The 231,586-nt window shown below is 39.8% G+C and overlaps 4 protein-coding genes and 1 long non-coding RNA gene across 23 annotated transcripts; 3 read left to right on the forward strand and 2 right to left on the reverse strand.

Moving 5' to 3' along the window:
* Positions 1-3,633: 3,633 nt before the first annotated feature.
* Positions 3,634-46,265, forward strand: CUNH4orf19 (chromosome unknown C4orf19 homolog). 5 transcript variants are annotated; one of them, XM_052682358.1, is made up of 7 exons: positions 3,634-3,738; positions 3,915-3,985; positions 13,140-13,225; positions 23,044-23,134; positions 25,875-25,929; positions 43,242-43,289; positions 44,117-46,265. In XM_052682358.1, exons 4-7 carry the CDS (start codon positions 23,098-23,100, stop codon positions 45,072-45,074), a joined length of 1,098 nt encoding a protein of 365 aa, XP_052538318.1. In that variant the 5' UTR covers positions 3,634-3,738; positions 3,915-3,985; positions 13,140-13,225; positions 23,044-23,097; the 3' UTR covers positions 45,075-46,265. The 5 variants fall into 5 exon arrangements, with proteins under 5 accessions (XP_052538318.1, XP_052538317.1, XP_052538320.1 ...); XM_052682357.1 differs by lacking the exon at positions 13,140-13,225; XM_052682359.1 differs by lacking the exon at positions 3,634-3,738 and having other exon boundaries at positions 3,889-3,985.
* Positions 46,266-57,295: 11,030 nt separating this feature from the next.
* On the reverse strand, positions 57,296-76,382 carry RELL1 (RELT like 1). Of its 2 annotated transcripts, XM_052682315.1 has the most exons (8): positions 76,233-76,337; positions 68,030-68,156; positions 67,230-67,457; positions 65,381-65,452; positions 64,105-64,162; positions 61,387-61,626; positions 60,531-60,718; positions 57,296-58,256 (listed from the first exon to the last, which is right to left on the reverse strand). In XM_052682315.1, exons 2-7 carry the CDS (start codon positions 68,055-68,057, stop codon positions 60,538-60,540), a joined length of 807 nt encoding a protein of 268 aa, XP_052538275.1. In that variant the 5' UTR covers positions 68,058-68,156; positions 76,233-76,337; the 3' UTR covers positions 57,296-58,256; positions 60,531-60,537. The 2 variants fall into 2 exon arrangements, with proteins under 2 accessions (XP_052538275.1, XP_052538274.1); XM_052682314.1 differs by lacking the exon at positions 68,030-68,156 and having other exon boundaries at positions 76,233-76,382.
* Positions 76,383-95,524: 19,142 nt separating this feature from the next.
* Positions 95,525-112,902, forward strand: PGM2 (phosphoglucomutase 2). Its single transcript, XM_052683340.1, has 14 exons — positions 95,525-95,660; positions 98,584-98,751; positions 99,505-99,611; positions 99,920-100,004; positions 101,675-101,758; positions 103,115-103,308; positions 104,490-104,679; positions 105,339-105,436; positions 106,975-107,155; positions 107,254-107,347; positions 108,198-108,327; positions 110,781-110,970; positions 111,601-111,734; positions 112,508-112,902. The coding sequence occupies exons 1-14, from the start codon at positions 95,589-95,591 to the stop codon at positions 112,608-112,610; spliced, it is 1,830 nt and encodes a 609-aa protein (XP_052539300.1). The 5' UTR covers positions 95,525-95,588; the 3' UTR covers positions 112,611-112,902.
* On the reverse strand, positions 103,242-118,625 carry LOC128080756 (uncharacterized). Its single transcript, XR_008206876.1, has 3 exons — positions 118,421-118,625; positions 104,295-104,656; positions 103,242-103,968 (listed from the first exon to the last, which is right to left on the reverse strand). It is a non-coding gene; the product is annotated as an uncharacterized LOC128080756 (long non-coding RNA).
* Positions 118,626-118,638: 13 nt separating this feature from the next.
* TBC1D1 (TBC1 domain family member 1) lies at positions 118,639-213,083 on the forward strand. Of its 14 annotated transcripts, none has more exons than XM_052683328.1 (22): positions 118,639-118,657; positions 125,801-126,319; positions 162,930-163,463; positions 165,474-165,563; positions 168,351-168,455; positions 168,868-169,000; positions 170,381-170,472; positions 171,962-172,072; positions 175,066-175,194; positions 176,833-176,922; positions 178,566-178,855; positions 180,365-180,493; positions 182,664-182,783; positions 183,918-184,057; positions 193,045-193,230; positions 195,172-195,333; positions 196,714-196,872; positions 201,110-201,354; positions 201,789-201,948; positions 206,290-206,459; positions 208,760-208,930; positions 211,044-213,083. In XM_052683328.1, exons 2-22 carry the CDS (start codon positions 125,900-125,902, stop codon positions 211,242-211,244), a joined length of 3,837 nt encoding a protein of 1,278 aa, XP_052539288.1. In that variant the 5' UTR covers positions 118,639-118,657; positions 125,801-125,899; the 3' UTR covers positions 211,245-213,083. The 14 variants fall into 14 exon arrangements, with proteins under 14 accessions (XP_052539288.1, XP_052539285.1, XP_052539290.1 ...); XM_052683325.1 differs by lacking the exon at positions 118,639-118,657 and adding an exon at positions 118,987-119,182; XM_052683329.1 differs by lacking the exon at positions 118,639-118,657 and adding an exon at positions 118,988-119,182 and having other exon boundaries at positions 178,566-178,816.
* Positions 213,084-231,586: the final 18,503 nt, after the last annotated feature.

The raw sequence follows: 231,586 nt of genomic DNA on the forward strand, positions 1-231,586 counted from the left end.
CTGATGTCTTTTTGCTGCAAATGCAAGTGCTACTCAGAAACCTGTAGCAACAGAAATTTTGTCACGCGGCAAAGGGAGTTTGAAACAAATATCTACCACTAAAATAATGGTCATTTAAGGGAAGAGGGGGAGGACTATTTCAGCCCCAGATCAGCTTAGAGTCCTGAGAGCTCACTGTCAACAATTACACAAAGTTTTTCAGGGCAGGTTGATTGATGTGATGCTTATGTATCCTTGTGACACATCATAAAATGAGTCCTGTAGATCATTATCAGTAGGATAGGAGCAACAATCTGCACTGTTTTATTTTTTTCATTAGGGATTAAAAGATATAACATATCCACTCTGGATGGATTTGGCTCTTAGGTAACATGGGTCAGCTTCTGGGCTCTTCTTACAGACGCCACACCGCAGCCCTCCCTGCTACCAAAGCCTTGCCACGTAAACCTAATCAACATTTTACAATAAGCATTAAGAGTGCAAAATGACAGAATTTTGTTATGTATTTCTATTTCTTCAATTATAAAATCAAGGGCATCTTATTGTTCCACACATTTTTAATGTATCCACAAATTCGATCTGTAAATGTCAAAATGTGAAGTAGGACCTCTTGGATAGCTGTCAGGGACTTGTTATTAAAAGTAATTTTACACATTTATGTTACAAATATGCCCTACTTTAAAATTGTTACACTCTGTTAAAGACATGACTTAACATTTCTTTTTGGATCTCCACCTGGATGCAGGAAGAGCTATGGAATGCATTACTTCCCCTGCTTTGCCTTTCCAGCCTGGTCACTGAACACCATTCCTTGCATTTTGGAGGTAGTCCGGAGACTTCGACAAAGCCACTGATGATCATCACAGTGTGGGCCTAAATCACAATGTCAAGAAGAAGTTAACAAAGATGGTGAAAGGTCTGGAAGGCAAGGTATATGAGAGGTAGCTGAGGTCTCTTGGTTTGTTCAGCCCAGAGAAGAGGAGGCTGAGGGCAGACCTTATGGTGGCCTTCCAGGGGGAGTGTAGGGGCAGTACTGAGCTCTACTTTCTGGTGACAGTGGAAGACCCAAGGGAATGAATGGAACTGTATCAGGGGAGAGTCAGATTGGGGATTAGGAAAAGATTCTTCACTAGAGGGGGGACAGCATGGAACAGGCTCCCCAGGGCACTGCTCATGGCCTCAAGCTGCTGGAGTTCACAAAGTGTTTGGACAGCACTCTCAGACATGGAATTTGAATTTTTGGGTGTTCTGTGTGGAGCCAGGAGTAGATAATATTTGTGGGTTCATTTCAAATCAGAATATTCGATGATCCTTCTAAGGATAGAATGAGGCACTTTGCCAAGTGCTTCTCCAGGAGGAGCAGTTCACACAACCATCCTTCTCCTTTGAAAAAGAGACTTTCAGTATGGAGGACCATCTGCACAATACTGAATTTACTTGAAAACGTAGCATAATAATCTATTATGCTCTAATAATCTGTTCTCCAGCAGAACGTTCCTTAAAACTGCAAATGGTTCCCAAAGCAACTGCTACAACCAGCCCCTAGCAAGCTCTTCTTCCTGCCTCTGCAGCCCTGTTGTCCCAGACCAATGTCCTGCTTGCCTGGGTGGGGGATGCTCCCATCCCACCCAGCAAAGCCTCCAAATGACTGCAGCCTCCACCTCCATCACCTGACCTGCTGCAGCTCGGGGATTCCATCTCTAACCTCAGCAGGGAATACATGAAGGCAAATTTAAGGCACATCCACATGTTCCTGTTGGCATGGCTTCCACTACACAACACTGCTGCACCAGCACATCTCTGACATTTACCGCAGCTTACAACAGGGATAAACAATGTCATCTCCTGATTTTCTTGCTACAGCTCTGATTCCATGTGAATTTTGTGGTGTTTATTTGTATGTGGGAAAGCTTCAGGACTAAAAGAAATCCAGTCAACAGACTTGAAGTGAAATACATAACATTTGCAAGGCAAGGGATGAAGCAAAAAACCAGACACATCAAAGCACAGATGAAACCAGAACATCCTGATAGCAATAGGACAGCCTATTGTCATTTGTCTCCATTATTGAATTGCCTCTTAAGTGCCCAGCATTTCCCACTGTGAGACCACATTGCTGATGGTATCTAACATATGATTTTAACCTCTTGGGCTGTAATTTTTCAAGACAGACTGCTATCTCAACAGAAGTATCCTCTAAAATGACAAAGAAAGAAAAAATAGAAAGAAAAAAAGAAGGAAAAAAAAAAAAAAAAAAACACTACCAAAAAAATCTACAATGAGATTAGAGGAAAAAGAGGGTTTCTGCTGTCTGAATATCTCAACTACTTTTCCTTTGAAAAAATATTTTCCTACTTGTGGTTTTGATACTCCATCCAGGACACATCTGTAAAAACCTGAGCAAATTATCAGCTTAAATAGATTCTAACAGTTTGCATATGTCCATAGGAAAAGTCAGATTTCAGGAAAGGGAACAGGAGATTATTTTCAGCCAGTGCTAAAAGCATGTAAGCAAAAATAAATAAGTAGAATATTATTTAGACAAATTAAAAAAAAAAAATCAAAAAAGTCTGCCACAGAGCTTTGCAGAGCTTTGCTGAAGCCCGCAGACTGTGGATAATGTTTGCCTTTACATTACAGCACAGCTCTCTGCTTAAAATAAGCAGATTCAAAGAAGCTTTTATGGCTTTGTTGCTGGGCAGTGGTGTTGCAGCCATCTTGATTGCTCTGCATGGGGCCAGGTGGCACAGCCCATGCTCCTGCTGCCCCAGTACCTACACTGCAGCCCCAGCCCACCCCTGACATGAATCTGGCAGAGCCACACTGACCTCACTGTAGTCTCTAGGAGAGGAAATACAAGGCAAACCCTGCTCATTGATGAAGTGGGATTTTAAGAGGATACTTTGCATGAGTAAGGCAGGCAGTACTCCAGCATGTCTATTCCACTGGGAAGACAGGACTGCAAGCTGCGACCAGTCATAGTTCACCCTAAGTGAACAGTTACTGGGAGTGAGAACGATACATCTACCAGTACAGCAGCCAGGCTTCATATAACCATAAACAAGCAGAGGATTTAGCAAAACATTTCCAAAGTGTTCTCAAGTGAGCTACCTCTGCTTGCACTGCTTTGGACCCCCATCCTCATGTAATGTCAGTGCCAGTTCTTTCCAGGACTTTTTTTTTTTTCTGTTTCCACTTACACATCTACACACGTTAAAGATTACAGCTGGAAACACCTGACGCAGCTGACTGCAGATATTGCTTAAGCCAATTCTCTCCTCCTGCACAGGGAACACTCTCATAACTGGGTTGCAGCAGCAGAACATCTTTCATAGCACATTGGGGAACACCACGCCCAAAGGAAAGTGATTTCAGGGAAGTCAGCAACTTTCATCAGTAAATATTAGGGGGTGCCTGCAAACACCTACCTTAAAGCAGAGCTCCTCTACAGAGCATCACTCGGAACTGTGGGGACTCAAATTCTGTGCTAGGTAATACTCTGATGCAACAGAGGAAATTTTTACCAGAGCTCTTCAGCACCGCTTGTGGCACGAGAAGATTTAATTTGAAGAATATGCAAATGACAGTGTTAATACACTGACAGACTTGGACTTTGTTGTGGTTGTGGTGAGCGGGTGTCCCAGCGGAGAACTATTCAGCACGTGTTCTCCCTCCCATTCTTTTTCTAACCCTGGCTAGAAAGCAGTGAGGTCTGTCCTGTTTTTATCCAGCTTGCAGGTAAAGGGTTACAGATTCTAGGAAGTATTAAATGCAAACTTTAAAGGATTTTATTTTCATTGGCAGTCACATGACAACTTAATACCCAATGACACTAACTACAGTGTCTCATTAAGAGGTCATGCAAACTCCCAAGCTAAACAAGGCATTCTTACATATTTAACATTCAAATGCAGGAGCCGAGCTAAGCCATGGAAGATTGTAATCAGAAAAAAGCAACACTTCCTGATCAGGACAAAAGCTACAGGTAGGAGAAGTTCTTGTTCCTTTAACTTTCAACACTGCTTTTAAGAGAAACTCTTTATAGAGCATGTTGTGCACTCTATTTCCCTTTTTTAGCTCTCAAAATAATCTAACACCTTTATCTGGAAAATATCAGATCTCACTTGTTTCACCTTTTGTAAAATCAGTTTTGTTTATATGCTCGGTTGGCTCAGCAGAAACCCAAACGAAACAATGCTCTTAAATGAAATGTAACTATAGAAAAACTAATATTTTTAAAGATTTCTTAGCTACTGAAACTGTTGTGTTCAAGTATGTAAGGTAAAAGGGGAGTTAATGCGCCTGATGTCTGACTTAGAACTCTTCTGACTTTACTTATACCATGAATTGCACACTGTTTCACTCTGATCAAAGCATATTTTAATGGATGTGGCTTTCTCGCTGAACTTTCCTGATTTCTGATTTCCCTTCCTGCAATTTGGTGCATTTAGGAGGAAAAAAAATCTTACAAAAGCAAATGAAAGGCAGATGGGGAGAGTATTTCAGTGTTCAATAAAAGGTGAAAAAAATAAAAAAAACTGAAAAAATGGGGAGTAGAAGGACAGGCAGTCAGTTAATTGAGAATTTAAATTGTATGAAAGCATATCCATTAAGTGATAAAGTTTCATTGACAATTGCTGGCAATACTGCAGTTCATTTTTTTTGTTTTTGCTGAAGGATTTGTCCAGGATACAGCATTAGCACTCCATTCACAAAGATCTTCCTCTCATCTCAATTTTTCTCTAACCTTCACATGGGGCCATACATACTCATCATTTTTATCCCTTTATAAGAATTTAGTTATAGACTACAAAACCTGCCATTTACCTACAGTTGCAGAGCCTATATTTACTCCTTTAGATATCACCTCCTAGGGATTCTCACTGCATAAAAGGGGTAAGTGGTGTTTATAGTTTTACTCCTATGATAGCAGGGTGGGAATTGCAAGCAATGTAAGTTTTCTTCATTTTATTCTAGAAAACCTCTCTCTTTTTCCTCTTCCCACATAATGCTAGTGCATACCAAAAAGAAGTGAAGAATAGCAATACCTACACCATCTTGCTACAGATAGATAAGCTCTCAACTTTCTTTGCTTTATTATTACCAGCACTTAAAATAAATCCAAGGGAGTTGGAGCTCCAACAGGTTTATCACTAGTTCTTAAAAAGTAGTCGCTCAGTTCCAGGGTGGCCATCTAAACCTGTCCAGCCTCAGACACCAACAAGTCTTTTACCAGCTATGGATACTTCTCTCCTTCTAGCAGAGAAGCTCACTGTGCAGGTGGGGACGTAGAAAGAAATGACCATGCTTTAAAACAACTGTTCTAAATTTACTATAACTGACTTCTTCATTTAAATTATTTACATATGTATATATATATATTTATTCAGTAACTCTTGTAGATAAGGGGCTTATTTGGTAAGCAAAATTTGAACATAAGGTAAACACACCAGATCCCAAATACAAAGCCATTATGTTATACAAGCTTTCTCCTAAGGTGAATGTTGTACCCACCTGACATGCGGGAAGCAGCCTGCCAAGGCCAGACTCTTTTAGCAAATGTTTGTACACATTGGGTGGGTCATGAAAGCCAGCACTTAGGAGCTACACAAGCAAATCTGTTGAACATCGATTACACAAAATGCCTTTGTGGGGTGGAAGACACAAGAAACACTAAAGTCATTCTGAGCAAACAGATATTGAATGAGGGTGGGAAACAGCTCACTTCCAAAGAGAGGCATATAGAAGAGTTTACTCCAAGCACACTAGCAGTTCAGATGTCCATTATACCAAAAATTTGCAATCATTACAATAATTTACACTGTTTTGATTATTACCTTTATTTTCTGATGATATAACCCAACCTATTAGCTTGCTCTATCACTTCAACATAGAATCAAATGTAGTTTCATTCACAGGAAGGACACAAAATAAAGGCTTCCTTCTTGTAGGAAAGAGATCCTTAGAAACCAAGATCCATGCAAATCCAAGAGAGAATTTTTCTATCTTTGGGAAAAACCAAGGAAACATAAAAATCAAAATGCTTCCATGAGTTTGGAATTGTTTTCTTTTAGCCCCAAACCAGAGCTAAGCAAAATATTGATCAAAAGTTAACCCAGCTCTTCCAAAATGCTTGTAAATCTCTGGAAACCTGTATCAGATTTAAGGCTTATACTGAAAATCATCAATCTGATGATCTTATTGCAGCTCTAGGCAGGTGGGAAGACAGAGCAAAAGCTGAAAGAGAATGCAGCTGTGGCTTCCCTGAAAAGCCGGGTAGAAAGTGATCACCACGCGAAGGAAACATAAACATTTTTGAGTGCTAAGGCTCTTCATTAACCACATGGTTGCTTTTATCACATCTCTAGGACACACAAGCAAGTATTTGCTTTAAACCAAGGTGCTTGATATAGGCAAGAGTGTATCCTTGCCTTCCCATTGAGCAGAAAACAAAGTACAGGATCTGAGGCACGTAAAATACCACAGTGAAGGAGACCTGGCAAGCAATAAAGAAGGTCTGTATGGTCTCTGTGTGGTGGCCTCGTGCAGAACAAGAAAGATGGGCAGGAGAGGGGAAGTGGCTGGGCATGGGACAGGGTGTCTGGTGCCCCAACCAGCAGGACAGCTCAGGGCAAGCAGGACCTGCACAGGAAACGAGGGTCTGCTTTGGCTCCACGCTGTTCTACCACCTCAGGAAAGCCTTCATTCACATTTTGCAGGAAGGGGAGACCTTTTTGTGTATTTGCACAGTATCTAGTTAAACATAATCTCGGCCTTCTCAACATCTCACACAAACATCATTTCACAAGTGACTTGGTGGGGACAAGACTTGACACACACAACCCACTGAAAGGTGATGAGATGTCATCAGATAATAAATATTTGCTTGGAACTTAAAATTCCTCTTCCAAAACCTGTTCATCTGTCACCTGACAACAGAGTGTGCCTGATTCTTCCACCAAAAAAGCATAAGCAATGATGCATGGACACGGTTGGGTTTTGCAAAGCTACAGAGCACAGATTCCAGCAAACTGGATATATTGCTATGGAAAATGGGTACAAAAAGTGATGTAGATTTTCTTACTGAAAGTTTGATATCAAATGGACAAAATAACTTTTGGAAGAGAGGTCAAAAGGTATTACTGGAAAGGGGGGAAAAAACAGCAATTTTTCCTTGACCTTCCCTCTACGTCACTTTCACTTGGACATATGGAGGAACATTAAAATCTTATTAAGAGCTGAGTACATAGTTTGGAAACTAAACATTTAATCAGTTACAGCAGGAAGCAGGAAAAAAAAGACCTAAGATTTCTTTTTTGTGTGACGTTTTTGTCTGCAGTTTCTACAAAAGTTTATTTAACTTCCAATTCTTCACTTTAACCACAGATGTTGGCGGCAAAGCCACAGATGCTTTCTGGTTAGAAAAATATTTGTGGTCAAATAGTCTATTATTAATTCACATAAGTTATTTTTCCATTTGGGAAAGCAAGGAACAAGCCATCTCCTTGGGGCTTACTTTTTTTTGACATTACCAAATGGGCCTGGCTCCATTTTAAGTCATTCCCCAGCTATGAAAGAAAGCTGGGCATTGTTATTAAAAAGCAGTTAATTTTTGGATTTTACATGAACAAGGCAAATGCCTTGTTATAGCAGACAGTCTGCCTTTGTGCAAGAGATGAGGAGCAAAGAGGAAAGTATCCCATGTGAGAGAGGAAACATACTCCAAGTGACTGAAAAATCTTTCAACCTGGAGCCCCCTCTGGGACCCTTTGCATGCTTACAGCAGTGGGAATAGTACCAAATCCTCATACACAGGCCAGGAGCAGAATACATGGCCTGGTGTAGGCTGTGCTGGTGCTGCCACAAATGTCTACTCTGATTTGAAGTCTCTGAGGGCTGCTTTAAGGCAGGAGCAGAGTGTCCCAAATGAGCTATATGGAACCATGTTCCCACAGGTTCAGGGATTTGCCAGGCAGTATGTTCCTTCATTCTCTGAAAATCTATCCTCCCCCAGGATTTATTGTAATGGTTAAATTTATTGCAGTGGTTGTATTTACGGCTCTCACTTCCCCGTTCATCCCACAACTACTTGCAACACTTTTATTAGATTTGGGAGTGCCCAGCATTATCAACCTTACTCAGCACTTGAACCTTGTGCAACAGCGCAGGACACAGAAGAAGGGGCCCATGCACTGACACAGCAGCCTAACACTTTCCTCCCCTCGTCCTCCTGCAGCTTTCAGGTCTAGGCTGCAGCCACCCCAGGGCCAACCAGCAAATCTGTACTGCTCTATAGGACCCACCGTCTTTTCTCCCCTAAAAAAAGTGTTAACCAGCTCTTACATTTCTTAAAGCATTCAAGCCTGACAGTGATCTTGTCGAGGTGATTTTAAAACTGTTTTTTTTTCTGAGGAGCTACTCTTCTGATCTGCTCACAGTAAAGGTATTCTTCTGATCTACCTGCAGTAAAACAAGCATAAGGCTTTGGCAGTGTCAGATTTTTGAAGCAAGCTAGCAGCCCTGTTCACTTAGAGAACAGTGGAAAAAAACTTTCCGCTTTCAGAAACCTGAATAAAGCTTTGTTAAGGGCCTTTCAGTCTCTATTTTTGGCTTGGGTGTGGCATGGAAAAAACAATATTTACCATCTCAGTAGCTGTGTCCTTTGTGTATTTGTTTTCATATTCCCTTTCCCCATGTGAATTCAACAGATGTTGCAGGGCTTGATATCAGCCCTGTACCTCTGTTATCTAAATGCGTGCACGTCTCCACTGAACGGCCCACATCTGTGCAGCAAAGATACAGATTCAACTGCCAGACAACATAATGAAGAAAAATATCGTAAGATTTCATTTGCAATGTAAATGAAACAGAAGCAACAGTGATCAGCCCTAAACTGAAGGCCTCCGGGGGCCTGAGAAGTTACAACCATGTACAACGTCCCATTTCTGTCCTAAACATCCCTTTCTAAATTAAAATCACTTGCGAAAGTATTCCATTGCATTGGATGAATATGCTCAGATTGCTAAAGGCTACTCCATATTTACAGATATACATTAAAAACTAATGCTTAGTGCAATTATCCAATTCATTACCTGCCATAAAAACATTTCCATCCACTCACATATAAACAAACAGATTTGCTGATGCACAGATGATCAAAAAGCTCAAACACCACTTAAGAAAACAGCAGACAAAGAGTGTGAGCTAGGGAAAGGAAAACTGGCTGCTTTCATGCCAATACCATCACCAATATTAATCAACCTGAACAGTTAGTTCTTTTTCACTTCTCTGCCATCCTTCCACAATAAAGCTTTACTGGAGAGCAACTGAGCCTTTTTAGCTCAGTACACATGCTGATATCCACATCTTGCTAGTGACAAAGACCAGGCTTGGGAAGCAAGGAGGTAAATCAGCCCTACGCTCTGGACAAGAAGCAGAATTTGAAATCAAGTCTCCTGAATTCTCTGAGAGCCAAATCTGTCTCCAGAGACTAACACTTTAAATCGTAGCACACTGACAATAAATCTCCTATCATGAGGAAGTATGTCAAATCGGCTGGTAAATAAGTTATTACATACAGGCAGAAGACATTTGCTTTATGACAGAGCTACCTGAGACACACTGTACCCAGCCTCAGACAAACTCTCTGGAATAAGGAGTCTTGCTGAAAATGCAGTGTGCTGTTAGCTTTAAGTATTCAGCTGCAAGCACAGTCCAACAAGTCAGTCTTAACTACGCAATCTACACTGATAATGTTGGTGAATTCAACCCATTCTTTTGCCTAGAATTATACAAAAAAGGAAGAAAGAAATTAAAAATGGAAGAATTACTTTACTGACCCAATTCCAGAAAATACAAAGTCTGTCAGTGGAATTAATACTTTTCTATAGCTTTCAAGTATTGTTCAACTTGAGACTGAAACAGGTAGTGAATGCAATCAGGATAATCCATTTAATAATACTGCAGAAATTCATCTGTATTTCATTCACTTTTTTTTTTTTTTTATCTTTGTCTCATTAGTGCCTCTTTAATACAATGGTCAACACTTTGGACCTGCCTTGTGCTGAGAAATATTTACTGTAATTACAACATAAAACTCTTATTCACAATCAATCTGATCATTCCCTTAGCCACGCATCATCACTCAATGCCTGCTAAGGAAATTGGTTGAAAATAACTAAATGGAAAAATTATTTAAAAGAAAAGTAAAAAGCCTTTGAGTGAAAAAGAATTCAAGTAAGAGAAAAAAGATGCATTCCATGAAAGGGTTCTTGAAAGTTATTGTATCAGAGACTTTTCCTGAAGATTACCAGGTGCGACTTCAGCAGTTGTAGCGTTTTCTGTATCTTTCTATTTTAAAAGTTTTGTTATCCATTTTCACAGTGATTTGTAACTATAGCCTAAACAATCCTCTGCTCTTCTGCTCTCTGCTGGTTGTTCTTTATGTGAAGTGAAATGCTGAGGAGCAATAAGGTGAAAAAATTCACCCTTATATGTAGGAGTAGTTCCATGTAGGGTGAGCAGACCAAGGAAAGAAACTGGGAAAAAACAAACAAACAAACAAAAAAGGAAAAGATATACATCAGATACATGAATATCTTTGAGCCCATGGCTGATATAAATGTATCCTGATGGGGAAAAAAAAAAAAAAAAAAAAAAAATTATTTCTATGGTTTACATTCTTTCAGAATAATTCCTATTTTCCATCTATGTATTTGATACCTCTTAAACATTCCCATATCTGAATGGGTCTAAGCAGTTTCACTTACAAGCTGCAAAATAACCTCACAGCCCTACCATTCACTAAAATACCACGTTCTAAACATCTAAACATCTGGTACTCCTACATTCTAGTACTGGCAGTCATCTGAATGGTGGACTGCCAGTATTTAACACAATCCTTCTGCTCACTGAACAAGCCAACTCTGCAATTACAGCACACTAAATTCATGGAGGAAAGGATCTTCTTCAGTCCTTATTATTTAGCTGGACTTCATCTTTTGATCCAACTAAACACCAGAAAGGATAATAAATCACAATTAAAATGATTCATTTTACCACTATTTTCATACAGAATATTTGCATAAGGAGAGTTTGAGTTCTTTTTTGTTTGTTTGTTTTTGTTGTTAAGAGGAGCAAATAATTTTTGCCACTTTCTTGTTTGCATAAGGCATTCTCCAGGCTTTAAATTCTTCCACTCCATTCTTCCGCATATGCCTTATTCTAGTGTCCTATCCAAAGTCTTCCAATTCTCAGACCTACTAGCTTGCCTTTCCTTTAGTTGTTCACTCATGGTCCTTTCTTTCAAACTTGACAATTAAAAATACATTTTGGATGAGCAATAAAATTATAGCACATGATTTGAGGGTCAAACCTACTCCTCTGTGTAGGATTCACTTTAGGATAGCTGTAACAAACCAAGGTTGTAACTCTAGCAAGCTCCAGCTATTTTTAAACAGGTTTCAGTGTCTTCTCTTTCTGTTTACATTCCAGTCTGAAGATACTGTTGTGAGATTTTCCCAAAAGATTTTCCAGTCTGCCAGCCACACAAAATGGCACGTTTTTCTGTATCTAAGTTAATTTCCTTTCAAACAATGAAACCAACAAAAATGCTTTTACCTATAGCTTTTAAGGAGCTACAGTTCCATATCTTCCCCAAAAACTGTCAAACTGCCTTGGTCTGTTAAGCTGCCAAACCTGTTAAATTGCCTTTGTCTCACAATTCTGAGTCTGTAAATCATTGTTTCTCCTAATCTTATGAAATTATTCTCCATTTTCTGTATCATTTCAGCTTAATGCAAAAAGGCAAATCTTCAAAAAATTATTTCATAAGGCCAGTATCTGGGATGAGCCCCAGAAGCACGGCTCGTTGCCAATCCGCAGTTTGCATTGCTGTAACAGCTGCCTTAAATGAGCATTTGTTTAGCACAAAGTAAACCTGACGGGAACTTCTGTAAAGTCCGTTTAGTGCAGATAATCCAGTAGTGGTATGCTCCCCTGCTACAGGGCATGCATTGTTCATTATCATGCCGTGAATGAGCCTAGATTTGTATGTTGTACTCTTGACATGAAACTACATTAATCGTAGACTGAGATTTCTTTGTTTAGTAAAACAGACCGTTTGTGACCTGTTACTGTATCTCACATTCCTATAGCCCACAATAGACTTCTGTCCACAGGGCTCACTGCACAGTGCAGTGTTAATGCAGTCCAATAGCTCACCTAAAAACCCACACAAAATTCCAAACTCAACAACTGAGTCCATAAAGAGCCACCTGTTTTCTAGGTTTGGCCTTCTGCTTCACAGTTTGTGCAAGACTCTATTATTAACATGCAGGATTTGTTCTTTATTTTGGTTGCTTTGGCTTTCTTCATCTCCATGGTATCCCTGGTAAGAAGCATAATATCTGAAGATATCATAAGAAAGCCCTTTGTGCTCCAAAAGATATACAGAGTTTCTGGAATAAGGCTGCTGGAAACTTTGCAATAGAAACTGGTGGGTAAATATACTACCTCTCAGAGAAAGCTGGGTTGCCTTTCCCTGACAAATGGGAAGATTAACTCCATCAAGTCCAGCACGTTCAAGAGTCCGCCATCCTCAAAACTTCCTCATCACGTATCTCTTGCACTCCATTTGACAGAAGGAAAATTAAGCTTAAATTGTTGAAGACCTCATTCATTTATGCCAAGAAAATCCCACACAGTTTGAAATTAATTGATAACACAGAAATCCCCTCCCACCTGCCACATGGAGCCCAGTCTCCAAAAATCTGCAATATCTCTCTAGAGCGGTATGTGAAACAAACCTGTTTGCAGAACTACCTTCACCCTCCTCCCATGCCATCTTCCCACACAGAGAAACATTTCACTACTTTTCTCTCATGTGGAAAATAACACGCTCACATTAAAAACAAAGGCAAGATCATCATAACTCCTGGAAAAGCCTGATTTGAAAAAATAATTTCTTCTCTTAGTCAATACATTTTCCTCCAAGTAAAAAAAAAAACAGTGTTTTTACTCCAACAAAAAGCAACACAAACAAGAGGCAGCACTTGAGTCAATGAACCCTTATGAAAGGCCTGCTAACAAAGGTATGCTTTAGCTTTCTTCTTTCTCTGGACATTTCTTTTGCTTTCTAGGAGGCCTGAAGATCTCTTTGCAGAAGTACAGATTGCAATTGATTGCCACAAAACTTTCCATGTATGGCCTTCTCTAAAGCAGTCAGGTGAGCTGCCCAAAGGCCAGTCTCTGAGGAGTCATTCATGGGGCACAATCACCCAACTCCTACTGCACCTAGGGCTAGGGCCTCTCCCCACCCACAGTGTTCAAGGAAGCAGGTTGCACCATTGCCATACAGGGTTTCCCCTTATAAAGAGGCTATAGGTACTTTGCAGATCACCTCATCAACAAGAGAGATGCCTACATGTTTTGGTTGTTTTTTTTTTTACACTATTTCCTTGTCTGTGTTACAGCAGCATCTGCAGGCACCGTAAGTGATAAGGCCACCTTACTTCAGCTGTCACCTATAGGATATGTTCTTACTAAATATTTACAGGTTAAAGAAAAAGGTCTAGAGGCCAGACTTGACCCAGATTTGATACCAGAGCACTGGCCTGTTTTAGGGGCAGTACAGAAAAACACCCAGCCCAAGCTTCTCTAATAGTATGGATTATGTCACTCTGAAAAGTTAAAGCTCTGATCTTTAATCTCTTTGGATTTAGGAGGCTCTTAACCATGAGTACTTGAAATCCCAAGCTACAGGTAACTTCAGGAGGTTACCGTATAAGGTGCACCCATGTATCTGAGGTGCCTAACCAGCACAGCAAGGTCATTGCAAATTGTTTGGCTGCACAGCAGATCTCCCTCTGGGAGAACCAAACATTGCAGCAGGGGCAACAGGGAGTCCAAAGCAGGACCTCATGTAGGCTGCCAGATATTAGTCAGACCTCTTAATCACAAAGGCATTCTCACTGAGTGTTGCTCCACCCAATATATAACAGCTAATTACCCCAGTATTAATACTTGCCACCTGTTTCCTTCTCTTTAGAGAAGGAAAGTTTCCTTAGGCTTTGCCCAGGGAAGCACATTTTCCCTAAGCCTGAGTCCCCCAATTTCCACATTTCTTTCATGTCAGTATAACTTTCTAGTACCAAAAAAAAACAGTCAACAAAAATATAAATATATTATCAGGGATCTTTCAAAGTAGTTTGAGTAACCAAGCTTTGTTTCTTTTGTAAAACACTACCTGCAACCTGCTCTTTCCCAGAGGCAATCATAATGATGGGTTTCCACTCCCTTTCTTCTCTGGTTTTAAGACAATGTCAAAACAGTGCCTGTGTTACAAATTAAACAGCAGATTGTTTTGCAAACTCCCTTGCTGTTTTCTCACTATCAATTTCCACCTGAATAAGGAGAGTTCTTTGAGGAAGAAAGAGAGAAAGTAGTGAAGTGCTGCCTCTACATCCTCTCACCTCTCATGGAAAAACCTTCTGCAGCTGCTGGTGGCCATCAGGGATTGTACCCAGGGGAGATCACTCAGGCACCCTTATGCCAGCTTCTTACCATGGTGCAATGGTTTCAGCACGCGTGGAGGCTTCTACTTCACAGATCTTTCTCATCTCATGACTTCAGAGAAAGCTACAGAAAAGTGTTGTCTTATTTTTTTTCTGATTTTTTTCCCCCACCAGTGGGTACTTTTATTCATTGCATTTTACTTTCACTTATTTTCCTTTTTCACACATACAGCAGAGCTGACAGAAATTTGTGAGGGCTGTCTCATGGCAGCAATTCAGCACTGCAGAAATTTAGCTGAGACAGGAAGCTACACTGCAAGTCTTCACATGTCACTTTTGGTGTAGAAAGCTTTGTCACATAGAAAATTTAAAAAATATAGACCGACACATTTAAAGAATTTCAAAAGATAAGAACTCAGCATAGTGTGAAAAAACTCTTATTTTTCTAATAGACAAAAATATCATATTTCTTTAGACTCTTTTTTCACCTCTTCACAATGAGCTGTGTAGACTGACACTTCATCAGACAGCAGGAGGGTTAGGAAAGAACTTTGCTACATTTTTATGCAGACTTTCCATTCCATCTTAGCAGAAACTAATTCTGGTGTTATTCTGACATGAACTTCACCATCTCTTCTTACCAGCACCTTCTCCAAGCCAGCACAGAAATTCATGTTTGAAAATCAGGCAGTCTGACAAGGAGCACAAAAATTAAGGGACCAGACAGTCTTCCAACTTGCTTCAGCAAACCCATTGCTAAGAGCAGCTCATGGCAAGAGTGATGAAGGCATACCACACAGCTCTAACCAAAACATGATGATATGTTGGCAGAGTTCAGCTGAAGAAATTTTCTACATAAGAATGATGTGCTGATTTAAATTGGTTTATGCTGATTAATTTACTCTTGCTTCACAACGGTGCCACTTCTGTGGGCAAACAAAGCTTCAGTCTTAAATAGATGCTTGAAGTGTCGTTCTCATAGGATTCATTTAAATTAAGGGATAGGTTGCAAGAACAGATAATTTTGTGATTCAAAAAGCATTATATGTTTCACAGACTTGGAACCCTGAACCTTTATTCCATGATCTTATCCAAATGTTGATGTCGTCAATGAATTTTAAAGCAGCTTCTAATTAAGATAAATAAGGAAAACAGATGCTGCTGAAGAAATGCCCAGTAAGGATTTCTATTTCAAGACAGAACTCCTTTAAACACATAAGCAATTCTGCAAACTGTGGGATGTGATACACACAACTAAGTGATAGGCATTTAGTGAGACTTTGTGCCATTTTATAAGTCACTGAGCACTCAGCACAAAGGTGATGATATAAAATAGAGAAGAATGGGCCCGTAGCCTCCACTTCTTCTAATTAAAAATAGACATAAATTTCATAAATCATAGCCAGCAGCATTTTCTCTCCAGGCTACAACAGCATTTGTTTTCCTTTAAAGAGTTTCATCTGCCCAAACCAAAAAAAAAAAAGAAGGAAAAAAAAACCCAACCATATTTAGTTTTCTTCACTCAGAGGAAAATACACACAAGATACCCATTCAACCAGTTTCTGTATTTAAGCTACAGTCAATGGTGCTGTAATACAAGTCTCAACAGGGCCACAATGTGACCTTAAGAAAGTTAAATGGTATCACTGTGGAATTCTGTAGCAGAGTAGAAGTAAAATTAGGTCAGCCTAATTGAATTGCAGTAGTTTGAAAAACACCTTTGCTACCCACTTTGAAAGGGAGACCACACCAGGGAAATGTTTTAGAATCTTCATCCTTCTTATTTCCAGCTTTGCTTGGAGAATTCACTGCTGGTGGACCCTCCCGGGCTTTTATTTGGCTGGAGGATGAAAATATTGCTATAATTAATGATAACATTTGCAAATGGACCTGAAGTTACCTTCAACAGCATTTTATCTGCCTTTTAAGCTGTTATGTGCACATTAGGTTTTATCAAGACCACCTAGATTTCTCACCCAGGAGAACAACTTTCCTGCAGGCTTGTCCTGGTCTGTTTTATGCAGCATTCTGACTACACAGAAAGCAGAAGAAGAGGGCAGAGCTGTCAACTGCTTTGGCAATGGCCTTTTCTGGCCTTTGGGGACAGCTTGTCTTTCTATCTGGAGGAGTGTGTGCTTAAAAAAATTGAGAAAAACTAACTTTGGTCATGTAGGGCTTTCCACACAATCACCACAGGAATAAGGAATATAAATAAACACATAACAAAAGTGATCAGAGAAGTTTCCACTCAAGCCTGTGCTTAATAACAATGAATATTTAAAATGTCAGCTGAAGAGCCTCTACTGCGCATCGAGTCATCCCTCAGCTACGTGTGTGATACTGATACAACTGGGAGCTGCAGCAAACAAGTCACACACTGAAGTTTGGGCCTTACAGGCTGCATGTTACCCAAATGTATGAATGATTGCTGAGCACATAGGGTTGCTTTCAACCACAAATTTACACAGTAACAGTTATCTCAAATACTGCTCCAGAAGAGTCGCGTGTAGCTCAGAATATTTTGCTATGACAGCTGCTTATACAGGAAATACCATTCCTCAAGGTTTCCCAATTTTCTTAGCCTTCAGCACAGTATGTTCCTTACCTCTATTAGTACAATCTTTATTACTAAGCCATTTATATAAGTTAGTTTCTGACTGAATCTCTAATCTTCTAACTGACAGGATTATAGATATCATGTTATAAGATATTACTTAGGGGATTTTTCTACTTATAGAGTCAGTTTGCAATCTTCTCTCTGTCTAAATTATAGCCCAGGATTTAATGTCATCCATTTCTACGTCCTGAAAAATGTGAATAGAGGGAAATTCCATTTCTACGAGGTGTTCCCCATTGCTCTTTGCAGAGCCTATGACAGTACATTGCCATTTCAGAAACCTTTGTAATTTCTGTAGCTAAATTAGATGCTGCTTCATCATCACTGCCTGAAAATAGGCTGGGAGATGACCGGGTGTCTGGGAATGCTGCTTACAAAAAGCCAGGTTCTAAGAGAGATAGCTGCAACCCAGATAAAAGCTGCTGAGACTAGCTGATCACATGGGCATATTTGCATCCAACAGAGCATGCTACATCAGTGGCACTGGACAATGATAATGAAGAAGCAGTGAGAGAAGCAAAACGCTCACAGTGTACCTACCTACCCTTCTTGCCCACCAGTAAAATCCACAGATTGTTGTAATAACACTGTGAACAGAAGTAAAAGCCAGAAAAAGATCCATAGCAAATCTGCAGAGAGGAGCTGAAGATCCACAGCAGAACATGCGGCTTGTTAAGCTGCCATAAGTTTCAGTTCAATTCATACCTGCTGTGAACTCCATTAAAAAGAAATACAAGAAACACATCAACTTCCACCTTTCCCTACTCTGAAAACAGCCTTATCCAATAACGAGATGAGGCCAACAGCAGAGAAGATGATTTACTTTATCAGTCATCCCTGTGTAATATCTCAGAGCATGCAACACGGCCTTTACAAACAGTTGTGCTGACGATTTTACACAATAGTTGTGCTGCTGCCAGGTATAGCATTAACATTAACTTAAGAAATAGCTCATGTCTTTTGGTTAGAGATGTTATATATAGATGAGAAAGATAAAATATTTATTCTACAGTTAGATGAAAAAATGCACTTTTATAACAAAGTCATAGCATCCAAGTCGCCTGGTGTTCGACATTCTTTGTGAACTTTCCCCAGAATTACTTGGGAAAGCAATTACTTGGTGTCTGCCCAGTACAGTAGAGTGTTTGAATGGAGCAGTGAAGTTGCATTTTTTGACTGGAACTTGTTATGAATGTTCTTGTTTTGACAAGAGTGTTTAAAAGCCAAGGACTGTGGATCTTTTCAAAGTATGAGAATGTCAGAGAAAGGAAGAGAGGTTGAGGATTTGCCTCATTATGTTGTGCAGCAGATTGCACTCAACACTCACTCTGAATCCTAAGTTCCATATAAATATTCATAAATGCATTCATCACAGGTCTAGTAACATTATTCTGAAACTTAGAGACCCAATTCTTGAATCCCAGACAGGCCTTGTCAATTTAACCAAGAAAGAAAAAGAAAAAACAACTTGAACTGATGGTGCTAAGACAACCATACAGGGTTTGGGTAATCACAGCAGAGTGCATGGCATTCTGCTCCTGTGGCTTACAGGCACTCTCACACCTGTAGTCAACACAGGGAAAAAAGGGCAACATTCAACCATTTTTCACTCTTTTGGGGTTTATTGTTCAGTATTTGAATAAAGCACCATTGTTTTCCAAATGTATTTGCCAGGAGATTAACTCAGCCCCTCAGAAACTTCTACACTAACCAAAATACCAATCCATACATAAGTTCAAATAATGCTCTGAATAACTATTTCTTCTTAAAAAAATAAAATTAAATTATAAGCTGTATACACTGTCCAAAATTCTCTCTGTGCCTAGACAGAGGCAATGAAAGCATACACTTCACTGTAGACTAAAGGGATAATACATAATCCCTTTATATAATTTAGAGTTATATAATACAAATACCAGGGAACATTTGATCAGATCAAAAAGGGGACTAATTCAAAATAGAGCAAATAAAATTATTCTTCTGGCATAACTAGACCAGGCAATTTATTGCTGAGAGAAAGAATACAGTAAGGTTTCCATGAAAAACAATGCTTTGTAATGTTACAACTGTGAATAATATGAAACCAGACATAAGTTTTAAGAAGTGAAAAGTTATAGAAGACTCTAATTTTTCTAAGTCAAGAGACAAAAGCCATGTTGGATGGATGTAAATGTTGTACAATAGCAGTTCCCTGACAGGCACTTTCAGTACTTCTAAGAGATCTGATGCTCAGTACAGGTCTGAGCCTGAGTCTGATCAAGCTTGACAATTTCTGTGTCTCTTCATACACAATAAAAGAAAAAAAAAAATGAACAAGACAGTCAGATATTCCTGATGATCCATTGCAAGGACGAGTAAAGCTTTTCTGTTTGTTTAGCAAAGTGGCAGGATACATCTATTTCATTGCCTTTAATATTATATTTAAATTTCCACTCTCTGTGCATTCCCCTAGAGTACTTTGTAGCAGTTGTTGCTTTTGTTGAGCAGAACTCAGGTGGAACTAAGATGGAGACCCTTCCAACCTGCTGCTCCTTTGCAGCTCTGAGCCAGGTGTCCAAAGAACAAGGATTTGCTGCAGTCACTGACTTGCCACCTGCCTGAGGCATTCGACTGTATCTAGAACAATGATGCTGGAAAGTACTCATGAGTAAATACCCAATAACATTTCTGTGTTTATAGCATCTGTGAAAGGTGTGGAGAAGGCTATTCCTCTACTGCTTGTTTCCAGAGCAAGTCAAACCCATTAATTAAATTTATGCTCTTGTCCTGTTTCAAAAGGAAAAACGGAGCTGATTTATGGGCACTGACAGCTGCAGGAACCAGGAGCTTGTTTAGCTCTCACCACCCCTAATTAATTTTTAAGCATCTGGGCAAGTTGGTTTCTGATCAAATGAGAAGTTGAATGTCCTCAACTTCTACAAAGAAAGACAAAGGAAGATGCTCCATCCAGTGCATTGTCTGTCAGGTTGTCATGGTTTCTCAGTGCTGGCTGAATACTGTCTGCAGGAATTGGGTACCTGAACATCTCTGTTCCCAAGCAACTTGTAGGATGAAGCTCTGAAAGGTCTCACTCATGTAGCTTTGCTTGCCTATTCATTACGTTTCTCCTCTCGAGAGTAAAAACTTTAATGAGAAAAAACACAGTATCTGAGAAACAGTGTAATCTATTGCAACAATAGGAAAAAAAATCTTGTTAACAACAGACCCTAACCCTAGGTTAGAAGAATATTGCCACAGCATGTACAATACATACAAATACCAATATCCAACAAGACATTGGTATGTTCATTTTTTCTTCCAGGTTCTTTAAACAAGATGCAGATTGCTAACATTATGGGTTGAAATCTGGAGGCAGACAATCAAAACACATTTGATACCCATTCTAAGAATAGAAAATTGTTACAGAATTAGAAATCTTTGGATGCTGAACTTTCACCCTAGACATCTGTGACATTTTTGCTAATAAAGAACTACAATAAACATAGGAAGAGTGTATAGACTCTATCACCTGCCCAGCAAATGTTGCTGTTGCAGACGCTGCCAATAAAGATCAAAGCTTTCCCGGCATTAATGAGCTCAAACTAAGCACTGCACAATCTTGCAGCAAGCTCTAGACCTCTACTGACTTCTACTGAGTAGAAGGTTGGGCCAGATGAACTCTGGACCCCTTTCCAACCAAGTATTTTATGAGCCTGTACAACATTTCATAAAACAAATTCAATTTATTTTGTTGCAATTCAGGATTTGGGTAGCAGAAAGCCTGGTAAAAACAGCTCATAATCATTACTTGCCCAGAAGAAATTGACAGTAGCTGGCATGAACTTCAAAATTAGTGGAACAAATAAAACATAAAAATCCCTTTTTTCACCAATGATCTAAATGTCTTCACTAAAAGATAGCTATGGCTAAGAACTTGTATCCAGACACCAGTGGGCATGTGATAACAGACTACAAGGTCAATTAAACAGACAGCAACATCCTAAGTCGTCTCAGCTAATAAACAGATGATAATCCTCCAGAAATCTCCATGCAGGTTTGAATATATTGCTGTTCACAATTCAAAAAAAAAAAAAAAAAAAAAAAAACAAAAAACAGCATTTTATGACCTCTTCAATTTATGACTCATTATGAAAAATGAGCAAAATTCAATTCATACAGCTGGCAAGTGGAAGTTCAGCCCATGCACCCAGGAAATGGTGACATCGCAGCACTCCTGTGGATGACTACAGCATGTTTTCAGCTATGGATCAAGGCATAACTTTTCCATTACTTCTCAGGCTCCCCACAAATCAAGGAGCACCATTAGATCTCAAGGAATTATTAAACAGTGTTTATTTAGATGCTACTGACGCATGATGTCTTGCTTGTTTACACACTTCATGTTTTCAGTAACGCTGTATTTACAAGAAGCATAATGAAAGAATTCAAGAAACAGTGTTTGCACAATTACATAAAAAGCCTTGAAGATCTCTTTGAATTCAAAAAAGATTGGAAGAATAACTAACTTCAATCTGATTTTACTTTTTAAGTGCTTTTCATAAAGAAAACTGACTATTCATTTCTCTCCCTCCCCAATTCCCCCAGTAAGCCAAGAACTACTGTTTTACTTTTCTTCATCCATATAGAGCCTAGGAGAAAAGCGTACACAGCGTTTCACAGTTGTTTCACAGTTGATAGATTATTTCTGATTTCTGTGAATGCTCAGAGTCAAATCAGGATTTTCAAATTCACCTTTGATTTCACAAAATTTCTCCCCTTCATTACCTTGCAATGGACTCTTAAAGGTTTTGATTACATGCGCTGCAAGATCAGCCATTTAATCATCAACAAAATGTGGGCCTAGATTTTATACAGTCTGTGATACAAAATCCATTTCAGCTTTCCTTAGGAAAAAAAAAAACCACCACATTAATACAACTGTATGTAAATAATTATAGCGGAACACATGGGCAGAAACAAAAAGAAAGCATGTAAATCAGAGGTTTGCTTTACTAAATTTGAATTGAGATGAAGAGTAGAACTGATTAAAAAGATCCCAAAAATGCTATTGTACTACACAGTTTGCAGCAGAGAAAGTATTTGAACAGGACTACAAAAGCATGCGTTGGGCAGGACCTAAGTTATTAGAGTATAAGAGGAAAATGTGAGGGGAATACAAATCTTAGGACATACACTAAAACCACTGTAGACAGCTGATGATTTTTTTCCTGAAACTGCTGAGGACAGCACTGAGTTCTAATAGTTCCAACCCACAAAGGAAAGAAGAGAAATCTATAATCAGTTGATCAGCTTGGAAGACTAAGTTAAGGCTTCTGGGATGGAAGAGTTAAATCCCATACACTTTTTTGAGCAAAAATATACATTAGTCTTCTTTGATCTATTGTGCAAGGGATGCTCTTTCAAAAGTACTGGCCAGCTTCATATATTACATAGCAAAGGAGCTGTGCCCTTGCTTGAAAACCTCAAGCTGGGAGCTGCTAATGGAGTGGGAAAGTAGGCAGATCTCAGAAGCAGCCATCCACAATTTACTTTATGCAACTTTATGCAACTTTTAAAAAAAAGGAAGAAAAATAAAAACCACAAACAAAAATCCAAACAAGAAAAAAACGGGGGGGAGGGGGAGAGGGAAGAAAGAGAAAAGAAAAAAAAAAAACAACCAAGAAGGATTCAACAACTGGACTGGAAGGTAAATCTGGAAATATCTGCTCACGGTGCCTAAAAGTTTGCATTCAGCAATGAGATTACACTCAAGGGCACTCAGGGGCCATGCCAAAATAAGCACAGGGTATTGCACTTAGATTTTGACATCATGGCTTCCAGACAAGATATCTGGAAGTAAATGAAATTGAAAATGCAAATAGAAGCATCTACAATGCAAGTACCCAAATCTTAATGATTTTGTTTAAATTCCAGGTTATTCTGGAATGTGAAAACTCCTTGCTGCTTGGATCCATGACAACTACATAGATGCTATTCATTTATTTGAACAATCTGCACCAATATGGTAAGCCATGTTCCAGAGTCATGGGCCACTTATGTCCTACAATGCATTGGTGGGAAGGGACATGGAACACTTTGTGCTTCCTTCTGTCTCAAGAACAGCAACATGAAAAGTATTAAACAACATAAAAAAGCAGGATGTAGTGACAATCCTTGATTTATAAACACTGTTTACACACTAGACAAGTTTCCAAGAATATACCAAAAAGGATGTCGCTAAGCAAAAGTGATGGTAAAAGGAGTATTTAGTTAATATGCCTGAGTATAATTTGCAGGAATAAGAACAGCTTTCCAAGCTACCACCAAGTAAAAGAGAAGAAAGCACCAAGTACAACAAAAAGAAAATACTTTTAAGTATAAACATAAATTGGTTTATGTCTGAGCCTGTCTGACACAGAGAAAATGAGCTACTAATTCAATTGAAATCCAGCTTCTGCACATATTACTGTTAAACATCCAGCATTTGATGCTGAGATTTCAGCACTTATTTTAATATTATAGGCAAACAGTTTCAGCAATTCATTGGTTTTCCTTAAAACAAACAAACAGAAACTCTTACCTTTGGATCAAAATCCAGTGACATACATCACACCACAATGAAATCAATCATCATTTGAGATGATGAAATGGGTAAGCTTACAACTTACCAACAGCTATGACTTGTATCAGCTCTCCTTTTTAGCATTTTCCTTTTTACTTCCAGAGAATTTTAGAAACATGTTTCCTAATAGCCTTAAACACAGAAAATCCAATTACAAAGTAATGAAAAACCTATAATTAACCTACTATTTTTGAATCTGTTCAACAGACAGAAGCAATTCAGAATTGACAAGAATGCATTGTACAGGATGCATTTTTTGCATTTTTTAACAGCCTTTCAGCATATGGCAAGATTCATTTTAATTTCATTCAGGACATGGCATACACAAAGCAAATAAGGACATCTAGTCAAAATCATGATGTAAGAAAAATTAGAGATCGAAACAAAAATTAAATGAAAAAACCTTTTTTGTAATAAATAATGGCAGTTGTATCAAATAAGAATATAATTAAGTTAAAAAGAGACACAAGAAGAACCCCCAATAAAAAGTTGCTTAAAGACAGGAACGCACAATGATTCATTCTTGTTCAGCTTTATTCTTACTCTACTCAAAGTATCAACAGCACCATTAACAGATGCACAGAAACACTCTCAACCCTTTGCAACACTATAATTAGATTGAATAGGGCTATAAATCTCCAAAGTGCTGCACAAACATTAAGCTCTGAAAAGGATGTGGAATGGTAGCATACAAGACAAGTGAAGTGACTTGCTGTAGGGCAACACAGAAGGGCAATGAATCAAAGGATCCAGGCTCTCCTTAGCAATGACTCACACCTGATCTCAGGGCCACCTCATTTTGGTCCTAAATCACAAGCTGCTGAATTCAGCAGAATGCATTTTGTTTTCAGTCATATGTCAGGCTTTAAAAAAATAAAGAAATAAATCAGAAATTAGAAAAAAACATTCTAAGTATCACCTGTGGGTCAAACGCTATGCATTGTTGTCTTCTTGTCTTTGTATTCTAACAGGGACTGTTTAAGTACCAGTACAGCTGAGGGTACTCTAAAAATTGAAAGGCTAGCAGTGAAATTTTATGAGAGCTTGTCAGAGTTCAACCACAAAACTGATCTGTATAATCGTAAGGAATGCGTACACAAAATATACAGCAATGGCCATCAAGTTGCCTTGACAATCCCCTCCAGCCCCATTACCTGTCGATGCTGAATTCAAGATTCAACTAGATGCTTAGATGCTGGGAGAGTTCTGCTGAAAGGGATCTCAAGGCCTTTAAAGAATTTGCTTTTGCAAGACAAGCCTTGCAAGGCTATTCTTGGTAGCGCAAAACCATCTTTGGAATCAAAGCTTGCAGTATAATCTGCTACCCAAAGTTATAGTTACCCAAGCAGACAGATGCTAAGAAAGAAAGAAAGAAAGAAGGCATGAGGCACAAGTTCTGGAATCAACGGCAAAATGCATTGACCATTTCACAGGTGTGAGCTGGACGTGATGGTTAATGTTTGTTAGAGGTTTGTGTGTGTGAAGATCCATATGGCCACACCCCCTCCCTCCCTACAAGAAATGCAGAAAATATTTTTTATTTTTAAGGAGAAAAAGCATCTACAATGTTTCAGTTTTAACTATATCATTATCTCAAGAATTTATCTCTAAGTTCTTAATAGAAAGCATTTCACTGAATTTTCCATTTTGCCTGAAGCACACACATCTGCAAGAACAGTAGCTTCACCAGGTACCTTGAATGCGAGGTGCAACACCAGAGGCATTTCTTACATTTCAACGTTCATAAAAATCCAGAGGAGAAAGTTCTGACAAGCATTTGTTAATGTTTTGACACATGCTATAAATATCCTGGCTGCCAGCAAAGGAAAAAGTAATCCCATAATATTTGAAGAATTTCTGGTTTTATTGTTTAAAGTGTAAACATTTCACATGAACCCTAATCCACTGTAGCCAGCAAGCTCATTCTCACGTTAAGCAGGTTAGCATTCCAGACCAGCTCAAGGGGATGAGTGTGTTGCTCAGGTGATTTGTTTGAACATTGCCTAAACTAAGAAATTACTACAGAATGAAGAGGAGGATGCTATATTTCCACACTGTTTGCAATAGACCACTTGTACTTCAGATTAACCTACCTGTGTGGACATGAAGAAATCACTCACAAAGCATTGCTTTACTATTGCAGGATCAAGACATTTAAACCAAATCTTTCAAGCAGTCGATGGAGTACAATCTGAAAGGTAAAACTTTTTTTGTTCTCCTAGTGTAGGTTTAAGACTAACTGGCCATTCACTATCACAGCCTCAGTATTCCACAGCAGGCAATACCATTGGATTCATTTTCACTATGCAGTACCTTATATTCCAGCAGTGCTTTGTGGCTACGAGCACTAGTGACAGAACAGGTTCTGAACTGTGTTTCTTTCCAATGCCTAACATTTCAGTTGTAACAAATAAAAGCTTACCCATTTCCACTTTCAATTTTAGAAGAAGTTGAATACTGTAAAAAGGAAATACAGGAACATGGAGTTGTCTCATTTTAAATTAGTTAACAAAGGTGAAAAAATAGGAGAAAATGTGAAAAGGAAGGCAAAAGGTGATGGAAAGAACAAACAAGTACAAAATGGGGGGAAAAAAAAAAGAAGTACTTGGAGAAAGAGAACAAACTGGAAAACAAGAGAATTTATTTGGCTTAAGAGGGAAAGGAAAGCACGCTGACATCTAACTGCTTGTCCTATCTAAGAGCTGTAGGTTATTTCATTAACAGATCAAACCTAATATCCTGACAATTTTAAGCACGCTCCATCATCCATTTGTTGTTTTTCTGTGTTGTTTCTTTTTGCTGTTTTTTTTTTGTTGTTGTTTCCTTTTTCTTTTGTTTTACTAGATTAGAATTACTGAGTCATGCTAACTGCTTAGGGCTTTATCCAATTTTCTTGGTATTAAGAGAGGGTGATACACTGAGCAAGTACACAACTGCTGCAGTGCCTGCCACTAGCAATATTTGGGATGATGTAAACAAACCAAAAGTATTTGAAATATTCAGGACAAAATGATTTTGAGGACATAAAGCTAGAATTGAATACCACAGCTGAGATCACATATCCTACCTGGCCTTAATCCTGCCTAAAGGCATAAATGCAATATCTATTTGAAGCAATCTCCATAGACATCTGAGCCTACTTCCAGAATATTGCTCCCTTAGCTAAAAAACTATTACATACTTAAAGGATAAGGGCCTGCTAAATTCCAGCAGTGTCTCTTTATCTCCACTGCCAGAAACTCAATGGGAAAAAAGAAATAAATAATAATAAAAAAAAGCTGTTTGTCTATCCCCAAAGTTGCTTCACAAACAAACAAAAAAAAAGCTTTCAATAAGCCAGCATGCCAATTCTATTGGTACAAATTAACTCATATGTAAGTGCACTTACATTTAATCCTTACTTTCATAAGCTTTACTATTTTCTTTCTAAAAGAAAAAAAAAAAAAAAACATGCAATTCAAAACATGAGGTCTGTACTATCTCTTTCTCTTCCTCTGTGAATAGAATGTGAATAGATCACCTAAATGTTCAGAGCCTTACAACAACATTTGTTAAAGGTTCTGCTATTGATAGCCCCCAGGTTGTTGTTGAAGACCAGTATGCTGTTCCCTGGTTTTTGCATAGAACTTACAGGCAGATAGAGGCAACAGCCTCCAGCAGACAAAGGATGAAACCTAAGATCCAAGAGCTTGATTAATCTTGGTGTAAATGTGCTGCTATGCTGCAAGCTAGTGGCAGCTACATGACAGCATCTGTGGTGTAACTACATAATAAAGCTAGATACTGGCCAGGTTTGCCTAGTTTTTCCCCCAGACTTCATCCTGTGGCAGTAGGCTGTAGCCTTGACATTCACTGCCCAATATTTTTCATTCTTCACAGCAGAATTTCTCATTGATCCTGTATACCTGTAACTGACATGATAAAAATGAAATTACTCCAGAAGGTTCAAAAGAGAGAAAGAAAATATTTATTAAGAATCAATCCACATCCAGGAAATACTCCTGTATTTAAACAAGCTCCAAGCCTTCAGCTGAGTCTGCAAATGAAAGACTAAGGAAAGTGATTGTTGAGTCAGAAGAGAGAAAATAACAGCTCCACAGCCAGATGTGCTGACATTAAATTCAAGTGAAAGGATTTGTTTGCTCTCCTGTCAGTGCCACAAAGAAAATTGACATGTGCAATTTCTGGTTCCTTCAGACCCAGAAGAAATAAATATTCTGAAAGGCAGATTCTGTCCTTATTTGCATTCTCCATGTCCCCTCTGGTGAGAGTAGAGAAAACTAAGGTCACATCACAGTTATATAACAGCCAGGAGAGAATCTGTTTTGTATTCACACTGCCACACAGATCCTGAACCGTTAAGGATCTAAGGGACTGCTGGCAAAAAATGTATAGCTAATGATGATGACTATGTTGAAAAATAGTGTATTGTAGCTGAGAATTTGCCCCATCAAATAGTGTTACTGTACTCTTTGTGTCTACTGTTATTTCCATGGAAGTAAATAGGAGGCATTACTTTCAGAGCTGTGTAAATCTGTCAGGAGCTGGATAGAAGCTCAGACCCTGACGTACTGTTGTTTTCCTTAAAAGTACCTTTCTAATCTCAGCACCTGTCTTTTCTAATTTCAGCTAAATCTTAGCTTTCACCACCTGTGCCTTTTAACTATTGCTACCTTTAACATCTCATAGCAACTGTGAAATTTTCCCAGTGCTCATACAAAACACCACAGCTTCTAATGTATTGAAACAGGCAACATGCTCCTATACTGTCTACTCTTTGCGACCTAAATGTATCAAGTCTGTAACATTTTTAAGCCTTTCTTCTTCATTTCATCTTCAATCCAAAGGTCAATAACTTCTGCAGCTATATATGCAGCACTAGAAGCATCTGTAAGAAAGCTATCACAAGAGACCTTTAATTTAGGTCATTTCCTTCATATTTATAAAATAGGTCTGATGGACCTACTGGGAAAAAAAATCACCAAATTTTGAACAGTGTGCAGCTTCTATGCCAGGAGATACGGTACATACATCAGCTGTAAAAACAAGACTAAAGAGCAAGGACATGCATAAAAAACTCCAGAGTTTCCCATGGAAATGATAACTAGTTTTAAACTATTAAATTGAGGGACTCATCAAAACTTCTTTTAGTACTAGAAGGTCTCCACTGCTTTCAGCACATGATCACAGGACATGGATGCAGTGTAACAGATTCATGGTCTGCAGGACTTTTAGGATAGGGAAGAAGTTACAAAGTTACAGAATACCGCAAATCTGGATAGAGCAGCTCAAATTTCAGGTGCTTGATCCTCAGATGATACAATTGGGAGAACACGTACTGCAGTGCATCAAGGACGTCATTAGGTAACATCTTGAACTGAAGATATTTCTCACAAGAACTATGAATAAGCCTTCTGGGAGGATATAGAATAGAAACTGTTCAAGAAGACAGGGAACAGAGAAGTATTTTGGGATATATTCAAATTGTTCCAAAATGTTTAGGAGCAAAAAACCAGTTTTTAACAGATACACTAGGATGATGTGAACACAGAACAAAGTTTCTGAATTATAATATTTTATTTTTACTGCAACATTTTTATAAGCTCCCTTGTTTCCTAAAATAAACTTCAAAAAATGGAACTGGGACATTGATGGCATACATCAATTGCTATGCACTTTTCTTCCTTCATCTACCCAAATTCTCTGCACAATGGTTTCCTGCTGGTCCTTAGAGTAGTCCCGAAGGCAGAAGAGAAACAACCATTTGATTTCATAACCAGAACTTCAGTAGCTCTGTTTCCAGACATAGGAAGAAATAAGACAATTTTACCAGTAAGAAAATTGGTTTCACAGGTATAGAACACAAAAATTTAGACTACTATGGGTGTGTTTGCTGTTTAAGACCTGCTTATTTATCTATACACATACCTCTCTTTACAATCTAAGCACCTGCCGTGTAATTTCATGTAAGGATTAGGGGCATGACAGTGACAATCTGCTTGCTCTAACTGAATTTGAGCTGGTTTGTAAGAATGAGTAAATGAGAAAAATGAGTCATGTTTTTCTCTTGAAAATGATTCGCTTCATCAAATCTATGAAGCCTATGAAGTATTTGCTCTCTTCAAGAAGGAAAGCCACAGAACAACTGCCCATACAGTTTCTACTCATAACACTGCTACTCTAGGAGGCCTAGATTCTCTAGCTAACATAAAAAACAACCTATCCTCAGAGCTCACACAGACCCCCATTTCACTGAGCTGTATACTGCATACCACACAAGCCAAAAGCCTTTTAAGTAGTGCCATGGTAATGGTATGTTCTAAGAGATTTAGTATTTCAACTCTGTGACTAGTTGGACTCATTTTAGCACCTCAGCGGCACTTTGGTGAACTATAAATACCCAAACCCAAAGCTGAAATCCACAATCCCTTCTGGATGTCCACAGGTGTCTTTCTAACTAACTAAGGATGTTTTGATGGCTGTAGGCAGAGCTCATATCATCTCAACAGGTGTCAGAAAATATCTCCTGCTGAGCTCATCTAGGAACCATAAAATAAGCAGACTATCAGTATCAGGCATGAGGAAAGGCTGTTCAGCCAAATACATGATAGAACAGGGAGTCCAAGAGGAAAAAGGTTTTAATCAAGTGTCTATATGCATGCAAGCCTGCAGTAACAGGGCCCCAGCTGGATTCCCACCAGCTGAGAGCTTGTGAACCCTTTATTGTAGGATGCAACTCCACCAAATTTCCTGTGAACTGAAACATTATGGGGCTGCTGAGGCTACAAACCCTGGCAGGAGTATGAAGGCCACATCTCACATAGACTCAGAGCATAATGTTCAACCTAAAACACAGCAGTCACAACAACCTCCAGTCAAAACCACCAGGGAGACAGAGCTTACTTTTACATAGTATCCAAAGGGTTAGCAAACTGCTTCATAAATTAATAAATTAGCAGCCCTGGTCCCAGTTAACGCTCAGCCTCAAAGCCATGTCTCACAGCTATCAAAGCCACAGCCCGGACAGCATGCTGCACAGAACGCTCAGGACTTATTCCTAGGGCTATTTCTATTTTCAATGATTTAAAAAGACATTTAGGTACAACTGAGATTTTCAGACCAAGGGATGAAATCCATGAATTCATTCTCCAAAGTACGAAGTTGCAAAGAGACACTTTAGTGAGACTGTTAGTTACATAAAATTGTCTACAGCTATTTTGAGACTCCAGCTGTGTCCCCCAAACACAGATTTCCATGCCGCCAAGCCTAACACAATTACTGAATCAAATATAGTGTCTCTGCTGATTGCTTCTTTCACACGTACATGACCATCTGCTTACACACCCCTTTTTTGTTTTAATTATTTATATTTCTTTTTTACCTTGACGCATATTTAGACCGTACACTCCTTGAAAAACAATGCATTTCTATGTTTGCGCCTACGCAATATGGCCCTAAATACAATTTGGGGTTTTAGGCATCTCAACAGAACAAATTATTAGGATACATAGGATTAACAGCTTTAAAGGACTGGAAATATAAATGTCAGTAGCTTAAACAACAGAGTGATGTAAACTTGGGAAAAACACACGTAGGGAATAAGCTCGGCTGAGGAGGAAATGAGTGTTTGTATGCTGCAAGCTATATTTGTTTTTCCTTTGTGCAAACTGGCTAATGGTTGTGAGAGTTTTGCCCTTTACTCAACTCTTTTTTTAATCATCAAAAATAAAACAAACATTTTGTATGGTAAATCATGGCTGGGGAAATGCTCTGTGGCTGAATGGTGCGAGTGATGAGGAACTAGTAAGAGAGCACACATTTCCCTTAAAGCCTTATGAATATTTAAAATCAATTGAAAAGGTGTAACAGGAAAAAAAAACCCACAGAGATCACCTCTAAGTCACACCCCATAATCAGTATGGGCTCCATACCACAGGGCTCTAGACCACAGGGGCCTCACAGAGAGCTCCACCCTCTCAGAGATGTTTAAAGAAAAAGCCACAGAGATTACTCAGTGAGCAAATAGAAAAAGAATGGCTTTAAAGTAAGAAACGTCAGCAGGGTGGAAAAAAGAATGATCCAACCACATGTTAAAAGCTTCCCGTGCCACTCAAAGGACAGCAGCAGCAGGGCAGGGACTGTGCAGGCCCACTGCTCCTGGACGAGTGGGATGCCAAAGGGTGCATCCCAGGGCCAAGCACTGCTGCTGCCTGCCTTTATTGAACATGCACCAGGATCACATGCTGGAAAGTGAGCAAGCGTTAAGATAAGCTTGGAGCTGAGTGCTCAGCACCATCAGGTGAGCAGAATGGTTTCACCTGCCAAGTTGGGTGCATCTCTTCTGTAAGTGTGTGGGAGAGCACGGAAAGTTGTCACTATGAAGCATAAGGGCAACATCTGTGAAGCAAATAAAACAAGGGACATGACACACTGACCAGCAGCATCAGAAAGCCACTACAAGAGGCAAAAGACCTGTCTGACCTTGCTGATTTGGGAACAAGGACATTCTGGGGAGGAGGTAGCAGGACCTAACATAGTTATGCATAATATCACACTTTGTGGAAGATCTGCTTAGGCAATAGCCAACAGTTACAACTCAAAACAAAACACCTTTGTAAAACTGATAGCATGTACTTTTCAGTACTTTCCCCTTTGGTCAGAACACCTGCAAACAAGTGCAGGTGTGCTCACGCTGGGCTGGCAGCACTCACGCTTCCCTACCTTGAGGTCTGCCTGCCACTACATCTCAGTTTGATGCAAAACAGCTGCCTGAACAAAACAAAAACATGAAGGGGTAAGGTGTAGGTAAAAATATCATCAGGACCTGACGAAAACACAGCAGGAAGATGGAAGGCATAGGTAGTGAGTGGCAGTAAAGAAAAAAATAAGTGGATGTTGCATTTATACCAAATCAGACTCTCCCCATTCCAGCTAAGGTATTTACTGTATGGTAAGGTATTTTACTGGCATGGAACAACTGGCACGTGTTGCCATTGTCAACCATACCAGTAAAATTTGCTGGTATTAAGACCACATACACAGAGATAACCAGTAGGTATGTTTTCTGATTTCAGCAGCAGCATCAGGTTAAGTCTGACCTTCTGTATGCTCTTTGAGTAGAACTAGGAATGTATGCAGGTATTTTCACTGCTCTGAGCATCCTGCCCACCAGTTTTGTTTTTCATCAGACTGTAGCTGGACATCATGTTGGCAAGATGGTTTTCCTCAGCACTTGGAAACAATTACAAGACATAATTACTCCCACACAGTGGATGCACCTCTCAGCTAGAAGATTGGACTCTCCCTTGGATGCTGTTATTAATAGTCCAAGCATATAATAGGCAGTTTGCACTATTTTGCATACATAGTAATGCTAATGTGATCTCAGAATGAGGACAGTAAGTGCAACTTTTTGTCAATTATTATTGCAAACTTCCTGGATAAGCACTTAAAACGTACATATATTGCCATCCTGCAGATAGATGTTAAAGTCATGATAACATTATACCCGCTGGTTACATGGTGAGTTGGCCACAGCCTGGTGATCAGCTGCTGCTGTGGTCAATATTCATCAGACAAGTGCTTATTACTCCAGTGTTTCTGAATACTAAGTTGCATTGCTCTAATTTCTTGGAAAGTGTAGGGCTGAGCTAATCAGAAACCTCATGTGTGACTTGGTTTTCACCCTTGCTATCGCTGCTTCTACAGCACTGTCCTTTAAGGATCCCATTATCTTCTCATGGATGCTGAAAAACAACATTCTGTGCCATCAGATCTTCTCAGCAGAAGACTTAAATCTACGTCAAGTTACAAAGTATTGATATTTCAGGTGTATAAATTCCCAGATAACAAACAACACAAAGTCACTTTTCTCCCATGAAAAAAGAAAACCTACAAGTTTAAACCACTTTCATGACTCCATTGGGAATAAGAATATATAGTAATGTTAAGTTCCTACATACAAACAGAAACAACCCTAAACCTCATGCCCTAGAGAGCATAATGAGTACAAGTTCTCCCATTACGGAAGCAAACAGTTGTTGGCTGTGTGCAGTATTAGCATGTAACATCTCCAAAGGTTTGCCACTTCAGCCACAGAAACAAAAAGAATCAGGCCACTGCACTGAACAGCAGAAAACAATTGAGTTCAACTTAATTTGGCCAGAGAAAAGAAAGAGAAGAGTCGGGGAAAAAAGCATGATCGAATTGTGGAGGTTAGATAGGATTCATGTAAATGTATGGAAATGTAGGAGGTTTGAGACAAGTAAAAGAGTGATAGTGCGAATAAATCTGAATGAATCAATGGGGGATCTGTCAGAGAGATGTTTGAAAAGGTCCACTAAGCACAGATACAAGAAAAAAGTTTGGCTGGCAACAAGTGACAGATACAGCAGGTATACGCCATGTCCATTAATGGGACTGAGATTATAATAGTTCTGAATTGTTGGCTTTTTAAATTATTACTATTGAAGAAATACAATTGAATAATCCTGACATTTCCTTGCCAAAAGCTGGGGTTTGACAAAAATAAGCCATAGAGTGTTTTCTACTTTTATATTATATGAAAAAAATGAAGAAGTATTAACAAAACTGTGAAAACTTCCATGGGGAAAAAAAAAAAAAAAGTATTTTTGGTGATATTTCTAAAAATTCCTTTCAAAACAAAAACACACACTCACATGTGTTGCACAATTCCTTCCCTTTCAATTCTAACAGAATAATCTTTGTAAAATATGTAAATATTCTTCTCAAGAGCTACAGATAAGATAGGAAAGATAATTTGCATTCAAGAAATGATGACATTTACTGATGAAAAACAAGGAATTGGTTTGAAAGGTGCAAGCAGAATGCCAATAGACATACATAACTAAGGCTGACTGCCCTAAATTACTACTGTAGCTAAAGAAATTTTACGAGTCTTCAGTGGGTCCCTTCTGACAAGTTATCATCAGTTAGCTGGACTAGAGATGCACATAAACAGTTCAGTGGGTAAATGAGGCCTCATAAGAGGACAAAAGGATCTGGTAGACCTGAGCAGCTCCACAGATTTGTTTGTCAAGTAATGAAAAGAGCACATTTGAGAGGGAGGAGTAACATAGGCCAGGCAGATATAACCTTGGCAATAATGTTGTGCTGGCAGAGGGATAGTACAAGGCTCTTTCTGGCAGACATTGACATTCCTTGCCCTGAAACTCAGTGTCTGCCACTCTCAAAACAGGAGGATAAAACAAGCTGCACCCACAGAAGCACTTGCAACTTTCCCTTGCTTGCAGAGCAGTGCAGACAGTAGGAACTGTGTGACTGGGATGGAACAGATACGCATTCCCACTGGGGCTGGACTGCAGGCTGGTCTGAGTGTGAAAGTGACACGTCTGTGTTACAGCTAAGGAAAGCGAACGAGAAGCCTGAAATCAATTCAGATACAGAAAAGTTAACAGGCAAATCCAGCTCATGAGGTGGGACCATTTTCTGTAATGAAGCACATTATGATGCCTCCCCAGGTTGGTTCATTTATTTGAGATGCTGTGGAACAGCTGATTTGCTCCCTGAAGAACTTTGAATACAAATCATCAGACTAAGAATCAGTCAGAGGAAAGGAAAGTAGAGATTTCAGTTCAGCTATTGGTGTTACTGCAGAGACCTCACTGCAGATAACATATTGTTGCCTCCATAATAACTACACTAAGACAAGAGATGCCAATGAATCCAGATGCTCACTGAAAGACATTAGACATGCTACATGGTCTTACTTTTCACAATTTTTTTTGTTGTCACCTGTATACTGATGGGTCAGTTCTAACTAACTTAGACTATAACTTTCAGGTACAGGTGCAGAAATGATCTGGAGAACCCCTAGGACAAGGGGATTCTGGGCCCAGAACAATTCTTTCTCTCTTTGGAAACAGTCTGCCCTCAGAATAGAGAGTTAGGTCAGGATAAAAACAGATTTGAAGAGTCCTCTGTACTTTATGGAAAGTAAAACACTTTCCCCAGATGCTATTAACCCGCACACAGATTTGCTAAAGTAGCTATGTCCCTACTCTTTCTTCCTTAATAACCTTCTTCTGTTATCTTTCTCTTCCTCTATGACAGGAGGGTGTTTTTTCTAGAGTATGTTTACTAGTTCCCTAAATTTCTAATTATAGTTCTCTGCTCTACCATCTGTGCCACAATCTCTCCATGCTTTTTTTTAATGTTATCAGTTACCAATTGTTCTGCTGCCTCCTCCCCTCAGTAACAAATTGCACTTCCCTCCTCCACACCTGATCCTTTTTCAGCCTTTGGCACACACTGAGGACAGCCTCTGAAATCTGCTGAGATGAGAATGCCTCCTCAGCACAGAAGGCAAAACACACCACTCAAATTGGGAGAAGCTTGTCAAATGCCACAGATGTCTGAGGTTATTCTCATCCTATCCCAGCAGGGTCTAGTCTGAAAACCACCTCTACCTGGAAAGGAGAGCAGAAAGAGGCATCCTAGGCCACTGGGGGATGCAAAATTCAGTTTCAATAGCCAAGATAACACATCCAAGTGAAAGCACATCACTTAGTAATTTAGAGTGGGAAAGGATAGAGGAAAGTGAGAAGTTGAAGAAACAGCAAAAGCTTATAAAAAAAATCAGAATGCAAGGAAGAAAAAATAAACAATCAAAAAATTGACTTAAGAAGAATGACTCAGATCAAAAGTCACCGAGTCACGATATTTGTGACTTACTAGAAAAGTAAAATAATACAGTGCTTGCTCTCCTCATCTTTCTGCCTGAAGAGATTATACGTGTGTGTATATATATATATATTTATAAAGACAGAATCAAAATATAACATCCCATAAACAGAAGTTGAGATTGGCCTTTTTTCTGTTTCCATGTAAACTTCTAGGAATATCAAGACAGGTTGTCAAACAATTTTTATCTCTCTGAAATGCTTGCCCTTCCCTTTTTATGATATTATCATTTGCCTGTTTCTTTTTCATAGCACAGGTACAGTTTAAATAGGCAGTAGAAGCTGTGTTACTACATAATTTAAAATCAGATATGCTGTGTTTCTCAAATATGATAAAGCAAAGCATACTTCTCTTAAAGCATACTGCAGCTTGTAATGCAAGCTTACATTTGTGGAGTCAGACATCATACATCCTTGTCATCCACAGCAAGGTCTCACACAAAGAAAAGCCCCTTTCCACCCTCAGAGGGGGTGCCACCAGCAAAACATTTAACATCCTTCCATTTTTCAGCAAGTATCTGTCTGACACAACTGGCATTCTGCTCTCCCCTAATTAAACTCAGTTACAGCATCCTTAATAGACAGAGCAGCACTTTTCCCAACTGGTTTAGAACTGTTGTATTCCTATATCACTGTATTTCAAAGCAAGAAAGTCACTCTCTTAACATCAAGTCTTCCTGGTCTCTGTGAACATTGATTTAAGGTGTTGCCAAGAAAATACAACCAGAGTATCTTTTGTATGGTCAGTTCAAGGTCAGCAGGAGTGGCTAGTGAACAATGTGAGCCTCTTTCATTGAAGAAAAAGGGGAAAAAAATATTTTTACATTAACAGAAGCAAGTACTGGCACTAAATATGCAAACCATGAGGCAACAGCACTCTTCCACACTACGAGAATCTGAACAACTTCAACAACATAAAAGAACATAATGACTTACTCTAGACGTCTTTCTAAACTTGATCAGAGATAACATAATTATCCATTGCTTGAGCTCTCTAACCCTTTTTGGTTGTTGTTGCCAATCTGCATATCATGTGCTTGATTTAAACTGCTCAAGACAGGAGCCTCTTCATATTATTATTTGTTAGTGGAGCTATGAATACAGTATGGAAGTCTTTAGAACAAGCTACATAAAACAAAATAAGTAGGATTAAAGCATGTCTTTTCATGGTATGAAACCAATTTGTTCCTCAGAATCCTTTCCCAAGTTTGGCTTTAAATACTATTATAATATACATGGTCTGTTCTGAAAACAATGCCTCCTATTTCATAATGCTGTCCCATGACATAAGAAGCAGATGGTGTTGGTATGGCAGAAAAGGCTGAACCTTCCTGCCAATATTCCATTACATTTTGTTTCTGTGTGGCAGCAGAGGAGCAAACTGGTGTCTGACACGGAAGTGCATATGACACAAAGGTGTGTCATTGAATTCTTCCATGTGGAAATAATTTCACTCACTGACATTCATCAGTGCTTGCTGAACATTCATGGAGACCAAACAGTGGATGGAAACACAGTGAGGCAGTGGGTGGTGCATTTCAACAATAGTGACAGCGATATGAAAGACAAGTCATGTTCCAGGCAGCCACGCAGCTGTCACACCACAAAATGAAGAACATCTCAGATCAGGCACATGAATTGTTGGATTACAACCAGGGAACTGTGTACAGAGATCAATATCAGCTTCAGTGTGTTGGAAACAACAGTGGCAACACTGAAATATCGCGAAGTTTGTGTCACATAGGTCCAATGAATGCTCACACAGGAACATAAAGAACATTGTATGCAAGTTTTACCTGACCTATTGAACCAATACAAGGCTGAAGATGACATTTTCCTGGATCACATCATCACCAGTGATGAGATGCGGTGTCACTGCTATAAGCATGAAAAGTCAACTCTGACTGTGACACTGCAACACTGACTAAGCCAAAGGCTTGAACTTACAGAGTAAGGCCAGAGAAGATGACATCCTTTCTCTTTCAATTCAGTAACACCAGGCCCCGTATCAGTTTGAAGACTATGGAGCACATTGTCAGTCTCGGCTGGACTGTCCTACCACACCATTCAGATTTGGCATTTTCTGAATTCCATCCCTTCAGGCTGATAAAAGAAGGTTTGTGGCAACATATTCTTGGCAACAGCGCCTACACAGCAGCTATGAAACAGTGGGTCACCTCCACTAGTGCAGATTTTTACAAGTGCAGCATGCAGGCTGCTGTTCACCATTAATGAAAATGTATAGCTAATGGTGATGATTGTGTTCATAGTATGGTTTGAGTTGGAATGGAACTCAAGGATCATCAGGGCTCCAATCCCCCTAGCCCTAACAGCTTCCCAGGAGATCTCATCCAACAGTGCCTTAAACAGCCTGAAGTTCAGGGTCCTGACTTCACACTTTGCCAGGCCTACGTCACTCAAGATCACAAACTCAACCAGAGCATGGTCGCTGCAGCCCACGCTGCCTCTGATCTTAATGTCTTTAATTATCTCCTCCACACTAGCGAGTGCCAGGTCCAGCAATGCTTCCCCTCTGGTCAGTCTGTCAGATACCTGAACCTGAAAGCAATCATCAGTGAATAATCCTGGATTATTTGCAGCTCGCAGAAATATTAAAAATTGTGTTTTATAACTCAGAATTTGCTCTATCAAAGTGTTATTGTGCTCTTTGCATCTTCTAGCTTCTGTGGAGAAAAATAATAAGCTATTACTTTCAGAGCAAGCTATGTATATATGGAAGAAGAGGACGAGAAGGAAAAAAGACCAACATTGCTCAGACAGTAACACTGTAAAAAATATATTCCTACTTCAGGGATGTCAACTAATTTTTAAGATAATACTGCATAAAATATTTCCACGCATTATATCTCCTTCATGCCAGTGAACAAATCTACTTGTAACTAATCAGCTGAAAAGCATAAGTGCAGTAGCTGCGGAGATCATTCGAACAGTTGTAATTAAAAGTTACAAACAGTAAAGTGCTTTTTATAAAAGTAACAATGGTATTTCCATTTATAATTGCTTTCTGTGAAGATAACAAACGTCTTCATAACAGAATGAAGGACATCAATTGGCACTTCCCAATAGTCAAAACCTATACAAGCAAATTCCTTTTAAAAATCACAGCGTTATAAATATAGGCACTCAGTAGGAAACTTGTCAGAACAGATTAAGCAGAAGCAGCCTGATGTGCAGTGCGCCCCCCCCCCAGCTCTAAGCAGGATCTGCCCTCGGAACCTGACTATGGGCAGACTTGGACTGATTTCACCAAACCCAGCCACTTTAAAGCCAGGCACCCAGGCCTGCACAGGCGCTTCAGTGGATTCACCTGCCAACTGACAGCAATTGAAGTCATCACGATTTACCAGAGCTGAAATAATATTTGCATACTCATAGCCTGTGGTAAGCATGAAGGATAGCAGCAGCTTAACCTCTATAGAAAGAGTCTTAACATAAGTTGTCTTTCCCATGGACAAATCACACAGTCACTGTGACTTACCTAATGCACGGCACCCATTGAGACTTGAAGGCCAAGATTCACAAGGGTTGGTCAGTTTTAAGCAGTTTTTGCTCTTTTGTTTTAGAAGCAAGTTTGAGCTAAAACTAAATATGTGATTCCAACCAAAACAAGTGTCAACATACAGCTTAGCTCAATTGAATTAACTTCAAATCACTCCTAATCTAAAGGAGAGATAACTCGTGGGTATCCAACATTTTGGCTTGCCTGGGCTGCACTGAGTAAAGAGGAATTGTCTTGGAGCACATATGTAGATCATTCCAGAAGTAATGCCTCCTGTTTATTTCCATGGAAACTACAACACATACTGTGAGCAAAGGAACACTGCTTGATAGAGCAAATCCTCAGCTACAGAACACCATTTTTCAACACAGCCACCACCCCTAGCTATACATTCTCATCAGTGAGGAACAAGAGCCTGCATGCCACACTTGTGAAAACGTGCACCAGTGGAGGTGACACACTGCTGTTATCACCACTCCTGAAACGCACCACCCACCATCTTACTGCACTCACATGCATTGTTTGGTTTCCATCAACCTTCAGTATGTATCAATGAATGAGTGCCATTTATTCCTCATAGAGGAACTCAGCGACACACCTTTGCACCATGCACGCTTCCATGTCAGAGGCCGTTCTATCAGAGTGCCCCTCTGCTGCCATCACACGGCCACAGCATGTAATGGAATGTTGGTGGGAAGGTTCAGCCTCTACTGCCCTACCACCAACATCCACCTGTATTCCTCAGAGATTTGTAATGAAAATTTTCCAGTGCTTCGTTCTTGAAAAAATTGGTCACAAATGTGACCAATAAGCCAAAAAGCTATGACATGAATAAAGCATCATGTGAAGCAAGGGGTATTTCTCTCTGCCAAAACAGGGTTTATGACAGTCCAACAAAGAGACGTGATCAGATTTTTGAATGTCTAATTCCAACTCTACACATTACTTTCGAAAATCTGCAGGTCACGTATTTATGCTGGCTGAAAACTGAGTCACAAATAATAAAAAAGATAATTTCTTGACAATCTTGAAATCTGTTCTTGAATTCAGTCATCAAAACAGAACGCAAGGCTGCATGTTTTTCACTGTTCGCAGGACTGCATTCAGCCACTGCATCACAGTTCGTGAACTTACTTGCCATTACTTGAGCTGGCACCACACTGCACTCTGTGCCCAGACTTAGCTCACATGGGGTTCATAGCACACCACTGCTTGCTATAGCACACACACTGGTTGCTGCTGAGTTGCAGTTCCAAAGCTGCTTCCATGATGACACGGTACTGGGCAAGCCAGACATGCCTGAGCTAATTCATCTTTCAGAAGCATCCAAGCAAACAAAGAGTTATTTATCTATTAGCCAGAAGAGGCTACACGAGCTGGCTCAAACAAGCCCTCAAACAAGCCTCATACCACATCAAACTTGCCCAAATCCCTTCATATTGCAGAAGAGCTGCACACAGGGAGGGTCAGTATTCATGGCCACATCAGCCAGTTCTTGCAGGATCCTTGGCGAAAAACACTGCATCAGGATTCCTGCTGTGACATTATTGTGGAGGACAATGGCACACAGCAAGAAATCAGCAGAGGTGTAAGAAGGGAGAATGCATTTAAGAAAGAGGGAGAAGCACCATCAGATAGAGGCAGCGGAGCAGCTCAGCGCAGGCTGCCCTGACAGGCACTGAGCTGCAGCAATCTGCCTAACCCTTACAGCAACTTCTGCTCTAAGACAGATGAGGCACAAAGAGTAAAGGCACAGGCAGGAGCAGGTAAGAGCCAGCTGCTGAATGACAGGCTCTAAGAGGCTCCAGAAACATGGTACTGGATGTGAGGCACTGTGCACAGTGCTTGCAGCAAAGGAAGTCAGATTTAGAGGGGAAAAAAAGGAGAATAAAAAGCTAACAACATGGAGCGCATTATAATTTCTGCCAGCACGATCACTGGTGGGAAGTACAGGCCATGCCTGGTACAGACAAATCAATAATATTTTCCTTTGCTGAATATTTCCTTTGCTGTAGAAAATATCCTGACCTTGTGTCATCAGTCCATCTTATGGGAAGCAAGCTGCTGTCCGTAGGCAATGGCAAAAGCATGCAAAATCGTAGGTCATGAAGAGATAGAGTTTGAATTACAACAATAATTAACAAGCTGTCCTGACTTGATTAACTAGAATTAAGGTAGCCCAAACATGTAAAATCAAGAATAACTTCTTCCCCCAGGATTTGGGGTTGTTCATATTTGTGCCTTCATTTAGGTTTAGAACATAAAAGTTCTCGAGTGTCCAAATTAACAAGATGTTTCTTCCCATAGTAAAAGAGTGACATACGACCACATAGCTGGTGGCTCTCAGCATCTCATCAGATCAGGCAATAACACACATCCACAGAAAGCTTGCATTATACTGAGATGTAGCAAGATTCTCGCAGTTTGGTAGCTCTAGTCAAACCCTGAGGAATTACCCCTGTAGTAAAATACAGGCACACAACAGTGCACATAACTAAACGCCAAGCCCAGCAACATCTCTCTCTGTATATAACCAGGAGATGAATAGAATCGCAGTGCTCAGTAGCTCTCACCACATCGTGAGAACTTGGCACTGTGGTTCCCACCTTTCATTCATGAAGGATATCAAAATGCAAATCTCCAGAGAACAATGACAAGGACGACCTGGGGCAGGAAGCAGTGTCAGTACGCACCACATTTCAACACATGAAGATTCTTCAGAGTATGGGACCCAAAGGTGGCAGTGAAGGACTTGTACTACCTGCACTGCAGCCACACCTGCAATGCTCCTGTCTGCTCCAGCGCACAGACCAGAGGGCACTGAGCTCTGCTAGTAAGAGACAGGACTGAGTGACACAAAAGCAGGAGATCCATCACACAGGCAAGGCTAAGCTGTGGAGCTGCTCACTAAAGAATGCTGTAGATGCCAACTGCCAATAGAAAAACATCACTAGTTTATCTTAAGAGTCTCCAAATCATAAAACTGCTGCAGACTGGAAAAACATTCTGAAAGAACAGCATTATCTGCTTAAGAGTTCTTTAATTCTTCCCCGGATCATTCTCCAACTACTGGCAACTATCAATGCAAGATAGAAAACTACAAGGAGCTTGAACTGCACTGCATCCATTTTCGCATAGGCGTGTTTCTATTTAACTAATAAGACCGTTCTAAACACGAGCATAATTTTCAATACAATTACCCATGCATTAATGTCATAACACTTCACTCATTTTCCTTCTCCCTTGCCTTCCTTTTCTCTCTTTTCAGATTAAAGAAAATCCAGATGGGGTGCAGGTGCTGCAAAATGATAAAAAGGTACAATAAAAGACATTTAAACTGGATAAAAGAAAAGCATTAAAACATGTCTGTGCTCCTCCACATCTACTGCTAAAATCAGTTGGAGATTGGAGCTTTCCCAGATTTTGGGTATCTTTAATGTCACACCAGAGCATGCCTTCTCTCAAATGCCCTTTTGATTCAATGTAATCAAATTTCTATATTTCTATAATTTTCTATAATTCATTTCTATAATTCATGAGCCACAGAAGTATTGTGTGGGACAGAAATCTCACCTTAACCAAAAAGATTTTCCTTACATAGGTAGCATAAGCTACCCTCAATTCAGCAGAATGAAGAGCACAGACTTTGTCAGAACCTCCCTCTCCCCTAAAAAATGAAAATCAGCTACAGATCCTTGCTTTCGTCACAGTTCCTTATTTATTTTTAATTAAATTAGCTGCAAGAACAATTTCTATGTTAAAAGTCATCCTGAAGAAGGACACTTTTTTTTTAGAAAGACAACACTTCAGTCCCACTTAATGGCTACTCTTTTCCCTGGCCACATCTCCAGAACAGGTGAGGAAGTGGGAAAAAGCACTGGTCCTACAAGAGAAAGAGGGGAGGTTCTCTGATATCTTCCTGGGCTTCTGGTGAACCTCACTACAGGGGTCAGTTCTGTGCTACTCCCAGGAGACCGCAGCATAATTCAACATTTACATTCAGTTTAGGTCATTCTCAGGTCCTCAGGTAAACCTCAGTTACACCAGTTCCTTAAGAATTCAAGCTTAAAAATGAAGCGTAATCATTTTTAAGTACTACTGTTAGTAGCCTAACATTTCTTCTACAAACTTTTCTTATTCCAGCTACATTTTTGATCCAGAAGAATTACAATCATCTGAATGCACTCATGAAGGAAACAGCTACAAACAAGATGAGCAAAGAAGCAATAAATTCAAATTCAAACACAATCGTGAAATTAAAGAACAGAAAAAAGAACTCCAGAAGGATGAGCTAAATAGAACAGGAATTAAAAATCAGGTAAACAGCACAGGGGAGACCCTCTGGAACCACAGAGGCGATGCTTTTCAAGATGACAGCCTTGCAAAGTGTGTTGCAAAGCTTGATGTTGCAGTCAATGGCAGCAACTCCCATTCTGGTGTGCACCCCATTCTCAGCCCCAGCACAAACTCAGTGAAGAAAGCCAGTGAACAGGGCACCTCCAGCCAGCCAGCAGAGCCTTCTTCAGTCAACACTGGAGACTTCCACTCCAAATTGAATGAGTGTGGCCAAGAGCTTGACCTAGGAGCAGGCAGACACAGGAAGGCAGACTGCAGTCAGACAAACAGTGTTCGAGGTGTGAAGCCCCAGTCTACAGAAGATAGCAAATTTCTCAGAGGAAGTGCAGTACTGGAGATCCAAAATGATGATGCCATAAGACTGCCAGATATAGATTATTGCCAAAATGGCAATCAAATCAGGAACTATGTTGAAAAAGATAGCATTTCAGTTAACTATGCACACCCAGACCAAATGAGTAAGCATTCAGCAACGCATGGCCAAGACCTTCACGTAGCCTCACCTTTGCATACGAAGAAAAGCAGTATCAAGCCTTTTAACAGTGACTCTGCAGGCTTGAGTGAGGACATTCCCAATGGCGTTGTTGCCACAGCTGTGCCCACAGCAGCACAGGCACCCACACACCACAGCCACAAAGACACCAATGGACAAATGGAGGAGGAAGACGCAGAAGTAGCAGCAGCTCTGGCTGCACTGGAAGCTGCAACTGCAGGTGAAGACCTCGAAGAGGATGATGAATACTAGATGAAGATCTCTTTCTGATACACTGGGTGAGATCCAGATTTTTTTTTTCCTGGATTTACATGAATGCATGTGCTGTTCATGGGGACAGCTGTTACAAAACATGTATATGAAAAGAGTTGGGACTAAATCTGTATGCCTTCAAATGTTTTATACAGCCTTCTAACTTTACTGCCTGAGGCACACACACTCTTCTGTACAGGACAAACCAGGAGGGCAAAGCATCATTCCTTACACACAGAATATTCTGCTGTATATCCACCTCATCTGGTCTCACACAATCATTTCCCTCTGTTTTGACTCTCAGGAGGATCTGTACACACTGCATTTTCCAGGTTCAGAAAAAATCCATTATTTAAAACTGAACTACAGAAGACATGGAGTTAGAAATCACAGATTTTCATGTTAGCACAAACAATTAAAACTGACACAAAGCTCTATAATGCAGAGTGAAAGGAAGAAGGCAGCTAGCTCACACTTCAGTTCAGGCACAGGTGGATTTAGGATGATAACTCCACTTTTTCTGACACACCTTGGCTAGTTTTGATCTGATACCCCAGTGACTCGCTTTCATAGAATCATAACATTGCTCAGGTTGGAAAAGACCTTCAAGATCATCAGGTCACAACCACAACCTAACCACAGTACCTTAACTCTAACAACTCACCGCTAAATCACATCCCTGAGCACCACATCCAAACAGCTTTTAAACACACCCGGGGATGGTGGTTCAACCACCTCCCTGGGGAGCCTATTCCAGTGCTTAACAACCCTTTCTGTAAAGTTTTTCCTGATATCCAAACTAATTTGAGGCCATTTCCCCTCATCCTGCCACCCATCACCAGAGAGAAGAGACCAACCTCACTCTCATTGTAGGCACCTTTCAGATATCAGAAGAGAGCAATAACATCTCCCCTCAGCCTCCTCTTCCCCAGACTAAATAGCTCCATTTCCTTCAGCAGCTCCTCATATGGCACATTCTCCAAGTCCTTCACAAGCCTTTTTGCTCTTCTTTGGACCTGCTCCAGCACCTCAGTGTCCTTTCTGTATTGAGGTGCCCAAAACTGAACACAGTACTCAAGGTGGGGCCTCACTAGTGCCAAGTACAGGAGCTCACCACAACATTTCTGATGCAAGCCAGGATGCCATTGGCCTTGGCCATCTGGGCACACTGCTGGCTCATATTCAGCTGTCCATCAGTACACCAAGCTCCTTTCCATCAGACAGCTTTCTAGTCACTCCTCCCCAAGCCTGCAGGGTTACCTGAAGTTGTTGTGACAAAAATGCAGAACCCAACACTTGGCCCCATTGAAACTCATACAGTTAACATGGGCCTATTGATCCAGTCTATCCAGGACCCTCTGTAGTAACTTTCTACCCTCTGGCAGATTAACACTCCCTCCCAGCTTGGTGTCATCTGCAAACTCACTGAGGGTGCATTCAATCCCCTCATCAAGATCATCAATGAAGATGTCAAATAGGAGTGGCTCCAATACTGAGCCCTGGGGGACACCACTGATGACTGGCTGCCAACTAGAGCTAACTCCATTGCCACAACTCTGGGCTCGGCCATCCAGCCAGTGTTTCACCCAGCAGACAGTACGCCCATCCAAACCATGGGCACCCAGCTTCTCAATGAGGATGCTGTGGGGGACAGTGTCAAAGGCTTTACTGAAGCCCAGGCAGACCACATGTACAGCTTTACCTTCATCCATTACATGGGTCACCTTGTCTTAGAACAAAGTCAGGTTTGTCAAACAGGATCTACCAAAAAACCCATGCTGACTGGGCCTGATCCCCTGGTCGACCTTTAATTGGTCCATGATGGCTCCTGAGATTATCCATTCTATAACCTTTCCTGGCACTGAGGTGAGACTGATAGGTCTAATTGGTCGATTTAGATTATTAAAACAGCAGAAGCCAAGCCAAAGTCAAGAGTGAGAAAGTCAGGTGGTTTAATGAGCATGAGAACCATGCACACAGTAACAGAAGTGCTGAAGAGGGATCAAAATTAATTCCTTCTAGATAGATTAAAACCACCTTGAAACCACAGCCTGAGATCTCTGAACTCTGATAAATTTTCCAAGCCTACATCATTTGCTTTAACAAGACAGCTTGCAAAGAGGTTGGGTCTTCCAGCTCCCCAGCAAGATGCATTGTTTATACATAACCACTAAGAGCCAGTAAGGTCACATCTCTGACTTGACTGTAGTCCCTAATCTTACAGGAGGAAAAATTAAGCTTACAAGCTGAATTAAAGCCTCAGAATATCAGACCTGCATTCCTGGTATGCTTACTATTCCTCTGATCTTCAGAGTACTGAGTTACTTTTGTTGGATTCCTTGTGGAAAGCTAAGGAGTTAGAGACCAACTCGGTGCTGTTGTTTCATCAAAAGGTGGATATTAACAGTTGTCATAGGAAACACTTGAAATTTTGTATTGACGTTGTGATTTCTGAGCCTGTTAAGCACCCAATAAATTTTTTAAACTTATGAAAAATTATCTGGTGGTTTTTGTAAATAAAAGGTAAATCCTTCATTAGATACACAATAAACATCAACTGTGTATTTGCCAACAGTATATGCTGAATGCTAAAACCGTTAATGCACATGTGAGGATCAGAATAAGAGGTGAGTCTTAAGCAATGTATAAATACATAAAGAATTTGTTTAAATGCAGATTCCCTCCTTTTATCCAAACACTGCAAGATAAAAACAAGTTTTCCATTTCTCTAAGCTTGGGACTTCCAACACAAACCGAAGTCAATTCTTACCTTTCTCCCAGAGAAGTAAAACAAAGCACATTACTCACAAAGGACTTTCAAACCAAAGCAGATCCCAAACATGCTGAATCAGGTATCTCTGCTGAGGCAATGCTTTTGACCACTGGCACTAGGCTTGCAATTTCTGCAAGGACCAGATGGGCCATGCATGTTTGTTCTGGGTCACATTCCCATTGCCTTAAAGCAGACAATGCATTGCAAAACAATTACATTCACTGCAGGGAAAACACCTGGTCAGTGCCCCTCAACTGAAAAAGTAAGTCAGATACCTGCATACCTCAAATTTGCAGGGTGCAAAAACTTTTCTGAAACAAGTATGAGGCATCATCACCATCCAGATTTCCCTTACCTCCTATCTAAAACCATGAAGGCTGGATAGGGTTTTGGGCAGCCTGATCGAGTGAGTCAGTTGAAAGTGGGTGGTCTTCAAAGTCCCTCCCAACCCACACCATTCTATGATTCTACACATGTATGCATGCTGAGCATCAGTCACATCATATATGGGTGTAATCTCAGACATACACCATGTCCAAACCAACGTTTTGTACGTTCGTTTATAAAGTAGAACCTAAGTGTTTCTGTTTTCTCTTGAAGCAAAAAGAATGAGAGCTAGTTGGCCAACACTCATTAATGTTTCTATATCTGATTAATTTCTACACACGTAAGTGTAAAGACATTTGTGTAGAAATGAAAAACAAACGATATGGAAAATTATTACAAAAGCTGGAAATTATATGAAAAAATTCATCTCAGAAGCTCATATTTTACTGGATTCTTTACAAGGAGAGTAGTTAGGCCCTGGAACGGGCTGCCCAGGGAGGTTGTGGATGCCCCGTCCTTGGACGTGTTCAAGGCCAGGTTGGACGGGGTCCTGGGCAACCTGATCTGAATGTGTACGTTTGGTGGCCCTGCTAGGCAGGGGGGTTGGAACTACATGATCCTTGAGGTCCCTTCCAACCTGGGTGATTCTGTGGATATTCTCTAATGATAGGCAGACAGCTTAAAGGGAAAATGTAGTTTTTCTGTGTGTAAGCAAAGAGATGCTGAATATGAGTAAGCTTAGAATGTTCTTTTAGCAGTGGGTCAGCACTGGGTAACTACAAACAAAAATTCAGATCATGGCATAGATCCCAAATATGGACAACAGGGAAGGAAGATGTCCCAGTCCGCCCAACTCAAGGAAATTAATTGATTTTATCCTTAAGTATTACAGGGCACATTTATTTACAAAGCAACAACAAAAACCGAGATACGACAATGCAGAGTTCTTCAGGTCAGCAAACAAAATCATAACAAGAAAGTAGGAACCTGGAAATAGATAAATTCCACACTTCTTTTTTTAATTTTAAAGAACAAAGGCAATTGACTGGGCAAGCGTTGCTATGGAGACTCTCCATTAAAAATTAAAATCCAGAAATAGAAAGTCATTATTTGCTAAAAGATGCTTTAAAGTAATCTAAAAATGCAATTTTTATCATGTAAATTCATGAAACAAGAAACACTAACTAAAAAGATAAAAATTAATATTTCCCTCATGTTGCATCTGCAGTTTTAATTTTCTAAATGTGATTTAATTTTCCATAAGATTAATTCTAGCCAATATATCACATTTGGCTAAACAAGAATAGAATATATGAACATTTATAACAGCCTATTTATACAGTATTTCATACATTTATTCAAATGCTTAAACTGAACATTTTAATTAGATTGAAATGATTTCACTCAATGGATTATTTATCTTGAACTGTGACGTCCCTCCAAAATTAAATGCAGTAGAACTTAGCATGCTAAGAACACAAGAAAGTAAGTTTATCAAAGTCAGTCTACATAAGAACTAATTTATTTTTAAAGAAAGAATTATCAACAGAGTTGCTTCAGACAGTGTTCCAGGTTTCTGTACATCTGTATCGCACACAGTGCTTAAGACTGTTGGACACATATAAAGAATTCTCATTGGCCTTTCCAACAAGAACTGCCCTTGGAAAATAATTTTATTATATTTCTTCCTTCCTTGCCATCATGAAAACAAAGTAGAAAGTTCCCAGCTCCTCCCCTGAGCAGGCCTTCCAAATTTCTCACAGACACACACACTCAAAGACAGGCAGCTCAGCCTCCTCCTCCACTAAGGATTTCACTTGTGATCTCAGGGAAACTTATTTTAAAATCTTCATTCATTCTGAACCTTCACAGTAACTTTCTAAACTTCAGAAGAGAACTGGAATTGAACCAGTAAGATAAACAGAAATATTCACCCTGAACCTATAGATAATGCTACCTGTGCCAGCTGCTACTGACCGAGCAGTGTTCCAGCTGCTTTGGGAATTTTTCTCAGCATAAGCAGTCACATCTGTACTAAAGATTTTGTTTGTCTGTTAGAATGGTTTATTACAGCTTCAGAGCAGATCATTATTCAGTAGCCTGCATATCACTTCTCTTGGTCAGTGACCAACTCACTGTCTGAGCCCCTTTCCCCACTCCCTCATCCTTCCATCTTTCAGTCAGAGATGAGCAGTATCTCCTTGGACGACTTTACACAGCCAACAACATTCTTTCAGTGAACTGGGACAAAGACTATCCTGATTTTGTTTCTAACCCAATTGCTGAAGTTCATAAGCAGTCACAACCATCCTCACAAACAAAACCGTGTGGAAGCTGAACAGATCCCGGCCCTGAATCTCAACTGAAATGACTGCAGATCAAACAACATACCAGCTTTTTTCTATACTTCACAATTCAGCTCTGTATGTTACCAACGGGGGGGAACACAAAAAAACAAGTCTTTCAGGAAATACAGCATCCTGTTACTGTGTCAGGTGGCAGATAACTATAAAAAAAAAAAAAGCACTGAACCAGCCCCACAATGAAACCAGGTCACAAGAAGGCTGTGGTTTAATTTGTTTGCTCTTTGTGCTCGCTGTTATTTACTCCGAGCCAGGGATCAGTTTCACCTCATGAGGGTGCAGAAGCACAAGCAAGGCAACGCCCTCAGCCTCTCAACCTCAAGATTGGTCAAATTTTCAATGACCTGTGATCACATACACTGTGCCCTGCTCTTAACAATCCAAGCTGCACCATGAGGTAGCCAGTAGGTTAAGAAGACTTATTCTTACAGGAGAGGAATGTACACAACAGACACAATATGACTACGAGCAATAGGACAAAGATGAATATATCAATGAGATGAAAATAGCATGTAAGCATTTGATGACAAACTGCAGAGATCAAGCCAATAATCTCCTGGAATTAATGCTATAGGTTGTAACCATCTCTTGTCCAGTGGTTGATATCTAAATAAAGCTTTACTTTCCTGCAGTTCTCATTTGAGAATCAATTCCAGCAACAAAGTTAAAAAAAAAAGAAGAAGAAGAAGAAGAAGAAGAGGATAAAAACCTTCAGCAAAATCTTTAGAGATCTATGCAAATTTTGGCATTTCCAATTCAAGGTCTGCTGCTGTATTAAAAGCCTTCGCTGTGGCCAAAACCAGTGCAGGTTTCTCCATCTTTCCTCCCAGTATCCACCTCCAGAACAAAGGAAACATTATAGGCTGTTAACCCAATGAATTACAGTTTGGTAGATACAAGTGACACAAAGGTTAATGTATGAAGCATTCGGTGCATTTTCCCAGAACAATGACGCCGTCTCATTTCGGTTATTGTTAATTTCTAGTGATTAATCTCCTGTTTATTGAAGCTTGCGTATGAAACTCAGCTAGTAAAAGCAGCTTCAAAAAAGAAAAAACCCAACGTTAATCAAAATAAAAATAAATACACATATTCCACCCTAATTGCGAATTGCTTTTCCAGAGTCACGCATTTGTGTTAATTAGCAGCTGATGCGCACAGCTATTGTTTTGACGTGAGCCACACATGTCCTGTTCTCTCTCATTGCTTTGATTAAAAATTTGGCTTGAGGAGAGGTTTGCGTTGTTCCTCTCAGTAATTGCAGCAGCCACTTCCCGGCTCCGGGAAGGGCACAGCGGTGGGGCTCGGCTCGGCTCTGCCCCCCGGGGACGGGATGGGGACAGGGCAGGAACGGGGCAGCCCCCGCCCCAGCACTGCGCCCTGCTGGCGGGGCCCCCGCTGCCCAGCCCCAAAGCAGCGAAATGCAATTACTAAGCAGCAGGTGAGGTACCTCTGATTGAACTGGGGCTTCTCGTTGCTTTTAAAACATTTCGGATCGCGCTCTAAGCTTTCTTGAATAATCCATAAAAGCGTCAATAGCTCCCTCTGCTGCCACAAACACGTTCCAGCTGCTCTACGCCAAACACAGGGGACACAAACCATCGCGCTCCTGCACGTGTCCCCCTGCACACCTACACACGTAGTAAAAGTAGAAACTGTGATATGGGATGGATATTTAAACATCCTCCTAAAGCTGCTGCTTTTCAGGGATCATTGTTACGACTGTAAGTCAGGATACTAAAAGGCCAGTAGTTAAACATCTACTATGCTTTTAAGACAATTTCAAAATATTATCTTATTCCATGCAAACATCATACCACCTTACCTGGGCACCTCACTGGGCATACAGCGATGTATCCACACCGAGTAGAGGGATGAAAGCAGGAACCAAAAGTAGTGCATATTTAAAGCAACAAAGAAGTGATCACGGAATGACCGATCACACGTGGACTGCTTATACCAGAGGTTCCCAATTCACTTTTTGTCAGCCAGAAGCCCTGAAGGCGTCTGAAACTCCTATAAGTATTTAGATGGCTACATTTACTTATTTCTTTTAGGACAACAAGATAAGCTTCTCTCAAACTTGGGATTCTGCCCTTTCCTGTTCTCAGGCAAGGAAAAGACAGGTAGTAATGGAAACAGGAAAAAAAATCAGAGGGCTTGAGTGTGTGAAGTGAGCAGCTACACTGATAGAAAAATCCACTTGCCAATACAGCTCTAGGGTACAGGATGGCATAGTAGCAAACCTTCACGCCATTGCAAGTCTGTCACAAGGAGTTGCAGAGGTATAATTTTAAAAGAGCTATTTCTGTTAAGATACAACAGTCCCACACTGCAGATGCCAGAGACCAAGGCAAAGCAGGCCCGACTGGCAGCCCAACACTTCCCACAAACAAGCTCCTGTCAGCCCTGGACTAAGGCCCATCCCCAGCACAAATAACTTGATGCTTCAAACCCAAATTCACAGCAAAACAAGGCAGCCCATGCTCTGAGCTCCAGAACAGCCCAGAAGTTGCTCACTGTGCAGTTCTCACACACCTTACCATTACGTCTCCTCACATGCTCCTGCCATCTTCTAGCGCTGCAGGCCTGCGCTCTCTGTCCTCTTTCTCTCTCTGAGCCAGGACAAAGGGCTCCTCCCATCCCACATCACTGAGTTTTCCCTCCTTGCTCCAGCCTGACACATTCTTTAATTAATTTTCTCCACCAGATGACCAAACACAGTCCTTAGTCTATCTGGGAGCCTTGTAGCTCTGTAAGAATGGTAGTTACAAAATCAAGCATGCTGTGTCACAGGTGGCGCCCGTGGGCAGCAGGGCAGCTTGTCTAGAGCAAGAGGTGACGTCAGACTGCAGTAGGAAACAGAGCAGTGGTACCTTATCATATGTGCCCCACAAGTAGAGGGAGGAAAAAAAACAAAACAACAATCAAAACAAAAACCATAAAGAAACAGATGGAAAGTATATCCAGCATCTGTAACAGACAGACAGTACTTTGGGCCTAACTCAAAGCTGTCCTCAAGAGTCCTAGTCAAACACAAGGCTTCACAGAACAGTACAAAAATCAAAGCTCACTTTTACCTAGTCAAGCTACATGCTTTGTTCATCAAATAAACAAACAAGAAAGCATAAACGCAGTCTTTGGCTATTAGCAGTAGTATTACATACCTAGCAAGAAGGATCAAACTGCTCCAAATTGCTCAGTAACAGTGGTTTAGATGGGTACAAGGTGATTAGCACTGTGAGCCACCTGCAGGGCACAGGTGGGAGCATTCAACATCCATTAAACACTCAGGAAATGTAACTCCTTAGAAGAAGCACACGCCCACATTCCATCCTGGGAGGCATCAGCAGTACCATGCTAGAATAAACTGTTTCCCACATCATTTTCTATCAGTACGCAGTAAGCACAAGCTCAGTTTATTGGGGCAGAGGGGAGAACACTACTTTCTGACACTTTTCCTGTCACACAGCACGGCCCCCACCTCCCCCTCCTGTCTGCCAGCATGATGGCTGCAGGCCTAGGGGAGCCCACACATTCACCAGCGCAACGGGAACAGCCTGGGTTAACTTCTACAGAAAGTGCACAGATGCAACAGCTACCCTCACACTCGAAACAAGAAGGAAGGCACATTGGTACTATTTTTTGTTTTTACAATCTTAAAGTCTGCATGAAGCATCTTTCCACCTATGACACAAACACTTGTCAGCAGAAGAATCATGAAGTTTCAGTTTTGTCAGGATTTCTGTACTTTTGAGTAACAGAAAGAATTCAGAAAGAAAAGAGTGAAGAGCCACCAGGTACATTACAGCATGCTTTTAAACTAAGTGTTGGTCACAAAATCAGAAATGAGAAAAACTCTTTCATGTCTACCATGTTTCAAGGATGCATTGGACACGTACTTTTCACCAATAAAATCAGGTATTAGTAAACAGAAGTAGTTCCCTTATCTGTTTTGCTACAGCAACATGAGGTAGACTAAGGAGTTTTGGCATAACGCCTCACGTAATAAAATAAAGCAGCGTGTTGGGGGGAAATAACAATTTCCTTCTGGTAAAAAAAAAAGTCACATTTCTTTTGAGGACTGATTCATGCCAGTTCAATTACAACATGTCTCAAACTTCAAAACAGAAATTGTTATTTATTCAATGTACAGCTAATAAAAGTATATGTATTACAGAATTGTTATAATTATCTTTTCAAAGCTTGATGACGGTCAAATTTGTACTTAGTTTTCAATTAAATATAACCTGAAATTGTTACTGCAAGCAGTAGAAATGTCAAGGAGCTGAGTGTAGAAAACACACAAAAGGAAAAAACAAAACACACAGAATATCACACTATGGTTTTTTTGTTATGTAGATGAAAAGGAAAAGAATGTATCTGGAAATGAGAATCTAAATGTGTTCTCAAATTCCATTAATTTTCTAGTAGCACTGTCACAATTCTCTGAGAAAACAGAGGCCTGGAAGAATGTTTTTCTTTCTTTTTATTTTTCCTAGTTCTGATTGCAAACCACTGCTGCATATAAACTTTTAAAACTCAACGAGCCCAGATCTCAAAACAGACCTTGTGCAATGCAGCTAGGAAACACTGAAATAATGAACAGAAGAATTGCAAACAGGATGGTACACTGATAATTACATTCAGCTAGCCACAACATCTTGCTTTGAGCTTCCTTCACCTATTCATACAGCAAAATTCATTGTAATGCCATTTGCAGACTGCAGTCATCTGTGAGAACATAATGTAACAAATTAAGCATTGTAATATCACTGAGAGACACAGAGGAAGCAACTGCAAAGAGCTTCCTGTCATTTGTATTTTTTTCTTTCCATACCTTACAAAAAACAATTGAGAATAATGAGAATGTTGCGTATTTTCTAAAAGCTCAACATCACATACAATAAAAAGTTAAAAGCTCTGATATTAAGGGCAATTAAAGGCAAAAGGTCTTCAGTCAGATACCAGTTCAGAGTAAAGCTTATATTTTCTTCTTTCCAAGATAAATACAGAGCAAGTAGATTATATGCCAAGAAAATAGTAAGGAAGAACATCACACAACAGCCTAACCTCCACAAACAAAAACTCATAGGGCTAAGAGCTTAACATTACACGTTAGAAGCTCAGAATGTGTCATGGTCAAGATCTACACAACGAGGCAGGTTTGAAGAAATCACAAGCGAGTTTAAGAATCAATCTTTTATTATCTGCTTGGTAGTACAAAAGTTGTATATAAACTACTTTGTTAAAAATACATCCGATATGCAAATTTAAGAAAGGCTGACTAATGTGGCAATGTCCATATCACTACAAAACTGCAAAGTGTAGTGTTAAAGGCAGTAAAAACAGGCACCACTTCTAGATCTTCTTATTGAAGAAGCAATGTACAAATTCAGTTCTTGCACATACCAGGTCTTAAAATACCTTATGTAAGTAAGTTATACAGGCAAACAATGTTTTACATATCCAACACATTTTGATTTTATCTACATAATTCAAATGGAATCAAAATAGGAAGTACTTTTAAATTAAGTAAAAAAATAGGACATTTTTGTTCAAGCTTCTTTTGAATTATTTCAGTATGTTACCTTGCAATACTAGCTTACTATGTATTAAAACACAATACCATCAAATTAAAAACTTTTTTTTTTTTTTAAAGCTTTTTGAGACAGTCTGTAACTGTACATCTTCTTTCTGAAAACTGTTTAAAACTGCTCGGCTTTGCCCAATACTCCCTTTTTCCAATAACATTTTATACTCATAGCTCTCAATCTACTGGAAATTGAAAGCTAACTACTATAACCAACACTAATTAAACTCTTCTACAATAAATAGCTTTTTATTGAATTCAAGTGAAGTTTGAAGAAGGAAAAAAAATATATAAAATCAAGAATCTATCAAATGTATGCCTATAAGGCGAGCTTCGTAGTTTGTTAAATATCAAAGAGATTTTATAAACCAGACTTAAATTAATGACAGCAAGGATGCTAAACACTCAAGTACCAGTCCTGGTCAGAGTTATTTAAGGTACTCAAGAATGAGCAGTTCTCTCTAAAAACATCAATTCTAAAAGGCACAATAAACCATCATTTCTTTTCAGGATCTTTGTTGGGGTTTGGTTGTTGTTGTTGTTGTTGTTTTTGTTTGTTTGTTCCTCCCCCCAACCAAATATGGTGTCTCTGAGAAGCGTTCAGACCTAGCAAGCAGTAAACCTGCCCAGGGCAGGAGATGCAGAACTAGATGATCTTTAAGACCCCTTCCACCCCAAGCTGTTCTATAATTGGATCTATCAATATCTAATTGATACAAGGAAGGCAATCACAGCACATACTTCCCAGCAACCATCAAACAAAGTTCTCTGACAAGATGCGGGAGTACCTAATATGGTTAAAAAAAAATGAATATGAATATGAATTTAATACTTGTACACATTGTTAACATTACATAAGCTGATGAAGATTCTCAGATCTGAAAGAAAAACACAGTTCAGAACATTTGGACAAAAAGGATCGAAAGCAATGTAAAACAAATCAATTTCAAAAGAAGCACTGATCTTTATAGAGTTCATAGGTTAGATTAAATTAATGTATTGTTCTCAGAAAATAGCATAATCTCTACTACGTTGTATTACCCTACAGCTTATATTCTTAGGCACTTGGAGAATATGTTATTTTTCAGTTTCTTTCACATAGCAAAATTTGCTGAAGTATTGCAAATGTCCCCTCCCCCTGCCTTACCAAAATAAAGCAATAAGCAGTAGATCACACTCAAAATATTAAGGCAGTGAAACAATGGCTTAAGATTTCGGTGCCAGTGAGAACTGCTACCCTCTGAAGCCACTCTGAAGTACTTCAGTACATACTCCATAAATTTTTAATGACAAATATTCCATATCCTTATCTAGTGGTTCAAATATGTTGCCTTAGCTTAATAAGGAACCTGCGGGTAAAAAACAAAAGAGAAAGGCAAAGCCATTAGGCAATACGACTGCAAATATGACTAAGGAGTTACAAGAAAATTGGAGAACAAATGGTCTTCATGAAAGTGACCTTTCCAAAAGCTCAACCAAGAGCATAGAAGAAGACACTTTTTAGCCTAATATTAAATAGTTATTAAGGTAATGGGAATAAGGACAACAGTATCATTTAACACTTGCGTATAGCTAAGCCATTCTGTGCTGTGAGTTACCTGTCACAGAGTCAGAAAGGCTTACATACTTCTGCATGTCTGCACACATGCAGATTTGACTGAAAACGTTTATTTTCTTGTGTGGTTTGCTTGGCTACTAAAATTTAGATTAATAGAGTATTTTTCATCTTCCGTAGTCTGACTTTCATCTTCAGTGAGTATTTGTGAGCTCTGGAAGGGAAGAACAGAGTTAAAAAATCCAGATGGACTAGAGGGGTAAAGTATGAAGAAAAAAATTATCTGGAATTTTTACCTTCCCTGTCCAAAAAAATGTCTGTATTTTTGATTTTGAAGATGAAGCTCAACTTTTGGTATGAGGTCCACACTGCCCAACAGTGTGTATGTGTAAATCTTAATTTTTTTTCACCAATAAAAATCAGTAAGTATTTAACCTTGCATGGATACCATCACAAAGTTTGTAAAATGCTACAGTGCCATAAACACACTTCCTTAAATAAGAACGCATTTCTTGGGAGTCCTCTGTTTTCTCCAAAGTGCTAGTTGACTAACTTCTTCTAGAAGGTCCACCTGCAAAACAAGAAAGTAATTTTACAGATAGGTCCAGGAGAAAATTAGTTACAGTATAAACATGTCAATTAAATACAGATGTTCTGAAATAGAAAAAAAAATGCATGAATTACTTAATGTGGTGGTTATGCATTACAAGCCTTAGAATAAGAAATGAAAAAAGTTAAAACTTCAGTTGGTAATTATGAAAAGGATGGACAAAACCACCAGCAGACCAATAAATCACATCAGTGTAAAGCACACACAACTTAGAAAGGGACACCAGAAATGGCAAACATCACAAAGCTGCAGCACAGCAGTAACTTAAGTTTTTGTTTTCTCAGTAGCTTGCCAAGGAACTCCAAGAGCTTAACTCAAATACTTGACTTTAAGTATCTGTTCCATATTTACTTCTTTTTCATGTGCCACTAAAAATATTTCAAGTAAACTGAAATGATGAAATGGAATCCGCTCAAGATCATGAACCTCGGAGATAGACAGAAGACATGCTAAGTATAAAAGATGCAGGCAGCAAGATGGAAGGATAAGCTGAAACACTGCAGAGCTCATTTCAAGAAAATACTAAGAATATGTCAGTTTAGGGGAAGCGAAACTGAACTCAAGAGTAGCCATGAACACAAGCAACCAGCAGCATGAAAATACTGCTCAACTCAAGAGATTTCATCTCACACAGATCTCAGTTACGGCCGTTTAATGCACAAGGACCAATCTAGTGCCTCCAAAAAGCTGGAACAAACCTTTTTCTGGCAGCACTTACATGCACATTTGTGCCTCCCTTCTTCCTCTACGCTGGAAGATCTGAGCCATGTTCTCCAAAACAACGTGCTTTTTAATCATACATTTATGAGCTACAGGCACAGAAGTCTTAAACATTGTTTATCCACCCAATGTCAGTAAATTAAGCTATAATACGTTATTGTAAGTCTGAAACAAGTAATTGAAACGGAAGTCTAACTTAGTATCTGCTTACTTATGAACAGCTTTTCACAGCGGCAGAGAAATACTCATGTAGAAACACACTAGAGAACAGAATGTTAAGTGCTCAGGCAAAAGCTGAGTTTTTTTGGTTGTGGGTTTTTTATTTTTATTTTTTTTTTCCCCTCATAGTGCAGAGCAAACAGACCTGGCTAGTTTCCCAAGTTTAGAAAATAGTTTTGCTGGACTGGAGATACCATTACAAGTGATTCCCCAGAGTCATTTCTCTGCTATTACAATATTTGTTTTCAAAAAGAGCAGTATCTCAAATCCTAAGGGAGGTTCTACAGTAAAAAACCAAAGATAGACACTTTTTTTTTTTTTTTTTTTTTTTTTTTAATAATAACAATACTATTCTCTCTCTAAAGAGCAGCTTATTTTTAGATTGAAGCAGTAATAGTTCAAACTTAAAGAACAATGTTTAGGTACTTAAAAGGAACAGCTTTCATTGATTTGAGAAAGGACAAATTATAAAACAGATATAAAGCATTTCCAGGTGATTGGAAAAGTTTGTTTTCATCATAAGTGCACTGGAACAAGCTATTTTCATATATATGCCCTTTTCTTGCTATTTTTCATGTTAGAAGACAAATTATCTTCTCATAAGTCAAAGAATGAATTTCTAAGTCTGATCTCCCATTCGAAATATTGGAAAAAAAGACCACAGACCTTCATGCCCAATCCAGCTGCACATGAACATACAGATGCAGCTAGTGAGGGAAGAGGTTATTTCCTATTTCATTCAGATAAAGAAAAAAATACTTGTGAGACAGCATCCAGATAAATACGTTCTTCTTAGTTTAACACTCTTTTATCTCCCTGATCTATCAGAGAAGTATCCAATAAGCAGCCAGCTGATATGCAGTATCAGTGAGAACAACAAAGAAGCATTGCAGTTATTCCAGTGAATAAGCAGTCAGCAGTACTTGTTTCTTTTGGGAATCCAGCACATTGCCACTAAGAACTCAACTGTCCATTTACTGTGGAAAAATTATATGCATATCTTGGATGATGATGCTACCTTAATGAAGTAGCTTTTATTTCTACATCTGCTGAAATTTTAAGGTCTAAATAAAAAATTAGATTAAAAAAAAAAATCGGAGTATATTTTAGGCTTTTCCAATTTAATCATTAACTGAAAGATCAAATATGATTTCTGCAGACTTTTATAGAAACTTTCAAAATTGCCTGATGAGTTTTCACACAGAATAGATACATTCACAGCGTTTTTTCTCCTTACTGGTTGCCTCAGTCTATTTCCCAGCTTTCACTTTCACTGGTTCCTTCCCAGTGCCATACCTGCAGTTCACTCTGAGCTTCTCCTCTCTTGCGTCCCCTCTTTCACAGGTGTGGCAGGTGCTTCTTTTGCTTCCTGTTTCACAGGTGTGGCAGGAATGTCACCATTGAGGCCCTCCACCCCAGTAACAGACATCAAGCTTTTCCGTTCTTTGGAATTAGATTTGTGCTCCACTTTCGTGACTCTAAACCTGAGGTGACCAAAAGTGAGATTCAGTTGCATGTCCCCAGATATTACCAAGATCATTCTGTATAGCCAGGATATGGATATGTGTGCATTTAAAAACAGGAGAATCCCAAGACCATGAAGTTAGAGCACACACCCACACAGACCCACGTTCACTTCAGAGCAATCTTCCTTTTTATTACCCATGAAGGCCTTAAACATTCCTTGCTGCTGAATCACACTTTCTCAGGGACTTGGTCCCTGACTGTCCACAGATTCCATGCTACTAGACAAGTAATTTTTCTAAGACAACTACTGTGTAAGAAGGGAATTAAAAACAACTGAAAGCATAATGAAGTTATTTCTATACCTCACACTTAATCCAGAAATAACAAATTAAAAAAAAAAAGGAATTTATTCACGTGCAATTTTTATTACATTTAGACTGTGTCATCAGAACTACAGCTTTGGATTTGCAGCCACAGCGGATGCCTACTCATTCACAGGGTTCTAGAACAGTCTTGTTCACTTCCTCTAGAAATAAATTTAGTTTACTAGTAATGGGATTTAAAAAAAAAAAATAATCACTAGTTCTAGAAATGAGTAAAGTTAATGGGTAGCTGATCCCATTAACTGATCGGCCACTATAGTGTCTCTAAGAAAAGGATACAATGAAGTGGCATTAGACCTTACCTTCCCACAGAAAGTACTGTAACTTCTCCAAGGCGACTTCTTCTGTGCTCTTTGGATTTGTGAGCTGGTTTTATATGATGCCATCGTTTGTGGCTACAGCGAGAACAAACATCTTTCTCTATTACTCCTCCAACAGTATGTAAGTGATGGCCTTTGCAGCTGTGTTTAAGTGGAGCAGCACCAGGTGACAAAGGAGACCCTGGACTTGTTGGACTCCCAGGAGTGTTAGGAGACACGGGGCTAGAGGAAGTATAAAGGAAATGAACAGAGTACTATTAAATCTTGTTTCTTAGAAGGAAAATAAAGAGTAAAGTAAAGCCTTCTGTTGCGTCTAGTGAAAAACTACTTTTCTGAAGGATAGTTTATTCGTGGGGATACAGGAATTAATGTTCCCTCTAATACCATGTTTCCACAGTTCAAAAATCACTTCATGAATGAATCGATCTGCACTCACGTAGTTAACGTAACTGACAGAAAGTACAAGGAAATGAAAAAAAAATCAGGTTAAAATTCAGAAAAATAGTTTAGATGGACTTGTTCCATTATTTTTAAGAACTCACAGAAAGACACAGTCACAACATTGTGTTGATGCAAAACTAAATGTCTGTCATGAAACGGGATTAACATACCATCCAGCCAAAGCTTCAGAAAGCTGCTTTCTAAAGGACCCATGAAAAAATAAAAAGCATTACAATGAACAAAATACACCTATTGAGAGCAACCCACAAAATTAATCTTAATTTCTTCTAAAACAGAAAAACAGGCAGGACAGACAAAAAGCAAAGACTTTTTTGGATTTCAGCATTACTCCACAGTCAGGCAACATATTCTCATAAAGCAAGACAAAGTTCAGTGCGTTACGGGTAAAATGACGACAACTTAAGACAGAGCATTCCTGAAAAAGGGCATACCAGAAAGTTGTTTATCAGATGTAAAACTGAAAGGGCATTTTCAATGCAGTCATTCTGGTCCAGATCATATTCCATTTTAAATAGTTCTTTAAATAATGGAAGAGAAAAACATCTAAACTATTTGTGAATTTTGGGGTTACCTACACTATCTGTAGAGTACAAGCAAAGAAATGAGGATGACAGGAAGAAAGTGTGTGTGTGAGAAAGACACACACTGAGAAATCTTATGAAGAATACTGGATGTATCACAGTAGGGACAGCACAGATTTCAGTGCTTTAGCAGAAATAAACATTAAAAAGACAGAAGCAGTTAGCCAGATACTCACTCCTCAGAAAAAGAAGGTAGAAAAACACAAGCTGAACATGAATTAGAATTAGGATGTAAGTGCGTTAAAGTAAGAATTTTTTCTCACCATGGAAATAACAACCTAATAAAGTCACATTATTAAGCTTTAATCATGCCTTAGCTGGAATGTTTCATCCAGTTTTAGGAATGCTATTTCTAGAAAAATTCTAACAAACCAGAGAAACTCCAAAGGAGAACAAAGAAATAAAGTTTGCCAATGAAAGACTGGAGCTATTTAGATGTTTATTTTCAGAACAAATACATTGTCAGGAGGCATTTAGTGGACTTCAAACAAATTAAAGAAACTTAAAAAGGAAATAAAATCCATTTAACATGTTTGAAGTGAAGACAAGAAGAAATGACTTTAAATAGCAGAAGTTCAGATTTCACTGTGTTTATTTCTATCACTAGGAAGTGTTTCACAGTGGACTGAACACGGAAATAAGTGCAAGGGATTTGCACTCAAGCTACTAAAGCTTCAGGACCATTTGTCAGAAGTAATACAAGAAAAAAAATCATCACATCTTTTGGTAGTCTCATAAGACCACAGTCCCCTCCCATTTTTCTATTTTAATTCACTGAAACAGTGGTCAAACTCTCAAAGTACACATACCTACACAAGATGTTTGAGTTAAAATCCTACCAAATATTTGTGACGCACCAGGAAAAAATAGCTCCAAAATCATCTTTATGTTCAAGAGTTCATTTTGTTAGATTTGAAATGAGTTTCTTCAATAACCAAGCCTCGCATCATTAAAATAGTTTCCTATGGTTGCACATTATTTGTTTTGCTAAAACTATACACTCCTACTTCATTACTTCAATATCCATTTTCTCTGCCTTGAATAGGAATATAGGATTACATAAGAAGAATGCAGTAATATAAATACAGTTTAAAGGTACTTAGATACAGACATAAACATGTTTAATTAAATAGTATTTTGCCATTTAAGGGGCAGACTACTTTCCCTATGTGAAGTTTCAAATAGGTGTGCAGTGGAAAGAAGCCTAAGAGGTAGGCCAGCCAATGTACGTTACCAAATTTATAATGCAAAAAGAGTAAAACATTGAAAGAGACACTATTCAAAGTTAGCAACCATATAAATGAAACAAGCACTGCCTTTGCTCTTTCAAATCACCAAGTTTTGATTAAACCAACTTGGAAGTAATTGCATCCTAAGTAAACAAATATTTGCAGCCTCTGTAAATCTTTAGCTCGAGAAAGCAATAAATCATTTTGACAGGCCTAGAACATATAACCAGAAGAGCAAGATATTATCATGGGGCTTACGCTAAAATGTAGTGAACTAAAAGACACAACAAGGAAATCAAGCTATAATCCTCTTGGCTGACAACTCAAGGAAGTGATGTAGTCTTCAAAGTGCACAGGAAATAAAACCCTTTGAAAGGGTACATTTTTAGTTGCCTCAGGAAACACACATTAAAAAGTTGAGCAATTACCTTTCGGGTTCAAAGACACTGCTATCTGCTACCATGGCCTTTAACACATCAGCATTTGCTGTAATGAGAATAAATAGAATTCTTCAAAAATGCACAGCTCTAACTTTAGAAAAACAAACAACAAAACTGAAGGTGCTAAAAGAACTTCCATCTAGAAGAAAGATAGCTGCATTATCTGTATCACCAAAAGGCATGAGAGAGACTACTGCAAAAATGTTTACATAACTCTATGGGATTTTCTTAACATAAGCTATTAAAATTATTGTTCATGTTGCAAACGAAGCTTCACCCCACTGCAAGCTACATAGCAGCCATCTGCACAGCACTCCTACACAGGATCACTGAAAATTTTAAAAACATTCATTTGATCACACAACTATCATCACCTCATACTTATAGAGCAATTTAAGAGAAAAGGCACCAAAAAACAAAACCCAACCGTGATGAAAAACACACTAGCACTAAGCACTAGCAGTCATTAAGGGAAAAGAAGAAACCAGCAACAAAAAGAAACCTCTCCTGAGATGTCGGCTTCTTTCAGAAGTAACTCAAGGCAAACTCAATGCTTAGGAGAACTTGAATTTATACAAATGTAAAATTAACAGGCTGGAGTTTCTTATACTATAAAAACATGCAGTCTCCTCCTTCCTCCAAAGGTTGCTTTGACTGGTAAAAATCTTCTGACCTAACCAAGCGCTTTTCAGGTCACTTATGCATAGTTTTACATTTTTTCTAAAAGTATCCATTTTACCATTTACTTTGTGCAGACAGCGCAGAAAGATATCATGTCTGAATTCCCAAGTCAGAGCTAGTCTACTCTGTTCTCTCAGTTGTGCTCAAATCTTTCATCTGACAACAGCCATGGGAATTATTACAAGACAAAATGTTCAATATGGTCAAAACATGAGAATTCACATGCTTTAAATGTTGCCATTAAGAAAACAAGCTTAAGCTTTTCTTTGAAAAACAAGCAAAAATATTTTAAAAGAGAAAAAAAAAAAAAAAATCAAATGCCCCAACAGTTAACAGAAGATCAAGAAATGCATGAATCAAGCTTACAATACAGAATTATTTTCAGATAATCAAAAAAATATCTCCACTTTGCTTAGGATTAATGCCTCCTGCAGGCAATCTCAAAGAATACACATACAAAACAGCTATTAAATGTAAACATACGAACATGCCATACTTCTGAATATTTACAAATACACACACACACATATATATATCAGACACCACCACAAAGGCTCATAACTTCAATTTCACCATACTGTACCTTCATTTTTCATAATGTAGTTAATAATTTGTCCTACAGTGTCACTATTCTCATGCGCAGTTTCATTCATTTCTGTGCAACGAAATAAATATTTTGTCAATATTTTGGCCTTTCAAAAGAACAAAAAAAAAAGAAGATACTTCAAAAAATAATCTACACTAAACCACCCACCTCCAAAAAAAAGTAAGAATGAAAGAAAAAAAAAACACTTGAAGACGTACCAGAAGGAAAATGGCAAGATTTACTGTCACTTTGGAGAGAAAACAGATGAGAGTTTTTGGTCTTTATTCAAGAAAGCCCAGAAAAGTAAGTTTATAGAATCTACACATCAGCTCTAACATTCTTTAAGGCTTGAAGAAGTTCAATATTTTCATGAACATGCATCAGAATTCTATTTATAGCTAGTTAGAAAAGGAGATACAAAAGAAAGCAGTATTTCTAATCCTAAACGTAAAGAGGAAAACAACAAATGGAGCCACCTCAAGCTAATATTTTAAAATAGGGATTATCAGCTTCTAGAATAAAAAGGATTCAGTTTAATCTTACAACTGCAAGGTGTGTGTTTTTGTGTTTTGTTTTGTTTTTTAATTTTATACATTTAGTATTCTTAAATTCCTCGCTCCTCTGGTCATATATACAACTGAGAACCTTGGTACTTCGGTAGCTGACTTCACTCGTTGCCAGTGCTGGAAGTTTCCCCAGAATAATCTCAAAACACAAAGACTGGGGGGCAAAATAAATAAATAAATAAAAAGCACAGCTTCCTTAAAAGACATTAGGGCTATCTTTAAAATGAAAAATAAGTAATCAGAAGATGGAGGCAAGTTTGATAGGTTAGGCCTTAAATTTTCCCCCAAGTAGTAAATTTGGGGCTTCCTTCTTTCTTCACCCCACCTTTCATCTTCTTCACCCCAATGCCTACAACTTTGCAAAGCAGCTTACACACCTGTTTCCTCAGAAGACCTGGAAGCTGCCCCCTCTCACTGCCACTCACCTTGCTGTTACTCCTCCCTCGAACCAGCAGATTAAACAGACACACAGCTTGAGTACATGCCATGGGCAGTGATTGCTTAAGAACACAATGACAGATCATTACTGCAGCACATGACTCTACTGTTACCACAGAGGCACTGTAATTTGCACTTATTATGAACCTGTGAAGATGCTATCAATCTTTTTGGAGAAAGGAAGAGGCCTGAAGCATTTACAAGTGACTTGACTTTTCTATTTGCCAAGCCAAATGCCGCATATAGCATTCTTCTCTGGGGTGAAAAAGAGAGCAGGGGAAAACAGGAATAAGGAATCACAAAACAAGAGTACAAACAGAAAAACAGAAGTATCTTTAAGAAAAAAATATATATAAGCAGCATGCATTACATAGACGAGAATATCCACCCAAAGGCTCAGTTTTATATTGAGAAGGGAGATGAGAAAGACAACACAATACAAATAAAACTTGAGTTGCTAAACATAAATCTTAAGGCCTTAAGTCTAAACAGCAGCTTTTCACCACTCCCTGATGTCCAATACTTTCTCTCAGCAGCAGATGGAATGCACAAAGGAGATCTGGTGACTTCAGTACACAGTCAGAAATATCCTGGATACGTTGATCCCTCCATAAACTCTTAATCTGTTCTAAAGGACTCGTGGGAAGTTGGAAGACTGGCAAAGCTTTCACTAGCAAAGACCAAAAACCAACAGACATAACGGTAATGAAAAATACTTCTCTTAATATTGTATGATAACTTATCTAGACAGAAGAATGATAGAAGTCTCACAAAAAGTTAACTCCATATTGGCTGCAATTTTTATAAATAAGTAGAAATATTTTTTTAGACGCTTTGATTACCTATTTTTTCATCAGGCTTCTCCTCTTCCTCTACTTCTTCAGCCTCTGTTGTACAACGATACCCTTTTTTCTTAAGGACGTGACAGATGAGGATCCCCAAGAGACCCATGATGAAGAAAACAGGCACCAATACAAAGGCAACATACTCCAGGTGCTCAGGCTTGTTATTATTGCCAGTCGTCACGGTAGTTGTCGGTAAATCATGGCTTGCCAAGGCCTGTACATCACCTACATAATGGAATAAACAGAGTTTATGCCTCTAACAGTCAGCATCTTCTCTGCATGAAACAATTACAAATATTCAACCATGTGCAAAGAACACCTATATGATGTTTCTTCATTGTGATGGGGCAGAACAAATGGTATTCTAGCCAATCTCAGCATGAGGGCCAGCGTCACAGAAAGCAAAACAACACAAGTGCTCCTTCTCACCAGTGAGGGGAACTCCATACTATCCCTGAAGTCCTAACTTCATGCAAAATAGATAAAAAGCACAGGATTTAACATTGACAAAAGGATCAGACTTAAATATCCTTGACTTTTCTTGGCAACAGGATTAGAAGAATACAACAGATTCCAACCATGTCCAACTGTTCAGCTAAATCCAAATACATGTTCGCGTACTCAGAATTTGTTTGAAGTCTCTAAAGTTTATGTATACACACTATACATCATAAAGATTTACATAATAACCTCCAAGCATACAAAAATATTCTACTCTCTTTTTTTAGAGTAGGAAAGAATGGCAACAAAATGAGGTGAGTAAAATTCTAACATATTTTACCATATTTTCTACCTACTTGTACTAAAACAGACATGGTAATTCATAATGTTGCTACTAAATGGGTTGAAAAGTCATCAGAAAACCAATTACGTGATACTGAAGCTTTCACAACAAAAATTCCCAAAGCCATCTAACTCCTCCCTCTGAAAAAAAAAACAAAACAAAACACTTAAGAGTCTCCAGAAATTTGCAGAAAGACCATTACTTCAAAATTACCTCTACTGTGCCAGCTGTATAAATAAAAATTTAAAAACCATTAAGTATTCATCTGAATCAATATGCAACACAACAGTGGGAATGCAGAAAACTAAAGGAAATGCAGACAAACATCTGAATAGTTCTGGAGGCTGAATGAACTCCAATGTTGAAATTAAACCTCAGGATGTTTGCTTGGGACAGAGCCAGATGGCCTTGCTTGCATACAAACCCAAAAAAGAAAGCTATTCATTTTTTCAAAAAAGGCCAGCAGTGCTGCAGATGACTGTATTAGAACTTACTAGGTATGTAATCTAAAGTAGCTTTAACTTGTACCTGGGCAGGACAACTGAGCAACACAAGAACTGAACAAGATAACACTTTAAAAATGCAATTGTTTTACATGACAGAGAAGTGAAAGACAAGAAAGGATAAACAGAATCATATAACTGAAAAAGTTGCTCACAGTTTGTTTGGCAAGAATTTTCAATTCACATTTTAATAAATTGAAATGAAATAGGTTTGGTCTTGTCAGCTTCCAACATATCCCAAGTTCCCCACTTCATCAGGCAATTTACTTCAGGAAGGAAACAAGCCATTACAACAAATACTGTTTTGATGGCTGTGTTGTTTCAGAATCTAAGAAATCCAACTGAAATAGCATACATCACAACCTCAGAGAGGTGTTAACAGGTCTTAACAGATCAGAACGTGAAGAGTGCTAATGTAAGGAAAATCAGCAGGTGCTCTGAATTTTGATGCACGCTGTCCATTTTAAGAATGAACCACAGCACACTACTGCAAAGACATCAACAGCAACTTAACACTCAAGATAACTAAGAGGTAGGAGGACAGATTAGGAGGGCCACCAGATGAATCTCACTCTTTACATTTTCTATCTCTTTGTGAGAAAAGCAGCATTACCCTAAGAAATCTCCTCCTGACTTTCCTTCATGACCATGGCAGGTAACTCCTACTTCAAACCTAGAGAGCGAGTGCTTCCAGGCCTCCAAGCTGTGGTTGCTCACAGCTTCTCCAGACACAAAGCCACTTCACCAGGTCCCTCCTCTCCCCCCTCAGTTCTCTGCTACCCCACTGACTTTGCACACGACAGGCCAAAACCCTGGAAAGAGTTTTAAACTGGATCAGTGACTGAGATTGTTGAAGAAAAACCTGCCCTAGAAAGCCTTTACTTTTTAAAGCAGCCGCTTCAGTGAAGCAGCACTAGCTGTGGTTTGCAGACTGCTCTGTCAAGGCAATCAAGTAACTCATCTCAATGAGTTTCCTCTTCTCTCATGTCAGTAGTGCTTGGGTACAGTTCTGAAATAAATTTAATTTTTGGAAGGAACCACTTGCCTGGTTTCTTTTTATTTTTTTATTTTTTTTATTTTTTTATTTTTTAAACCTACAAACTGTTCTTTGATTTCATCGAGCATTTCTGCTCACAGGCTGCCACCTGACATACCAACCAGAAAACCCTTCAGCTGCAGTCTGCCATCAAGGATTATGACAGCTCAGAAAAATTCTTACAAGATAAATGTAGCCAATAAAAAAAATTAAAAACACTTTAAAAATGCCACAGATGAGCCAATACTGAAACCTTTTTTCCTGACTGAAGGGTTCTGAATAAACTCGTGATGTACCAACTCAATGCTCAGCAATACAGATTAGCCTACTAATTAGATTGAAATTTTAAAAGCTTTAGAATTAGGCAGGAGACAAAATTTTAAATGGAAAAAATATTTTACGTATTAACAGCGACTCCAACAAACTGGCCCACTGAAATGAGCCACTCAAGTTTTATTCAGTTGTCTTTAGATGTCTGAAAATCTATTTTTTCCATTAAAATTCAACAAGGTATGAGCACATTTTAAAAGTATCTTCCTTAACAGTAAAAAAAGCAATATTTTTTTAAAATGTAAACAGGTAATCTACACAGAACAAAAATTGTTCTTGATGACATCATTAAATGATCAGAGATGTAAAAATTCACTAGAAGCAAAACAGAAAATATTCTAGAAAAAAATGATTGCCTGGATCAAATACTTGCTGCTGTGTTCAACCTTATAAGCAGAGCAAAGCACTCTGCACTCATTACCTAACACCACCCATGTGTCAAGAAGTCTGCTCCCAGAAACTTCAGCATTTAGGATGTAAAACATGACGACGACCTGCCTGGGTACAAGCAATACATTTCATGTATTAGTCAGAGCTGCATCACTCATTTTATGATCCCTATTCTTCCTTTGAGGCATGTTACTGTTATTAACAGAATGGTGACAGTTACCCCATTCTCACAATGTACCATGTTGCCTCACAAAGATTTTCACTGAAAATTCAGGACTTCCTTGATTCATGCCAATACTTATTGAAATCAGTTTGCTGTGGACTTTTTCCTGTCCTGATGTTTTCATACACCTGTGCAGACTATCAGTCTACATATCAAAATTACCTGAAGATGCACTTCAAATACAAACATTTGGGAGCAATACTTGGCACATTTTAAATGCTGCTTAAACTACAAATCACAGACTATATTCATGATACTAATTCAGATCCCATGTAGTCTTTTTGGCTTAAGAATAAGTACATTTCAGTCATTGATCTCAAGTATTCTCCACCCTTAACTAAGCCTTAACTAAGAAGTAAAATATAAAGTCAGTCTGCCTTGGTCAAGAACTTTTCTTTCATACTGGTTCTAATCACCACTACTCACAGTGTTCTTCTATCTTTCCATCCCAACAATGGCTCAAGAATATATTACAAAACCTTTAAGAAATAGGATACATGAGGAAAAAAAGTTGGGTGACTGAGGCAAAAAGAATTTGTTCTTTTTTTAATTACAGCTTTTATATGGCTGAGCTTGATCTATCAGTATTCGACTCAGTCTTCTCTCCATGTTAGCAAGGTAATGTTTATTCAAAAAAATATTTAAAAAAAATCAAAGACCATGGTATCTTGAAGGCTATAGCACTAACAAGGCTGGAGTGGACCACATACACAAAGATATTGCTCTGTAGCAAACCTTCTTCCCCCTTAGTTTCACAGAAAACAGAGACTGGAGCACGTCAGCAAGGCCATCCCACTTCATTCTGCTGTCCTAGAGCAGAATTAGCTGTTCCTACACAACTATTTGCCACACAGAGCTAAAGATCCTGCAAAGGCAACAGCACACACCATTTTCTTCCTTTGCAGATGGAGGATCAGAACAATTATTTCATTTATATCTATTAGCCACATGAATAGACTCAGCTCATACCAAGCTTCAGAATTACTTTCTCCTTGGTTTTAGCAGCATGAAAAGATTTCATTTAGTGTGATCATTATGACATCCCTGATGAAGCTCCAGTCAGCTCAAATCTTTGCCTTTAGCAATGATCTAAATAGGCAATTCTCAAATGTTTCAGAGAGCAGAGCAAAATCCCCTGAAAGATTTAATACTGCATGATGAACAACTCAGAGGGTTGAAAAGAAAATTTTTCTGTGATAAATTTTGTATCTGTTTAGTTGTTATATAAGCAATGTAAAAGTCATCCTTAAAAGAATGCACTATTTTTCTAAATCTCCCATAGTAAACTTAAGTATAATACACATCTAATAGATTGTTTTAAACACATTCCAGTTATTGTATTGTTTAATCTACAGCAAGAAGCCCATAAACAATGATGTAATCTCTCTGCCCTGCTGATAAAGAATCGTATTTTGTTACGCCAGATTTTGCCTATTAAGCCCACGTCATTTATTTCTCATGGCTTGCCTTTTAAAGAGCTCTGTTTATATTTCGTGAATTTGATTGTTCTAGCAATCAGTCTACTCTAAATAACTACATACACATTTACTGTCTTACCCTTGTAGTTCAAAAAGTTGCATGATTATATTTCCTGCTTCCAGGCATGAAGATGAAATATAGCCTTCTATCTAAATATGCAGAAACAAACTATTGTTGGCCTTGATGTTAACTGAATTGTTAGGGAAATCAAGTACGATCACTGCACATATTTAACTGCAGTATAAGACAAATGAAGCATTCAGGTAAGATACAGGATCTGCTCAGGCACCCCAGCTAAGCACAGCTGTAAAGGTCTCAGCAGCAGCCTTATCTTCAGCAGTTCTCTCCCTGATCATTTATGAGCTAGTTCACTCATCCACTGTAAAGAAGGAATTACTCAAGTTTCAGAATAACTTTTAAAAAGTGACTTGTTTGGGTGTTTTCTGCTAGTTTTTATTTCTTTAATGCCTGGACCACGTTCTCATTCAGTTCACTGTGTGGCCACAGAAATGATTTACAGGTGTTATGAAAGGCCGACATAAGCTGGCAATGCCACAAAGAGAAATGAGCGGCCAATTCCCACTTCAGCTCACCTTTCATGGGAACAGCAGCTGCCACCATAGCCAGTGTTTCATCTTCTCCTGACTCTGACAGAAATATACTCACACTGCATCAAACTGTGACACTTCCTACCTCCAGGAGAAGCCCAAAATACGTGTCTCTGTGTTTCAGCCTGCATCACGGTTACAACAAGAGCTTTAAATCACAGTTTATATCCCTGTCTTACTACTAAGGTGGTAGCTATAGGGGAGACCAGAGGAAACCATAGAAAAGGTGACAAGGAACAGGTTAAACAGGGTGTTTTCCAGAGGAAGAGCAAGTGAACACAACCTGTTGCTTAACATCTGTTTCACCTATTGTTAAAGGGAATGGTACTTTGGGGAATATCCATGAACTGAGTAATGGGAAAAAAAAGCTATCATTTAAGAGGAACATTCAACATGTTCAATTCTGCTTCACTTCTAGCTATCCTGTAGTAAACGGAACCTACAAACAGAAGTGAAATAAGCAGGAAGTCTGATGAGATAGAGGAAGCCACACGATAAAAGAAGATGATAATTAGTAACAGCACTGCTAATTGCCCTAGAGCTTGTTTAAGGTCTGCTGCTAGGAACAAACTTCAAAACTTTCATTAGGTTTGTCAACAGCAGTATCTCAACCAAGCACACAGAAAAATCAGCTACATGGCTCACAGAAGCTCAGCATGGCTGAGGCTGGCAGAGACCTCCAGGTCCCTCTAGCTCAGCCTCAGCTCCAGGAGGGACACCAAAGCAGGTACCCAGGCCCATGGGCAGGCTGCTTCTGAAGATCTCCAAGGAGGAGAGCCCACAGCCCCTGGGTAGCCTGTGCCAGTGCTGTCACCCAGCACTAGCTCTAAATACTTTTAACTAGCTTTACTTCCTTGTCACTACCAGCAAGATGTATGTAGCCAGTCCCAAGGATAACCTATCTTAAAACATCTAGCTGCATCCTTTCTACCAAGCATCACATTCAAACCCATAAACCTGAAAGTCTTTCATAGCATTTCAAACTGGAGCCTGCTAGAATTCTCATATTAGAAACTGAGGCTTTTGCTTACTGAAGTTATCACAAAACTTACGATGATATCAAGGGTACATTCTGCAGAAGCTCTGCAAAGCGAGCGTTCTCCGCCGAACTTCAAGAGTCAGGTCACTGCCACGACAGGTTCCCTCCCAATCACGTGATACATCAACAGTTCAACAAGCTGCCCACAAAAAATGGTCGTGCAGAGGCTTCCCTGAGAGCTGGCAAGGAGGGCTCAGGGAGGAGATACCTCCTAAGCATGAACAGGTCCTATTAACAACAATAGCTAAAAGCAGTCGCGTATAATGCATGTAACCCTCAGCAATACAAAATCATTGTGTTTTATGCAATCCCAGATGAATCTTGTCAATTCCCTTGTCTGTCTGGGCAATCACATCAAGAAGGCACTAGCATTATGAAGACTTCAAAAACAAAGACAAAAATATTAACAGCAGCTCGGCCCTGACAAAAAGAAAGAATAAATTGCTCTACGTACAGCAATAAGAGAGACTTGATCCATCCAGAAGATGCAGCTGACAAGACGGAGAAAACAGATCAGAATCTCATGCTTTGCTGCTAATCAGCATTACAATGCTTTGCATTTCTGTTGGAGCACCTATCATCAAATTTCAGCTTTCAAACAAAGTGTGTATTCCGTGCAATTAATGAAGTGCACTTAACCCATTTGGCTGTCTAAGAAAAATAAAGGATCCCTGTAGGATCAGATGTTTAAGACTATTCCATATCATTAGGAAATCTGCAATCACCAGCAGCATTAAAGCAATGCTACCAACAAACACATAAAATCAATGGTTCTGTGGAAACATTCACACTTGTTGAAAAAAGATTTTTAACTAAAACCAGCATATCCTCCGTGTGACAATACAGCAGAAAGCATTTGGCAAATCTCAGGAGGAAGGGGAAAGAAATACTGTTTGTTTTTTGGTTTTTTTTTGTTTGTTTGTTTGTTTTTGTACCTTTTGCATTTTCTGTTACACTTTGCAACAGTGTAAAAGTGCACCTGATGCACATTATGAAATCACAGGTATTGTTAGTAAGTCCCACTGATGCACATGGCCTTAAAACTCCCTTGGAAAAGTGCTCAGTGATAGAAACCTGGGTATAAACATTTCAAGAGTACCTACAAGCCTATGCACACCCATCCTGCAGCTAACAAGAACACCTTCAGGCATTCTCTTCAAGATGCCAGTAGAAAACTGCTTGGCCATCCCAACAGATTGAGAAGCGTGCAACAATATGCCAAAGCAGCAACAACAGAAGAGCAATCTAATTTATATATGTATGTATATACACACACACTCTAATCTTTCAAGAATTCTTATTCACAAAAGAGGAGGAAAATGTGGTCAAACTTAACAAGAGAAGGAATATCTGCAATCTCCCTCCTCTCTTACACCTGCCATAGAAGATCTGAAAAAAGTGTTCAGGCCTTGCAAAGCCAATTAATGGTCAACACAGATCTGAACTCCAGGCTGGCTGTTCTTTCACTGAAACTCTTCGAAGTTGGGAAGAAGAAGTCTGACAATGCCGACATATTTAGCACTGTTCTACAGGTCTCAGCCATGTCTACTGGTACTTACTTCTTTCTGCTCTCCTGAAGGAATGAACTAGATGACAAGGCTTCCACACCTCTTATTTTCAGAGCAAAACAGCAGGTGGTGGACACCTCAAACCCTTTTGGACCAAGCTGACATGTGCTAAGCATTAATTACAGATTGACAAAGGGCGTATACGAAGATTCAAAGCATTTCATGCCTAATTTCATTCCAGTAATCATGGCCATACTAACTGCTGCCTCTGCCTGCTCTCACATGAGCCATACGCCCTCAGCCATGCTCTGCCACATAGTAACGTACTGCCGGTGCGAGGCACCCACAGACACAGCCAGCAGCCAAGGAATGTCTTCCAGTGAGTTTACATTTAACAGTTCGCACTTCAGACAACACAGGCAGCAGGAGACACTCAGCTTTGAGATTACCAGTATCGCAACGTCTGGGGTTAGGCATAAACACAGAAACTGTCATTGAGGAGCAACTTCCTCCGTATGTGAGCAGCATTCAGAGCACTAAAGGGTTACAGCAAATCGAGTTTCTAAAACCTAAACACAAAGGCAAGTTCAACCTCACGCTGGACAGCCAAGCAGAAGCAGTTCCTCGAATCGTTTATACTTTGTTAGTCACTCGCCCACTCCGGCTCAAAATAAAGGTGACTACAGAACGGTTACGAGAACTTGTACTGCATACCGTATAGCTTTCCATTAACCCAATCCGCGGCCAAGCCAGACCGAACGCCACACGGCAGCAAGAGCTCCGCGCTCCGGCACAGCGGGCAGCACCGCGCCGTGCGCCGCCCCGCGGGGCCGCGAGCTCCGAACCGGGGACAGGCGGAGCCCCCGTTGCCTCCCGCCCGCTCGGCCCGGGCAGCGCAGGAGTCGAGCGGGGGCACAGCGAGGAGGGGGCCGCCCCTCTGCCCGCGCCGCTGCAGCCCTCCGCAGTCCCGGCCCGACCCCGAACGGACCCCGCCCCACCGGCTCCCGTCGCGGAGAGCGGACCGACCCCCGGGGAGAGGCGGCAGGGTCGGTGAAAGCGCCCGGGAAAGCAGAAGGGTCCCGGCTGGACGTTTCACCCACCGAGATCGGAGCGGTTCCCCAGCCAGACGGCCGTCGGGCCCAGCGAGGGAGCAACCGGCGGGATCCCGCTCGTCGCCGGCGGAGCCATACCCCGCACCTCCTCCGCGCTGGCAGTCCCGCTGCCGCCCGGCACGGCCCAGCCTACCGGCGGCGGGACGCGCCCTGCCCGCACGGCGACTGCGCGAAGGCGGCCCGGGGCGGTGCTGGGTGAGACGGCGCGCAGCACGGCTGGGCGCCCTCGGTTTGGTGTTGGAGAATGGAGGAGGCGTTTCTTGTGTGCTCCTGCGGCAAATTTGTGAAGTTAGTCAGCATCAGCATCGAGTGCAGAAGCATTAGTGCGGCGATGGGGCACTGGCACAGTGTGCCGAGAGGCTGTGGAATCTCCCCCTTGGACATGCACTCTGGTGCCCTGGCTGGAGCCGGGTTGGACCAGAGGGAGCTGGAGGTCCCTTCCAACCTCAGCCGTGCTCTAATGATGTTGCAAGCTATAAAAGGATGGTTTTGTAAGCCCAGCTGACAACTGTAGTGCTCCCCAGTGCATTACCCTTGGAAGCCCACTGCCAAGACCCAGTGGGAGGCAAGATGGAGACAGGGATGATTTTGAGCACAGCACTGGGCTTAGCAGCCCCTGAGGCTGGTGGACTGCCTTCATCCAACTTGCTTCACATGAGGTGGGCACTGCAGGGGCTCCCAAATACCAGGTGCTGCACTGTGCTGCTGGGGCTGCCCAGAGCTTCTCACAAGGGCTGGTTGAAGTGCATCTCTGGTGGACCTTCACTGCCAGAGCACAGCACAAAGGCCAAGGAGATCTGTGGGGACAGCTATTCTGCACAAGAGGCTACCCACACCAGAGGAGCAGCATTTGTTGGCAGAGCTGGGTTGAAGCTGCACAGTGTAACAGTGGGGCAGGATGCAACACATGGTGCCACGTGGCCCTACGGAAGCTGCCACTATAGCATTCGTGCAGGCTCTTACAAATGTTCACAGCCTTCATGTGCCTTCATTAATTAGCACTGAGCTCACAGGGACACCACTCTTACACTCACCCTTTTACCTCTTCCCTCCACAAAGCCTCAAAGTTGTGCTCGCATTCCTTTATTCTACACATCTCAACTCCAGGTTGAGTTTACATCTTGGTAAGCCAGCTCAGGTATTCAGACCATGGCATCTGTAAGTGGACTTTTCCGCTGCCATGGCAGCATAAGTAGAATTATAGAATCATAAATTGCATTCTTATATCAAGGCAGGGGCAATTACATCTTCCCATTAGTTCCAGTTACATTACTCTAAATTATTCTGATCTAAATTATTTATTTACTTGCTCTTACTCATTTTAAAGAGACAACAATTATAAAGCCATACACATTCTTGAATGATTTGTTCATCTGGTACCAGCAATTTTTTCAGAAATATCATCATTAGCCACTGGCTACAGCTGTTGTGAGCTAGACTCAGCACACCAGTTTGCCACCTCCTTGTTTAGGACCCCATCAGCTCCCCCTTCCCCCATCTTCTTTTATGGTAAAGAAAATGCACAGAAAAATATGTCCTTAAAAACAGTAGACTGGTTCCATTTGCATACTTGACAGAGTGCACTGGAAGTTGCAACTCTGGAAATAACCAGTTTTAAATTTTTTGCTGTGTGCTTGATGGTCAGCTCTATTCATGGCACAAATTGTAGCCACTGTTTGCATCTTTGTCCTTTTCAGACCTAGGAAAAGATCAGGATGATTTAACACCTGAGATATACATGTTGACAAGCAAAAATAAAAATAGCTCTTTTCCTTCTTTGTAACAAGGGAAAGGCACCTTTCCAGAGATAAGCACTTTCTGAGTCTATTGACAGAGCACTATCGATCATTTGGATACTTGTTTAGATACACAATTTTAGTGTCTATTCAAGTGATTTTACAATTCCTTCCACAATTCAAGGTTGAATGCTATATTTGCTTCTAACTGCAGCTGAATTTTATTGCTGTTTGTTCATCATCAGCATTAGGAAAGCAGCCCTGAGAACAGACTCAGCAGAGACAGTTATGACATCAGTAATAAAATATTAAAGCTTAATTAAATAAAAAAAAAAGTAATTAAAAGAAAACCCTACAACTGTAGAACACAGTACCTAAGCAGCATAAGCAGACATTGCTGATTTTTATTTTTTATTTTTTGCCAAGTTTGATTTTGTCCCAAATCAAAAGTTCAGCCTGAAGAAGTTCAGGAATTCAATGGCATGGTGTTTGTAATTGGAAATAGCTTTTCTGAGTCAAGCAGATAACCAACACTGTGAAATCTTAGATTTCTTAAATATACTACAAGTTGCTCAAATATTTGTTAACAAAGAAAACTATCAAGAAACGACAAGTGTCCATTTCAACAGAAGGGGAAATAAATATAGAAAAACATGTCTTTAATCCTCCAAGGTTTCCTACAGATAGTATGGCTATTCACCTGAGCAGCTTCTTCTCTGTCTCTTAATTGTGATATTCTATTTTTTGAGGTGTAGTTCTCTGTCATATGCACTTCCCAAGGGAGACAGAGCTGGGATGTTTCCCAATACACAGGTAATGTCCAAATCCAGCAGGATTTCTGAACCACATCTGCCCCTATGACACAAGCAATCTAAAGAAAAGCGTTCTTTCAGGTTCTCCCTCTCTCCCCCACTTTGGAATCATTGGTGAATTTTTTATTATTATTACTATTTTAACTTACAGAAATAATCTTGATTTACTACACAGCCCACAAACAGTGAATTGGCATAATTTCCAAGGCAGCAACTTCCTATCCTTCTTCACCCACTGGAACAAATGCCTGTGGACATAGGAGAACTCGTACTTTGGCACTACAAGGTCTGGAAAACCATCTTCATCGTCTTAGAGAAAATAGTTGTTCTCACTGAAAACACTATAAACCACAAAGTTTCCTGAACAGATTCAAAACTAAGTTGCAATAAGCTTTAATTAACCCAATTAACATCAGCTGTTTCCTCAAGCTTTTTCAAACAAAACTACAGCTTGTTCCTATGACTAGATAAAACACTGATTTGGGTAACACATAACTAATTTTTCTAATGCCAAGCAGTCAAGGAATCTTCTCAAAATAGCCTTTAACTTTTCCTACTACCAATTGCTGATACCACATAGAAGACATTTAATAATCTTAGTTTGTATTTTCTGCATGCAGTTAGAAGAGTTCAAGTTTTGCCAGTACGTTATTACTTGTCCCTGGATTTCCAGTAGAAGCCCTCAATATTGTTGCTAAAATATCTAAATATATCTGAAAAATATATGACTCTCCCTGACCATTATAACTAAGTGGGAAGTCAATTTTACTTGATGTTTCTCCCATAGTTTTTATTTCAGTCACACAATAAAGAAAACATTATTAAGAATTTGACCTGTTTTTGTTTTTTGTTCCATTACTGTTTCATTGTTGACTTTTTTTTTTTTTTCTTTTCTTTTTTGGAGGGGAGGATTTTTTCTGAATTTCATGTATCAAAGCAAGACAAACACCTTGCCAGCTCTCAACTGCAGGTTACAGACAGAAAAGACATTAACAGCAGTATGTTGGAGATAGAGCAACTCTAACTTCCACATCTTAAGCAACATAAGCTTAAGCTTCCAAGCAAGGGAGGTATATTTTTCTGACATTGGAAATGTCACACAATCAGGCCCTTTCACAAGACTTTTGTTTTTTACTTAACTTGAAAATCATAAAACAGAGTGCTAACCCCACAACTATATGATCCTACAATATCTATTTTAAAAAATTACATATACACAAATATTTCAGCATAAAACTTAACACTGCTAGCATGAGTAAGGCTTGATCACATGAAATACCCTTTGAAATGTAAATGATGTGTATTACCACATTAATTGCTCCCTTTTCTTTATTACAAGAATCACAATTCAAACACAAGCTTGTTTGCATCAGCTTTCTAAGAATTCTCCCTATATCTACCAAGAAAAGAGTTCCTTATATATACCAGCTACACACGCAAGGGAAGATTACTTCTAAAACTTTTTCAGAGCTGCATCTAAATGCTGGCAGTATTTAAAACAGCCACATACATCAGCATAGCAGAAATGCTAAATCATGGCTTGAAGCAGTAACTGAGCACCTGGTGGGAAGGCAGGGCCAACCCAGGAGAGCTCAGGTGCATGCAGTGCATCTGTGTGACCAGAAAGGGTGGAGCCAGGAGCCACTCCTTCCAGACCTCATTTAAGGGCAGGCAGTGAAGGCAATCCTGCTTTGTTGGAGCTCCCTGTGTGCCTGAGGCCTTCCAAAGGTAAGTAGGTTTGTTGCTTTGCTTCTGTGTCTGTAGCTGCTATATTTTAGCATGCTTTTTCTTGCTGTAGCCCAGGACTTTGCTACTATGTTCTTATTGCTGCCCTTTCTATTGTGTTACACTGTCGCAATCAGAAAGGTATCTTTTGATAGCACTAACTCAACTGATGGTGTTCTGCTTTGTAGGCCACTGTGAGTAAAGCATCGATGTAGAACAGTAGGAGAAATATGAAGATTAGCAATGATAGGGAGAAGTAACTTCATGAGCCAGGTTGTAAGCACTCGTGAAATTCAAGTTTAAGTATTGGTTTTCTGATGGACCTTCTATATGTCCAGAGGCTCAATTCCTCATTCACATCACAGCAGTTAAAAGTTTTTATAGGGCTCAGACTGCTTCTTAACATGCATAACAAAATATGAGGACAAGAAAGTCTTAAGTATTTGTTTATGAGAAATTACAAAACTAACAAACAAAAAGCCAAACAGCACTTAACCTGAAACAAAATGCCTGAGCTCAGGCAGTACAACTTATCTTGGAAACAACGCTTAAGACTCAAAGCAGTTCATTAAATCATTAGACAGGAAGTAGTTGTGACCAGCAAGCTAGTTGAAACTATCTCCTAGTTGCATATTGCTTTGTACTTTGCCCTGCGTGCTACTGTGTTTGCTGGTGAAAGTAAATTTATTTCTGAAGGCTGCTGCCTCACATGGAAAAAGAAGCTTCTCATCTCTACAGAACTGTGAAGATACTGTAGTTCTACTCTTGAGTTCGAAACTGTATAGCAAATAATTTGTCAATTTCCCTGAGTTTTAATTCTATCAGGTTGAGAATATATGAGTAAGCAGGATACTCAGGTAGTGTTTCTTTAGATGTGGCCTCCCTTTCTCTCTGTTTCTATCCCTTTCATGGTCTGTTCCCCTAATACAATTAGATTGCATTAGACTGTGGTTTTTGCCATTTGAAAAAGTGATTTAACCTCTAGATTTTTGACTTAGAACTGTTTCTCCTTTGTTTATTCTGGGTCTCCCTAATTAGAATAAAATTTGTTTTGTTGGACCAGAGAGAATTGAAAAAGACTTGGTTCTGGAGCCAAGTAATTAAGCTACTTAATTAGGCTGCTTAAGCTTGAAAAAAAGACAGCTAAACTGCAGACATTGTCCCAAGGATTGAGCCAATACTTTATAATCCTCTCTGTGTGGATTAAAAGAAACTACTGAGAACAAGAACTGGAACCTAGCACATCCCTCCAGGCTGCCAACCCTTAACATCAGAGTGATTATGGTGGGGAACAAAGAGAGTGGTGGTACAATTAGTTTTAATTCTTTGAACTGCTGTGGTTGTCATTGTTTCCAGAGATACCAGATCCTGTTGGTACTTAGTAGGTGTTCCCAGGCAGGTCCTGATAGTTAAAGCTCTCTTCATGGGACTGCAGATAAGAATGTTGATGTTCCTGATTCTGATCAGGTTTGGGCATGACTTGATATCAGCTAGTCCTAAGCATCAAAACAGATGTGCTTTTTTCAAATACTTGGAAATTTAAAGTCTGCTGTGGATCTTAGGATACTCAGGGGCGTCCTGATCTTCAGACATTGGTGGAATATAAGGGTTTCTATGTTATTAAACCAGTTTCCTAGAACACAGGTTTTAAAAAAAGGAACTTGGGGAAGTACCACAGCAAGATCTGAGTTTGAAAGAAAGGCAATGAGAACAGCTTAGTCCATCCTGAACTGAAAGAATTTGTGTAAGAAGTCTGTTGGTTTTGAATGCTGTGGAGAACCACATTATTATTGAGTATACAAGGTAGTGTGGCTTTCTTGGTGTGTGTGTGGTAGAAGCAGAAATGGAAGTAGCACAGAGTAGACCAAATCCCCACAGAGGACAGCTTTTACCTTGGTTTTACACTGGCACGGTGGTTAAGGAATTTTTTACACAATAGCTAGTAAGTAAATTAATTTTATAAATGCTATATTAAGGTTTTGTGTTGTAATGCTTAACTTAAGCAAATGAAACCTGAAACAAAGGCCTATAATAATGAAACCAAAATGCACTGGTTCATATTCCATGCCATTAAATTATTATGAATTAATCTTAATTTGTCACAGATGAACAATATCATTGTGGAATTTAATGGTGAGTGGAAAACCAAGAAAACCTGGTAGCCTTACCTGAAGTCACTAGGCATGAAGGAGTTGGCTTTGTCCATGACCTTATCAGAAATGACACATCCACACATCTACATGCATGAAGCAATACATATCTAAATTTCCCTTCACTTATATATATATATATATGCATATTCTATTAATAGGATTATATTAATCTTTTCTAAATTTGAAGTTGCCTTAGCTTCAGAGGCTTGATTGTCAATAACCTTCTGAAGAGTATGTAAGTGACAAAATCCAGACTATGAACATACTTAAGGTCAGTGAACAAGTACAGAGGCACAGCATAGATATATCTGTTTAGCTCTGACACATCAAGAGTTATGATTCTGGCCTGTAACAGTGTTTAAGCTTCACTATATACCAGTAGCTACTCTTGAAGATTACTAAATCTTCAAACTGGAAACTGCTTTTTCAGTAATTGGTCACTTGGAAGTAACATTTCTCAGGAAATCTAAGAATTCCATTCCAGGACTTACAAACTGCGTTTCCTGGAAAAAGACAGAATGTGGCCCTCCAAGAGAGAGGTCTTACAAAGGAATTTAAGTGCTTCAATTGTTAGCTGAGAGGTTCACTTCCTTATAAAAAGTCCTACTTTAATTTGAGCACTCTGGCTGTACAGTTGGTGTAATACATTCCTTCAGAATAATACTGAGGCTGTAACTACTAAAGAGAAATGTCATGCTAGAGTGGTAATGATTTCTCAGAAATTATCATGGCATGAAAATCTGGAAGGTAATCTGTTGGCTTGATACGATCAGACTTCTCATTTTAGTTGTCTACCAGCTCCATATTTAATGTCTTTAAGCATGCTTAGATAACAAATTCCACAGACAAGTAAACAATCTAAACAAACTAAATTACATTGTCTTAGTATGCTGTGGATAAGCTTTATTTCTTCCAACAATCAGAACTACGCTTTGCTTTATGCAAATAGGCTTCACCAAGTCTGCACGCGAGGAGTTCTCTTGGAAACTAGTTCAAGCATAGATCTGCTGAGATAAGCTTCAAATCTTGCTGGACCTGTTTATTTCAACTGCTTTTTATGTAAGGTGAGAAGCCACATGCAAATCAAAAACTGTATGGGAAGGGAGTAGATTTGATCTGAATACCAGCATTCAGTACGTTTTCAACAACTGTTCTATTTATATGTATAATCCCTGGTAGGTCATCTATCCTTTACAGCCTGGAAATACACAAAATTAGAAACATAAAAGCTGGAATGCAGTAAGATATATGAGCCATAGTTGTATGGATACTTGTTAAATGAAATATGATAGGTATTATTTTTGGTTCTTTTCTGTTAGGAAGTGTTATGAATACTGAGAATTTCCATAGTTCCTTATCTTGCCTCCAAGCTGTGCAGTAACTTTCAGAGCAGAGCAGCATCTTGCAGTAACTCTTATGCTGCTCTTCTGATATTTTATTGGGGATGTCAAAAGCAAGATCAGGTCTTTAACTGAGTAATTGAGTAGCTGGTGATTGGAGCTGAAAGGGGAAGTCTCAGAGAAATAAATGGGGAAGGAAGGTACAGTAATGTAATAAAAAACATAGTTCTGTTTAACAAGCTGTGTGAGCAGTGCTCAGCCTGTTCCACTAAATCACAGAAAGTCTTGTTTGGAAGGGATACCTGGAGACCATGTAGGCTGGCCTTCTGTTGACTGGGGCCTGAAATTACAATTGCCAGGGCCTTGGCTCAGCTGCTTCCAGTGAATATGATTCCATCCATTCTGGTTTGCATGTTTTTTAGGATGGAGAATCTTTTCCTTGTATCCAGATAGATCTCTTCCCGCATTAACTTGTGCCTGTTGCCTCCTATTACACCGTCATGCATCCTTGTAAAGAAAGTACCTTCAACTCCTCTATAGCTACATTTTTAGACATCGGAAAGCTGTGATCTTTCTAACCTGTCAAGCTGAACAAAACCAGTTCCCTCAATCTCTCTGAACATGTCAAGTTCAAGCTGTTAGGTTACTCCATGATGACTGCACAAATTATGCAGGTGAAAGAAGCAGAAGAGTTACTGTCAAGGGCTGTTATGAAAACAGACAGTGGAATCCTATCTGGTTTCTGGTGTGAATTTACAACTGCATTGAGAAGACCTTCTTGGATCAGCTACCTGGGAATCTGGATCAGAAGAGAGGTTGATTCAGGAGTCAATTCAGTTTTGAATATTCTGAGGGAAGAGAGGGATGGATGGTGGTTGTAGGAGCAAGTGGTTCATAGTCTAGTGAAAATTTCTACATGGAAAAAATGGCATCCCAAAGCTGGTCAGCAAGTTTTCCCTGACTGAGAGGACTGTCAAGTTTTTCACAGCTTTTTCATATAGGATAAATCTGAGGCATGAGTAAAAATATTTTTTGTTGAACAGCTCATGAAAAGTTAGTGTTTCATAAAACTTAAATCTAAAATCTGTAATTCTGGAAGTCCGCTCTTTTTCCATAATGTTTTAATTGTAGACAATCTTCCAGTCATTTTGCTTTAGATAAATGAGAATTTTCACTTGGAACAGAAATATGTAATCAGAAGACAAGTAGTGACAAAGGCCAGCAGGAGTGCTGACAGTAACTCTGGAGCAAAGAAGGATCAGCAAGTAAAATGGACTGTAGTGCTGTGGTGTTTGCAAGATGTTGTTTTGATGATAAGGATGATCCTGGTGCCTTAGATCAAAAGTCATCTTCTTGAGCTTTCCCTGGTTAAATTAGGATCATTGCAGAGTTCATCTGTCCTTGGTGCCATGCTTTAAAAAAAAAATTTATAGTGGCGAACTCCAAAAATTCTGCTTACACACTCTTTGCTAGTGTAAGTGTGCGTGGAAAGGAAACCAATGGGATGTGTTATCAAACGAGCAGATAAAGGAGCTGTTCATGTTCTGTATCTTGTGCAGAGCACACGCTCTTATTTGCTGTCTTGGTTACTCTGCCCTATCACTAATTCTTAACGCGCGATTTAAGCTTACTGTCCTTCACAGGTTTTTAAAAGATGTATGATAAGTTATTATGAAAGTGTCTCGGAGTTGAATTTGGTCACAGCATGCTCCATACATACAGCATGTTTACTGTCATTAATACAGGAACAATATTTAACCTATCCTTCCTCAGGAAAGTCATTGACTAGAACTCCATTAGTGCCTAAATTGATGTAATGTATTATAATACATAATATGATGCAATATATATGTAACACGTATTTTAATGTTTAATCTTATATCATGTACTATGATTTATATTTTACATAATGTATTATATATTATCATATGAAATATGTTAGGTAAAAGTCACACATTCATGTACTTCTCTTCAGGGAACATATCAGTAGAAAATGGTACGATACATTTTCTTTCCTAAGGATTCCTTTGACCTTTATTTAAGCCTCTTGAGGTAAACATTTAACTTGTTCCTGAGCACCTCTCAAGAGCATTAAGTAAACAAAAGACTTTGTATCTCTAAATATTTGCTCCTGGTGATAGCACATGACAAATAGAAGCCATCTTCAGGATTCCCACCTGATATTTATAAAACGTCATCTTGTCTGAGCTGCTGAGGTCCTTTGATTAAAAGCAAGAAGATCCTGTTGAGTTTTTCTGCGAAACTTCAAAATATTTTGACTGGGAAAGAAAAGCAAAGGCTTTTTTCCTAGTGACGTTTGTCCATATGCAACACTAACAACAGAGTGCAAACCAAACCAAAATAGTATTGCTGCAAAAGGTCACAGCCTTTGCTTGATTCTTCCATGTAAGGAATTCTGATGTTCTGCCTTTTAAAATGAAGTATTCTTTTTTTGAAATAAAAGTAAAAGCTGGTAAGCTCTGTTGAGAGCAGATAATATTTGAAGGGTAACAGCATGCAAACCCAGCATTGATTCTTCAGGCTTTATCCCTCTCAGCTCATCCTCCTACCTTCTGCCAAGAGGCTGTTGAATGGAGTGGGAGGGCCTGGAAGCAGGAGGGAGACACAAAACTGGAGTACCAGTGAAGGTCTGAGAGCTACTCCTGAAGTCTGCATTGCTGCAAGCTCTGATTTGTCTTCAAAATAAGCACAGAGCTCCTTACTCTGTCTTTCATATTAGTTATAGTTTAAAAGCACCTGACATCTAGCACATGAGTAACAGCAATTTGATGGATTTTTCTATTAGAAGACTACTGATAAATGTGGTGATTTGTGGGGGGCTGTTACAGTATTAGCTGATGATCAGAGTAACTGTGATCAGAGTGAGCTGTGATCGGAGTAACAGGAAGGGCGGCAAAAGCTGATTAATTGGCATGTCAGTAGTTGTCACCCCAGCTCATATGGAAACACATAGCAGTCACAGCATTATAGTGCTTCAGGAACCCAGGGGAGTGAGTGGGAGCTAAAAGTGGTTAAATGAAAAACCAGGAGTTTTCTGAAGCAGGTTACATTGCTTCAGGAGAAATGCTGGGTGCATGTTTGTCTCTCCAAAGAAAAAAACAATAGCAATCAGTTCAGGTTGTGACTTCAGAAAGAGCCTGGAAAGCTCTGGCTTTTACAGAAGAGATTTAGCTTTGTGACTCAAAGTCCATGACTTCCTAAGGTAGGCAGTATGTTGCTAAGGCTGGGCATCAAGATTAGTTCAGCTGAGCATTGCAGAGGAAGGAACTCTACATCTTAAAATAGGAACATGGGTTTATTTTAGCAACTGAAAGGTTAGAGCTCCAATATAGTTGTGCAAAGGGCTTGTGGTCTAATCAGCTGAGGAAATATTGAAATATAATCCTTGCTTGTCAAACTAAGAACTGCTTATGGTCTTTTTGAGCAAAAAGACAAACAACAAAACAGATTTCAGAAGCGTGATGGCTGTCAGTTAATACAAGATTGATTTTTGTCTGCAGTGGGAAAAAGTGAGGCAGGGAGAATTGGGTTTTTTAATGAAATAATTTTGGAAATAGTGATGAGTAACAATTCTAGTAATTACAATATGCCCTGGCTGGAGCTTTTTCATAACTTTTTTCAAACTTTTTGTCAGCTTTTGGATTTCAGAGCTCTCATGACAGATTTCTTAGTCTTTTCCTCTAATAAGAGTCCATACTACTTCTCTTCAAAGCCACTGTTTTTCCTGTAAATATGTATGGTTTCATGAGATGATTTTAAATATTGCAATCTCTGAATGCAGTGTCAATGTTAAAATATACTTCTAGGATTCCTCTATTCTGTAGTCTAAAATAGATGAAATGAAAAACTAAAATGAAGTAACGCTTTGCTCAGATCTGAAACTGAGCCCAGTTCTAGTCTTGTATGCATTTTGGCTTTTAGATATTTTGCTTGATTTTCTTCTTGGTTTACCCCAAACTTTTATACTGTGTCTAAACTTAAAGCATGCTAAAACTGTGCCTTAAGGAGTGCAGAGTGAAAATGTACACATTTCACTGAGCAGAACAGAAATTCCTCAGTGAGAAGCATCCTGAGATATAATCTGCAGAAATATGCATATCAGACCTGCTAGTACTTAGACTCCTGGATGAAAATGAGCGATTTAAGGGGAAGATTTGCTTTGGAATCAGAATCTGTGGAAGTATTGCTTTGTGCAGTAACAGTTTTTAAACATATTGACCTTAAGAGTATCAGCAGACTAAGTTAGGAGAAGAATAACCCTAAGGAAGACGTTGTTGATGAGAGACAGGGTTTAAGTTTCTTTGCTATAGTTAGAACTGCCCCTGCTGTGGCTATGCAACTGTGCTTATTTGAAAGGATTTTTTTCTTCCACAAAAACAAAATAAGCATACACATTTTTAGCTGAAGCACTGCCATGCTCTCCCCAAAAGTATGAGGGGTGCAGAGGGCTGACAAATGGTGAGAGACTCCCAAGCACAGTCCTGGTTAACTTGGTAACAGCCAGCAAGCCCTGACTTTCACCCTCTGTAAGGCTTGTCCTTGTTCTTGTCAGCCTGCTGGCACAGATTTGTGACCCAGCAACAGTTTTCCCTAAAATAACAGCACTATCCTTTCTTTAGAACACCATGTATTTCCTCCCAAGTACTGTGGCTGCCTGGCCTGTGACCCCTCAGCCATTCCCACTGTGCTGGCTGATCTACAGGGTGCCATCACAGCTGCAACCAACTGGCTCCTGTTCTTCATGCATAGCCTCAGGGGTCATCCAACAAAATGCCTGTGCTGGCCACCTATCCTCAGGAATCTCCATGCTTCCTCCTGAATGCAGGAGCTGGGCCTCCTAGGTGCCCCAGCTTGCCCAGGCCGTGCCCTCACCCTGCTTGGAGATACTTCTGCATTTCCCATTGACGTGCTGGTGATGTCATCTCCGAGTAGCACAAGCTGGACCATGCAGCATTTTGTCACTAAGATCCCTCAGCAATTCTCACCAAAACCACACCTTGTCCCCACCTTCATTTGATCCATCACTTCCTACTGACACCCCTAAGGCACCTTGCTGCTTCCTGCCCAAATCCCTCTGCAGGCACTCCTTCGTTGCTTCAGCTCCTGCTGTCCCCACCCAGCTTTTGTCCCTTCAGAGGGCACCTTGGTGTATCCTGGTAAATCTAGCCCCCCTCATAAATCCCATCAGTTTCCTAAACACTCCCCTGCTAACCCTTCTGATGTATCTGTCTTTTCCCTGTCTCTTTCAGCAGGGAAGTGATCATTCCTCTGTACTCAGCACTGGTGGGGCCCACACCTCGAGTACTGTGTTCAGTTTTGAGCCCCTCACTATGAGGAAGATATCGATGCCCTGGAGTGTGCCCAGAGAAGGGCAATGAAGCTGGGGAGGGGGCTGGAGCACAGGCCTTATGAGGAGCAACTGAGGGAGCTGGCATTATTCAGTCTGGAGGGAGAGGAGGCTCAGGGGAGACCTTATTGGTCTCTACAACTGACTGAAGGGAGGTGGTGGCAAGGAAGGATAAGCCCCTTCTCCTGCATAGCTAGCAATAGGACTAGAGGGAATGGCTTCAAGTTGCTCCAGTGGAGATTCAGTTTGGATCTTAGGAAAAATTTCTTCTCTGAAAGGGTGGCTGCATGCTGGAACAGACTGCACAGGAGGTGGCTGAGTCACTGTCCCTGGAGGTGTACAAGGAAATTGTAAATGTTGTACTAAGGGACATGGCTTTGTGGGGAAATACTGGTGATAGGTGGATGGTTTGACCATCAATTGGACTGGGTGATCTTGGAGGTCTTTTCCAACCTTGATGATTCTATGATTTCCCCACACAAATCTCCCTATAGTTCTTCAGATACCTCTGTTGCCCACCAGAGCTCTGCTTCGTCTTTGATGCATCTCTCCACCCAGTCTACTCCAGTGAAAATAATTGGAAGTAAGGAAGCAAACAACTGTATCAATATTTTTTAAATGATCAGTTATTCATACTGAGTGTAGTAGAAGTTGCTCACACACTATGGGGGGAAGAAAACAAGAGGATACATGTTTAAAAAGAAAACTCAAAATGTATGTGCCTCACACTTTGAGACGCACTCAGAACTGCAGATACTTTGTAACTCAAAGTGTAGCATGGGGGACTGAGCTACGTGTCTGCGCGTGTATTTGCCTGCTCTGCTTTTAAAGCATGAGCTGAACACCACATTTAAGCATTTCAGCTAAGAATTTAGAACAGCGTACTCAGCAATCTTCTTGCTGACAGTTTGTTGGCCAAGCTTACATGCTGCTGCTCCAGGAACAGAAAGATAGAAATGATTGTGCCTTCACTATATGCTTGCCAGCAGCAATGATGTGAGTAGGTACATATTTGCAATAGATGAGATTTAGTTTACTTTAGAGTTATTAAGCATAATCTCTATGAAAAATGATCACTTTTAAGCAAGTCTTTAGGTGGAGGAATGTTATGTCATCTTTAAAGGAAGTCTTTAAATAGAAAGGCATAATCTAATTTATTGATGCTGAATTGTTTGAGAATCCTTTAATGGTGGTTTTGATAGGAAGATCTTGTTCCAGTAAATACTCATGTCTATAAAGGAAATTGTACAGTTTCCTGTATAATAACACTGTGCTACGATGCAACAGCAGTATGTTACTGTACAATAATGTGTCTGTACAAGGCAGAAATGTCTCTTACTCATACAATAGTGCTGGAGGGGGCAAATATTATGAATCAGAGCATATTTTCAAATAATTAATCTTTTATTATTTTTATGAAGCTGTTCTCATTGTTTAAGAAAGATGTGTTCAAGCCTTTTCGCTCATTCCCATTCCACAACATGGGGTAGAAATCCAAGATGCTGCAATACTTTAATTTCAGCTTTTTATCATGTACCTTTGCAATCTCTATAGGCAAAAAATAAAAATAAAAATTAAAAAAAAAAGCAGTCTGTGGCTAGCCAATCACCTACAAAATACTGGCAGCCAGGAAGTAGTAGCTTTGATTCTATTTGGCAAGCAAAATAAATAAAGAGCATAATTATGCTAATCAGAAAGCCAGACTCTAGACAACTTGTAAAGCTGTGAGGGTATTGAGCCAAATACCCAGAGAGATACCTGCATTACTGAGCTAGCACATGGCACCTGGAAAATCTGTTATTACAGGAATGGTTATGGAGTCGTTTTCAGAAGTGGTGACATTAATTCCTTTCAACAGTTTGACAAGGCAGGGTAGAAAAGAAAACATAAGCCCAAGACCCACAGCAAAGTTTAGGTCTTTACTAAAGTGTGTTGTTATAAGTTACTGACATTTTCTTTATGCTAACAGTAGGAGTTCAGAAAGTAAAATTTACGTGAATACAACTTTAATTCAAGGCTGTGCACAAAAGAAGGTGATTTCCCAAATTCATGGAGATGCCATGAGGCTCTGAGTATTTATTTTCATTTGTTGATAATGTAACATCATGGAAACAGGAACGCTGTCAGAGGATGAGGAGCCGTGCTGCTACTTTTTGTTCACTGACTTTTGTTCTCTATTGCCCAACTCTAGAGATGGAAGCAAATCCTGCCCTCGAATCATAGGAAGAGGAGCACCTCATTACCAGGCAGGACACTCCGCACGTTGTTCTGTCACAGGCATTATTTCTGTGATTTCCCGCTATGACCAGAAGAGGGCGTTCTTTCCCTTTGGAACCCAGACACGAAAAATGAAATAAAAGCTTTTGAAAAACCTAAGTAATTTTTGCAACTATTCTTACGCATTTTCACTAAAACTTTTTGAAGTTTAAAGATTGAACTATTTAAAAAGATGGCATTTCACTCTTGCAGTTTTTTAAGTCAGTTTAAGGCTTGCTACACAAATTTTCTTAGTATTTTTATGGATTCTGTAAGATGTGCCTTATTTCCTCCACCAAGAGTAAATAATTTGCACTAATGAGAGTCTGCCTCTTTTGAATTCCCTTTACTGTAGATGTATTTATTTAAGAAAGGTATTTAGCAATGCCTTCCCCTTAGGGCAGATTTCTATAACAAATGTGAAAATACCAGCTTAGCATGTTTTAGATATTATTTCCTCAGTCAGTGAGACATCAGATAAATTCTTTGCATGTGAGCTCAGTTCTTCTGGCTGTAAAACAATTATTTCAACTCTAGCAGCATAGACTGAAGCGTAGCTGAGTATTATGAAAGCAACCTGCTCCAATTATTAAGTGACAGCCTTTCCCTTTTGATACTGCTGTTGTGCCTCTCAGTCATGTATTTACAGGCCTGAACATTCAATTGGAATGGCTGCAGCCTCAGCAGTTTTGAGAAACAACTTATTTGGAAGTCAGATTTAGAAGCTTGACATTTTGGGAATCTTATCCATAATCCTTACAACGTAGGCTGACATAGCAGATACTTTCACAGTGTATTTGGGTTGCAATTACTTCAGATCTTTTTCTCCTGATTTGGAGAACTAAGGCTGGCAAAGGGAATATTGCCTTAACTTCGGGCAACAAAACAGTCGATCGCTCTCGCTCCATCTCTACAACTGTTTTATAAGTTATAGGCCTAGTAAGTGTGCTTAAGTGTCAAGAGGGCTTCCCAGTGAGGGAAGCCATGTCAGATCTGAAGAATATACTTGAAAGTATTGTTCTCCATTCAATTCTTAAAGTTGTCGGTCCAAAGTAATCTGTGCACATTTCTCTTTAAATCTGATACGAAAGTATCAAATATCTCAATTTTGTCAGAACTTAAGTTGAATAATAAAGGATGAGTTCAAGTTCATGTCTTTTATTGCTTAACTGACAAGAGAACTTGCATATGGAGGCTCTAAAAGTGGAGCAACACATAAGAAAAGGGTAGCGACCCAAAATACACTGGCAAAGAACTGGCACCACTCTAGCTGTCCTGTCTGTTGGACTAATGTTATTGAGTCTGTCTTTCTATGTGAAAACTGAGTGCTGTCCAAAACAAGAAAGAAAAAACCCATTTTGGTCCTTCAGCTGACATGGGAACCAAGAACACTTGCCTGCCAGGAGTTATGCAAACTGTGGAAGTTAGAAAATATCTGCTATTCATGAACAAGTGGCTTGAAGTTAACAATAGAGAAAAAAATTCCAAGTGGAAACATAAAAGAAATGGCTACATCCTGTGTTAGCTGGTAAATCACAGAAATGAAGAACAAATACAAAAATTCAAACCAAGAATGCAATTTCCACAATATCCTTCCTTCTCTTCCCTTACTTACCCCTCCCCTCTCACTGGGTCATGAGAATGTTTCTTTATTTGAGACAACACCCTACTGTGAGGGCTATATGTGTTTTTCTAATTGTGCTGTGTCTGCCAGTCAATCTGTACTACAGAAACAAAATGTCCCACTCTTCCATCTCTCACTGGTATTCCAAGATGCTGTATGAAGTGAAAACTAATAAAATAGCTTGGCATCTTTAGACTGCATGAAGTAGGAAAAGTTTTATATCCTTTAAGAAGCTACAGCTAAGGTGAACTTGTTCACAGCCATGTTATACAACAAACAACAGCTCACATATCACCAGAAGCACAGCTGTGGTTAGCAGGGACCTCTGGGTCCTTCTAGTCCAGCCAGAGCTCCAGCAGAGACACCAGGGCAGGTGCCCATGGCCAGGTGCCTTCTGAAGATCTCCAAGGAGGAGAGCCCACAACCTCTGGGCAGCCTGGGCCAGTGCTGTCACCCACACTGTAAAGCAGTAAAGTCCCTCACTGGAATTCTACTATTCATTTGAATTATTTAGAAGTCCTCACAGAGAAGATGCAAGAAGGATTAATTACAGTGTCTGAAGTTCCCAGAAAGTGTATAGTCAGTAAAATGACTCATTTTATCTGTTGATTTTTTTTTCCTTCTAAATTTGACTGGTTGGGGTAACAGCTGAGGGGGGTGGGGGGGGAGGGAAAGAAAATGGCACCACCCTTTATGACTTGATTTTATCTGTTTTTCAGTCTGTGGTCAAGCACTTACAACCTTTGTCTGATAATTCAACACCCCAGTGCTCTCATGAGATAACACTGGCTTTCGAAATCTTTCTTGGAGTTTACTTCCTGGGAAAAGTGATGAAGAAGGATCTAATTGTGAGATTATCTGGTATTTTGAAAGGACTTGGACTTTATCAACTGCATGAAAATGATGATAATCACAAGTGAAAGCACTTGTACAAAGCAGTTGGCTGATCTTCCTTTATTCCATGTCTTTTAATCCCTTTGGATGATGAAGTTTCTGAAGTGTGGCACTCTGCGAGTAGAGTGTTTCTGACCATGGAGCAGCCCCAGAAGGTACTGGACAGGGACTTTAACATGGATTTTCAGTAAGTTGTGCTATGTGATGAATCCTTGTGGCCCTTTTCCTCTGTTGTCTTAAAGAAAATGTGTTTGAGGCACTCCAGAGAAAAAGGAGACTCTGAGGATCTGCTGATCTGTTTCCAGTCCTTTTGCTTGTAGGACTGCTGGAGTGCTTTATGAAGTTAAGGACTCAGTGACTGTATCAATCTTCACTTACAAAAAGAGCATTTTATCTGTTATTTGTTCTGATAAATGATGAGGAAGGATATCCATTAACACCTTTGTACACAATGTGTGGGACTACTCCTGTCCACGTGCACTCAGTGGAACAATTCTGGACAGTGACAGGTTTCCAAACATCTCTCCATCTTGTTACTTCTGTGAAGATTTATGTAAAAATCACAGAATGGCCCAGGTTGGAAGGAACCTAAAGAATCATGAATCTCCAACTCCCCTGCCACATGCAGGGCCACCAACCTCCGCATTTAATACCAGACCAGGCTACCCAGGGCCCATCCAACTTGGCCTTGAACACCTCCAGGGATGGGTGTCCACAACCTCTCTGGGCAGCCTGTTCCAGCACCTTATCACTCTTTTGGTAAACAACTTCCCCCTGACATCCAACCTAAATCTTCTCTCTTTCCCCTTGTCCTGCTGTTATCTTCTCTTTCAAAGAGTTGACTTCCCTCCTGATTATAGGCTACCTGTAGGTACTGAAAGGCTGCAATGAGGTCACCCTGCAGGTGTGCAAGGGGAGCTAATTATTCTAATTGCTTGTACCTGCCATTAATATGTGATTCATAGTCCACATGATAACAGAAATAGTGTCACTTGGTAGTAGCAAGCAACTCAGGCCAGATGGGATGTAATTAGCAGCGAACTGTGTTGAAATAAAATTACTCTTTAATGTGAACGTTTGCAATACCGAAGAAGCTCTTTGCACGAAGCGGGTTCTCAGCCCCGCTCAGTGGGAACAGAGCTGCCACCGTCTGACAGCACTGCCCAAGAGGGCGTCTTGCAGGGAAAGCGGTGCACCCGGCGGGTGCCGCTCCAAGTCCCGAGCGCTGCGGGTACTCGGGTCGGGCCCGGCCACGGGAGGGCAGCAGCCGCCACCCCCGGACCCGCCCGCCGGGGTTGGGAAAGAGCTGCGGCCCGGCCCTGAACTCGGCCGGCAGCGGGCGGGGCTGAGGCGGGGCGGCCCGGTCCCGGAGGCGCCGCGGAAGAGGGAAGCGGCGGGGCGGCGATTGCGGCTGAAGCGGCGGCTGGGACAGCGGCATGGCGGTGCAGGGCTCGGCGGGGGACGCGGCGCTGAGGCGCGAGGCCGAGCGGTGGCTGCAGTGGGACAAGGTGAGGCTGCGGGCGCCCTGCCGGGTTTCGCTCTTGTTCCTGACCGCTCCTGTTGCAGAGCGAGCTGCCGGACGCGCAGCGCTCAGGGTGGGAGCGCGCTGCTGTGCCGTGCCTCGGAGCCCCTCCGAGCTCCCGGGTCCTCCGTGTTTTGTTTGCTGAAGCGCCGTTTCCAGCCATCCGCGTGGGCCTGCCTCAGTGCCGGGAGTCCCGCTACCCGTCCGGCCATCTCGCTGGCGTGCGGGCTGCTGGGCGTCTCTGGGGTCTTTTTCTGCCTTTCCCTGCTGTTGCTGTAGTGTGCGTCTTGTCTGTTCCTGCGGAGATGTTCGGACACCTGAAGACGTCTCTTTGCTTCCGTCTGCTTTGACCCTGACCGTGCTGCATGTAGACGGAAAAGCATCTCTTTATTTCCATATTCCACATGTCTAAACAGACTTCCTGCGTGGCTGTGCTCTGGGAATGCTGACGGAGCTGCCCGTCGCTGCATTTCCTGCGCAGATCGGGCCTGGCTGTGCTATGGGTGGTTGGCGCTTGGTGTCCCTACACATGGCAGTCGTTCACTTGGAGCACGCTGTCCCCGCGGTGCTGTCAGTGGCTGCCCTTTGCCCATTGCCGCGCAGTTCGTAGGTAGCGGTGGTACATGCTGCTTTGGTCCATTAAACTGCTTACTTCAAGGCTATTCTCAAAAGCACAGAACATATACATATATATATATATATATGCGAGGTTATCTTCTCAAATTTCAATAAGCTTTTGTGTAAGTTTTTCTCAGTTTAATGGATTTTTGAGAGAACAGTCTGGTTTCAAGGGTGCCTGATATTAATAAGATAACTTCTCCAACTAATGTTAATTATTTTCCAGTCTTCTGTCTAATCATTTTTATTGGTGATTCCAATTATCTCATGAATTCCTACTGAAGTCTAATTTGACATCCCCTGAAGTATCTGTACCTTTTTGGAAGGTGTGCTCTTGGTTAGTAGTAGCATCTTTGACTGCAGTACTACTTGACCAGTATAGAAAGCCTCATTGCTGATTGCTCAAAAACAGTAAGGCGTCATTGCTGTGCTTCTGTCATTTCACTTGCCAGGGAGAAATTCCTACAGTGTTTGCACTGAGCAATACCTTTAATCCAATATAACCCTTGTCCATTTACACTATTTTTTTTTTAAGAGACCCCTTCATGGCAAGGATAGCTTTTTAATTTGAAGGGAGAAGTTAATATTTAATGATGATAAGCTGCATGTTTCTTGCAAAATAGTAGTTTGCAAGAGCAAACCCTTGCGTATGGAAATGGCCCTGCTGACTTTGCTGAAAGGTTTTACCTAGGTAACAATTACTGTGTATATTACAGGCTATTTCATCACCATATGTGTTACGGAAGTATCATATTTTTCTTATTATCATGCATAAAATCATGGATAGAAGTTGGCTTCTGTTTTTATTAAAAATAAAACTTGTTTACTCAGTACCCATCCTGATACTTCAAAAACACTGGAAGAACTTTTGCAGTGACGGAACATCTCTGGGGCCTTCAGTTCACGTGGGTTCAGCTAAATAACTTTTTGAGTGAGGAGGTAACATTTGGGCAAGTTGCACTGATAGTTTGTCCTTGTATCATAACACCTGCTGCTGTAATCAGAGGGATCAATATTCTCATACTCTTGTCCTGTTCCTGCAAGGAAGATTAAGTTGCCAGCATTCCTGGACTGGTAAATTACTAATTCTTAAACTGGAAGTCAATAATTCAGGGGTACTTAATTGCTCAGTGGAAAAAACAATTCTTTTTTCTTCAGTGGTATTCTGCAGTATATAGTTTGCTGATTATCAGCGAAGGCTCACTAGCTTTTATTTAGACTGTCATGCCTGCCCTTCAGCAGGTGCATAGATCAGTAATTAGGGCAGGCTGTGCCCACAAATGATGAACGTATTGTAATGTTTAAGAAAAACACAGTTGGATTGCTTGGGAATCCAAACTGGTATCAGTTTGCACAGAGTCCTTACATCTTTATATAAAAAGTTCACTCCCATGACTGCTTTATGCATGTTCTTCAGCTGCAGAAAAAAAAATACAGAGAGAGATTTATTTTTTTGCCCAAGATGATCTGCTAGGCCTTCCTTTGATCTCAGCATATCTAAGTTATCCAAGAAACAATCAAGTCCCTGACCTTCTCGAGGTCAGTTGGTTGACCAGGAATCAAAGCTTATGTTCATTTGGAAATAATAATCTTTGTACTCCAGCATGAAGAGCATGTAATGGTGCTGTGAGTAACCCGAGGAGCACGCTGCTGCTTTGCATAACACTGTTGCTTGGTGGCTGGAGAGTGCCATCTGTCCTCCTGGCTCATCAGCATTCAGGGAATTGAACTGATTTTAAGCCTGACAAATCCCACGTTATTGAGATGTTGGGGCATACAAGGCTTCACTAATTCCAAAAATGAAGAGCTGGTAGGAGTTGTATCATGCAAGCAATACACCAACAAAAGGAGGAAGACAGAAAAGAAACTTTTCATCATTCATAACAGGTAGGATGGGACCTTTCTCTTGCTGCTCTGCACAGTGTGAGATTTGCTTGTAATAGTTTGGCTGTAATCATGAGTGTGGCACTTCATGGATTTGCACAAGCACTACTCACAAATATATTTCATGCCAATTATTTATCTCCTGACCAGTCTGTTTTTTTACTGTCCGTCTTGTACTGACTTTAAATTCAGGAAATGTAGCAAAAGTTCTGGGGTTCCCAAAGCAGTGCACTATGTTGTAATACCAAAATAAGCCAGCAGAGATCGTGGGGAAGGATGTCAGTTCTATTAAGAAGCCTAAATGTGTTTAAAAAAAAAACAACAAACAAAACAACACCAAACAAACAACAACAAAACACACACGTGCAAAAAAACACTTTTAGAATATCTGAATTTTATATCTACAGAATCCCAAAACTTCTGCAATAGTGAAGGAACTAGTTGCTGAAGGAAATGTGGGAGAACTACAGAAATACTTTGGCTCACGAATGGAATTTGGCACAGCTGGGCTGAGAGCTGCCATGGGAGCAGGAATTTCTCACATGAATGACTTGACTATTATCCAGACAACTCAGGTATTGTATTCATCGTATTATTTCATTCAACTGGTTGGATCCAGGAATGGAAGGGCCTCACTTATGACAAGCAAATGGACATTCTAGGGAAGTACGTGGTTTTTACTAATAAAAAAGAAAAAGGAGGAAAACAGAGCTAACCAGCATTTGGCTGAACTTACATACATATATAGGTGCTGTATCTTGGACTGCTGGTGTATCATTGTATCATGACCTAAACAAGCATCCTTTCATTACTAAGGGTGAGATTCAATTCTGTCTTAGTGCCAACTGGGATGCATTTTTTTTCAGTGTCTGGTATGATGCCATGTTGTGGCTCTTGGAGAAGAATGATGTTGATAACATACCGATATTTATAGTTCCTGTTAAGCAGTTGTAGAGTGAATGACTGTGTGGTGCTGAGCCACCCACAGGGTTAAACCACAACTGAAATGTTGGCCAGTTGTTCACTTCCTTATCTGATATCTTAAAGAATTAATAATTTCTGTATCTGCAGATGAGACTAACCATGTTACCTGGTTCTTTCTGGAGCTGGTTCTGATTTTTGGAAAAGTGCTTAAATGCTGTCAAATTTTATTATTTTGATTTGAAGGTTTTTGTCATTTCATGATGTTTATTGATCCTGAACTGAATCCCAATCCAGTTCAATGAGATGTGTGCAGTGAGATGTCAACATCTTAGCAGTCATCTTAATCCAATGAGAAATGAAATGCTGAGATCATATTAATGAAGTGAATTTGTTATTGCCTTCAGGGATTTTGCAGATACCTTGAGAAGAATTTCAGTGACCTAAAAAAGAGAGGAGTTGTGATTGGATTTGATGCTCGTGCCCACCTTTCAAGTGGAGGTAGTAGCAAAAGGTACTTTTCAGGTAGTATTTTATAGATGTCTTACATGATTCTTCATGGTCTTATAATTGCTTCAACAGCATTTTCTCTTTCTCTGGAAGGAATTTGAAGGATTTATAGTATTTTTATTTTCTTAATACCAAGGCAGTTTTTATCGTTGTGTTTTGTCTTTAAGGAATGGGGAAGGAACACATTTAAGTTGTGTATAATGATTTCCTTTATTTTATTAATTGGAGTGAGGGGAGGAAAAACTGAAATTCTAGGGAACAAATGGATGAGAGAATGAATATATTTCCAAGGCTTCTTTTCTTATTGTTTAGGTTTGCAAGACTCGCTGCTAATACATTCATCAGTCAGGGAGTTCCAGTTTATCTCTTCTCTGACGTAACACCAACACCTTTTGTGGTATGTTTCTCTATTAATCTTTCTATATGCATACAAATTCTGTGAGATATCAAAAATTAATACTTATATTAAGGAAAAGTAGACAAAACATCTTGAACTTTTTAAGTTCTAACTGCTTAGACTGCTTGCTTTATGTTTACTTAGCTACGTTTGATTTCCAACATCCATAGCAGTAAAAGAAAGAAGCTGAGTAGAATATCTGTGACTGTGGGTGCCCAGTGACAGTATTTGTGCCCATTCATGCTTTTGGGCACATTTCTTGAAGAAGTCATTTCACAGTCACTAGCTTAACAGTGATAGAATATCCTGAGCTGAAAGGGACCCATGGTGATCTTAGAATATCTGAGTTGGAAGGATAAGGATATGGAGGGATGGAGACTTAGTATGTAAATGCTTGTATTGATACAAAGTTTGGTAGATTTAAGGCTGCATTCTTCACAAGACAAGTTAAAGCAGCGTTGCATGAGATGCAGCTGATTGTATTTGCTGTTAAACAGCCAGAATTGAACTTGAACTGGACCTCTAGTCATGAATAAGGCTTTATTTTCAATTGACTCTATCTGCTTGGACTAGTTTATAATAGCTCTCTCCAATCATAGAATCACTATAATCACAGAATCACCAAGGTTGGAAAAGACCTACAAGATCATCCAGTCCAACCATCCACCTATCAGCAATATTTCTCACTAAACCATGTCCCTCAACACAATGTCTAAACGTTCCTTGAACACTTTCATGGTTGGTGACTTCACCACCTCCCAGGGCAGCCCATTCTAGCACCTGACCACCATATTTCCTAATGTCCAGCCTCAGTCTCCCCTGGTGCAACTTGAGGCAATTCCTTCTAGTGCTATCATTGGTTACAGAAGAGTCCGACTCCCATTATAGACAGCAATAATGTCACCCTGAGTCTCCTCTTCTCCAGACTATATAATTGCAGCTCCCTCAGTAGCTCTTCCTAAGGCCTGCGCTCCAGAGCTCTCACCAGCTTAGTTGCCCTTCTCTGGACACACTCCAGGGCCTCAATGTCTTTCTCATAGTGAGGGGCCCAAAATTGAACACATACTCGAGGTGTGGCCTCACCAGTGCTGAATACAAAGGTTCAGTTACTTCCCTGCTCCTGGTAGCAGTACTATTTCAGGTACAAGACAGGATGCTGTTGGCCTTCTTGGCCACCCGGGCACCCTGCTGCATCATGTTCAGCTGAGCATTGACCAGGACCCCCAGGTTCATTTCCTGTTTCAAGAACTGCTCTCACAAGATGATATGGATGAGAATGCTGCAGTTTTAGTTCTGGTTGCCCTCCGCAGACTTCTGTCGTTACCCCAACACTTTAACTCTTAAAGATCTGAAGTGTTTCATGTCATTCTGAAGCACACAACAGATGCATTCAGCTTCCTTCTGTAAAAATGTTACTCCAGTAAGCCTATCTGAAACAGCACTAAATACACTTGGTATGTTTATGGTAAATGTCAAGTAATGGCAAGAGCTAAGGCTGTATCACATGGATCCTGGTGGAGCAAGTGTAGCTGTTCCTTTAGGGATTCAGTCTGCAGGAATCATATCCTGACCTTTTTATTTGGCAGTATGGAAGCATTCTCATTTACATACCATAAAATCTCCTGTAATGTTTTTCATATTCCAGTTCAGTTAATCTTTTCTCTTTACAGCCGTATACGGTAACTCATCTGAAGCTTTGCGCTGGAATTATGGTTACAGCTTCCCATAATCCAAAGCAAGATAATGGTTACAAGGTATTCCTAAATGACCTATTTTTTTCATTTTTGTTATTTTTTAATCATTTTTTCCATGTAGAGATATTAATACCATTGTATGCAGTTCCTACTGTGTTATTGACGAAATGAACAGGTAATAGGATTCTTGAGATCTAGATCTAAACAGTGACGTGTTACAGTAATAACATAATTAATATCTTTGCTCTATAAAGCAGAAAGATAAGTATAGTTCTGGAACTTTTGGAATGCTTTAAAATATTTAATAAGCTTAATGAGTTGCTTGTAAAAAATACTTGGATTGAATTCCATTAATTTCACATAGCATATTTTTTTCTTTTGCTAAATGATACAATTATCAGTGTGCTTTTTTTGTGTGTGTGTTTCAAGAAACAAATGACAGGTGGCTGAGTGGCCTGTCTGCCAATCTCATACCTGGACTAGTCATATACAGACTGTTCCAGAATACAAAAACAGAAGTTAGGAAGTCTTTCTTTGTCTTTTACAATAGAAAAGCGAGGTATCAGACAAGATGGTTTCTCCCTGTCTGTTCCTTCAGAACTTCTGTTTGAACTGTCCTTTTTTCTGTTTAATGTATTAATCTTGGCAGCTTTTTCACATCCGTTTGGATGTTTCATCAATTACTTTGTTAATCAACTTAATTTTTGCTGGTGTTTTTGTTATTTGATGTACATGTATACATGACCCAGGTGCTGTTAGGTGTATTTCCTTAAAGATGTAGCTTGCAAAACATCAGTAGGAGGAAGTGTGCAAACAACTGTCTAAATTAAAACACAGTTCTGTTTATAGATAAGCATAAAACCTGCTCTTGGATGTATAAGCAATTTTTTAAAAATAAAGGACTGCAGGTAAGGAACATCTTGAAGCTCACATGAATTTGTGCTTGCTGTTATGGCAACACTGCTGCTGTAGACAGCTGCAAGGTTCTTGTGCCTTCTTTCTTAGTTCTTTTTCGTAGAAAAGTGTTTCATTTTTATTTTGACACTTTTTTCCTCTAAAGTATTGTTTTATATTTCATGATTATCTAAAAATTGAGAGGAAATATCTTGGGGAATTTATCAATTCCAAAGCTAGCAGACAGGTTGATATTTGAATCTTCTCAGTAAGTGAGCTGAGCCTTGTTTTGTGTTTCATTACGAATTTCAGCATGCTCTGATAAAGCTTAATAGCTTTTTTGTAGAACAAAAATAGGACTTCAGGGGAAACATTGAGAATAAGAACAGAGAATTACTCTGGTTATTCTTCAGTGGAATTGACTGTAATACTCTATCAAATACATCTTAGCCAACAAAAAATGGCAAAACTATTCTACCGTATTAATGACAAAAATGAGCTCTTACCCTTGTTATCATTCAGGTTTACTGGGAAAATGGTGCTCAGATAATTTCCCCTCATGACAAAGGAATTTCTCAGGCCATTGAGGAGAATAAGGAGCCGTGGCCTCAGGCTTGGGACGATAAACAAATTGACAGCAGTGCGCTACTCCATGACCCGTATGCCACTATCAATAAGGAATATTTCAAAGACATACAGAAACAATGCTTTCACAGGTAAGTAGTGTTAACTCTGTTAAGAATACGGGATTTTTCATGGCAGTTAAAGGCAGCTGTGATTCTGCTGTATTTTCCCTCCCTGTATTTGCATTCTTGTGATCTTTTGTGGTAATACTGGCAGCTGTGTCATTACATAGTAAGTCAGTTCATAAACTTAGTCTGGCAAGAATCTGAACCAGTAAGGTGGGTGATTCCTTTCTGATTGGATTATCTTCCTGTGATAATATGACTGTGCATCAGCCAAATGGGGCTACTGTGTGCAGCTAGGGGAAAGCTAAGGGTTGATGCTGACTATGAAATTTAATGTTCTGGGGTTACAGCTTTAAAGTGGGCCAGACTGGTCTGACAGAAGGAGGTCATACTCTGTCATTCTTGCATATGTTTCTGGTGACTTTGAGAGCCTTGCACATATGTATTGATGTCACTTGCTTGATATAAACTTTACTCAAGAAAATTAAGTGGATGTTTCTTTTTGTAAATTAAATGAGCAGCAACCTGTTAATCACAATCTTAACTATCCGTGATCAGATGGCTTACATTCCAGAGCTGGGGATGAGGAATCAGTCAATTGTATTTATTTTCCACTCACCTCCTTTGGTGTGTATAGAGTGTATTACTGTCTTTCCAGTAATTTGCATGTACCAGAACAATGGATACCTACAGTGTATGGGAACTGCTGAGTCATGGCCTGAACCTCTGATCACCTGAGGTGAGCCATGAGTCAGCCAGAGGAGCACAGGTGAAGGCAATTCACCTGTGCTGCTGGAAGGGGTGGAGCCAGGCTCCATCCCTCCTAGACCTATTTAAGAGCTGGCTACCAGAGGGGAAGGATCTCTTCTGGAGATCACCTCTCTTGGTGTTTTGTGGTGAGCTCAGCTGAAGGGTAAGCTCTTCTACTTATTCTCTTTTGTTATCGTTGTCTACTTTGCTTAACTCTCTTGATTATATTGTGATTATAACATCTTGATATCTATTGATTATACATACAGTAACTCGCAGATCTGAAAAATGAGGTTAAATCAATCTAGAAGTCGTTGCCTTTAAAAAATGGCCTCTTTAGTTTATCATGTTAACAGTACCATAGAATACTGAGTCACATAGGTTTCTGAACATAGTGAATTTTCATGCTGAATGTTCTGTCATACTCAAGTTTTTATTATTAATCTCTTTTATTTCAGGAAAATAAACAAGGAAACAAACCTGAAATTTGTTCATACTTCTGTGCATGGTGTAGGTCATAAATTTGTGCAGCTGGCCTTCAAGGCATTTGATCTTAGACCTCCTTTTGCTGTTCCAGAGCAGAAGGATCCTGATCCAGAATTTCCCACAGTGAAGTATCCAAATCCTGAAGAAGGCAAAGGTGTTCTGGTAAATACATATCATTAATATTTCTTAATATTCTAAATACAGTGCATATGTGTATTTCTGAGAAGCTGCAATGTCTCACTGTTTATTTCTGGTTATTTTTACATTTATCAAAGAATTTCCTGGTATAATTTCATTAAAATTCGTAACTCTCTATGAGGCAGTCAGGTAATAATTATCCATAACTTTAAACTGTACTTTGTTCTGCTAACAGAATGTGCAGCATCTGCACCTAGAGCAAAGTGATAGAATTCCTATTTAAAAGAATGAATAAAAAGTAGAGATCTTCATAGTCAATTTTTAAAAGTTTTTACAGCTCACATCTGAAATACCAAGGCTGAAATTGTTCTCAAACTACGATTGGATCGGGGCAATCCTGACAATAAGGAGACTAGATTTTCTGATATGGGTATGATCATTTTTTTAGTGAAGATCCTACTGGCTGTAACAACAGAAGTGGAATGGTGTAGGTGAAGTTAAATATCCTGCCTGTGCTCTGCTCTTGCCAGGCTTCTATCTGTGAATTGGTTACATGTTGTTTGAGACTCATCATGCAGTTGAGTGAAATTAAATAAACTGGGAAAGTTATTTGAAGTCTGTAAGGGATGTGAAAATATTTGGGAGTATTAACACTTTCCTGATGTTGCTTACCACTTTTTCAGACCTTATCTTTTGCTCTGGCTGAAAGAGATGGGGCAAAAATCATTTTAGCAAATGATCCAGATGCTGATCGACTTGCAGTGGCAGAGAAACAAGAAAGGTATGGCAACAAATAAATACAACTATTTTGTGTTGCAGAGGAAGGCAGAATAGTTACATTTGTCCTTTTTAGACTAAAACCATATAGAAATATGAGGGGGCTGTATGCAGAAAATCACAGTGGTAACTTAAATAATGATTAAAATTAGACTCCACAAGAAAGCCTGAATACTTATTTGACATTTGCACTTGAGGTATGCACGGAGATATGTGAGCTGTTATGAATGCTCTTCTTCTTTAAAGCTAGGTTTTCAGATAGAAATGTTTCAGAAGACTGATGAGCATACTTCCATATTGTGTTTACTGAGAAATAACTTGAATGTTCTGCATAACTTCTGTAGTTACCAGATAATCTCAGGAATAAAGAATAATTGGTTTGTTTGTTGGTCTTGGCTTTCCTGTTTGTTGGGCTTAGGTTTTGGTTTTTTACCCTTTCCTTTCATAGCATGATCTAAGGAGGCTTCTCTGCCTAAGTAGGATGAGCTAACTGGCACTCTCCACTGTATCTCCTGTCTCAGCCTTAGCTGGGAACTGAGCAGTGAGGAAAATCCATTAAAAGCTTTAATTTGTGCTAGTTATAATGGGTTAAAGCAAGAACACAAAATCACCCATGCTTTTTGTCTTAAAACTTATGGCTATGGGATACTTAGAAGGGGTGTTAGTTTATTGTATGCACCACTACTGAGAGCGTAGTGCTCTCATTCTCCTGCTGCTTTGCTAATTGTTTAGCCAGTCTTAATAATTATCTAACTTTTGATCCTGCATTATGTCTAAATTCCACTGAAGCTTTTCATACACTAATCAAATACTAACACAGGCTTCTATGGTATCTGTACTTCTTTGACAGAAACCTCTGCTAGGACACATTCTTATGCTAAATTGTTGCTGTGCATTGCTTAATGCCTGCTGGCATCAGTAAGTGCAGGAGGTGCATCTGCTTTGCTTTCACAACAGGTATTTTTACTGTAGGTCTCGATTTTTGTCAGTCTGACAATGTCTGTCTTCCCTTTCATGACTGGGATTTTCTGGGTAATTTTGACATCTGCTTTTTCTTTTTACATTCAATTTTTCCTGTTCGAACCATGGATATGTATGGGTGTTTTTTTCAGTGACAGATTGAAGTATTTGTCATTAAAAGAAATATTTGTCACCAAGTCGACCAAAAATACTGATCACATGAGAACTGTACTTTCATGTCTGTGCATGTCTGTAATCATTGGTTTTTTAAATTTGTATCTGGGTTGGTTTTTTTGTGTGTTTTTTTTTTTTTTTTTAAATTTAAAATATGCCAGAAATATCACTTTTTTTGTATTTTCATAAACTCATTAGCTGGTGCATATGATAGAGGAGGACAATAAGCATTCCAGGATTCTTTGGGGAATATATATATTTTTTTCTTAATGAACATGAGGTATCTTGTTACTGTTACTTGGAATTCAGATGTAGTTTTATTTGCCATTTTTCATAAATGTAAGAACCGGTAAAAGTTTTTCCAGTACTGTCCTTTAAATTCTTAATTTTTTTTTTCTCTCTCTCCAGTGGTGAATGGAAGGTATTTTCTGGAAATGAGCTGGGAGCTCTGTTAGGTTGGTGGATCTTCACTTGCTGGAAAAATCAAAATAGGGATGCTTGTGCCATTAAAGATGTCTACATGTTATCAAGCACAGTTTCTTCCAAAATCCTGAGAGCAATTGCACTAAAGGAAGGTTTTCACTTTGAGGTAGGTTGTTAGAAGATCACTGGATGTACTTTGATTTGCTTTCCTACTAATTGCTTTTATTTTTAAAGTCTGTGGGGTTTTTGTCATCACGTTTGTAGGAGACGCTGACAGGTTTTAAGTGGATGGGGAACCGTGCCAAGCAGCTCATGGATCAAGGGAAGGCTGTTCTTTTTGCATTTGAAGAGGCGATAGGTAAGAAAGTATGCTATGTTCTGGTAGCCTTTAAAATAGTGAGAGTGTTCTACTCTCAAAAAATGGCAATGCTGACCTTAATGGGAGTTATTGATATCATCCACTTGGGTGGCTGGTATTACTAGTATGCAATCCTAATCTCTATGTAGCACCAACTATGGTGATGTGAACTCGGTGTCTATAAGTCTTTAGCCAGTACCATTCTCTACAAGTTTTTGAAAAAAGGCGCATTTTTTAGGCTTCAAATGGGGTATTTGTAGCTGACATCTTTAAGCTAAGTTTAACCATGAGCAAAATAAAGTAAAACATCCCTCAAATAATATTAGTAAGATGCAAAGATGTGTGTAAGCTGAAAGTACATGAGACAAAAATTTTAAAGCTGTCATGCAATTTCTTGAGTATCTCAGTATCTGCAAACAGTGAAAATGTGAGTATATAATGGATAATTCTCAGTGTTACCATATACTGCTGTGGAGGGGTAATCGCACTTCAGAGTCTTGCACTTGCACTGTTCTAGTAGTGTGGCATTTCTTTTTTTATAACAGTTCCAAAGATATTCAGGAGCACATGGCACTAATATAAAACAAATCTGTGCTGAAAACTCATTAAATGCTTTACTTATTGAAATTAATTTTGATTACAAGAGAAACAATTTTTCAAATCTTCGTCTATGCTGAATAAACAGCATAGAATTAAACCAAAAATAAATACTATGGCAGTATTCAGTTCTCCTTTAAACAACAGCCTGTCTTACACTCCACTCCTATTGCTATCCCCCCAGTACTATCTATTATTCTAACTTTAAAAAAAAAATCCATCAAATCTGTAAATAATATTTTTCTTCATTTAGGGTATATGTGCTGCCCTGCGGTTCTGGACAAAGATGGTGTCAGTGCTGCCGTTATAACTGCAGAGATGGCTAGCTTTTTGGCAACCAGGAATTTGTCTTTGTCTCAGCAGCTGAAGGCTGTCTATGATGAGTGAGTTTGATTATAATTGTCTAATATCAGATTTTCTCCATTCCACGTAAGTTGCTTAATAGCAATTTATGGTATACAAAGAAACAAAGACACAGGTGTGGTAACAGTGATCTGGTGAGCTCTCCTATGTCAGGAGTTACATACATGACTTGGTTTTGTGTAGTTTTAAAGTATTGATTACCTTCCTAGCTCTTACTCTGTTAAAGAGATGTTTGTAACATTTTCTAGTTTTTCTGATTGATTTCTCCCATTTGAAAAGTTTGGCTCTTGAGCACTGCTCTTTCTTGTACAAAAGATTGGACTTTGTTTTGTTTTGTTTCCCCAGCAGTATTGGTGCACTGTGGAGCTCATAGTGCTTAAACACACCAGATGCACAAAAATATTAATGGCAGAATGTGTCTAAATAACTCTGGCATATTTATGCTGTCTACCTTATTTCTGTCCTGTTTGCACTTGTGATTAAATTAATTCTAGTTGGCACTTAGTTAGAATTTTTATTATTATTATTCTGTCTTTCATTTTTTGATCGACAGTGTATTTTCTTTCTGCTCTTGAATAACCAGATTTAAGCTGATTCAGCTCATGTGCTATGACTGGCTCTGCTTGCTATATCCAACTGGGTATTCTCCTGAAAGCTTTGAATATGAGGCACTCCTTTTTCTTTTTCCTTTAACGCGTTCCAAGACCCGCAGAAATCAATAGCTGAAATGGCTGTTGGATTCCGTGGGGCAGGGTGGTGCATTCCTTACGTGGTTTCTAGGTTGGCTGTTAAAAAGGAGAGAGCAGCACAGGCTGGTGGATACTGTCCACCCCTTCATTTCCAGTGGTGTCCCTAAGAAAGCTGTGGTGGATCTTGCAGAAAGACTCTTGGAAAACTCTAGTCTTTGTGCTTCTTGTTTCACCAGTCCTCAGAGCACCAAACATACTTGTTTCATCAAAAAATTAACAAGAAATCAGGAGCCAAAAACATCGGAAAAAACATGGAACTCATCAGCTCTTGTATATAGCAGAAGTCCGAAAACAGTACAAAACAGTAAAACAAGCAGAGAAAATCATGTCTAGAACTGCAAATATGGTATCTGACTTGGAAATTCTTCTTGCTGCTTGTAGTTGGAAGTGTACATTCAGACAGCTGGCCTTCTCTGGTATGTGCTCGCTTAAGTACTTATTCAGTAAACACCTGATTCAGGTTGCCTTCAGAATCAGGGTGTTTAACAAAGTGGAACGTAGCCATGCCACTTGTCTACTGTGTAAACAGCTGCTAAGAAGGTCGGACTTATTTAGCATGAAAGCATCCTGTAGATGCACCTCAGAGGAAGACTGTTCATGTTTCTTGCATGTGGTCACATGTGGAAAACCTGCAAATGTACGGGGAAGAAAACAACTCTGTCTTATTAACAGATGCTTGATAACTGGAAGGCAGGGCTTTTCCTGGTTTGTGTTGGAGTTATTGATGTTTGTTTATTGTTTGTGGCCAGTGTAGTGTTCCATTCTTCTGCTCCTTTCCATTCTAGTCGGGGTTATCTTGTGAACTGCTTGTAGAGCAGAAGAAACTCTGCTTAGTATTTTGGAGGTGTAGTACGCAGGGTCTGTTATCATTACTACCCCGTCTCAAAGCTGAAGTAGATAAGGAAAAGGACATAGTCCTAGCGGGTTCATCACTTGTTTCAAATATAAGGTAGGCTTTTTAAATTTCCTTGCTGGATTCTCAAGATTGATTTAACAATTACTAACCTTCAAGATGTTCACTTAAGTATAAATACGTTGCTGTTTCAGAAGCCTTCCAGATATCTAGCATAATAGTGCTAGTGAAAGCTTCTGTCCTTCAGATTTCTCCAGGCACCAAAGATTCTCATCAGCTGTTTATCTTTAGAAAGAGTCACTGAAAGAACCAGCCTAGGTTTGTATGCTTTCTAACAACATGCTGTTCTGAAAATTCAGTGCTAGCAGGCAAGTTGTTTTTGATGCAGATTCGGCATCATGCTATTTGGCAGCAAATAGATAATGTAAAGAGATGATAATGTAAAGAGATTATAGACAGAACAGTGTAGTTCAACAGAAACACTTCAACGGGAAAGCAGTTTCTGAAATATGTCTGGAAATTCTGTTGTTAGAAGAGGTCAGCTAGTGTCCACTCAAGGTTACATATTTAGACATATTTTGTTCTCTTCCTGTGTGTTTAGATCTCCTCGTGGCATCATTTTTTCTTCTGGTTTAGAAGCAAAGTTTCTCACTTTCAGTTGTTAAGGAAATTTGTATCCGGAGACCCTTCCCTCTTCAAGTATATGTAAAATGGAGCAATTGAACTGTCAAGGCATTTAAAAAATTGTAACAGGGTGAACTGATGCTACTGTTACCCACAGATTCTTGCTTTATAGAATGTTGTATTATGTGTGTGGTGTATAACTAATAAGACTGTTGTTTCTTCAGTTGATTGGTACATGTCTTCCCAGATATGGCTTCCATATCACCAAAGCTTCATATTTCATCTGCCATGATCCTGAAGTGATTCAGCAGCTTTTTGACAACCTTAGGAATTACGATGGAAAAGACACGTATCCGAAATCGTGTGGTAGATTTAAAGTTTCTGGAATAAGGGATCTAACTACTGGGTATGACAGCAGCCAGCCAGATCAGAAAGCAGTAAGTGTACTTTTAGCATACAGAATCATGTGTAAATATGTACATATACGAATATTCTACAGAGGGATACCCTATAAAACATATGTTCAAACCTGACTGTAAGTTGAATTTGATTTGTAGTGCTTGTTTTGTTTTGATGGGGAATAAATCGAGGTTAATTTTTTTTCCTTTTCTTCTGTCTCTTTTCCCATCTCCCTCTCTCTCTCTTTCCCCTCCTCCCCTCTCACCCCCAAGGTGACAGTCTGTACAGGGAGGTAGAAGGATCTTGCTGTAGTGCTGCAGCAATCCTGCATTAACTTGTTGTAAGTGTAAGCTAAGTGGTCCATGTTTATTTTTGTCCTGGGGGAAGCTTGTCACAGAACAATCTGTTTACAGTCAAAATGTTGACTAGATTTGAAATGAGCTATCTAATTGTACTGTTTAACAGCAGTTTTACTACCAGGTTGAGGGTCAGGTTGTGATTTGCCTGCTGTAGTTACAAGACTACACAGTTGATAAAGAAAACAGAACACAGCTTGCTTTTATCTGATGCATTAGTTACATTATATGAATCACACCATGCGTTTTGTCTTGAATTGATTATAGTCCCTTTGTAAATGTTAAATATATATATATTCCTACTATTTTCAGATACTTCCTACTAGTAAAAGTAGCCAAATGATTACATTCACTTTTGCTAATGGAGGAGTGGCCACAATGCGAACCAGTGGAACAGAACCAAAAATCAAATACTATTCGGAACTCTGTGCACCTCCTGGAAACAGGTATGGTCACCTACAGGGGTAAATGCTGTGTGATAGGGGCTGATCAGCTTCTCTGTATTGTTTTGGTGGGGAAAAGGCTGTTCATGATTGAATAATATTACCACAGTCACTTTTATTATTCTGTAAATATATATGCATAAAGCTTCAATCCTGAACAATGTGTTGAATAATTCTTTTGCACTGAAATTTCTTTAAACTTGGTTTCACATTCAGTAAAAACAAGATCGAGAAGAGCATTCTGTTTAAATGAAAGTGATATACTCTTTTTCTTTTTTTTAACATATATTTTGTTGCTTGTACTGCTACACTTTATCTATAGTTGCATACTTTAAACCAGTTTATTTGGTAATTATATCCTTGACTAGTAGCTTGGGAAGTCACACAGACTGAAAGATGAGCAACTGCTACTCTAATGATAATAGTGCTTTCTTACTGATGAAAATTCACCTGAAAATACTGTTAAGTGCACGAGTTTGAGTTACTGAATGTATATGATTTGTAATGCAGTAGGAGATGCTCTCAACTCAAATTGATTGTTGGTCTATTTTACATTATATTATAGATTTATGTTTGTTCATAGTCTTAAGTGCCTTTCATACATCAACTGGAAATGAAAATCAATGCTTATTATAGAAGGCTCTAAGAACTCATGTATATATACTTCTATCATTGATAGAAAATGTTTGTCTAAAACAATATCTCAGACTGAAAATGTGTATTTTAGCTACTCCACTGTGACGTGTTTTCTCTTCTGTGTGGATTTTGTTTCATAGTGACATTGAGCAGCTGAAGAAAGAACTGGATGAATTGGTCAGTGCTCTTGAAAAGCACTTCTTTCAACCAGAGAAAAACAATCTTCAACGAAAGACTGAGTAAAATAGAACAATTACTACCTTCATTGTTTTTGATGTTTTGGCAGCATTAAAAATGCATTATTTAACACGTAAGGATTTTTAGGACCAAACATCTGAGAACTCAGACTAAAAAAGACTTGTGCTTTTATTAAGATTCATTCTATATACTGTTGAATTTAGTATCTTGTTTTGAAAGGAAAGCATGCCTACCCTTGAAGGACCAAAAAAAGCCAGTGACCTTACAATCTGAAAGTTGCCTGCTAATGTACTTCAATCAAAACTTGTTTAATTAAATATTCCAAGTAATATCCTGACTTCTGAAAGGCAGCCTGTTTGGGGGAAAACTTTCTTTTGTTTGTGGATAATCTGATAACAATATGAAACTCTATCTAGGTTTAGATTTGCAAGTGCTGCTGTTAATAAGAACTGAAAGCCTGTGGTGAAACTTAGGTGAACTTAGGGCAAGTGTTTTAGAAATAGTGGTCTTTTGGTGGGGTCTTCAGCCCAAATAAACAAGGAAGCTACAGTACATTTTCTGGAGAGTGTCTGTTTGCTATGGGATTGGACTACATAGCAAACTCCATTAGAGATGCTCAGCATGCCAAACTCTTATTCCTTACAAGTGTGAAACATGCCTTTCAGTACTGTGAACATGTTGGGACAGAGTGCATCTACGTACACGTTTGTGCCACCTGACTGACCTGAGCATGATTAGGTCAGTGCATCCCCCAGTGCTGGATCCTGTCATGCTGTATGCTACAAGATTTTGCTGCATAACTCTGCGTGTTGAATTTAGAGCAGAAATTTCAATTTCATTTTGTGCTGTCATCTGTACTTACAGAGCCTGAGAGGGTTAGATAGTGGTTACCAATTGGCTTTGCTATACTTTTTTTTCCTTCTGCACTGGATATCAGTATGTAGCTCCAACAGCACAGGTACATCTTGGGAAAAGAAACCTCCTCACCGTAACTGCTTCTGGTATACCATGACAGTGCTTAGTTGCTAGGTCAAGCATAGATTAAATTTAGCAAATTATTCATCAGGATTCTAGCAAATACTGGGTTACCTTGTTGGCTAAGATGGTAAGGAAAGAATATTTGATGCCTGCTTTTGCCTTACAATCTTTAGAGCTATAATTGGAGGATAAAAGGAAAGGAGTAAGCCCTGCATTCTTTGGCTGATGCTTCAGTTTTTCTTGTCTGAAGAGTCAAAGCCAGCATCTGCACCATTCATGCTGGGGTCCATCTGTGTGGTACAGAAAACTAACTTTAAACAAGAGCGATAAGAAGATTACTAAGGAAAGGGCTTGTATTTTGAAACCCAGTGCTAGGGAAGTGGAAGGACAAACGTTGGGATGACACTTGAATTTTGCTCTCAGTAGGATTTAACATGTGGCACGTGACTTAACCACAGGCTGCCTTGCAAAATACAGTTTCTTGCATGGTACTTCATCCTGGGCTTCACTGAAAACAAATGGCTGTGCACAAGCTCCTACTTTAAACTGCCCACTGCCTGGTTAGGTGATGTTGGTCAATGCCTCTAAGAGCGACTTGGCTGAGGAACCCAGACACAGCATGATGGCTGTGAACTGAGGCTGAGGGATGCTATGGAAATCCAGCTGTGTTGATCAGCTTCCTGTGACATTCTGGGCTTCTCCTGTTACTTGTGGGTGATCTATGTGGCCAGATTCTAGCTGCAGGCATTAATTACTTCTGTCCTGCTGGGAATCTGTACATCAGAGAACATCAGAGCAGAGACACTGATGTTTTATCCAGAAATGGCAATTGCCAGGACAAGAATAAATAAAACTTGGAGCCTGGACTGAACCCAAGTGGCAGGGAATTCCTGGCTACTTCCAGAGAGATGCATCCCTAATTTACAGAAAATATGCAGAATGACTGTGATCTTTATAACAAGCTAACACTTGTAATTCCAACAAAAGTCAACAGCAGTTGTAAACATTTGATCCAGGAGGAAATTGTGCTTGTGAGGCTGGGAAGGAAATGCCTTGAAACTAAGGAGTACAATACTTACAAACTCTGCCATAAGAGTAAAAGCATAACAATGCTGTTGGACTGATGAATTTCATCTTAAAGTTATTAGTTTGTTTAGTAGTCACAACTTAACACTATCCTTGAATTTATTTTTATTTCAGTAAACAGTTTGGCCAGCAGGAAATATATTGATTTCATCTTCCTTACAGTCTGTGAACTTACTCCATGGCATATTGTAAAGCATGCAAGTATTGTACTTGAATTGCAGAAGAATTTATTTGAGACTTCTGCTCAAATTCTCTATTAAAATATTTAACATATAAGCAATTTTTTCATATTATACTCGTATGTTTAAATCTGTAACTAATTCACTTAGAGAATTTCTACAAATGAAGCTTCCTGCTTGCAATTGCTTTTCAAAGTTGTAATGGCTGTGGTTTTTCTTTTGACATACCGACAATAAGCAAACCTTATGTCCTAACGGAGCAGTCATTGTGAGCAGAGACAAGAGATGGGCAGCACCGTTCGTTCCTAAGATGCATACGTTAAGTTTTTACAAGATTGGTGACTTTCAAGATCTCATGGCTGAAGGCACCTGGATGCCAAATTTGGGTAAAATATAAAAATAATAAGTAATAAACACCAACAACACTTTGCCCACAGGTACAATAGTAATCAAAGGTAATCTTCGTTAAACTAAGTAGAGTCATTTTCTTTCCTACTGTTTCTTTGTACAATGTAAGCACACAAATTCACTGGGGGTAGTATTTCTGTTCAATTTCCAAGCAGCAGCCAACATTTCTGTTTTATACAGTGATTGGTGGGTGACTGAAATCAGGTCATGCACCATCAGAACACTGTGCATAATGGGATGAGCCTATTAAAATATCCAGTCCTGACCTAACTCTCACCTAAATAAAATGTAACTTAAAGACGGCATAGCAACAGCAGCTTCTGCACAAAAGGAGAAGCTTCAAATACTCTCACAACCCCTGGTAAGTCATTTTCAGGTGTATTTTTGGGAAAGAAGGGGGGGGGGGGGGGGAGGGAGAGGGTAATCATGAAATACAAAAGCATGAAAATACAGAGGCAGCAGGCAGGGTCTGTAACAGGAGCTCAACTCTTTCAGACTTTTTACTCATGATTACTGATAACTGAAAGTCTCTTGTCTTTGAAGATCACCAACTACTTGCTGTCATACCTTCTTACAGAGTAGGAAACAGGCAAACAGCTATTATAACAGTATCACTCAAATTTAATTTGTGGAACTTCTGGGACCATGTATGAATACCATCTGCAGATACAGTGTCACTGGATAAGAATGTGGTACTTACCCAGAGCTCATTTAAGTCAGAGGACTACAGAACATTCAGTATCTTGCCCTTAATGAGGTACTAAACAGATTTGCAGTACCCAAACACAAATAAAGACTTAGACTGCTTTGTAGAACAGCACTAGAAATTAATTCTTGTGACTACCAAGGGAGAAAAACAGAGATGCTGCTTCTAATGCAATTTAAGCACAGTATGGGTACCCACATTTCAAATGATGATTTTTACTTCTCAGCTGTTGCCCAGCTATGGAGGAAGTTCAGCTCTGAAAGTATCTGGGTGGAACTTTACAACTTCCTGTTTGCATACAGCTGTGCTTCAAAGGGAGCAGCCACAGCAGCCCCAAGTTCAGCTCCTGTCTGTGGCCAATGAGTTCAGCCTAAATTTCACTGTCTTCGTCCTGGTCTACAGTCCTACCTCAACTCAGGTCAACTGACTTGCTCATCCCTTGAGTAGACCACAAGGAACACTTTGCTGTCTCACAGCCTGCCTTGTACAGGCCTCATGCTGGGTTTTGTTGTCTGCTCAGGTTGCTATTATGTGAAGGGCAGCTGCGCAAAGAGATAATGGTGAAAATGGTATTCCATAGATCATGTTTGCAGTAGGTGGGAAGCCCTGGTTAATTTTTCTTGCCGGTCTGAAGAAGCATATGATGGTGGTATGTTTTAATAACTAGGCTACTGTAAAGAAAAGGATGCAGGATAAAGACTGAGAGATGTACTCTTTCAAAGAACTGAACAGAATTAGGAAGGCTGGTGTTCAGGGCTCTCACCTGAATGCAAACATTCTGCTTCTGTACATTATGTGTGTTCCTGCACATTACATGTTTACTTCTTATGAACTAGAACACATAACTCCCTCTTTGTTTTTGTCTTGTTTTCACAAACAAAATTTCTTTCCTGTATAAGTAGCCATTTCAACAGGAAATGGAGAGAAGGAATGCTGTCCAGCATATCCTTGATGCTCATTATTAGGAAAGTATCATGGGAGGTAGGTCAAACACTCTCATGGCAAGCAGAAAACCAAGAGATCTTCCTGCACCTTGGATAAATGTGGCACAGGTGTGTAAGACAGTTATCTGTTTGTTCTTCCTCAAGCATAGCATGTAAATACTTCAGGAAAGTGTGGCTGTTGGATCATGGCTTCTGTGAGGTGGGCCCTACAGCCTGAGACAGTCGACTTTATGCAGAACTTTATTTACTACTTTTCTGTATCATTTTAGGCAGCTTGTGGGGTTTTTACTACCCATGGGCTTTTTTCATACCCTGAATTTGCTTTTTCTTAGACCTCAGACTGTATTTTTTATTTTTACTACACCTTAGCAACAAGCATTATAGCAGATTGGCTTGGAGTAAAATGGGTCACTGTTCCTGAATTTGTCAAATGTAAACACTTCGAGTGCGTTTTGTCTATTTACTATAACAGTGATTTTTTAGGTCAACTTGAATGAGAAAGAGGATGTTTTCCAAAAGTGGAGCACATGGAACTATTTAACCAAGGTAAGTGTAGTTCTTATCTGAGGCATTTTACTTTGCCTATAAAACAGTGTATGACAATCTGACAAAAACTCTGCAAAGCAAAGAATCAAAATATGTGAGCTGGAGAGAATAGGAAAAATAAAAGAGGAACCTATGGTCCTATTTCAATCTCAGTCTAATTTCTTCCCTGCTATCAAGGAAGAAGAGAGGATTTGTATTTGTGGTGTTCTTGCTAGCAAGAAGCAAGAACAAGCAGCAGGAGGAACCTTGTAGGATCTGTATCTCTTTCACTGTCTGTTTCTGAAAGGCGAAAGCTTTTAAAAAAGTCTTCCTAAAATCACTGATAATTCAGAATGGATGAGCCTTGGCCAAAGTGCTGGAGCTGTGAGATTGAGGATGGCAGTTTGCAGCCTTCCATAACTGAAAGCAAAGATCCTCAGGCTGTCAACTTAAAAAAAAAGTATGAGGACAGACTTGTTTCAGACCTGAGGTTGGCAGCTGGTAGCTGGAGTGAGAGCACTTTCCTTAGCTGTGACGGTTTAAAGGGAACCTGTTATAGCAGGGAATGGGACGTGACCCCCCTGCGGTCCCTTCCAGCCCCTATCATTCAGTGATTCTCTTAAATATATGTAAGATGGCCAAGTTTTGCGGAGACGGCTTTCCTTTCCCCAAGTGGCGCCGAGGGTGCCACTGCAAACATAAGGCCTGTCCTCGTTTCTGCAGAAGCAGTAAGCTATGAACCAAGGGCAGACTGGAAACAGCACTCAGAGCACACTGCTGCTTTCATACTTCCACTCACAGGTCATCAATGCTATAAAAGTACACAGAGCTAACACAAGTCGTGTAGATGCAACCACCATGCGCCCTGCAAGTACAGGATGTGCTACACGTACCAAACCACCACTTGTTTTCCACAATCTGGGAAAACACCGTGCTTCACTTTGACAGCACACTTAATTATTTTCCTCACAGAGCACCACGCGTCCAGCAGCTCAGCAAATTTACTTGAGAACGTTTGATTCTACTTACTTAGATGTAAGTAATCAGTAGTCTCGCTGCCAAGAAGCCTTGAAATTAATTGAGCGCAAGAGCGGTTTGCGGGACTGGAGGGGAGGCCCCGACCATCTGGAAGAGCGCCGTCATCAAGTCTCCGGCTCCACTCGCTGCTGAGCCGCTGCGGGCGGCAGGAGGGGCAGCGGCCGGTGCCGGCCTCCCCAAAGGTGCGACGGGCCGGCCTCGCGGCGGGGCACTGCGGGAACGGACGAGGTGAGGCGGCGGAGGCTGCCCAGGCCCGCCGAGCTGTGGGCGCGGGGCCGGGCTCGGCTTGCTGAGGAAATATTCTTTAAAAATAACTCCGGAGTTAACTTCTGTGAGCTCCGCACCCACCCGCGCTTGTCACGGCGCCGCGACGGATTCGCGTTTTCTCCGCTGTGGCACGCGGGCGGAGAAGCGCCACAGAAGCAACGCTCCCGCGGAGCTGCCCGCTGTGGCGCCGCGGGTGCCCTCCTGTCACGGCGGGGGCCGGGCCGCGCTCCCGTCGCTCTCCGCCCTCGCCGCCTGTTGCTATTTTTACCGCCGATCCCACTGCGGAAGGAGGCGGCGAGCGGCAGCCGCGGGGCGCGAGGCACGGCCTGGCCCGCCGCAGGTACGGGCGGACGCTCTGCCCGCCGCCCCGAGCCCGTTAGCGGCTCCCGACCCTTCGCCTCCTCTCTCTCTTTCTCTCTCCCCCTTCGGCGGGAGCGGGCGGGCCGAGCTGCTCGGCGGGGACTTCTCGCAGCGAGCGCGGCGCCGGTAAGGGCGGCGAGGGGCGGCGAGGGGCGGCGGGGCCCGCTGCGGGACTGGACGGGACGCGGGGCGGTGGATGAGCGGCGTTGGGCTGAGCCGGGCCGCTGCTAGCGAGGGCGGGAGGAGGAAGAGCGGCTCTCAGCTCTGAGGAAGTGGAGGAGCTGAGGCGGCCGTGCATCCCGCCCGGGGAGCGTGCCGCGCTGCGGGCTGAATCGCGTTGCCGTCCCGCGCCGCACAGCTAGACTTTCCCTCCGCAAGAGAACGGGAGTTTCGCTTCTACAACCCCCCCACATCCCCACGCTGCTTCTCCGGCCCTTTAAATTCGCGTTTTACATTAACGAGGGAACGAGCTCATGAAAAGCGTGCTCAGGAGGGAACTGAGAAGCGGTTATTTATAGCGCGGAGTGAGGAGAACGCGTGTGCTGCGCTGCGCTGCGCGGGGTCGGCGGCACTGCGGGGCCGGGCGGGGCTGAGCCCGAGGTCAGCGCTTAGGCGTGCACCTTTCAGCCGCTCGACGGGTCGGGCCTTCACCTTCCTGAAAGTCAGAGGTAACACGTGAAAATAGAGATGTTTGCAGGTGAGAAAAGTGCCGGGTTGGAAGGAATGCGGGACAGAAAGAATGAGACGAGTTGGCACTTTTCTCACTTTGCACTTTGGTTAGCTGACAAGTTGGATGCGGGTGTTTTTGGCGTGGGTGTGCAATCGGACAAAGTGGAATGGCACTGAGGATGTGTGGGAGCTAGCAAGCTCCGTTAACAGGTTCCTTCGTTGCACTGTAAGGGTAGGAGCACCTGGTGCCTCATTTGGGTCAGTGCAAGGCTGGCTCAGGAGTATCCCAGTTCTGATCTCAGTCATCAGAATGCTATTTCTATGTGTTGTTATTAGCAATACATGTGAAGGGAAGGAACAGAAAACTCATGTCTGCGTTTGATACTTAATTACAAGCTTGTATGCTTATTATCAGGAGTATTTTTTATTTTGCTTGCCTCTTTCTTTATTATTTATCTACTTAGATATATATAACCCATTTGGGAAGTAAAATAACTGCTGGCTGTATAGGCAGGTATCTCGGATGCAATGTTTACCACAAAGCCAATTGATTTTTTCAGTATATATGGTAAAACGTTACTTATGGCCTTAACCAAATATGCTAAAGGAGTTGAAAGGACTTGTAAAGAAGTCAGAACTTAATGCATGTTTATGTGAAAAAAGAATGGAAATTGCCAGTAACTTCTGAGGCAGATTGACTTCTGGGTTTGTACTTGTTGCCCACTGCACGTAATTCCAGAAGGAAGCAGCAGAAAGGAAGGGGCTATCAGGTAAAATAACCGTGTGAAAGAAGAGTATTTTATGATTCCAAGTGCCAGTGTGGTTTAAATGAGAGCTGTTTGAAAATGGGGAGCAACTTGTGGTATGCTATCTGGCCTGTTTCTTCCAGTGAAGTAAGGCTGCTCAGGAGAATTGTCTGGAGCTGGAAGATGATGAGGCCTGCAGCTAGCTGCCCCACCATGCAATTTAAGGGATGCTGCACTGTGACACTGGAGAACAGTTTCTTTTTGTGCACGTTGATGAAACCAGAGAAGGATCTCTTCTTAGCAGTGACCGTATCAAGATGTACCAGCATATATTTTCATTTGTATTTTCCTGCCTTTCCTGCTAGGAGGATAGGGAAATCTGTCAGTGTGAGGGAAGCCAATGTAAATCTCGGTCAGGGATCAGACGGAGGGAGAAGAGTGGTATTTTGCTCTGGCTTGCTTTCCAGTGTTCTGGCTGCAGGCCAGGGCTCCTCATAATCCCCAACTAGGATGATATTTCTGCTAAAATAATCAGTGGTGAAGTGCAGGCAGTACCAGTGCCTTTGGCTCCATTTATCGGTCATGTTCAGTTCTAATGCTGTGCAGGGAAGAGCTGAACTAATCCATGTTCTTTCAGATCAGCTGTTCTTCACAAGACCTTGCTCTGTAGTTGGAAGTGCTTCTTAGCTTCTTCAAGGGGAAAAAGGAAATAGACTCATGGAAAGAAGCAATGCTGTCAGCAACTTGGTGTGTAGTAACTGCACTATTGTCTCTTGGATGAACCCTGAAGTTGGGGAAGCTGGGTCTTGCAGCTCAGCAGCTCACAGACCACACTCCTCATTTAATCACTGGTGTGCAGATGTACTGCCTGCTGCCTTGCCTAACGTGCCTTGTGACTCATTGGTGCTGCTGTGGGTCCTGGTACTCCAGATGCCCCTAGGGGGGAGAGAGAGGAAGGTGGTGGAAAGCAAAGGATGGCTTTGATCAGCAGTTATGTGTGCGCTGAGAGTCTAAAACTTCTGGCTGTGTCATTGTATTGAATTTATTCTAGTCCAGAAGAAACAAGGGATGAAGGATAACTCCTCACCACTGTAGCAGTTACTGCTTTTCTTGATTTGTGTGTGTCTTCTTGGTTTAGGACTGTCTCTGTGCCCTTTTTGCCTTGTTTTCTGTAGTAGCCTGACTACGTCTCAAAGCTGCTCAAACACATATATTGTGTTGTGTTTTGTTTTTTTTTAAGCACTGTGTCAGGTTTTCTAGTACAGGCCTATCAGCACTGTGTCACATGCTGTCTGAGCCTGCTTCTTGCTTGTGAGAAGCAGTTGGGTTGATAGCATCAAGGGAAAAGCTGAGGACACAGAGCGCATCTATGTCCCCATGTGTATCTTTTCTGTTAGTGGATAAGTCTAGTGGCTTCTAGTTTGTGTGGTGTGGTTTGATTCACTAGCACGGCTTTGCAGGGTTTGTTAGAGAAGAATTCAGTGATACCTGACTTGTGACAGTCTAAAATTACTGCTGAGGCAGGCAATTCTAGATCATAAAATCAGAATCACAAGGTTGGAAAGATCATCTGGTCCAACCATCCTCCCATTACCATTGCTACCACAAGCTACCAGGTCCAACATGCAATATCTAAAATGTTTCATTATTTTACTGCTTTTGTTTCTATTAATGTACTGCAATGTCAATGTCTCTTGTTCAGAGATATTACAATTAAAGGGTCTGGATGATAAACACTTCCAACAAATGTGGAGGCCATCCAGTACTCACTATTTTGTGCTACACTTTGCCTGATCGGATTTCATGCTGATGGAGCACCTACAGCTGTACCAAAGCAGGTTCAGTACTGACAACGTTAAAGTACAGTTTGGAAACTATTAAGACTTCTGAGAGTTGGCTGGGAAATACGAATCAAGCTGATGCCATGTGCTTCTCAGCAATAAGTGCAAGGGGCAGAAGAGGTGCTGAGCTTCAAGAGATGGTGATAGAGAGAAGCAAGAGGAACCATTCCAGCAAGCACTGGGAGGAGAGCTGCAGGGATGCAGAGCCTTGCAGAGCTCTTCCAGCTGCAGGAAAGTGGGTGGTGAAATAAGCCTTGAAGAAGCTGTTTGTGAGTTAATCACTCAAATGCTGGAGAGGAAAATGTGATCTATGTGAGTCGTCTTTACTGGTACAGGTAGTGAAGGCACCTGCAGAGCCAAGTTTTGGAAGGGATGAGCTGGGTGATAGCAGCCAGAGGAGGATGAAATTGCTGCAGTGATAAGTAGCAGAGCCAAGGGCAGAGACTGGCCCAATGCACTCTTCGCTCATGATGTGTGCTTTGTTTTTTGGCTAGCAATAGGCCTGCTAAGGTGAACAAAACTGTAGGTCTAAGTTAAGAATGTACACAAATACTCGAGTTACTACCTAGTCCTTGCTGTAAATTGAAAGGATGGTACAGAAGCTAATGTGCAATTGGTATGATTTTCTTGGTGGGACTGGCATGTAAGTTAAGATCTAGATGTGAGTAGGAGGAAATGACTGGGAAAAGCAGGTGGCATATGCAGAAAATTAACATATAGAAGGCTTTGGGTTAGGTGTAGAGAACTCTTGATCCTGAATTTGACCTCTGAGAAGCTGCACTTCTAGCTTCTCAGTGTTAGAAAATACAGCCTTCTAACATCCAGCTAATTGTTTTGATTTTAGTATGAATTATTTTTCTTTAAAAATAACAAATGCAAAGGATGAAGTATTTATGTTGTCAACTTTGCAAGATGTTTATTTTCTTTAAGAAGAGATGAATACTGGGAAGCTTTGCATTTATCTTAAATACTTTCCAACAATACAGTGTTTACTTAAGTATGACAGAATATTGACTTTTTTAAAAAGAAAAAGAAAACATGTTCAGTCCTTATGGTTGGCACTCAAAATGATGTATTATGTTGTGATCTTTACTCCTATTTGAAGCTGCAGTGCCTCATAAGTCTGGATAAAAAAGCATGGTAGTACTCCAAAGAAATTATTCTTCCTTGAAAAGTTGACTCAAATTAAGTTGACTACAAATGACTTTGTATTTTTAAGTGCATAGCTTTTTTTTTTTTTTTTTTTTTTTGCAATTAATTGCATTGAGAAATGTAGTTACAAGTAGGATGTGGTTGATGGGTCATCATTTGTTCAGCAGTTTGCTGCTCCTGTTTTCAAGTGAGAATGGAGCATACTTTGGCTTTGCTAACCTCAGATTATTATGTATGTCACTAAATAATGAGAATGCTAAAAATCTGTCAACTCAATTTTCATGTGTTCTGGATTACACATGCTTATAGTCATGAACGAAGCCAGTCTTCCTTGCAAGCTGCTGAACTGTATTTCCTTGTTACAGTTAAGGAGAATGCATTTGTAATAGAGTGTCAAAGAGGAAGTGAAGTTTCTTTGATTCTTGGCATGCAAAACTATAGCAATAACTGTATTTAGTTATTACACAGATAAGGTGTAAAAATGATTATTGAAGCAGCTGTCCTGTGCAATGCATTTATAGTCATCTTATGGAAGATGGTTGTTTGCTCGCTTGTCAAACAATAACCACACATGCACCCACCCTCCCCGAGGCTTTTAAGAAACCTTTCTTTAAAGAACTAGTCAACGTGTTTAGAATGCTACTAATGATGTTTGCTACAAACACTGTCTTTAAGTACTGGCACAGTTGGGTCTTCCTGCTGAATTTGGCATCCTTGTGACTGCTGGTGCTGTCACACAGTTCATCTGACAGAAGATGCAAAAGTTCCGAAGAAGTAAAACTACCCAAACATGTGGGGCTTTGCTGCAGGTCTCTTGGTTTTACAGTTTGCCAGTTACTGCAGAACCATTTTATCACATTTGGATATTTGCAAGCTAGTTACATTATAAAGTATACACTTAGTTGAAAATGAATTCTTATCTTGAAATTATCTTCAATTTATTTATTTTTAAATCCTAAAACTTGTTTTGTTTTCAAACTGAGTTTTTGTGAGTGTTTCACACTGTTGAAAATAAAACATTTTTGCAAGGACAAATAAAGAGCCAAGTTGAATGAAAACTAATGAGAAAAATGTTGCTATTTTTGATTATCTTTGTAGATGAATGGAGACCGAAAATATTGCCACAGTAAACAGATGCCATTTATTAATACTTGTTCAAATATAATGATGAGGTATTTTGTCAGGAGTTCATGGAACTGCTTGTGTTGTTTTTAATAGGTCTTTCTTGGGCTGAGGGTAAGCTCGTGTCATGGTATTTAGATGTAGGCAATTATAGGCCTGTCGGCTTCTCATCAGTCTCACACAGAATAACACAACAGCTGAAACCATATTCAATTAATGAAGAGTTAAAACACTGTGATACAACAGATGCCAAGCAGTGTGTTTTCATGGACTGTATTTTGTAGAACTGCATTGGTAGATAAATGCTATCACTGAATTTTGCTGCTGAAATGATCAGTGTGTAATATTCATACTTGCTGAGTGTAACTGGGTTATAACAGGGTTATGTGTAACTTGCTTCTGCTTGATATTTTAAGAAACGAAAATGATACAAAAGCAATGTGGCAGACATTAAGTATTTCTGGCCAGCCAACAAGCCCTTAAAATGCAGTCATGAATTGTGAATCTTCTTCTGGTTGTGTGGTGTGTTTGTTTTTTGTTGTTGTTGTTTCAGTGGGATCTCGTAAGGATTGTTGCTTGTCCGTGCTGGGTTTATCTGTAATGGGTCAGTTGAGTGCTGTTAGGCTTTTCAGATGATTTTTGTGGTGTTAATTAAAGAAAAAGGTCTGTTTTGTCCCAGTTCATGACCACTTGGCAAACTGTACTCAAGTGAACAACTCCATGTAAGGAGTCAAATTCAAACTCATACACCTGTGAACAAGAAAAATAACCTTTTATTTTAATACTTTTGAATGTGAAAGTGTCTCAGCAAACATTGACTTCAAATGCTGTGAAGGTTATAATGTAATCTGAGTTCTTTCTGTGATAATAGGATTGAAATAGGCTGATGTGATCCATGTCAGCCTGCCCATGAAGCAGAAACAGGCTAGAGAGAAGGTGCATTCTTGAGTTTAGTTACTTGTTAGATAATTTAGCAGGAGTTACAAGAACAACTTTTAAATCAGGACTGATGTTTTTCCAAGCAATATATTGAGTACTATTGTGTTTGTTAGACCTGAAACTGTAAAGTCCAGGGTACGGAAAGTGTGCCGTGTAGGTCATGGTGAATGATTGGTGTGTCTCTTCTGGTGTTAATCTATTAAATATTTCTGTTACTAATGGTTTAGTTTTTAATAGGGTTGCAGCACCAACATAACTTTCTCTTTTCCTTTCAGATTTCTGCTGCTCCTAACTTAAAGGAACCATCCAAATATTGCCATTCCGTGGAACCGACATCCTGGTGAATTAATCGTGGTTACCTAAAGGATTGTAAAATGGAGCCAATAACATTCAAAGCTAAGAAATATCAAGCTCCTAACGATTTCTCAGCAAGCTTCACCCTTCAGCTTGTCGGTTCCCTGCCTGTGCATTCCCTAACCACTACGTCCATGCTGCCTTGGATTGTGGCAGAGATCCGGGCTCTCAGTAGTACGAAGTCTTCCAAAGAAGAACTTGGCATCAGCCAAATCCGGCTTTATGTTTCACCATCGAGTTTGCGATGTGAACCAGACACGGGGAAAATCCAGCAGTGGGATCCTTTGATTTGTTCTGATCTGTTTGAATACAAGCCACAGCATGTCCACAAACTGATTCACAACAGCCATGATCCAAGCTACATTGCTTGCCTGATAAAAGATGGAGCAGAAAATCAGCAAAGTATCTGCTATGTATTCAAAGCTGATGATCAAACAAAAGTAAGTAAAAAAAGAAAAAAAAAAAAACAAAACAACAACACCAAACATGCCAAATCAAGTTACATTCAGAATCACATTTAAGAATTGGTTCTTGTTGTATTATCAAGGGCTTTATAGAAAAAATGTAGATGTGGAAGAGGAGTTGACACTACTTGTAGAATAGATTTGCTTTTGTACTGTTTGAAACTTCCCATCATACTGTAAGACCTTTAGGTTGTGTTTATAATTAAAGACTTTATCTCTCTAAAACTCACAGATATACTTCACTTTATTTGATGTTAATGGTTCTGCTGAATTAGAACTGCTTCGTATGTGAAGTGAAAGGTGTGTAAATTTACAGGATAAGAACCTGAATTTTGTTGGCTTAGAAGACACTCTACCTTGGGATATGTGCTGAAATCTTGGCCTCTGTGTCAGTGAGACTTTTTCTGCTGATGTCATTGAGGCTAGAGTTTCACCCTTCAGCCATTGTGAACTTTATCTCATCTTATGGTCAGACCTCTCAAGTTTCTCTTTTCATAAAATGAGACCTATGTGGCTAGGAAAGAGGCATTTCCTTTCCTGAAGATGTAAGGAATGGGCCACAGCCCAATGCATAGCATACCTTAAACTGCAGGACATTGTAGAAGCCTCTTCCCCAGCTCTATCATCCATGTTGTGTCATAAAACAGTAGAGAGGTCACTGCACAGTGCTGCAGGTCTGAAACATGGGCTTGCTGCTGCACTCTGCATGGTGGGAGTTGTGTGTGAGTCTCATGCTGTGGGTGAAACTTGCCTCAGTCTGCATGCAAGTTGATCGATTCCTTGCTGAATAGGTTGCAGCGTTAAAAACAGATGATTGCTGCTGTTGCTGTTTGAGAGTAATGTGAGATAGTAACTCTCTGAATTAATAACACAAGGCTATTGTGATAGGTTGATCTACTGCATGCAAATTAGTGACATGTCCTTTACCTCTTAAGGATAAACCAGTGCTTATGTTGAAAAACAGCATCCTGCTACATGCTTGCATCAGAGGTGTCCTGCTGACAAACCTCGGAGGAGTTATGTGAACTATACTGCATGTAGTGCCAACCTGTCAAAGAGCAAAACGTTGCACAGTTCCAAGTACATGTCTCAAGCTTAGAGGTCAAAACATATGGAAAGAGCTTTAGTTAAATCCCTCTAGAAAAAAACAAACAGTTCCAGTGAATTAGAAGGAAAGTATGTCATAAATCATAATCATTCAACTGAGAAGCCATGTCAAGTTAGAATGTAGAATACCAAATATATGTGTGTGTGTGTATATTGATGTTTATGCATTTATGAAGAGGTGTGAGCTGATGTTAGCTGTTTAGCAGGTAACCAGCTTGAAAGAGCAATAGTGTACTGTATGCATGTGCTGCAAATTGAGGGAACTGTTAAATGTGAGTTGAGGACTTTAGCACTATGTTGCTGAGCTCATGTTTTGTTTCAGAAGAAAGAAATTTTAGAAACTGGACCTTTGCAGCCTGTGTGACTCAGCAGACTCCTATGCTGGCAGCCTTGCTCCTGAGCTCTCTTAACATTCCCTCTGAAGACTAAAAACAATCTTACAGACTTAGTCAGCATTGTCACGGTCATATTCTTCTTGGAGTCCAGGGTGAATAAAAATGTTGAATATATATACTTTCTTCTACAGAGCTAAAGCAGTAGGCCAAATAAGTTTGGTCACAGAATTTGTGTGCTGATAATAATTTCTTATCCAGTGATACTGAACATCTGAACTTTTCTGATAATCACACTCCATCTGTTTCTACAAATGAACAGGATACTCCTTATAAAACTGTGAACTACAAAAACTACAGCTCTTTGTAGTAGGGCTACATTGTATGTGCAGACTGGATTTGAAGTAGGTATGCCTTGCAAATAAGTTCTGAGTATATCCACACATCAGGCTAAGTTGAATATAAGAGAGCAGAAGGATGTATATAGGAGAAGTGGACTAGGAAGATGAAAATGAACACAGTTGAGTAAAAGATTAAGCAGTGAAGGTCTTTGAAGAGGAGGACTAGAAACTTGAACTTTATTCAAACAGAGAAATTCCTCTGAAGGTGATATTATGTGCAGAAAACTAGGAATGGTTGCCCGTTCAGCATGGGCATTGCAGATGGCCTGTAGTTGTGTTATTTTGTATGTGCATATTGAGGTGGAATACATACTTAATTAGTGAGAGATTATCTTACTATATAATAGGAAAACATTTTGTTAGTGGGAGATTATTTTTTGCTGAGTAATATATTTCTAGAATCCAGAATTGCTGGAGCTGTGGGACCATATGTAATGATTTTCCTGGATATGAATGCAGTGCTGTCAGAGTCATTGCTCCACTACCTACATGCCATTCTCTTTAGAAAAGACATTGGTAGGCAGGTAATTAGTGCTTAAAGTCAGGGTTCCTTGCTAGAAATTCTTCGTGCTATTTCTCTTGAGAAGTGAGAGAGTAGGCAGTGCCCTATTGGATAATTTGTCTTCACTATAGGATTCTTTATAATTGTTTCCATTTCATCATCATGGCATTATACAGCTCACTTTCTGGGCAGATACAGCAGTGAAAAGGGAAGACTTGTTCCCAACAAACTGTTTCTTGGCACTTTGCTTATGCACAAGCATATGCATATAGGGATCATTCCACACAGTACTAAAAGGAAGGGTTTTACTGCCTCCAGAGAGCTGCTTTTATGAATTAGAGTTCCCCTTTCTAAGCTGATCTATGTTTATGGGATCTGGACTCTTCCTTGTATAGTTTCAGAAAGCGTTTCTTTGTGTGGGTTGGTTTTGTGCTTGTTTGTTTTTTGTTTTTTGGGGAGTTTTTTTTTTTGGGGGGGGAGGGGGGTTGTTGTTTCTTTGCTTTTTTTTTTTTTTTAACATTTTTACCCTCATCTTGTGAAGATTCGGTGGGGCTTCATGATTAAGTAATTTCTGCCTGATGATAGGGCTAAAGTGTTAATGCATATGCTTTGCAGGTGCTCAGGAATAGAGCTGGAATCAATTGTATTGCCTATGGGGAACTTGTGAAGGCTATGAATAGGTCATAGGTGGGGATTATGCATGCTGTGTTGAATAATGGTGATAGAAGCTGAAGAAAAACTACTTCTCCAGCAAATACATGCTTGTAGAATAGTACCTTAATCATAAGAATGCATTGTTGTTGAACACAACAACACCCACAACCTCCTTGGGCAACCTGTTTCAGTGTGTCACCACCCTCTGAGTGAAAAACTTTCTCCTGATATTTAACCCAAATCTCTCCTGTCTCAGTTAAAACCATTCCCCCTTGTGCTATCAATATCCACCCTCATAAACAACCATTCTCCCTCCTGTTTATATGCTCCCTTCAAGTACTGGCAGGCTGCAGTGAGGTCTCTCCCAACACATTCTTTTCCAAGCTTAACAAGCCCAATTCTCTCAACCTTTCCTCCCTCATAGGAGAGGTGCTCCAGCCCTCTGATCATCACAGTGGCCCTCCTCTGGACCTGCTCCAAGAACTCCATGTCCTTGTTTCTCTCTGCATTATGAACTAGAGGCTTAGAGGGAAAGTCTAGAAACTTCAGCCTCATGTCTTGTAAAGAGGAGCATTTCTGTAAGATATCAATGATTGATAACTAGAGAACGAAGATATGTAAAACATCTGTTTCAGATTTTTGAAAAGGTTAAGCTCCATTCTCCCTCGCTCTTTCTACAGTCAGCATGCAAGTTGCCATAACAGCCTGTAATATATTCTTGTGTTTACCAGAACTGTTAATGCTATAGTTGGAGAGCACTGGGTAAAACTATTCCATCATATAGAGAAATTCTGCTTGTGACTTAAGATCACGGATGCGTAAGATATGTGTGTCTGCTTGCTTCTTCTAAATCTTCATTTTGCAGTGTCATAAAACAAAGGAGAACTTTTGGCTCAGGATCAGCTTCTGTCATCTGCAGGAGTGCTGCCATGAGGGTGACGGTGCCTGAGTGGGTGCAGCAGATGAGGGATCCCACTAGAGCCCAAAGCCTGCTCTAAAATTTGCTGGCACCATTTGTGTGGATTTTTCTTGTACCACATCTATCCTGTTGCAGAGATGAGCTCCGTCTCCTTATACCACTGTGCTTGTTAAAATGCAACCCTTGTCCTGCTTTTGAGCTACTTGGTTGCAACAGTAATCTCCACTTTTGTCAGAGATTCTTTTTGTGTTTGTGTGTATGTACCAATTGCTTTAATAGCTACTACTTCTTAAACAACCTTCACCTACTTCTGTGAGTTACAGTAGCTTATGTGCTTAAGTAGATTAGGTTGTATTACCTGGAATGCAGTGTGCTTTGTTACATGTTGTTTGTGAGCTGATTATGTTCTGGAGAAGCTGGTTTTGGATAATCAAGACTTAGCTTTCTGTGAGGCTGCATGGAGCTGAAGTTGTGAGTGAACTTCACATTATTCATCTATAAAAGGAATTGCAAAGGCTCTGTGAACTCCAAACCAGTTGTTGTGAGGCTTAGCTTAGGATTCTTATGCAACTTGTTTTTGCATTAGTCTCAAAGATAGGACCTCACTAAGTATCTCATTTTTAATAGGACCATTTCCCTTTCTTAAATTAATTTAGGCAAGATAACTGTAAGGGAGGAGGTATTTTATTTATTACTGTTTAATGAATCTACAGAGATTAAAATTAGGTTCTTTTCTTGCAAAAAAGCATTAAGAGCCACTGAAATAAAACCGAGTAACTAGCCTTACTTCAGGGCAGCTCAGAGCTTCATGTCTGTTTTCACCCTCTTATTTACAGGTACTTCTCTTTATCCTTTTTATCCTTTATTTCTTTTTCTTTTTTGTTTTCTGATGTAACCTTCATAATTGCAAAATGCTAAGGAAGTCTCCCTCCATCTCTGCATTTGATAACTGGAGAAATGCATGTGGAAAGGGGGAAAAAACAGCAGAACAAATGAAGAATGAAATACATACCTGTGCACGTATATAGGCTGGTATATAAAGTGGGTCAAAGTTTAGCTCTGTAAATCTTAATAGAGTATCATATGTAATGCAGCAGCCAGCTATGCTCTGGCTGCTCTCACAAAGCAAGCAGGCTTTACACTTAACCTGAGCCAAGAGCGTAACTGTGACCGGGGCCAAAAAAGCCAACTCAGTGCCTGGGGTCTGTTCGGAGGATTTGTCTGTAAACACTCTGCTTTCAGGGTCTTTGACAGCGAGTGACCCTGTCCCAGACAGCAATATCCCAAACCTTTATGATGCCTCAGCAGAATCTGGAGAGACTTAGGAGAGTTCAGCTGAGCTACAAATGTCACTACCTTCACCAGTGTTTTCTACAAAACAGAATCACAGAATGGCTTGGGATGGAAGAGTCCTTAAAGATCACCTACTTCTAACTCCCATACTGTATGATTTCCCTCAGTCTCCTCTTCTGATTGCCATGTGGAACAAGTCATTTGTGTAATACTGTTGCCATTTCCTGACTTAAAGTCAGAGTTAATGTCCCAGCAAGAAAGATGAAATTAATCAAACGGTTTGCTCTATTTACTGCAAATTCCTCAATCTGCTAAATCATGCAAAAGTTTCTGCTACAGAATTACTTCTAAAAACTCTTCATGTAATTTAGGCAATGTATAATTCTGTATCAGATCACGTTCTCAAATGTGTTGGAAGTATGTTTGTCACTTGTTCTGTCTTCTGCTCTCTTTTAGCTGAAATTATTTACTGTTCCATCATTTTTTCTGTTGGAAATTATAGCAGATATGGAACAGTGGAACCAAAGCTAAGTAAATAAGTAACAGACTTGTGATGGCTTCTCACTACTCACCATTCCTCCTGTTACGAGTCATAATATCCAAATGTCCTTGAGGTTTGCAGTGGAGTTTTCTTCAGAAACTTCCAAGTAACTTGAAGGAGAACTGTTGTCTCTGTTTTACACAATGACAAATGGGATACAGAGAAACTGGGGCTACAGAAGTGCGGTATTTGTAACCCATGTATGAGCTTTCATTTACACTTAAGTTTATCATCAGTGCGAGTTCCTGGTTATTCTGTTAGTGGGAATTCCTAGAACAAATTCTGACTTGGAAAGACTGTGGTTCAGCACTAGCTGTATGTCTGCTTGGCAGGCTCCTACGTCTCTCGTGACCGACATGAGGACACTGAGCACAAAGCAGCCACGTAACCAGTGATTAGAGCATTTGTGCAGGAAGAAGGAGACTGAGCTTGTTCACTCCTGGGCACTGAGGCCCTGGTTTCTTCTGCTTGAGGTTGGGCAGAAGGCTATTCTCTGTCTTTCTTGTTAATGGGCCAGATCCACAGTGCCAGTAAGTGGAAGACATGTAACTAGGATTAACAGAAATTGCGATAGCATTTAGAATTTGAAGTCAGTCTTCTAATTTGTAGGCCAAGTCCTACATACCCTATTTATTTCAATTTGTAGGACAGTATTGAGCTAGTGCAACACCACGTCTCTCTCTGCTCCAAACCAGCCCACTGTACCTTGTTAGATCACCTTACATATTTTATTAAGTTTCAAGTTGATATGAATTTAGAAACTAAAGTGAGAACATAAAGTGATCTGGGGTATTTTTTTCCTGGTACTTTCCCTAGGAGGTGGTGGAAATTCAGTGCAGCATCAAAAAGTACTCTGAAGGATTGAGTTCTGCAGCCCAAAGCAATGTTGTTACTTTCTATTGCGATCTCAAAGAGGGATGAGGAGGGTGGAGGTGCACAGGAAGGCTTGCAGCCTTATCTAGCCTCTGTACAGGTAATAGAGAGGTCCTTGGCTCTCAAAGAATAAAAGCTCTTGACATTTGGTTTGTTCTGCTGGCACTGAGTGGGAGGAAGTCACTGTGCATCAGCCCAGTGAGCCTAGAGTTGGAGTAGCCTTGCTCTGGAAGGATACAGCCCACACTCCAGAGCATGGGTACAATCTGCATGCTGGTAACAAAAACGTAATGTGGTGGGTGAGCAGTTGGCTGACAGGTTGAGCAAAAATGTTTATAGTAAATGGATTTGCATTAGGCTTGTGGCTGGTCACTAATGGGGTTCTGCAGGGTTCTATTCTAAGGCCAGTTCTCTTTCAAGTGGTCATCAATGACTCACATACAGAACTTGAAGGTATACTAAGTTTGTGGATGACACTAAACTGGGAGGAGATATTGACTCCCTCAGGGGTAGAGGAGCCTTGCAGAGGGATCACCCACTGCATGAAACTTAACAAGGGTACGTGCTAGACTCTGCACCTGAAGCAACCCTGGCTATATGTACAGCCTGGAGGATGAGAGGCTGGAAAGCAGCACTCTGGAATGGGATTGGAGGTTCTGGTTGATGGTAAGATGAACGTGAGTCAGCAGTGTGCCTTAGCAGCCAAAAGGGTTTCAACAGTACTTTGAGGTGTTTGTGATAACTTCATCAATTTTGTCACTTCATTCTAGGACAAGCTTTGTGGTATTTCTCCTGTATTTGATTTATTATATTTTTGTCAGCTGGAATATATTTTTACTACTTTGCTTGAGAAATACCGTTACCAAGAAATTAGTTAACTTTCTGTGACCAACTTCCAAAACTTTGTAAGAGTCACGGTGATGCTGCAGTATTCAAATTTGCTTGAAAACCTTGAAGTAAACTTACTGTAAAAGATGATTTGAAAATTTGATGTTTTTAAAATTCATACAGTTGTCAAAGAACCATATAAGACTTCAAGCTGTGAGTATCTATGCATTACTCCAGCACTTAGTGTTAGATTCTCCAGCTTCACAAGTGCTAACGATAACAAAATAGTAACAGTGAAATATACAGCTCTCCTTGCTGTCCTGTACAAAGTCTGCCTTCCATGAAGGTGTTGGATGCAACACGCACCAAGTAAGCAAGTAGTGCAAACCTACAGCTTAAAGCTAGGTGGCAGCCAGCAAAAAGCTCTGGGTAAATACTTGTAGTACAAGCTGTGCCTGAAACAAAGTAAGGATGAATCTTGAAACCTGGGTTGCATGTACGGAATTAAGAGTTCAGGAAATACTATTTGATTCACGTCAGTAACTCCATTGTATTGCCTGTAGTTACCTGTTGCAGTGGCTTATTAAAATTATTTCAAGAATAGAGGATATTGGTAAGAATGCTGCCTTACTGATTGCCAAATGCAAGTCAGAAAGTCTGTAATCAAAATACAGTTTTTAATTTTTCATCTAATTAGTTAATGATCATGAGGAGCTTCACATACAGTTGTAGTGTTTAGAAATTAATTTTGTGGTACATTGTGCAGTGATTGTGCAGTCTAAAGGCAGAAAGTATGTTTTAGAGGGGAAACCAGAACTGCTTTGGCAAAGAACGTTTTGCATAAAGAGTCAGTCTTGTTTAATTCCTTGTTAATTTTCATGGCATGTAGTACAGTAACACATGGAGGACAATGTAATTTCACTCCATATTGAAAGGTAAGATCTTTAAACATGTAGGGAAGTGCTTTTTTACATATATGAGAAAACAAAGGCAATATCTGTCATGTAGGTCAGTGAGATCTATCTAGATGGACTCAAGATCTTCTGCATGAATTAGGTTGTGGAACAGGGTTCTGTGTCAGAGATTACTAGAAATGAAAACTTTTTTCAAAAAAAAAATAGGGTTTTAGTTTACTGATACATATTTCAACATGCTCAGTTTTTTTTTTTCAGATTCTGTAATGGCCTTAATGGGCAAATTAAAACACATGTATTAAAATACAAAGATGTCAATTAATAAATAATAATACTAAGCAAATCACCTCTTTAAAGTAGCTGCTTATTTTTGCATGCAATCAGATTTTCAATTTAGAGTTTTGTCTGCATGAAGCTGACATTTATTATGCTGTGCCCTCGGGGTCATCAGATGAGGGCTCTGACTGTAGTGGAGCAGAAAACAACGCAGAGGAGACATATATAACTGCTGTATTTATTTTAGCAGCAGAGTCTCCCATCCCATTATATGTCAAAGTGAATAACAGTAACAAATTGCTATCTTAAAATCAGTGTTTTCCCTTGCCTGGTATAGACACAGTTGTTCTATATTTCTGTTATTTTACCCTCTCTACAGACGTCAAGTTATGGGAAGGGCTGTGGGAAATATTTTCCTAAAGAATGATTTGTGTGGCTGGACAAATACAGGCTTAAATGGATATGTGTGTCTGCCCCAAAGGTTGAGTGCTGACGATCTGATACAAGGATTGAGTGGATAATGCCAGTTTATACTTGGTTTGTGTTTTGTATGAAACTACTGATAGATGCTTGCTTTTCCTTTCCCACCCTCCCCCCACTTTTCCCAGTGACAGTGATTGAGATGCATTGCTGGCCATAAAAACAGCCTCACTGCTGACTCTTGCGTTAGGCTGAGTTGGATCCTTCTGTATAACTGATCGAATGCTTTTGTCTCCAAGCCTCTTCTTTCAACCATATCTAGGAAACAAACAAACAACCCAGTTTCACACATACACAATGAGCAGGATATGCTTTAAGATGTTATTATTTGTAATCATAATGTAGAGTAACTTGCTGAATTGTTTTCTTCCTTGTATGTTGTACTTACCATCATACTGTACTGGACTTTCATAGTAAGAGAGAATAAGATGTAATCCGTTCCCGGGCTAATCTGAGATCTCTGTAGGCCACAAACAGTAGAAACGCAGAAAATAATTGGTATTAGCTTTCCACTAATATCTGGAGGTATGTTGTATGTCTCAAAATGTGGCTAAGTAAAATAGAGGTGTTTCTTTGAGAGATTAAAGCAAACCATAGGTGAGTCTTATCTCTGAATCTTTGATGCTGAAATTACATGTGCTTTAATGTCAGGCAAATTCCATTAAGTATGACAGAAATACTTGCAGTACGGAAGCTGAGCATGTAGGTACTTGACGTCCAGTTCCTGGGTTAATTCCTTTTGAGAAATTTTTGATAGAACCACTTTCAAAACCAATTAAAAAGAAAACCTCTACAATGCATTTTAGCACTTTTGGGATGATTAGCACAGTCAGTTCAGCATCACTAGTTGAAAAATAGGGTTCTCTCCTTTGATTTCAAATCAAATGGAATTATGACATATGTCTAGGAAGCAGTAATACACTGAAGTCTTATGAGCAGAATTCCATTCAGTGCTGTTGCTTCTCTGCACTGTTCAAAACCTGCTCTGACATGCACGGGTCTGTTATAAGTTATGCCGAGAAGTCAGGTCCTCTTTATTCTGACCAAGGACTTGAGATGCTTTTTGTTTTCCCAGCTTCATGCATAGTTCAGAATATCACAGCAGCGCCGAGTAAAGAGCTTTGATTTCCAAAGTGAGACTGGGATTTAGGAGAGGCAGCAGGTTTTTGTTGTTTTTTGTTTTTTTTCCTGAAGGGCACTGTGCAGTGTTGCTGTCATTGCATGGCATTTTTGTACACCATTTCTACCAGTATTTTTTTTTTATGTAGTCAGACCTTGGGAAATGTTCTGTAATTGCAGGAAAAAAACTTCATTGTTCTTAAAAGAGAGACGTTCCCAGACTGGATTACTTTTTTCCCTGCTTGTCACAAGTTTGCAGGTTCGTTATGGCTTAAGTTGAGGTGTTCAAGTGCCACTTAGTGGCTGACCCGAGGAAACGTGAGATGCTATGCTGGCTGCGATGGTTCTCCCTTTCCCCTGCTTTTGCTTCCTTTTGCATTGAAGAAAACAGGAGGTAGTTTCTACTGGAGTTCAGTCTGAGCTTGGTTGTGAGTGAAATCAACGCACATGTGTGGGGGTTAACACGAATGTGCAATGACATAATTTAATCTATATGTATTTAAGTGTTTGGCTTTAATGTTACAGTGGTTTTTTTTAAACAGAGAAAATGAATTAACGCTAGCCTAAACTTAAATCGTAAGCCGATTATGGTTGCAACCAACAGAAGACTAAGAATTTATCTGACCCTACTCAGATAACTGCTGAGGTTCTTTGGGCCTGTGAATGCAATCAGACTTGTGAGCTCAGATTCATAGGCTGCAGTGGTAGCTGAACTCCCCATGCTCCAGCATTGTTGTAAATGTAAGGTGTGACTGTCTGAGAGCAGTCCTGCTGTCCGGCACATCCATCCAGATGTGTGCAGGCTTTTCTGGAACATCAAAATGACCAGTTGGTACTGGCAGTACACGGCAGGGAGGAAATGGCAAAATCAATCCATAATTATTTTATTCTAACTTCATTTCTTTAAGTAGGATGCTACACATTTTGAGCTTTATTCCTGAAAATGTGTACACATTTCCTTAATTTTAACTACTCCAGGCATATTGTAGTGATGGTATCCTAGCTCTCCCAGTCATAAGAAATGGTTAAAGTGACCTGTTCTGAGCAACTCTGCTTTGTCCATGTGGATTTGTGGGTTGGGGAGAGCTGATTCAGAGTCTTAAGGCTCGCATTGTTCTCGCAGAGGAGCGGAAGTGCAGTCAGCACATGTGGCAGAAATGTGCAGCCGTGTCTTCCAGCAACATATCCTGAGCCCTTTGAAGCAATTCAGCTTTATCAAAACCACAAAAGCTCAACAAAGACAAATCCTGTTGCTGTCTCTGCATTGCACGTTGTATTTCACAAATGATTTTTGATGTATTTTTAGCAATCAGACAGAACTGGCTTAGAATAACTCCATGTGGAATGTGTTTTATAATGAAACCTGAAACTGCAAACTTCTGAATGAAAAGTTAACTGAGTAGCAGGAAAAGTGTCCTTTCAGATTGGTATGGACAGTGTTTGAATCTGGCTTTAGAGAAGTTTTATTGCCATTTTGTGGCTTTACTGTTATTGAAAGACAGTGCAACTTAGCCAAAGCTATAAGAAATTGCAGCAAAGAGCCCACAGAGCTGCCTAAGGTGCACTTTATAAGCTTTGAGAAGAGGGTCAGAAGGGTAGAGATAAAAGCTGTAAATGAAAGTGTGTGTGGGAGGGAACATCACTGATAAAATTTTCCACTCTCAAAACAGAAGAAAGAATATAATCAACAACACAAAACAAAAATTGCAATTCTCTTATTAAAAGTATAGCTCTATCTGCATCATACAAAGTTACCATACGTGCAAGTCATTCTATTAGGAAGTTTCCAGTGGCGTTCTGAATGCCACGTGACACAGGAAATTTCTAGGGCAGGACTGTGCTGCAGCTTGTAAGCAAAGGAAGGGCTGGAGATGGGAAGGGGTGCAGAGCGTGGGTCAGGCCAGCTGCACACTGCCAGTTGGCTGGGGCTGCGGGACAGAGCCTGTTCCAGTTCCTGCTGGGGTCTTGTTCAGACTGATGACATGAGGGCAACATTACAGAAACTGAAGTTTCTTCAGCTTGATTCTGGAAAAGAGCAGGACAATACGGTACTTGTTTCCTCTTTTTGTTACCTACTTTTAAGGTGCATAAGGATGTAATAGCAACTGAGTCTGTCTCTCAGTGGGGTGGGCTGGATCCTTTTCAGATGAATAGCTTTCACACCCGCATGCTCGTTGTACATAAAGTGCAATAGCGCCATGCGAGCTCTGGGCACTGTACCTGCAGAGATGCAAACCTGAACTGCTATTCTTTATTGTTAAGCTCTTTCCCAGCAAAAACAAGGACATTACCATCTAATGAGGGGAAAAAGGGGGTTAAAGTTTTGCTGTAAGTGTTATTATTTTACTACTTCTGTTTATTTTGCGATGTTCTTTAGAATATTTCAACTCCAGTAAAATTCCCATAGACCCTGTGAACTGTCTGTGGAGATTGCTGCAGAAATCAGTTATGAGAAATCAATGATCTTTGCATGTAGCAGAGCTATGAGGTTTTTTGAGTTATTAATTTATGTTGTGGAGAACTGATAACTGGCTACTTTGCATGGCTGTTCCTACTACGGAGTTCAGTATACTTCACTAGTCTACTGCTGTTCCAACTGAAGTGCACAAAATAATATGCTCAGGGGGTGGGATTGTTTTCATGTTTTTGTTAATTTTGTGAACAAAGCAGCTAAGCTACAACTCCATGAAAGTACGCATTTAAAATTGTTCATTTTATATTATTTATTACTGAACGTCTGTAAGAGAATAAACTGCATATAATCAGCTAACATGAGGCTCCATTTAGTAGGAATGTGTAGTTATGTGCAACCCACAGCACATAAATTTTACATAGATAAATTTTACAACTGTGATATTTTACTTACCTAGTTAAATATACAAACTTTTTCTGTTCGCAGTCAGTTTTTCCTCCACACTTTCTAAACTTTTTTTTGCTGATTAGCTTATCCATTATTAGAAGCATGTAGTATTTACATGTATTTTCCTGTGTGAGATGGTGCTTTTACACAAAGGAAATGAGACACATTTTCACACGAAGCATCTGTCTTCCCATGTGAGTTACTTGGCTTAACCATGTAAGTTTCAGGATCAAGGAACACCTTAAGTGTAGCCTTTAGTTAGCTGCATTTCAGAAAAGCGTTCTGCAACTTTCAGTTTTATGTTTGGTTTTTGTTCTGGAGACCTCTCAGTGGTTGCTCTGAGGAAGCAGGAAGCATGGGAGGCTGGAGGAGGAGGGCACAAAGTCCTTCTGTGGAGGACTTTTTTTTTTTTTTTTTTTTTTTTTTAATGTTGGGGATATTAATCCACCTTTAATTGTCCCATTCTTTGTGCCCTCTTGCCAGGGAGGATGAGTGTTTAAAAAAAAAAAAAAAAAAAAGAAAGAAAAAAGTCTGGCATCATTACTATTTTATGCTTTATCCAGTCATTTCAGCGTGTGCATACAGATGTGCACTGTCCCTATGGAGGCTGCTGCTGCTGCTCTCTTCCAGGAGGTTTCTCAGCATCTTGCAGAGCTCGGCTAGTTGTTCCTCAACTTGGTCACATTGATACGAGCAAAAAAATACTGGCCTACAGGGAGGGATATGGGAGGTGCTTACTTCAGCCAGGCTCAAGATCACACTGATGATCTCAAGGGTTCCACCTCTCTTTGTCTCTGCATGGTAGGAGCAACCCCATTGGTTTTGAACTCCATTTTCTGTTTTTGCAGTTTGCCACTTTGCTGCACTCATCCTTCTCCAGCTACATAACTGCCAGAAAATTCTCCATCCAAAACAGTGTAAACGTTTGGATCCTCTGATGCCTCTTTTGGCAATTTCCTACTGTGTGCAGTGTTTTCCCTGTTGTTTGCTTCCCACATTGTCCTTGTGGTTTTCTTGCCTCCAGCCTTTCAGACTGAAGTGATATCTACTCTAACGCTACTCCTACTAAACCATGTCCCTCAACACAACATCCAGTCTTTCCTTGAACTAGATGTTGTGCTGAGGGACATGGTTTAGTAGGAGCTATTGGGAATAGGTGAATGGTTGGACTGGGTGATCTTTTAGGTCTTTTCCAACCTTGGTGATTCTATGATTCTATGATTCTATGATATCTTTACAGGTCTGCCTGAACTTACCTACAGGATGTGTTTGGTTGGTGTTTTTGCTTTGTTTTGTTTTCTCTCTTTAATGAACATCTGATCGATTGGTCACAACCAGCTCACTCAGCAGTGCGTATCTGATAACGGTAGAATCGTGCCTTAGATGTCAGTGCCCATGGCAAAGTCCCTGATGACTTCAAGGTGTTTTTTTTCCTGTCTGTGAGAAGACAGAAAATACTCAATCGCATGATGTTTGCCAATCTAAAGTTTACTCATTGATGTTTTTGGAAGCATTTGATGTGTCAGGATGATCTCAGTCCAGATGCACATTTTGCATTAGGTAATCTCAGTGTATATGAATGGGTATCAGGACCCTACAGCTGGATTGTATTTATTGTTACACTGTTTGTGGATAACCTGCTCTCCTTTTTTCTCCATGTATTGTTATCTTAACATCCCAGCAGTCATTTCTGTACCAGCATATCTTAGATCCTCTTGGCATTGCTCATGTTTTTTGCCAGATGCTGTATTTCTAAAAGTGTCCTCTTGTCAGCTTGTCCCATAGCCAACTTCAGGAGCTGGTACTTCTATCTAGTTTTAGGTTCTCTATACCATTTATTGTTTTGGGAAGAGGTGTCCCTTATGGATGTTGGCAGCATTTCCCAGTCCCTTTTTTGATGAAAGACTACAAAACCTTTCTGCTCTGAACTTTCTGAATCAAGCATCTGCTGTCACGAAGAACTGTCTCACAATAGGGCAGAAGAGAGAAGTTTCCAAATCAGACCCATGGGGAAGAATGTTAAGATACTGGTAGCAACTCATAAACCTACTTTAACCTTATAATAAATTGTTTCATTGTCTTGTACTCTTCTCATCTTGCTCTAGTTGATCTAGCATTGACTGTAGCATTTGGAGGATTTTATTCCACTGCTGAGCAGGGAACCTGGGTTCTCATTTTACCATTCCTTCACTTGAATCAAGGCTTTTTAGCAGTTACAAATTTTGTAGCTGAACAATCTCATGGATGCTAAAATTGGCAAGAATCTAGAAAGGGTTCCATCACTGAGGCTGGTGCCCAGAGCTCTGACAAGAAATCATTCTCTTCTATCACTCTGCTACACAGGAAGAGGATTGCATGTTATCTCTGGGCACCAGCCCAAAGTCTTGTGTTTTTCTTGCTGCTACTGCTTAGCAGATAGCCAAAACTCTTCAGTCTACACTCTTAACTGACAAACTGTACAAAACCTACCCAAAACATTGTCATTTCCCTTTCCACTGAGTATCTGAAAGCCATTAAGAAGCCATGCTGCTTTCTTCAGTGAGAAAATGGGTTTCATCTTCAGCGTGAACATGCAGCTCCAGACAGTGACTTCCTTTGCACTTTGCCTAAGGGAGCAGCTGCTGCCAGCCAGTTACTTCTTTTCATGGGGCTGATGCAGGTCTTGTTTGAGAAGGTTTGTTGGTTTTATGATTAATCTTTTATTTTATTTTGCCTCAAGAAATTGGAATTTGTTTGAATTTAGCTAAAATGAGTAACAAAACTCATGATTAATATTTGGATAGAGGATCTTTTCAGTATTTTCTTCCTTCAGTGGATCCAGATGAATTGTCTTGTCTTAAAATTTGATAGAGGCAGCTTAACATTCTGGTGTTATTTTGGTATCTTTAACATAGTAGTACATTATTAACAAAATATTATTAATATTGAGAATTCTTATGACAAGCAGTATTAGTGCAGTAATAACTTCTTTTCTATCTAGTTCCTCTGACAAAGGAAGAACCATCTAGCCCACTCTGGGAATGGGAAGGGATGAGAGAAGACTCAAGGACATCTTAATGAATGGTTAAAACTAAGTTACAAAAGATATAAATTGAAGATGTTTGAAACAAAGGCCAAATAACAAATGCTGGTAATTACTGACAGGCTTATTTTTTTCTTACGTTTTCTCAATTGCACTTACAAAGGCTTTGTGTAGATGAGACCTAATAGGAAAAGAAGACAAAGGGAGCTGTAACAGGTGATTTGGGCAGAGGGGGTAATTCATGAGAAGAAGAGCTGCAGAAGCAGGTTTAAAGAAAAAAATTCAGGGCAAAAACAAATTGAAAAGGGAATGGGGTGTATTGTTAAATCACCACCAAAATTAAAACAAAAGCAGCAGGAGAGTACAGTTCTCAGGTAATCATGTTCGTGACCCTTAATGCAATTTCTTGTGAAACTTCATTCAATGGTGACATACTGTGAAGGCTCTTAAAAATATTTATGACCATTAAACTTAAAGAAAGCCAAAATCAGAGGAGATGGAGTCAGAAGATGTTCCTTTTCTGAGTTAGGTTGAGTACAGTCCCCTTCCTTCTTAATACAACTTGTATCTCTCCTCTCTTTCCTTCTCTCCAAATGGTTTCTTTTAATGCAGAGAGATTTATTTTTTTTTTTTTTTTTTTTTTTTGAGGAGAAATAATGAGGGTATTTGTGTATGTGTAAATTTTTGAAGGACATCTATAAAATGGGAAAATTCTTTTCCTGACAATGTAAGCTTTCAGTTGGAGCTTTGAAGCATTTTAATTGCTGCTGTGTTTAAAAGGAGACAAATATCTTGCTAATATTTTCCATCATAACATGGAACTGTTCATATGCACGAGGGTTACTTTTTTAAAAAAAGATTGTACACTTAGATAAGATGGTGTCAAGTGCTACTTACTGTTTATGCAATACAGATGTCTTTTGCCCTGGCCCTGAATTTTTCCATTTACCCAAAATGGCTATACAGTATTTTTGGAGAGACAGTTATTTGTACAAGCCAAATTCAAAATAGAAAAATACAGAGGTCCCCTTTTCAATTGGATATCCTGAAAACGAATGCAGTTATTGTTTTTGCTACGTTGCTTTTTTGGAAGGTGAGCAAAACAGAGATCTTTTCATTTACACAGAAGAGTTTAATGCATTACAAACATTTTTTTATCTCAACATTTAAAGCCTTGCTGCCAGAATTACTCACATGTCTGTGAGTATACCCAGTCTCTCTTACTTCAAGGCTAGCATATACCATCTCCATTCGACAGACAGACTAAAGCAGGAAGAGTTGTGAAGTAGCATGCTTGAAAATCACATTAACAGCAGAAATTGGAATTCATTCACTGTTACTTTATCTCTTAATTCAGCACATTCAACACATGACCACTCTTCCTACCAGCCCTGTAACATGTAGAAGATTTCTGTGTGCATATAAGTCACTACATCACTATAACAACTGCAGGCAGCAGGTTTAGAAGTTAAGTAGCACAAAGTGAGGCCAACTCTTTGAGCTACTGGTAGTCAGGGCTAGAAGCCAAGTCTCCTGACTGACATCAGCATTTAATGGAGACTCGGAGGATATGTGTGTATTGTTAGTTTGAAACTGTGGAAGGGTGCCAGCCGGGAAGGGGGAGCTGGAAAAGTTCCCAAGCTGGCAGGATCTCCTCAGAGAAAAGGGCAGAAATGATCATTTAGACGTAATATTGTTCATGTTCAGCATTACAGTACAGCTCTAACGCTACCACCGCAGAACAGATACACTGTATAACTATAAGCAGCGCATGATGCTCTTGCATTCTTCTTGCCTGAAATAAAAGTAAACCTAGTTTACATACGTTAAATTGTAAGTACTTCTGATGTTTTGTAAGGTGCCAAGTTTAAAGCCCACAGAAAAAAATGCCCTTTTTTCATGTATGTGCTCCATATATCATAAGCACTAGCAGCAGGGAGAATATCTCACCACTATCATGCCAATAAACCTTTGAGACCACAACCAGAGTGAGTGTTGCTCATACAATTTATTAGGTTTATGGGTAAAGAAAGTCCACGTGGTTAAATTGCCTGTGGCCACCATTGTAATGACAGAATGAACCATTGGTCACCCTCGTGACCAACATTTTACTTTCACCTATAGAAAAATGGATCTCTGTTCTCCTTTGATGGAAATATGAAATGTGTTTGTCTTGGTTTTAATTACAGAAGTTGTTGCATTGGTTTTAAATTAATTAAAAAAAATCTCCAGGCAGGCTTTTGGCTCTTCAGCCGTGAGCAGGTCACTGTAAGTAAGCTGCATATTGTTAGCTTATACTTGTTAGTGTTTCGTGTCTTACCGGCAGATGTTGCTCAGGAAAGGGAGTCTACAGGTTTTCAAATTCCCATGTTAGATGTCCCCCCTGACTAGCTATAAATCTTTGAGCATGCCACCTAACTTTACTTAATTTTAAAAGGGGGTAAACTACTATTTAGGTTGAAGACTCCACTAGAGATCCCTAATACTTAAGAGAAGCAGATTTTCCCTGGTCCCACCACAAGCTCAGCTTGGCCAAGGAGCTGCCATGCCAGACCAGGGCTAAGCATGCACCACTGCATACCAGTTAGTTGTGACCAGAGACATTATGTTTTCAAGGCACATTCTTTTAGCCATGTGTTCCAATCACCTTTTCTAAGTAGGTCTTAATATTCTGGGTTGATGTTCTGATTTGTTGTTTTCTGATTTGCTCACACAGTGTTCCTCAGCAGTTTGGTCAGATGAGCATAGCTTTGGGCAGAGCAAGAAGCTGCATTTTTGTGCTTCTTCATCTAACTTTGAGCAGATGAACTTTGTTGGGAAGAAGCGTAAGATGAAGCACTGTGCTGTACTGTTCGGATTTTGCAAATCTCTTTCTCTTTACTTTGTCTCTATGAGGGGATGGAAAATAAAGGGCTTTTTGTTTGACCCAAACAGATCATTTCCTGTGAAATCCAAGCATTTTTTCCCCTAATTCTGTGTCCTTCCTCCAAACTGAGGAAAATCAATTGTTTTTTTTCCAGCTCTACTGCATACAGCAGGGCTGTGTGCTCAGAGGTGAGCTAGCAGAGGAACAGCTGAGCTGAAAATCTTCCTGTCAGGGAAGTGGGTCATGTCCCTTCACCTGCTGGAGACTTACATACTATTGAAATGCTCTGACAGCTTTCTTATTCAGGAGAGATGCCACCTGCTGTATTGCATTCAGCTTTGGAGTCCAGATCCAGAAAATCACAGGGATGATCAGAGGGCTGGAGCACCTCTCCTATGAAGAAAGATTGAGGAAGGTGGGTTTGTTCAGCTTGGAAGAGGCTTTGGGAAGACCTCATTATGGCCTTCTAGAATTTAAAGGGGGCTACAGGAAAGCTGAAAAGGGGCTCTGTCACAGAGTGCCGTGACAGGACCACTTTTAAGCTTACACAGGGTTGATCAAGATTAGACAGTAGGAAGGAATTTTTCACAATGCGAGTGGTAAGGCACCGGCGCAGGCAGCCCAGAGAAGCTGTGGTTGTCCCGTCCATCCCTGGAGGCGTTCAAGGCTGGGTTGGATGTTAATCAGCCTTGGAGTAGGTATGGTGCCCCTGCCCACAGAAAGTGATCGTTAAGGCTCCTTACAAACCAAACCTTTCTACAAGCCTGTGACGTTTCTGGAAGTAGGTCTACTTGGGATTGATGTGAATTGCTATTAGATAACTTAGGAAAGGTGAGCCTGACTGGAAACGTAACATTTCACAAGGTTTCAAATGAAAGATTTTACTTAGTTTACTTCGATTCTGCCATACCCCCCAGAAAACTACATAGACTGCGCGCAGCGTTTTTTTTTCTTTTACAGGAGTTGTGATTACTGAGTGACTGCGAACTGCTCAAAAGACCACCGAGCTCAATAGCGGCTCCCTCCCGCCCCAGCAGCCCGCCGAGCCTGGGGCCGGGAGCCCCGGCTACCCGGAGGAGGCGGAGCGCGGTGGGGGCGGGACGCGGCCCCCGGCCCAGCCCGGCCCTTCTTTCCCTCCCCTTCTTTTCCTCTCCCTCGCCGGCCCAGCCTTGCCCGGCTCTTCCCGCGCCGACGCCGCCGCGGGCAGTGCTCTGGGCGGGCGGCTGGGGCGCATGAAGGGGAGGCGGCAGGCAGAGGGGGGAGCGGCCGAGCGCGGGGCGCCTGGCGGCCGGGAGGATGTCCCCATTGTTCAGCTGGGTGGCCAAGGTAGGCAGAGGGCACGGCCCGGCCGGGGGGGCGGCACGCGTCCCGCGGGGCTCCGGGGCGGCGACGGAGCCCTGCTGCCGGCTCGGCTCGGAGCGAGCAGCGAGGGGAAGTTGGGCTGGAAGCGGCGCGCTGCGGAGGGGAAAACGGCGGTGAAAGCTGTAGGAAGGTGTGGTACGTGCTGGAGTCGCCTCGTGCGTACTCTGGGATACGTGTAACTGCGCTCCCGCTGCTCGTTAAGACTTTTTTCCCAGAACGTATGCGCAGCCCTCGGCTAGCCTTTATTTGGCTCACTGAAGTCTGGCAGTGTATGTGACGTGCTGGCTTTTGCTTCTGTGTGTCTGAGGGTTCAATACTACCTTCCATCACACTTTGTGGAGCTGCACATGGATGCAGAGCGGTAGAGGTGGCTTAAACAAATCTGGAACATAGTTTAGAGCTGATGTTTCAAAAATGTGCTTTGTTTTGCTCTCCAAAATAGGCATGATATGTATGTTGTTCTATGGTGAGATGCAGCAGAAAGCACAGAGAGGATGGGGTGAGGCAGGCTCTGTGACAGCCAGAGTTAGGGGTTCCTCTGAGGAATTACCTGAATAAATAAGACTAGATCTTAAGGTTAAACTCATGGGTGCTTGTTGAGAGCCCAGGTCTGTTGTTCCATGAGGGTATGGCTGGTTGGCTGATGGCTGTAATGCAGCCCTCACATAGCAGGTGGAATCCCTGTGTTGGGAAGGTGGCAGGAGGGAGCACACTATGTCCATGTCACATCCATTTAGATCCCAGCAGGGAGGATTTGCTCTCCCCTGTCTTAGAAAGGAGTCTCTTTTTTTTAGCTATGCTTAGAAAAGTGGAAATTTATCCTTTCCTTTTCCCATTGTTTTTGTTTTTTTTAAACCTATTTAAGTAGCTGCCAGGTGGGGCGTGTGTTAAGCAGTTCCTTCTCGTGTCATCACTGTGGCTCTGTCTCATGGTGCTGTGCAACCCGAGGGAATGATGCCGTGCCAGCAGCCACAAGCACGCTGGCCTCATCTGCAGGTGGAGTGATGCAGTGGAGTGAATCCCGCAGGACGTGGTGTGGAGCACCCTGTGCCCCTTGCTTGCTGTGAGCTTGTCAGGAGTACAAAGCCATCAGTCAGCCAACAGCAGGCTGGGGGGGGGGAGAAGAAGATGGGGCACAGGGCAGAGTCCGTGGTGTGCAGACTTGGCCAAACTTCTGCTGGGGGAAACGGGCTCCTGCAGGAATGAATGCACTGTTGATTTTGTTCTCGCAAGTGTTTACTGAAATTTCAAAGCCAATTATTGCACTGCTGTTTCCTTGCAAGTGGTTAGTGTTATTCTTTGAATGGCGGCTAATCATCAGCACTAATCTGGGAGGGAATACTAGGCAGAGTATTGAGAAAATATAAGATGAGGGTTGTGAACAGAGAAAGCTATCCTGCCTGCCAAAGTCTGAGCAGTAAAATTGCAGGAAGCGCTGCTGGACTCTCCCAGCACAACTGTGCCAGGGTTTGTAAGATGGTGGCCCCTTTCAGAACAAGGAGAGACTGCAGGGTGTGGGGGAGACAGCCCCCTGGAAACAAAGCTGGGCACTGACTGCTGAAAGTATCCCAACCTAGGGAAGAAGTGCTGAAGGTCTGCATGCAGATTCCCTGGCCAGGAAGTACTTACAGGTGAAGTAATGTACCCCCATGTGCTGTAAAATAAGTCCCTAGTGCTTGTAAGCATTACATTGCCACTTTTATGTGCTGTGTTACTCCTGTCTATGTGTTATCTTCTGTCTATGCACAGGCGCCTTAGGGTGAGCTGTGCTGTGCTGCAGGCCCAGTCCTGGGGTGTACTGGAGGAGAAGCCCCGGCCAAATCTGTGTGGGTTGGTGCTGCCCACCATCCTGGGTAATGACCTTTGAAGTAGTGACTTATTTTAGTCTGCTAAAATTAGTTAAATAAAAGAACAGTTATACCTGTTTTTCCTGCCTGGATTTATAAAACTAGACGACTGACTTCAGGGAAATCCTTCACTAAGCACCTTACAACACAGCCTATTCAAAGTGTGGTCTAACTTTGGTCAGCTGTAGGCAGATAGTGCAGACACTTTCATAAATAAAGGTGCTTCGATCTTCATGTTCAGTTCACTGCATTAACTGTTACATCAAAACTGTAATTCTGCAAATATTACATGGAAATAGTTTTGTTTTTTTTTAACAAGGTATGATGTACTTGTATGCCATCAATTCATCAGTAGGAGAGAGCAGTACAGCCAGGGTTGCTAAGAGTATTTTTACTTCTTCCCATTGGAGGGATTCAAGACCAAGCTGGATATGGCTCTGGACAGCCTGGTCTAATGATTGGCGACCATGCACATAGCCAAGTGGTTGAAACTAGATGATCACTGTGGTCCTTTTCAATCTATGGTGCTATGATTCTATGATTTAATTTAAGTAAAATGAAGCCTGCCAACTTTAGTCCTAGCTGTGATTCTAACTTAATTTTATAATGTAAGCTTCTGTTCAGAAGCAGCCTTGCAGAAGCCACAGATAGGACTTGACCACTGAATAAAGAGAAAGTAAGAAGCAGTTCTTAGCCTAATAAGTTGTATAGATGGGCAATTCGAGTAAGTACGTGCTCAGAATCTCAGCTACTTGAGCCATTTATGCATAGCGTGTCTTTCTAGTTACAAAAAAAGAGTACTATATACACTACAAAAAGCTTAGTTTCATCTAATTTTGTCTACAGGACTATAAGCTAACAAGATAAAGTAGAGAAAAGTAATGTAAAAGCAAGGTTACAGAGAAGATCAAGGCTTGTTCTGTGATGATGGTGGTGCAGTGGATCAGTCAGTCCTGGCCGGCTGTCCGTAGCTCTTTCCTCCTCATGCTGCAGGATGGCAGTTTCCCACCAATTCTGGGAGAGAGCTGGGCACAGGGGAGCTTCTTGTTATGGCCTCAGATACCCTGAGAATGGGTCCCCAGCACCAGCTAAAAGCCTGTGGGGGTGCTGCAGGATGGGTGGCTCATCTTGCAGCTCAGACTGAGAATCTGATCGTTTGGGTTTCTTCTGTGCTGAAAAACAGATTTTAGAGCATATCCACAGTACATGTTCTGAAATTGCCAATAGCGAAACAAGAAGTGTTGGTTTTTTTTGTTTTTTTTTTTTTTCAAGGATTACTGAGGCAGGATTGCCTGTGACCTTTCCTCAGTTTGGGAAGGTTACAAGGCTTCAAAAAAGAGAATTTCTACACCAGTCAGTGTGGATATTTTAAGCATTACTGGAGTACTGATGGTAAATGTCAATTGTTTTTTATTGCAGTCTTGATATAATTCAATATGCTTTGTTAGAACTGATCTTGTTAATGTTCTGCCATTCTTTTTATTATTTTTCTGAATGAGTGCCTGATAGGCCTCTAGTGAGGAATGCATGGGAGTGACAATTTACTTCAAAGTGTAGGTCAGGAACTGCATATATTCAATTAATTTGCCTCTGGAAGAGGATAAGAGACTGAAAATGAGGAAGAGCAAGAAATCCCTCCCCCTCCTTTTCCTTTCTATTCTGCCTATCTTGTCTTTTTTCCTGCTCTGTTTTGGTGTGTATCATACTCACTTATGAGGGTGTTTTGTTTAAGTGTACTGACTTGGCTCTTCTCTTAATTCTCACAGTTTCCAGCATAGCTGAACACCTGTGGGTTTCTTTAATCCCTTAATGAATGACTTGCATTTTAGCCAAGATTTGTTCTCTTAAGGAGCACTCTTCACTGTTCATTTTGACACTGTCTGCAGTTTCAAAAGCTTTGAAGTTTATCAAGCCTGCCTTAGTTTTAAACCCATCTTACTTCTAAGATGATATTTGGAGAAGTGAATTAATGATGGTGGTCTCCTGCGGTGTACAACCCTCATTTAGGCTGGTGCATTGATCCCCATAGCACTGTTTCTGAATATATTTGAGAACGTGGGTACTGTATCAAGAATCAGAAAAATAACTGAGAATCAGTGTGAAGGAAGAATCAGGAGTGAGTCTGGTGAGAAGGCTCAAGTGCTGAGGTTCCTCTAGTAGAAGAAATCTCAGAGCCTTGAACACGGCAGGCTGAGCAGGAGGATAAGACCCTGCTCATCTCCCAGGCTGAATGCCTGCAATGCAGGAAACTTCAGATTTCCACAGGATTTCAGGGCCGGGTTCACGCCGTGCCCCTGACAGAGAATGGGAGGCTGCTGCTGCATGTATTTCTCCCCATCAGCTTTCATTTTGGGGTAAAACCATTGTCACCAGCTGACAGCACTCAGATAAGTGCAGACGCAGCCAGTTTCACATGCCCACTGCTCTCTGTATGCCAGTCACTCCTCGGCGTCCCTGCGGGGGCTTGGCGATGGCTGAGGAATGTGCACTCAGCATTTGCAATGAGTTTGGTCCCGTGGTGGAGCGGCTCTTACTCAGCAGATACCTTGTCTTCAGAGCTGCTTCACTTTTATTCTCCCTCCTGCTTTTTCCTTCTCTGAATACACAGCCTGGTTATACTCCCTTTGCTCACATGTCCCTAACCCCATGGGAGAAGTGCAGGATGCAGGCAGGCTCATGCAGCCCTTGTGGCTGTACAGATGAGTATGGCAGTGCCCTGTGCATCTGCAAGGTGCATTAAGGCTGCTTAGCGAGGTTGGTTCTTTCCATAGTGAAATTCCCAGTCATGCAGATTTCAGGTTACAAAGGCTTTTCTGCTGGTTTGTCTTTCTGAATTAATTTCTTATGAGTATCCACTTTCAGGTTCATTGTCGACCTTCAGATTTAATAAGTCAAGGCAGATGAGATAGCTGATCTTGCTTCTTAATACAGGTCCTGTACTCTGCAATTCAAAACAAAACACTTAGACTCCAGCTGAAAATTGCTTTCCTTCACTAAAAAGCTCTCTAGAAATCAGGGCCATTAGCTGTCCTCACATGGTAAATGTGCTCAGTGCCAAAGTGTAGCAAAACCACCAGTCGATCCTGCAGGATCAGGGAAGGTTCCTGGTCCCATTACAGGCAGACAGTGCAACTAAGTTTTGATTATTTTTTTTTTTTATTGTATGTATGTGTGGCATGGTAGTTCAACTTTGATTTACATATGATGATCTAAAGTACTGCTTGAAATCATGGTTTGCTTTTTGGAAGGCTAATAGGATGTGCAGTAAAGATGTTTCTGAGAAAATGAGCTCAGCGGTTTGACCCTGGGTTCCCCAAATAGAAATATCCATGAGAGAAAGGTTGGGCAAAACACTGCTTTGAGGAAGCCAGCTCACAGAGCTGCAAGTTTGGTTCCAGTTTGTAATTTCCACCATACTCTGACTTTAGAAGCAATGGTATTTTTCAGAAGCCTCTCCTTTAGGGGGATGTTTGTACTTTGTTTTTTCCTGTGCCAGCCAATAAATACTTATAATTTTTGAATCAAATGATGAGAAACATTTCCCGAAGTTGAAAGAGATGAGGTTTTATATATGCTATAGAAGCTGACTAGAGACTTAGCAAGTAAATCTTCAATAGAAACACATGTGAAAAATGCAAGGAACATCTCAAGAGATGAGCTCAAGGAGGAGCTTTCTTCCCATTTGCATGGAGGACAGGCAGTTGAAGGAGTGGAGGGAAAGACCAGCTGGAACTTGGGGAGCAGAAGCTGAGGCAAGGACAAATTTAGCCCCTGAATCTTGCTTTCATCACTGAGTTATTTGAACTGAGTTTCATCTGAATTGGGTTTGGTTATTCTTAATTGACTTACAGTAACAAATTCTGAGATAAATCAGTGCTTAAATATATGAGAATGTCAAGCCTGAGGAGGTAGTCCAGAGTTTCTGGAGGGTTAGACTTCTGTCTGTCACTATGAGGTACACTGTGAAGAGAATAACATCGTACATCTCCATCCATTACAAGGGCATTGTGCACTTAAGTGTAAATGTTGACAGTGTATTCAAAATTGCATTAAATTACAATAAATGCAATAAAAAAACGTGTGCTGAAATATCTGGAAGCTTCTTCCTAACTCAGAAGCTGCTGGCTTTGGACTTTTTTCCTTTGTGACATCATAAAAAAACTGTTGTTTTTTTTCCAGGGGGAATCTTTGATATATAGTAACCAAACAGGATTTTCAGGTATAGATAGCTTGTGAAATTGCAGGGCTGAGGAGAACAGACTGTGTGTGCAGTTATACAGGCACAGTACTGGCTACTGAAGGTGGCAGTGCTGAGCTGAGCTAAACAGCCTCTTGCATTTTCAAGCAAACATTTTGTTTGTTTGTTTTTGTTCTTTGTGTTTATTTCAAGGGGCTCTATAACCAAATGTCACACTTTTATTAGTTTACGGGGCCGCGTTGCTGCTCATCGATGAGGTGAGCTCCCTGAAGTGCTGTCATGGAAATGTGGATGGTTAGTGCTCTATAAATGTTTAATGCTGGTTTTGTTTCTTTGTACATTTTTATAGCTTCCAATCTCCCCAAAGACAAACCATGGAAAAGGAGATCTGTTAGAAGTGTTTTGGTATTTAGGACAGTGGTGTGCCAGATATCTGTTTAGAACTCTATTGGTAGTCGCCCAGAGTATGAACCAAAACTACATGCTGGAATTTTGGGTAAATCCCACTGGAATATAACCCATAGGGTTTAGCATTCTGTGAATGTGATTGACATTTCCATTTGATATACAGCTGTGTGGGGGTGACTTGTGTGGACTTCAGAAGTGCATTTTTTGCACTTGACAAGATAGTTTAGGGAGCTAAAGCTACATTTTGTTTGTGAAGTATAGAATTGGATACAAATGAATTGTAGTTTTTTATAACTCAGGCAGCATTTTGTCTCAGTTTGGTGTTTCTAAAGGTTTGATAATGCTTTTCACTTATAAGAGCAAACAGAAGAACCCAGTTGTCTTGTGGATTAGGTGTGGCTGAAATAGCAGCAGTCCCTACTGCTGACATCATTCTTTGAGTCAAAGAAAGCAACACTTGCAAGGAGTCTTTCCTTCAAAACTTTTCTTCCTTTCCTTACTGCTTTCCTTCAGCTAGATTCTTAGCATGACCCATAGGGGATCATCCTTGTATCTCCCACCAGCTTTTTGTGGGGACTTCGTTTAGTCAGTGACATCTGTTTTAGAAATGTGGAATGCTTACCACTCACTTCTGTGTTTCCTTGGTGAGTAAGTGTTTAAATATAGAATACTTTGGAAATACTGTGAAGGTCAGAATTCAGTCACCGTGAAAGGGGTGTAGCTGTGTGAATTATCCAGTTAGCTAAGTTTGGTGTTTGGTAGTCATCCATTTGTAGTTACCATTCCATTTTCTAAAGGAACTCAGCCTTAACTGAAGAGAGGAAAAGGGGGGCACAGGGGAGAAGGAAAACTTACTTTTGGAAGAAACTGGGTAGGTTTAGAATAGCAATCTCATAGCATCGAAAGCAGAACAGATTCTGAATTTTTATGTCTATCATTATAATTTGTGACTGAATAAAGTATGATATAGATAAAACTTGATATTTATCAAATACTGACACAGTAGTAGGAGCTCCATAAATGAGCATGAAGACTAACTTTTATCAGCATGTCTTTCTGTGGATCACACTTCTTACATTGAGCTAACAGTATAAGACACGTTGTTGGGAAAGGCACAGTGTCTATATCTGTAGAGTGATTTCTAGTTTTCTTGTTTCTATCAGTCCAGCTAGCTTGCTCTGACTGCAGGGATGGAGAACTGTCACTGTAGGTCTGTAGTGAGTTTTGTATGGGATATCAGCATGGGATTTCTTGTCAGCAAGTACCAGTTCCATGATCCAGAAACATTGCTAAAATTTCTCTTCTAGCTTCTTGTCTAGGGTAGCATGTTGGCTTGTCCTTGAGATGGCTTTCAGGAATGAACCCTTAGCTCCATTCGTCTCAGGGTTACCTTTTATCAGTGTTTTGACAACTTTTGTCCAAGGGCTGAAGGTGCAGCTTTATCTAAAAAGGACAGTGACATCTGTGTTTTGTTGTGGGTCATGCAAATTCGCTTTTGACTGTCCATGCTTGGCTGCACTGTAGCAGTTAAAAGAGTGAGAGAACAGCCAGCGAAGTTGCCAGTGTTTAAATGAAGAAATGAGATCGAGTCAATCACAAAAGCTCAGGCAGGTGCTCTTGGGTGTGATGCAGTGCTCTGTGGGATGTTCTTCCAGGCTTAGGGTGATGAGCGTAGCCCAACTCTACAGTTGATGCATTTGCAGAGAAATGCTGTCTTGTGGGCAGCCTGTAATTAAACAGCACATTTTCCACGGTGATCATCTTCCTCTGAATACCTCATTAATTATCTTCTTCAGATATCTAGTATCTCATTTTGTTGTGGATTTTTTTTTTGCTTCACTTTATGCTGACATGGTAGATTTTACACTGTAACTTTTGAAGGTGCCTTCTGTAAGAGTTTGTGGAAGAACTGCTCTACAAAGATGCTTTCTCCAAACTCTTTTCTTGCAAGGCTTTTGTCACATCTGGACGAGAGAGGGAAAGGAGCTTTAAAAAAAAAGTTGAACTTTCACCCACTTTAAAATATATGGCCATCCTAAAAACAGGAGAGAAGAAGCAGGTTCTTAATGTGTCTATTATCAACAGGAATTAGAAGCACTTGCTTTTTCAGACAATAATTCCATGATCTTAGGAGGAAGAACTAGCAAATTTCCCTAATGTGATCTGGCTGCATCTTAATGGAGGGGATCTTGAGTAAATAGCTTTCAGTTCACGTTGCTGCCCATTAACATTGCATCAGCAGCTTTCCATAAATGCAGAAAGTATTTAAGAAAGCACTGTGTTGTGGACTCTTCTTGATAGCGGTTTAGAAACAGTTTACAGGGCAGTTGGAACCATGACCTGTCCTACGTTAGCTGAATTTCTTCACAAAAGGCTGAGTGGTTTTTATTAAATTGTATGATAAATGTTTTAGTTTGAATAGCCCATAATAAATAATGCTAAGTCAGTAAGCTTTCTGTGAGTTGGTCATTTCAAAATTCAAAGCAGAGCCTAATTCTGTCGCTTGTGAAGAATTTCTCTGTATGTTCCCTGTATATTAGGGGTCTCGTTAGGTTTTGGGGGTTATTCAGGTATATTTTTATATTGGTTTTTCTCCTTTTCCATTAGGAGTGGCTGGTCGGAATCATTAGCAACAACTGTATTAAACTTAAACCTTTGTTAGTTCTGTAAATTACCTAGCTATTACTAGGAAGACCATTGGTCAAGGAAACAAAGGCTGGCAATCATCTTATTTCAGTTTTCCTGTTCAAATGAAGTAAATTTGAAACAAATACATTATTTGGGATGATTTACAATATGTTTTAGAAAAAAAGAAGAAACAAACAACAGCTAGTATAAACTGTACATGTGGATTTCACAGAGCTCTGTAGCTAGCAAGTTTTAATAATGTTTGTTGCTCCCAGTAACTTGTCACATGAGAAGGTGACTTAAATTCTAACTGCTTTTCTGAAGTGGGAATTGGATTGTTTTCAAGGCAGTATCTCTGGTGACGTGGATGTCCATGGGAAGATTAACTGTTGCTTTCCAGTCTTGCTCATGTGTGAGTTGACCTGAGGCAGCTGCAATCTGTTCTTACACAACAAAGCAACAAATCTGTGTTTCTCCAAGAACATATTGGTTCGCTTGCATTTTGTACCACGTCAGCAGAATACTGAAAGAAGCTAATTGCCTTCTGCACTCTGGTTCTCTCGAGACTTCTATAAGTAAACGTAATGTCTGAATAAGGTTCTTCCCATGGAAAACATCACATTCTACCCCAAACAGTACTAGGGAGGAGGATTATTGGAGGACTATGTGGGGCTTTCTCATCCCTCGGGACACTTTACTGTGTTGGCAGAATAAGAGAGATGCTGTTTAACTCTATTGCAAGTAGAGCAGCACAGATTAACTTGCACACTGTGCCAGTCAAAGTTGTTCACAGCATTTCCTTCTCCTTCCCCAGTGGAAACTTCCAAATAAAATTCTGGAGGAGGGGGATTTCTGAAACTCATTTGCATCAGTGGCCTGTAATGAAAATAACTTCAGTTGTTATGAGGATATATGACAACTCAACTTTTCTTCCCTTCTTGTTTGGAGTTTGGATATTGCTAAAAGAGACAGAGCAATTTGTGTCTTATAATAGTTTGAAATTTGCCCTATTTTGGCAGTTGTACCTACTTTGTTAACTGTGGAAAAACTTGAGGGCCAAGGAAACAGGGAGATAACCTGATTTCTGCTATACTATTGGAATTTAATCAGATGGTTTTCTTTCTCCCCAAAAATATCCTTAGTAACTCATTTTCTGTTTTAAATTGTTGTCTCTTACATTTCATTTAAAAAAAAAAAAAAGTAAAAAACCTGTCCTGAAAACTTTCAAATGTCATCACTGACTCCATTTATAACCATCTAAGAATAGGATTCCTTCTGTTACCCATCCTGAACCTCCAGCTCTGCCATAGGCCTTTCTCAATGCGTTAAGAGAGCTGCTTACACTACCAAAAATAAAAAGATTTAATGTGTGTTTATAATGAATGAGCACACATGTTTCTAGCTATTGCTTTACATGCTAGGTAACATTCTAGCTGTTGCTCCCATGCAAGGTAGTCGCTCTGTAAAATGTGGGCCAGGAATCCTTTAGGTATGACCAGTAGTCTCTATTACATCTTCAACTGTCTTTTCCATTTGTAAAATTGTGTGGTAAGAACTTTGAAACGAATGATGGAGAAGGTAGCACTGCAGATATGTTAACCTGTTACTTGAAATACCTGTTGACTTGCTTTGTTGTTACTTCAAAGTTATGGTACTGAGTGGAGGGATTGACAAAGCTGTACAAGATGAAAAGGAATGGTTTGTATTGTAAGCAGAGAAAGGGGCTGGGGAAGAATGAATTGCTGCCATGTAATAAGCTTTCCAGGTATGGAATAATGTATGCTAATAGGCTTCCCAAGAGCAGATTTTGTAAGAGTACCTCCTTCAGAGCCAGTGAATTGCCCCTGCATTCAATGCTGCTCTAAAATGGAGGCGTTCCATTAATTGCAGTTTATTTTTGATCATTCTTTTTTATGGAGAGGAGTAAAAGGTAATCAGCAATCTAGAACATGGTGGAGTCACTGTCCCTGGAGGTGTTCAAGAAATGTTTGGGTGTTGTACTGATGGACGTGGTTTAGTGGGAAATATTGGTGATGGGTAGATGGTTGGACTGGCTGATCTTGGAGGTCTTTTGCAACCCTGGTGATTCTATAATTTGTGGAAACTTGCCAGATTTTGTGGTGTTTTGGACTTTAAGGAAGGTATGTCTTTAGAGCTGTTAAAAAAAAAAAAAACAACAACAACTTTCAAATGTGTCAGCAAAATGATGCATCTCTCAGGGAGGAAATACTACCACTAAATAGATTAGTTCAGTTTAGCTAGAACATTGAGTACAGTTATGTTCTATTTCTGAACTTGTTTACAATAATCTATAAAAGCTTTCTGCAGATACTGTTTTTTAGAAAGGAAAGGTAATTTTTTTGTGTGTCTATTTAAATTGAGTGGAATGTTCTCCTAATGGTCTTACTTTGCAAAAGTGCAACTATTTCCATTAGTCTCAGGAGCTACGAAGAGACTTCTCAAGATGAGATTTGTCTGTAAAAAAGCAAATGTAATGGTGTGGAGTCAGCATGCCATATATGGTCCATCAATCTGCTGTAGTTGGCAATTTGTGGACCTGTAGGAAGTATTGCCACATTTCTGACTTATAGCATCTTAACTGTGAGAGTGTGCATGGGCTCTGTGGAGCTCTGCTCCTGGTGGTGGCTGCGTCACTAATTTCCGAGTGTGCTAGTGTCACTCAGCCACCAGGCTCCAGGTCAAAAGGATCTAGGTGTAAGCAGATGACTCTTTTCTGCCCCACACAGAACATTTTTAGTGCATTCTTGTTCATCAGTTTTATGTGTACATCCTAGGAAAACTTCAGTCAGCCCCAGCGCTCTGATTTATCCGAATCTCTGTGTAATGCCCATTCAATGCCTAACAAAGCAAGCCACACCTACAGGTAGATATGAAGCACGATAACTTTTCCTTTCACAGGTCTGGGGTGATATTCAGCCACTGAGATTTCCCTTACGGAAGTTGAGAAGCTGTTACTGTCATGCTTTGCAATCTGGAGTCACAGCCCTTCCCCGCTCATATCCCTGCTGTGTATTTAGCCTGGCAGTTTGCTCTTGGTGCTGCCCCTTGCAGTCTTGTGAGCTTGCTCCAGCTTGCTCTCCTTGTGAAAAGCTACCCACAAGTTCTCTGGTTACATGTGACACCTCATGTGTATTCCGTACTGTAAAGAGAAATGATGCTGCCCATTACTGATTATTGTTATTCTGCTTCCCTTCTGCTTTGAACCCATGCAGTTAAAATTGACTTCTGCCAGTGGTAGGTACAGAACTGTGCAATATAGTAACGTACACAGCTGGTAAAGTTGCTGAAAGAAGCAAGTTAGTTGTTAATAAGATGAGTGGAGTGCATACAGCAGCAAAATTTTTGGATCAAACACTTGGAGACGTGAAATTGTGGTGCGAAGGTGATCCCATGCACCCACAGATTTGAAGTACTTGGCACAAGCCCTGCTTTGATGGGAAACCACAGCGTGTTTACGTACATAAAAGTAAAGTGGTGGAAGCTTGGAAAGCATTGTTGTCATCCAGGGCATAGAGGAACCATGAACTTTCTACCTCCCTTTCTGTATTAAATCTTGGTGGGAGGCATAAAAGTCAACAAATAGTAGAAGAAGAAAGCCAGTAATTAAAGTACTGCAAGGAATTGAACATTTGGAAAATAAGACTTGAAGTTAATTACTGGAGAAAGTCATTGAGGTCAAGGGGGCTGTAGAGCAGATTCCAAGCAATATAATAAAATGCCACGAAGACACTTAAGATAAAACCTGAATATATAGAGGTCTTTCACTAAAATGGAAATGAACTTGAAAAGTTTCTTTTCTACCTTTAATTTATGTTGAAATGTAAGGAAATTCTATTGTTTTGAATACATCTTTTTTTAATTTGATGAGTGATAAAAGACTGTGGTTGTTCTATGTGTATTTAGTTCATTATCTGGCTAAACTAGTAAGTGAGACTTGTCACAGAGAAAATCCTAGCTGATGGAGCCATGACTTGTGGAAGCAGTAGGTTTCTCACTGGGGCAAGAGGCCATGGGGTTGGGCAATAGCACCTTCAGAAATTGCTTCCAAATTAAATTATTCTGTGATTCTAGAACAAATGACTCCGCAGACTCTCAACACTTTTTTAAAAAATCAATTAGATCTATAAATTAATGTACTTCAGATCTAAAAATGATAAGTTTCACATCCAGTGTGTGGGGAAAAAAAAATAATAAACCAGTATACTGTATGCGGTATAGGAACTGACCAACACACAAATCTACATCAGGAAGTTGTAGATATGGCTTGTTTTGCGTGATTACCCATGAATCAAATCACAAGAGCACTCGATGTTTTAGTTCTGTGCTTTGCTTCTGAAAAATAAACATTCTAATCATAGCAGAAATAACTTTAAAAACGAACAAAAAAAGATATCAGCAGTCCATTGTTAGTTTTAGAGGTTATAGAAACTCTTCTTTCAGTTCAGTTTCAGCTGTACTTTCAGTCCATCAGACCTATTTGGCTCATGAGAAGATCTGTTTGGTAAAGATTCAGTGTGGCTTATGTTGCTTATTTTTGTGGTTTCAGGGAAGTAGTTTTAGGTAGTCAGGGATAATTTTTAGGGAAATAATTTTAGGTCACCAGAAGTTATTTTGCTGATTACAGGAATAATCTTCACCACTAATTACATATTTATACTGAGAAACAAGTCAGAAAACACTTAAGAATAGAATTATTTTAGAAGACAGAATTTATGCAGCAAAAGGAAATCATACATGTAAGCGACAGATTTCTACCACAGATCAGTAGGCACAATTACTTGTGTGTTTGTAGAGATACTGGTATCTAACTCCCCAGGCTGAGATGGGAAGGGCCTGTTTTTTGGAGGGCATCCTGTTGGGCCTCCTGCTCACAGTAGGGTCAGTTGGAGCGGGTTACTCAGAGCAGTATACTCAGGCTTTGAGTATCTCAGTGACTGGCGGACTGTGACCTCTCTGGACAACCTGTGCTGGTGTGTGGCCACCCTTCCAATCAAGAAGATATTTTTCTTACATTCAGGTGGAATTTCCTGTATTTCAGATTGTGTGCATTGCCTCTTTTTACTGAGTACCACAAGAAGAGGTGGACTTTTCTTGGAGGGGCTGGTTCTTGAAAATCAACGAGCAATCCTAGATTCCACTTCCTTCCACTGCAGTTTCCCAAGGAATTCTTCCAGTCGGAGCCATGAGCTGGCCCAGGTCTGCTCTCCTGAAGTTTGGGATTGTAGAATCATAAACTCGTAGACTCATCTAGGTTGGAAAAGACCTTCTAGATCACCAAGTCCAATCTGACCTGTCCCATGGCTACACCATGTCATTCATTTGCACATCTCTTGAATGCCTTCAGGACTTGGGACACCACCACTACCCTGGGCAGCCCGTTCCTAGGCTTGACCACTCTCTCAGTTAAGAAATTGTTCCTAATGTCCAATCTAGATCTTCCTGGTGCAATTTGTGACCATTTCCTTGTGTCCTGTCGCTTAGGATTATGGAATCACCAAAGTTGGAAAAGGCCTCCAAGATCATGTGATCATATCTGCCCTGTTCCCTCTTCTCGCAGGCCTTAAGTTCACCATTTCATGGTCACAGCAGTGAACTTCACCTCCCCTTGAACTGCCTAGTGATGTTCTTCTTAATCTGGAAACAATTCATCGTGATAAACATTTGCCAGGATAGAGCCTTGCAGTTTATTTTAAGAATTAAAAATAGATATGTTTAATTTACACATCATAAATTTTGTTCTTTTCCCATTTTTTTAAATACATTTACTTATTCTCCATGTACATCCAGGTCTGTTTGCTGAGGGAGCCAGGGTCAGAGAAGCACAAAACATGTTCATTCTTAATTTCCAGATAGCTGCATAAAAGGCCTGGAATGGTACAGGAGGGTGAAAAGAGTATAAAACCAAGAGCAGTTCCAGGAAAAAAAAAAAAGTTTTGTTCTTTTCTTATTCAGCATCTTATTCAGTATCTTTTCCTCATTAATGAAAAGAGATGAACATCTAACATACACAAGTGTTGCATGAACTGGATGTGGTTACTAGCTGCTTCATCCTAATATGTTAAGTGGCTAAAAAATTGTGAGATGAATAAAACTGAAATGGACTTTGAGCTGACTATGGAGCAAATGCGTGCTACTTGAGATGATAAAGGTTTGTTATACCATTAAGCTCTTCTTTTACATGATTAAAAAATGAAGCGCAAAGCTGCCTGAGCATCTTCCTGCAGCCATGACCCTGCGTTTACCTTCCCCTTTGTCCTGACTGGGGGATCAGCTGATGGTTCAAAGGTGAGGCAATGCTTCCTGAGTCATGCTGAGTATTTCGTCATCTCGTTAGAAACCTGCTTGCTGTATGTATGTGTGTGATTCATTGTTTGTTCAAATGATCGCACTGAAGTCTGTATGAGCACCTGGAGTACACTCAGTTTTTATTATGTAACTTTTTTTTTTTCCTCTCTCTCTCCAAGTCTTTTGCTGTTTCCTCTGTTGGTTTACATATATTGTTGTTATTGATAAGCCATAGAAATGCCTGAAGAAGATGGAGGTTGCATCTCCAGTGTATTTTGTAGGCTCAGGGATGTCTTCTCTCCTAGAGAAGATGACTTCCCTGGATTTTAATCTACTGCTCTCTGGCTTTCTTCTGTGCTGTCTGCAGCTGAACACTTGTGAAGTAAGCTGTCGATTCTTTATGGGGAACATTTATTCTGTCAGGAAATAGCCACACTTGGTATGACCTGTTCTCAAAGTAATCTGGGGGGGATTAAGAAGCTGACAGAATTCTCTCCTGTAACCAAAGATCATGGCCCTGTGGCAGCAGCATGTGCTGCAGAAGAACCTTTGCCTCAGGTGAATCAGAGCAGTGCAACGTCAACAGATACCTGCAGTGCTCTGCTGATAACACGTGGATGATGCTGAACTCTGGATGGAGAAACAAATGGGCAGTTATCTAGTCAGTGTTTTATCTTATTGTAACATAGATCTGTTGGAGAAATACAGGATCACTTTGTCTGGTCTTTTAGAAAGTAAAAACAGATCAGTCGTTTAAGAACAATTACAGCAGGGAGCCCCTTTTAGTGTTGCAACTTGCTTGTCATGAAGCACAAGATGCTAATCTTGTGGATTTTTTTTCCTCTTACAGGTGCCTGAGATTATAAGCTCAATTCGACAGGCTGGAAAAATTGCTCGTCAAGAAGAGTTTCAGAATAATCTTTCAGATATTGAAGACCCTTTTGCCAAAAAGTTTGAGGTGCTGTTCTGTGGACGTGTGACTGTAGCACATAAAAATGCACCCCCAGCGCTCATAGATGAGTGCATTGAGAAATTTAATCATGCGAGCTGTACAAAAAAGTCAGATTCTGACTCCTCATCCCAACAACATGAAACTGCCAATAACTCCGGAGGCTTCTCTTTCAGCAACAAATTTCGGTCTGTCTTCCAGCCCTTGATGGGTGAAGAGGAGGAGAAAAGGCCAATTAGGAAATCCTTTTCGCAACCTGGACTTCGTTCCTTGGCTTTTAAGAAGGATTTTCAAGAGGGAAGCCATAGGGGTAACAGCTTTGTCAGGTCTTTTGAAGAAGATGCCATTTCACTAAACCTAAAAAGTCAACTTATCTATGGACACAGTGTTGTGCAGCCAACAGACATTGCAGAAAACCGGACAATGTTGTTTACGGTAAAGCAAGATTTGCAGCTAATGGTGGTGTTCTCACATCTTGGAGTTTGGAATGGCAAACAGCAGAGCTCTTTTTCTTGCAGATGGCAGTTACTTTTTTAATAACTTAAATGCAATTACCAGAGCTAAAACTAAAGTCGCCTACTTCTTTATAAAGCACTACCTGTCAGTAAAAAGTATTTTATGTAGTTAAAATGGCTTTGTGCTATGCACTTTAAAACAGCAGTATCTGAAGTGTTGGGCTTCTAAAGAAAACTTTTTAGAATGCAGCAGGAAGTTAGTTCCTAGTTACACAATTGCAACACAGTATGTGTAGTTACTCTGAATATTCACAGAAGAAATAAACTCACAGATGAATGAATTACATGTAACTGGGGCAGAAGAAACGAACCATGATGTGGGCTAGTAGAATTTATGTCCTATGATAAGCAGCGTAATGTCTGAGTACTAATGCAGTTGTACAGTGACTCCCTCCCCTACTCCACACTACCTACGCTGCTGTCTTGCTTTTGTGTGTCTGGGAATCCTCTTACCATGATAAGTAAGCAGCAAAAGTACCTTTTCAAGACCTTAGAAAGAAGTAAGAGTTTGTACTATATGCCACTTCTTATAATTCTTCTGATTGACAATTTACTTACCATGCTTTGTGTTTCATAATATCTTATCATACAAATCTGGAGCTGATTGCTATAGCTGTCTGTTATGAGCTCATCTCTGATCTGTCAGCTGCTTTTAGGGATGGCAGTTTTTAGAAGCAGTAACAGCATTTTTTAGGAGGAAAGAGAGCTGCCTCTGATTGCCAAGGTTGTATGTCTGTAAAAAAAAAAAAAAAGTAAGTAATAGTGAGAGATGTAGTTAGCTATACCTGGTTTAAAAACTTCTGTTTACTTGTGTCAGACTGGTAGCAGAAGCAGGAATGGAAGAAGATGGAGTGACATTTTGCACTCTAGTAAAAACAATTCCATCTTTACGTTCTCCTGAGTGGATATTTCACACAGAAAATGTAAATGCCCCTTATAATAAGATAATAGTAATAATTCCATTATTAATTCACATACCTATTTTAGAATCAGGAAGATTAGAGATGGGCATATTTGAGACCAGGTCCTCTCACTCCAGTGAGTATACTTCTCCTTTATATTAAAAACGTGCAGCAGTTCTCAGAGAGGCATGCAGCTCCCGCTTGGATAGAACATCAGTCACCTGCTGATAGCCTCATTTCCAAATTCTGCAGCTTCTTTTTAAAAATCTAATACAAGACTTACCCTCATCAGACTTTCTGATGTGCTGAGAACTGTTAGGAGTCTGAACATAATCTGTTAAAATATTACAAAGGTATTGCCAAGAGTTGAGAAATATGAAACAATAAAATATAAACCTTATAAAAAGCCTTCATCCGTCAAAAGTTTGTGTCAGCTCTGGAGTCACTGCTGTGCAAACAGCCTACAGATTAAATTAGGTTAGAAAATACACTCCAGTAACTTTATTTTTATAGTTAGAGCCTTTAAATTAGATGTTATGAGTATCATAAATAAATAAAATCCAACTACTTCTTCCCTCCAGTAAGTAAATAAATAGAGTGGAATATAGCTAGAGGCACACACATGGGTTTAAATTTTGGGGCATTTTATTCAGTAGCTTTTGTAATATGGTGTGTGCCAAGGCTGTAGAAACTAAGACAAGAGTGTTAATACATTTACTCAGTGTGAAATGAGTTACTTATGGTATAACATTACACTCATCTAATTAATCACTGTTCTCAATCTCATGTTTCAAATGTGAAATTAAATCAGATTTCAGTGTGCAGTGCTCTGAATGCCAAACCAATGCTGTTTATTCTCTCCTTATTGAGTAATAATTCACTAATTGGTTTAGGAGTACAGCTAGAATAAAGTTAGAGATTTTGTTCAGGAAATGTTTTTGTAATGAGGAAAAAAAGTAATTCTAATGTTACTTGTTGTCATCCTGTTATTTTTGCTTTTTTTTATTATTATGATTTTTATTTTTTAGATTGGCCAGTCTGAAGTTTACCTTATCAGTCCTGACACAAAAAAAGTAGCAATTGAGAAAAGCTTTAAAGAAATATCATTTTGTTCTCAGGTAAGATTGGGTGTGTATTCTTTCTTGAAAGCAAACAAATAGATGTGTATATATATTCTCCACTTATGAATCCTTATGGATTTGTCTCCCAGCTTTTCATATGGATTCTCACCGCATGATTTCAGTAATTGCTGTTTACAAGTTGCTAGTTAATCAGTAATTCTGTCAGACTGTCATTCTTTCCTTGCTTTTTGCATTTTAATTTCTGACATAAAAGCTCACTTCCCTGTCTGGTGGATGAATAATACAAGTTCGAAGAAACAACCTGGTAATTTCTGGCTGCAATTTCAGCAGGCGTTATTGAGAATTGTGCAAATCTGTGATGTTCTATCGCTCTATTTTTCAAGGAGAGATTATGAGAGGGGAAAACAATTTGTAAGAGTTTTCTGAAACAATACCTCTGAATTTAATTTTCAAGAGCATAAATTACATGTGAGTAAAAGACAACAGTCTGCAGTGCAGAGGTAATGTGTGTGATGCAGTGAGAGAAGGCATATTTCAGAGCCTCCTCGTTCACTGGCTTTCTCACACTATTTTGCACTTGCTTATCTTGCGTAGCGACATTCTACTCAGTGTCTTTCGGTCTAAATGATCTGGGATCTTGCTAGAAGGTTTGCGATAGGTTTATGTACCCATTTTTAAATGTTAGGACTATCATTTGCTATAATTGTAGCTTATTTGTTTTGTGATATGGTTGTTGGTTTGTTTGTTCTTTTTTAAATAAACTGATGAGGAAAGCTTTCATCATTAAATATACATGTACCTATTCTAAAAATTTTGGAGTAAATTCACTAGTTTGCATGATGTCAGATAAGAGCTTTGAAGAGAATCCCTTGTTCACAGAAAAAATCATCCCCATGTTCCCATTGGCCCTTTCCCTAGGCAGCAGCTAGACAGACTTCATGTCATGCCCTGCAGGTCAGCAGACTGTCATGCCTTTCAGGGCAGTAGCAGGCAAGTCTGATTGAGTCTGTCCTCCTGTTTGAAGCATGTGTGGTTGGGCAGATTTTGTGTCAGCTTGATGAGTGTTGATCCTGAGCTGCAGACCCAAGGGATTTTACCCCAAGAATGCATATTTAGAAGACTAACCAGAACTATCTTACATATTTATCTTGGAAATACGGCCTTCTTAATTAAACTTTTCTTGGAGGCACTGGAGGTAAATTATAGGGGAAATCAGAACCAGTGCTTAATTTCCAGAATGCCCACCTCACCAGTAAGATCCTGGAAATAGAAGGAAGAAGCATGTGACCTTGGGGCAGTGTCAGAGATTGCTGATCTGAAACAGCTGAGAGCAATTGCTTGTTGGTACCTTGCAATTCTGTGTGCAGGGCCATTGTCCCAGGTGCTCTTCCTCTGCTGCAGTGATTGGACTTTCAGGAGAAGAACCATGGGCAGGGATGTTAAAGAAAGGTCACAGAAGTTTGTATCAGCCCTTTCATGCATTATATAATTACCCACCTAAGGTGATTTAGCTTGAGCATCCAGTGGAGCTAGAGCTGGAGAAGCTGAGGACTTGATATTATTTGAGTGTCCTGATATGCTTGTTCTTGTGGTATATCAGTATCTGATGTTTGTGTGATAAAGTCTTTGTTGTCTGTGGGTAAATATGTAGGTAAACTCCGGGAAGCTGGGTATTTGTGTGTGTTATTTTCCTTTATTCAGCTGTCATGCTTTGAGGGTTTATTGTTAGTATTCTGAATGATAAAACATTTGAGTTGCTGCAGAATGTTTGATGCTACCATGCATTCTTTTTGGGCTACGTGCCCCTTTTGTTTTATAGAAGTATTCTGTTTCAGTGTTGTTTTTTAAGAAATATTTTCATTGTGATAAAATGACAAAGAGAATATTCAGAAATTCCTGCTGAGTTAACAGGGAAAAGAAGGGGGCAAAAAAATGTCATGCTAGCTATCTTCAAACTACATAACCCTCACTGAAATTTCTTATTTTATGAAATTTCTGATCATTACGAGTGGTTATTGTGACTTTTTGATCTAACAGCTTGCTTCACTTTAGTGTGGTTGTACCATGCTAGCTAGAAGGTAACAAAAGGATACTGAGTGCAACTGAATCTGTATCAGTTCTATCACTCTGCATGGTATTCATAAGGTTTAACAACAAATTGTGCACTGAGGAGACATGCACAGGTATGACCTGATCCTACTCATCTGAAAGTCATTTCCTGAAAGAAAAAATTCTAGCAATTGAATATCTTCCTTAGCATTTTACCAGGAGGTAATGCTTATCTACTGTTCAAGTAGATTGTACCTGATGTTGCATGTCTTTTAGGAGCAATAATGCTTCCATGATTCATTTTTAATATATTAAACCATTTTCATTTTTAAATAGCCAAGCTTTTAGATTAAAATACATACGTGTATCGATTTTTTTTTTCACTTGCTTTATTTGCTCTTACAAATCTAAAGCAATTATGTCTACTTAAGAAAAAGAGAAAAAACAGAGCAAAGCAGCTCCACTGCTGTCTCCACTGTTAAGTAAAATACGTATTAAGTAGTATTCCTTTATCCTTGTGAATGTTTTCCAGTGGATCTATAATCTGTCCCATTTACAATAAAACAAAGCATCTTACAAATGAAATTTAAATAATGAAGGCTCTGTAACAGAGGAGACTTTTTAAAATGACCTTACGATTTTAATGTAGCCGTAACATAGATGCACAATGTCTCTGCTATCCTGTTGACCTTATGTGCTTTTTTTTAATAGGAAAAAAAATAGATGCAAAACACTTAACATGGAACTATTTTGTTCCTGTTGTTTTTGTGGTAGGGAATTAGACATGTGGATCACTTTGGATTCATCTGCAGAGAGTCTTCAGAAAATGGAGGCTTCCACTTCGTTTGCTATGTGTTTCAATGTACAGATGAAGCACTGGTAAGTGAAAGAGAAGAGAGACCCATTGTTATCTTGTGTTCTGTATTTTGCTGAATATCTTCTACCCTCGGACTATGCTACTGTGCTGTGGGTCAGTCGAGTGCCTCACTGCAGTAGGCTCAAGTTTTTGTGGGGTTTTTTCCTTTTAATCATGTGCAAGAAAATACTCCCAGATAGAAGCAGTGTCTATTACTATACCACAAATCAAAAATGGTTAGCCTGGAAGAAATGACTTAATAATAAGTTTTTTTGTGCTTATGAGTTCCTGTGTTGTTTCTGTGTCTAAACAACTCTTTTTTGCTTAACATACACACCTTCCCAAACAGTAGTCTCATTCTGTTGTGTTTGTGTTAAGGGAAAGAGAAGCTCTGTGGAGAAGTGAAATTGTTCTTATGCACTCCGTTCTTTTTAGGTTGATGAAATCATGATGACATTGAAACAGGCTTTCACTGTAGCTGCTGTGCAACAAACTTCCAAGGCACAGCCGCAGCTCTGCGAAACGTGTCCTCTGCAAAGCTTGCATAAACTCTGTGAAAAGATAGAAGGTGGGGTATAAAGAATTTTATGGTCAATTTTTTTTTCTTTTTTCAAACATTTTTTTTGGTGGACTGTCTTATGTGTGAAACTGTAGGGAATGAATGCTTAAATAGAACTTCAGTTGTGGGGGGAAAAAAAATGGAGCGTCAGCCTCTCTTAGATAGAGTACTATTGTATAAAATTACCTGTAACCTAATAAGAATTTTCAAACAATCTAAGCTCCCATCTTGTATTTCAGTTGATTTTTGAAAACAAATTAACAGTTTAAATGTGTCTGAATTGCAAGTAGCCTAGCACAGTTAGCCATATGAATACAGCAAATTGCAGATAAGAAAGTTCTCAAGAACGTATACTGCAATAACCTGCTGTCCTGTTGAATCTGATTAGCTAATGGCATTACAGAGCCACTGAATATGAATTGTTGAGTTTTCAGTGTACTTGTTTGTGTCAATCTGTGCTCCTTCGTAGAAATGGAGCAATTATAGCCTAGAAAACAAGCTTAAGACAAAAGAGCAAAACAATTATTTGCATTTCAGCAAATTTCACCATTGGGCTTCATTCATTTAAATGGTTTCTTGGGTGATTAGATGGCAACAGTAGCTTACCAGATCACAGAACAAGCTTGTTGGACTAAAAACTATCCAGTATTAATTTTGAAATTGGAGAACCTCCAAAACCACTTTCAACTCTGCTTTGGCCTTCAGCTAGCAATCAGTTTTTGGAGAAATTCTTCAGTGCAAAGGAATCTTATGACTTTAATCATCTGGTTCTGAAGGAGAAATGCCATGATCAGAAACTGAAGTACAAAATACTGTTCATGGTTTGCTATTCTTCCACAGAAAATAAAAGGAAGAAATTTAATCTAGGGTGAGAGCAGGAAAAAAATAATCTGAATGGGAAAGCAGTTAGCTTTAGGCTGTCAGTAAATATTCTCAGCAAGAAACAAATAATTTCTTTGCTAATATGCAGTAAGATTGTTCTTTTTCAAAAGTGTGTTAAGGCTTACAAATCAGAGAAAGCTGTTAGAAAATATACAGCAACTGAAGCCCAGGCAGTTACTGAATAAAAACACCAGCAAAATAGTCTATGAAAGTGCTTTAGGGTTGTGGGTTAATTTTGTTTTCTGTGATGATGGAATCTTCTAGATCAGCTAAGAGTATAATCCTGGTCTGTGCTCAGTAATTCTCCTTGCTGTAAAGAGTTCACGTCCCTCATTTTAAAGATGACTTCAGTAGTAACTTTAATTTAATCTACCGTTCTTTCTTATGTCCAGTTATGAAATGGTTGCAAAGGGTCAGCTCAAAAAATTGGTACTGATGAGCTTTAGCTTTCATTTTATACATATTTCTGCAATTGTTTATTTCTGACAGTTTTGTTCCTCTTATTAGGGCTACATCCTTCTAAGACTAAACTAGAACTACAAAAACATCTAACAACACTAAATAGTCAGGAACAGGCTTCTGTTTTTGAAGAGGTTAAGGTAAGCTTTAGTGTAAAGAACCAAAATGATTCTAATTTTGTTTGTTAACTATTCAGTGTATTTATATCATAGACTATTGATCACCTTGTGCTTTATTTTCTGCATCATTATTTTTGATGGGTTTCTTTATCTCGAAATTTGCTTATTTTTCTTCCTTTTATTCTTCTGATGCATTAACTTCTCACAGGGAAAACCGCATATGTTGTTTTTGTGGGTGAAGGCAGGAACTTGTACTTTGAGAATCCTCAACTTTGAGAGTGACCAAAACAAAATACTGTAACATTCCCAGATCAGAAGATGTCCTGCATAAAAGTTAACCAAGCTCTTAATACTCATTGAACTAACTAAAAAGAAGTTAAACTTTCTATCTTTTAAATAAGATTCAAGCGTGGAGGAAAGCATAGCTGGATTTAAGATGTATGATGAACGTTAAAGGCAATGTCATTGGGCTTGTCACATTAGATTAGGAAACTTCTAACTCTTTTTTTTTTTTTAGTACCATTCCCTTCCTGTTTTGAGTCATTACACCCTCTGTCTTTGTCCGTTTCCATTTGGCAATTTATCATCCAGTACCGAATTTGGAAGTTGCTCTATGGAGTGACTCAATTTGTTTGTATATAGCAGCTAGCAGGCACTGTTGCCTTCTTAGTAGTCTGTACGTGTTTTAAGGACCTTGTTAATGCTTCTTGTAAAAAACATTGCAAGCAATGAACTTTGGTTAAATCAGTGGTAAAATATATCTCCCTGCATGTGTTTTTCTGTTGTTCTTTTTAGTTGGAGCGACTGAAATTTTATTTAACTGTGTTCATAAAGCTTCGTATGTTGTAACCTGGATATGCGTAATTGTCTTTCTCAGGTTATTATTTATTCATCTATGATGCTCTCCTGGCATTAGCTCCTCTGTATTGCATCTCTTGCATTACCTCAGTAGGCTTTAAACCTAACTTTGGAAAACCATGTTTTATATGATTAAATCCTCTAATTGTTTTTAATGTTTTTTTATGCATTATTTTATATCTAAATAGAGTGCAGCAGAGGTAGCTATATTCACCTTGTACAGCCCTGCATACTAATTTATAAGACACCTGTCATTTTCCAAAAGTGAAATTTCTAGTGAGAAAGATGACTAGAAGCATCGTGAATAACAGCAAGACACACTTCGTGTATGCTGCAAACTCAGGACTGCATTTTTTTTTTAATGGACAAAAAAGTACTCTGAAGTTGTTATTTCCATGTAGCAGTTTCATAGTTTTATAATTGGCCTTTAGTTTTCACACAAAATCTGTCATTTTGGTAGTGTGATTGAAGTGTTTCTCTGGCTGTGTTGTTGCTGCTTTTCTTGGGACTCTGCTGTCCTCTGGTGGACTGATACAGTAGCACTAATTCAAACTGTAGTTAGATATTGACAGTGAGAAAATTAAAAAGGTGGAATGTTTGCTGATCATTTTATGAATGCATATGACTGTGCTTGTGGTGTTTTTAATTAAAGAAATTGAGACCAAGAAATGATCAAAAAGAGAATGAGCTGATTATCTCTATTTTGAGAAACATGTATGAAGAAAAACAGAAGGACCATGTTCACGTTGGGGAAACAAAACAAGTAAGTAACTGTTCAGTTTTAGCTCATGTAAGAAAAAGCCAAGAAAAATCATTTATTCCATACTTAAATCTTATCTAAAGCAAACTTCCATCATTGGTATTTTGGTACTTCAAACTGTTGGCAGTGTTGAATACTGGTTTTCCTTTCAGCTAATGTCACATGTCAAAATTAGGCATAGATTGCATGTTTTGAGTTGTCCAGTGGAGTTTGGTTCCCGACCTTGGATGAAGAGATGCAAGCTATGGAGGCCAATAATTTTGATTGTCATTGCAATGAGAAGAAAGAAACAGTCCTGTCAGAGAATATATAAGCAATCTGTAATTGCTCTCACCTGAGCTGTGGCTTTTGCCACCTCCTTGACTGTGTGAGCCAATGTCCCAACAGCACACTGGGCTTGATCATTGCTGAAAATGGTTATGTTGACTCAATAGCTGAAAGTTATTTCTTTTGTGTCAATTACCATTTGAAATGACCTGAAAAGAAATAGCTGAGAAGCAATGCTGTTGAATCTTTTATGAAGAAAGGTTGAGGAACTGGGCTTGTTTAGCTTACAGAAGAGAAGGTTCTGGGGGGACCTCATTGTGGCCTTCCAGTTCTTGAAGGAAGCATATAAACAGGAGGGGGGAATGACTGTTTACAAGGGTGGATAGTGATAGGACAAGGGGGAATGGTTTCAAACTGAGACAGGGAAGGTTTAGGTTGGATATGAGGTTTTACACACCGAGGGTGGTGACATTGGAACAGGTTGCCCAAGGAGGTTGCGGATGCCCCATCCCTGGAGGCATGCAAGGGCAGGCTGGATGTGGCTCTGGGTAGCCTGGTTGGTGACTGTGCACACAGCAGGGAGTTGAAACTAGTTTATCTTTATGGTCCTTTTCAACCCAGGCCACTCTATGATTCTGTGAATCAACAGGAGAAATCACAGAGTTGCAGGGGTTGGAAGAGAGCTTTACAGATCAAGTCCAACCCTCCTTGCTAAAGCATTGCCATCTATTTCCAAAGAGCTAAGCTACTTTATGTTCTGTATCAGGTCATATCAGTGCCATTAAAATAGCTGTATTTATACAACATTGTTAAGTTTTTTGAAAAAATGATTAATGATTTTGGATGCCTTATTCTGTGCCTCACTTGAAATGCCTCAAGGAGGTCTGTATTTCAAAAAATAATTGACACCCATTCTGTGGAAACATTCAGTTCTGATTATTAGACCCTTTACAAAACGTTGGCTGACTGCCACCGCTTCTGACTGCTGTGACAGCTATGGGCCATTGTGATACAAACTAGTGAACTAATATATGGGAGTAATTAGACCACTGATGAAATTGGGGAAGTAGCAGCAAGTCTTCATTTACTGTTCATTTATTTTGTTAATCTCTTCTTATTTTATGGTTGACTAGTTACTTACTGACCTCTTGGAGAAAGCAGAAAGAACACTTCATATTTAGTTTTCTGCTTTTTTGGCTTGGACTTCTCAGTGGAAATATATTTTTAAGGAGGAAAACAAACAATCAAACAAACAAAAAAAAACCAACACAATGCTGTAGTGTAGACTAACAGGAAGCAACACTATGTGGTGTTCTTAATCATCATATCTGAAATATCCATACTTGAAATAACACATAGTATTTAATAGTTGTCAGTTATGAATGGTTAGGAAGTAGAGATATAAAATGCAAGATAATATCTTAATACATATTCAGCGTTTTTTGAAAATTCCTAAGGCCTCTTGCTGTTCGTTTGCTCAGCTCCTGAAGCCAAAAGTGGTTAATCTGACACTTGCTAAGATGCCAAGGCTCTAAGAACAGAGTTGACTTGCTCTTAGTCCCTCATTACTCTGCTAATTTATCTCCAGAGCCGCGTGACAGCAGATACCTTTGAACATGTATTCTGGCTATGATACTTGCTTCAGCAGTCATTAACCCATGACTTGCTAGTGTCCCTGTTTCCTTCTTTTCTGCATAGCTATTCACTTTCATACTTGTCCTTCCACTGTATATTGGTGGGGTTTGTTTTTTTCCTCTCCTGAATTAAATACAAATGATGTAAACAAGTGATACTAGCACACAGATCTTTCTGAACAAAAATGACCTTCAAAGCAAGCTTTCTAGTACAAACATAATAGCAGGCAGCATCTAACCAGCATTCTGAGCTTAAGATGAGTAAAAAGAAGAAGAAAATGTAAAGTCAAATTTTGTAGCACTGCAAATAGGAAGCTTTAAAATTGTATGTGGACAGAACTATTTAGTGATGCAAGTGCCTCAAAGTTGTTCGGTTAGTTGTACGTGTTCTGATAGTTATGTAGATTGAGCATTCAGATCTCTGAATTAAGACCAGGTAGAGAGAGCTACAGTGCATGATAGCCTCAAGATGAACCCCAAAAGTAACAGTGAAAATTGTGCTGCAGGCTTTAGGCTTAGATGCTAGTATTTTCACTGTAATGTAACTTTTTAAATTTGCTACTCTAGTCCTCACAAGCACTGAAAAGGAACTTAAATGTTTCTTTAAAAATCAAAAATATGAGCAGATAGTTGGCTTTACAATTGAAAGGTTCCTACTATTGAAGTATGTAGAGGAGTTAGATTATTACACATCTTCATGGCACTTAGAAAGTCTGATATTTATATGATGATGATGATGCTTGTTAAGTGTATCTTGGCTGAAGAAAAGTAATTATTTGAGAAATCTCCAATCTGTTACACTAGAACTTACACAACTGTGTTTTGGCATTAAAGAAAATCTGTCAGCACAGCTATAAATTCTCACTGAAATGGCTGTTCTTCTGAAGAATGTTACTACACTCCAAAAATGTAATATGAAGAAATTTTCTAGGGTAGTTTGGTAAGCTTCAATGTAAATATCAGTAAAGGAAAAGATATGAAAAACCCGAAACACTAGGAAGAAAGAATTGATGCCTGTTACACAAGTCTTCATACTTTTCACTGAGATACTGCTCCACACTGGTTTGCATTTCACATTTATGTTTTTAAACACAGACTTCACAACCGTCTTCTGAAAATGCTGTAAATGAAGTGCCCAGCAGTGCTCCAAGATTCAGATTAGATATGCTGAAGAACAAGGCAAAAAGATCTCTGACAGAATCGTTTGAAAGTATTTTATCACGTGTAAGTATCCTTGTGTTTATTGCCTCTGAACATAATTTTGTTGTTTAATTATTCAAATAGTGGATACACCACATTTGCTATCCTTTTGGGTTGTAGCTAAGTGGCTATTAAAGATAGACTGCAAAAAATACATGAGTACGTATTAGAAAATGCCAAAACAAAGCAGTGCTTTAGTAAGGAAAATAGGAAGTCCTGAAAGAAGTGAACTAATTCCTAGATGTAAATAGTGCGTATGCATATAGGCATTTCAAAAACTGAATATGAAGCTGAGCGTGGGAACATAGGAAAGTTGCTGCTGTTTTATTTTTTGGGGATTTAGAAAATGAAAGTAATTACAGATGTTCGCTTTTAATTATGTAGAAGGAAATTACTAGGGAACTGAGTAAGCATATCTAATAAGACAGTGTTTATTAATAATGACAGAACTGATGAATACTGAGGCATCTGAACTTTTTAATCCTAGTGTCCTGGTTTTCACTGAGATAGCATTAATTTTCTTCGTAGTGACTGGTTTAGTGGGTGTTTTGGATTTGAGAGGAAAACAGTGGTGATAACGCACTGATGTTGCTAAGCTGTGCTTACAGTACATCAGGGATGTTTCAGCTTCTTGCACTACTCTGTCAGTAAGAGGCTGGGGCTGTACACAGAGCTGAGAGGGAACAGAATCAGGACAGCTGACCCATACTGGCCAAAGGGACATTCTGTACCACATGGCATCATGCTGAGCCAGTAGAACTGGGGGCGTTGGCCGGGAGGTTGCTGTTGACTGGGGCCTGACTGGACGTTGGTTGGCAGGTGGCACACTGATTGAATGGTGCATCACTTGTATTGTGAATTCTTTTATTTATGTTATAATTATTTTCCCTTCCTTTTCTATGCTATTGAATTGTCTTTATTTCAACCTGCAAAGTTTTACTTTTTCCCCAGTTGTCTGCTCCATCCTATTGTGGGGGAGTGAGCAAATGGTTGTGTAGTGCAAATGGTTGTGTAGTACTCAGCTGCCTACTAAGTTAAACCACAACAGCCAGAAACTATTTGAAGGCAAGAAATGTTAAGAACTTCAGAAGGCACTAAGAATATGCAGGGATTTGGGCAATATCATAGGTAAAATCCTTCATAAACAGAGTTGGCAGTACCTCTTAGTGGGAACAACTTGAAATCCCATGTAATAGTCATCCCCAAGGAGCAGATCATGAGCAAATGGCTGAAAATATCTGCTAATTGCTCAACAGTGGCTAAGGAAACAGATCTGATGTCAGATTTAAGTACTGCTTTGGCCTACAGAGTGACTTCTCATTCAAATATTCTTTGTTCTACGCCTCCTTTCAAAGCAGATACAGTGCAAAGTAGGTTCTTTAATAGTGGTTATAGTATGTATGTGCAATATGTGATTATATTCACATATAATGCGTGTAGTTGCTTATGGGAATTCTCTAATTGAATAGGCATCATTGAAAGTGTCAGTAACTGTCCTGGATGAAGTCTCTGTCTTTCACAGAGATAAAGAGAAAATTTGTTATTGACTTTGAAAGCTACTGATTCTGTCTATGCTCTGAAAAATCTCATTTTGGTATGCCCCATTTTCTGGTTTGCCCCTTGTGTTATCAGCTTAATTGTTGGTGTGCTTTGTTTCTGCAGGGCAGTAAAGCCAGAGGTCCTCTGGACAGTTCTAGTGGATCTGTGGATCTGGAAGCCTCTGTATCCAATACCTTAAGCAGCACAAATAAAGTGAGTAAATCCTGTAGTGCATATATGTAGTGAGAAACTTCTGTTACTATACCTAAAACAGCTAGTCGGGTGTGAAATGCAGTTACCAACTGATCGTATAACTGCTCCAACATCTCGTGTTTTGGTTATGCTTGGGGAGCACACAACCGAATTGTGTGTGAAAGGAAATAAACCTCAGAGCAACCAATCAGAATGATAAAAGCAGAATCATCTAGTAGAATCTAGGTACACCCTCTTTTTCCTAACTGTAAGAGTCCTGCTGCTGCTTGCTGATCCATTGGGGTATGTTCTTATCCCTGTGTTGAGTCCTGTTAGGTTGATGGGGATGTGCTCACTGCTGATAGCACCTTGGATCAACCATTGTCTTCCCTTCCACTTTCTGCTTGAATCAAATAATCCTGTTTTTTAGGATTTGTAAGTTGATTACCCACATCACTTTCCATTTTTAAAATATGCTTAAATCCTCTGAGGAATAACTTGAACAAACTGATTTCTCAGCTTACTCTAGTAACAGAAATTCAGATTAAGAAATAGGAGTCAGATGCCAGCACAGTGATAACGTATACAGTGCCATCATCTATGGAGTTTCACTAAATTCTGTACTGTTGAACAAGGTGGGGCCCATACTTAGTCTGTATTTTTGATCTACAGAAGTTTCAAGCTTTAGATCTTCCCTGGTGTTCCTTGTATTTTAAAAAATAACAATGTGATTGGGGTTCTGTTTGAATTGGAAACTTACTGTGCTACGTATACTGTATATTTTGTATATATGGATCTTATGCAAATATGAACTAAAATATTATGTAACATCTGAGTCTTGCAAAAATGTGCAGCAAAACAAATTTGATAATGTCATGCTCCTGACCCTAATCTGATTAGTTTCAGCCCTGAAAGTACCTACCATAAATGCAGGATTGTATTCTCAGGGAATATAAAAGTAAACCAAGAAGTGGAGTGATTTCCTTTTCTGTATGGCTAGGAAGCTTTTATTGTCTGAGCAAAATGTTACAAACAAATAGCAAAGAGGAAAGATAGTCATTTTTCTTGGACACAGCAGGCTTGGGTAGCTATCCATTCTGCCCTAGTGCCTGGTCAGATATATAGGACTCCTGACTGGAGGTATTCAAAAGTCGTCTTCTGCTTGTGATTTTGAAAGAATGGCTGACGTTGCAAGAAATACATGAGGTGGGGAACAAGGAAAAATACATCATTTTGGACTAAAACAAGGCACTTAGTCATAGGATTAAAGTCTTTTGTGTGAGACTTCTAATAGGCAAAAAGAATCTTAGTGTTATTAAATGAAATGTTAGGTGCACAGTAATCTGAAATATCGCCTTTTCGTTGCTGTTACTGGTATCCAAACCTAACTCTGATCATTTCCTCTTATCTTCGAGTCGTGTTCAGCATACAGTAAATTATAATTGCTAGCAAAATTATTTTTCCTCCATAAAATGGAGACTGATTTGTTGACCTAAATGATGAAGAACAAAACAAAAAAATATTGAAGATTCTTTGAGATATTGTGATTAAAAATAGGCAAACTTGAAGCAGATCTCTGAGGGGGTTTATAATGACATGGAACTGCAACTCCAAAAGCTGAATTTAAAACCACGTGTTGATTACCCTAACTTTTGTTCTTCTAGGAACCACCACTGTGTGAAAGGGAGACAGACAGAGTTCCTACACTTCCTCCGGAGAATGCTGTCAAGGCCAGTGGATCAATGGGTGATCTCTCCAGTGACCCAGATAGTTGTGCTCTGGATCATTCTGTTACGTTACCTCAACAAAGCTTTCGAAGGCGAGCAAACACACTGAGTCATTTACCGTCAGAAAGCCGGGAGTCTCTGGTACCTGTTGAAACATCGCCATCTGTTCCGCAGAGGAAACTTATGAGGTATCACTCAGTGAGCACAGAAACTCCTCACAAGAGAAAGTAAGACTTACTGAAAGCAGGCTGTGCTTTCATTTGTTGAGGGCATGTTTGGGATGGTGATTATGTACCAGATTTGTCCTCCTGGTGGATAAGAAATGTATCACAGCAGTTTATCTCTGAGGTGGTTTCCAGGTACCTTGTTTGCAAAAACTGATTTTCCACAGGGGGAAATGAAACCTGAGATGTGCATTTCCACATTCTGTGTCACAAAGCTAAGTGTAAGGGCAATATAGGACTGCTCCTAAGATGTTAAATTATGTTTTTATAAGCAGTGTTCAGTAACTTTTGTTGTTGATCTGCTAAATGCTACATTTACCTTGTAATTTACCTTGTGACTCTGTCTGTATACAGAGAAAAATACTGTAGCATTTCTGATGCTGCAGATCTTGCTGTTTGGTGAAATCATGTGTAATTTTAAAGTAACACACAAACTTGACATAAATTGACATAACTGTTGATAGATGTGAAGCATTTCAATGAGCCTATGTAAATTTTACTTGCAAAAACAAGCTACTGGCTGCCTTAATGCTAGTATTCTTCAAGCTGTCCTGCTTCGTAAGCCTGCCTCTGCATTTTCAAAGTCTTTGAACATTATGGCAGCTTTCTTTTCTCCCTCTATTGGCTTTTTCCAATTACTATGGAAACGCTTCTGTCTGTAGGCTTCTGTTTCACTGCCAAAACTCCTCGTTTACACAAGTTAGGCAGTACAAAATCTGTACGTGTTCCAATTCATTTTTCCCTGCAGGAGGCAGGGCAGCATAAGAACGTGCCTGGGATTGATGATGACAGCAAAGAAAAATTAAATTATACCATTAAAAGGAAACACAATCTAAGTTGCCTTTTCATCCCTTTTTTGAACCTTTTTAATTCTTAAATACCAGAATGTGGTTGTGGTGCAGTTTAGAACTTGTGCTGTTGGTCTGTCGCCTTCATGAAAGTTGCCCTTGCATTCATTGCTGCTTGTTCAGACAATATATAGGAATATATAAGGAATATATTCCTTAATATATAGGAATGCAGTTAAAAATTAAGTGTATTTTTAATTTCCTTGGTTATTGCTACTTAGGGGCTTGATTGTATAATTTTTTACTAAGGCTGAAGTGTGCCTGCTCCTTCACATAATGTAACCTGGAAAGAAATCGCTCGTTACCTACTGGAACATACAGAACAGGACTTAGAAGAGCTGTACATTGAACAAGTCTTGTATGTTTTATGAGTTGGTTTTTATTAATAGCTTACACCAGTAGATACGCTATTTTTTAAACTCAACACTGTTGATTGGGTTAGAATGCTCAGCCTCTTGCAGTTACAGCATTAACTGTGAAAAATGTATGAAATGACTGATTTGTATTTGATGGGTTACTTTCAAGAATTAGAGAAGATATTTCACTTTTTTTTCTTCCCTGTTTCCTCTCTCTTACTGTTTTGTTCTTTCTGTTACCTCAACTCCATTCCTCTGGTTGGAATCCCACCATATGGTTTGAACACATCTGTCGGCGAATCTAAAAGTTCTTCTGGTCAACTTGCACGTTCTCCTACTCTAGCTCGTCTTAATCCCTCGGCTTCTTCACCCAATTTTTTTAAATATCTAAGGCATAATTCAAGTGGAGAACAAAGTGGGCATTTTGCACAAAAGAGGTGAGATAGCACCTGTAGTCTGGCATAGGGTTTGTTTTACCATGCTATAAATATGAAGCTCTGTATTGTAAGTAATTGAAGTTATTTAATAAAAATTAAAGGTAGTAGAGTTTTATGGGAGGAGGAACTCAGCTGCTTTGCTACTGGATGTAGCTCTGATACCTGCATAATTTTTTGTTTAAATACAGAAAATTCTTTCAGACACTTGGCATTCTTTGGAGCCGGTTGCTCCAAAGCAGCTTCTTGTTATGCAGCAGACAGCAGCCCTAAATTGTGCCAATGATAAGATGCCAAGAACCTGAGATCCAGCTTACTCTGTCTCTCCTGAATCATTCAGTTCTGTTTTGCTTTGTTCATGGCGACGCAGAAATACATGAATATTCTTTTAATATTTTTTTTGCCTGACATCTAAAGGCAAATTAACTATATTAACTAAATTGGACAAAAAATGACTGGACTGTGAAAAACCAATTGAGGGGAAAGAAAAAGGCAGAAATGAGCTCATGTGTTTGTCTTGTTTAATTTGTCATTGTTACACTCAGTAGTATTAAATGATAATTTTCTGTGCCTTGTTTCTTAGAACAAAAATGTGCATTGAGGAAAGCACATTAACTTTTTGTTTCCCTGGGATCCTGAAATAAGGATCTGCCTCAAAATCTTAACCATGCAACTCCTTCAAGTTGATCTGCTTATTTTAGCTCAAAATGTTAATGATGCTGAATGGCCTTGGAAGCACTGTCTGCACTTCTGGCAAGCAAATTTTATTGTTTGTTTTGGCGTGGTTTTTGTTGTTGTTTGTTTTCCTGGAAGGTATAGGTTTCCTCTTCTCCTGAGGTGACAACTCTTCTGATCCAGGGAAAGTACTGAACCCAGAGCTTGATTTCACCAGTCTCGTCATTTGAATTTTCTGAGCACTAGATAGTGTCCCTCTTAATTTAGCTGCACCTCAGAGATATGATATAATTCAAGGGAGGAAATGTGAGTCTTCAGTGTCACTTTTATTCTATGTTTATCCAGGCCTGAACATCATGCTAACAGTCCCTGACTTCAGTCCTGAAGGTTAAATTCTCCAAAGTAGATTCTTCTTCCAAAGTAAATTAGGAGGTAGATTTGTACATACAGGAACACCTTCTCCATCCCTTTCTCTATTGTTAGTGAGTTAACATCAACATAAGTGTTAAGTTAATGTGTTTAAACTGAATGAAGTCAAACTATCCAAACTGACTGCATTTCTCTGTGTGAAATCACCATGTAATTGCAATTGATTGACGGTGAGATTGTAAGGGAAACTTGTTTACAGAGTACACCACACTACAGCAGTATGTTCCTCATGCTCAGTACCAGCTACTAAAGAACTGCTTCATTTCATATCTTTGAGGCAGACTTAAATATCATCCAAATACAATATTATAGTTTCTCACAAACACTTCTCACTGAAATTCTGTTGGTCAAGAGTAAATTCTCCTACTCAAGTGTTTTTGCCAAGCCAAGTAATTTTCTTCTGAGTTGTTCTCATGTCCTTCTATTAACCAGCTTCTGAGTACGCAGGGAGGTTATTATTTTACGAGACAGAGCAGAACCAGGAATTGTGTTGATCAGAAGACTGTTGAAGTTTGATTAGTGCTCCTATCTGTTGCATAAGTAAAGCTGCAATCCTAAATAAATCATCAGTCAGAAAGCTCAACTTTTTGTTTAAATATTCCAAGCTTGTCTGAATAAAAGCCTGTTAATGCTTTTCAAAACACTCTTTGCCAAAGTTTTGGATTTCATTTGCTAGTACAAGGATTATCAGAGCCAGCTTTTCTTAACCTTTTCCTCCAACCTTAAGCAATCATTTGAAATTGATACTTAGGTAATTTTTCAATTATAAAGTAGGTATTGGTTCTTACTAGGTTAAAGGAATTGGAATTGTGCACCAAGAATCTTGTGGTATAACAAAGAATAATGTTTACTGGAAGCATATTTATTTATGTTTGAACACTTTAGTTTGCCCAAACTATTTCAAAGTAGCACTTTGTTAGTGGTTTTAGTTTTGACTCTGGTTTCCTTGATATTTATGCCTTCAGGATTTAGCTGCTGTCTGTTTGAAACTTAGCAGTATGTGTTATTTTTATTCTGTGGATTTATACTTCCTTGTTCTAAACTATACTTTTCCCAACTACACTCTCAGCATCTCCTACCGTACTGCCTTAAGGAAAAAGCTTCATTCTTCCTCTTCTGTGCCAAATTTCTTAAAATTTCTGGCTCCTGTAGATGAAAATAACACCTCAGACTTTAGGAGCACAACAAGGTAGGGTTTCTCTCCTTAACCCCGGAGGTAAAACTGTATTATTCAAAGGTTTCTTTGTTTGAAGTATTTGAAATGCTTCCCACACTTGCAAAATCTGACTTGTGCAACAGTTCACTTGCATGCATTCTGCATGTGATTACTGTCAAAAGGATGGAGCTGTCCCAGACTCCTCTCTTGCAGTGTTTGCAGAGCTTATCTATTTTGGTGTTGTGACGGTCACGCAGCTTGCATCTCTTCACTCGTGATTATTCCTGCAAAAGGACTCTCAGCATTTTTTAGTTGAGAGAACATACATGGTTTGCCCTAAGCAATGTCAACCTCCTTAGGGTAGGAGCAGAAGATGGTCTGTAAAATGCTATTCTCAGTTGCCAGAGCTGTTTGAAGTTCATTTATCAATCTCAACTCAAAGACTAATGTAATCACTTGGAAATGGAATTTTTAATAGGAAGACAGCATTGCTGTACATTTTTTTTTTTCATTTAATAATCTGAATAAAAACTTCAGCTGTGTAATTCACTTATTCTATCAAAGGAATAACAGCCAGGGCCCATGGATGCTGTTCCCAGATTTGTTGCTTATTTCACACGGTGACTTGGGAACACAAAGATTAAAGTTTTTGCTCTAATTTTATGTTGTGAAGGAGTGTACTATGTGTCTGACTCACAGAATGCTAGAATTTTAATTAATGTTTGTAAAACTCCTTAAGGATTGCTGATAGAAGGCACCAGTAGCACTCTGTCTCCTACAAATAGGTGCTACTTATTGTGGGTGGTATAATAATGAAGGCTGCAGAATGGTAATGATACTTTGACATACGCAATCATGTATCTTTAATGCAGTGAGATTAATGCACTGCCACAAAGAAAGTGGAAAAAGAAGTGAAATTATAGAAAGCAGGTTGCACAGAGCTGCAAACCCCTTCTAGTGAACTTGAGTGATGTTTGCAGACTTGCGTAAGCCGGCTGCTACCAAGCGAGTTTCACCCACCTAACACTTACAGCTTGACACAGCATGTGCACAGCACACTGCGCTTCTTAGCAGATGGTTCTTATTATGCTCACTGAACTCTACATTGCTGTTCCTGGCAGATTTGAGTAACCTACTCATAAGCCATTCTGTGTTCTGCAATTTTAGTGACTACGAATCCAAACACAGCCAGCAGGCTGCTGGTGCTGACAGCCCTGTAAGGACTCGACGACATTCTTGGAGACAGCAGATATTCCTGCGAGTGGCCACTCCTCAGAAAGCATGTGATTCTCCCAGTCGGTATGATGGTAAGTCTGTATTGGATTCCATGAATGTTGTTAATGGGTATAATCTGTGGATTGTGGTCCATTTTGTCTACTGTGTGGGCATGCTTGCCCAATGCTTTGTTTGTACTGGCTCTGCGGCTTTCCACTTCTGGATTGTGCTAAGCTCACCAGTTCTCGGAGTTTTTATTTTTCAACTTCATATGTAACATAGTTCTGATAGTGCAAAATTTAACTAACCAGGGAAGAAATTCTTTTCTAGATGTAGTGTTCTAATGACAGCAGGGGGGGAGGGGAAATCACCAAGCGTCACTTCCAAGAAAATGTGATCCTTCTATTTCATTTTGCCATGCTAAGTATGAAACCAAGGACCAGAAAAATCCAACCCCAGAAGAAGGAATTAAATTTCTTTCATGACTTCAGTTGAGTTATATAATGTTTACTTCATACCAGACTGGATTTGACCTCTGCTTTATATTTATAAATATTTATATTGTGCTGCTTTATCCTGTAATTTCTTACCATGTTAGCAATGATCGTCCTCTGTACCTTACTTCTTTCTTGGAGATCTATAGATGTAAAGAAACACAGACCAGGGGAAAATATCACTGCGCATGAGCATGCAGGTACATTTTACACATCTGACCTTATGTGAGCTTGGCACATGCCACATGACACACTGGGATCAAATGTGCCCCAGAGAACTTTTGGCTCCAGATAGTGGTTTTTGACTCACTGGAACTAGAATTTCACTGCTAGAGCTTTGCAAGCTTTACCTTCTGTCTGATCTCTATGGCCACTGTATAAGAGCCACAAGGAACTGAAGGGAACAATGCACTGTAATAAACGTAGTAATGAAATGCTGTTTGAATAGGCTGAGAAAGCTGTCAGGTTAACAGTTACTGAAACATTTTTACTGCATCTTAAAAAGAGACCTTGATGAACGGAATGCTGCACATTACAGAAGTGTTTTTGTCGTTAAAGAGTTGCTGGCAATGTATTTGGACTTAATATGGCATAAGCTCTATACAGGCATAGATACCTCCCTCAAGTGTAGTATACATCAAAACTAAATCTCAAGAGCCTGTCAACATAAATACACACGTGAAATGCTCTCCTATGCTTCGGAGTGTGGGAAGGGGATATTCAGCTGTTCTCTGAAGCTAATAGCGAATTTGACACGTCTTTCTATAATTGAAAGCGGATTTGCTAGTTTTTGAAAGCCACAGAACATTCCCTGATTAAATGGGGAAAAACAAACCCACCCCAAACCGAAAACTGCCTGTCCAGACATATCCTTTGAGACATAATAATTGCAAGACACAATTCTAACAACCTACAGCTGGATAAGCAGCAAAGTTGGAGAAACGTGTATGGCAAAAAAGGAAAACAGGAAGTGTTATTAATCTGGGGAGCAACTTAAAGTAACTGCAGTTTTTATTCACTCTTGTTTTCCTTATCTGTTTTTGTTCCAATGTGCATATGCAGTTTATGAGCAGAAGGAGAAAACTCAGACTTTTTCTTAGCAAGTATTAGAGTTTTCTGTTTGGATTTTTGTGAATCTCTTGGAACATCTTTTGGCAGTGAAGTTCCCAAGTGATGATCAATTCTCTGTAGTCTTTAAGAGTGGTCTTACATCACTCACTATCTCAGTTAACTTAGTAGCCTCTGTAGCTCCATAGAAAATATAACTAGCTATTTTTCATCAGCTTGTTCCTTTTTCTTTAATCTTCACTCAAGGAGAAACAACGTACAAAGCAGATTTGATCAGTTTGATAAGAGTTAACTGTAGTTGGTTTTGCGTATTATAAATTTTTTTTTAAGGTTTCCTTGCTCACTGTAGACTGATGTCCTTTGGAAAAAGACTTGATGAAAACAGCTGACGTAAGAAGACCAAAAGATCAATTTCAGCCAAAGTTGATGGAGAACAGAGAGGTGTCTAGCATCCTGAGTTTCTTTACAAGGAGAGTGGTTAGGCCCTGGAACGGGCTGCCCAGGGAGGTTGTGGATGCCCCATCCTTGGACGTGTTCAAGGCCAGGTTGGACGGGGTCCTGGGCAACCTGATCTGAATGTGTACGTTTGGTGGCCCTGCTAGGCAGGGGGTTGGAACTACATGATCCTTGAGGTCCCTTCCAACCTGGGTGATTCTGTGATTCTGTGATTCTGAGTTCCCACATGAAGTTTGCTGCACCAAGTCCCACTCCAGACCCTTTCTTCTTAAGGAAATGTTCATTAATAGTTTGAATGCTGAACTTTTGTCTCCTGTAGCTTAGCTGGAGGGAAATGCATGTCAGCTGTGCTTGCACGGCTGCCTTGTCTTGCACAAGGCAAAGAACAAACTGTTTTCCAGGTACCATCATTTAAATGTACGACTTGCCTTATACTTGAAGGAGGCTGTCAGAATCAGTGGAATTAAAAAATAATACTTACAGTAGATATACTGGTGTCTTTTTCCATGCCAATTGTGACTCCTACCTTGCCTGACAGCTAGACTCAATCCAGCCCCATTCAGACAAGGTGTGTGCTCTTGAGACAACAGGAAACTATTACTTCTGGTTCTTAAAGGGAGCAGTGTCCCACATGCACATCCTTCCTCTTGCCACCTCCTGCTTGCGGGTGCTGCAAACTCACAGCTGTGTTCTGCCCCCTGCCACTTTCCCAAGGCAGTACTGAACTTGAAGGGTCTGTGATGATTTATGATGAAGCACACAGGAGGTGCATTATGCAGCAGTTTATTGTCTGGCGGGGAAGCTTGTCACAGCCCCTGCCTATATCTCAATCACTGGTGAGCCTGAAGAGGCTGACCTATGGTATAGGAATTTTGAAAGATTTTTCTGCATATGAAACCCCTATCAGAAGAGTCTGGGTTTGCAGGGGAAAGCTTCACCAAGGAAGGATCTCCAGAAAGAGATCCTCCCCCAGTAGTCAGCCCTTAAATGGGGTCTAAGAGAGATGCAGCCAGGCTCCATCCCTTCTGCTCACACAGCTGAATTGTCTTCACCTGTGCTCCCAGGGCTGACTGGGTCTTTTTCCCAGGTGCTCAATCAGTGGCTCAGACCATGACTCAACAGTTCCCATACAAGCTGGAAAATAGAAGTATGCAGGGTTGAGATCTTAGTTTTTATGTAGTGAGCTGTTATGCAACATCTTTTGCTGTTTACCCGTTGTCATGCTCCACATCTCCTCTTACACTTTTTGTCTATGTCAGAAAGGTTTGCATTTGTAAATGTCTTGGTTTGCTTTCCTTTTTATTTATTTATTTTAATATCTGCCAGAATTGCCGCATGGCAAAAATAATACTCAGCCATCCACTTGTAGTTGGAAAAGGGTCTAAAATACATTTTTAGAACAGTAACGTTTCTATGGAGTAAAATTTTTCTTCAATACTTTCAAAAAAAAAAAAAAAAAAAAAAAAGTGGTTTATGGAAAGCTGCTGAGTATAGAAGCCCAGTCTGGGCTGGAAGGTGAGGAGCTGAGTAACTGTGCTGCTGTGGGCAGTGTGGCGCACTGGGGGGCAGCGTTTCACTCACTGCCAGCTTAAGGCAAGCTCTATATCTTGCACTCTGGTATTCCTTTTTTATTTGTATCCTGTGAAGTGGGGGTAGATGGAAGAGGAAGAGTACAGTTTGCTAACAAAATCGATTACATCTGTTACAGTACTATATTTCTTTTGAAAAAAGACTTTGATCAATCTCTTTTTCTAAGTTATTTTGGACTCTTTTCTGTATATTACTTTATTTCTGCTCTCCTCATTATCTTAAACATTTCAAATTATACATTTATATCTCCTTGCTCTGCTTGGACACGGATATTCATACCTACGTGGAGTCTTTCTAACAAATTACATGCTGTGGCTATGCAAATGGTAGAATTGTAGAGATTGTTTAGGTTGGAAAAGACCTTCAAGACCATCAAGTCCAATTGTCAACCTGACTTACCAAATTCTGTCTTTAAACTGTATCCTTAAAGCATCAATAAAAACTGATTTTCACCAACTGTATTGTAGTACACAAATTTTCAAGAATTCCTCATTTGGCCATTCCTTGAAGTTATGTTATGAGAGTAGAACTTGTTTTTTCTTGTGATTCCACATCTGAAGTTTTTTAGTAACAAAGCAATCTGATCTCACCACTAAAATGATTGTATTTTCTTGTTTGTTTATTGACCTGAGATTTGTGATGTTCAAAATGAAGTGAAGAAAGAGAGTCTAGGGCAGAAAATTAAAAGTTCATGTGGAATATTCCATGCATTGTATCTTGTCAGACTTATTAAGTCCTGGAGAGAGTATGTGGTTGGTAAGCAGTGCATTCGGAGAGCCATGTGTAGAACTCCATAATGAAAATGGCAGTAATGCATCATGTTTGAACCTCTTCTCTGTTAACTTCCTTTAAAGATAAAACTAAGCCTAAAATAAAGCATTTTTCTACATGAAGCGTTCCCGCTTCTAATCAAAAACAAGATGACAGGATTCAGCTTTGAAATTTGAAGTTGGTTATATACCAAGTACTTCTGAAGAAATACTTTTTCTTTTGTATTGTTTTTGACTTTTTGTGGCTCCTTTTAGAAGGTTTTCATCCCTCACCCCCGCTTTTTTTTTTTTTTTTTTTTTTTTTTTTTTTTTTTTTTGGCAAAGCCTGGTTTAATACTGAGATCGGTTGAATAAGAAATGGTCAGCTAAAGTTATTCTAGTCAATTAGAAAATAATTTTCATAAAAATAAGTTTTAAGACAGTATTCTGATTAATTGCAGTTGGAATACTTTCATGTCCTAACAGAAGGAGAACATATTCATTTATATTTGTTGTGGCTCTTTCTGGAGCTAATGGAATTTCCTGTTCGTATCACTACCCAAGTAATCAAATATTGACCTTTTAATGACTACTGCAGTCATTCACCAGCTTTTCATTTATGAACTTTCCTCAGTGTGATCCTCGGCAGCAGTACATTTTGATGGTTTCTTACGATCTTTTTTACTTTGTTTTGTGGATAGCTTTTACATGACAGTTGTGTGTAATAAATATGTTGGTCCTTTTGGAGTAGGGACACTTATGACTGAGGCCCTGTCACACAAAGCCAAAGAGCTGGTTACAAATAAATGGATCTGTATAAATGCCATCTCAGTTCATTCTTACTGTGGGCCTGCTCTCAGCTTATTCTTTCTCGAGTGTCAGAGGATGTGGGAGCATCATAACGCTACGAGTCTGAGGTATGTGTGCATGTGCTAGTTCATTTATACACTTTCATGAGCAGTGAGGGGTGTAATATGTTTGAAAAGAGTACAGGTCAAATATGGAAAAGGAGTCAACAAAAGCTGTTGAGATTGGCAGATGAAGAAGGAAGCAGTCTTTCAGCATGTGCTGAGATCCTCCTTAAGTATACTTATTAATTTCTCAAGTTTTGAAAGCTGCACATGGTTTTTAGTATGTGGCACCTTGGTTCAGAGGAGTGTGTGCTCCCAGCTATGTTCAGTTACATTCAGTTCAGTTGTTACCTTTGCTTTTCCTGTTTTCCTCCAGATCACTTGTATATATTAATTAAATACTTGGTTTCTTGTTACAGTATATCTGTAACTCCAGTCTGTTCAGGACAGGAAAGCTGCATGGCATATTTGTCAGTCACTCTGTTATGTATTCCTGGACATGGATTAGTGTTGACTTACCAAATGTCCGTTTTTATACTTTGCTTCAAGGGGTTACCTGAACATTCAGCCTCCCCACCTTTGCCAGCCAAACACCTGACGCAACTCTGCAAACTTACCAAGTTGCTTGAGCCATTAAATGGGTTTATTTTGGTTTCTGTACATCCTGGTACATGCCAGTATGGTGATGGGAAGAAAAACAGGTTGTGAATGTGTCAGATTTTATCAGTGTAGACTTTAGACTTTCTGTTAAATGTCCACAAGTGATAAGAGAAAGGAGGGAAAAAAAAAAAAAGAGATAGAAAAGGAACTGCCATTTGGAAGTCAAAACCAAGCTTAGAACTCTTCCACGAAGGAATTAGAAGTAGGATTGACAATGGTAATAGTTCAGCTTATAGAATTTTATAACCTTTCTGCTGTCGTTTTGTTTTGTGTTTTTTTTTTTTTCTTTTATAGCCTTAACCTCTGTGAGCTAAATTTCCTCTAGTGTCTTTAGTTTGTCAGTAATAGATGAGGATTTTCATTTTAAATAGAAGCAGGGCCGTGCTCCCAGGAGATGCATGCTCTGCAGTGATGCAAGTGTTGCAACGTTGAGGTTTGATTGCTAGAGGGCTAGAACTGAAAAACATAACCTGTGAAGTAGAAGATGAGCTTTTAAGTTGGTCATTGAGGACCAGTCAACAAAATTTGCATTGAAAAATTGGGTGTACGTTAAGGACAGGAAAAATTTAAACTTATCCTTCCTTTAAGGGAAGCAGTGTCTTCATTTCATGTCTTTGGCAGCCTATTTTTTTTATTTTTTATAAGTGGTTGACAATAAGATGACTCTGCAAGTATTCTGGTACCTTCTAACGTTGACATGCATATATCTGTACTTAAAACCAGAATACATGTTTAACTCTGAAAGATCCATAAATCCCTGAAAGGATGAGTTAATGGGAAGAGATTTGTTTCCCCCAAGATGTACCTGCATCTGATATTGACTAGTCTGAAAATGTAACAAGAAGCGAGTAGATAACAGCATACAGTGGATAAAAATGTTCCTACCCATACCAGTTTTGTTTTTCATGTTCACATTTGGTGACCCTTTTTGTGATTTCTTTTCTCTTAAGTTTGTGTTATTTTGTGCATATAATGCATTATTAAAGACAAAAAGGACTTTCCTAATGGATTGAATTCTTTTTTTTTCCCCAAGTTCCATGTCTGCTAAAGCAAGTAAAGCCAGTTCTGACAGTTATTCTTAGGAGCATTTCCCTCATGGTTTTAAATATGCACTAAAAATGGGGCAAAACCTGCTATATGTAGTCATTGTAGAAAAGGATGTGTAGCACATTGCTAGTAGTACACTGTGTACATCAAAAGCAAGAATCAAATCAAGATAAGTTTCCTTTAATTGCCAGCACAAGTTGAGTTATTGTTCCTTCTCTACCTGATCACTTAGCTAAAGCTCTTCTATAGTTGCAGATCATTGCCTAGGGATGTCTTTTTGTCTTTTTGTACCTGTGGGGGAAAAAAAAAAAAAAAAGTTTCTCATTTTATTTTAAATGATCTAATATAATTTCTTCATTATATTAATATTTTTAATAACCAACTGTATTTCTGAGTGCATCTGTGTCAGTATTTCCTACTTTGTAAAGCATTGCCATGTAAGCTGTAGGGTATTTATAATTTGCTTAATTTACTATCCCATGAAGTTCACTGTTCTCTGAAATGCTGTAGTTACCCAAAGCCTGGAAATCCACACTTTTATCCAGAGTTTGAGTTTGTAAACTTTTAAATTGTGCCTGCTAGCCAAAGAGGTTGCATTTATTTTTATAAATACATTTTAGTACTTGAATTTAACTGTGGTAACACAAAGATAAATGTTGTATAAGAAAACAGGTGCCATTTGGATCCGCCCTATTCCTCTCTGACTCTTCAAGAGGAAAAGACTGACAGTGGCAAAGCAGAAAAGCAGAAGCCAACAGCTGTGAACATTTCCATTCATATTTAGTTGTCTGAGTTCAGTTGTGCGAGTGCCTTCGAACAAACAAGAAAAGAATAGCTGCATATGAACTGTGTGAGTTGACACACGATGGCTTTCTGAGCAGAATTTAAAGGGGTAAAAAACCTTTCATTTTGTTAGTTTGTAGAGATACGATATTTTGCAAGTATGTTGTGTTCAGTGTGAAATTTATCTCTATGCTAGACAATGATAAAGAAATGGATCAAGAAATCAAAATAATTGCTTCAGGAGCATGAACAGATGTATTTGCCCTTGTTTGTACAATCTGGGCAATAGGATTTTAGTTACATGTATTTTAGGTCGTTTTCTTGGATGTGTAACTGGTCAGCTTCTCTGTATGGAGATATTCCTCAGACATTCAGTTTGGCTGAGGAAGAAGTGCTGTGGCTATGACTTAGCATGTGGAGTTGAGTAGAAAGAAGTGGGTAGGCTTTTGATCATTCATTTTAAAGATGGCAAATAAACTATTTTTTCTTCTAAATATAGACTATTGAGTTTTCAGAGAGGCTGTATAAAATAATGGTAAAATTAAATGACGATAGCAGGCGCTAAGAAGGCAAAGTACAAGAACTTCTTATGTTGATAACTTAATGAAAAACCAAATGTTCCCTGAAAAGGAACATTTCTCAATTTGCATGAGGTTTATTTAATTGTCCTTTTCTTTTGTAGTCTTTTTAGACTTCTTAGAATTACCTTCTATGTCTGACAAAAAGCATCATTTTGTGGTAGATCAGTTGAAGCCAAAAGAAAAAATGCACAAAGTTATGATGTCATTAAAAATGAGAAACAAGAGCATAAATATCTTAGTTGTTTGACTCCCTTTCTATATGTTTACTTTAAGAGCAGGTAATTATCCCATTGTATGGCTTCAGTAGTGGGTTTGTGCAGCTATGGGTGTGGAGTTTCTTTGTCAAACACAGTTTAGAGATTATTTTTTTAATTAAATGAGTTCTTTAGTGTGATATGCTACTTGAACCAAGCTGGGTTTCAATTCTAGGTTACATTTCTTCAGTTTCTCAGATGTGCCTTTTTTCTTTGAGGTCTGTCCTTGTGGCACTGCAATTAGTAAGCTGTGTTCTTGGCGTATGGTGCAGTTTTTATCAGGTTGTTGGGTTGTTTGTCTAGTGTTAGGCCATATGATTCTGATTCATAAGAAACTTTGCAAATCTGCTTGAAACTGTTATTTGAAAAACCATGCTTTGGTAGGTATCTCTACCTTCTCTGTATGTATGTGTATACATCTATAGACGGATACGAGTGAATGCATGATATGTATACATGGACATACGTGCAATCTTTGGAGATGTGTCCCTTTGTTCACCCATTCATGAAGTCTAAGTAGTTCATAACAACTTCTGTCTTTCAAAGATTACACTGAGCTGGGAGAACTTCCACCCAGATCTCCTTTGGAACCAGTGTGTGAAGATGGCCCCTTTGGTCCGGTGAAGGAAGAAAGAAAACGGACATCCCGTGAGCTTCGTGAATTGTGGAAGAAAGCCATTATTCAGCAAATACTGCTCCTCAGAATGGAGAAAGAAAACCAGAAGTTACAAGGTTGGTGAAGCTCTTCATTGTGCATTACTGCAGTACAAGTTAAATATTTTGGTTTGCGCTGAGACCTTCACAGTGTTTGAGTCAAACCTTAATGAAATGTTTTAGACACATAAAGTTGAAAAAGTTTGGCAGTGTCTTCCTCAGCTTTCATTACAAAAGGCAGTTATTTACTTTTTTATTCTTAGCACTTACCCTTATAATTTGTTTACTTCATATTAACTGCTACCCTTTTTAGTTTTACAGTGGTTGAAGTACTTCAATCTGGCATCTAAAAGTGATGATAACGAATTCAGCACAATCACTATCATGAATTGAATTATTTTTACACTTGCATCTATAAGCCTTTGTTTAAGTGTTGATCAACTCAGAGTTTTACTTATCCAGTTTTGAAGTTCTTAAGGATCTGGCTGTGGACTTCAGCCTGTAGGTGCATGCAGTAATGCAAGCACCATGCAAGCAAGCTCTCTATGCAGTAGTAATAACTTATATTAGTCAAGTGTGATGAAACTTGGAGTGTTTCTTAACCCATTTTTTTCCTGTGGCCAAAAGCATCTCTGTAACAAGTCTTATCATAGTGGCAAGTTTGACATTTAAATTCAAAAGGCAGCTCATTAAGAATACTGATTTTATTGTAGAGCTGCATACAGAATCACCAGTGATTGTCTCTGAGAGCTGCTCCCTGTGAATGAGGAGAACATAAATGTTTGTTTGGATTATTTTGGAAGTTCAAGAAGGGAGTAGTCACCTGTGTCCCCCAAGGGTGGGAAACTGGCATGAAAATGGCAATTCTTGTTTGACTTTGAGTAAATTTGGAGAGGGATTGTTTTCCACAGAGAACAAATATGTAGAGACAGGTCCCACCAGAGCAAAAAGTTTGATAGATATACCAACTATAAAATCCTTTTTTAAAATGAGGCTGAGACTTCCAGCTTCCTTCCAGTAAGAAGGAAATGCTTTCTTTGGACATTGCATATGATCCCCCAAAGCATTTACCTATCTGTAAGCTATTTGCTGCTTCTAGTACAGCTCTGATATCTGAAGGGCACTTGATTGCCTGAATTTCCTACAAACTCCAAAGGTGTCAGGCACATTAATGTATTTTATACATAATGGCTATTACAGCAAAACATGTCTGTGTAAACCAAATGCATAGTGATAGGTGCCATGAAAAGTATTTAGAGAAAGAGAAACTGAGAACAATGATTTATATAACCCCTTCAATTTAGAGCAGGATATCAGAAATGAGCTTTTATCAGGTTGTTCTGTGCCTTGTGTTTTTATGGGATCTTGTATTTGGAAACAAATTTCCTTTCATATATCTGTGCTCCTGAGCTTTTTTAAAAGTTCTTTTGTCTTCAGGTTATCTGTATCTACCACTACCAATCAAGTTCTTGGCAACTGCTAGGCAATAATATCCATTCAAACTTCAATAAGTTTAATCAGATGCTCTGTTGTTTTTGGTTTTTTTCCTGTCCATTTGCAAACCTGTCAGAAATTCACTAAGATGCACATTTCTGAAGCTAGCTAGTGAGTGAATGAGGCAAGTGTTGGCAAACGTGCTGGCCTCAGGTGTACAGTGGGCACTTTGGAGTAAGGTATGTGTCCTAGGTAGCTGCTGAATGAACAGTGCAGCCAGTGAAACAGTACTTGCAAAACAGATTATTGTGCTGCAGTGAGCACTGTTAGCTGACAAGCTGTAAGGAGTTTCATTGCTTCGTTTAATATGTGAAACACTGTTAATACATGTAGTTGCATGTAACACCTTAACAAACAAATACCCAAACACCAACCCACAGCACAGTCACACCAATTTTGACAATTAAGAGGCCTCAATTTTAGGTAGATTGCACAACTGTTTGTTTGGTGAAGTTCTAAGTGAATCAATCCATTTTACAAGTATTAATCAGTGTTAATTGGTGCACTTACGATATTGTTTCCCAGCCTCAGAAAATAATTTGCAGAACAGACGTCTGAAGCTTGACTATGAAGAAATCACACCATGCTTGAAAGAAGTAACTCTGATTTGGGAGAAAATGTTGAGTACGCCTGGAAGGTCAAAGATTAAATTTGATGTGGAAAAAATCCACTCTGCTGTTGGGCAAGGTAAGCACTGTTTGTTATCTTGTGTTCTTGAAATGCTTGCAAACTGAAAAGGAATAGGGTGACTTCTTGACTGCTCCTTCTAAACAGGTTCTCACTAGAGATGTTTCTCAGGCTGCTGACTGCACGAGTAACAGTGTTCAGTATTTTCATGGTTACACAGGTGCATGTTGTTATTGTTTCCTTTCAGCATTAGCTGCCCCTGTATTACTGGTGTTAAGAGACTGGGTATTGTTTGTTGTTGGTTTTGTTGTTGTGTTTTGGTTTTTTTTTAATGAAAACTTTTCTTCTATGAGAGGTGCAAAGTACCTCTGTGTATTACAATAGTTGCAACCCAATTTTGTAAATAGAAAGTTGTAATGAAAGAAGTAAGCCTAGATAATGCCAACAGTGTGACAGTGTAAAGATTGAAGAAGATGTCTGCAGCGTTAGCTGGAAATCCTCTGTTCCAGCTAGGGTAGTACATGGACATACAAACAGTGAACGTTGCTCTCTCTCTAGAACTGCTTTTTACCACAGCTCATTGCCACAGTTATTCTTCATTTCGTACAGATAGAGGGTTCTGTCCCATTGGTATGTGAACATGAGAAAAATTTGGTTTCTCTTGATAATCTGATGATTCTGGCGTGTTGGTGTTCTAACCAGCACTTAAACTTGGAGTGATGCAACATAAATAAGTAAATAAATCCCTGTTTAATGGATTGTTACTAGTAGATTCAAGTAGCCTGCAGATGGGTAAGTTACCCATGGCTTTTAATGCTACAGGCATCTCTGTATAGCCTAACTGTAGTGAAACCATGTTGTTAGAGCCAAGTTTTGTCAAATATCATATGTAAGCAAAAATGAAAAATGCATTTAAATTCAATTTTGCAAGTTGTAGTTTAGATGAAAACTGTTAAAAATAACTTGAGTAAGCAGTGCAAATAGGCAAAAAGTGCACATTTATACTTTTGTTGTGTGTGCATTCTAGCTTCCTAAAATTTACTGCCAACAACGGCATCACTGTTTTATTGAGAAAATGTTAATTACTTCTATTGCAAAGCTTTGTTGTGTGCTTTAGTGTGGAAAATGGGTGATAAGCATCTAGCTTTTTAGAGAGCAGTAGACAATATTTGCTGCCTCCTTTAATAGTTCTAGACTGGTTGTAAGTGCTAACCTTAGACTTTAGGCAGCTCACCCTGCTTCCTCCTTAAATCTCTCCTGTTACATTGCTGGTTTCTTCTGTTTGTGAAGGAAGTACAAGAACAACACTAGTTTGATCTATGGTCTGTTAGAGGTAGCAGATAGGGATCTGCTTGCTTGAGTTCCTCAGTTCTGTTAGGTCAGTGGTAGCTGAACCCTCAGTATGAGTGGAGATTACAGCTTTAATGACCTTCTTCTCAGGAGTACCACGTCACCACCGTGGGGAGATCTGGAAGTTTCTAGCAGAGCAGTATCATCTTAAACATCAGTTTCCAAATAAACAACAACCAAAGGACACACCTTATAAAGAACTCCTTAAACAACTGACTTCCCAACAACATGCAATACTTATTGACCTAGGTAAGTACAGCTGGGGGGGATTCTGATTGCTGGAAGAGAAATAAAAGAAGGTAATGTAGTAAAATACTCTCACCACTTAATAATGGGTTGTTGGTAAGAGGTGCTTTTAGTCTCATCTAAATGCAAACTATTACTTGATGTCAATAGGAAAATGTGGAATGCGTGTTTCAAGCACAGAGAACCTTTGCAACATGTGGTAATTAGGGGCTGGATCTGTATTACAGATATTAATGGTGGAATAGAAATCCCCGAGAAAATAAGTCAGTATTTAAGTGCAGATTGTAGAATAAGTGCTGTTCATTTGTGATACCCAGCATCTACTGTCTCTCCTAAATACCCTTACTTGAAATAACACAGAAGTTTTACTTTCAGTGGTAGATGATGGTAGCTGGTATTTTTACTTGTATTGAAACAATTATGAACAGCTCAAAAGCTCTTTTTAAGGCAGTTCTCAGCAGGATGTTCCCACTGCCTAACTTCAAGCAGCAACTTGCTCCTGATTTAAGATGATGAATTGGTCTGTGGAGATACACACACTGTTCTCCACTGGGTGTAGTAGAGAGTGATTAGGAACCAAGGCTTTTAAATTTAAAGTGTCTTGAAGGTGGACTTCAGACAGATCTGTGACCCCAAGCAGCAGACTAGCATGGCTGCTCCTCAACTGTGTTAAGAATTCTGTGAACTCTCCTGCAGTCATTAAAGGATTTCTAATGTGACAGTGATTGTTCAAAATCATGCTGTTGTTGACTCATATGTTCACATGTCTAACATTTATCTTTGCAAAAGTATTTGTGCTTGAAAGAAACTCACCTGATACAAGTTAATAATACCTCACTGGTGTATGGCTGAATTGGACATTTTTATAGTTAATCCATAGGTTATCCATTTGAATATATGGTCATGGAGATGTATGGGTATACATATAGGTAGATAGATACCGTTCTTTTTTCCCTTGGATATTTCAATTCAGTTTATTGTCTTGGAAACCAAGACAACAAAAAAACAATTGTTCTTCCATGAGGATGCCATCACTTGCATGTGAGATTCTGTGGTCTACTGTGTTCATAACAGCTCTTTCAAATTAAATGAAACAAGTAATCTTTTCTTCCAGAGCATGATAGAGTTTGCAAAGTGTTGTGTATTACAGGGTTTGTGGTTTGAGTCTGAGAGGCTGTGTGGAGCAATAATTAAGTTTGAATAAATGAATTTACCATGAAAAAGCTGTCAATGGAAAATCTACATACTGCAACTAGCATGTTATCATGTGTGTGTATGTATATATATATATACATGTATGTACATATACATATGTATCATGTATATATATATGTATAACATCATGTTATAGGATGATAAAAATTATAGATCTGTGCTTTGTTTGATCTGAGTGATTAATGCTCACTGCCTTTTCTCTAAAGGCGTCATACAGAATTATTCTGTCATACTTCTGTTCTTTACAACTGTATTCAAATAGTATTTCAGTTGCAAATAAGGTCACATACCCTTTCTGTCACATGGAAGAACTGCCTGGTGAGAGGTCATTTATTCTCAAGAATGTTCAGGGACACCTACTTCTTAATAACATTATATGCAGACGGTTTTCCAGATGTACTGAACTGTGAGAAGATTTCTTGAGTTTAGATAGTGAACTAAGCTTTACAAAGTACATGAGAATATTTTCTTCCTCTTTCAGATGGTGTTTTGCAATATTTGGTAAAATAAGTTGAAATATACAGTCAGTGCATACAAAACAAAACAGAAGAGGTGCAGTTCTATAACTGGTGTAGGTTAAGGTGGGGACAATGACCATTGACATCACCTTCACTTCTCTATATTTGACCAGCTTGCCAGGCTTAGGAGTGGCACTGGGAAGCGTGTGACACTCCAGGGGCCTTAAGTGGCCAGCTGGGAATAGGTGAGTGCCAGTGCATGCAGGTGTTGTTTCCCTCCAGACTTCTAGGAATTCCCCTAGATTGCACAATGCCAGACATGTAGACACGTTTGGGTTTTTTGTTGTTGTTGTTTTTGTGATAGACATTTATGTGCAATCATAGATAATTTGCTAGCAAGTACCTGTTAGTCAGCGTATGTGGTTTCATATCCCCCCGGCAACGTAATATGTTAGGATTCTGTCACATTGAGGTGCCATAGTAAGGGGTGAACAGTTCTGTGATAGTCAGTGAGTTGGTTGAGAAGAGCAGAGTCCATTGCACACCAGAGATGACGCTGTGGTGTCATGGGGGAAAGAAGTGGGATAACGGACAGCAGGAAGCACAGGCAGCAGCCTGAGGGTGAGTTTATTACACCACAGCCTGGGGCTGGCTCAGCAAGCTGTTCCTGTTTTCTGTCTGGTTTTACACACAAGTACTACTCAGCTCTTTCTCTCACGCGAATACTTTCTCTCCTGGGCTCTGCTTGTAGAGACAAGTGACTGTGTGCAAATCAGCGACAGTGCATGGTTGTTTTCCTGCAAAGTACTGTTTTTGTGGGAGAGTTATTTGCTAGCCCAGTTGTGGGGGGAAGGATGGGCTCCTGTTTTTTCAGTAAGATTGAACTAGGAAGCTGAAAGCTTTAGTAACACACGTTGAAATAGAGTAGCGTTGTGCAGCATAGATGGATAGGCAGCTAAAAGGAATTTGCGTTTTGGCTTCTGTTTCTTCAGGCCATCAGAATTGTTTCTTTTAAATAGATCCTCAAGAATCTGTCTGAAAAGCATGCACTTCTGCCTGGATAGAAGAACTGATATTCTTGTTACCTATGGTTAAAATATTTTAAAAGCTTTCCCAAATTAACCCCAAAATGTCTTGCTAACGCGGTAAGATGCTAAGCTGTTCAAGTATTGCTTGCGCTTAGTTGAACTAATCAGTTGAACTGATGTGTTTTCATGTGTAAATACTGCTTCCTGACAATGAGGAGCATTGAGATGCACATTTAAAGTACAGCAGCCACTCTCCTGCCCCAGTTCATGTTGTTACTGTGCTGCTTTACTACATGCACAAGAGAAAAGATGCAGTTCCTTGGTACTTTTTTTTTTTTGTCTGTTTCATTCTCTGGCCATATCTGCTGCAATCAGGGGGGATTTCAGGTTCTGAACGTTAAGTTTATGTTCAGTAACTGATTTATTTTTTTGCCAGGTCAGAGTAAACTGAACTCCAGATGGTATCAGCATAGGAAATTGCTGTGCTCATCGCTCGCTGTTTGCTGAGCACAGTAGAAAATTATATTTTGTTTTATTATAGGCCAGAAATAAAGTAATAGATAGCAGCACTCTTGAGGTACCAGAGTTCATTTCAGCCTCTTTTCAGCAAAACCAGAAATTGTTTACTCCTAAGTAAAAGTTAGAATTTGTGGGTAGGTTAGAGCCATGGCACTCAGAACCGAATCGCTTGTGAATTTAGCACTTTGATCCCTCTATTTACTGCTTTGTGAATTTCTTAGCATTTCTATTCTTGCTCAACATGTGATTTTTCTTTGTGACTTGTTTGAAAGGCACCTTGCCATGTGAGCAAGGCTGCACAGATCTGTCTTCATACTGTGCTGCAATAACTCATTGTTGTGGCAGAGGAGGCAAAGGAACAGTACACCAGTACAAGTGGAAGCTAAAAACTCTGCTTCACCAGCATTCGGTTATGTGATAGGGCCTGGCCTACGGAGACCTGGTCAGAAATTGCAAGCTGGAGTGGTGTGTGACAGGCCACAGCAGTTACCAGATGGCAGAAGGACTCTGCCCCAGGCTTTGTCTCATTGAAATGGGAGCTCCGATGTTATCTAGGCAGCAGCACGGCAGCATTCCAAGCGCTAAGGGGTGGGGTGGTATTTAACAAGTGGGCAACTGAAAAACATGCTCCACTTAATACTAGAACAAAAGGCATATTCAAATTTCTTCTCAGTTCAGGTATGTAGCTGGGGAAATCTGATAGGGAGAGACTAGGAAGAAAAAAAATGCTGTCTTCTGGAAACATTTTCAAAAATATCTGTGAAATTGAGGCTGTTAAATGTTCTTGCAGAACTGCAGTATCACAGAGTGACTGAGGTTGGAAGGGACCTCTTAAGATCATTTGTCCAGTGCCCTACCCTAGAGCAGACTGCGCAGGACCGTGTGTTCAGATTCTGAATGGCACCACAGGTGGATACTGGAGCCTTTCTGGGACGAAAGTCTGATTATTTTTTGTTGGTTGGTTGTTTTTTTTGTTGTTGCTGTTTCACTTTTTTAACATAACCTTAATTATGTTCACAGGACGCACATTTCCAACACATCCGTACTTCTCAGCACAGCTGGGAGCTGGACAGCTGTCACTCTACAATATTTTGAAAGCCTATTCCCTTCTAGACCAGGAAGTAGGATATTGCCAGGGACTTAGTTTTGTAGCAGGAGTTCTGCTACTTCATATGAGTGAAGAAGATGCTTTTAAAATGCTGAAGTTTCTCATGTTTGATGTGGGGCTAAGAAAACAGTATCGTCCTGACATGACAATTCTACAGGTATAATTTCTATTTTTCTAATACAAGAATACTGATGATAAGTGACAATAAAACAATATAGATATAGCATTGTCAATGTATGGACTTGACCTTAAATTCATTTCTCAAAAAGGAAGGTGATGATCTGGAAAAATAATGGATCAATTTAAATGTAGTGTTTCAAATTAAAATAAGCTACTGGAAAATCTATGAAAGCCAGGCAAGAATTCTGGTATATGTTGTTTTTGAGGTTTAAATGAGTGTGTTGTAGGCTCATGGGTGCCCCATCCTTGGTCTTCTATGTGGGTATTTCCGAGTATTCTTTTCTTTGCAAAAATCAGTCCAAACATCACCCGACAAATATCTTTCACTGTTTCTAGTAAGATGATGAAGTGTGGACTTTGCTGTTATGGCTGTTACACCATATTTAGCTTTAGTCTGTCTTCTTCGTGCAGATCCAGATGTACCAACTATCCCGACTTCTTCATGACTACCATCGAGACCTCTATAACCACCTTGAAGAACATGAGATTGGCCCCAGCCTCTATGCTGCTCCCTGGTTCCTCACCATGTTCGCCTCACAGTTTCCCCTCGGATTTGTCGCAAGAGTATTTGGTAATTCTTCATAAAATTTCAGTATGTTCTTCTTGACATCTTGTATTTGGAATCCTGCTATGAGGATTCAGCCAACTTGTTCCAGACATCCAGGAGTACTACTTTTGTTTTGTACTACTGTTCATCAGTAGGAAGCTGTCCTACGAAGCATGTAGTGTTTGCAGTAAAATAGAAGAGAGAAGAACATACAACAGTTCCAAACAGTCTCACATTTCATTCTCATTGCTACCTTTTTCCACCCTGTAGTCACCTGTAGAGAGAATGTTAGATTTGTGACCATTAAAGCATGGTGGCATGACAATACCGCTTAAATGCCTAGAGTTATTTTAGTTGCAAGCTGAAAAGAGAGGTACACAAGGCATCATCTGAGAAATGTATCCATTTATTCTATTGTCACTGTCTCCAACATTGTAACTGGAAAATAATTTTGAAGGTTATGTTTCTAAAACATACACAGAGATGACCCGTGCAGTTTAATAACGGATTTACTCTGCAGAAGCATAGAGCTTTTAAACTCCTGTTGGCTGTCCTTACACTTCTAACCTGAAGGATAATCTCCTTTGCAAAAACTGGTAAATGTTATACACCACTGTGTTTAGGCTCTTGGAATCTGTAGAAGTAGTGATCTATTTTTTTTTTTTAATCACATGAGGTTTTCACCTTGATGCTTTCTTATCAGTGCGTTTTATAGATTAATTGCTATTGAGAAAGTGCCTTATTTTCTTTTTAGTTCTTTGTTTTTCCATTGCATTATGTGGCACTGTATCTACCATGATAAGCAGGACAGATTGGAACTCTCCTACTGTTTTCTGTCTTCTGAAAGGAATTTTCTTCCTTTTCCGTAGTGTCACTTTAGAGTTGTAACTACACAGTGATAAATGCTGACACTTTAATGTCTTTGAAAGTTACAATATCATTTACCACAATAGAAAATAATAAATGCAGATTCTGAGATGAGCCAACAGCAACCCAGTCCTGTTACTGGTCATGCTATAAACAGTGTTAAAAGAAATCACAGTGATAAGGATAATATACACCAAATAGAATGACGTCCTGTCATTAGCACCTTATCTCCAGGGAAAACAGAAATATCATTTTGCCTTATTTTTTCATTCATTTTTAATTTTATTTATTTTTATTTTGTGAAAGTTCAAAGTAGATAGCTGTCAATGGAAGTTAACCTTTCTGTCTACAATAGTCTTTAAGTATTAAATGAATTGTTGTATGCAAGTGTCATGTACTGAAATTATCATCAGTTCACCTTTCAGTTATTCTTAATCTATCACAGTACTGTACATGACAGTAACAGTCTTTGAGTTGGATTGTTGACTGCAATGAAGATTATAAAAGTGCTCTGTTTATCCAGTACATTTGGATTTCTGCCTTTCAGAGCTTTCAAAAGCAAGATTTTGCATTAGAATAGAAGGCAAAGATGCATGATCTCCATAGAGCTGAATTTATTTAGGTCAAGAACAGAAAAGCATATGTGATTTAAACTGTCACCTAAATCTTAAATGTTTGTTGGAAAGGAAGGACAGCGTGACCAACACTTGCAGGTTTTTAATGTCTGAAAGTATGTAGAAATGTCTTTCTTGAAACAGTGTTTACTGGAATTATATAAATAGAGAGTGGTGGACATTATTTTACATTAGAAAGCAAAATCTCATCTTCATCCATGTTAAAGACTGAAACAAGCAACTGTAAACTTGAAAAAGGCTAAAGCTGTCACTTTATTAGTGGCTGCTATGAGCATTATGGCAAATTAGGAGCCATCCAGTTCTGACTCCTATATTCACAGCCTTCTGAAGAGCTTAGGTACGTTTTCATTGCTCACTGGTTTGACCTCTTGAGATTAATGTTTCCTTTTAATATCAGAGTAACTCATCTGTAGGCTATGAAGACTTAGAGCATACTGCTGTTTTGTAACACTTTCTTTGAACCCTTGATGTTTGAAACCCTGCTGCTACTTATAGTTGTTACAGAATACTTCTTTTGTCTTTTTGTAAAGCATACTTTTGCAAGTGTTTCACGAGTAATATGTAAGAGCAATGTGCTATAAAGAGGTTAATCTAAGGACAGTTTTACGAGTCAAACAGAAAAACTTCTTTTTACTTTTTAATTATCTGTACAACTTTCAACACTTCCCCTGTGCTCGATCTAATGAAAGTACAGCATAACAAGGATGTATTCTTTAATACCTATATCAACTTATTTACTTGGTAAAAGTAATGTTTATTTTATTCCAAGATTATAGATAAAACTTAAATTTTAAATCCTCTAAGCTGCTAGTCACACTGACATTAATTTGGTACCTTCACTGTGCTGGTGTTGGCTGGCAGCCCACTGAACAGGAAGTGTGGGGAGTGGATAACAAATGGGTCTTTGTTAAGTACTTTCTATTTTAAATGAGAGAAGGATTTCAGCTCTGTATTACCAGCTCAGCTCATACAGACATTTGTTAACAACTTACAGGTCACCTTGAGTTAAACTCTGTGGGGCAGGTGCTGAATCACAAATACTCTATTCTCTGCTCTGTTTTCTCTTTGTGTTCCTTAGCTGTTTTCTAGCATTCCGTGTCAAAACATACAGCTTTCCCTATAAAACATTTTCCCATAATTTCCAGTTTCATTAGACAGTTGAGTCAGATTCCTACTGTTACCCTTTCCAGTCATTCCTGCTCTAAACTGAATTAGATGAAAAATTTTATGCAACTTCTAGAATGAGTAGCAACAGAGTGTAAGGTTTGTGATTAGTTACTGATTGTACTTTTCTTTCTCAACCAGTGAGAAAGAGAAGTGAAATGACTTACTGTTTCAACATCTCCAATGTGAATGAGCAGGGTAGCGGATTGAAATTTCATTCTGATACAAATTTGGAAAGAAAAGAACTGCTTTTATGAAGAATGGCAGTTAGTGTTTTCATGTGTTCTTTACTACATCAGAGAAACCTATGATTTTGCTAGCAGTCATTTCCATTATCACAAGTGTGTGTTTTGTTTTTTTTTTACTTTTTTAAATCGTGAAGGCACACAGTGTGTTGTGTTATTGTCTAACTTTGTGAGTCTCAGCTACTTCATTCACAGCTTCAAATACAAGGAAGGGAAAGAGCAGGAGAAAAACTCTTTCTAAATAAAAACAAGTATAGGAAATCCAGACTAAAATGACATTATCTTCCTTTTCCTTACAAGTAAAAGCAGTGGGCAAGAAAGAGGTTAGCTAGAAGAATTTTACTTTTTAATTATCTGTACAGCTTTCAACAATTCTGAACAGAACCTAATGAAAGTAAAGCATAATAAAGATGTGTCCACCAGTACTGTTTCGTATGTTGTATATTTTGGCTCATAATGACTCTTTAAATAAAGCCAATAGAAGATTCTGAGTTCTAGTAGCAGGAAAGTCAGATGCAGGATAGTGCTGTTTATACTGTGACCATATAATTGGTGGAGTCAGATGGGTTTGTTTCTTGTCTAATGCTTTGATTGCAGTCTTCTATGTCTTGCCTCTTTAAAGAGATAGGAAGCTAGTAAAGGAAAAGAAAAGAAAGGAAGTTGCATTGAAAGGTCACTATGTACTGTGGCTTCATTGTGCTTGAATGTACGCCAGGGTGCTGTCACTGCAGGGCCACCTGCAATGTTAACGCTTAAGCTGTATTACTAAGATTTCAGGGTACTTATTCCTGTAGCTGTAAGAATATTAATGTAAGTGGTTGAGGTGCCTTCTAAAAATAAGCACATGAAACTTGATGCTGCTGGGAAATATGCATTTATCTACACATGCTGTCTTACTGAGATTCTGTAGCTTTATCCATCAGATCAGAAAACAGAGCTTCAGATTTTCAGTTGTGTCTTTGGAATTAGTTTCTGCCTGCTCTGTTACAATCTGAAATGGCACTGAGAGCAGAGATCCAGCTAACTTGAGAGCTGCAGACTTAGCAGTAAATTCCACAGTTTGTACTTTATTTCTTTGTTCCCACAAACATCTCAAAAGGAAAAAGCCCACAAAGCTACCAAATGCACAAAAAGTAGTGAAACTGCCAAATTTGACTACCTGGCTTATTTTGTGTTCTTTGCTTAAACTTGAGTCGGATTTGTTGGCTGAAAACTCACTGAACAAATTAAATCATTGATTATGTTAGTCAAATGTGGATTCGCAGTCATAGTTGGGATTCTGCAAGAAATCCAAGACCGTAGCCTCAGTGATAAATGTACATGTCCAGCAGAGTATATCTAGCCTCCAGATCACCCTTAGGAGAAATTGTTATTCTTGGACATTTTATTGTTTTAATATTCTTGTCAAAAGATGGGATTACTTGTGTGCTCTAATTTTTCCTTTGTTTTCACAGATATGCTGTTCCTTCAGGGATCAGAGGCTATATTTAAAGTGGCCTTAAGCCTTTTGGGAAGCCACAAGCCCTTGATTCTGCAGCATGAGAACCTAGAAACTATTGTTGATTTTATTAAGAACACTCTCCCCAACTTGGGTTTGGTACAGATGGAAAAGACGATTAGTCAGGTATGAAATAATTTAAATTACGAGTAATATGCAAAGAAATAATATTGTTTTTAACAAATTCTTGCAGAAAATTCACAGCAGTGTATTATATTACTTCCAGCTGAGAAAAAATCTGTAATTGTAGTTATGAAGATGCTGAAAAATTTTGGAACTGTATGACTTGTTTTGTACCCCTGTATTCTTACATATATGCATTGGTTATGGTCACTTCATGAAGCATTTAATGAAATTGAGAGTTTGGGGTCTCCAAATAATGTTGCTTTCCAAATCTAATTTCAGGAGCAGAAATTGACTTATAAGAGCTTTAAAAATGTTGACTTGGGTTTTACAGAACTAGAAGCCTTCCTCCAAACTTTGTCTTTTCTGGCTTTTATGGTGCTGTCTTGGTATGTTGCAGCAGTGGTTTTGTACTTCACCCTGAAGAACCTAGGGGAGAGTGGCCTCCTATTGTAGACAGTGATTATAGACAGTAAAAACTGGGAATTCTAGAGCTTTTTTTTTTTTTTTTTTTTTTTTTTTTTAAATAGCAGACTGGGAGAATTATGTAATATTGCTAAACTAGCAGATGGCTCCAAAACTATATATATGTGAATTGAAACAAAAGGGGAAAGTGGGAGATTTCTAGTGGGTAAACAGAAGTATATGCTGTCTACCAGGCTTAAAGCCCAAAAAGACTGAGTGCTCAGGTGACCTGCAGGAAGCCACTGGCTTTGAGCAGGAGGATGGCAAGATGCTCTCTGTTCAGGCATCTCTGACTGCTCTGAATTTAAAAGTGGGCAGGCAGAAGTGAATACAAGGCAGAGCCATTCTCATTCTTTGATCAGGTCTGCCTTTAAAGAGAGTGGCTGGTTGACGTGCCCTGCAGTCCATATGCGTTTCCTTACCCCTTCTGCAACCTGACCTTCAGTGTATGTGCCACAGCTTGCCTTCAGTTAGTTACCTTTCAAATCAAGCTTTTGATTCGCCTCATTTTTTCACCCGTTTCAGATTTGATACTCTGGATATGATGATAGGGATTTCCCTCCCTTCTCAAAAGCAGAAAGGCTGGTAGCGATAGAGGCAATGAGAGGAGCTAACAGTTTCCCTGCTGAATTGCACTTGGTTTTGTTTCTTTTTGTTTCTTTTTTTCAAATTTCAGCAGTGTGTTTTCTCCAGAGATGCTCAGATCATACAGAAAATTAGCGTTCCATATGTGTAGCCAAACCCAGATTAAAGCTCTGTTTTCAGTGTTTGGATTTGTATTTGTTCTGCTATACAGTTGTATACTACTTGAGATTATTTTTAATAGCATATATAACAGATGTTGTGAACATTTCATAATCCTGATGGTTTATTTAACTATAACTAAGGTGTAGGTAATGCAGTGAATAAAATAGGAAATAATTATTGATATTTCATCAGACATTTAAGGTATATTTTTTTTACTTATTTCTAGGATAAATAAATTACAAGAGGTTTAAAAGTACGTAATAAGTCATGGGTTTCTAACCTTGAGCTATTTTCAAGATGCATTGTAAAATCACATCTACGTTTGTTCTTTCTATGTTCTGTAACTGGCCACTTGTCCTTTTTGTTTAGCTGCTTTTTCACTGCTGCCAAAGGAGATAATTGGTTGGTTTTTGATGTTTTTTTCCTTCAGGTTTCTCTGTGTGCCTCAGTTTCTTTATCTGCTTTTAAAATACAAGGTTTTCTTGTCAGTGAGAGCACTCATGTCAGTGATTCATAGTTAACAGTAATAATCTACTTTGACATTACATAATGTTTAAATGAAGTGTGTTTGTGTAAGGATAGATAATTTCATCTTCTTTCATTCTCTCAGTAAACCATAAATAAGCCTAGCAACATCTGCTGGCTTTCATTTGAAACTGCTACAGGAAAACTCTTAGACTTGTATGTGGCCCAAGAATTTAGACTGCACTTTCTGGAAATGCATCTAATTCCACATATGTCTGTGAGAGTTCATGCCAAACTCAGATGCATGAAATTTGCAAGCTAGGAAAGGGATATATAAATATATATAAGTGCATATAAATTCTGCACTTCTTGAAAGCTTCAATATAAGTGATTTTGCTGAAGCACTGAATCAGTACCAAAGTTTTAAATTGAATCCAGATCCAGTGCCAGTGTTTGGCTCAATCTTGCTATCTCCTGAGTAGGAAATGCTAATGCCAAGAATTGTCCTTTTTTTTTTTTTTCATGCAACAATTCAATACCCACGTGTTGATCTGTGGGTTTGAAGGCATCAAATGAGCTATAGTTTTGATCCACATAGCACCTAATAATGTTTTCATACACGACAGGTGTTTGAAATGGATATTGCCAAGCAGCTGCAAGCTTATGAAGTTGAATACCATGTGCTTCAGGATGAGCTTATAGATTCATCTTTGAATGACAATCAGAGACTGGATAAGTTAGAAAAGGCAAACAGCAGCTTGCGCAAACAGAACTTTGAACTCCTGGAAGAACTGCAGGTACAGTTTATATTCATATTAACATTCTTATTTATCTACTTTTTTTTTTCAGAAGAGACCATTCTACACTAAGATATGGAAGAGATTGGTGTTTGGTCTAGTGACTTAAAAGCTTAGCAACTTGTGGTTTTGTTTGGTTTAGCATTTAAAGCTTAAATGCAGAAATAATTCTCAGAACGGGGAGTGAACAGAGCACATGCTTGTGATTAGTGAAAAAGTTGAATCACTGCACTCCTTGTAATTAAAATCATAGCTATAGGAGATGATTAAAAATACACGTGGTGCTTTCGCAACTTCATTTTTACATTTTTCAGTCACTGCTTTATTACAGCTGCCTATTGAAAATGAAAAGCTAATGCCCTTGTCACGAATTAGAGCTGCGTCATCTGTGGCTTGTGTTATCTGTAAAGATATGGCCTTTCTTGCAAAAATGGGGGAGGGGGGATTGTTGGTTTTCTTACTGAAAAACTGTTACTCATGTGACTTAGATAATATGTGAAATAATGATATCTACTATGTGTTCTGTGCCCATTCAGTCCACAGCCTTTGGCAGTACACCAGCTGCTCTCTGTAGGTCTGTAGGGCTTTTCCTTTAACTGCTCAAGAAGTCAGCTTTCTGACTGCTTTATAAGAAAATATGTTATAAATCTTCTGATCATGCAGTTAATTTGATTGAAAAAAGGGACTTCAAGGTTAAAAAACAGATAATATGCTCTACTAACAGTTTCAAAGCTCTTGATTATTGTCAACAACATAGGTTCCATAAATTCATAGGTGAAAGGAATATAGATTTCTCAGACACTGGTAGCTTATTGTACACAATGACTAAGGCTAGCCGACAGCGCAGACCTAGAGGAAAGTCTCTTAACAAAAATCTTCTTAAAACGTAAATTCTGACCATACAAGATCTGAAACTGTTACAGGTTGTAAGATAAATCTTACAGATGTAAGGGAAACTGCTCTGCAGGACATTTTTGTAAAGCTTCAGACACATAGATGAAGAAATTGTTGAATGTAGGAGACAGAGGAGAAAAGGATTTTTGGTGTCTGATTCAAGATGAGATGTACTATAGGTAGCTGCAGCAGGGCATTTTCCACCCTGCTCCCATGCCTAAAGGCTTTGCAGTCCTAGATGGCTTCTGTTTGTTTTTACAAAGTCATCTCCACGTCAGTGCTGGCAACTCAGCACCTAACATCAGAGTGGGAAGCTTGACTATTGTAGTGTTGCAGCCCCTTTGTCTTGGAGGTGGGCCTCATTTGCCTTCCTTTCCAGTAGTGAAAGATGACCTATTGCAGATATGAGCAAGAAATATGACCAAAATATGTGGGTCATGATTTGTCAATATTCCGCCCCTAAAGGCTGAACTTGTTAACCTGTCGTAGTTATATATGAAGGGCATGAACTCCTTAGGAAGAGAAATAACTGAAAGCAGAGACCATCCAGTGCTTTTGTCTGCAAACATTGCTCAGCGATGGAACTTCCAAACAGACCTCTGCTTTTGTCAAAAAACTTAGCTACAGATCTCACGCAAAGAATTGAAATGATCTTATATTTTGTTTCATGTGGATCCTAACTCCAGCCTCTTGAAGGACAATCAGGAATGCAGAGCAACAGGAATTTATCAAGATTTGTTGTCTATCAGACTAAATCCTCACCTTCCCCTTCGTTCCAAGTCCAGCATTTGTTGGACTCAGTGCTGAGATTAAATGGGGATACATCTAACACGCAAAGCTGTCTTTGCTTTGCAAACAATTTGGAATTCATCAAACATGGTTGGTCAAAAATGTCAGACAACTGACCCATACAGAGGCTTATCATAATCTTCCATTCTTTGGAATATAAATTAAAAACATCAGTTACTCTCTGATTTGATCTACGTCACCTTAGAATCTAAGCTTAATTGTGATCCAAAGCAATAAAGTTGAGAGAAGGAAGCTTCTTGTTACAGAGAACACTCTAGCAGCATCTAAAATACACAGGTCTAATCACATTCATGCTTGGATTTTACCTTTATAGTTTTCCTTCATTTTGGAAGGTATTTAGTCAGATATTAATTTCCTTTTTTTTTTTTTTTTTTTTCCCTCCTTTTTTCCTCCCTTCTTTCTGTCAAAGGTGGCTAATGGAAAAATCCAAAACCTTGAAGCCACAGTAGAGCTTTTATTGACTAATGAAGGCAAACTGAAGGAGTCAATTCTCAATCTTGAGCAGGAAAGAACAGCTTTGCAGAAGGCAGTGGAAGAGATGCAGAAAAAGACTGGTGATACAAATGAGAAGCCTCTGCTTACTAGACAAGAGCACCTGGATGCTGACTGATCTGCAGTTGTCACAGAGCTGAGAAGCAGAGCAAAAAACAAAGGGAAGAACTGGGTCTTTTTGTCCATCCATGGAGATACGACATTGTCATCTTCATTATACATGCCTTACTGTAGCAAAGTGAGATAGGGGCGTTGTGGCTGCCCAAATCAGAAACAGGTTTCTTGGGGAGGAATCTTTCTTCATGGAAGTGCTCTGAACAGCAAGATGCCACGTCACAATACACAGGAGAAACCTACTAGTGTGTGCACAGTGCACTGTGAAGATGTCAAGGATTCTTCCATAAGTGCTTCTAAACCCAAGTGCTTTATGTTTGTTACATAGTTTGTGTTCATAAACAGTGTGGTAAATAGCACATCCTTTAGAAGCTCCTTTGAAAAAACTATGGCATTGTAAAACCTTCAAATTGATGGTTGCCTTGTTGCAGCTATGCAGTGCTAACACTTGCAGAGAGTTTTATGATTGGACTTGAGATATTTTTCACAGTCTAATTCCCCTGCAGCTTGACTCAGTTCTGTTAATTTTGCTGTTTACACCTCACATAACTGTTTCTTGATGCTTGCAGATGTCAATCTATTGGACTCCAGAGAGCTGGACTTCATCGTACATAACTATGTGTCATTAGGGGTTGCCGTCTGTTTTTAGAAGTATCTTGTTTTAATGTATTTCTGTTTAACATCCATTAGTGTGTTGTTAGTTGGCATTACCTGATAAACATACATACTGTATATAGTAACTGCATTGTGCTTGACAAAATACACTGACGTTGGTTTCATGAAGCCTGTAACTCTTGCAGTATCACCCAAGGATTTATATTTGGACTCTTAAGTTTCGTTTTATTTATTTCTGATCTGCTGTGTGATGTAAGACATCATTTTGTAGGGAAACTAACGCCCCGCTCTATTTTTCCTTTCTTTGGTACTCTGCCCATCAGTCCTCTGGGAAATGTTTTTCTTTAAGACTTTTTTGTAAGCGTTGGAGGCATTTTGAGAGCTTCATGTTGTGCCAGAGATGCTTAAACTGCTCTGTAAAGGTTATGACTGTTTGAATTATGGCACCATTCTTTATACAGTGCCTCTTTTGAGTAAGATTACACATTTAAAAAAAAAAAATAATAAGTTTCTCAATACAATGAAAGTAGTTTTCAGGCCAGTTGAAGCACCACTGCTGCAAGTGCAATAATTTTCATGGCAGTCTATCCAGTTGTATGGGTTTGCTTCTGAGTTAGAGAACAGTACTGTAGGTTTGTTTAATCCCAAGGACAGAGGTAATATGCATCAGCATGTTGTCATGGTGGAGAATCACCCATAGATGTGATTTTTGTTATACTTAAATTGTTTTTATTCTTATTTTTAAAATTTCAAAGCACGTAGTTGTTTGGTTGTTTGTTTGTTTGTTTTTCTGGCTGGAAATGTAGGAAAGGTTTTGTTTTTCTGTTTTCTTCATGCACGACCCTTTGACACATCATGGCTGTAGTTGAACATTCATCTATTGTGCAGAACAAATACCTCTGTATAGGTCAAGAAGAAAAAGAGTATTTTCTATTCAATTTCTGAACGCTTTGTTTCACTCCGTCATGTCTTGAATATGGCTCGTTCTTGCAAATCCACTCTGTATTCATTTAGTATTGAAATTCCAGATAAATTAATTATTAATCCACTTACCTCAAAGGCTTGCTTTTTATTTGGAAATCCATACTGGGATTCATGCTTCATGTTCAAGACCATGTTATCGTGGACCTCATACTGTTAGAGCACTCCGTAACATTGCATTTTTACACCACAGTGCCATAATTCATACACTGATGTTTTAATGAGCAATAAAAGTAATAATAATGTATGCTTACATCCATGTTTTTAATTTATTGTTACATTTAAAAACAAAAATGTAGTTTGTGGGGTGGCAGTTCAGAATCTTGAGACCTGCAGCTGCAAGTGTTGACTCCAGGAAAACACTCCTTTTTTTTTCTTTTAGTCCATTACCGAGAATCTGTGTAATTGCAGAAGTTCACAGTGTAGATAAGAACTGAAGTAAATGTTGTCAGAATGCACCAAAAGGGCAAATTAATAATAAGCAACTTTTTGCTTTTGTTACCATGTGATTGTTTGATTGCACGAGAGGCTGAATTTTCTATTTTTACATATGCAAATTATACAATTTTGTTACAAATACAGGTGCCTGTCAAAGTGGGGTTTGCAGTATGTGTTAGTCTAGGATCTGAATGTGGATGCAGTAGTTGAAGACATTCTGCAGGTTATGCTGAAACAGCTATATGGTATGTTGTTTCTGTATGTCTTTCCCCATCTTATTTCATTTTTGTTACCAGGCCTCTCTAGTTCAGTTAGTCAAAGTAGAAGAACCTGGAAGAAGGTGAGGTCCATTCACCCAGTTCCGAACTTCAGAAAAATCTGTGGTTTTTCCATTCACGAGTATGAGAAATAAGTAGTTAGAAAGCCCTGAGCTGCTCATGGGCACTTCTGCATGTTTTTCCAGCTACAGTGAACATCCTCAAGGATATATAAAATTAGATTTCCTGTTGCCTGAGTAATAACAATTGTTATCACATACTGTCTTCCATCTGAACAGTAATTTCGGACTCCAAATTGACTATTCTAAAAACAAAACACAAATGAAAACTCTGCAAATCCTGTGACCACTTACCCTCAGAAGGAGTCACAATTGATCTGTTTCTGGAAGATCCAAGTTGAAATGATTCAATCAACGTATTCTGCACCTCTTTTCTTCTACAGTTAAAAATCCCCAGGTATAACGCTTAGTTTCTAAATAAAAGGGAAAAAGAAAAACAAGGAAAAGTGAACTAAGTTCATTTTTGTGTGCAGCCTTGGCTTCCAAAGGTGCAGACAAAGGCAGTGGTGTGCTCTGTCAGTGTGCTGGTGAGTGGCATTCATGCAGTAGTCCAGAAAGAGGTAAGCCTGAAATGGGAAGAAACTAATGCTGGTGTGTGCAACAAAGAAGAGGGATCTACTGTAAAACTGCAGCAATGAATAGCACTATGTAGATGAATGACCTGCTGTGGAACAGTGTGTCACCTTGTTCTCCTTTGTCTTTTCCAGCTAGCAAATGTGATAGTGTGTGGTAGGTACTGGAGGCTCCCTGTGCTTATGGCTGCCTGATGTATTTTCGTATTTTGTTCTGTTGTGTATATCCAGATATCACTACTTAATACAGAATTTGAGAATGATACTGCAGTGCCTACTGATTGAGAAGGTCAAAAGGTCTTTATGAAAGGCACATATTTACAGACCTTCTCTTCTTTAGAGTGAGAACTGTGTTGCAGGCACACTTGCACTTGGCCATGTACCCTCTATTATAAACTTGGCTCCCTGGCTTGACTCACCCTGCCTTGCCTTGATGCTCTGGACTGCTGCTCTGCCCTGCTGGTCCCATTCAAGTCCTGCAGAACAGCCCCTTGCTAGTGAGATGTTCGTCCTGCCAGCCTGTTTTTACCCTCAGCTCCTGGCTCACTTCTCTTTACTGCTCCCCAGTATATGGCCCTGGAGCTTTCTGCATTGCTTCTGAATCTGGTGCAGGGCTGGTCAGAGCTTGTTTTGGTGTCTCTGCATGCCACTGCACACTCACTGAGCGAACAAACCAGTTCTCTTAGAGCTTGCTTGGGGACCTTATAACACAATGGTCACACTATGTAGAAAGACCCAAACTAGTCTCCCATCTATTTCAAAATACTATGATCCAGATCTTTTCAAAAAGAGTACTGCATTTGCGTGGTAGGTTGATGGCAGCAGAAAAATGTCTAAAAAAGAAAAGAATACATTTTGACTCCAGCTGGATGAATGCCATGATTGCTTGAGGCAAGAGGCACCTTAGATCACTGTACAATATTCATACTGTGTCACACCCTGTGAAGTAATTTGGTCTTCAGAAGAGCTTTACTAGAACAGGTACGTGGGAGGGAGAAGAGTGCTGGCAGCCATGCTAACCAACAGAGTACAACCCAGGCATTGCCTTCAGAGGCAAAAGTGTTGCTGACACCCACCAACTTTTACATAACCTAAATTAGAATAGATGACTGGGTACTCGTGTGCTTATGCAGCTGCCAGAAAACATTCCTTTTATCTAAATAAACCTGAGGCTGCAAGAATTCAGTGCCCCAAAGTAGGCCTTTTCAGCATAACCCAAGGTGAACCGGTAAGTTCTTCATTATATAGAAGATACTATTTAAGCCTTTGTATAAATTGATCATTTTTCTTTTAACTGAATCATGCATTTCCAAGGATTTTGAAAAGATTTTGGGCTATAGATGCTAGAATATTATGTTATAGAATGAATGAATACATGGAACCTTCCTATATGGAATATTTGAAAAAGCATCCTGATGTTTAGGATGCTGTCTGTAGATAATGAAATGCCTTGCAATATCAAAGATGTTAAATTGCAAGTCAGTGGTTGACTCAACATGTTTCTCCCATGTATTAATTACAAAGAACTGAGTAATTTGAAGAGCTGACCATTGGCTGGTACTTGGAGATCATGAACCTGTAGGTTCACAATAAGATTAGCAGTATGTGCAGGGCTTTCCAGCTTAGCATTTCTGGTTTTCTCTTAGGGCATATTAAAAAAAGGGGGAGGGGGATGTGGTTGCTTTTCAGAGTTTTAGGTAGTGGTTGGACTCTATGATCTTTACGGTCTTTTCCAACCTGAGTGATTCTACGAATCTAACAGCCTGCTGCAACACTTGTGTGTAGTGTTTTTTGATAAGGAGTTTCAAATGTTGGCTTCGGTGATTAAAGACAGAGGTGATAGGCAGAAACAGAGGAACAGTGAGTGCTGGAGTTGGAAAAGTAGTGCTATAATTAACAATATGTAAGTAATGAATAATTTGAAAGCGTTTGGAGTGACATTGTGGTCACTTTGTGCAGTGGAAATACTGAGTTGCTATTAAAAGTGGAAAGGGATGGACTGTCAAGAAGGCCATCAAGGATAAGTTCATGATAATTTCGAGAACTGCATCTCTACAGTACGATGCCTGACATACCATAAGTAGGCCATGAGTGCAAATATGAGTGCAAATATGCATTGAACTGAAGGGCAATATGAATCTGAACAGAGTGGAAACAATCTGGATAAGCTCCAGTTTTTGGAGTTCATGGTGGAGCGCGCAGAGGCAGGCCTCAGTGCTAGCAAGGTTGCTCAGGTGAACAGAATGTGGTGTTCTTCTCAGGTAGTGGAGAAAGTCACCTAAGACCTAACCTAGTCATCTGGCCAAGAAAGATTGCTTCCTGCTAGAGTGGTAAATGAAGGAAGACATTTAGTATGGAAATACCCTCATATACAGCTAATACAGCCAGTACCCTCCATACAGCCTCTGGCATGTTTTTGGGGTACACTGATTGCTTCATGGTGCTGAGAACCAGCTTCAGTTTCAGTAGTGCTTAGAAACAGCAATTAAATAACAATTTAACAACTTCCAGCCACGGCAGCCTTTACAGTGCATTAACTCATTGGATTTGAAAAGGGGGAAGACCGTGATAAGGTCCCTGCTTGAAACTTCTCTATTTGGTGTCTGCCATCTACCTCATCTTTAATAACATTAAAAAGTTCAACACAAAATTTGGATTTTATTTTTGGATTGTCAAACTCTGTGACCAAAACTTCACTTGTTGTCATTAAGCTGGTAAGCTATCAGCAGAGAAGATAGGTCGCTTGAAGGACGGTGGCTGGAACTTGAGTCAGTGCTCTATCCAACCTGTACAGAAGTTTTATTTCCAGAAACTGGAGATGGCTTGCTCAGCTTCTGCAGGATTTAATGGGATTGCATGATGGAGTCGTTTATAGCTCCTGACTTTTACATTAAAGTCTGCTGGTTTAGACTTCCTGGCTAGTGTGAAAGGTATCATAACAAGCCCTTATCATCTGTACTTTAGTAGTTGTCAAGCTGTGTATGGAGAAAGAAAAATAAAGTTGTGTTAGCATAAATCAAGCATACGTAAGCAGCGTGTTCTATCATCAGAAAATCCTTAGGCAAAAATTACTAGCATTAAAAAACCTCAACATTTTTGATTCTCTCATGATTTGTTCCAAGAATTTTGGTTCTAAAAAGGAGTGCTATTTTAACTGTGACAAATGTTTACAAGGTGTTACTCAATAGGTTCAGAATAAGGGAGCAATTGCTTAAAAATGTGGACAAATTAAGAAGGATATATTTGGACATTTCAGTGGAATCACTGTAATTATTTGCTGTGTCCCAAGTATGGTAAATTCTTGTTTCCCTTTTTGTAAAAATTCATGTTTCAACAAAGGAAAAGAACTTTGATTGTCAGCTTTTGCTTAAAAAAGAAGTAGGAAGTCCTATGATTAAAGGAACATAAGTGTATGTGAGAGAAGGAGGAAATGAGAGTTTCAGAAGCAAAGAGCTGACAGCAGGGATTTACCCAAGCTTTCTATGTGACCTTGAGTTTCTGATCCCAGCCAACAACATGCAGTGTCTCACTGCTCTGTGGCCTACAAATTCCAGGAATATTTAGCAGCGTGAACTCAAAGAATATGTTGTGTATACTTCCCCTTGCAAGTCCCTCCTGTATTCCCCTGCCATCTTTCTTGCAGTCTAGAGCTAGATACAAATCTAATAGAGAAACAAGATGAAATGTCTGCAAGTTTTCACATGTCTTTTAACCAGCATGCCATGATGAAATGCAGAAGCCAATAAACAAGAAGAAAAATGAACATCACTGGGGACTCAGGTACTTGCCTGCTTTGTACTTCAATTCCTGGGCATTTTGGTAAAGTGTATTTTCTGAACAACCAGCAGATTATGATCCAGCAGGCTTCAAGAGATTGTGACTCTTCTAAAGAAGATCTCATTCACGATAGTGTGAGTGAAAAACTGAAAACTGAAGTCAACAACTGCTGTCCTTCCGGATCGGACAGATCACCCATTGGAATAAAGAGCTCATAAAAGATTTGACATTTTCTCCTCCATTGTCTTCACTGCCAAGTGTGATTTCTGCCCAGTGGCTGCTAGTGCAACCAGCGCTCTCTTCTGTACCAGACAAACCAAGGCTATGGGAAGTCTGAAATCTTTTATGTACATCAGAATCTTGCTTTCTCAATCAGGAATGGTGTTTGTTGGACCATGTCCCATTCCTGATGCATGATTTCAAACCCAGTTCCTCCCTTCAGTTCCGGACCCTTGTCTTCTCTCTCGAGGCACGTTTTCCTAGTTCTCTATAGGTAGATGCAAAATAAGCTGTCCATGATCTGAGATATGCTGAACCTTCCATGTGAGTAGTTCATTTGACCAGAACCAACATTTTATTTGTTTGTATTCTAGCTGTAGTTTGGACTTGGTTCTACAGAACAAACAGAACTCTCTGTTTGGAGTCTGTCTGTGCCCAGCAAGTTTGGAATACATCATTGGCCTTCACCATTACAGGTAGACATGCTTTGAGTGTTATAATGTCAAATTCAAGGCTTCCTCTTGACTAAGTACTCTCAGTCTGCTAGTATTGCAAAGCATTTCTCTAGCCTTCGACTTTGGCTTCTGCACCTCCTTCCATTTTTCTTAACTGTTGAAAGACTGGCATTGAAATGGTGTACAGAGTTCCACTGCTAGTCTTCTCTGTGTTCCTGATTGTTCTTTAAGCCTACATTATGCTGAAACAATTCAAGGTCAATGAGAAGTTTTCTTGTATTTTCAGAAAGATCATTGGAACAAAACCTGTGCAAATACATTTCTTACCAAAGCTTGCAAGAATCACCTAAGTTTGCACAGGAAGTTTGTGCAATGTGATCAGCAAGTTTCTGATGTTTCCAGCCTGTCTGCAGCATGAGTGATGAAGCACTGAGCTGAGACCAGACTGTTAAATGAGCTTCTAAATGTAGAAGTAACTTTTATATGTAAGCAACTCAGTAGTTACCAACTGTATTAGCCTCCCAAGTTGTCTGGACGTTCAGTCTGTACTAAGATTCGCACTTACTACCAAACTGGCCTGATTTTGGAGACCAAAAAAAACAGTTGTAAGTCACATGAGAGGGTCAGATAGAATTGTGAATTTTGTGCCAAATGCTCCACAAAAAAAGGCCGAGCTCATCCTCTTGCCCTAAAGCATATGGCTATTTGTCCAAACTGTTTTGAGACTGTAATAGAAATGAGTGTCTTTTCCTCCTCTCCAACCATCTCTTCCCAAAGGATTTTGCAGAAGCTTCTGGCCATTAACCTGGATGTGTAGACACTGCTGTTTCTGGAGGAGGTTTAGGAGTTAAACAGCTGCCATGCCCAGACCTATACCCAGGCTGATGATAACTCTCCTTAATCACAAGTTTGGAGGACTTTGTCTCTCAGACCTAGCATGTTCTGTCTATATAAGGGAATAAACACAGACATAGTAAAGCATTACCCTAGTGCATCTTATTGTTGGGCAGGAAAGAAATTTGATTTTAAAAAGCCCACAAACCTCGTTGTTGTTGTTATTGCTGTTTCCTATAAACATATAAAGGAAAAGGAAAATATAAAGGAAAATAACCTGATACTAAGGGACTGCTGCTGGAGGGAAATGTAATCATCTTTTCCAACAGGAAGAAGATGGCAGCCTCATTATTCCTGCCTCAGATAACACTCTGCCCCTGGGGGAAGTTTTTTGTTTTTGCTGTGTAATTTTTTAATGCGTTTATTGCCCTAAGCCTATAATCTCCAAAGTGAAGTAGTGACTGTGACCCTTAGCTAAGGAGGTGCTATAATGCTTTTGCTCAGTGCTATGCTAGCTGCTGAGTGCTGCGCTGTGCGGAGTTCTTCTGCCTCCTGCGGACACCAGCTGCTACAAGATGTGTTTCTTTCTAAATGACAGAAAAAGCAGGAGAGCAGGAGACTGAACCAAGTTATTGGTATGGCTCTTCATGCATACATGCATGTCTCTAAGCAGGTGAAGATCTGGCCCTACCAACTTGTGGATTTCAAAGTGTTCATTGACCTCAGTACTTCAAACTTTCTACTTTGGTACTGAAGTGCTTTGTATAGAGTTCCCTGAGGACAGTGTGTTTTCCCAGCTAACTACAGTTTCCCAGTTAACTACTGCCTAAAACAGAAGTTTTTTTAGGCCATTAGATTGGTGGGCCAGCCTGACTTCTTACAGTGTCCACAACTGCAAACTAGTTTCAGCTACAATGCCAAAGGAAGCATGACAGTTGGAAAACAATGTGGAAGAGTGATGATGATGTGTAGATCAGTCAGTTTTGAAGGGTGACAATGCAGTCTGCGTGGCCCTGGGCTTCACAGCAGAGACCCCACAGAAGCACAGATCGTTGTGCTAAAGGCTGTGCAAGGCATACAGCTGGTCAGACACTAAAGGAACACAATAAACAGAGTGCTGTGGAGAAGCTGTAAGAAGGGCTGGGTGCTGGCACAGAAAGCAGAAGCTCTGTGAGCAGCAGGACAGTCTTGCAAATGCCAGTGTCTGACATATGTGAAGGCTGCTGAGAGCCAGAGCTGAAGGGATGGATGTTTGGAGTGCAGCTGGTGGGTCCCAGGGAGATTTCCAGAAGCTGCCCTGTGGTTGAGCCTGCGTCCAGATTTCCATATACACCAACTTGAAAGATGTAGAATTTGCTTTGATTTGTATTGATTAACTCAGGTCCTAATTTTTGCATAACTTGTATTATAGAGGACAGTTGCATTTTCCTGTTATCTCTTTCCCAGGTATCTGCTTTGACAGCATGTCAGTGCTTCCTTTTGGAAATCTCAAGGAATTAAAACTTATCTGCAGAACGTTGTATTGATTTCTGCATTTAGCATAGCTTCCACATTACCGATTATGACTCAAGACCCTTTCCCTCTTAAACTAAAGCAGTTAGTTGAACTCAGGCATTGATTTTCAAAACAAATGTTCAGTTGACTACCTAATTATGCATTTGTGTAATTTTGTGTTGCACAGAAAAATTGCGTTAGTACTGTATTAGGAAATTTGTTTCAGTGGGGAATCACATTCTCCACTAGATGGTAATGTTGCTTCAGATCATTTGTGTTGAAAGGAGCTTTTCTGCCAAGAACTCCTGAAGGAAGTGGAGGGAAGCCACAGGATTTGTCCAAGAAGTGATTTTTGGAATTTTGGTTGATTTGGAGGAGAAAAAAAAAAAAAGGTTTCTATTTTCTATAAAATAAATAATTTTTATTTGGAAAAGTTTTGATGAAAACTTTTGTGCTGTAATGATTAGGACCATGGAAATCTTAGTCCATGAAACAACCTTCAGAACTTGTAAAAAGAATTAATTGATGGAGAATGCAGAAGACAAGCTGAATGATCTCTGTTTGAAGCATGTACCCAATACTCATCATTGCTGCTGAGTGACTTGAAATCCTTCAGTTGTTGCTAGCCACAATTCTGCTGTGAGGAAGCAAAATTCTCCTTTTATGGCAAGAAAGACAGAGAAGCTGAAGACCATTTCTGCAGTGGTACTGGAAAGTCTTGCTAGTAACATCAATGCAATTATTGGTGAGGTACAACAGCCAGGCTACTCTTCACCCTGCCCTGGGGCTTGGCTCAGCCAAGCTGGCATGTTCAGCTTATGCCTGAGCTGTGACATGCGTGTGATGCCAGGAGGCTCAGGCCAGCCCTGCAACCAGGTATACCTAGGCTCACATGGGCAGGAGCTGGTGGTGCTGGGAAGCATCACAGTATTATTCCACCACAGTGAAAATCCGATCAGGGAATGAACACCTCACTATTCACAGCAAATGCAGGCTGCAGAGCCCACTGAAAGTTTTCACAGAAATGTCGTTTGCCTTTATTTGCTTTTGGCAAAACACAAACAACAGCGAAATGAAAAGAAAGCAACTTGCCCCAGAAGGAAAAGACAGTTCCTGCATGTGCTACAAACAGCTGCAGGATTACTCCTAGGCAGGATCTTAGGCCAGTGCAGCTCTGGAAGATGTTTTAGTAAGTCTTTAAATAGCACATAACATTAAAGCTAAATACGTTTTTCACCTTGGATCTCAACCTCAGGATTCTAGTTTTTGCACTAGAGTTCAGCATGAAATGTATTGAACTCTTTTACATTTGATTTCACCTGAGCATTACAGGCACTCTCTTAAATCAGCTGCATTTGTTTCTCAGAAGCGATCCACAGTTGTTACAATTTAAAGCAGAATTATGCTATTTGCAAATAATAACTTGCTCTCTGCTAGCACCAGGTGAGAGAACATCATCACTCGGTTTACATTAAGTTTGAGTCAGTGTCAGCACTGGATCCGTTGAGAATCAGATATATACACTAATGTTCATCTGTGCTAGATTTATTTTTAGCTGAAGTTTAACAGACTTTTCACCTTTCAGTTTGGATACCAGATTAAGAAATGCACTGCCAGGAAAAATTAAACAGAATTTTGACATAAAGTGAGGATTCCTGATTTTGATGGTTCTGCAATGTGATTCCATTAACTCTTGTTAAAGGATTATTCGGTCCTTGGCTACAGATGTGGCTGTGACTACAGATAAAGCTACAGGAAGGCACAATTAAGAGTGAGAAAGGAAATGCAAAGTTCTGCTTAAACTTTGTGTTGGTTTCCCTATTCTGTACTCCTTGCACACATCAACCCAATGGAAACACGAACACCTCAATTTGTTTTGAATCAGAGAGAGGCGTTTATGTCACCCTGCAGAGAGGCAAGGCCCAACTCACTGCGGCCAGCCCTCCCACAGGCACCGTGCTCTCTGTCAGCTGCCTCACCTCTGCCTTACTGAGACAGGTGAGGGTTGTAATGAGAGGTAGCCACTGCAGTCAGAGCTGACACGCTTGATGGCTCTTTGGGCTCAGAATGTGGTCATCTGTGCGGACAGGAAGCAGCAAATAGGATGTTAATCGTAGTGGTGCTGAAAGTGCCACTGTTTACCCTGGCACATGGTTCCAGGCCTGAAGGTTGAAGAGCAGCTTTACCTCAGGAGGATGAGTGCACTCTGGTTTTTCAGCCTTCAGTTAACACACGAAGACTTTGAGACCACAGCCTACCTTTTTATATCACCTGCTCTGATAATTAACAAGGGAATTTAAACCTAACATACTATTACGACCTTTCAGGCCGTTGTGAGGCTCCAGCTACGAGGAGAGCCAATCTGCACATGTTGCAGGCTGTCTGACGGCAGCGAGCAGGCCTTTGGACACCCTGTGCAGGACCATGTGTGAGATCCTCTGCTCACAAAGCACATTCCTGTCCGCAAGCTGTGACCCCTGAGCTGCTCCACGACCTGTGAGGCCCACCGGGCCCCGCACAGCGCAGCCCACTTGTCGGCACAGCAACCCCAGCGAGCTTCTCGCAGCAGGAACAGGCAAGGGATTTGGAAAATCTCCATTCTGTCCTCATTTTTTCTAATTTGCATCTACTTCCATAGCTAGTTCTAAACGTGCCAGGTGTCAATCTCCAAAGCCAGGGCAATATTTGGCCCACATTTTGTTCCGTGTTGAGTTGGAGGGGTTTTGTGTCACTCGCACGTGGCGTTGTTGAATCACCCCACAGCTCAGGGATCTGCACAGTGCCATAGGTAACCTCACAGGTGACTCCTGCTATCCTGACCCCATGGCTGAGAGAAGGACGGATGTACATGCACAGAGCAGGGCTGCAACTGATGGTCATAGGGTGACTGATTAATTCCTGGCTTATTTTACTGCACAGAAAAAGTCCATTTTGGTGACAATTTTCCTTTTATCGAAAGAAAGATCCAGACAATATAGGTGTTTTTGTTAAATTTGTAATGTATCAGATGTTTGTGTTGTATTACTCTCTTATTATTCTCATAATCTTGCCAATATTATGAAAACTAATTTAACACTGGGTGTTGTAATTTGGCAATTGAAAAAATAACTTCTCTAGAAAAAAGTTCACTATTTCCACTCAGTGCCCCAAATTAAAATCCCTTCAGTTTTACTGCTGCCTTTTAAAATAGAGCTACATAGAAAACATTGTTCTATTTCTCTGCTCTTCTGCAGGGCTTTCCATTTGTAGACTTAAAAGAGTATTAGAGAGAATATAACATTGTCTCTCTCTTTATATGCATGATAATGCAAATATAGTAAGCTTAAATGGCCCTGTTTGGGCCCATCCTGCAGAGCAGAGATGAAAGGGATGAAGTTGGAGGGCCTTAGCCCTGCTGCACTCTCTAGCCCTGAACAGCACTGGCTTTGCTGGGGATGGAACCCTAGATGAATGCAGGACGTGGTGGCAGTGAGCCAGGAGAGAGAAGCTGAAGTGTGCTGCAAAGCTGCACCCTCAGCTCCCAGCCCTGGTATCCTTGCTTCACCTCATTGGGGCCTCTTTGGCAAGATGAGCTCTCTGCAATAGGTCAAAGGAGATGAGCTCAACACCTCACCTGTAGCATCTGTGGGCTGTGATGTGCAAGCTGAACAGAGGGAAAAATACTTGTAAGGGAAAAAGATGGGCTAATGGAGCAGGACAGCACTGAAATAGGCATGGGCAGCTGGAACGGGCCTCTTACAGAAGGTCTGCAAGTGGCTAAGACTTTAGATGATGTACTGCAGGCTGACTTCTGGTGTTGTTAGATGCCAGTAAGTAGGGCTATGAGGAAATACAAATGATGATTAGTAAAACAAGTGTGTAAGTTTACTGCATAGAGACTTTGAGGAAATTTCTGCTGATGATGCAGAATGGTACTCACTCTGATCATTTTGAACCTAATATCCAGAACAGGCAGGAAGCATTAAAGCAAAAGCAGGATTTCCTCCTAGTAAATTCAGTTTCCTTCTTTTAATTTAATTACATTGTACTAAGTGAAGCCATCCTTTTTTAAGTCATAGACAGAGAATTTAAAAGAAAGAACAAACAAATAGGAAAAAAAAAACTCAACAGAAAGAAAAGAATACCTGTCAATGCACTTCCTTTTGCATACAGACAGGTGGAGGCAGCAGTGCCAGTGGACAGGCAACATATGAGGGCTAAATGCCACTCTGATCTGTGCCTGAAGTGCCCTTTCTGTGCTCCTCCTGGCACCTGCTGTGCAAGAACTTTGGATTATTTTCCATGCCCACCTGCTTGTACCTATTAATGAAGAGTAGTTTCTTCAGCTACAGCCTCTTAATTCAGGCTTTTCCATGTACCTGAGCTTACTGTGGATTTCATTTTTGTTTCTCTGCTTCCTGTTCGCTTGATGCCAATCTTCTATAATATTTTAATTTTTTGCTCTAGAAAGTTTTTGCTACCAAGACTTTGTGAATTATACAAAACAGGGTTGTTTTTATTTCACACTGCTCTCTCTTTTACTTTTGGAGTAGTGACCAACAGAGCCTTTAGAGTTACTCTTCCAGAGATTTTTTCTTGTAGAAGAGCTGGCTTGTGCAAGGTGCCAGCAGGATAGAAGCAAAGGGAACACGGGATCGAAGCAGAAAGGATGCAGTCATGAATCCTTCTGGGAGGGGAGGCCCAATGCAGGACACCCCAAGTCTGCTGCAGGATGCGCAGTAGGGCAGGATGATGTTTAAGTTGCGCTGTGAATTGGGCTACTGTGGCCCACCAGCAGGTGTGGCTGGTGCTGCTGGGAGAAGCACATTTTCTATGGGGAGCACCAGCAGAATGCAAATGTGAAAGAAATTGGCAGGAAGGGTGTGCTGGGGTCAAAGCCAAGAAAGCACATCCGCCTTGGAGCTTTTAAAGCCATGCATTGTGGTCCAAGCATCAGAAATTGTCCCAGAGGTTCAGGCAGCCTTAGCAGCTCCGCATTGCTTCATTCGATAGGCGTTTTGGCAGCAGCTCTTGGCTTTTCCTGTGGCCAGCGTGAGGGTCAGGGGGAGGGAAGCTGGGGCAGGTACTGGAATAGGGCTGTAAAGGTCACCATGTAGCTTCCTGAGTCCGTCACGGGAAAAAGGCTGGCACAGGGCATGCTGGCAGCTCTAGGAGACCTTGAACCCCTGTGCAAATTTACCAGGGGATATGGAAAAGCAAACTGAGGGAAGCCCAGCGAGAGCTGCAGTGGTTAAAGATGAATAGCAGGTTTTTAACTAGGCTTGGTCAGGAATTTTACAACTTGGTGCTTTTCAAAAGGTATTGCCTACACTGATCAGACTCAAGAAATTTTTGCTAGAAGCAAATGTTTTTCCCTTTCTTTTTTATTTTCCTTTTTTTTCTGCTTTTTCTTCATTTTTCTTTCCACATTCTTATAAGGAAGTAAGAGAAAGAGGAGTACTCACGATGTGAAAACAGGCCATTTGGCCTTAGCATCCCCTTAGTCCCTCTCCTGCAAACAACCAGCAGTGGGTGAGTACAGCCCTCCTCTGGGATGAGGGAAGAGCCCAAGTCTGGCCACTCCCTTTGCCAGCTCCCAGCCAAAAGAATAGGACTCTGCTTTTCCTCCCGAGTGTTTTCTCTGCTGGGAAATGATAAAGAATGTGTTTTTCAGTGGTTTCTCTGGAAGCTCCTATGCTTGTTATAAAGAACAAAAAAAAAAAGTTTGTTTTTTAAAAAATGATGGTGGTTTTCTTTTTTCATTAATCGCTGCCCTCACCTTGGGGTGAGTTGAACAAGCAGCTGAGTTCATAGCCTGGTGAATAGGGCTCAGACTGGTCTCTTGGACATCTCTTGGTTTTTGCAAAGTCCTTCAAAAGATTTTGGGCTCCTTCCAATTCAGAGTAGGAAAGGCTTTGAAATTTTGCACTTCTGTGGGATGAGGAAACTATTTTCCACCAGACACTAGACATCAGAAAATATGTTAGAAAACAGCCAAGGAGACTGGGAGAACAGCTAAGTCTTCATGCGTCATGCTTAGTTTTAGTGGGGTCAAGGAATGGTCGGGCTTACTTCACATCAGGGCTTTTAATGCTGTGCCTGTGTTACTACATGAGCTTAATAGAGTGAGATTTCAGTGAAGCATTTTCAGTCAAAAACTTTCATTCCAAAAATTGAGCTGAGAGATATTTCTCTTTGGGAATCATTGGGACTTCGAGCTTGGAGCAGAAGGAGATGGGCAGCCTCTCTATCTGTACGTGAGGTAAGATATCTGGGCGTCATAGGATATATGTTCTAATGGTGCTGTGTTTGAAGCCAAAGAGTTGGCATAAACAGTATTTGTTATTGCCACTCTGCTGCAACTGATTTACTGGTTCTTCTGGAAGCAGGAACTGTCAATAAGTCATGAATGAAGTCACTGGCAATTAAAGATGAGTGAATCTTAGGAGCTGTGCTTGGAGACAACACTGAGAAATTTATGTTCTTATTCATACATGTTAAGAACTTTATGGAGTATTTTGATATATCATTACTCCAGAGAGGCCAACATGTTTGTTGTTTTGGTAGTGCAGTCTCAGGTGAACCCAGAGGTGGAAAGCTTGACAAAAAAGTTCCTTAAATTTTTTACTTCTCCACTTTCAATATCCAGAAATGCTTTCAATTCACAAATTCAGTGCATGTTGACTGATACTTTTATTCAGCACACCTTACAGTTTTTGAAACAGTAAGCAGTAAAATTTTATGCTGCCATTAATTAATTAGTAATTCAGTGTATGCATTATTTATTTTGTACATTACACCAATCTCTTTGGCTGAAGTGTTCCCTCCTTAGTGAGTGATGCCTGCCTCTAAAAGTGAGCTTGTGAATATCAATAATTAAAAATCTGCCCAGTTCCAATAGCTGCATGCTAAAAAGTTGTGCTTTGCTTAGATGGATTATTTAATCCTGGACTGGTAAGCAGTGTGCATGGTGCAGTTATTCTGCAAGGTTCCTGACATGAAAACTCAGTTTATATTCCATATCATTTATTTAGATGGTTTAGCTAGCTCACCCTAGAATTACCACCTAACTTTACACTCTCTTCATTCTTCTCTGAGAGCAATTTCTGCTGCAGGTTGCTGGGAGGGAAGCTTGGTTCCTCCATGAAGTACAGTGATTTCAGTTTTCCACTTCATTTTCATAAAGCATGTGTGAAGATACTGTTCTCTTGCGTCTGTTCCTCTCTCCATGTAACACCAGGTCAACCTGTGGTCCCTGCTGCTTTGTCACTGTAACATTTATTTAAAAGCAGGAGGAAACAGATGGCTGTGCTGAAAGGAGAGTGAGTGGCAGAGAAAAGTAAATGTGTTGGGTGGTGTGGAACTAAGGGAGAAATGGGAGTGATCTGCAGTCAGTGAGAAGAGAGAAGGGAGGAGAGTGATGTCACTTCCATGGCAAGGTAAGAAAAAGCTGAAATGCATCTTCCAACAGCTCCGTTGGACTTCAGCAGCTGTCAGTAGAGTAGTAACAGTACAGAGTAAACACTGAAAGTGCTTTTTTTAATGGTGTATATTAAGTTGCCAAATATTTAAAACAGATAGTGGTTAATCAGCCATTATATCATTATTGTATAGTTAAGCATCAGTTTTACAAGAATGCATGCAAGATTTAATAGGGCACCAATTTTCAGTGTAATTCATGCAGAGTTATCTATGTAGAAATATATTAGAGAAAGTGTCTTGGTAATATTATTTATCCAGGAGCCTCTTAGGGATTCTGAGGTGATGGTCTCTGTGATCTTTCACTCCCCTTTGTCTCTGAGTGCCGTTTGATGTCTTTCCAAGCATGGCATGTCTTCCTCTCTTCCTCAGCACAAAACTTTCTGGTCTTCCTTTTTTTTCTTTTTTTTTTTTGTTCTCCCTGTGGGCTCCACCCACAGGGCTTGCCTGCTGGCTGGCTGTGATGGCTGATGGCTGATTTCCTCAGACAGTGGCTAATCTATTTCCATTGTCTTTCGTAGTAGCTGTGATGTGTGTCTCCTGTAGCATCCATCCAACCGTCCATTAATGTCTAAAATGTGAAAGGATATCAATATTTAAAAGTATTCTCATCAATTTCCTTTTAATCCCCTGTGTCTCTCAGTAAAATTCCCTCTACACTTATGTTCAGAACTGAAGTTTGTTTCTGAGTTAAACTTAATTTCCACACTTCTTTGAAACAGTAGAAGCCACTGTTCTCCCATCCCAGTACAATTATCTCCTCTAATGATAGGAAAAGCTCACAAAATTTCCAGCCCAAATGACTCCACTTTTGCAATCTGTGTGTTTTGTTATATTATTCAGTATACTTTTTATCATCACTGCCTTTAACAGATTCCTCAGACTCTTCAATCACACACTGTCACATCTGGTCAGTGATCCAGGTTATCATTTGTGAAATCTGGCTCTTCTGGGACTTTGATGTTCACTGTATCTCTGTCTAAGGAATTCCTTAGTCAAAAAATGGAAGCAGTAAAAAGTATTCAAAAATCTGCTTATCTCACATTAATCTGTGCTTTTAATAATGTGAGAGAAGGTTGCTCTCTCAGTTACAGCACAGAAGCATTCCAGGCTATTAACAACCTTCTAAGCAACCCAACTCTTCACAGATCAAATGTATTCTTAAGGTTTATAAAACGTATGTACTGATTTGAGTGCCAGAGGATGTTCCGTATAGTAGATGGCCCTAAAACAGTATTATGCTCCTTTTTCTGCTTCTGTATGCTGAAGTTGAAACCATCATTTCAAAATCAGATATCCACTGATTGTCTCAGATTCTCCAGAAATACTCTTGACAAGAGCATGTGTGATAGAGAAATAAGGTTTCTCTTTCAGGCATTTAATCAAGAGACCTTCTTCCCCTCATGGAGGACGTTTGTTATCTAATCCAATTTATGCCAAAAGTTCATTTAAGGCAGCAGAAGAGGTTGGACTTCCTGTATCTAACAATTCAGCCAGGAATGGCACACTGCATTTTCATTTTTCAAGGCCGGAACGGCTTTCCACAATCCAAGGTGTTTTTAAAACCCAGGGTGGGGGAGAGGCAGATTTAAACATCGGTGCACAGAGCCGTAGAATTTTCGAAATGGATTCATTTTTAAAATGTAAATGTTTAACCTGATCTATGATGAACATTTTGGCCCTTAATGACTGTCACCCTGTGAAAGCCTGTTGTCATGCAGGTATGACTTGCCTTGCCTTCAGCTGAAGGGGGCAGAAGTTGGGAATGCTCAGCAACTGGCAGGAATGGGCTCTCAATTACTAGAGAAACAGAATGTCTCACGGAGCTCCCTGCCAGCCATCACTACCAGCCGTTGTAATGACAGCCTCTGGGGTAGGGCTGGTTGGAGTGAATTGTGCCCCTTGCTGCAATCTCTGTGATGTGGTACAAAAGGATACCTTCTGATTTCCCAGTGCCATGCAGTTACACTAACTTTCATACTTTTCACCCATTTATTAACACATCTCCCCATTGTCCTTACTTTTGATTTTTACTCTTAGGACAATTCCAGAGAAAACTGCTTTGAGTACTTTTCACTGACAAACTGAACACGTGTGTATTTCCAATGACTGCTGGCAGTTAAGCTATCCCTGTAACTAATGTGACTTCTCTTCCTTGTGTAGAAGCCTGGAAGGTTAATATGTATGTTTTTACTATTACTGCTCCTCTCATTACCTGGGTTCATGCTTGGTCATGATCTCAGACAGCCCAAGAACATCTCGTGCTGGGAGGCACTTGTCTTCCTGAACCATCTGTCAGTGTGGTGAGAGCAGCCAGCTCTTCCCTGAACAAACACCTGGGCAGGCATTTCTCAGAAACACTGGGCTGCTCCTGTAGAGGTGACCGCATCAGTGTCACATGCAAAGATCTGATTTCATATGAGATGTTACTAAGTGGTTAACTAGAGCTAATATTGCTTTGTGGAAATGTTCTAGCCTGAGACAGACTGGGATGTCTGCAGCCAGACCATAGCTCCTCCCTCACACTGTGTAAGGGAAAGAGAGGACTGTGCTGGGTGTGGGATCTGGAATAACATCAAGGGAGGAGGGCGAGGATTGGGGTCAGGTGTGGAAGCAGAGAAGAAAGCCACAGAGCATTCTCCAGGGCATAAGAAAGGGGAGAGGAGGAGGGATAGGACGGACTGCCCTGCCTCAAGACAAATGCAGGGTGGAGCTGGCATACATCTTAATCCCAACAACTGTTTCCATCCTGAACAGCCCATGGTAGCTCTGGTGAGGACACTTTGCCTTTTGTTTATTCACTGTGAGAAAATGCATGGAAACGTTATCCTCTTGGTTTTCTCACTCGAAGGAGAGGGGAATTGGCCTACTGTGGGGAAAATGAAAGGGCATGCTGTGTTTCTGTTTACTTAGGAAATATCAGAATGGGTTTCAATTATTGGCAAAAAAAAAAAAGTGGAATTCTGTGATATTAAGTCAGAGAGTTGAATTTTCATGGCATATTTCATGCGCTCAGGTCCTGAACTTCTTCTGAAGAGTCCCTTCCTGAGAAATCTCCTAGGAAGTCCCCTCCCATTGCAGAGAGCATGGCAGGGTTTTTAGGATCTTGGAGGAGGTCACCTACTGCAGTACCAAGCGCTGCATTACTGAGCTCTGCAGCTCCTCG

The sequence above is a fragment of the Tympanuchus pallidicinctus genome, unplaced genomic scaffold, assembly GCF_026119805.1.
Source record: "Tympanuchus pallidicinctus isolate F22 unplaced genomic scaffold, pur_lepc_1.0 scaffold2, whole genome shotgun sequence".
Lineage (NCBI taxonomy): Eukaryota > Metazoa > Chordata > Aves > Galliformes > Phasianidae > Tympanuchus > Tympanuchus pallidicinctus.

Coding starts and splice junctions, on each gene's coding strand:
- RELL1 (XM_052682314.1), bottom strand. CDS start 76,320: ATGGCTCCGCCGGCGACGAGCGGGATCCCGCCGGTTGCTCCCTCGCTG. Junction 67,458..76,232: donor GGGGAACCGCTCCGATCTCG/GTGGGTGAAACG, acceptor TCCATTATGTAG/GTGATGTACAGGCCTTGGCA. Junction 64,163..65,380: donor CTACATTATGAAAAATGAAG/GTACAGTATGGT, acceptor TTCTCATTACAG/CAAATGCTGATGTGTTAAAG.
- CUNH4orf19 (XM_052682358.1), top strand. CDS start 23,098: ATGCTATTCATTTATTTGAACAATCTGCACCAATATG. Junction 25,930..43,241: donor GATGGAGTACAATCTGAAAG/GTAAAACTTTTT, acceptor CTCTCTTTTCAG/ATTAAAGAAAATCCAGATGG. Junction 43,290..44,116: donor TGCTGCAAAATGATAAAAAG/GTACAATAAAAG, acceptor TTCTTATTCCAG/CTACATTTTTGATCCAGAAG.
- TBC1D1 (XM_052683328.1), top strand. CDS start 125,900: ATGGAGCCAATAACATTCAAAGCTAAGAAATATCAAGCTCCTAACGAT. Junction 172,073..175,065: donor ACGTTGGGGAAACAAAACAA/GTAAGTAACTGT, acceptor TTTTAAACACAG/ACTTCACAACCGTCTTCTGA. Junction 176,923..178,565: donor CCTTAAGCAGCACAAATAAA/GTGAGTAAATCC, acceptor TTGTTCTTCTAG/GAACCACCACTGTGTGAAAG.
- PGM2 (XM_052683340.1), top strand. CDS start 95,589: ATGGCGGTGCAGGGCTCGGCGGGGGACGCGGCGCTGAGGCGCGAGGCC. Junction 107,156..107,253: donor AGGAAGGTTTTCACTTTGAG/GTAGGTTGTTAG, acceptor TCACGTTTGTAG/GAGACGCTGACAGGTTTTAA. Junction 108,328..110,780: donor CTGAAGGCTGTCTATGATGA/GTGAGTTTGATT, acceptor ATGTCTTCCCAG/ATATGGCTTCCATATCACCA.